Source organism: Scleropages formosus, chromosome 21 (assembly GCF_900964775.1).
Source record: "Scleropages formosus chromosome 21, fSclFor1.1, whole genome shotgun sequence".
NCBI classification, from domain to species: domain Eukaryota; kingdom Metazoa; phylum Chordata; class Actinopteri; order Osteoglossiformes; family Osteoglossidae; genus Scleropages; species Scleropages formosus.
In genome coordinates, this window is record NC_041826.1 from 7,361,763 (window position 1) to 7,640,027 (window position 278,265).

At 46.6% G+C, this 278,265-nt stretch overlaps 4 protein-coding genes across 10 annotated transcripts; 2 read left to right on the top strand and 2 right to left on the bottom strand.

Moving 5' to 3' along the window:
* Positions 1-5,209: 5,209 nt before the first annotated feature.
* Positions 5,210-90,901, bottom strand: znf385b (zinc finger protein 385B). Of its 5 annotated transcripts, none has more exons than XM_029247099.1 (9): positions 90,765-90,901; positions 69,064-69,342; positions 30,367-30,509; positions 23,217-23,327; positions 13,718-13,877; positions 9,401-9,709; positions 8,521-8,702; positions 8,276-8,377; positions 5,210-7,580 (listed from the first exon to the last, which is right to left on the bottom strand). In XM_029247099.1, exons 2-9 carry the CDS (start codon positions 69,338-69,340, stop codon positions 7,368-7,370), a joined length of 1,497 nt encoding a protein of 498 aa, XP_029102932.1. In that variant the 5' UTR covers positions 69,341-69,342; positions 90,765-90,901; the 3' UTR covers positions 5,210-7,367. The 5 variants fall into 5 exon arrangements, with proteins under 5 accessions (XP_029102932.1, XP_029102931.1, XP_029102930.1 ...); XM_029247098.1 differs by lacking the exon at positions 90,765-90,901 and adding an exon at positions 74,366-74,543 and having other exon boundaries at positions 13,745-13,877; XM_029247097.1 differs by lacking the exon at positions 90,765-90,901 and adding an exon at positions 74,366-74,542.
* A 4,917-nt stretch (positions 90,902-95,818) lies between these two features.
* Positions 95,819-125,795, bottom strand: cwc22 (CWC22 spliceosome associated protein homolog). The gene is made up of 21 exons (XM_029247331.1): positions 125,717-125,795; positions 124,215-124,311; positions 119,818-120,005; positions 119,426-119,481; positions 119,135-119,269; positions 118,603-118,917; positions 117,493-117,621; positions 117,234-117,402; positions 117,086-117,139; positions 116,688-116,823; positions 116,388-116,594; positions 115,243-115,305; positions 114,821-114,922; positions 113,911-113,995; positions 111,436-111,496; positions 100,467-100,544; positions 100,145-100,297; positions 99,819-99,946; positions 99,628-99,729; positions 99,343-99,539; positions 95,819-97,616 (listed from the first exon to the last, which is right to left on the bottom strand). Exons 1-21 carry the CDS (start codon positions 125,777-125,779, stop codon positions 96,988-96,990), a joined length of 3,147 nt encoding a protein of 1,048 aa, XP_029103164.1. The 5' UTR covers positions 125,780-125,795; the 3' UTR covers positions 95,819-96,987.
* Positions 125,796-141,161: 15,366 nt separating this feature from the next.
* LOC108927438 (pre-mRNA-splicing factor CWC22 homolog) lies at positions 141,162-156,342 on the top strand. The gene is made up of 16 exons (XM_029247591.1): positions 141,162-141,419; positions 141,755-141,810; positions 141,967-142,101; positions 142,319-142,633; positions 143,610-143,738; positions 143,829-143,997; positions 144,092-144,145; positions 144,408-144,543; positions 144,637-144,843; positions 145,930-145,992; positions 146,313-146,414; positions 147,241-147,325; positions 149,741-149,801; positions 155,612-155,689; positions 155,859-156,011; positions 156,211-156,342. Exons 1-16 carry the CDS (start codon positions 141,195-141,197, stop codon positions 156,340-156,342), a joined length of 2,100 nt encoding a protein of 699 aa, XP_029103424.1. The 5' UTR covers positions 141,162-141,194.
* A 41,102-nt stretch (positions 156,343-197,444) lies between these two features.
* On the top strand, positions 197,445-226,462 carry ube2e3 (ubiquitin-conjugating enzyme E2E 3 (UBC4/5 homolog, yeast)). 3 transcript variants are annotated; one of them, XM_029247460.1, is made up of 6 exons: positions 197,445-197,611; positions 199,015-199,220; positions 200,443-200,493; positions 221,904-222,036; positions 224,837-224,984; positions 225,781-226,462. In XM_029247460.1, exons 2-6 carry the CDS (start codon positions 199,021-199,023, stop codon positions 225,876-225,878), a joined length of 630 nt encoding a protein of 209 aa, XP_029103293.1. In that variant the 5' UTR covers positions 197,445-197,611; positions 199,015-199,020; the 3' UTR covers positions 225,879-226,462. The 3 variants fall into 3 exon arrangements, with proteins under 3 accessions (XP_029103293.1, XP_029103294.1, XP_029103292.1); XM_029247461.1 differs by lacking the exon at positions 197,445-197,611 and adding an exon at positions 197,948-198,004; XM_029247459.1 differs by lacking the exon at positions 197,445-197,611 and adding an exon at positions 198,281-198,399.
* Positions 226,463-278,265: the final 51,803 nt, after the last annotated feature.

A 278,265-nucleotide genomic window follows, 5' to 3' on the forward strand; every position in this document is an offset into this window, starting at 1 on the left:
GGCAGAGCTGCGGTTTTGGAAATGTTCCCGACAAACAAGCATTTATTCTGTTAAATCGAGATTCATTATATCTTGCCGTCAAAGTCCAATCCTCAGACGCGAGGACAGGCTGATCAAAAACAAACGCCAAAGAATTAAACATCGATTACTCCTTTTCTGTTCTGCCTTTATTGTCGTTTCTGCAATTTCCATGACATTTCATTCAGGTGCAGCGTTTTTTTGCGCTGACGAAAAAGGCTCAGCAAGTCTGGTCCTTAGCGACAAAAGAAGATGTAGCGATGAGAGTAAACACACACACAGTCTGAAACAGCTTGTCCCGCACGGGGTCTCAGCGAGCCGGAGCCTAACCTGGCAACACAGGGCGCGAGGGGGCACACCCAGGAGGGGACACCAGTCCGTCGCAAGGCACTCCACGCGGGACTCGAACCCCAGACCCACCCGAGAGCAGGACCCGGTCAAACCCACCGCACCACTGCGTCCCCTTCCAATGTAAGTAACAACCCTTAATAACCCAGCTGTTTCCCAAATTCCCACCCAATATATTTAATCACTCCTAGATTGCGACAGCATATTACCGAAGACGACATGGTGGCGCTCAGGCAAGCCGGATTAAGGTGCAGAGCCCACTTGAAGGAGTGCGAGATGTCGCCGGGCCCATTTCTCCGATGTGTCTGCGGAGGCTTGTTGCAGTAATGAGCAGATGTGGAGATAACTTTCACTCTGATCGAGCTCATTGTTCCGCTGGAGCGCAGTCATTCTGCAGATATGCAATTACTGCCTGTCACCCCCAAGACAACTTTACAACAGAAAGCCGACTGCCTTTAACAGGCTTCATATTAAAGTGACACGAGGTTTTAGCTCGAGCCTGAAGGGCTGGCAGGGCTGGTGCTGGAAGCGCCTCTTCGGCGGCCCGTCTCCGACCGCGTTCGTTTCCCGCTCTCGTGCCACGTCTACCTGGCGGCTCCCAATTATTACCACATTCGCCGCGGCACCAGGAGGAATCTCCGCAGGCAGTCTGAGGGTTCGCTGAATTCATGTCACCTCTAGATTTAGACTGCCTTAGGTGATTCGCGTCAAAGTCTCCGAAATAATGAGCACGAAATTACAGCGATGTGCACGCCGAGATAATGTCTACACGCTGTAGTACTGATGTTTGTGGAAAGGAATTATTTGACAATCTGCAGCCCTCAAAAGAAGCTTAATTGCTGTTGTCGCGGAACAATACAAATGACTCGATGGGCCCGCACTTACTACATTATAAATTTACGCTTAAGACCCTCTTGAGTGGAATAGATACCCCTCCGGCAAAGATCTGAGACCTTCCTCCAAAGAGAAGAGCCGAAGCGGAGTCTGAGAAAGAACAGGAGGTTCTGTCCGAGCAGTAGGAGCCCGCAAGGAGCCAACTTTGCAGCCAGCGACTCCCAAACGGATCCTATTAATAACTCCGCTGCAGCCCCATTTGCCTACGCTGGGCTTGCGTGTGGGGTGACAAATCAATTCATTAAAGTCATCCCAAGCAGATTTTCTTCTTCTATACTGGGAACAAAGCACAGAGAAAACTGCAGTGTTATGACCCTTCACTGATTCTCCTTCGAGAAGAGAACTTATTACATCTACCTGACGCTTTTCTCCAACGTGACTTACAGTTATTAACCCATTTTCACAGCTGGGTAATTTTACTGGAGCAATTGAAGGCAAGTACCTTGTTCAAGGGTACTACAGCTGGAGGTGGCAATTAAACCTGTGACCTTTGGGTCCAATGGCAGCAGCTCTAACCACTACGCCGCCAGCTGTTGCCGCAAAAGGAAGGTGAAAACCGAGAATGTCAAGTAATGATTAGAAATGCGCAAAATAATCAGCACCTTTCATGTGAACGTATGGCTCGAACCTCCTAAACAGATCAACAGAGGAAAAAAATGGCGATGCCTCACGACATTCGTGCCAGAATAAATCTCATTTAAAAAAATCTAATTTGCCGAACTTGAGAAAAGGAGTCATATGACAGCCGCTTGTCCCTCCTCTCCATATCCTCTTGCTCTCTCTTGCTCCCATGTAGACGGAACCCCACCGTTCCTGTTAAACCCAAAACCAAAAAAATCCTTTGGGAGGCCAAGATAAACCACACCGCACCTTGCTCCCCAAAGGTAAGAGGACTAATGAGGTAAAACGCAGTGAGGAGGTGAGTATGCTCACCGTGGCAGCCTTGAAAGGGCACGGGAGGAAGAGAGACGAAAAGGGCGATGAGTAATACCTGCTCCGTTCCAGACGCTGACTTCTGTTCACCGTGTGCCGAGCAACCAGCTAAAATTAACTTAGTTGGAACATTTAGCTGTGATGGCAGTGACTAATCTCAACAAACTCAAACTGTTCACATTTCCAGCTCTACATGACGTATTTTTCCCACTGATTGTGTTCTACGCTCCCTCGATGTCTGTTTTTTTTGTTTTTTTCCCACATGTAATCAAATCATTAAACACGTTCCATGTGTTTTCTTCGAATCGTCTTCTAAACGCTCATTGGCCGTGCCCGGAGTGCCTTCGAGAACATCCACGGTACGCGTTCACCCTGGTAATATTCCGGTAGATCACTTCTAATCCGGCCATCATTTGGACTTTGCGCTCCGTCATGCTCGTATTTCTGGCGCTGGTGTAATATTTCGGGAGCATAATGCTGCAGGCGCTAGATGTATTTTGGGAGCCAGCGTTGTCTCCGTGAGGAGCTGAGCACAAAAGCACACGCTGTCACACACATTCTGAATCTAAGGGCTGAACCTGAGTCACTGGCTGCATCCCTGAGAACACAAGTAGGCCTTTTGGCAGCTGAGCAAATGAAAGATGTGAAGAAACAGAACAACTGGCGTTATTTGGGCACCCCGACCCAGCTGCAGTCGCTGGGGTTTCCTGATGAAGGGAAGGTGTGCGGTATGCAGCACAACCCATGTGATCCTGACATGTAACATAACCTCAGACACACAGTTCCTGTAAACTCAGCTGTAAGAACGGTGTGCGTTGTGTGTGTCGGCAGACCGCCGGAGGGGAGCGCCGGGTCTACGGGACTAGAGCGAAACAGCAACAAAGGAGCGGTGTGCTCTTGGGGGAATCTCCAGAACTCCAAAACTGTTCTTCTGCGTTCACGTTCACCAAATCTGGGGGCTTCGGTCACCGTTCAGGGACCAGGGAGGTGCGCATTCATGCCAGGACGTCACACAATCGAAGGACGACGATTTCCTTTCGTAGCTTTCGCAGCTTCTGCCGAATTTCTCGACACCGTGCAAATGAGCAAAGGGTACGCTCAACCTCTTCGGCGGAGCTCTGCATTCCAGGGCTGCAAGCAAAAGTTGAAGCCACAACCCTTGAGATGATGCTCTGTGTCCTTTCCTGCACATCAGCTCTCGTTGTGTTTCTTTGCAAGTGAGAAACCCGACTAAATTAGGCTTCTTTATGATGTTATGGCTCTCATTTCCACCCCCTGCCACCCCCCCAAATAAGCCAGTGCAGCAGAAATTATATATATACAATATATATATATATATATGTATGTATGTATATATGTGATAAACTGTATATAACCTGCTTCAGTCTGCTTAACCTTTAGAAAATCTACCCCAGAGGAATTTTGTCTTTTTTTCTTTCCCTCTTTTACTTTTTTTCTTTCCAGTTAAAATTAACATTTGGAATGTTGATATAATTATAGGTTGCAGATTTTTTATATGCTGAAATATAATAAATGTAAGTCGGGCCTGTTCGCAATTTCACTGAAATCTTTTGAAGTGTTCGCTCAGTTTTATGTATTTGTTCTTAATAACTTGGTAGTATTTTGTAGTTGTGGTCTATACTCATTTTTGTTTTTGCACATGGAGGATGTTAGCGAAGAATCTCGTTCTGTCCGATCAATATTGGTGCGAAGGACAGCTCATGGGTTCGTACTTCTTCGGGCAACCGACTCGGATGATGGCTGTTCGTCACTTCTTTCCAGCATTGTTCTCTTCCATTTATGCTTGCAGTTACACTTGTAATCTTACTCTGCGTCGTCACCATATTCCGTGTCACTGTGACCCAGTGCTGCTGTTTTTCGCAGTAAAAAGAAAAAGTAAAAAAGAGAAGAACGAGCCTAGATCACTCCCGAAAAGTGCAAATTTTTTATGCGTGGGATTTGAACAGCCGCTATTCAAACAGTTTTTTTTATTTCTCTTAAAAGTACTAATTTATTTAGGGGACTCTTTTCTCCAAAGCAACTTCCAATGAACTCTATGTAGTGTTATCAGGCCACACACCTTTTTTCACCAAGGTGACTTTGCTAGATACACTACTTGCACTGCGTCACTCATCCATACATCAGTGAAACACTCTCTCTGTGTCACTCACACACTATGGAGGAACCTGAACAGCATGTCTTTGGACTGTGGGACCGGAGGAAACCTACGCAAATGCAAGGAGAAAATGCAAACTCCACACAGCCTGAGCGGGAATCAAACCCGTGTCCTCTCGTACCACCCAGGTGCTGTGAGACAGCAGCACTACTCACTGCGCCATCCAAGTTAAACATACTATTACTATTAATTTTGTTTCATTCCGCTAAATATCTACTTACACATATACCCATAGCATTCATAGAGAGGATGAAGTAAGGCTACACATTTGACAGGCCTTTTGCTACAGCTACGAGAAGTGCGCGTTACTGCTATATTCCGTTTCGCTGCCCGCCTGGCTGCACCGATACACCGCAACAGACGAGCTGAATAATGAGTCCTTCCTTCCCTTTGAACTGAGGCGGGTTGCTCAGAGCGGACGAGCTGTTAGAGGCCTTCGGACGGGACCCGGGGGCCTTATCGAACCCAGCTTTCACACGAGCGCTGGGCGTATCCGTCGGCGTGCCACTGAAAAAGCCCTGCTTGACCGCACTCTGCCCCGAAGACCCCGTTGTGAAAGCTGTCCCTGCTCCGCAAGCGCAGGTCACCCCAGCGCAAGAGCCACTGCTAATCCGTCCTCATCCCCAGGGCCACCCCGAATACTGTGAAACCCCGCCAGCGTTCGCCATAAAAATAATACAACTTCCCTACCTTAGGTATACAGTATACAATGCAGCAGTATTTTAATTACAGTACTGGTGTGAAGGTAGAACCAGTTTCTAATTAGGATAAATGTACCGAGACAATCGCATCAGAAGCCCAGTCTGTTAACACTTCAAGGACACACAGTCATCGCATTCATGTTGAAAATATTTAATGGGAAAATGCATAGGCTATAGATGTGTGCAGGTCACATGATAAAATCATAACCAGGAAAGACTGCTTGCATTTAATAAAAGGAGTGAAACCAAATGAGACACATTCACAGGTGGACTAAACAGCACTGAGAGACAACTTATTGATACAGGGATTAAGTGGTCTGTTCAGAACCTTTTCGCTCTCAAAGTATTAGCTGTCGGCCCAATTAAAGTTGCTCATATGAGAAATAGGAAGAGGTTCATTATTACCCTATAATTAATTCAGTAGCTTTGAGTATTAAGGAAAGGATATTGGGGAAAACATCATTTTGAATCCTAGATCATAACAGAAAGTGTATTTTTGGTCACAGTCGCCCGTGAACAGTGGTAACGTGCCTGTTAAGACCATTTTTGACACAAGCACATCCTGTGAGATCTTTGCAGTTTGGAAGCATTGATTCCAGGTCTCTTGCTGCTATTTCAACTGTTGTAAACTTGTCACCTGGTTTATGCATAAAACACCCACTTTTGTAAACGTTTCAAACAAGATTTTCTGCCAACTTTGAGTATGACCCTTTTGGTGAAACATGCTGTAACTGTTGAACTTGTTGTTCCAAGCTAAGACGGCAGATCATGAACATGAAAGTTGGTTGACGTGGAGCACACCTTCAATACAAATTACGTTACATTTACAGTTGGGTTTTTAAGACACAAATATAACTATTCAATGAAAAACAACAATGTCGCACCAAACTATTTATGTCTAGGCTAATAGAAGTCATTATCGGTAGTCGTTGCAAAATAGAAAATTTTCAAGAAAATAAATACTGTACAAATCATACAGAAAAAATAACAATTTACTCTTCTTACATTGATCCATGCTCTGTTGTTATTAAATACAGATCAGCAGTCTATAAATTCTGTTTAAATTTATATAAGCTCTGTTTATTACTGAAACATCAGTTTTATAGAAATTCTTTAAAATGGTAATTTCATTTATATATTTGGAATTGTAATATACAAAATCAATGTGTAGTATGAACAAATAATTTAAATCTATTTTATTGAAAATGTGTACTTTACATGTATAGTTTCCTATCATACATACATACATACTAGACGTTAAAGAGCTACAAATACTACAGACTAATGGTGACTCTTGGTTTGGATTGCTCTTGTAAGATTTCAGGAATACAAATCACTGCATCTAAACTCGTAGCCTCTACTGCAGCCTCCAAAACGATACAATTCTTGTAAGTTGCATGATAAACAAACACACTACAGTGACTATAAGTAAGTAATGCTCTCTGTACATTATTGCATTAACGGGCCTCATGGTAATGCACCATCATCACGTCATTACAAAGATATAAAGGGCCCATGATTCCCTGCCAGAGAACAGGCAGGCCAGACAAACGGTGTGCACGTCCAGCTGTATTTCTTCCCCGAACGAAAACTTGCTTAACTGCAGTCAGCTGTCCAAGCGGTTGAGAAAATGATTTGAAACCTTCTCCAAAAGCATACGCCGAAAATGCTGTTAGTGAGAGATGATTTACTATGGCTATCTAGGGTGGTTCTCTTCAGAGACGTCTATGAAGGAAAAGAAAATGATGTGAAGTGAAAAACAAAGCAGAATCCAGACTGCTAAACAGAATATTACTCCACATTATATCAAGTGAGATGCAGCTCATTGAGTACACAATAGAAAACAGCACTGGGGCCAAACAGCATGACATAGTCCCTGACGACATGTCCACGTGACTGAACTTGTGCGCTGTCCTGCGCCTGGAAACGGCAGCAGAACGGCAGCGGGTGGACGCCCGGAGTTGACCTTGCCCTTGATTCGGAAGACGGTGGAATTTCAAGTCATTCAGGAAGCAGTGTGATGTTCTTCATTCCTTCTATCTGCCACGTACAAGCCCTCCAGAGAGCCCTCTAGTCCGGCTGGGATGACGCAGTAGAGGGGGAATAAGTTAAATGGATGCACCGTTGGCTGAAACACCGCGGTCCTGGCAAGCGAACGCCTGCGGAGGGCGCGATGTCGAAGGCTCGGCCAAGGCAAGCGTCCGCCACTCGGCGCGGTGCGCCAACACGGCGGATCCATAGACTGGTCCCTCGGTTAGGAGACGCAAAGCCTCCGTGCTCCCTCGTAGGGACAGAGTTTAATACGGGGCGAAGAGGATGGACCCCGCGGCGGGCCGGATCGGCCCAGGAGCTGCCCGGAGGAAGGAGGGCGGCAGCGCGGCAGTCTGGAAGAGGGAGGCGCTAGGTCGCGGGTGTAGGGGGATCGAGGAAACAGTCGCGGGGGAGAACGGGCTCGAAATGAACGCCGGTGACAGCGGCTTCACCAGGTCCTTCTGGAATGCAAGTTTAGCCTGGGGAAGGAGAGGTTCATGAGTAAACAAAGAAGAAAACAGCATTCTACTGAACAGGAAGCCTTCTTTTTGCCATTTCCGTCATCACGCAAATATTTTTCCATCCTCAACGACCTTGAAGAGGTAATACAGTTTGAACTTTCGACAAAATGCTACTTCTTCAGTGACACACTCTACGCTGGAGATACTGCCAGGTTGCTATCACACAAGGAAATGGGCTCATCTAAGCATAATGAAGCTCTTATAGAAAGATTTATCATAATAACGCTTAGGCCAGGTGCCGCGACTATTTATAGGAGTACTTCATTTAAGCTCTCAAAAGCGCACCTATTTCCAAACATTTATATATAGAAAGCTCATGCGACAAACATTTGTTACTAAATTAAGCTGTTGAGCTAACGCTTTTCTCCAAAGCACCTGACAGTGTTAAACTACCTACAATTTTTCACCTATTTACACAGCTGGGTAATTTTTACCGCAGCATCTTTAGCATAAGTATCTTGCTCAAGGGTACTACAGCAAGAGGTGCAACTGAAGCCTGTAAGCTCTATGGCAGCAGACTCAACGACTACACTACCTGCCGCCCCGACCCGAGTGTTATTCCTAAATTCTTATACATTGAAACATGAGGTGCTCTGAGGATCTACGGCACACTGGTGTGGAGAGAGATGACGGCGATGGGATGGGAGCCTTACTGCCAGAACACTGGAGCTGCGCTGCTGCTTGTTATATGGGCTGTACTTGGGCTTCAGGGGCTTCCCAGCCACTCTGTCCTTGTGCCTCCTGCTAGAGATGTGCTGCAAACACAGCGGAGGCGTCAGCCACTGACCGCATTCACATCGTTGCAGTGACGCTCCAAGGACAGCGGCCACGCCAAACAAACGCGGCCATGTTAAAAAGAGGAACGGTCGTGCCGCGGTTTCGGCTTACCGCTTATTACCTGCTTAAGTTGAATCTCCGAGTTGACGTGAACGTCGCAGATTTCGCAGTGAAACGTCTTGTTCTGCAGCCCTGAACCCTTAACCACGGCGGCCTGGATCTTGAGTTTGGAGCCTGGTCTGGGGTACGCTTTAATGGGGCCTGCTCCATTCCTGGCCTCAAGCATTGTTTTGTGCTTCGAACCTTGGCGGACAAAACGAGACAAGTTACCGTAACGTGGCAGCTGTGCCCCGCCATTGGGCAAAACTGAGCGAAACCATGTAAATTCACTACAGAACGCCAAAGCATGCCTCGGCTGTGATGACGACGACATTCAAAACACTTACATGTACGCTGGCCAGACTGTCAAAGTGCGGAGAAATATTTACTTTTTCAGCTGCGCTTTTCCCCGGAGACACTGGCTACTCTCATCACAGTTATTTACCCATTTATACAGATGGGTCCTTTTTACGAGATAGCAGGAGGCGGGATTCAAACCCGGGTGGGGTCTGAAAGGCGGTAGCTGTAAACCCTATGCTATGTGCAGCTCGTGAATGACATCAGTAGTGAAATAACTGTATTGATGTATTTAAGTTAAAGTAGGTATTAGAATAATTTAGTGCAAAAAAGTATAAAAGCACATTTCTGAACGATGATACTTGGCTTTATTCATTCATTCCTGCGATACTCCTTCCGCGTTCTGTCACTACACGTATGCTTTGCCACTACCCGTAGTACGCGTGCTGCCGTAGCCTCGTTCACTTTCCTCCGGGATCCGCAGAGTACCCATCTATCAAAAATGTGGATAATCCGTAACCGGTCTGCCGTCATAGCTACTAGGAGAGCCAGTGGGAGGGGCATGACTATAGTGGGCGGGACCTGAAAGCACGCCATCATCAAACCTGAGTTGTGAGCTTCCAGCTGAGACAGCGAGTTGACGGCCACTTTGCACAGCGAACAGTAGAGAAGCTTCTTGGCCCTCTCCTCCTCGGACTCCTCCTCCTGCGTAGGGGCGGGAGCCGGGGCCGTCCCGACGGGGGGCACGGCCTTCACGCCGCTCTTTGCGGCAGGGGCGCCGCAGGGGGTGGCGGGGGCAGGCTCGCATGCAGGCTCGCAGAGGCTTTGACCCAGAGCCGCTCCAGCGGTGGGGGTGAAAGCTTTGGGAGGATGCGCGCTGGCTTGGGCCGTGGTAGGGGGCACCTCGTTATTTTCTGGGGGGGGGGGGGGGGGGGTGAGAGAAATACGACCTGACAGTCAGTCCAGGAGTTTTAGCTTTACAGATCCAAACTATTGCACTAACAAACTAGGCCTGGTAATGCGTCTCTGCGTGCGTGCGTACGCACGTGTGTGGTGTGGATTCGGAGTTGTGTAACCCTTCCTCAGCTGACTGACCAGGGGCCTTGCTGCACAGAGGTTTCAGAATGGTGGAAAAAATGTCCCGTTTTATCTTTTGCATCACGTCTTTGTCATCCACACCATCCTCGAATTTGCAATGACAAAACACAGTAATCCCAAAGACAAGTTTATTCAAGTCACAAGAATCCGACTTTACGTTTAAAAGCCCAGCTTTGGCGAGGCATTTCTTTGTATTTTATATTTACGCATTCCACTTTGGATTTTGCGTGGCCCGACAGCCCGGAGGCATGAGACCAGCACCGCTGGCCTTCTTCTCGGTTTTTATAATTGGGCTCGTGCAGGGTTCTCAACCTCCCTTAGGCCCCCGTTTTGCCAGTTTCACCTCTTATAACCTCGGTAATTACGGCCTCTGATTGAGCTGTCCAAACCACGTCAACGTGTTAGCAAAGTAAAGAATTAATTTTCATTATTTTCATCGATTTCTTTCGCCTTCGCCGTTCTTTTCGAAACCGCTCCCTCTCGCCGTTTCCCCGTCAAAGGTTGAATTAATATACACGCATTGAGAATCATATGTCCGTGTATATTTTCTCTGTGGGCGTACGCTGCGTAATAGGGTACGAAAGAGCCGAATGAGCACAGGCAGACAGCGCGGCCCTACGGTATCGCAGAGTAATTAATGAAGGGGAGCTGCTTTTTTATAATGACAACTATTATTAACTATTAATCATGTCCATTGTCATGGAATTTCGTGATGTTTCACCGTACAGGGGTGTAAATTTTGGAGCTCAGGAACGGATACCTTTGAAGCTAATGGTTATTACATCTTTGATTTGTGAGAATTCACCTTACCAAGGGTTCGTCAGGAACAAATTACCTTGGCAAGGTGGGGGACAGACTGCGTTTTTAACAAACCTGTCCATTATCCCAGTTCCCAGCCAGTGTCGCACTGTACATAAGACTTGCCTTATGGAGACACAAGCATCTCATGACAGAGCTTCACTGCAGCCTGGCTGCACCAAGAGGCTCCTAAATGCCGATGACACCGAGTCGACGAAGAGCCCCAGTGAGAAGCTTTTACCACGATTGCTCTGACAACGTACCGTGTGCCCTGAACGCTGTGGCTTCCTCTCCATGAAATCTGCTTTAGGTACAGCGGTCAAGTGCGGAATGACACAGGGAAACTGCCGAATTACACAGGAAATAATTGTTTCCGGATTCTCGACCGACGAACCTTCACCGGTCGAGAACGACGTGCTTTCAACGATCGATTTAATAACTTTAACGTCCGTAAGGATCAAGCTACTTACGAGCACGGCAGAAAAACCCGACAGGGCGACATTTCTACTTTATTTTGGCCAGAACTGCAGTCCATTAAGTGAAACATGAAAGTGGTCCGGAGGCCAGCGAAAATTCAACAGAATTTCCCCATTTGCTTGTATAATCTAGAGTGCTTTTTAAGACGTTACGTAAAAGCAGAGTTACATAAACCAGCGAGGCGAACGATTTCGATGATTTAGCCCTTCCGGTTTCTCGGCGTAAACTAAATCCGACTTCATCCTCTCCTGCCAGAGTTTCTGAGAGCAATTACAGATGTTGCAAGAGCGGCGTTGGTTTCGGCCTAAACGGGGCTTACTTACATCGACGCAGCGCCGCAACGAGGGCCCAGCAGTCCTGTGTGAGCCAGCGTGACATTAATCTTGGGTGATCCACCAGGGGATATTGAAATACTGATGGGAAACCTTCAGCTCAAGGTGCGGCGCATCTCACCTCCGGAACTCGTCTGCGCACGAGGACTGCGAGGCCTTTCGACCGATTCGTCGGGTTCCAGGACCCCGTGCCGCTCTTCACCAAAAGCGTTCACGTTCAAGGGCAAATTACGTGCGGTCTACCTTTCCTTTCGTTGCTGTTCAGAGCACAGCCTCTGGCCCTACTAACAGTTTCCATTTACATTTATGGCATGTTTACCGGAGCAGCTTAGATTTTTTTTAAACATACAAACACAGTAAGTGCAACTACCAATGATGTATTTCTGCTAAAGATCAAAATGTTTTGTCATCATTTATGAAAGAAGCCAGCAGTTTATTCCACGGAATTATTCATGCAAATCTTCTAGTGATGTAAAAAAATGGGATGAAGAAAATTGACTTATTTTTATGGGTGGCACAGCAGGTTGTACTCCTGCCTCTCAGCACCTGGGCTGTACGGGCAAAGGTCTAAATCTAGCTCAGTATGCGCAAAGTTCACATTTGTTAATTTCGCCGGCTCTTTTATGCGAAGCAACTTACGACGTTAAGCTCCCTACAATTATTCACCGTTTATACACCTGGGTAGTTTTCATGAAGTACGTTCTGGGTAAGCGCCTCCTTCAGGGGTACTACAGCTGGTGGTGGGTTTCAAACCTGCGACCTTCCGGTTCAGAAGCAGCAGCAGCTCGACCCGCTACGCTTCCGGCCGTCCCGGTTCACGCGTTCCGCATGCGTTTGTGGAGCTCCCTCGCGCGGTCGAAAGACATTTGTTTCAGATTCAAATCTAAACTTCCCGTGGTGTATGACTGTATGTGGCTACTGTGCGAAGGACTGGTGCTCTATCTAGGATGTACTCCAACTGGCCTTGTGCCCTGTGCATCCGGGATAGGCTCCGCAGTGCCGTGACCCAGGACCGAGACAAGAAGGAAACAGAAAAGCGGACTTCTTTCCTTCGAATGACACACGCACACATCCAGGTGTACGCAACACGACAGTAATGTCACCTTCAGAGAGACAATAAAATCCTAAAATCCACTATTTACACAGGTACTGGTACTCCTAGCATGCTCTATCGCACACTACATAACAACAACGACGGTATCGCTGTAAAATCCAACTTGTAAGTGCGTGAATTTTGTTTTGCTGGTTTTTTTGTATTTTTGCTTTAGTTAGGGGGGTGCGGTGGCGCAGTGGGTTGGACCATGGTCCTGCTCTCCGGTGGGTCTGGGGTTCGAGTCCTGCTTGGGGTGCCTTGTGATGGACTGGCGTCCCGTCCTGGGTGTGTCCCCTCCCCCTCCGGCCTTACGCCCTGTGTTGCCGAGTAGGCTCCGGCTCCCTGCGACCCTGTATGGGACAAGCGGTTCTGGAAGTGTGTGTGTGTGCTTTAGTTAGTTTCGTTGTAATTTGTGCTTTCTTACCGACGATGGATCAACAGCACGCTACGGATGTGAAGGACGGGGTCACTGCTCTACTGCTTCCACCACTTCCTCTTTCACTTGACCTGGTCACCTCTCGTCTAACAAAAAAACATTCGTCACCCCGGACCCCACAGAGACCCCCCAAGGGCAATAGCCGCAGGTAGCCGAGTGTCCCGAAACCCTTTGCGCAAACGAGCCGAGCGGCAGGATCCGAAATAACAGCCCGGTCAGGGACACGGTGGGGTTTCCTTCCGAGGCGAGTCAACCCCTTACAGCTCCGGTCAGCCGACGTCTGCGAGAAGAGGCCCCGCGAAAGGAGGCCTCGCACAACTGACACTTACCTCTTCGCACGATGACGACCTTGGAGCGCACGGCGGCACGCTTTCGAACAGCACTAACCGTTAAACCCGAAAGAAGACGACGCCCTGTCTCACACGCTCCTCTGCACTGGTAATCCCCTTACTTTGAGAGAGGTACTTTTTTCTCCCCCCAGGCAGCGTAATAAGGACAGTGCAAAAAGAGAGCACGCGCGCACACATGCACGACGCGCACACGTGTACAGATGCAGACACACAAAAGCTGGCAACAAAGATCAATGGCAAAGTCAGAAGCAACACAGAATCATGCAGAATCAGTGAGAGAGAAGAAAAAAAAAAAAAAAAACACGGCGAGAACACGGAGAACAAGAGGAGCTATTAACCTGGCTGGTCAGGGCTGCTGGCAGTACCTGCCGAGGAGGTGGAGACTGTCTTTGCCTTGTCCCTGGTAGCAGCAGCATTTTTCTGCTTATTTTTCGTGGACTCCTGCGCTTTGAGCTTCTTGGCGTGTTTACTGCCTTTGTAGTGCGCCTCGGCCTGGCTCTACAAAGGAGAACAAATGAACCGTGCGATCAGGCTCATTTCCCAAACAGCATCACACATCATGGGCCACAAGACTCAAGAAGAAGACTCGGCTTTCAACAGCAGGCACCGCTAACATCGGGTTGGGGGGGGGGGCGCGATGCGGAAATATTTACGGATGACCTTTACGGACGAGCGCGATCGAGCTCTGCGTCACGGCCAGCGTGCGCGTGAAACGCCGCAGAACGCAAACGTGATCGACGCTCTGGAGACGGAAAATACCCAAGTGCGGGCGCTCACTTCCAACGCTCAGCTAATTATTTCAATTATTTCGCACCTTAACGACTTACGTTACGCGCGGCGTGGGCGTCGCCACGCTCGAGCGCGATGCCTCGTCCGCGAGAGCGTCTAAAATCGTGACGGCTCAACGTGCGCCGCCCCTTCTTCGAATCGCCGTCGGCTCGTCCGCGCTCCGGCTTTCTCACGGTTAACGCGGTGTCTCCCGTTTCCGTTTTTAGCGACCCTGCACGATTATTCGCTGTGTTAAAGCTGCCGTGGAAAAAGAGCGGCAGAGAAAGCAAACGCTGGACAAAAGGTGTTTGACATGTGTCCTGCCTCTCACGATAGCACGCTAAATTACCGATAGAGAGAAACCAAACAGTTTTGACCGGGCAAATCACATCCGGCGTCCGCAGAATGCTGAGAATTTGCATAAATCCATCTGCTGTATGAACTAACGCTCAAATAAAATGCTAGTGGCATGGCTAAGTAGTAAAGCGTACTTTGTGTCTGCGTGTGCGTGTGTTTGCGTGGGACGAGGGCACCTGATGCCAAACGTCGAGAGACAATTAAATACTTCAGAACCATCTAAATGGGTGCCGCTGTTGAAAGAAACATTACCTTTCACAGTAAAAATATTTCTTCCACTTGTAAGTGGGGGAAAGAAATCCATCCAGCGAGCATGCAGGTAATGTAATGGCACACAGGGAGCAAGAGCACAGCGCTACGTGATTTGCACACGATCCTGAGAGCTTTTCCCATCTGTTTCTATGCGCCAGGAACAGAGGCCCAGTGCCCATGCGCTGGCGTCAGGCAGACCACGAACACACCCAGGGTACAAGTTCTGAGCGAGGGCCGCAACCTGTCTTCCGCGGCCGAGGCGGGCTCGGCCCAGCCGCGCGCCCGGAGCGCCGCCGGCCGCCTTCGTACAGAGGGTATGTGCTCACGGTGCGCTTCGACGTGACGTAGCTTGCAGAATGAACCCTTGATCTTCGTTTCTGTTAGAGAAGCGCGATATACCATATTTACGTGACACGGACTGTAAGACGACCCCTTAGATTTGGATACGCATCTTTGTGGAAAGAGGAAAAATCCCATCGTCGCAGGAAACGTATGACGCGAATCACCGAACGCTGGTGAAAAACTAACGATTTATGGTTGAAGCTTCGTATTACACAAAATCTAAGTTTTCAAAAAAAGCAACAGCACGTGGGGTACTAGCAACGGACATCACGAAAGCGATAACCAGAGTGGTACGCATGCCATTTAAGCCAGGGATTCTAAGACGCCATCAACTCTAAAACACATCCCGATTTTCAAGTTGATAATATGCGGTGTGCCTTAGAATTCAGGAAATAAGGCAAATGCGCAATTACTCACACTCATTCATACTCATGCACCCTGGATGGGATGCCAGTCCATCGCTGGGTAACCACACACACGCACTCGCTCACCCATTCGCACGCTATGGGGAATTTACCACCACCGATTCATCCGAACTGCACGTCTTTGCGCTGTGAGAGGAAACCAGAGCACCCGGAGGAATTCCAGGGAAAACCCATGGGTTTTGCATCACAGGGGTCATATAAGAGGCAGTGGGTAGCATAGCGGTTAGAACACAGGTTCAAATCCCACCTTTTACTGTAGTGCTCTTGATCAAAGTACCTGCCGTGAATTGCTCCGGTAAAAATTGCCTGCTGCGCGAATGAGTAAATCACCGTAAGTGGCCAAACATAACTCACAGTGGTGAAAAGCGTCACCTGAACAAGACATGCAATGTATCACAAAAAGCGGAGTTATTTTACTAATTTCAGGGACTGCAGGAATACCGACCTAGAGAATTCGGTGACATCGACAGTAGCTTTTAGTCGTAACTGCATGATGGAAAAGATTATCAGCCGGAAGCTGACGTGTAAGTAGACGCGAAGCTGTTGTGGATTTTCTTACTTAAGCGAACGACCCCGCTGTTGTTTTCAGGGACATTTACGGAAGCTTTTCCGAGCTTTCAAGCATCTTGAGCGCGGCAGACCGGCGACGAGATGCCCGAACCCATTTTGAATCACCGATTTGCATAGATGACTCAGCAAATTACACAACATGAATATTCTGTGCACTCACGCCAACTGTCAGAACTATTAGCCTTTCTTTCGCTTCGCATTTTTTAGGCTTTGATGCATCTACTTTCACAAGCATCCGAAAGGATTCAGCCTTCTCAACTTATTTCAATCAAAACATTTTGCACACAGTTGGAAGCGGAATGTTTTCTTTTCTGAACCGAAAGAGTGGAAATCTCTGGATAATCTTATGAGGCACAGTGATCAAATTAAGTCACGTGTGCCATCGCTCCCCTGCCTTCGTTTTTCAGGCCACAAAGGAAAATCTTGTACGGGAGCAGCTTTCTTGTGTTTACTCAACGAGAGAGAGGATTCCAGACACAAACGTATAGAAAAAGAGAAAATGCTGATTGCACTGTGGATACTGTAATGGCACTTGGATGTATAATGTTTGCCTGCCTCGCTAGGTACAGCCTCCGGTATATAAGACACGTGTATACACAGATGATATACCGTAAGGGGCTTCGGTAAATCTCGGCAAAGGAATTTTGGTGTTAACTGTAACAACTTCACCAGAAAATAAACCCTCCCTACCGAAAAACAAGAAAAAAATCACAGAAGATACGACGTACTGTTTAACGAGGCCCTTGTCTAAAGACGGACATAATGAAGCAGTAGTAGAAAGGTGGCACTGGCGGCGTTGTTTCAGGTAAATCGTTGAGTGCACTGAACACGTCCAACAGTTTTCCTATCAAGGACCCGGACACCCCTTATTTCGAATCTTCACTCGAGACCCACGACTACCCGGCCGCCTCACACGGCAGCTCAGATCAACGAGCCGGCCAGTAACCCGAAGATGCGGCGCGGGTAGAAAACGCAGCGGGGCACCGCCCAACGGGACCGCCCGCTACAACCTCCGACCGCGACCCCGCCTACAAATACGCCCGCCCTCGTCGAACACTTCGGTTCACACCCAGCCTTCGCAAGATGTGGAACGTCCCCGAAGATGCTTCCGACATGGGAAGCGAAACGTCGGAACCAGTTTCCTGCACGACGCGGTCTCAACCGGAAGACTTAAGATCCCCCAACAGTTTTCCTGTCCATTCTAACTGCTCTTGCTGTTTAAAAGTTCTTGAGCATCGTATCGAAAGACATCAACATGCGGAAAAGACTGGTTCTGTTTCCCAGGACTTTATCTTGTGCATTATATGTGTCTTTCATTTGGGGAAGAGTGGTTCAACTTTTTTTCGCCCTTGTGCAAGGGGTGCATTTTCCTCAAAAAAGCACTACTGGAGACTAACCATTATCCTTCTCTCTGGAAAGAAATGCTCACTTTTAAATTAATCATGCCTCATTATAGCTAATTGGTTGCTGGAAACCTTAACACGGAAATACAACATCACTGCTTCCCACGTCCCGATATCTTGTTACCGCTCTATCTTCTAATACCTGTGCAACCACTGTACCATACTAAAGGAGCAACACTCGGCGGTAAACTGCATCTGGACCAATGTCTTTGCTCTGTAAATAAGAAAAACCTCAATGCATGCATTCATCCTTTTAATGACATGATACAAATGCGTAAGAAGGATCCAGTAGCGCTTCATGTTAACTACATCTCTCATGCAAGAGGATGGTGAAACATTAATGAAGGCAGCACACTGAATGTGCTCCTACATATCTGCCATCTAGTATGAATTTCACACGGCGAATCTGGGGCCTACAGCTCCGCAGGAGACCGGCCATGGCCTTCGCTGCTTCGTATTTCCGACAGAACAGGTACCCAGAGATTGGGTGACATCAAACTGCGAGGCTGCGGGGGGGGGACCCACTTTGTTTTTGACCTATATTTCACTCTGGTGCGACCATTTCCCCCTCACACACAGGACCTTGTCTCTACAGGACGCTAAGTGTGTCAGAGGAAGACGGGGAGCTTTCAAAGTCGTTTCATCAAAGCCCTCTTCACTGGAGAATTTCCTGGACTTGAATGGCTTGACCGGGCGGCTTGGCGTGGCACCGTGGCACCGCTCCCCTCCGGAAGTCCCTGGGGTGGCGAAATGGGGCCACTCTCTAACGTCGAGCAAGTGGAGCCGAAGTGACACTTTGGTTTCGCGGAACTCACAGCAGCCATGCTACATACATAGTATTCCCCAGACCAAAGCGCTGGACCCACGGCTGGCGGCACAAACATTTGCGAACACACAGAAATAAGGCACAAGCTCCACATCAAAACGGTTAAGACCATGCATTACAGGCCAATACGGTACATTTTTTTTTTTCACTTGTTTCATGTGTTTTGTGTTCGGTTCATCATCTGCTTTGGTATTCTCTTACATACAGTGGCAATCTCAGGATTTTTCCACTTTAAAAAAATCATAAAAGAAAACAAGATTACCACATTTTACGCAAAGGAACTCATTTATGCGTGCGATAGAAAAAATGGGGTCCAGACAGTAATTTCTCAGACTGGCTACCATGTGATGCTGCTGCGGTTGCAAGCCCTTACATGGCGCACGTGTAGTGACGGCTCTATCGTGACCACAGCGGCACCACAAGGTGGCCGGTCTGAGAAGTTACTGACTGTACGCGAAATTAACTGTTCCAGGATGAACAAGTTTAGGACAGCCATGCCTCTGGAGTTTTTTTCTCTATTTTAAATCATAAAGGTAATGGTATCAGGCTGAAAAATGGCGATGAAGTGTGTCTGTTGTGTTCCCGTGACTCTTCCGAAAGGATACTCACTAAATTAAGAAGCTACATGCTAATGGACAAAGGGCAGCGCATATTTCACCGAGATTAAATAAAACACCACTGGGGTGTAAGACGCAGATCTGTACAATGAGTCCTGATTAATTCAGAGTTCCCACAAGAGTGTTTTCAGGAAAGCTCAACACTCACTGCTCCTTCTGCCCACAAAGTGGATAGAGGAAGAGCAAAGCCTGCACAGTCTGCAGTGGTCCAAGGCAGGGAAGTAGCTTTCACTCCAGCTCAAGAAGCCATCATTATGTCAGCAACAGGCTTGGGAAGTGCCCCTCGCCACAAGTGTTCCCGCCCCTGACCCCTGACTCCAACGTCTGACGATGACTAAGGATGTGCACGTTTCTTACCCCTCTGTGCAATGTGGAAGTGCTAGACAGGAGACATGCCTTGGAAGGACTCAGCACACGCAGCCGAGTCCTGGGTGCGGTGCTGAGGAGGGGGAAGAACCCCGCCGCGGTTAAATGTCTGGCACGGAGATCGATGGGCTGCCCTCGCTGGCAAAGAGAACGGCTGAGTGTCCGCACCCTAGGAACGAGCGCTGCTTCATTGGAACCTCCTGTTGGGCTTTGAGCAATGAGAGCATATAATGACTTTACCGTGGTGAACAGGGGATAAATGGGGAGGGAGCGGGTGTGGCTGGCCGACAGTGCAAAGAGGAAATAAATATTCGATCTGTACATTAGCACTTAGCAGTGAAGGAAGAATCGTTTTGAAGCAGGGCTTCACCCATAGGTTTCACGGTGTATATGGGGAACGACTACAACTGCGGAGGCCGCGGTAAAACAGAAGCAGAGAGAATCCTTTGTGTACGGGTGGTCCCCAATTTACGATGGTTCGATCTACAATTTTTTCGACGTTATGATGGTGGGCCGGTAAGAGACATTCAGTAGAAACCGTACTTCGAATTTTGAATTTTGATTTTTTTTTCCAGGCAAGCGATACGCGGTGTGATACTCTCTGGCAATGCTGGGGAGCGGCAGTAATCGGTATCGCCCAGTATGTCACGCGGTGGTGCTTTGTGCATCCATAATATCACAGAAACGCCCATCTGTGTCTCCTGCTACTGGTCGTAAGAAGAAGAGGAAGGCAATTACTCTTGAGGAGAAACTTAAGATAATTGCCCAGCATGAAGGCGCCAAGCCCGTAATGACCATCGTTCATATGCTAGGCTATGATGTTCGATAGGTTAGGTGTATTAAATGCGTTTTCAACTTACGATATTTTCGACTTACGATGGGTTTTGCGCAATGTAATCCCATTGTAAATCTGGGACCCCTTGTATACAGAGGATGTACAGAGGAGGAGACATTTCACCATCATTTCCTTCATCTGGCTCCCAGTAAGGGCAGAGACGTGGAATTCCTGTCTTAGGAGACAAGTGGGATTAAATTCGATTCAGTTATTCAAATGGGAGACGGCGGTGCTTTACGGATGCCGACAGCGAAAACGGCTGCTGCTGCAGAGACGACACGCAATGCAACTAGAAAGGCACACCTCAGCAGGGAAAAGGTGTAAAGCGAATATGCGCCTCACTGTGTCGATGCTTAATTTCGTTCAAAATAAGCGGTCGGATCAAACGTCTTTTTATAGCTGTTGAAATATTTTCACGTCTCGACGATCTGAGCGTTACTGAAATAGGTGAGGAAAGTACATCAGGAATTAGATGCGAGTCGTCTGCCCGCCTGATCAAACATTTATTTTTGCAAAATAAAACCTCGTGTCCTAAGGGGAGATGAAGGGTAGCTTAAAAATAAATTATGCTTCTATTAGCAGAACACGCTGAGTAATTCTCAGACACACACAAACACACACAAGAACACTGGTGCCACTTTAACACAGTGTACCCCAACTGTGGGTGTCTCAGAGAGACTGCAGTCCAGTAAGAGACAGAGATGAATAGGTACGTTCTGACTCTAAGAAGGACACACTGATTCGGACCGCTGTGAAAAAAGACTGAACTGGTGCTGCAAAAAATGATACATCGATCCACTTGTAAAGAAAATTTTAAAGAAGAACTTGTAAGGCTTAAAAATTGTAAAAAAAAAAATTAGAACTCTTAAATGGAAAAAGAGACAAACATACTCTGAAATATTGTTATTTCAAATCTCTCGGTTAAACCAACTGGCCAAGAAGAGTTCAATAAATCGATCAAGGCAGAGCTCACTTCCAAAAGTCTGCTGTCACAATGCACTGCGCAATAAACAATTTAAAATAGTAAAAATTCCCTTTCGCAAAGAGAGAAAAACTAACTGTTGTCCGTCGACCCTTAAACAGAAGGTAGCTGAACAGAGCCCGAATTTGGTGTTTGTAGGCTGTGGGCGCTTTCACTCCGAAATGCGCCAAAAGAAGGGTACCCGCCAACTGAATAACGTCGATTTACATGATGCACTTCAAACTGTGTTTAAACTACGTGACCGATGGAGAACTCGAAGAAAGAAACTTTCTCAGGAAATTAAATTCTGGAATCACGTTTTTGAAATGTCATTTCAAAAAATGTCATTGAAATTTTCGTTGCATTAGAATATCCATCCAACAATCTTTTTTCCTTATGTCATCTGTTTTTCAAATGTTTTCCCGCCTTCGTAGACGCTAGGCACTACTCCTCCAGTGCCAAATGCGAAATCCGGCGTTAAGCCAAATAGGACTCCTCGAACATAACGCATCTACAACTGCACAGAGCGTAGCGGATTTGATCCTCCTGAGTCTTTAACCACCAACAACCGGAGACTGAGGAAGGCAACAGCTGCATGCTGCCCCCTCGAAGAGAAAGGGGCGTTTTGTTTCTCAGTGACTTCAGACATGGACCTAATTTTTGCGCTCGCATTAATGGAGAAGATCACACATCATCAGCCGTGATGACTGCATGAAAACCGTATGGTGGAGCCACAGATGAAAGGAAGAACAGATGACAAAGTGATCACCTGCCGACTGCAGCCTTCACCAGCCTGCCCCTCGTGCTGAGAAACCCTTTCTCAATTACTGAGGCCAGCAGGAAGCGCTCCCGCTGGCCGGGGATCGTCCCTGCAGCTGGCTGCCATCGGCCATAAATTCAACAACTTCATTGATGCCACGGCAGGGAGAGACATGAGAACAGTGTCACCGCGGCCCCTCCTGGTGTTGAGTGCTCCCCTGCAAACCTATAGCCCTCAGCTTTGGCTCCTCCCGGCTTCCCAGCTGCCAGCCGGTGGGGTCTACAGCTGCGTTTCAAACATGCACGCACGTGACCTGCTGCCAAACAACGGAACCCATAAAGACTTCCAGACAATGCTGCTGCCACTTAAGGACGCAGATAATCAACAGTCAGTACAGGGCAGTATTTGGATCAGAAACTGCCTTAGTATCACCGAGACCTCTGTGAAAGTCAGTTTCTGGAATGAAGTGAGCCTCTCAACAAATGTTCGTGAAGAGGAAGGTCCTCCTCTTTACATCCACAGGCGTTCTAACTGACCTGTCACAGATGACCAATATCAAACCCCACTCGGACCTAATTCCACCGAAAGGCACGGCCATGCATTTGTTTTATCTTCTGCTCTACTTCCCGCCCATATGCCAACTTCCGAGGGATGAAGAGGCGAGTAAACATCCTTTCTGCTATTGTATAGGGGAATGAGAGAGTGCGTTCCTCAGTTCCGTGTGCATCTGTGAGGCGCGCTACTTTTCAGGGCTCTAGAACCCAGAAAAACCAGAGAGCTCCTCCGAGTTTTCAGGCAGATGTTGCTGGATAGTTAAGATTCTCTTTGTTGTCTCCTTCTGGTCTTTCCGAGCACTTAAAATATTCATCTAAGAGAACCTTACCGACGTGGCGAAGCTGTTACCATCAATTTAGTGGTGCGACTTCACAAGCGCTACTGCTAGGGACATAATTGGAAAACTACCAACAGTTTGAACTCTTTGCATAATAGATGTCCCAAGTTCCACCTTGGTTTCAAAAAGAGCTTAAAAAATGGTAAATGAAGCCTTAAAAAGAGTCACCACCACACAACTGGAGAGAGACCTTATACTTACCATGTGGCTGATCAGCGTGGAATCGAGAGACTACCAAGTTGTTCTCTTCTATTTCAGCCATTGCATTGCACACGGAACAAGTATGTAATGTCCAGCAGCACATTGACACAGCTTACTTGTAGACACGTGCCTCATCAGATTTCACATCAAGCTTTGCTTCACAGGGCAGACACAGAGAAGGTAAACTTTACACCAACATGCAGTCAAACACATAGTCTGCACACACGTGGATATTTTCCAGAGGAAGGTATCTTGTACTCACATCTGAATTAAAGCGGAGCTGACAGATGCTGCAGGAAATAACTTGCTTTTTCTTTGGAGGGATGGAGACTCCAAACGTGTGGTTAATTACGGCTTTTTGCACAGGGTCCATCTGGAAGACAATGAGCAGAGGAGGGCACGTTAGCGACGGGCCACAGAAAGCTGTCTGAACAGCGGCGCGACACTGAGGTGGTTCGGGAGTGCGTCCTGGAGGAGTCCGTGGGCGCGGACCACCACACCAGTAGGGTCGATGAAGCTTGGGTCAACAGAAGATCTCCAGCAAGGCTACTAACCATGATCGAGCTGGGAATGGCAGAAAAACTCTACAGCCGTTCACCAACACACTGTGGTGTGAGAGAAATGAAAAAAGTGGCAGGACTGAACAAAAAATATGGACAATAAGTGCACCGAAACAGCCTGCTGAACAACATAAATTGTAAAAAGAAGGTCTGTCTGATGCGTTCATCTCATCATTGCATAAACATCCCCCTCATGCAAAGAGGGACGCGCGTGTCTCTATACGAAGCCATAGTGAACTCTTCTACATCTCCACATGTCCTGCTGGCGAAAGCAAGTAAAACCTAAACGTTTTCCTTTTAGTTTACAGTAGCTTTCCAAACCCCCTCCGGACAAATACAGCAAATTCCAACGTGCACGGATAGTGAAAAGAATGCATCTTCGCAACCATATGTCACGGTCAACGGCAAGGAGGGTAAACATGACGTCAAGACGTCTCGACAACCCTAACAATTAGGTAGCGAGATGCATCAAAATCTGAAACAGGATGTTCATGCATTTTTCACTCTATCTGGAGTCTGGATTATCTTCCAGTTATATATGACAGCTAACAATTACAATTAGCATCTGGTGGAAATCTTAAAATACACCCCAGCCACTGGCAATTTAAACTCCTCTGGCCTCTACATAATTAATGCATCATATCATCAACTCGACTTGCAGAGGGAGGCAAGAATCACTAAAAAAAAACCTCAAGTAAACCAGAGGCACAAGAGATGGAGAAAAGAAATGTGTAAAATGCAGATAGGGATCACACCAATCACAGGACAGAGAGCTACCTGGAGCATGTGAAGGATGTCCATACAGACTGACGGGATGTGACGGGATGAGCAAAGAGGCAATGCTCTCGGCAATTCGAGGGAGCGCGCTGCGCGGAGACCCGAGCAGCTCGACTGGCTAAGGGATGTGTGTGCTCCCACTGGCTTGCTCTCTCTCTCTCTCCCTCGCCCTCTCGCGCTTCTCCTCTCTCCCTCTCCTTCTCACACACAAACGCGTGAGCGCGCGCGCGCGCACACACACACACACACACACACACGGGCACAAATAGAGAGACAGTGTCTTCCCGTTGGCCCTTTGGCTGCCCTCCTTTGGGGGACTGACTCCTGATTAGCCCCGAACGCCAGATGAGCTTCCGCTACCACTTGGTCACTGCGAAAATCAAGAACCCAATCCATTAAAAATTTATATGGTATTACTCACAGGCAGGATGGATTACAGTGAGTCAGAGGGCAGCGCTTCGCCTTCCTTTAACTAATACAGGAGCTTTTAATCTAAGGATAACTGCTGATGCTCCAGCGGGCAAATGCATTTTTACACTCACTCCAGCCACCCTGAAGACACTCCACCTGGTCACGTGACAGCACCGATGGCTACAGACACCTGGCCGATGGCTTTCTGAGGTCACTAATGCAGTGCTTGGTTTCAGATAGTGGAACGGTAAGTGCCATCGAGTCGAATTCTACTCGCAGCGACCACTTGTGTGGTTTCACCGCAACGGAGGGTACGAATGTAGTTTACCGTAGCCTTTTTCCACCCGTGTCTGTGGATTGCGAACACGGGGAGAATGCGTAAACTCCACACTCACTCTGCGGTGAAGTCGAGCCTACGGCCTAACTCGTAACCCGGGGACTCTGAGATAACGGCATTTCCCGCTGCGCCGCCATGTCCGCATGGCGAGAGGAGGGTGTCCAATAGTCATAGTGCGAAAGAAAAGGGAGCAGGTTCCAGAAATTATATCCAGTTTTTGAAAAAAACAAGAAGGGTCAATACAGATCTGTGTTTGTGATACCATGTTATACGCTGTGCCGTCTCCTGCAATTAAATGTCACGTCCACGCCCGCACCACCATCGACAGCACCTGACACAGATAAAGCGCCGGACACCAATCAGTACACGCACCCTTAAAAGACCCTCCTCTGCTCCCGTTCCCTTGCGGAATCTCGCCGAGACAACCGTTCCTCTGCGCTACGTCCTTCTCAACATCATCCCTTGCTTCTTGTATCTGTTCTCCGGCTTTCGACCCTTCGCATCGTCCCCCGACCACGTTCGTGGATCCTCGCTCTCGCTCTGACCGCCGATCGACCGACTCGTCGCCCGAACTCGCCTGACCCCTTGGTTCCCGACTAAGGATCCTGCACTTGGGTCCAGCTGCCCCGGAGTCCTAGATTCCGCGTGACACTAAAGCCAACCCCTACAGATTTTCAGGGACAGCAACAACCCTTATAAAAACATAAACAGCCACGAAAAACAGTTCTTCGGCTCTTGCCAGCTGAAATTTTAATTGCGCGTTTGCTTCTTCTTCTTGACCTTTGTGAAGATCGCCCTTAAATTATTTATGGACTAACGACGAAAGCACGTCTAAACGTTATTTTCGGATCGTCGACGTTTCGTATCTCTTGCGCGCAGTCTTGTTCCACTTAAAGATCAGCCCTAACCCCCAGACGGACAGTTAAAGATGCTTTGAGGTAGTAAACTCCAGCTGCACGAGACATACCGCTCTGGGCAACGGCTCACCTACCATGCCCTGGGAGCCATAGAAAACCCATTTTTGCGTGCACGGAGCTACCAGGCCACGCAGCTGTGCAATTGGGGCCGCCATTCCCGAAATAAAAATGAGACGAGGGCAACGTACAGTTTTCAGCACAGAAATCCAAACAAGTGACCAATTCTTAGGAAACCATAGCGGCAGCGGAGTTAAACTGACTGCAGGGGTTGATGTTAGTCTTGCAACATGGCATTCAAAAGTTTGACATTCCGCGTGCCAGCAAACGCTGGCGAGCGCAGCTGCGGCCCGCTGAGGCTGTCTGAACTGGGAACAAAGAGAGTAATTGAAGCAGGAGCCATTAAACGTGCAGTAAAACCAGGTTTCCTCTGTGCGGAGAGCCAGTCGACACGGGACAAGATGCTCCAGATCGTAACGCTCTTCCTTTAGGCCACATGCGGGGCATTTAAGGACAGCGAAGGGGGGAGGGGATGCACACAACACACGACACACACTCGTACCTCATATTAGAAACATCCAAGCTGAGAACAGATATGAACATTTCCCACTTTATTAACTTCTGGCTGCATTTTCTCCCTCCACGGTTCGATCTTCTAAAATACCTCTGTCGGAGTGTGAAAAGGACCTGGGTTTTGGCTTTCTGCTACGAGAAAAACACACTCAGAAGGGGGAAAAGGAGGGGAAGGAGGAGGATGGGGACAGGCCAGGGGGCACGGTGGTGCAAGGCACTTCACGGCATCTTGCGCATGTTCCACCGGGATTTCAATCTTCACGTTTTTATTTTTTTTAAAGCTGCATTGGAAACTGTTTGTAAATAACCCGGTGAATAAACTAAGATGTGTGTACTCTTCATTTTTTTTACATTTATTCATTTATTCATTTAGCGGACGCTTTTCTCCAAAGCGACGTGCGCCTCGGAAAACGGTTTTTTGAAACCGAAAGCGACCAAATGCTGACAAACGTGTTCACGCCGATGAATCATTCGCTTCCTCGTGGCCAATAAAACAGAGACGTGCTTTTAAGGGTTTTTCAGCAGACACAACACAGTAAACGGGAGATGGTGGAGATGAGGCATTTGTTTTCTGTCATTGTAAAACAGATTTAAGTTCAACGTTGCTTTAAGATAATGAAAGATAATAAACTGATGCAAATTCACCACACTGTACCCTGCCTCACACCTGATGTTTCCAGTAAAGAGGGGCACTTAGGTTAGGCTCTGGTTTGCCACGACCCCGCTCATTTCAGACAGTGTGTGTGTGTGTGTGTGTGTGTGTGTGTGTAAACTGTGAATAAACCAAAGGATTAAACCATAAATCTCATTGATTGTAACACGGTGTTGGTGGATTTACTAACAATTCCAAGTTACAAACAGACTCCTGGTCCCTATTGTATTCCTAAGTTGAGGTACATGAGGGGGGTGTAGTGGTGCAGTGGGTTGGACCAGGTCCTGATCTCCAGTGGGTCTGGGGTTCGAGTCTCGCTTGGGGTGCCTTGCGACGGACTGGCGTCCCGTCCTGGGTGTGTCCCCTCCCCCTCCAGCCTTACGCCCTGTGTTACCGGGTAGGCTCTGGTTCCCCGTGACCCCGTATGGGACAAGCGGTTCAGAAGTGTGTGTGTGTGTGTGTGAGTTGAGGTACGAGTGTACAACACAGTCGTTTACTATGTTTTCACAAAAAGTCAACTAACTCAAGATTTTGACCTTGTCCTTTTCAAAGTCTCCTCGGGGGAAAAAAAAGGCCAGTTTTTTTTCAAATGCATCACAAATGATAGCTTTGCCGTTCAAAGGTGCGTCTCGCACGTAAGTACAGGTCCGGCCTCTAAACCTTGCTGCCTACCGCGTTTCATACTGTACAGCCCTCGTTTGTGGTGATGTGCCATGGACGCAGCGCACTAACGGCAGCACCACGGAGGGATGACTCCTGACACGCAGCGCACTACTCGTCCACCTGAAATGAATCAGTCTGATAAATGAATCTCTTCCATCTTTTTAATGACGCCTCAGTAGTTGAGAGCCAGAGGACAGCTCTCTTTAATATTTCAAAAACGCTGACGCAGCTTTTCAGGTAGCTCCAATTTATTGCCGTTAAAATGATTAGCAGCGATACTTTCAACAACTGGCTTAAATCTTGCTGAGCAGACAGTGCGCGCGCTTTAATGCATCGCCAATGTCTGAACATCAGGGCGCTGCGATGGATTTGAAAACCTTTTATCCCCCCCCCCCCGTGCTAACAAAAGCCTACACAGATTGGATTACACAGTACAGCACCTGAACCTAATCATTCTATAAAATAAAAAACAAAACATTAAGCAGGGCTATTTATAAACAGGAAGACCTGCTTACGGTATTGCCGTGAATGACACATTAGAGAGGGCGGAAAGCCAGCGCCCAGGGCGGGAGAGAACGCCAAGGTCTGTGTCCCTCCCGGGGTCATGAGAAACACTTTGCTTCACGCGACGCTGGAGAACAGGAACATATGCCGTCACGTGTTACACATGGGGGGTGCGGTGGCGCAGTGGGTTGGACCAGGTCCTGCTCTCCGGTAGGTCTGGGGTTCGAGTCCCGCTTGGGGTGCCTTGCGGCGGACTGGCGTCCCGTCCTGGGTGTGTCCTCTCCCCCTCCGGCCTTACGCCCTGTGTTGCCGGGTAGGCTCCGGTTCCCCGCGACCCTATTTGGGACAAGTGGTTCTGAAAATGTGTGCGTTACATGTGCTGGATACGGTAACAAAACTGTTCACTTATCCAGCAGAGTAACGATGATAAGCATGCAATGTTCACGTTCAATCATTTCCGAGGACAATTTATTTAACGACGGAAAAGCCTTTATGGAGCTACTTGCGTGATGTGCTCCGGTTCATATGGTGGAATGCGACAAATTGAACGTACTCAAAAATCACGCGTCTGCATCTAAATCTCTCCATCTGTCGATGCGATGCACTTTTTGTATCGCTCTCTGAGACGGGCGTCATTTCGGAGAAGAGCACCTGCTAAATGAATAAATGTAAACTTTAATGCAATAATCAAAAAGGAAAAGTTCCTACAGTCATTGGAACGAATTAGTTATGTTAATCTGATAAATGGCGTCTCTGCTTTTCTTTCCGAGCAAATTAATAACGGGTAAGGCAGGGATTAAAGAAAATTTAAATAAAGAAAAAACATTTGTGCGGCACAGGACTTCACGACGTCTGGGACGAATTGGCTCGAGGTGTGCCAGATATTCTTTAGTTTCAGTTCCCAGCTGTTCTCGTTCCCATGAAGAAAAGCCCAGTCAACAGAACGGTTCCGTTACTTCTGCTGGCTCGGTCAAATATTTCTACTTATTTTGACAAAATACTTGTAGCGTTAAATAACGAAGAAGCGTGAGTCTGCAGGAATGTTTCAGAAAGTTTGGAAAAGTAAATCAGCAAATGACACGCATGAAATACAAAGCATGACTCTTCCCGTGAAAAATTAAGGAAACTATATAGCCTGTTTAATTTGTAGTAAATACTTCAGCTGGTGGCATCGTTACGCTAAAACTATACGCAACTGAGTTCATTTCCAGTGCGGTGATTGAAGCTGTGAGCAGCGGTTAAATTCCAGCAAGGACAATGCAACAATTACTGCAGTTCTTTTGTTCGCGGGGACGACAGCAGCGGAGCCGCGGACATTTCTTTGAGAGAGAGCGATCCTGACAGGCTGCCGCATCCCGAGGCCCGGCTTCTCCTAACCGCTCTAAACAGCGCCGCTGTGTCGGGCTCTCCGGGCTACGTCGGTGCCGTGGAGCGGTCGTCGGGAAAGGCTCGAGTTGCAGGAGCTGCCGTAGCCCACCGGCACGGGGGGGATACGGTGCAGCGACGAGGGAGCCAGTCCGCTCAAGCATAAATCAGCCGCAGCTTCCGGATTCCTCTCCCGTTTCAAGTCAAACCTAATCTCTCCACCTTGCACAAGTGCTTTTGGAGATATGAAGGTAAAAAATGTTTTAAAAATTGCCCCTCTGCACATGGTGATGGTTCAGGAGTGTCTCGATGCCTCCAGGTCTAGATTCCAGTGTCTGGTGCGCGAACAACTTTTGTGAAGCCAAAAGAATCAATTACCAATGAACTGGACAAACGAAAGCTTTGCTTGCCGCTACAAACTCAACACTTTATTTGTTTGCATTCTGAACAAAGTGAGGCATTGTTCTTCCCTTCCTGTCCTGCAGACACAGTGCAGAATGCACCAGCACAGCCGCAAGTGACCGCGGCAAGACGGCGGGCTTTCAACAGCGCGAATGACCGATCGGCGTCAGCGAGCAACAGCCTGGTGAGATGCAGGGCAAGCGGAAGTGCGGGCACGCACGGCTCTTGCGCTCGGGTCGCGAAGGCGTACTCACCGTGTTGAAGTTGGGGAAGAGTCCAGCTGGAGACGCCGTATCCACAGAGAAGGACATGAAGGGCTTCACGTCCAGCGCGGACTGCATCATCAGAGGAGGTGTTCTCACCAGCGCAGGAAGCGTGTTGCTATGGCATGAACTTCCTACGAAGGGGGAGAGAAAAGGGAGAAAATGATCCAACTGTCTCCGAGTCAGGAAGCCCGGGCTCCTGCACGGCCGTCTCCTAGCAGTCATGAAAGAAAAGGGCGGTCGAGAAATGGGAAAGCGGCCGAGCACAGGCAGCCATCAGTGTGACTAAGTCATCATCGCTCAAACGAAGCAGAGCCTCCTGGCAGCCAGTGCTGGGCAAGGCTGTGATCACGCACACGTGGCACATGCATCAGGCTTGGCAGGTACCACAACAGACCCTGAGAGCCAGAGGGGGTGCGAGGGGGTGGCTGGGGCGTCCGTGCCACAGCAGGTCAACGGACATCTACCTCTCCGGTCTACTTCTCCGCCTGGAGCGGCTCCTCTGAGCCCAGCAGTCTGCAAACAGTTCTGATGTAGCATCTGCTGTTCTCCACTGATCAAGGACAACTACCGGCCTTGGAGCATTAAGCACAATCTTGTCCCCAGTTCACCCCAGCCATGAGCCCTGCCCTCCCCCTAGACAAGCAAAACAGAACCTGGTGAACCAAACTCAAGGTCATCCGGTCACAAGGACCATTAAAATGAGGCAGTGACGCACCACGGTACAGTCGCAGTCAGCCACAAGGACCAAGTGGAGAAAAACAACAAGCAGATGTTCCCCAGGAAGTGCAGGCGATATGAGATCCCCTTTCATCCCGCATGGTCTTTTTCCCCTACATGCACGTGAAGAGAAGCCCACGTGAATGATTTACAGCGATGAGCCGCCGAAGGCTCCGAGACGCATCCGTAAGGTGAGCAAGGCGAATACACATGTTGTCCTTGCCCAATAAAAAAACTGTTTCCGTCACAGTAATTGCTGGCTTTACTATCACTGTGCAATTAAGTTTGATTTTATTATTTGTACAGTGTAGCATAACCGTTCATTAGGGTCAGTGCTGCCATTCATTAATACCACTTCAGTTTCTTATTACTATTTTGCTGCTGTCAGCTCCAGAATCAAATGTGTCATTGAAAGACCTTAAATTAGCAGTTAATTAATTATATGAGAAATTCTAAGAACGGAAGACTTCAGATCTCCATCCAATGGAACATCGCGACAAGCTGTTTGAAAGGTAATGTGGAGCGCTATTTCTGTCCAGCGGGACACAGCTCAGAAATTGTACATTGGAAGGGCCATCATCAAAGGTTAGCACACCTCTTGATTTAAAGATGTGCCTACACAGGCTACTGAGGCTTCACACTCTGGTCTGTGACAACTGTTGTTAAGTACTACGGAGTCAACGTGGACTCCTGAGGACCAAAGAAGTAGTGTCTCGAAAAACTTTTGTCGGGTCTGTCCATTGTCACGTTTGATAGTGACCTTCCTCTTCTTTCTCCTCTAAACTTTCCAAGTGTTAAAAGTGTTGTCAAGATGTGTCGCAAGTGCTTAAAATGAGAGTTTTGGCCTCATTTGATCCAAGATCCACCTGTTTCTTTTTGCTGGCTGTTCATAGAATCCTTAAAAGTTGTCCATAGAACAGGTGGTACGGTAGTGGTAAGAGCTGCTGCCTTTGGACCCCAAAGTTGCAGGTTTGAGTCTCACCTCCAGCTGCAGTACCCTTGAGCAAGGTGCTTAGCCTGAATTGCTCCAGTAAAATTACCCAGCTCTAGAAATTGGTAAATAATTTATGATTAACTTAACATTGTAAGTCGCTTTGGAGAAAAGCATCAGATAAATGTGAAACCTCACAAGCCCAGTATCTTAAAAGTCTCCTCCAGCACCACATTTCTAAGGAGTCTGTGTTTCTCCCTATCCTGCTTCTTCAGTGTCCAGCTTTCGCTTCCATGTCGTGTTATAGAAAATGACATTAGAGAAAGTAGCATTGCTGGAATGACATAACGTTACGGCGTTACATTACGGCGGCTACACAAGCACATTGGAGGACCTTTTCCGGATCTTTCATTGAAGCCCTGCCAAGTGTCAGTGCTTGGCGTACCTCTTGACTGCTAGATTCCTTCTTGATTATTCACCCAGAGGAAGAAGCTGTCAATGACTTTTCTGTCTTCATCAACACTAAGGTTCAATGTCGTGCCAGTTACTTGGATTTTAGTTTTGTTCAAATTTCATCTTAGCCCCATTTTTCATTCTCCCCCTTAACCGTTTAAAGAGGATTTTAAGGTCTTCTCCTACCTCTGTTATGACTGTGTTGTCATCGGAATATTGCCCCCACCAATTTTGAAGTCACTTTTCTGTTCTTCCAGTCTGGCTTCTCCCACAATGTGTTCAGTGTACGAAGTAAAAACGGTAAAGACTGAGTACACAGCCACGTCTTACTCTTTTGCCAACTGGAAACCATATGGTTTCTCCTTGATTTCTTTTAACTGTTGCCTCTAGCCCAATGCACAAGTTCTTCTTCAGGATAATCAGGTGTTCTTGCAACCCAATTTTCCTCATGATTACATTTTTAAAAACGTATAAGTAATTAATGGATAAAGTTCAGAGTCTCCAGTTTACAATGAAAAGTATTCCACATCATATAATTAAGCAGTGACTGAGCTCATTAACGTGAAATAAATGAAACAGGGCCGCAAATAGAGATGTAGGAAATTTAAAAGTTTTGTTCAGTATTCTTTTATATAGGTTTAATTAAGTCTTGTTGTGGTCAGTGCTGTGGTTGGAAAATTCTTTTTTTCATTACAAAAGATCTGTGCGCCTTTCTGCAAAGCATGTAAGAAAGACATGGGGAAAGCAACTCTATTCTTAGCAGGAGTCCTTTTTCATCATCTACTTCTATTATATTTCAGTGACCTTATTTTTGATGGATTGTCAAATAAATGAGCTTATTTCCTAACCTTACAACAATTATGTAACTATATTCACTAGCAAATGACAAATAATTTGACTCATTACACATTTAATAACGTGCCATTATAGCAGAAGACACACACCCTGATATTAACACCTACCATTGAACAAAAGTCTTTGCAAACAAGCATTTAATTATCGAAAGCAAGCTGAACAGCACAAAACCAACAAAACATCATTAGGCAACAGCTAGTTCCATAAATACATGGGATATATGGGTGTGTGTGTGTAAGGACTGTGCAGACAATGACCAACATAAATAACACCACCAGAAGGCTTTCAACACACAACCTTTAGGGCTGCCTGTACCGCCCAAGCCTACGATATCAAAGGAGGCAGAGCATCTTTCCATAACCTCATGCCATTTATTTCCCCTCTCCAGTCTTCTGTGCTCTACTTGACGTAATTGTGGAGAGTGTGGGGAACAATGCTGGAGGACTATTAGGGTCCATGCGAAGGCCTCTTTCCCTGTGATCAGGCCTGTGTTTCGGTTTTTCTAATGGTAGTCAAGGCCAGTCATTAAATGTGATGGCAGCACGGGGCCCGGCTCTTCTACCCCCCGCAATTGTTCATTAAAATAAGATGAAAGAGCGGAATACTCAGGCTTTGTGTATTCTCTGTGGGGGTGTACATGTCTGAGAGTTTGCGCGTGTGTGTGAGGGGCTTCTTGTTTACGCACTTGTTTCGGCTGGTGCGTGCTTTCAAATGGGTTCTTTTCAGCGAGCACCCGTCTGCGCGCGCGCGCGTGTGTGTGTGTGTGTGTGTGCTCAAAGCGAGAAGGCGCGCGTAGAAATCCACGCAAAAAGAAAATCCTTCGGATCAGAGATAGCGCCGGCTTGCTCCGACCCCCCGTGAAAGGGACGGCGACGCTTCGTGTGAGCTGAGAATTGCGGCTGTAAATGAATCACGCCAGCCACGTCGTGGGCTCACTGACCGTAGCTGTACACTTTCCCTGCCCTCCTTTCCGTTCCTCCTCACAAGTCTACCAAAGCGATACAGATGTAGATATGGATGTTGACCTTTTGCCTCTCAACCCACTTGCATCCTGAAATACCTCATCGTCTACTCGGGGAGAAAAAACTGAAGAAATGCTTGTTACCTGGGTTACAATGCTGTACACATCTTCATGCTATCAAATCATGGCATGTGCTGAATATCTGCAAATATTGCTTTTTTTTTGCATATTTAAAACACATTTAATATTTTCAAAATCAAAGTCTACCAAGTGAAAAATGACACAAAGATGCGAGAAAGTCCTATCCCTTGTAAAAGAACGTCAATGTAATGCTCAAACTGTTGAAGCTTTTATCCGAAGCATCACAGAGTGGATGGAGTTACTGAAGCAGCTGGGCATTTTACTAGAGCGATTCGGGGTTAAGTACCATGCTCACGAACACTACGGCAAGATCAGAGAGGAGCTTGATCCTGCAACGTTCAGGTTACAGGAACTTTCCTTGGGTCGCTGCACTACCTTCGCCCTTTTATTTCCGAGCAAGTAGTAATAAGCTCTGATACAAACACAACGCACAACCCAATGCTACTTTTGCATACGATGCAATGAAGGCCGAAGCAGGAACAGCAGGGAAGGGTTATGACAACGCTGCGCTCGGCTGAACTTTGCTTACACTTCCATACAGGGCGGCTCCATCGACATCCTGAGTGAAGTCGCATCCGTCCTCGGCGCTCATGTTCGTGCACTTTCATAACCATCCTGTGACCCTCATCAGAGAGCACGTTTCCTCCTGAAGAGGCCAAGACTGGTTCAAAGGGCCAAAGGTGGTCCCACGAGGTCCTGTACCGCTTCGTTTAAAGGGCCAGCCTTACATGGCCCCGCATGCCTCGATCACAGTGTCTGCCATGGCCTCGCGATGCCCTTTGGAACCTCTTTTAAAGCCCCTCACTGGCACGGTGCATAGAGGAAGTGCTCAGTCTTACCTGACACCACATGTGGAAGCCCTCTGCCGTCGTCTTTTGTGTACAGAGTGAGCCAGTGATGGTGAGATGAGTTGGACAGCATCCCTTTGGCACATTTCATCTGTTTTCAGGCAAAACTAGAGGTTCGAAAGCAAGGTAACATCCATTTCCACGACTGGAATTTCTACTACAAGGAGCATTTAATAAAAAAATGCATCTTTCAGTTTAAGAAGACGGGCAGCAGTTAAGGACATGGACTTGCAACCTGAAGGTTATTGTTTCAAGTCCAAGCGAAAGAGAGCTGCTGCTTGAGAAAGGGACATAGAGGAAATGGCTCAATCCAACATCCAGCTGTAGAAATGAGGAAAACTGTAAGCACTGAAGCAACACAGTGGCACAGCAATCAACTCTGCCGCCTCACGCCACCTGGGCTGTTCGGCCGTAGGTTCGAAACCGGCTCGGTCTGTGTGGAGTTTTCATGTTCTCTGCATGGATTTCCTCCCGAAGACATGCGGTTCAGATGGACTGGCGGTGCCAAACTGCCTTTAGTGTCTGAATGGGTGTGTGCGCATGGTGACCCTGAGATGGACTGGCGTGCCGTCCAGGGTGTCGCCCCGCTTCGCCTTGCGCCCAGTCATTCTGAGATAGGTGCTGGAGCCCTGCAACCCTGATGAGGATAAACAGTCTTTGAAAATGAACGGCTGTGGACTAAACGACTGAAGTGCTATGGCAACAAATAACGATTACTACAAATCTGCTGTCTGACTATTGAGCTTTTTAATTTGCTCTGTGACCACTCTTATCCAGAGTGATATGAACGAGTAGGAACTCCACACACTTTAATATCTAGTAAAGCTGGCTCTTTACTGCAGTCACCACTTCTGAACCTTGCAAAAAGGCATGGCAGCTGTTTCCATTCTGGGTTTTGTACTGGCCGCCTACTGGCAACCGGTCAAATACCTTAACTGTAATGAGGGTCAATGCCAGCTATATTTTTCCCATCAGCCATTGTGAAAAGCTGTGACATTCTTTGTGTGCAGCCAAGGGCTCAAGGCTCCTGCGGTGAGGATGCCTTTTCACTTGCTTTGCTCCGCAACCGTAACGACCGCTCCACATCATGAATGGACTTGACAGCACTGAATCAAACAGGGCGCAGTGGGACATTTTCCATTCGAAAAAGGTTAGCGTCCGTTCACAGATTGAAATTTTTATTACACTTTCCTCCTTAAAGAATCAGGCAAGCACCGATGTGTTTTTTCGTGATTAAATGTTCCCAAATTCAACGTATTTCATTCAATAAAAATCCTAAAGAAACTGTGAACATTTTATCAATAGTATCAAGCCAAAGCAAGTGAACAAGACTGAGGTTTAGAATTCCAATTATATTAAATTATAGAGACCAATATGAAAAAGGGTTTAAAAAAATCAGATTCAAAAATACAGATAATCTTATTGACGTCAATAAGCTGCTGCCGGATGAAATTCTAATTTTTCTTTCTTATTTGATGAGCCGTGTTGACCGGGTCAATGATGACTTATGGTGCAACAGCCTTGAGTAAACTGAAATTGAAACTAAGCTAAATGTTAAGGACTCGCAGCCTGACGGATGATGATAATTAGTGAAATACAGATCGAGCACATCCAGTGTACAAATTGGCTGTCTGACAAGGGGCAGCTGGAGAAACGTGGAAAGGTCAGGGGTCAACAGTAAAGTAAATGATGCTTCCGGTGAAACAACGCTGCTTGAGATTGAATCACTTTGCGCTGCTTCTGCAACGCAACCTCAGTGGCCTGATCTTTCAGCTATTGCCTGACCTCATCTCGACCGCTTAATGATAATTGTTTTTTGTTATCTTTACCTCCCGCTTACAGACTTAAGCACTACTTCTCCTTTCTGATTCTGTCATAAATACGCATGGGATCTACAGGTTACGGAACAAGACTCATTAAGAGGCCATGGGCTAATGATGTCTGGGAAACCACACTGACTATGATGGAGTGGGTTTTCCAAATGTTAGAGTACGTTTGGCCGATGGTTCACTTAACTGCCTTTATCATGCGTGTAGGGGTACTGATGTATGTGTATGCGCAGGGTAAAGTATACGCGTAATGCTTGAGTGGCGTTGTGTGTGATGAGTGCGTCCGCTCAGTGAAGCGGACAAAGTGGGATAACTATTAGCCCCGAATCCCCCCAGGCTTTATCACACAACACACAGGAGGTTGTTCCAGCACCTTGGCTCAGGTGTACTGCAGATGAGCCGGAGGTAACAAAAAGCTCCAAAATCCTGAGAACTGGGTGGCACCACCTGCTAGGCTGCATGGGAAACCTGACTTTACCACATGTGAAACTTCCAGCAAAGCAAAGCAACTGGGAAGCAGAAGAAACTCTTGAGGGGCAGCAGGTAGTGTGGCCATTAGAGCTGCCGCCTTTGGAATATGAGGTCGCAGGGTTGAACCCCACCTCCTGCTGCAGTACCTTCGAGAAAGCGCTTACCCGAAATCGTTCCCGTAAAAGTCATCCAGCTGTATAACTGGGGAAATCAATGTAAGTTGCTTTGGATAAAAGTCTCAGCTAAATAAATAAATGTAAAATCAAACAGGGACTTGTTGTTTGGAGTTTTATTCCAGAATGATGTCATAGGCATCGGCAAAAATAAAACGTTACCAGCGTCTGTATGCTATTTTTATATTAATATGCTTCTTAAACCTTCTGACTCAGAAAAATAGGAATCATGACTGTAACGTCTATTTTCCCTGGCTCCTGGCACATACGGTTAAGTGAAAGCACACGGTAGAAATTAGAGCAATATAAATCCATGCCTTAAGAGGTATTTGTAAAATTGAACTACAGGAGAGCTCATTCTATTCCAAGAAAGTTCCATGTTGACAGACTTGGGACAATTTCCGATGGCAAGAAGAGCGCAGATGTTTTGGATTAAGCGAGCACACGGCTCCCCTTGGGTAGCGGTTTATCATCCGTGCTGCATTAGCTCCAACATTGCCCTTCCTGCAAGACAGCGGTGCGGCAGAAACCTCGTTTGATGCCTGAGACCCCACAGAGACGTGGCAGGGTAGGAAGAGAGATGACACTGCCGGCTACGAAGCCTCCATCGACATGAACCTGAGGGACACCGGAGGAGCTCAAAACTATAGACTCAGGAAAGAGCGGCAGTAACAGGTTGGAGTCAAACGCAGGTTCTAGAGAAATATCATTAAATGCCTGTGCTGGAACACAAACGCAACGCTGTGTAGGTAAAGTAAATAAACAAACAGAAACAACGTGCTAAGTTAAGAGCGTGTGGTGGTCGGCATATGAACATCAACAACTTCTAGATGAAAATGGTAGAAACACCATTGAGAAGATCCTAAGAACCTGCTGCTATCCGAGTCTCTCTGATAGACAGCTCGGTGGGAGAGCCGGACATTAATCGGTCTTTAACTGAATCCTTCAAGCTTTTAAGAACTTAGCTGATGTATGGAAACACAAAGGCTGAAGTAGGTACTATTATAGGTACTTTTATCCTGTGTGTGAATCAAACCAAAGACATACTGTAAGCTGTGCATAGTGGCCTGGGCCCCCAGATCCTGCTGGACATTCCAGCAGGCAGGTGGGTTTACACCCTTCGCTTGGGTACAATTAAGCTCTTAGCACCTCCTGTGAGCTTTGCAGATGCACCCTCCACCGCTGTTCCGGGAAAATCAAATAACGTTAAAAATTCAATTCAAATGCAGTGGACTAGTTCGGATGAGAACGGACCAATCAGTGGCATTTGACGCAACTTGGCAAAGTGTACCACTTTGTGTCAGTAAAGTCACCTGAGGACGGGGGATATTGAATTAGGGTAAGCACATGTCCTGGTAAACAGGAACACTGATTCAGTTCCAGCAGAGGCAACGTGATGCGTCCATCAGCAGTTAGACTGTCACGAGGCTTTGCATTGCACGCACATAACTAAAGGAACGGGGGGTCCGCAGCTTTGCCCCCGTAAGACCCACATCACGGGCACGTCGAGAAGAGAATAACCCAACTGGGCTGCATCATGAGACGCCGCTAAGGAGCATGAGCTCAAAACACATTATCAGTTGATCCAGGATAATTGCTTTTGTTAAACTGCTGCCAATTCCTCCGGACTTAACCTTGAGCCTTTGAATGCATGATGGCACAGTGTGCTGCTGGTACAAAACTCCTCTTAACCACAAATGAACACAAATGCCAAACACATGGGACCTTTACAAGCATCCATCTAAGAAATAACTGCATAAATTGCTTAGAACTTAAAACAATAAAGAGCATCACCCATTTATGAGCTGGCAGTTGATAAACAGCCATTCATCGACATCAACCGCTTGTCCCAAGCGGGGCTGCAGCGAACCAGAGCCTTACCTGGCAACGCAGGGCACAAGGCCAAGGAGACACACCCAGGACGGGACGCCAGTCTGTCGTAAGGCACCCCAAGCAGGGCTGAAACCCCAGACCCACCACACAGCGGGCACCGGCCGAACCCACCGCACCACCACGCCCCCCAGTGGAGAAACAATGAGTAACAAAACACATAAACCTATTTTGTTCTTCATTTTAAACTGTATACAAGGAATCAATAATTCCATTTCTGTGACAGTAGAACACACTCTTTATTCTGGCAGAATTTACTAAGGGAAAGCATGATTGGTGCTTTCCTGTCTAACATAAAGGGCCAAGAAGGCTTCTTCTTTCTATTTCATTTTGCTGACACTTTTCTCCAAAGCAACTTAAGAGTCGTAAACTACTTACAATTATTTACCCATTTATACAGGTAGGTAATTTTACAGAAGAAATTTAGGCTAGTACTTTACTCAAATGTACTACAGCTGGAGGGGGATTTAAACCCATGACCTTTGGGTCCAAAGGCAGCAGCTTTAACCACGATGCTAGTGGCTGCCTTGCACGTAGCTGTGTCCAGGGCAAGGCTGGACGCACCACGGGAAGACACCAATGTGCAGGTGGACGACGTGCCGCGAAGCGGGGAAGGGTGACTCACAGGGTAAGCGTTCCTCACAGGCCTTCGGTATGACTCAATCCACCTGCAGGAGGAGTGGGCGGCACCACGAGACCAAGGGTGCAAGGCAAACCGGGGGGGGGCCTCACCACTTTTCAGCACCTACAACAAACTTGACCCACCCCCACCTGCACTGCATCTACCCTCTGGAAAATTCTGCCACTGTTCAGACTGCAGCGGATGTTTTAACCGCAGGAATGCGAATTACGACAAAAGGCAGATGCCCTGTCCGGACGGGTACAGTGCAGCTGCGCAGGTAACTACTGGAAGGCAGTCGGTCAGTTACTGGTTGCTCAGACACCAGAGAGCTTGGAGAGAGCCATTAGCTCAGACAACAAAAACCTGGGAGTCAAGTAAACAGGGTGACGTACAAGCCTGGAACGACAGTAAAACGCAGCAGAGAAAGAAAACAAAGATTATCTCCGTCTTAACGCCTGTGGTCTTTCTTTGCCTCAGCAAGGACTGTGGCATACCAAAGTGGTGATCATCCTGGAGTTTTGTGAAAAAATCATCTCTCTGAGAGTATTCAGAAGTGATATGAATCAAAATCCTCAGCCCTTTAAATAGCCTGGACTCTAAACCATTACATTGCTGGTGCACCAGGTACCATAGTGTTACACTGAAGTCTGAAAGTGTCAGGTTCCAATCCCCACACCTACTCTCGTAGCCTTGATCAAAGTACTCATTCTCAATTGATGCAGGAAAGACACACAGAAATGGATTAATCAATGTAATTATTTATTGCACCCACCTTATATCAGCTAAATAAATACTAATAACAGCAGTAAAGCACCACAGTGGCACAGCAGATGTGCTGTAAGTTTGAATCTGGGTTCAAATCTGGCTCAGTCTATGTATTTGCATGCTCTCTGTGTGTTCATGTGGGTTTGCTCTGGTTTCCTCCCACAGTACAAAGATTTGGTGACTCTGCACTGCCGTTAGTGTGTGCATCTCTGACTTCCCTGTGATGAACTGAGATCGAGACCAGGGCGTAACCTGCCTCATGCCCTGTGCTTCTAGAATAGGCTCCAGACCACCACAACCCTGCACTGGGCCTCACTATTAAGTGGTTACTGATAATAAGAAATTTATGATTGATAAGATGGATATGTTGGAAATTGTTCGCATACAACAAGAAAAGGTAATAGGTTCGATCCCTTGATCAAGGTACTTACCGTAAATTCCTCCAGTAAAATTACCCAGCTGTATAAAGGGGTAAATAACTGTAAGCTTGTGAAAATTGTAACCTTAACATTATAAGTCGCTTTGGAAAAAAGTGTCAGCTAAATGACTAAATGCAAATGTAAGAATGCAGATTTTTGCTTACAATATGATGTTAATCAGAGAAGATGCAGTCCGTACAAGGAAAGCCAGTGAAGAAATATGCTGCGAAAACTGGAGGCAATTGAAAGACCGTTAAAACATTTAGAAGGGGGAAAAAAACAACAGAGTCATTATAGACCCACACGCAGTCGCAATGCCTTGGGGTTTGATAGTCATTAGCTGTAAAAAAAAAAAAAAAAAAAAAAAAACAGGAAGAAAGGAAAAAATAAAAAATAATCAGTAAAAACACATCAGACTCGCTCACTTGTTAAATCTGCGACAACATCTGTTCTTCAAAGACCCAAAACAACATGAAAAAGTTCCCATCGCCTGCTCTTTGGTTCACAGCAGGAGGTGAGTGAAGAGCGCATACTTAGCATTACGGGGAGAGCTCGGGTCCACGAAATCGCGTAGCCGCCTGCGGGGCACCCCGCACTCCGAAACATGACACTTGAGCCTCAAGTCCTCAGACACGGAGCTGAAGGCCAGAGTTCTGCTACAAGGCGACATTGCATTTCATTCATTGAGTCAAGATGCACAGGATCGGTACGAGAGGATTTGGTTTCCTCTCATAATAGCCTTGGTACATTTAATTTGTAGCCTAGGTTACCAAATTTCGCATGCAGCTCTGACTGATGCTTAAAACAAAGAAAAAGTAACAGAACTTTGCTGTGAGCAATCTAGCTTGTTTTTCCAGTTGTAAACAGCATCATTTTCAGAATGTTTTTTTTTCCCCCTCGCTCCATGAGTTAGTTTTGTAAACTGATTTTTTTTTTCCAGGAGCTGGTCTTCTTTTGTTTCTGCGCCCCAGTTTCCATGGAAACAAAGCGAAGGAGTTTCCTTCACACACAAAAGTACCCCCGCCGCCCCCTTGATGAGGTCGCGCTGGAACTTTGGCTCCTAATGGAATTAAATCGTCAACAAAACATAATTAAATCACCGGGCCGACAATGTCCCTCCCAACGCTAGGTCTGGCCCGCTGACCTTGCCTCTCAAAGGAATACAAGTATTTGCCAAAACACCGCTGCTGTCTTTTTGTAACATGCCATTTCGAATCGGCAGAGGCTCCAGAGCCTCGTCGTGTCGTTCCGCGCATCTTTGAACTTCCTCCAGATGAGACCTGTTATATCACATGAAGACAATGGCACTTAATCTGGAGTCTGCAGCACACATGTACCCTGTGCAAAACATATGGAGATGATCTAGCCTGGGGAGCTGTCAGCCCGTTTCCAGTTATGAAAGACTTACGTCTGCGTACGAGTGTTTTCAAGAATTCTGCCAAGGCTGATGCAAGATGCGATCATGCCTCGTGTTAAATGGCACAATTACCCACGGGGAGGTCGTCGTTCTTCTACCGCATCGTCGCCATCGCTCTTCCCTTATTCCTTCCAGCCACTGCAACCCTGACAACAACTCTAGGTTCCAGACTACCGCCGAAGCCGACCAAAGCAGGAGCTACGCCTGTCATCATAATTACCACTCGAGCAAACTGCACTCAGCGCTCACTGAAGGTCAAACCATAGCAATCTGCCACCTTATAGTGCCACGAGGCATGACTTTTGGGGCTTCTGGTTAACAAACATGTCAGAGGTCAACTGTACCTTGTGCACTAGAGCAGGGAAAGCTTTACAGATGAGTTCAAGGAGAAGGTACTTTCAGCTATACATCACCGCAGAAAACAGCTTTAATTCTGCCAATCCAGCGCACAGCTTCTGCTCATGACACAAATAGACATTTTTATTATCATGGTAATAAGACGTGGATTCACAGTTTCAGCTGTACCACAAGTATTTTTAATGAAAAAAGAGACTTCTGCTCTCGAGAGCCCATATTCTCCTAACGGGTGGATCTGTTACGTTAGAATGAAAATGAGAATGAATGCAGTTACGGGCTAAAGACGGAAGAAAGAAAACCGACTGCTGATTCCATCGAAGGATGACCGCGAAGCAAAACTTTAAGGTGCTCGACGTGCAGGCTTCAATATTGGCTGAAATAAACACAGACATTATGAAACCTGATTATGCAAATGTTCTCACAATAGAACCCATAACGGGCTTAAATAACCGTATTGCAGAATCCGCTATTAAACTTTAATGATGAAAATGTGTAACGACTGAAGTGGAGCCGTGTAATTAATGTTTAAATTTAGCACCCTGCCGGTGGCGATGCATCACCGGGCATGTTACATGCCTCGAAGCACGAACTGAAAGGTCTGCACTGAGATCAGAGGAGCGCTGCAGACTTGGACCCTTCTGCAGGCCCTTTGACTTCATGCACACCTCCAAATTGACTCTGTTCATCTGCTGGGGCACTGAATGGCTTTTCCCAGCACGCGGCCCGAAGAAAACGAGCCTTAATGACTCAATTACCCTGGCGAGCGGGGCCCAACTGTTGCGTGCGAGCCAGAGGAGCCGGGCCGTCCGAGCAGAAAGCCGGTGACAGGTCACTGATGGACTCCCAGGGAGCCGTACACAGAGAGCACTTGGCATGACAAGACAGCTTTTACAGGCCTCTTAACTGGCTCGGGGACTGGGTTTCTTCTCGGACAGCAGGATGTGACACGTCTACTTATGTACTCCGTCAATGCGTCAAGTCCACCTGTGGTTTCCAAAGCTGCCTCCGATGCCTGCTAATAAAAAAAATTACAGAACAAACAAGGCTTTCCAGGATGACAGCTCACGTTAATGGCCTTAGTTCAACAGGCTTCGCCGTCGCTGAGGACCTGAAATGGGCACATTTCGGCCATCGCCGAGAAGGCTCACTGACACTCACGCTTCCTCGGATGCCTCGAGTAAGGTACCAACGTCCCTATGGATGCTCAGTAACTTTTACAGGTTCACAGTGGAGTTCGTCTTCGCTGGCTACATTACATCCTGGTAGGGCATCTGCTCAGCATGGGAACGTGAAGCCAAGAGTATCATCAGAACTCAACTCCTTTCAGTACGAGACATGCGGCAGAGAGAGCGTGCGAAACGTGGACAAGATCCTCTTTACAGCACTATGTGCCGTTTCAAACAAATACAGAAAAAATGTGAATATATAAGGATGTGCTGTGACATTATGCATTACGCCTGTATGCAAATATGTTCCGCCGCGTGCCTTACGACATCTAAATAATACATCATCAGATATTAGCACAAAGGGAAACACTCCGTTTGTTACGTATGTGCGTGCTGCACAAATCTGCAGAAGCTGTCTGTGGAAACCTGTCCTCCGTGTTGCTCAGAGCCTGGGAAAGCATGTGCCGAACAGCAGGTCTTGAAGAGCTACACAGCTGTCCCAGCTTATCCCACAATGTTCAGTGTGCTCGGCAGTCCTTTTTATTTCTCCATAATGAAGGCCACTGGAACATGCCGAATGCAACTGTCCTCTGTGAAGGATCCCAGTAATGTGTAACCATTTAAGAGTGATCAACTAGCCAGAACAACCCAAAAAAAAGACAATCAACTCAGTAACCCTGCAGCGAGAGGACAAAAATGTTCACCTGACTCAGCTGTTCGCAACCTGCTCGTGTTCCAAGCTGTTTGACAGAACCTGGAAATATATCCACGGCCTTGGCTGCCGTGCTCAAAAGATAAACCGTTTACTGAACCCCGAATGTTCCCTGCAACAGTCTGAAACAGCACACAGGATCTGCGAGGTCCACATTTTCACTCTTTAGTTACGCACAAGCGCACGTGACGCCTGAATCCAGATAACGGTGGAGCCAAACGAAATTACAACACGGCGCGCTCGTACCTCAGCAGCGTCAAAGCACATTTCTCGGAAAGCTACGCACGGACACAAGCGAAGGACGTAATTCACGGCCGACTCGACCTTTGATGAGGAGGATCTCGTAATGACTCAAACGCACGTGCTCAGCTTGTCCCTTGACATTTTAACCGATCGCTGACGGCCGGCCGCGAGATGAGAGCGAAACCAAGGTAAATCCAAACAGATGTACAGTGCGGCTGTACTCGCACGAAAGCATGTTAGGAGCGCGCAAAGACTTTTCACAGTCTGGCTCGAGACGCTGGGAGTGAATGTCCTCAATAAATGTCCACACCCACCCAGTCACCGCTGCTCCTCATAGGGGGTCTTCTGGCTGCAGCGAGCGCGCAGGATTCCCCGGAAACGCTCCCCAGATCGACAGAGGTGCTGCGAGGTGTCGCAGCCCAAAAACAGGCCACCCCGCCACAACCGCGAGGTACGCTGCTGAAATATGAACGGAGCTGACGGGGTCTCCGATCCTCCGGGTTCACGGCCTCATCTAGCTCCCCGTCGGCTCCATACCTGGATGCGGCAACAGTGACCGGACCCCTCTCTCTCGCTCAGGGGCCTCTGTCCCCATGCGACCAATCGGGGCGACGGGGCCGAGAGTCCGAGAGCGAGACGGACAACGCAGCAAAACAGAGCACGGGGAACGGTGGCGAAATGGGAAAATTGCAAGAGTTGGGACAGCTGGTAGCGTATAGGGATTAGAGCTACTGCCTTTAGACCCAAAGGTCACGGGTTTGATTCCTACCTCTGGCTGTAGTTCTCTTGAGCAACATACTTACCCTAAAATTGTTGCGGTAAAAATTATCCAGCTGTAGAAATTATTGTAAGCACCTTAAACATTGTAAGCTGCTTTGGAGAAAAATGTCAGCTAAATAGATCAATGTAAGATAAATTCATCTGACACCTGTCCTTGACATATCGATGTGTATCATGATATCACTCTGCTGGCCGTGTGTATACTTCATCCTTTCAGGGTGCCTCGTCCACTGTTAACACAGCAGTGGCATAGCAGACATATGAACACAAACCCAAAAAGGGGACTGGAGTTTTTGGGCCTCGCCCTGATGTCAAATGTCCTGTAAACTGAATGCGCTGCGATCGTGTTACCCGACAGTTTACTCCAGTCTGCAACCAGCACCGGTTGGGCCTCCGAGCTGCCGTAATTCATACACGGAAGACCAAGAGCAGTTAAATAACCTCAGAGAATGCGCGGCTCACACTCTTGGGCGCTGCTCCGTATGAGTGCAGGCGTGTCCGAAATGGCAGGCCAACGGGACAAACGGGACTCAAGACTGCGTGAAAAAATGAACATTTTTTCTTTGGCGTGGTAATTTGCAAAACCGCTCATTCTAATCCTCTGAACATTACGGTTAACTCTGCGGGGTACGAATACACAAAAGAATACATTGACATTATCGACTGTCACAACTGCTACCATTGAAGCCTCGCTCACCTCGTCTCGATGCGCCCCTCACATGACGGCGGCTGCTATTTCGCAATGACTCGAGTGTTTGACATACGCTCATTTTGCAGCTGCGCCAGCACCTGGTGTCAGGTTTCGCCATATCCTGCCAGGAAGACCACCGCATTGACATTTCTCTCAGCGCGAGCACGCTGGTGTCCCCCACGCCCTAAAAAGACAATTCGGAGAAATCCAATTCACAGTAACCTTCAGCAGGATGGCAAGAACTGCGACCGCAAATAGAATGCGCATCAGTCCACGCATGAAAAATTGAAAAGATCACCTGGGTTCGATGCCCCTCACCTTCTCCCCTGACCCACCGATGTGATTCATGATGTGATTTATGTCCCACGGAGGCCACTGTCTGCAGGCTGCATTTCAGCAGCACAAATCTGTTCCTTCTCTGCTTACCAAGCTGGAACGCGGCGAGGGGACGACGGCGCGCGCTGCCAACCGAACGCACACACCAGTATCGCTGTAACCTTTCTCTGTTTACTGCAAGATGAACAGCTAAGAGCTATCTAAAAATAAATCTCGCGTAACAGGAATTCTTTCCACTGACAATAAAAAGATTATTTTATTGGATTTGTAAACTCTGCCGCGCGTATCGACTTACGCTTCTGGACGAGGGAATACTCCTAGAATAACGGGCACGGTATCCGTGCACATTTACTTTAATCCGCAGCGAGGTGCATTTCTGCTGCTTCGCCGACTTTGCTAAGGTGACCCCAGTGATGTGATTTATCCCTTTTTTAACGACACGCGAGAACCAGACTATGCGAACTCCAAGGTAGTTTATACCATATCCTCAGTGGGCCACACTACGAAAAAGTCCACCCGTCCCAGACGCTTCGAGAGCGGCCGAGGCCGAGACTAACTCGCGGGGGCGTTCCGCTCCAGCTGTCCCGTCTTACACTCGGAGCAAAGGGTCAGCTTGACCCTCAGCAGGTGTGCAGATACCACTGAGACGACGGAGATCCCTTCGATTCACATCGCGCTATCCATTTCTTCTTTCAGATGGAGTTACCCATGAAATGGATCAATAGGCAGCCTTTAACATACAGCCTGTGAAATGTATATCTATGAAGTGTAACGTATATCAAAATGGAATTTATATCAGTATGCAGCTGCACCCATTTAAACATCGATACTTGTCCTTAGAAAGCAGAGAGAGGCTGGGTGTCCAAGCAAGCATGGTGGAAAGGTCCTCTGTTGGTACTCTGAGATATTAAGCATTCACAAATAAATAAGTCACCTGGAGGCATGAATCTCCCAAAATGTTTAGTCTTCGGTAGTAATGAAATAAGTTCCATGATCTTGGTTATTAAGGTACTTGGCAGGGTTCAGCGTGCCAATTCTCCGGCACACTTTATTTACAGTGTGGGAAGTGTTATGGAAACAGAGCGTGGCCTAAAACAATTGGGAATTTTTTCAAGTAAATAAGTAGCTTAAATGATCTCAACCCTGACCTAAAATAGCAGCAAGAAGAAACTACTAGATTGTAACCTCAGCTCAGCTCAGCCTGGGCTGATGGGGGGGAAAAAAAAAGTCAGTTCAGAAATTACACACTTCTTAACACCAAAACACAACAGTTATTTGTCCAAGCAGTGAAAACACAAATTTTCAGCACTTAGTTTGCAAAGAAATAATGAGCTTGCTCATTATCATATCACACAGTTTTTTTCTTTAGTTAATTAAATCTTTTTTGTCTTTAGTTTATTTTATCTATTGCACATACAATTTCGAGTTATCAGCATAACAGAACGTCCAAAAGCAGTGGTGCTAATGGGCCTGTAATTATGAGGATGGATTTGCCACATGCAGAAGGTGCATCGCAACGAGGCAAAATGATTCCCATCATCACCATACTGCACGGAAATGTCAAATTATTAATTTGTTGTCAGATTTAGCTTTGCCAAAATAAAGGTATCTAAGAGCCATTTACACACACAAACACACACACACACACTTTCTGAACCGCTCGTCCCATACAGGGTCGCGGGGAGCCAGAGCCGGAGCCTAACCCGACAACTCAGGGCGTAAGGCCAGAGGGGGAGGGGACACACCCAGGACGGGACGCCAGTCCGTCGCAAGGCACCCCAAGCAGAACTCGAACCCCAGACCCACCGGAAAGCAGGACTGTGGTCCAACCCACTGCGCCACTGTGCCCCCCGTAAGAAGAGACCAAAGTATTTTTATTAAGTGTGGAAGTGTGTAATTGTTTCAGGATTCCTGTTAAGTAAACCAGTCATCCGAAAGGCTCTGTGAATAATGTCAAATCTACAAAGAACATATTTGTGTATACAGGTAAAATACGTGTACACTGTATGTAGACGGATGCCAATTTGACTCACAACAACCAATACCATGGTTTTGCAGGTGAGGGAGGGAATGGAACTGAATAACTATTACTTTTTTCATACATGTCTGCAGGGTGTAAACATAAGAAGAACATGCAAACTCTGCACACCAAGCAGCGAGACACCACATTTACCCCATGTGCTACCATAAAGTATAGCTGCTATGCGCAAAATGTTTATTGCTTTAAATCTGACACAAGGGCAACATTTATATTTGTAAATGTACATATTTTTCTTTCAAGTATAACATTTACATGAATTTAAATGAATACTTCTTCTGTAAAGCACGGTTTGTAATATTAGCCAATGTCCATCAACAGCTGTTCCGAAGTCTTGGGTCACCGCCAACATAGCACTGCGGTGTACTATACCGCGGTATGCCTACAGGAGACATAATTTCTGTACATTTTTGGGGTAACCTGCAAGCACAGCTACGTGGTGTAGAGCACAGATGTATCTATACTGCCCTTTAACAACATCTCTGGGTTTCACATGAACAAGATCAACTCACGTTTATAAACATCTTCTTCATTTCAATACCCAAACCGGCTTTCAGATGGTGCAATGGCCACGTACACCTACAAGACATATGACCAAGGTGGCACAGGAAATACCCGAAACAAGAGGTCCCCCAAAGTTGGCACAAATTGTACTACACACCTCTTAGGCATTCCACTGACTGATTTCTGTTTTCTTTTATTTTCATTTACATTTACATTTATTCATTTAGCAGATGCTTTTCTCCAAATTGACGTACATCTCATCTATTCATTCACTCATTACGCAGTTCTGTTCCGGAAGTTATTTCAGCTCCTGAACTTACTCTGGCAATGCAGAAGACTCTGTACATCACTGCGGAATTACACAGAGACGCAAATCTGAATTCTTAATTCCGCAAAAACCATTCTGACCGCTAACCTGCAATTACAGAAGAGTGCATCGCAGTTTTCTACTGTTTGTTACCAAAACGCATTAAGCGGCAGCCAGGTGATAATGCATCCATCACTTATACAAAGCAGATCCTAATGTGGGGTATTATTTCCAATCACCGTGTCCCGCGTGGAGTTCTCGGCGGGAAACGAAAGGCCGAAATCAGCCGAGCGCGGACCCTGACAGGTTCCTTCCGCACACAGATCAAACGCACCCCGGGGAGAAGCCGCCTGTCCGGTCTCAATCCCCATCAATCTAAATTCCCTGTCCCTCTCCCTCCTCTTCGGGCTTAAGCGCTCTGGTCTTATACCAAGTCCCCACGGGTACCGCAAAACCCGCCGCTGTAAGAAACTCCACGTAAGTAGAAGGCTGGTCAAATTACTGGCGTGGCCCTGGAATCTGTCGTCGGCATTTGAACTTTCACTGCCTGCTGAGTGGGACGGCAGTCCGCGCCGGGGGGGCGCAACCGCTTAATCCTGCCACCTCTCCGACTCAAGTCCTGCAACACTATATGGTTTATAACTGTACCGTGGCATGGCCGAGGTGACAGGGGATACGGGCTGCATGCTGGTGGGGGGGGGGGGGGGGGGAGTAGAGGAGGGCATCCAATTGCCTCACTTGTCACAGCTGGTGATTTGGAACACGGGGTCATGCTTCCACCCTGAATGCAAGTTAACACTCAGGAGCATCCTGTGAAGAGCTGAATGGAGAGGATTGGGGGCCCAGGACAGGGTCTCTCTACAGGCTGATATACAAAATTTGTCTTTTCAAGCGGAATTATATCAAAAAGTGGTCATGGCCCTCAAACACCCTGACTTTGCTTCAAGGCTCATCTCTATTAAAAATACACTGAAAATAAATGAGAAGCTGGCATGGTGGATTAGTGGGTAGCACTGCTGCCTCACTCAAGCAGGACTGCCCAGCCCGGGTTCAAATATAGCTTAATCTGTGTGGAGTTTGCATGTTCTCTCCGTGTTAGCGTTGGTGTTTTCCCATAGTCCAGAGACAGGTGTCCCATATTACATAAACTATCCATCCATGGTGACTATAAATTGCACTATGAGAGTTTTATAACTCTAAATAGTTATACTTTCATTTAACTATAAATTTCTGGTGTTCTGTCCTGAGTGTACGCTGACTAGCTGAGCACCCTGTGCTGCTGGGATAGGCTCTGGACCGCTGTGACCCTGAACTGGACAAGCAGTAACTGATAGCAAAGGCATTGTATGGCAATGAAAAAATTATGTAAACATGGTGAGCAGTAATCCACACTAGTCAGCTAAGACCTTGCAAACACACACCAAAATTATAGGAGTTACACTGCGAGAAAGTCAGGAGAGACTTAGAGAAAATCATAACCAATGCAAGAAAAATCACTGCTTCAATATCAATATTGCCAATGTCTATGAATAAACATAGTGTCGTTCATGATGTTCCTAAAGTAAAGTAAAGCAAAGGCCTCATGTATGAAGTGACAAAATTGAAGACACTCCACCACCAGCGGCTACGAGCTGTGGCTCCAGCCAGCCAGCCCACCCCCATAGAGACCTCCCCCCCGGTGGGCCAAGTCCCCACATGAACCTTGTGTCTCAGAGCAGCGTCCAAAGACATGAAGGAGAGGCAGATAAAACCCAACATTATCATTTGTTTTCCCAGCCTCCCTTTGCTTCTCATCAATGCAGCTGAAATCATGTTCATTTCCCAAATCATTTCCCATCTAATGCTTATTGCATCATTAGATGAATGCCAACATTAGAAGAGTTGAGAGCAATTTAATCGGCAACGAGCCCCCTTCAGGGAGCACTGAATATGAGTATAGATACAAGAAAGGAGTGCATTACTTTGGTTATGGGATCCTGAGGAGTTCCTTGTTTTTTTAATAAGAATAGGCAGTTAGATGTAATACGTTCACTAAATATTTTTGTTCACATTTTAAGCAGCATATTACAATGTAAGCATTCAAATTAACTACAAAGCGTAGTATTAAAAGACCAGCTCAACTATCAAAACGCTCCAGTACTCAGGGTTACTGCCAAGGAAAGCCAAAACAGATCTGTTTTTCATACCAGTCAAGTACAAAAATTCACTGAATTGCCTTTCATGCCAAAGCTAAGAATTAACTCTCTCTGACGATTCATTATTCCTTTAAGCAAACAAACACTCAACTTTTAATAGGCTGACATTATATTTGTCTTGAAATCACAGCTTTTCAGTATGCATCTTTGAATGAGGCAACATGGAAAAACAGAATCGAAAAGTGCTTTATCATATTGTTATGACCATACCCGCACCTCAATCAGAAGCCCTCGGCCGTAATCAGAGCAGCCAGGTATGCAGAAGCTCATTGAAAATGCCATAATGCTGGACAACTTGGCCCGAGAACGCCTGAGATGCCCCTGCCAAGTCCCCCCGGTTGCCGGCACCCTCCTGGAGACCCCACAGCCCATGCAAATTGGCTAAGGGTGGCTGACGCCCACTGAGAGTCACCGGCAGCTGCGTGTGCTGCTTTGCTTCTAAAGTTCAGAGCACTTCCGAGCAGCATGCCCAGCAAGGCAACCAAACAGAGGTCCACAACCATAGCAAGAGGTGAGTGGCCCCCTCCAACCAGCCTCTCAACTCTTGGTGCCGTTTGTTTTGTTGTGGGGGGAACAGGGTTGTTGTACACGCGTTTATAGACTTCATGGACTCCGAGATCGGCAATACACATGGACTTCCCGCCTGTGGGTGTGACGCTTCATTACGGGTCAGCGCGCTCGATGGGAAACTGCTGGGTACAGGAGTCGTAAAGTCCCGCACAGAGTCAATTACCCTCCAGATAGGGGTTTGTCATGAAGAATCGCTCCCCTTTTTCCTGATAAAGTCCCCTGACAACCCCATTCTCTGGGGTTATACCTGGCTGGCTCAGCACAACCCCGTGTTTTCCTAGAATACCAGGGAAGTTGTATCGTGGGGACCATGGTGTGCCTTTCGCTGTTTGTATCTCCCTTGTAGCCCCACGTCCATCGAGAGCCCCAAAGCAGCACAGCCCCTCAAGGTGCCTGCGGTATATCAGGACCTCATGAAGGTCTTTAGCAAGACCAGGGCTTCCACCTTGCCCTTGCACTGGCCCTGGGATTGCACTATCAATATGTTAGCAGGAACCACTCCCCCTTGGGACAGAGTCTATCCCTTATCCCTTCCCAAACGAAAGACCATGGAGGACTCTGTAACCGAGGGACTGGCCATCAGCATTACCAGGCCGTCAACCTCCCCTACTTCTGCTGGATTTTTTCCATTTGGAAATAGTCGAGGGGTTATGGCCATGTATAAATTACAGTAGCCTGAACAAGGTCACGGTCAAGTACCCCAATCACTTGCCTCTCATTTCCGCAGCTCTGGAACAGGACCATGAAGGCTGAATGTTTACCAAATTAGATCTCCGCAGTGCCTACAACCTGATTCTCATTTCAGAGGGTGATGAGTAGAAGACCGCTTTCAGCACCACCCTTGGGCACTATGAATACCTGGTAATGCCTTTCGAGCTTGCAAACACACCTTCTGTATTCCAAGTCTTTGTCAACCACGTGCTGGAGGATTAGGTTAACAAATGTGTCCTCATGTATCTTAACGATATATTCATGCTTTCCAGGTTGCTCCCGTAGCATGTAGGGCAAGTACGTCAGGTGCTAAGCTGGCTCTTGAAAGACGGCCTCTTTGTCAAAAGACAGAAGTGTCTCTTCCATCAAGAGCGGGTTTCTTTTCTGGGGTTTCTCCTTGATCTTGATGAGATAGCTATGGACTCTTCCAAGATCCAGGCAGTGCTGGATTTGCCTCACCTAACCTCGATAAAGGCACTACAACAGTTTTTGGGTTTTGTGAAGTTCTACCGTTGGTTTATTCAGAGTTTCAGTTCTATCGCTTGCATCTCTCACGTCTTTGTTTAAGGGGAAAGCTATGAGACTAATCTGATCCCCACAAGGCAACGGAGGCATTTCAGGGTCTCAAAAGGTTGTTTACAACAACCCTGGTGCTCCAGCATCCTGAACCCTCACTGCTGCTCGTGGTAGAGGTGGCCACCTCAGTCATAAGGATGGGCGTGGTGCTCTCACAGAGATAGGGGACTCCAGCGAAACTCCATCCTGGTGCCTATTTTTCTCAGAAGCTGTCACCCATTGAACAAAACTACAGCATTGTAAATTGTGAGTTGCTGGTCATTAAATTTGCTCTGGTGGAGTGGAAGCATTAGTTATGGGGTGCCACTCACTCATTCCTAGTCCTAACAAACCACAGAAATCTGGAATACCTACAAACGTATCGCTGTCAAGAACGATGGGCCTTGTTTTTCACCTGGTTTCGCTTCACCGTGTCATATAGACAGGATCAAAAAACAGAAAAGCCAATGCCTTGTCCCGCATCTTCAAGAAGGACCCTGTCACTACCCTACCTGAGCCCATTCTCCCCAAGTCCTGTTTTGTTGCTCCAATGTGGTGCCAGTTTTCACAGGATCTGAGGGCTGTGTAGGCAGAAGACGCAGGGCCTGAAGGAGTCCTGGATAGGAGGGAGAATATCCTGGCAGGTATAGGTCTGCAGCTGCTCCATTTGGTCCATAGGTCATCCAGAATGGTGAAGGACTCTCGTCCTACTCCAGCAGAAGTACTGGTGGCCTTCCATCCGAGAAGACGTGCAGTAATTCATTGAGGCTGTGTGGTTTGTGCCCAAGCCAAGACCCCAACTCAGAGGCCAGCGGGATTGCTGAAACCTCTCCCTGTCCCTTCCCAACCTTGGTCCCACAGGGTGGTTGATTTCCTAGCGGATTCTCCAACTTCAGAGGGCAATACCCTTATCCTGGTGGTGATAGATCGCTTCTCAAAAGCTTGGCACTTCATTCTGCTTCCTCAACTCCCCACTGCACTGGTAATAACCAAACAGCTCTTCCACAAGGTGTTTCAGGTGTACAGGGTGCCTGAGGTTATCATCTCCAACCGGGGGCCCCAGTTCATATGCTGAGTACACACACACACACACAGGCTGAAGCCCCTTGTCCCGAGCAGGGTCACAGCAAGCTGGAGTATAGCCCAGCAACACAGGGCGCAAGGCTGGAGGGGGAGGGGACACAGCCAGAATGGGATGTCACTCCACCACAAGGCACCCCAAGTGGGACTTGAACCCCAGATCTGTCAGAGAGCAGGACCCAGCCAAGCCCACTGCACCACCAGGCCCTGTATGCTGAGTATGGAAGGCTTCTTAGCAGAAGCTTTGGGTCTCTGTCAGCCTCACCTCAGGGTACCACCCACAGGCCAATGGTCAAGTGGAATGCCTGAATGAAGACCTTGGCTGGTTTGTTCAGAGCTACTGCGGTCGGGACCAGGATCAGTGGTCACAATTCTTACCACAGGTGGAATACACCCACAACACCCTTTCTCATTCCTCTACAGAATTGTCCCCCTTCCAGTGTCTTTTAGGAAATCAACCTCCCTTATTTCCCCGGCATTCGGGCTCCACAAAGTCCCAGGCATTGATGCCTGGCACCAGAGCAGCGAGGAGGCCTGGCAACCACCTGACCAGAGCACCCAGCAGCAAAAACAAAAAAGCCGACAAACATGGTCACACCCTGCTGTTCCAGCCAGGATGGAGAGTATGGCTGTCTACTCGGCATCCGCCTGAAACTGCTATCCAGGAAGCTCAGCCCTCGCTTCATCAGACCCTACAAGATCCTCCAACAGATTTCACCTGTTACCTACTGGTTACAACCTCGCCCTCATTTGTGCATCTGCTCTACCTTCCACGTCTCCTTGTTAAAACCTTACAAGACCTCTCTGTTCCAGCCGGTGCGGGAGGTACCAGCGCCACCTCCATTGGAGGTGGATGGCGTGCCAGCCTACGTCATCGGTGTCCTTCTGGATTCCAAGCGATAATATGGGGGCATTTACTACCTGGTGGACTGGGAGGGATACGGGCCAGAGGAGCGCAGTTGGGTTCCGGCCCGTGACATCCTCGACCTATCTCGCATCTCTGACTTCCACAGGGACCATCCAGACAGACTGGCACCCCATCCCAGAGGTCCCCACCTTCCAGGGACTGCAGGGATATGAGATCTGCCTGTGGGGGGGTATTGTCAAGACCACACCCGCACCTCAATCAGAAGCGGCCAGGTATAAAGAGCATCTCTCTACCACTTCCCAACTGCAGAATCTCACTTGAGACAACCGTCCCCTCTGTGATCTTGAACCTACCTTGCCCAGTGTCCTGCTGCTCTCTGTTTCCTAGCCTTGTTTTACATCTCCCTGGTCACAACCGCTCGCTTTGTCCCTGGACTCCAACACCGAACCCTCTCTCTGAAGCCCTGCTCACCATTCGACCGTCCATTCGCCTGTCCCCAACCACGAGAACCAGCCTAGTCCTTCGGCTTTGAACAAACGATCCTGCACTTGGGTCCAGCCCCCTCCGTGTCATCCATTGACACATACAGTATAAATATAACGTATAAAGTCTTTTTTATTTACTGGACAGACCCTCTTGTGTCAAGCAACTGGGTTTTGGTGAACCAAATGGCTGCAATGGTAACATCTGCTCGATGTGGTATTTTTCCGTTGAAAAGGCACGTAGTTAAACATGCTCAAACTACGATAAAGGTTTTGACCATCACCTGACTCCATAAAAACAAAGAGATATAAATATATTTCGCCTCACTGCATAAAACTGGATCACTGGCAATTGGTTTAAACCACATATTTACAGTTCAAGGGTCAGTGTTGTGATGCTAAGTGATCTGGATGCCCCGCGCTGTACATATGAGCTCTTCAGTGACCTCTCTGACATTCGCGTCGCTGAACGGGGCACAGTCAGAAGGTTGGTGGGTACAGCTGTGTTTCGAGAAGTTCGTGCAGCAGAAGCACGAGGGCAGGGCTGAACGAGAAATGAGAACCAAAGCCAGAACGGAACAAATCCCCTTCCCCACTGCGTGTGACTTCGGAGGGATCGCTACCGTCAGTCCCAAACAAACGGACACGCAACTGAAGAACATCCTGACCAGGGACCACAATCCTGTAATAATAGGGCCCTGATAACATCAGACTGAATGATTATGACAAATAATGAATGGTGCTCAAGGAGTACAGGAGCACAGTAATTGTGCTTTGTCTATCACCATATGGTCACCGCACCACTTTGATGTTGTTCTATACTGAATGTCTCCAGGAGAGAACCCACCTTTTACAAACAACCTCAGTCACTGATCTCATCCAGCTGCAACATAACTGCTTTACATCTCCCGCCACGTAATACAACCTCCCTTACACCTATCTTAGTTTAGGAACTGCTTTCGTCTTGTAAACTTACTCACAGTTTCAGTGGCTTCTAACAGCTCACCTGTGAGGAAGGGAAGCGATCATCCCCAGCACACTGGAAAGCATGTTTGATTAATGAAATGCATGCAGCAATGTGTGTGGAGAGAACCCATCTCCCTACCGGGGTCATCTCTGCAAAGCGTGAGCGGCATACTCAGCTGCGGCAGATGGAACATCATGCAAAGTGTGGGCTGAAGAAACAGCTTGGCTTCCCCGCACAAACGCACCACAAATTAGCACAAGTGCATCACGTCGGGCGCATCGCATCACAACACAAAGTCAGAATCGTTTCTCGCACGCCGCACGTTCGGCAAAATGGAATGAGTTGAAGCATAATCCTGTCATCAAGTATGTAAATGCAACTGCAAATAAACAAAACAAGTCTTTTATGTGTTTAACTGCTCGCTAGCCCGTCTCCGCTTATTAATGTAATATCATCTGTTCTGATAGGATTTTTTTTCAAGTTAATTAATTAGTTCTGCCACTGCTTTGTTGTCATCTGCAACATTACAACGTGTAATTTAGATCAGCTCTGCTTTTATGGCTTTTACATTTACACAGAACAGCATTCTTTTCGAACAAATAAAATTCATAAGACAGCACACTGTAATAATGCACGGTGTTCTAAAACAAACCTTTACTCAATGTCCAGAACTGAATGTAAAACTTTAAAGTCACAAAACATTAAACACATCACTGAATGTACTGCAGCAAGTGTAGCAATTCAAAAATGCCAGCTGAGTCATCATCCTATATCAACAACCACTTGTTCGATGTGTTGTGGTTGTCTGGAGCCCAGGGTGCGAAGAAGGGTACACCCTGAAAGGGCATCCATCGCGCTGCAGGGCAATCACACACACTCATTCACACACACACACACACACACACACACACACACACACACACACACACAACAGGAGGAGTTCAATGTTGCCAGTCAACCTGAAACACATCTTTGGACTGTGAGAGGAAACCAGAGCACCTCGAGGAAATCCATGCAAACAAAGGGAGGACATAAAATGCTTTCTATGACTAGTCCTAGACAAGACATAGAAATACCGTGTTTCCATAAATAACAAGAAAATACAAATAGGAAGCAGAAAAAAATAAGAAAACAGATTTTAAAAAGCTGAAGCAGGCCATTTTAGTACATCAGCGTAGAAAAATGCAAATTATACAAAGAGGCTTAGTCCTAGTTCTTGCAGAGCCGAGCCCTTCTTTCTGTGGAATGTACCCCAGACTCCGCTGAGCACTGCACACAGAAAAATCACTCGGTGCGGTACCAACCCTCGCATCTCATTCTATCTTTGACGTGCCACTTTGTGTGTACGCTCACAAGAGCAAAGAACAATGTCACTCTTACCAGTAAGTAATGATCACTATGATGGTGCAACTGGACCCCCATCCAAATTCCAGCCCAGCCAGGAGCTGCTAACTCCCACTCACTCTCATTAATTCTCCTATAAATATTGAACCAACGACCAACAAAAGAGGCACAAGTTAGTGATATGTAGATGGCGCGGTAATTAAATTCCGCGGAGCTTTCACGGCGGAACTGCAATGGCGGTACGGCTCCTCGTACATTTGGCACGAAGGAAATGCAATTGTGAATTTGCATAAACTGACATTCAGAATTACTGCTCTCCATGATGAGTAACAGCAGCGCTGGATCTCCTCTATGGTTTCAAACAGAGATGCAAGACTCCAGCATCAAGACTCGGCTCATAAAGACAGTGTGAGTCCATTTCTGGGAAAGGCTAAAAGCGCATAATCAGGGTCGGTATTGTGAAGTATTGCTTTTTAACATGGCTAAATGAATAAATGGATGGGGAAAGGGGGCAAATGAACGGCTCGCAGCAGCGCACACCTACCAGCGCGGGGCTCGCTCTTACTGTGAAGAAAAGAGTTGGGCGGGCGTTTCCTACAACACCTTTTGAAGTAAGAAATAACAAGCGGAACATGCGCCCCAGTAATCCATGTCTATCAAATTTTTATTAATCAAGTTTTTCTGGGAGGCCTTTTGATTTAGCTCTAACCAGATATGGCAGAAGAGATTACTAAGTTTAATCAGTAAGGTATAAAAGAGAGAAAGGGAAAATATTGTATGCAGTAAAACAATGTAAATAATTAAGAAAGAGAGAGAAAAGAGGAAAAAGATGTGCAATAATACTGTGTCCAACAGAGCTACTCTACTTATAAAAAATTGCTGTAAGTTCACCTAAAAGTCTATTTTTCTATCTAGAATGCCCAGGGGGGGGGGTGGGAAGTCACTGGCACTTGGACCTGCAGAGGTTTTTTTCTTCTCTTGTCTTTCAGTTGGGGTTTTTTTTTTGTTCCTTTCCTCTGTGGCCAGTTGGCTTACTTACAGCTTTAATAATTAATACACTTACTGCAGTTACTTAATGTATAGCCAACATTTTATTTGTATTGTTTCTGTTCCTTTGTTCAGCGCTGTGTCAATGTGTGAGAAGAGCGCTCCATAAAAGTTAAATGAACTGAACCGAATCAGTGTCCATCGCGCTAATACTATTATATGCCACTCTTTTTCTAACCATAACGCAATTAATTGAGGTTGACTAAGCAAACGATTGAATTCTAAATCGCTCTGTAGACTACATTTGCAACGACAAAATAATCTTGGCTATGTGCATCCATTGAAATTATAATAAAAAGCTCAAAATACAGTCGGTTGTATTTTTATTAATTGCCAGTCACATTATTGTCCGGTTGATCAATGTTCATTCTGCTGAATACAAATTACTTTGCTACAAAGACCAGTGTGGGGTGTTTAGTAAGCAGTGGACTAAGCCTACAAAAATTACAGGTGAGTTGGAAGAGAAGCTTAAAAACACAGTAAGTGAAGAAACGGGAAACTCTAGCTGATAAGAGGACCGAAACGCCTGATGAGGATCACACCACGCTCTCAATTTCTATTTACTCCACCACATCATCGCAGCACACATTAAATTTGGATCAATTTAACTTGTAATTGAATCCTTTGCAATGACTTTCGTCATCGCCATTCACACACAGTGATATCCCCATTTAGATTCTGTTGAGTAATACAGTCCATTGTTGACTGGGAGATCACAGTCTGAACGAGACTTCCATGAACCTCAGAATGAAGCAAGGTGTCCTGCTCTTGACTGCAAATGGAGACCCTCCCAAGCAGCGTGCATAACAGAGGGGGGCAAACGACGATGTCAAAGTCCATTCTGCATCCATTCCGAATGACACTGGGGGCAGGCGCCCGCAGACCACATGCATCTCCCACATTTCGTAAGGTTACGACAGGTGAAAAATACCCTGTGTGAGGGCAAACCCTTGTTGACGGTACCATTCTGTTGCTACAACCCCTTACTGAGCTCAGATGTGTGGTCTACCCTGAAAGGCATCAATGGAAATACACACAGATACCATAAAAGTGCAAAAAAGTGCTATTATGGAGGTTTAGGTATGAACATTTAAACTGAAAGTGTTTCTCGGCATCACCAGCTATTCAGAAGAATTAATGCAAGAGTATGTTTAAGGTCAGCAGTCACCCTTCGCTCTGGGACTTAATTAGAGTTTTTTTATATATCTCCTAAGGACACCTTGGCTCTCCAATACAGCTTCAATATAAATGTCAGTAACAGGAGGGCTCTGGGCCTGGAAGGGGCCCACGAATGGACCATTAACATAAAAAGCACCAGTAATGCTCTGGGAACAAACCTAATTTCATGCTTTTAAAGCAGGGCAGTCTACGGTGGGGGGCCAGGCGACAGTGGGAGGAGTATGGGGTGATGGTTTCTTTGTGTACTCAGTCCCTTCATGCACTAAGCAGTAGAAAGAAACTGTAAAAGAAGGTGCCCAGGACAAGACGCACCTCTCGAAGACAAACCTGCTCTCCTCCGAAGACGCCTCGTTCAGCCATTGCTGGGCTGTGCCGCTCAGTGGCCTTGACCACCCGTCTCACTGTTCTCCTGCCATTACTTCAGCAAAGTTTCATACAGATTATCTGAAGATTTTATTTTTGTTGCATCAGCGTTAAGCAGAGGATAGCATTGTGTTGCTTTCAGACTCGAAGGACCCAGGTTCAAATCCCACCTCCTGCTGTAGCACCGTTGATCGTTCACATTTAGTCGTTTATCCGAGGCTTTTCTCCAAAGCGACTTGCAGCGTTAAGCTTATTACAATTATTTACCCATTTACACAGCTGGGTAATTTTCCTGGAGCAATTCAGGGTAATTACCTTGTTCAAGGGTACTACAGCTGGAGGGGAGAGTCAACCCAACAACCTTCAGATGCGAAAGCAGCAGCTCGAATCGTTACGCTACCAGCTGCCCTGGTCAAAGTATTTACCCTGAACTGATATGGTAAGTATTATCCAATAAAGCTGTATAAACAGGTACATAACAGTGAGTCACTCTGGAGGGGACACACACACACACACACACACACACACACATTTTCTAAACCGCTTGTCCCAGTCGGGGGTCGCAGGGAGCCAGAGCCCAACCTGGCAACACAGGGCATAAGGCTGGAGGGGGAGGGAACACACCCAGGATGGGACGCCAGTCCATCGCAAAGCACCCCAAGCAGGACTTGAACCCCAGACCCACTGGAAAGCAGGACCTGGTCCAACCCACTGCGCCACCACACCCCACTTTGGAGGACAGTTTCAGCTAAATGAGTAGATATGAGTTTAATCCTGTCATGATTTTGCACATCTCATACTAGTGTACATCTAATATTGTTACCACAAAATGTCCTCACCGTGCTCTCACGCGCACTGATACGCTGCACCCATCGTGTCACTGTAAACTGCCTTTGTGGGAATAATTGCAATGACATAACAGCATTTGGCAAAACGCCAAGCTTCCCATCCACTCAAAGTCAGATGGCACAGAGTCTCAGATCACGTGACTCTCGAGACTCCGGACTGCGCCCAGCCGTGAACGATCATGGGTGATGATTCATGCCGGCCACCACATGTAAACACGGCCCCGTCTCCTGGCCCGAGTTGGAATGATCCCGCGCGGAACAGCGACAGGTCCAAATAGCTGCACTTGAAAAGATCCTCTGAGCCGCGCTCCACAAAGGAGGAAAGAAAGCCACGCGCTCAAAGCGAGGAGAAAGACACACTTTCAATCGAGTACGGATGCGGAGGAAGCTTCACCGCAGCCACCCGCTCGCTGCTACAAAGAGCCCGGAGCGCCGCGCATCACTGGAAGCGCCCGCAGGTTTACCCTGCTTCATCTCCCGGGTACCCCGAGGGCGCCAGAGCCCCGGAGCGTTACGGCGCCATCCGCAGGCGGCGCAGCTGGATCCGCGGCCCGCGGCCGGGAAGAGCCCGGGAAGCTCAAACTTTGCTTCTCGCCCATCCTGCCAACTCAAGCTGACGTTCCGCAGGATGCACACACCTGTACCGTGAATTACTTCGCTTTCCGGCATTCTATATATATATATATATATATTCTCAGAGCAGCAACCGGGAAAAGGCACCGGCGTTACCTCAAGTTGTGAAAACGCCGAAGCAGAGCGAATTCACTCACTGTGTGTAAGAAAAAATTTCCCCGCCGAAATGTGAACACCACGCACGTCCGGGCAGGACAGGCACACCTGTGACCAGGCTGGCGCTCCGACGAGGCGACACGATCCGCGCGCAGAAACAAGGTATCGGAAAGGGCAACGCAAGTTGAACCGACCGTTCCGCATACGAGTACCGGTGCGCTGTCGCCGCCCGCGGACTTGGGGCGCAAACGGGGCGAGAGGAGCATCGTGACAGGAGCTCCACGGGCGCGAGACCTTGCTGTGCGTCGAGCAGCCGCCGCGCTACACCTGCGCCGGCGAGGAGGCAAATCCGGAACGACGGACGGGTCTCTCACCTCTGCTGAGGAAGCTGCTCCACATCGTAGAAACAAGGGTCCTTTCACACGGCCGCAGCCAGATTTCGCGTCCTTTGAGACAAGAATGCTGAAGGGAGAGAGAGAAGGAGAGAGAGAGAGAGAGAGAGAGAGAGAGAGAGAGAGAGAGAGAGAGAGAGAGTCCCCTCGCGTTGGACAGCACTAACGCCTCTCGGCCCCCAGCCCGGTCACATGTGTAACAACCTTCTTCAAGATCGTGCTCTCAAGGCGGCGCGCCGTCCAGCGCTCTGAAAATCCCTCTCGCGTCTCACGCGCTCATCGGCAGCCTCCGCCTCAGCCCGCGCTCCGCCACGCGTACGCCTCACACCACAGCCTGCGCGCTTCGCGCACGCCGGCAGCGCTGTGAGGGCGGGCGGCCAGGCGTGGGAGCCCATTCGGGAGGGGAGGAGAGAAGGGAAAAGGGGGGTTGGAAGAGAAGCGGGCGGGAAATTTCGCTGGCGGAGGGGGGGGGGAAGCGTGCGCTCGACAGGCGGTGGCGGCGGCGCGGGAAACGCGCTCTCCTCGCTGAGACCGGAATACAAACTTAAATTTTTCCACAGGAATCCGTCTTCATACGAGCCTCGGGGCATTTTCCCCGTCGCGCGCAGCCACTAATAGGCACAATCGATAAGCGAAGGTAATCGAAGAGGCGCTCAAACGCTCGACGGCGACAATTCAAAGGGGGTCCGGGAAGGGAGGGGGCGAGCGGCGACCCCGCGGGGTCTGTGCAAAGAGCGCACGGACGGACGCGGGCCGCCGTTAGTGGTGACTGATGAAGTGACAACAAGTGACGGGGCGGAGCGGAGCGACACTTCTCAGCGGACGGGCTTCGGGCCCTGCGGAGCTACGCATCAGCCGAGCGATTTAAGAAATAGTGTTTTTTCAGTCGTGCCCGGCATCTGCATCCAGACAAGACACTCGCACCGAATGTCGAACAGGGACATCGCCGTGACATCAAGTCATCGTTGCAAAGGTGCGCTGACGACATCCGCTCGCTCCGTCTCCTTCCGGCTCGACGGCGCGGCGCTCCGGCTTTTCGGACACGGACCCTAACAAAAAAAGCTGGCGCTCAGCTTCCGTTGGACTCTGTTAACAGCGGTCTAAATGGAGGGCACGAGGAGAGCGCTTCGCCACGACCGCCATCTTCAGAACCTCAACCTCAACAAGTCGTTGTGTCCCTTTTCACTCATTTCATCGTTTCCTGCACAAGTACAGAAAACTCGTTCAGTTTCCCTCTTGGGTCATCCAGGGTCGATATAAGCTTTGGTGACACGATGAAGACCAAACCCTTGGCTGATACACCATCTGAACTCATTATAAGCTCCCCAGTCCAGCTGTCCAGTCTCGTCTGTCTGGGCGTCTCTGCCTCTGGTTCTGGTTCTGGCTCTTACCTGGAGAGGACCACAAATGCTGCAGTTGACACGGTCACCCAGCACGTGTTCCCTTGGGACTGGACACTCAAAGTGGCCTTAATTATGAAAGCATAAAGCCACTTTGTCCATGACCCCCCCCCCCCCCCCAGTGCTGACTGTACCCTCTTCATCAAGGACAACAAAAAAAACAACATCATACTCAGTTCAGGGGTACAAATAACACAACTGCTATCTGAGTGCAGCTTAAAAAGGATTTTTCTTTTCAGAATGATGGCAACTTCACAACGGGGAGCCCAGCAACAAGGGGGCAGAGGTGCTGCACTCTGCAAATAAGTCCCATTAGTCTCTCTGTATTGCTCTGTTCAGGTACAGACACTGTAACTGGGTGGGGGGAGCAGCCAGGCTGGAATGCCTCTGGCTGGGTTCGGGACCCGATGGGTGCAACCAAGGCCAAGCGACAGACAGGTGGGCCAACGCCGCAAGGCCTAGTGCGGGCGTGATGATCCATCTACCACACATGACAGCCTGGATGGCAGACAGACTCTTGGAACAACCTTGAGAGGAAAAGTAAACATTAACACAAAGCATAAGCCCCCAGACTAGCAGAGGAAGCCAGTCTTAAAGTGAAATGATCAAGAAGGAGAGAAAAGAAAGTCCTTTTCGACGACCGACGACGTGTGAGGACGCTCCAGCCGGCAGGTCTCTAAGCGCCGCTTCGAGTATGTGCAAAGAAAACAACGATAAGGGAGTGGGTGTAGGAAAGCAAGCTGTGTGTTGGTGGACCGCACCCGCGCTGATCCGGCGATCCTGCAGCGCTTTCACGCACACACACCTGTGTACACACTGTGCCCGGCCCCGGCAGCCACGCCCTGCCGTTTGCGTGCCCCGTACGCCCTGTCGCTTCCCCCAACTGACCTCGACCTGAGAGCGCAGTCCGGACCCGGTCCGCAAGCGCCCGAGGACAGGTGGAGTGGGGCAGCGGCTCAGCCCCCCCTTCCCATCTCTCACATCCTGAAGGTTGTCCTGAACCACGAGAGGCCCGTCAAGCCGCGCTCGTGCTGCGTCAGCCGCTCCGGCGCTCACGTTGACGCACGGCGCTTGCATACGAAATGGCCGGAGCGCCCTGCACGATTTCACTCACTAAGGGGTGTCGTTACATATAAAATAAATAAATCGTGCAGAGGTGGCGCCTTCGTTTTGCCATCTGTGGGCACCGAGGCAGGTCCCTGTGGTACAGAATGAGAGCAGAATGAGAGCTTTGGGGCACGGTATCGGACGTGTGGCACCAAGCAGAATTAACAAAGGCCTGATCGCAAAAGGAATCCACGTCCCGCAACGATCACACACTGGGGCCAGTAGGTGGTGCAGTGGTTCGAGTGCTGCATTGCACTGGTAGGGCGCAGGTTTAAATCCACCTTCCTGTTGCAATAGGGTAAGACACTTATCCAGAATTGCTCGTGTAAAAAATCATGCCGCTGTGTGAATAGGAAAATCACTGCAAGTTGCCTTGAGGGAAAAGTGACACATTTTTATATATGTATGTATGTATAGTACTGTGCAAAAGATTTAGGCGCTTGGGGAAAAAAGCTGTAAAGTGAGAATGCTTCCAAAAACAACGCTCTTAAATAATAAACTTCCTACAGAGTTTAGTAACCATCCATCATCAACAACCGCTTGTCCCAAGCGTGGTCGTGGCGGGCTTGGCCGAGTCCCGCTCTCTGGTGGGTCCGGGGTTCGAGTCCCGCTTGGGGTGCCATGCGATGGACTGGCTTCCCATTCGGGGTGTGTACCCTCCCCCTCCAGCCTCGCACCTTGTGTTGCTGGTTAGGATTCAGTTCGCTGCGACCCGACTTCGGATAAGCGGTTTCAAACAGCGTGTGTGTATACTTTCTTTCTTTAATGACATACTAAACCCTTGCTGTAATACTGTAACTTTTTGCAAAAGGAATGCTTGGAAATCTAAAATATGCTCTTCCCCATTGACACTAATGCAGAAGACGTTAAATAACCGTCTAAAACAAATATTTTTGTGAAACAGATCTAAGTGCCTCAGACTTCTGCACAGTACCGTATGTATGTATGCGATGCACATGTGGTGGAAATCTGAGAGTGAAAACCTGAATATAAATGCTTCATCGGAAGACAGATTTACACTGTTGGGCATCGCAGCAGCGTGACCACAGTACACCCTGTTCGCCGGGTTCGGAGCCGAAATCACCGTCGTCTCCCGCCGTACCGAACGACAACGGTCGCCGCTCACCGGCCCTCTCGCCGGTGCATTCCACTGAACACATCGCTGAAATACCTGCTAGGCGGCAATACACGCAAGGCCTTTCCACAGCCATTTGTCACATGGTGCTCTGCCAAAGTGTCTTCCATCACAAACACTGGAACGGAGAGAAAGTGAATATGATGGATATTCTCTTTGGTCTTTTACTGCCCACTGCGCTGCCTCCATGCAGCTAACAGTCGCTGCCAATATCATAAATCACATCATCGTGAACTGTTGCCTTTGCTTACAATGAACTTGGCGATCGCTGCGTTTCGCAGTAACGGAACGGAAGGCCGCCGGCCACTTTCACACTGCAAATGTTAACACTGCCACCTAGTGCCCGATGCCCTCTGATCGAAGAGTCTGGGCTCTCCGCCCTGCTGCGCTCTTCTCCGCGCTCATTTACTGTGATTTACCTGTACAGCTTGGGAAAGTTGAGAGCAGTAGATCAGGGGGAGTTCCTTGGTCAAGGGTACTGGGGAGCTGGTAGCACAGTGCTCAGAGCTGCTGTCGCAGCTTTGAATCCCACCTCCGGCTCTAGTACCCATTGAGCGCGGTACTTACCCTAAATTGCTGTAGTAAAATAACCCAGCTGTGTAAATGGGTAAATAATTGTAAGTACCTTAACATTGTAAGCTGCTTTAGATAAAAGTGTGAGCTAAACGAATAAATGTAAATGCACTACAGGATGAGGTTGGATTGAAACCCATTCCTTTGTGTGTCAGAGAGCCCCCCAGCAGCCCTCCACACCAGCGTGTCACAGGTGGACATTCACAGAGCCGAATGTGTGCATGGGAAATGGGGCTGCTAAGTCACCACGGGGCACCAGAGGCCTCTGAGGTGAGACGGTAAAAATACGAGCTCAACGCCCCATCGCAGCAAGGTGCTGTAGTGGAATTTGACTCCACTTCCCGTCAGAGTGATACACGGACAGCTTAGAAGCTCTGAGGTTTCCGACTCAACACCCAACACCGTCGCTGTCAGCTGTACTTCGATATCCTCCGTTCGCGGTAACCTGAATAAAGAGGCAGACGAGCGGAAAGCCGGTTGGCAGACGCACCCGTGCAGGTGAGCGCTGACGAGGGCCGAGTGAACCGGGAGCCACAACGCAGCAGAAAGAGCCCTGGGAATAACCGGTGTGGGGGAATAGAAAAAGTTGCATTTCGGCACTGTAAGCGGAGCAGCTTTTCGCACTCCCCTATCGATGAAGCTTAAAAGGAAAGTTAAAAGTAATGTGGCAGACCCATAGGGAGCGTATTGCATACAGCAGTCCCTTGCACTTGAAGGACCGGGCTTCCAATCCTGCTGTACGTACCCTGAACTAATATAGTGAAAATTCCCCAGCTGTGTAAATGTGGCCAAAATGTGTACATTGCTTTGGATTCATCCATTCAGTGACCATAACCATGGGCTAAGAGCACAGCACTGTCCTCTTCCATTTAATCCTCCCCACCGCCCAGGTGACCGCCGACAGCGGCGGCAGCATGACGCCCCGCCGTATGCGAGCGACCCGCGTTCCTCCGGAACGTCCGCGCCGATGGGCCTGGAGGTGCGGGAGGTCGCCCTTCACACATACGTGTGTTGTCTGCACAGCTCCATAGATCTGTACCTTGGAAAACTCGCCACCACGGCACCACGTGTCACCAAAACACGTGGCTGAGTTGAGTTGGGTCGGCGTCGGTCACAGTAATAACATTTAACTAGCTGTACAATAAAAATATAATATCTACTCAGTCCTCATGGTATTCACGGTATTAATGAAGGAACTAACAGGAAACAGGAGTCGAATGCGTTAAGTCGCACCCGCATCATCACAGGTTCCCACGCCAAGCATGGACATTACTGTCGCCGCACCCCGACTGGAGCGCACCCGTTTCCGTCCGCTCTTCACAACACGCAATCCGCTCAGAGCCACACCGCCAGGGTGAACGCTAAAGCAAAATCAGCACACGTTACTGGGATTTCTCCGCATCCCCCCTTGGACCACGTGTCCTTCACGAGGGCGTACATGGAGGCACGTTGATGCCAAGAGGCTAAGAGACACCCCTTCGCCCCCCCCCCCCGCCAGTCTCCTTGCCGCATACCTGAGCCGCTCGTGGAGAGGGGGGTGCTGGGCAGTTCCCCGTTGTTCAGCTGCTTGAGCCTCTTTAGGTGGGACTTGCCGTTGTAGTGGACCTGGGCCTGGGCAGCCGAGTTGAGCTGGATGTTGCAAACCTCACACAAGGAGAAGAGCAGTTTTTTCTTTTCCTGCTGCACCCCGGCGTGGCTCTCGGAGGCCTCCTGCAGCTCCACGCACGCGCCAAAGGGCAGACACAGTCGCCCGTTCTCCAGGAGCCTGCTTGGGCTCAGGGGCCTCTTCATGCCTTTGGGAAAGACACACAACCTTAGGAAGGCTGGGAATGGCAGAGATCACAAAGCGCAACACATCATCACGGGCAAACCTCGCACAAGAGCTCGCTCTCAGTCTCTCCGCTCACCGGGTGGAAACGGTGGCGTCGCCAGGCGTTCTCTTACAACCCCAACTTCGATCGAAGCGTAGGCGCCCCCTTTTTCAAACGAAAAGAGCGGAGAGGTTTGAAGGGCTGACAGCCGAAGCACGGGCAGCGGGCCCTTGGGAGAGCAGGTGTCCGAGTGCAGCGTCTCAGCAGAGCTCCAGGAAGCCTACAATCTGTCAGTCTCTACCTGCGGAGTGAGTACTTCCACGGGAGCCCGCTGCCCGTGGACCTCCTGCGCCCATCTGTTGCTCTCATGATGGGCAGCGTTCACGTGCCGCGTACCCATGGGTGTTATGCAACACGCTCGGGCGGCGCGGTCTGTTTAGTTTGCTCCCGCACTCACATTGGTCCAGTCCATTGCGTGCGCCCTGCGCGTTGTCGGTCGCTCCCTTAAGACCCACAAACACACCGCGTAGCTCACCGTTGCCGAACATTTTAACGCACGTGTACATTCCATCGTCGACAAGGCTTTGCGTCCGCGCCTTGGAAAACTGGAAGCGGCGGTCCGCAGGAACAGTGGTGCGTTCCACAGCCCCCGCGGCGCACAACGACGCAGAGCAGAGTGATAAATACCCTGCTGTATGTAGGGCCAAAGCTAGCGTGATATGTGGCCTTATGTTCCTATCTCGCTGTAATCCGTCTGAAGCAGACTCGCTAATCTCTGTGGGCAGCTGCACGCCATAATCCTGGCAGATAAACTTCCTCAAACTTCCCAAAGCTCTCCCAACACATTATTAAAAAAAAGGCTACAAAACTCATTTAATCACTTTTGGTAATATTGACCGTGATGAAACATTCATACCCTTTACAGCTTCGGTTATTGCTTTGGCTCAATCTTACAAGAGTTTTACAAGAGCACCTGGAAAAAGGGTGCGTCTACGGTGCGTCCCTCTTCCCAGGTAGACGGGTCGCATCTCAGCTGCAGAACCACCATCGGACTGAGACAGACCCTGAGCTGCAGTAACCCTAGTCCTCACCCTAACCCAACCCAAACCCTAACCTTAACCCTAACCCTAACGCCAGCCCTAACCCTAACCCAAACCCTAACATTAACCCTAACCCTAACGCTAGCCCTAACCCAAACACAAACCCTAACCTTAACCCTAAACTTAACATTAACCCAAACCTTAACCCAAACCCTAACATTAACCCTAATCCTAATGCTAGCCCTAACCCTAACTCAAACCCTAATCTTAAGCCTAACCCAAACCCTCTGTGACAGCGCTTCATTTCAGAAACCCATCAGCAGACAGCAGTGTTGTGGCACTGTCCTGGCCCCCCCTTGATGCTCCACTAGGGATAGAGAAGATAATGTCTGCATCCCAGCTGGGGCACAGGGACACCTGACTCAAAATAAGCAACCAGCAAATCACAGTCCCAGAGTCGTTTCACTTCTCTAGGTGCTGGTCTTCCCGGGGAGGATGGTGCACGGAATTGCAGGAGTCAGCAAAACGAAGCAGACCGGATCGAACCTGACACATCGTACTAATAGTGAACACGTCGGGCAGCGAGACAATAACGTGAACGGGGAGCCGTCTCGAGATTATGATGCTCGTAAGCACGCGTGGGTCATAAAACCCGTTTCTGACAAAACTGTGAACGCCATTCTTGTTGAGTACTTTTACCTTTTATTCAACAAGATTACACAAAGCCCAACTAAAATTTGTTCTTTAAGTTGCGATTGCAGGGAAGCCGTCCGCTGAAATGTTTTGGCAATAAAAAACGGAGGGACCGCTCAAATGACGGTGGACTCTGGATGCTCCCGGACACATCCCGCGCGGAAGGGTCACCGAAGAGCTCTGCGGCAACTAGCCAGAAATTTTAGGTGTGTTAGATTTAATCTGTAATCTGTCGCACTGCCTGGGCTGACATTTACTGTGCATTTGCCCGAACTCCCCAAGACGACCATCCGAAGACATCTGCGCGGTTCAGGACAGGACAGGATAGGATTGGATAATACTTTATTATTAATCCCCACAAGGAAATTCACTCACAGAAGCTCAACATAACACATGACAACAAACTGCAGTTATAGTGACAACGACAGTAAATACATGACGGAATAAGAAAACAAATAAATTTCAAAAAATGACACAATCAGCGTTTAGAAGTCACAGATATACCAGAAGTAAAGCGAGAGTGATTAGACCGGCATGCTGTGCCTGCGCTCATCCATTTCCCTTGGCATTAATAAAAAACGTTACCTCTCCTCGCAGCACGTCTCTGCCCGCAGATGAGGCCGGAACTCAACGGGAGGGGATGATAGCCGCCGGCCTCTGATCGTATCAAACGGCAGCTGGAGGTGAGGAGTGAAATTTCTCATCTGTGGCCTCATTTCCACTTTCGGGAGGATCTGCAGTCGCCCGGGGCTCTCAGACCCCCCTCAACACAGTGTGCTCGGTCCTGCGGCGGCCCTTCCACGGGTGATCAGGGACCACTGGGACGGCATGAAGACATTTGCTCTTTTACAAAGGAGATCGGTTCACAACCTCCTACTGCGCTACAGGCTTTGAGAAGAAGCTCGGTGTGCCCTGGAAGGGGTACAAAAAGCACTGCGGCAGCTGGAAGAGCAGCGGTTAGCGCTGCCTTTAGACCTAAGGGTTGCAGATTCGAATATCGCACACACACACGCACATATCAACTGAAACCGCTTGTCCTGAGCAGGGTCACGGCGAGCCAGAGCCTAACCCGGCAATACAGGGCACAAGGCTGAAGGGGGAGGGGACACACCCAGGATGGGACGCCAGTCCATCACAAGGCACCCCAAGCAGGACTCGAACCCCATACCCACCAGAAAGCAGGCACAGGCCAAACCCGCTGCACCACCAGGCCCCCCTTTGGTTCAAATATCACGTCCAGTGACATTACCCAGCTTTATAAAAGGGTAAAGAATTCTAACGTTAACATTACAAGTCGCTTTGGAGAAGAGGGTCAGACAAATGTAATGTAGATGTTCACAGCCTTGGAAACACCACACTCAGACAGATACGCTGTTGGCCCCAGTATCTGTGGCTTAATGCACATCCTCGTCCTACAGACCAAACTGGGAGCATCTCGATATCCACGGACGTCCATCTGGAGAGATAAAGCTCCGCCAGGGCCGAGTTAGCGGTACCCAAAGAGGCCGTGGTTCAATTCGCTGGGCGGCGTTAATGAGGTGACAGGCGACGTTTCTGAAGACGCTGGAGTGTGTGACCGACCGGGAGGGCCGCGATGCAGTCGGAGCTGCCCGTTGCTGCAAACGGGAGGTCAGCGCAGACGAGAGCGACAGGGAGAGATGACGGCCGGCTGACAGGTTCCCCCGCTTTGCGTCTCCGCGACTGTCATCCAACGGATTCCAATGCGCATCGCTCACCGAAAGCACAGCTGCCATTGAAGAATGGCTACCGGAGGGTAGAGCAGCTATGAATATTTGAAACATAGACGCATTACTTACCGCCCAGCTACAACTGTGCAGATGGAAAATTTGCAGGGGGTTGGGAAAGGAATTTACACAAAAAGCGCTTCACGCCGCGTCCGCCCTCAAACCTCACGGTGGCAAAAGAGTGGAGCTCCGAGGCCCTTGACCTCACTTGGAGCAGGGCCCAAAATTAAGTCCAGGTTTAGACCCCTGTTCAGGAGCAAATCTGCAGTTCGGGCTTTACTGACATCAAAGGATTCTATCTTTCACACAGCAGCAAGGACGGGAGCGTGTGTATTAATATCCGAGCTGAGAAAAAGCGCCTTCTGCTCTCACCTTCAACACGCATCTACGTCAAGAGAGACCGGCGAATGCCACCTCGCGCGCCTGCCACATCTGTTAGGTGGAACACGGACTCACCGGAGGTATGGTGGGGATTTGTGCCTATTAATAACCGCCGATGTTTGGGTTGTGAACTGAACCGATTTACGTTCACGAATCACTGACCTTGTAGTTAACTGAACACTGAAACCAGTGGCGAACCTGCCTTCTCTTTCATGTTCTCAATTTTTTAGGGCATTCGCTATTTTTACTTGCTTATGCGCTTCTCATCTTTTGCCGCACTGTCAACGACAGGAAAACACACACACACAGTCTGAAACAGCTTGTCCCAAGTGGGGTCGCAGCAAACCAGAGCCTAACCCAGCAACAGAGGACACAGGGCTGAAGGGGAGGGGACACACCCAGGGCGGGACGCCAGTCCATCGCAAGGCACCCCAAGCGGGACTCGAACCCCAGACCCACCGGAGAACAGGACCCAGTCCAAGCCTGCTGCGCCACTGTGCCCCCCGGTGACAGGAAAACATTTTCTAAATTCTAGGTTGTAAACTGGTCTTGAAAAGCTAAGAAATTAAAGAACTGCCATTATAAAAAAAGGGAAATGGACTTTCTATGTTAGCAACACGTTGAAAAATGACAAAACAAGACAATTCTGAGAGTTACAGCTTTCTTCAATAAGCACAGATGAGAAGTCTATTTGATTCCGTAAACATCCAATCTGACACCATCATCACCACCGTCTATTTGCCAACTATGATCAATAGCTGTATTGACAAAGTTCGCAGCGGAGAAGAAAACAACTAATTATAACACTTCCCTGTGGTTCCTAATTGCTTTCCTTGCGGCTGTTGGTGTTCTTCTGGCTTTCACTTTTTTCTCACAAGAATTACTATTCAGTGACAAAAATGCATATAGATGCCAGCTTTCATATAGTATATGTATGTATTTATATATATTTATGGAAGCTGGCATCTATCTGCATTTTTGTCACTGAAAAGTAATACAGGCACGCAAACACACACACACACACACACACACACACACACACACACACACACACACACACACACACTCAAACACACGTACATTACGTGAGTCTGGATTTCATATCTGTTTAAACTTTCCCTCCAGATTTGCTATCGGTATTCTTACCGTTGTGAAATGATACTCGATGCCCCACCTTTGCCCACACACACTCATTCCCGCTAAGGTGCCAAAGAAGAAATAATGAACCTCTACATCTCGGACGGTCAAAGTGTGAATCGGCAGTGGGACGAAAACGCATTTCTAAAGGCAGACTGGAAAGGTGGGCACAGGATAGATGCCACACTCAAATGAGCTCGCATACCGAGTGCTCGCGTAGCACGTCGGGCAGCGAAGTGTGAATAATGACGTCTGAGTCATAACTGGGTTTTCCAACAAGTCACCGGAGAGATGCTGGCTGGAGCGCATGACAGAGTGTCTCACCGCAGAGCAGCACCACGCTGCCCTCGCTCGCAGCTGGTGCCAGATGGACACTTGGGCGAGGAATCGCACACAAACACCCGTGGAGGGTCTTAGTGAACCTTGCTGCTGGCTTACGACCAAAGCAGCAACTAAGCCTGCAAAACAAAGAGAGGGCTAGGAAAAGGCAAATGTTTCCATGCAACCTGAGATCCCAGCACAAAGCGGGCACCCGCAATCTGGCACTTCCACAAACACAAATGACACATCTAAACATCATTTCAGCTTTCTATTGTTTTTCACATATCGCCATCACCGTGCCTTCATTATTTCCCTTTCTCTCACGGCATCTTAGGGGTGGCCTTCACAAGGGTTTAAAACCCCAGAATACTCCCCTCTTTGTACAACGAGACCCTGAAAAAAGCAACACTGCAACATGTTTCATTCCTTTCCGATTATTGATCACGAGTGGTGAAACACCGAAAAGACACAGAAGCCAGATGTTCCTCCGTGGACCTCGGCTTACATGCGGAATAAAAACCCGTCGCTTGGATGATGCTAGAGGACCCGAGTGGGAAGTTCACAGTCCTGGCGCATCAGCAGTGTCGGAAGGACAAACAGCAGCCTCACCCTGTCACCCACAAAGGTCCATGTGTGCACGTGTACCTCAACATCATCAGCTGGACTGTGCAATAGGAAGAAGAGAGGTGTACCCAACAAAACGTGAAGGACCGAACTGCTCCTCATTACAAGAAGAATTGTTTTTACAACATTGGAAAACAAACACAGTAGACCGCAGCTCTCCCTATAATCTAAAAAATGTGTTTTTTTTGGGTGGGATGAACTCTGTTCTACTGACCTACAGCATAATGATTCACGGATATCAAGGGCTGAATAAAGCGGACGAGCAGTAACAGAGCTGCCCGGAAGATCCGAGTTGGACCGTCTTCAATTTATACACCCGTAAACCTGCGAAAAAAATAATATGTAACCTGAAAGGCTTTAGAACTCAGAAATGTGAGGGAAAACAGAGCGGCAAACTCTGTGGAAGCACAAGGACCGAAGTGGAGCCCACTGGAAGCGTAGCAGCCGGCACACGGAAACAGCCCGAGCGACACGAGAGCTTTAGTAAGGGTCACGTACCCTAAGTGAAGTGCAAAGGAAGAAGCAGCCAACGCACTGGTCGTGAGCTCACCCGCCATCCCATCGTGCTCTTTCCAACCACATCACTTACGCAAGCCCTCGAGCAGCTTCTCTACAAAATAAATCGTCAGAGAATTAAACGGGGCGCCGGACTGCACCCAACTTCCCAAAGCATCGAGCCTTCCGAAGTCAGAGTAAGAGTCACCATTTTAATGACCGATGTGCGAAGCGGCTATAGCTCCCTGCACCCACTTGTTAAACGGCTGAAAACATGGGATGCTTTACCCCCCTGAACACTCAGAAAAAACATAATAAGCCTTGATAGGCAATAGAGTTTCCGATCCTTAGCGTAAATCTTTCTTGCCGAAGCTTCCAACAACTTGTCCACCCGCAGACTAATCCAGCCTTGACCAACTGTTAGCATCATGCCTGCGATGACCTCATCCACGGAAGGAAGCCCGCCAAATTTCCACTGTCACAAGAAACCAATGAGCGTCCCTTATAAAGTCAATTTAACAGTCGACTACGACCCTAACAGGGCATCCGCCTTTAGGGTTCAACTGTGACTGCAATAAAAATGTCTAATTTGCAACGACCATTGTGATGAACACTCTGCGAAACTAAGGTGAAAAAATCGTCTACCGCTCCTTCAATATCGCCACATCTTCAATACCTCTCATTACAAGATGGACGAAGCTCAGTCACGAAGCCAGGAGAGCAAGGATTATTTCTCAGTATAGTGCTGCAGGTCGGACAGCTGCTTCAGGATCAGAGCTTCTCCAAACATTTAACATCCTCCCCGTAGGACAAAGGAGGCGGCTCCGAAACGCGGCCATCTGCTTCGCAGCCGTTCTCCGAGGTAGAGGTCAGCGCACCCACCACTCACGCACCTGCCACCGACAGACGCCACCAAAGCAGGGTATCATTACACACAGAAGGAACAATAATGGATGAGATCAGTATCGAGCACCAAGATGGTGGAACGGGAATAGCTCTGGTAGCAGACTAATCTCATAAAGGCTACGGATCACATTTTTCTATCCAGATGTCTACATTCAGAGCTTAAGGGGCGCAGCACATCAAGTTCTTCACATGGTTACAAAATTGTCATGACTCTCTAAGTGCCGAAGTCCTGAGCTCCTCAAGTATTTACACGACCATCCCCGTTGCTATGATAGGAACATAAGGTACGCTAATGAGAAATGTAGCAGGTGTGAGGGAAGCACTTCCTGTGGCATGCGCACATAACTTATGTATTTACTCCGAGCAGCCAACGGTGAATCCATATGGAATGCTAAAACAGTCAATCCATCTAATACAAAGTCTGCAATGGAAACAAACATTTCTTGCTAGATATACGAATATTGGATTTGCCCTGTTGGGAGATTTTAATCTAGTACTAGCTATTCCGGGGACCATAATGCAACCCAACACAATTTTTCAAAGTTCTTAGTTATGTGGATTTCTGTGGTGATTATGGTTATTTAAAGTTTAGCGATTACAAAAATAGCACCCGTTCTTCTAGAGTGTCAGTTTTCGTTTGGTACTTTACAACCACTGGAAGATTCTAGAAGGCACCAGAACATTCTAGAACGCATCAGATCCTAAAAGGTACTGCAGTACTTGGTGCTTGGTGCTTGGATCCCAGTGCCAAAATTTGCCAAAATTTGGAAATTTCCAGAATGTGGAATGTTTTTTCTAAAAACTGACATGTAGTACGAACCAATGCCAAAAGAATGTTTAATCTAACAAAAGTGAATGGAAAATGCAAAAAATCAGCATCATAAAATTTCTGTTACATTGTGTAATTGTGTAGTTCAATGAAGAAGCACCAGTTGACATTCGATGTTAACTATGACATTCAGTATAAGTATGTCCTCAGGGTTACCCAGCTGTATAAATGAGTAAATAATTGTAAGAAGGTTAACACTGGAAGTCGCTTTGGAGAAAAGCATCAGCTAAATGAATAAACGTAAATGTAAACGTAGGGTTAGGAGTTTACCCAAAACCGCTTGACAAACAGTTAAGATCTAAGCATCGAGAGAACCTGTGATAGAGAAGCGAAGAAAGAAAAGAAGAAAAAAGATTGCACGATACGTGTAACTCGTGTGGATGCTACCTGGGTTAGGATCAGGCAATAGAAAGTAAAGCATAACAGGCCCATATGGCCAAATCCTGTGTGCACACAGGTCGCATAAAATATGGATAATCCTTCCAGGATTGCAGGATCCTTTTTTGAGAATTCAGGAAATAATCATGTCCAAACACCACTTTGTTTACGCAGCAGGTCACCGGGAGGATAACCAATCGTTCACATGTGACGTAACAGGTATTTGTGCACAAAAGGACCAAACGGATTACATGACTGTGGCAATTTATCATCGGGCCACAACCAAGGATGAGAATAAAACTGTCTTAGTGGGAATAATTTTCAGTATCATGACAGCACATCAAAAAAAAATCTCCCGCTTGGCCATACAGCTGTTATACATTCAGGATAGGGATTTACCCTCATAATTATCGCCCTGCTAATAATCCACCACGGACCAATCATTTCAGAGATGGCCACTTCAAAGCCTGGATGTTAACCCCCTTTTACAGCCTTTTGTGCTGTAACATGTACATCCATACAGTCTGATTACAGTTAATCTACATGACTTGCATCCTCAGTGAACAAATCATCTTTAAGCAACAAGCTGGAAAAGTACAGCAAGCCTGCGGTGTATTGCCACATTGCACATAGAGTCCTTCCTAGGGTAACTAGAACCTTAGCCATCTGAAAGGGAAAAAACAGAAAGGGAGCACCTTCTCAGCCCAACGAACGACACCGGGTAGAGTCCCACGAGAAAGAGCACTGGTTTTAGAATGAAATTAGCCAAAGCCCACCCGTGAGATGAGCGCTGAACCAGTTTCAACGGCAGCCACCCCCTTTCATCCAAAGTTGATTCATAAATAATCAAGAGCAATGCTCTTTAAATAATGGAATTCCGATCCCCTGAAATGTTACCCCAAATAGACGCACCAAATCAAAAGTAAGAAACGATCAAGAAGAAAAGGGGACAGCTGGTCGGGCAGTGGTTAGAGCTCAGTCTTTGGACCTGAAGGTTGCAGGTTTAATTCCCACCACTGGCTGTGGTACCCTTGAACAAGGTACTTACTCTAAATTGCTCCAATAAAATTACTCAGCTGTAGAAAAGAGTAATAAATAACTAAGTACCTTAATATTGTCAGTCGCTTTGGAGGAAAGCATCAGCTAACCAACTACGTATATAAATATAAAAAGGGCAGCTGGCTCTAACGCCAAAAGAAACAATGGCACTAGAAAAAGTCTCCATATTACCCAATCCAGCATATTTTCGCAAACAGGCGGCTGGCTGGTGTCCTCTCTTTTCACCGCCATACGAATTAATTTTTTTGACAGAGATGCACGAGCGGTTCGCCCTCCCAGAAAGGCACGGAGACCAGGCAGAGGGTCACACTCCCTCGAACGGTGTTTCCACACAGCAATCCAACACGGTAACGTTCCAACAGCACGTTGAGCAGCACGGTGCCATCGACAACCCGCGTGTCCGCCTGGGACAAACCGACTGTCGGAATGCGCTTTGAAGAAATTACTCGACACGTAACTCAGCTTCGCTTCGGCTGACACTTGGGCGACGGCCCCTTTCCGCCGAGGCAGAAGGGCTTGTCGGCAACATTTTACGACCAAACCGTAACGCTTTAATCGCAGCCTTCAGATCTGGCTTTAAGAAACTTTTCAATATGAAAACAGACTCGGGCATGTTCGAGGTCTCCATAAACATAACTAAAACCGCTAAACGTCACATGATAACGCTTCTGAATTATGGCAAAGGGAACTCTGGATTATTAATAGCTAAAATATATAAACAAAGACGCATGGCGCGCTCCCTTGAACGGGACATCTAAACAGTTTGCGGAGACAAATTCCCTCTGCCTAAATTCATCCCATCGACAGTAATCCTGTATATATATTTATCTCGCAAATAATAGCACTGCCTGCCACACTTGAATTATGCACCTCCAAACAGGAGGAGACGAGGGCAGAAAGATGTTTTCTTTACAAACCTTCCCCCCTTTCAATTGTAAATTATTCCTCTGCTTTTTGGCCGCTCGCTGTAATAATTTTTCAAAGTGATTGAGCAGCCTGTTTTCGTTCATCTTCGGCCAAACGCTGCGGGGAAACGGCACAAGTTAGAGCGATTTTACTGGAAATCCCGGAGACGTGGGGCAAACAGCTTTTAAATGTGCCAGTGTGTATCCAGATGCGTGATTCATTCCTCTCTGTGGTAAGACACTCTTCAGTACACACTCATTCCAGGATTGAAACAAACACTCGCACTTGTATTTAGCGCTGGCGGGGCGAGCTCCTCATTTGCACGCCATTGTCCGAAACCCATAATTGCAGCCACAGGAAGACGCTGGCACGGAGACGCATGCGGCCTCGCGTCTGCGCCGCCCCATCCCCGTCGGCCAGCGGCTCCACAGCGCCGGGAGCGCGAGGAAATACACGGGCGGGGCGGAACCCAGCACGGACGCTCTTCGGCGACCGCGACCGGCACGGGCCCAACACCACAGAAAGAACGCTTTCACTCTTCCGAGGGCGGAAGGCTTTCCCTTAGCACTCGTGACGTAAAGGTGACAAAGAGACGAAGGCACGCGCCAAAAATGTGGCTTTTTTTTTCCCCCCAAAAATTATCCCTTTTTCCCTCAACAGCAGAACCTTCCTTCTTACTTTAAACTTCTCCATCAACGTGGTAAGGCCCCCCGTGTCGGAATTTGCTCTCAATTTCATCTTCAACGACGAGGGAAAAGGTCATGCAAAACAGTGCACAATTACTTTCACAGTGGGGAGGTGAGATAATAAAAAGCTGCGATTCAGATGCACTTTGCTTAGGACGCCGTATACGCCCCATTTACTCAAATCCCTCCAGAAGCACCGTGAATGCGTTCATTCAGCAAGGCGTGCTCACATATTTACCATTAGCTGGCCGTAGCGGGTCTCTAGCTCGTATGGGGAATGCTCGTGCAACAAGTCCGAAGGACAAAATTACAGTTGCGCTCATTCATTCGGCCGACTCTCTTCTCCAAAGCGAATTACAACGATGTACAGGTGGCCGATTGTACGGGAGCATTTCGGGGTAAGAGCCTTGCTCAAGGTTACTACAGCGGGAGGTGGGATCCGAAGACAGGACCTTCAGTTCCGAAAAGAAGCGGCTCCGACCACTCCGACCACTCCGCCACCTGCTGCCCCTGCCGCAAAACTACCGAACTGTAAATATTAGCCTTTCCCAGCTCTGCTTCTCCAGTCTAATTTTTTTATTTCTCCACTAAGGGACAGTCTTTCTGCTCTTGCACGTACCCCCCCCCCCCTCCCCTTCCTACCCAGCTGCTATTCCACCTGGGAGCAGCAGACTCATGTGCCTGCGCCCCAAAGAGCCTGCAGAGAGCCCACTTTATAGGCCATGAGCAGCAGATGTGTGGCCCTCAAAGTGGGGCGGCAGGACAGGCAAACACAGAGGGGGAAAATGTCATCAATTCATGTCTCTCGTTCCCATTCCTGGAGACAGCTCACTCACAGTGACCTGAATTTCCTTCATGTATCTCCCAACACATCAGCAGCGGTCATAGCGTTCAACCGCAGTCAAGCAAAATGGACAAAGAAGCCAAGGGAACTGGGTTCTACACGCCCAGCAATTCTGTTTCGAAATAACTCGCGGCATTAATTCACGTCACACGACGGCTCCTTCTTGCAGGAGGACGACTGATGTAACTCGTAACATCGGAGCGCCACTGAAAGCGTATCCCTGTCCGCCGCACTCAGGTGCACATCTTTCCTTTCAGGGTGACCCTGGTGTGCTGACAGAGCAGTATCGGGTGTTTCCGTCCCAACGCCCCATCGCACATGAACGGGTCGGGGATGCAGGTCCAGGGCTGGGGCGTGCGGAGACGGCCAGGGTAGATGAATCGGGGAGCGCGCTGCCGGGGACGACCTAGGATGAACTGGCGTGTAGGAAAGCTGAGAAAACTCGCAAGGTGCCTCCACTCGGGAATTGCGGCCCGCGAGCTCAGGTCCGCGCCACGCTGCGAAAATCACGAAGCGGGGGGGGTCGCAGGCAAATGGAGACAAGATGAAATATTCAGAGGGCGCATGGATTTCAGACGGACCATCTCACGGCATGGAGGCGGCCCTCCTTTTCTGCTCCGGCTCCCATGGGGGAAGGCCCAGTCCTGTCAGGAACAGTGGCCCGAGGATGATGCATTACCCATTAGAGCTGCGGTCTTCCTCACAGCTCCCCCCGCACCTTCCAGTCTAGTCCTACTAATTACCGGCACCACCTGACCTTCCCAATTTCCTACTTTCCAAGCCCTGGCTCTCGTCTGTTAGGTCAGCGGAGGTGTGCTACACACAGGGAAAATGTATTTCTGTCCAGTTCTCACCTTGTCTTAGGCAATGGACCCCGAAAAACCCCCAAGTATAAAAAAAACACAAATTCGATGGAAAGTGCTCTCACAATTTGCTGGTTCGCATGCTACCACACAGTGATTTATACTAAATACAGCAGCATTCTTCATAAGTTACCAAACTCCTTGGCTATGTACAAACTGACAGGCATTGGTCAGCACCATCTTTGGGTTCAACGTTGCAGAATATGAAGAAAGCACTTGTGAAAAACAGGGTCGCTTATAATATGTACTCACATGCACACAGACCTGTCCAAGTTCTGCTGACACGGTACATTACCTCCGTCATCTTTATTTCCTTACTCCGTCGAAAGGAAATAACTGATCTCGGGGAAAAAAGCAAAATTACAGGTGCAGTGAACACAGTCTTCTGGCTCCATCGACTCATAGATCATGTTCACGCAACAACAAGGGGCCCATAAATCATAGATGACAGAATGAGTCTAATTAGCTCACCTAAGCGGACAACTCAGGCACAGGGAACAACTGCGTGTTTGTCCAGGTATTGTGTAACACTCCCGAAAAAGCTGCATCTAAAGCGAGAATGAGCGATGAACCCAAACAATCATTTATAACGAAACACATATGAAGACATTTACTTTAACATTAGACTCTTTCTGTGCCGCACCATTTCTCTTCGCTGCATAAAGGGCGGTGAAAGTACACGGTGCTTCTAGAAAATTCTCCACGCTATACTCTCCATAGCGCCATGAGGAAGGGTTAACTGTGTAGGCGTAACTTTTCCCAGCTGAGATCTGCTCAACCTTCCTCATGTATACACACTGCAATTACTGTGCTTCACTGAGCATCTAAAGACTCAAAGGGTTGGTTGGCTTGAGTTTTTCAGAAAGAGAGATCTGGTACCAGAAACCGTCAACTTTCAATGGATCTCTTTTCGTCATTGCGTGGGAAAACGGAGCCGCACCAGAACCACTTGTTAAAGGAGGCTGAGCAGAGAGTACGCACATGAGCCACGTTTACGCTTCACTTGATCAAAATGATTTGCTCACTGACTTTCAAAAATCAACAGTCTTCACAAATAAAGGGCTCTCGCACAGAAAATTAAAGACCACCTAGACAGCCCTAGAAAAGCATCGAAGGGCTGGGAATAATATAAAATATACTGCAGATATAGAATTTCAGGAAGTACTACTGAGAGAAAGCTGAGAAGATTAAGCACCATTAGAAACTCAAATGTAAATATGAAATAAACGGAAATAATAACATTTTCTAAGATCATTAGTGTTCTTAAGTCTTACAAAGTATTTTTTTTATTATAGACTTTTGACTTTTTGATTATTGCCCTGAATGCTTAGCGGTATTTCCAACTGTTCATGTACTTTTCTATGTATTACACACAATTGGTGTTTTGCAAGGACCACCTCAGTCTCCAGACTGGAGTCCGACTGAACACCTGTGGTCTGGTTGAGGAGGACAGTCCACAGGCACAAACTTAAGACTTTTGACGATTGTGAAATGTTCTAAATGGAGGAGTAGTTTGAGATGCCACCAAAGTGTGTTCCAACCTTGCTACGATTTACTGGAAGAGCTCCGGTGCTGTTATTCTCTCCAGGGAAAGCATCACAAAAGCACTCGCTATAGTGGTGCCAATAATTTCTGTAGTAGTAAGTAAAATTTTTGTGTTTGAAAAATTAGCATGGTGCAGTTAATAGGGCTATCTCATATGTTGGAGCCTAAAATACTAATGTGTTGTTTTTTCCCACATTAATCTTTGCACAATTTCATTCAAGGTTCCAGTACTACTTGAGTTGACTGTATGTTCAAGATTTTTACAGAAGAGACCCCTAGATGATTTGAAGAACATCTGCAGTATTAAGCTTTTACTAATTGTGATGAAAGTTAAAGGTGACCAGAAACTGACAAAAATTGGACAGTTTGTAATGAATGAGTCATCATTAGGAGGTCATGGAGACAGAGTATTTTTAATTTCAGTTATTTTAAATTAGTCTGAATTTCAATGTGATTGGAAGTTAGTCATGTGTTAGACCTGTGTTTCTGGGGTAGGCTCTGGACCAGTGAAACCCTACACTGGACAAGCAGTTGCTGATGATGGATAAAAGGACAATGGGAAGTGTTAGAGTATTTTTATTTACTGTACTTTACCGGTGGTTTTCACAGAACATAATCCATGAAGATACGGAGGGACATCTATACTATGTAGCATTTATTCATTGTGACTTACTGGTAAAAGTAAGTAAATCTTTGGATACAAGAGCAAATCAAGTTACAAACAGATTTACAGTCCCAATTAAGTTTGCGAGTTTAGGAGCCGGTGTTCCTGCCATCTAAAAACTGTGTGGACAGAAAAACCAAAACAAAACATTTACCCAGGCATTTGAAAAAAATTAATTTTGTGGACAAGGTCACAGTTTACCTGACATCATTGAGTAATATACCGCTGTGGGGAAAAGTTTATGAACCCGTTGTAATTATCCGGATTTCTCCATGAATAACTCCTAAAATGTGATCTGAGCTTCATAAAGTCAGTCTTATCTAACGAATACATTCTGCTGTAGAATTTCCTGATGCACCTTGAAATCCATCGGTCTCTCAATGACTGCAAGTCATCCAGGACCTTTTGGTAGCAAAGCACCCCCACAGCATTATACTCCCTCCACTGATCTTCGGAGCTGGGATGAGGTTTCGGTGTTGTTGTGCAGTGTTTTGTTTTCTCCAAACACAACACTGTGTACATTTACCAAGAAGTTCAACATCTGTTTCATTTGTCCACAGAAAATTACTTCAGTAGTGTTTTGGAACATCACGCACTCTTTAGCAAATTTGAAATGAGCTGGGCTGGAGAGCAGTGGTTTCTTCCACGGTAACCTCGCATGAACGCCACTCTTTTTCAGTGTTTTTCTTATGGTAGACTCATCAGCACAGACGTTACCAAGTATAAGAGATGCCTGCAGATACTTAGCTGTCACCCTTGGGTTTTCTGTTGTTTCTTTGAGGATTGTATAGTGTGACTTTCAAATGGTATATAAGACATCCACCCCTAAGGACAGCACCAGCGATGCTGAATTTCCTAGATTTTGTAAACTATCTGACTGTGGACTGACAGAGGTTGAAGTCTTCAGAAATCCTTCTGTAACCCTTTCCGGTCTGAGGAGTTTCGACAACTCATCTCTTAGGTCTTCTAAAATCTCTTCTGATCAGGCCATATTCCACTTCAAAAGACTTTTGTTCTGAAGAGCAGGTGACCCTAAACTCAAACCCACATCTAAATTGATTGGAATAGCAATTGCTCTCTTTCCAAAATGTCATTATCCTATAGGTTCACATACTTTTTCCATCAATGACCATATAATATGGAAATGTAAGATGTTAAATAAGAATGCCTTTATTAGTAGGACTTACATGGATATCAGATTATATTTTAGGAGCCATCCAACAAGTAATCAGATAATTTCCAATGAATCACAAACTTTTTTTCACAACTGTATATTAATTCCTATTCCTCATGTGTAATCTTCAGTAATTCACTGCTAAGGATATAAGATCACTTACCGTTATTGCAAATTTTATTTAACGGTTCCAAATTCATCTTTTCAGATTTTATCAATTTAATGAGTGACTTTTGTTTCATGCTTAGAATGGTGAGTTACAGCATTTATCCACTGAAGAAGAGCACTTATTAGCACCATTTACATTTAGTCATTAAGATGAAGCAACTTACTGTATAGTGTAAGGCTGCTGGCAAATACTTACCCTTTCAAACAGCTGGGTAAGTTGAATGAAGCTACTTTGCTTAAGGGTATTACAGCAGTAGGTGGGATTCGAACCTCTGATCTTTAAAGCGAACAAAGCAACTCTATCCACTACACTGTCAGCTGCCCTGGAGCATAACACTCACTCACATTTCATAACCACCTTCCCTACTCAGGGTCACAGCAACCCAGAGCCTATCCCCGAAGCACCGTATATATGCACGCTACAAACACTTACGTGCTGCCAATTCAACCGAAATGCATGTCTTTGGAATGCGGGAGGGAACCAGAGCGCCCGGATGAAACCCACACAAACCCAGAGAAAACAACATCCACACAGACTGAGCCAGATTCACCTCTACACCCAAACAGATCCGGCACTGTGAGGCAACAGCACTACTCACTGCACCACCTGAGTGTTAATAGTACGTGTTCAAAACATAGTGGCGCGTCTAACAATACGGACCACATATCTACAAGGAAAAACGGTTTTATACTTTTCATCATGTATGAGGAAAAGTCAGCAGCTGACCCTGTGGAGCGGGGTCATCAGACACAGAGAGATGATGCAAGTCGGTAATGGTATGCTTCTCTGGGTTCAACGAGTGCGTTAAGCCATACAGTCCAGGGCGGGAGGTTCGACTAGTGAATTAAACACAGTACAAAAAACTATTTTGATGATTCTCCTCAAATGCACAATGCACATTCATCATGAGAGATAATGCTAAAGCAGAACCAGACTAATTCTTACCATAAAATTGTCAGAGGAAATATTCAATCTTATGCCAGTCAGCGCTATTTTTTTTTCCCTCTCCCGATGCTGCCCCATATTCCCCTTCTGTCACATTTCACAAATGTGAAAACTGTGATTATATGTTATCATCCAGCGGCAAGAGAGACAAGGCGGCGTCTTTCTCCAGGGATCGAAGCTGCATTTGCAGGGTAAAACAAACATTGTTTCTCACATTTTGGAAGCGGTGAGAATGTTGACGCTTTGGAGGACAGACGGGGGGGGGGGCTGCTGCACTCGGCAGTATTTTCCAGCCCTCCTGCACCCTGTGTTCGACCAAAGCTGCGCGTTCCACATCCTGCAGAACTCCCCACACAATGGCAGCCCTCTGGGCCGTTCTAAGGGCAAAGAGAAAAGCAGCAAAGAAAAATCTCTCCCGCAGTAACATCTTCTGTACAAACTGATGACCTTGCAGTTTGTGCACATTCCTGTCCATATGATCTTATATACAGTGTGTATACATTATGTGCACACGTGTCTCGATCCCTTCTCCATCTTCACACAAACTGTTTAAAAGAACAGTCCCCTAAAGATACAGCATCTCAGTGCCAGTATACGTAGGCGAGAGGTGGTAGTGGTCAGATCCAACTGTGGCAGGTTCAAATCCCACCTGACTACAGTACTGTTGAACAAGGTATGTACCTAAAATTACCCAGCTGTGTAAATCAGTAAACAACTGTAAAAAGTGTAACATTTTAAGTTGCTTCGGAGAAAAGTGTTGTGCATGAATGTAATGAGACAAGGTCAACTGAAAACAGTGCAAATTTAACCAAAAAAAGACTGCAGATACATTTTTAACTAATACCTCAACATTAAACCATGTCGTCGTAAGCAGCGGGACCCTCCATCTCCACGACAAAGGATGGGCCATGTGACAAATTATTCTTTCGCGTTTATGTAAATGATGTGTTAGAACACCTTCACATCCTTCACACACAGGTCTCGAAGGCTCATGAGCGAGACGGTGCACCTGGGAAACACTGAACGAAGACAGCCCAACACTTTCCTCTCTCATTTTGTAAAATCTACTGCAAATAAAACATATTTCACTACATTTAAAGCAATAGAGAGGAACTGTAAAACCAGACAAAACTTCACAGTACAGCTCATGCAGAACACATGCGAATGTAATAAAACTGCTCTACGTCATCAATACAGACAAGTGTAAATACAAGTCAGTCTCAATTAAGATATTAATAGCCATTTTTCGCAAGTTTCACACTGACAACCGACTGCAATCCCACTGCAAAAAATTGCTCGTGAATGGTAGTATTCCTCATGCTCATCGCTGAGCTTTCACAAAGTTAACATTACTCAGACAAAGTATGTCTAACAAATCAGCCACCATGCAATAAAAAAATTTTTAATTTCAGCCTCTGTAGAGCCTTGGCTTGGCAAGCAAGTGCACATTGTGTCGCAGATCACTCAAACCTCAGTCGGCCTGCCACCGTACACCAACGCTGAACTGACTCTGAAAGCCTTCAGCAGGTTTGTTTGTAGACATTCTTGGGAGTCTCGCTGCGGAAACTGCCTCTGACTATACGGTGCTATTCTGTAACCTATAATTATGTCAGTTCTCCATATGTGGTCCCATTATATGGCAGAGAATGACATAAACAAAAATGGATTTGTTTTGCCTTATTGCTTTGTATTTGGCTCCTCCACTCTCCATACTGTAATTTTACGCTGAAGGCTGGAGCATTTGAAAAGTCTCGGAAAAAAATCTTAAAAGCATACAACTTATATTTTTTCCTATTAGCCTCCATCTTTACACTCCCTCTTTAAATTCTTTTGGGGAAACAAAAACACTAGAAACTATTCAGGAAAATTATTCATTTTTTAAACAAACATTACAGTGTAGTATGAGGTCATTTTAAATATTCATTTTTTTTCCACGGGATGTCAGAACACCCAAAACTTTCCTCAAATCCTGATGATTAACAGGGACATTCACTAGAACAGGAAAAAGCACATCACACCGTCACCAGTTATGATTCTCAGGAGCACCACAAATGGGGGGATGGGTTGGGGTGGTGCAACTAACACAATCAGCAGTCAATTTCAAATTTCCAGTGAAGTTTTTAAGATCACAACATGCAGGCACAATTCTGCATAGCAAGGCAAAGAAGTTGCTGTAAAGGTAGACTGTGCTGGTGCTGCTGGCTGGACACAAGGCTTGGGTTGGGGTTGGGGTTGGTTGAGCTGAGTTGAGTTGAGTTGAGTCGAGTCGAGTCGAGTTGGGGTGGGGCAGGGTAGGCCACCTCTACACATTGGCTCTGATGGACAACAGCTGACCTGTGACACTGCGAAACTTACCAAAACAGTACTCTTCTCTTACACCTTCTCACCCAGACATCGAAAGACCGAGCTTTACGCAATTGGTAGAGTAGTGGTTCCAGTTGCTGCCTTTAGACCCAAAGCTCACAGAGTTGAATCCCAACTACAGTACCCTTGAGCAAGGTACTTACCTTAAATCGCTTCAGTAAAATTACCCAACTGTATAAATGGGTAAACAGTTCAAAGTTGCTTTGAGAAAAGTGTCAGCTGAACGAATGAATGTTTTTTAAAAAAAAAAAATCAAAAGAAGGCTAGAACTCATCTTACAGAAGCATGTGGGACTGATGCTAAACCAGTGCAGACTTACGAAGACTTTTGAACAAGGAGAGAAGAGCACGTCTAGCACCACATAAAAGCAGCAGAACACGGCAAAGTAAAGATGAAACGGCCGCCACTGTGGAACCGCGCCACACGCGCTCTCTTACACAAGGTCATCCACGCGTCTTCGTCGTCATCGTCATCGTACGACAGACATGTTTCAAAACAGATCAGCGCAAGGCCAAGTGACGGCCGCCATCTGCACAACAACATGTGTGACAGGTCATGTTGAGCTTGTGCGCGCGTGTGTGCGTGTGTGCGTGTTTATGTCTTCTCCACACACTCGACTCCAGCAATCTCTAGCGTTCCTCGTACTGTTAAATGGGTCCTCACAGCCAACAGGCCGTCCCGGTCCGAGTGCGAAGGAAAGACAGAGAGCAGCGCAGGACGGTGCTCTCACTGACTGAACGAACACTGGAAATCAGGGTAAAACCACAGATTGTGTGTGTGTGTACGCGTGTGTGCCAGAGAGACAGATGAACAGCTTTTGAAACGCCAGGTCACTTTATCTTTATTCATCTATATATAGACTGGCAGAGAGGACGGAAGAGGATTAGAAAGGAGCGCGTGGCTCTCTGTCCCCCTTGGGACACTTTTCATACACAATGACATCGACGGCAGCTCACTGCTCGCAAATCAATTACCGTTTCTCACGACACAGGCGAATAACACTTTACTGCATAAAAACTGCTTCCACGAGCGACACTACACACACAGTTAGTAGTTACGACGCGCCATTAAATTAACAATATAATAATAGAGCATGATTTCTGGCAAATCAGCCAGTCCGAGGAACAACTTGTTCTGAAGAGTTCGTTGATATGGCACGCGACAGCACGTGCACGATTACTCTCTACTATTGTACAGTACGTCGTCGTGTGTATTCCGTACCACACCTCCGCAAAACGACGTTTCACAGCGCTACACTCTTGGACTACTCGTAAACTGAATCTCTCTTGTCGGTCGAATTATATTAAGTTAACTTGTCCGGTAGCTCACGCAAAGGAAATATATATATAATGAATAAAGACGAACGCCTCGCCAGAGTGCGCCCAGCTGTGCACTTCACTTTTGTGCGGACCACGAAACGCGCAGATGTTGGAACGGATAGTTACGAACGGTAGTTACGAGCCACAGTTTAAGCGCTATTTTATTATACACCGTTACACACCGTGAGTGAGTGTGTGCGCGCGATGACCGCTCCCCCGTCGCCCGCCAGTAGAAGTGCAGAGGCGCGCGACGACAGCGGACTTGCACGCGCGACGGATGCGGCTCTGAGTCTTGGTGGCGCGCGCGGCTGTCCTACCTGCTCCGCTCGTGCCGTCCGCCGGGGCTGCAGTCCCGCGCGCTTTGCTCCCGATAAAAGCCGCAGGTTGCGCCGCGTCTCCGCTCGAACCCCGTATGGCTCTTTGACGGCGACGTACGAGCCGCGCTCCCGTTATCCGCGCGCCCCTCCACGCGCATCACCCCCCCCCCCCACCCGAGCCTTAAAGGGCGACGCTACCTGCGCGCTCACGTGTCGCGTCCCACTTTCCGCGACGCGGTGCCCCGTGACACCAGTTCTCGCCCCCGACAGTAATTTCTAGCGTTAAACTGAGCAAGTTTATGCAAATGTATGATTTCTGCGCTACATTTTCACCGACTTCATCACCACCAAACACAGTGATTCTCTGCTGCTTTACATTTTCCATCATAGATAGAGAACTGTGCGCTGCTTCTCAGCAAACCAAAACATTCCCTTTCAAATAAGAAAACTAAGTAGCAGAAAGTAATAGAAATGATTTAAAAATGCTGAAATGATGGAGTACTGATGTGACTTACCAAATCAGAGGGGAAACTACTGTAATATCAAACAGACAAGGACCTGCGGGGGGGTTAAAATGATTCTGAGTGCTGATGTGACTTCAAATCGCATGGGTATCTTACTATAATATCAGACAGATGAGAGCGGAAATGAGAAAAATCAGTGCAGTGGAGCACAGCAAATGTTAATATAATGGAGTGCATGGGAGAGGGTGACAGCTGGTCATCGATGGGACGTGAGGCCTAGTCCGCCACTCGGTAGCTATTTTTTCCAGACCTCCTGTTAAAAGTACAAATGATGCAACCGCTGTGCTATATTTTCACGACCCAGAGTCCTCCTTACTGGATTCATGCTCTTTTATCTATCGCTTATTTATTTGCCTTATGAAGAAGAGCTGTTTTTGAGGGTTACGGTTCATTATGAATATTATTTGATCTGCGGCCCATGTCGGACAGCGGCGATGTATTTTTAAACCGGTTTCTCGTTCCTATATTTTACAGCAGGTCTGGACCCTAATTGTATGTTACAGTGATGGTCACCCAGTAAAAGCTCATTTTAGAGTCTAAATACAGGGCTGCATAACACCACCTACACTCCACCCTTCTCTAAATTTTCTGCGGTAACACTGCGCTCTGATTATACTCATTCATTCCTGTCTGTTTTACATCTACTTAAAGAACATGGAAATACTGGAATTATGTGCTCTCGTTTTGTTACTGCCATGTAGGTACATTGTTTGTAAACTCGGCAGATTTCTTTCACGTGCGCTTTTTTACACACTTTGACACCTTTTCGCAGGAGACAAAGCTGTGATGTTAAACAGTTCTGCTGGTGGCCTGGGGTGTAATTAAATAGTCACTAATGGTGCTGGAGATGGATAATATTATTATGAGAGACTGAGCATCAGATCCAGGGCTTGAGAATTCCCTGGAAGAGCCTCCCATGATTTGGGTTATCATCTGCAACCCAGATTAGATTGGTTTGACTGGTAGTTGAAGTACCACAACCCCCTCTTCCATCATCTCCCAGTGCTCCCACCACCCCATCACACTGCAGGCTCTGTGCACTGCAGTCCAACTGACAGCCCAACTGAGTATTTCATACATCGTCAGTGTAGCCTCGCACTGCACTGCGATGTGCTGCAAAATGCAAAGAGAACGCGTGAGCGTGCAGGTCAATGACAAGCAATGCTATGCTGATCAGTACCGTTACTGGCAAAGCTTCTGGCTCACCAGAATTAAAAAAAATATATAAAATCAGTGCCTGAAAGAAAAAACTGAACCATAAAGCCTAAAACATGTTTAAATCATACAGAGTACAGTACAGTTGTGCAATAATAAAGGCAGGGATGTTAATTAGACAATGGCTGTGAATGGTGACGGCACCCATTTAGCCTCAGAAACGGCCTTTTTGTGCCAAAGTGCCACATTCCTCCACCGAAAGATTCCCTCTCCTGCCTCGTGTGAAAAATTACGACACTGTGCTATATTTTGAAATGCTCTGCAATTCAGGAGCTGAAATCAGTGCGTTTCCCTTCATTACCTGCAGGGAAAGATTGTCTTTGAACAATCCACAGTAAATTAATTCTTGGTAAATAATGTAAATTAAACTTCTGGTCACATATTTCAGATGAAGCAGTGGGGTGTATCGCGCATTCACTGTCTTCAGGCACAACGCAAGCTTCTTAGAATTATGAGATATGAACAGTTACACCAGATGCACCAGCTTTCTTTATATGTTCCTAAAGCAAACATCTGTTGTTTCAAATTTTCCAATAAGAATGAGTGTCGAACGTGCTATTTTAAGACGCGAGCTGGGAAATTAAATAAAAATATGTTCAGCACATTTCCTTACGAGATAGACCCTGTTCATTTTTGGTTTGACAGGACATGCCCTTGGAGGACGAGGAGAGGAGCCCACAAGACACACAGCTCTGTCACTCTGAAATAGTTCAAGGCACAATACTTGCGCGGTTTGTTTTCTTGCTGCTTTATCGAAACCCACAGAGACTTGTGACTGGAAGTAAGCAGGCCTGGACCTCGCTCCTGTGCTGTCAGCGAGCGTTAAGAGAAGCACCCTGAATCAGCAGTGATTTTCCTGCGCTTCCCTGGAGGGAGAGAACACTGCAGTGGCCCCATTTTCACCCCATTTCCTCCCGGTAATGACACGCCATATACGTGTAACATGCCGATACACCGTGCATACACATACAGTTCAACTAGATACAGCAGTCTCTGCAAAAATCAAAGTCATTTTGAAGGCACCGAGGTCATCGTAAAGGTTTTTGCTGTAGATTTGGGGAACTGCAGAAGTGAGATCAATGTTCGTATTTAGATATGGTGAAATATGTGAAACCCTTGTGTCCCTTAGTTTTACCACAAAATGGTTATTTAATGAGAATCAGTGTTTCTCATGTGACATAATAGGTGGGTAAGGACCAATTCCATGTGTTGCTTTAGAGGAAATCATGTCTGTAGTAGGAACACGCAAGTAGTGCAGGTGTAGAAATAAATGAACCCCGAGTCGTACTGGTTAAATCAAGTAGGTAAGTGGAATTAGGTGTGTAAATCATAATTTATTTTTACACTTGTTTCAAGATTTGACATTTAGATTTTGCAAGTTTACTGCAATATTTTGAAAAGAATGATGACCATCCCTAAAGGTTCACATACTTTCAAGCAGAACGGTATAAGCCCGAATGTGCTCTTCTGTCAGAGAACACACACATTCCTCCAATTCCTCAGATAAACTGGTCTGTCTGACCGTAGTTGGTAAAGCCTTCAACTGTTGAAGTCCTCAGCTATGAAACAGCCTAATGGCCGATGTTAGAGATACTCTGTCAGTCAGCAGGTTCCAGTCTAAAGCTAAGACCCGCTATTTCAGTAACCTCAGAATATAGCTTTGGTGTTGCTTCAGTATGGTTTCTCTCCTGTTCTGCTCTGGTAAACATAACTGGGATGAAACCTGCAAGCCATTAGGCTTTGCACTACCTGACCTTCTGAAGATATCCTATGTCTGGTCAGGAAGGTTATCAAGGGAACCACCTTACCTCTCCTGAAACTGCTCGGTAACACTTACACAAAGTGAGCACGACCAGGAGGGGTGGGCAGCCATCTGACCTTAAACCCCTCGTGGTTCTCATTCCAACCTTAAGACTTTAGATTTTGCTCCTCTGTGGCCTTCAGAGGTTCCACAGTGGTTTTAAACTGTGTTTGGGGTAGCTGGGAGCACAGTGATTAGAGCTGTTGCCTTTCCATCTAAAGGTTTCCCGTTCAAATCTCACTACTGTCATACCTTTGAGCAAGGTACTTAACTCTACGTTTCTTCAGTAAAATTATCCAGTTGTATAAATGGGGGAGTAACTAAGTTGCTTTGGAGAAAAGCATTAGGTAAATGGCATTATTACAATATTCTCTTAAAGGACTGGCTGGAAGGGCTGTTGCACTAACAAGCAATTACCACACTGGTAAGAGCTCTTGTCTCTGGAGTAAGGGGTCTAGTCTGAATCCCATCTCCTCCTACAGTAGTCTTGAGAAAAGTATTTACCTACAGTGGTCCACTAAAAAAACAAACAAAAAAAAAAGTCATTGCAAGTTGCATTGGAGCAAAGCATCAGCCAAATGAATAAACTTGTTAAACTGGTGAATGAATTCCAAGGAATACTGAAGTAGAGCTTTGCCTTAATTTGAAAGCATAAAGAAAACTTGACCACACATACCCATTCTGCTATTTAATCAATTACTGGGTAGTGGCCTCCAGTTAACCCTGGTAAAAACCTCAACTCCTTTAAGCAGGAATCACCCTGAGCCATCAAGTATAACATTCTTCCACACATTTAAACTTTCAAGGAAATGTGAAAAGTATGCTCCACAATTACTTCCAAATTAGCAAAACTTTGCCTTTTTTAAGGTAACCAATAAAGACATGAAACCTCCAGATTTATATTTACCATCTTGAACAAACAAGAGGAAAAACCTTGTGGTGTTGGAAGACTGTAGGTCTGTATAATCTGTAGATTATAACTGTATGCTGAGCTTGGGCAACAACAGCTCAGCTCTTCTCACCATCATGTCTGAATGAGAATGGCTTGGCACAGGAAATAAAAACCAGGGTCTATAATTCATGTGGCCTGAAATACCGAAGGAGCCATCGCTGGGCAAGACGTCGGTTCAGGACCGTATCTCTGAGGGAGAGGGGTTTTAGGTAATGCGGCTGCTGTATTTTTAAATCCATTTATGAGGCTGGTATCTCTCTCAGTGTGGCTCAAAGTAGAAATGTCACATTGCATTCATGTTGCATCGCAGCCGGTTCTCGCTCAGTTCTACTTTACTGGAACAAAAGAAATCTAGGAAAGCAAAGGTGCCTCATACATCATATATACAGAATCGACTTCAAATTGGACGTAGAAAAGGCTGGCCAAAGCGGACAAAACCATAATCCAAACAAATGAAGCACAGAGAACAGAAGTCCACACGGTGAAACCAAGAAATTTCTCAAACACAATCTGGATTAAAACAGAAAACTTTATTTTGTGACTGAAATAACAAAATGCTCGAAAATACTACACATTCATTAAAACTGTTCACTGAATGCAGCAAATTTATATATATGTATATAAAATTGTTTGAAGACAGTACACCAAATAAATGAGAAATATAGTAAGATACACAAGAAAACTTTCCAATTTCATGGGATGGAAAGAAAAAACTGCCACAAGCAACGTACAAAGTCAAAGTAGTCGGTATTGTGAGTGTGTCCGCTGGTCCATTCATTTCAGCACTGAGACACAGAGAACAAATATCGTTATAAACTACTCAGTCAGATGAGCATCTTTCACAAGCCTTTACATACAAACCCCCCAAAGAGTGACATGATCAATTCACTTTACAAATCAGTCAAGTACCTTCCATACTTGTATTAGAAACATTCCCAATTGGCAGGAATCACAAATCAATCCCTATTCTTTTTTTTTTTTTTTTCCAGAAATGTACACAACTGCTATTCAATGCCCAATTCAGCCTAGTTTCTAATACCTTAAAACCTGCACTGAGCTTTTCTGTACTTTTTCTACTTACTATCAGATTGCAGGGTGATATGATTAATAATCATGTGATTCTGTATTACAAATAAATGTTTGAACAGGTAAAATGTCCTCTTGGGCACCAGCGAAGGACTTTGTTATCCAAGGAGAAACTCTGAAAGCTGTACAGCAGGCACAAATTAAGGAACCGTGTTTCCTTCTTCACAGAATGGTAAACTACTGTGAGCAAACTTTTGCATGACTAGTGTGCCCTTTACAAAACATATTCCCTTTACAAAAAATAATATTGCTTCCAAATTTGTAACAAAGGTTCCAGTAATTCCCCCAATATTCTGAACAACGCAGTCCCCAAATCAACAGCGCTTAAGGGTGCTTTTACTCCGTTTTGCGCAATACAAAGAAATGTTGACAAACTCCAGGCCCTCTAGAGCAGCACTCTAGACCCTAAAAACCCCCAAATAAATTTCTCTTAAAGCAAAACTTACTTTTCATTAGTTTTAAGCAACATTTTTCTTGACATTTTACAAAAACTTAATTCAAGGCAATGCTTTTTTTTTTTTTTTTTTTTTTTTTTAGAAGGGAGGAAAAGTTTTACGTTAAACTACATGGGGATAAACCACCAGCTGGTCAAATTTACTAGTACTCTAGTTTGCAATGACTTGCTTGCTCCGCCCCCACCTCAGGCTATCTCCGCCTTCTGGGAGAGCTGTCTCTGCTGCGCTCCTCATTCCTCCTCGACTCTCTGTACCTGTCGGAGTGCTGGTTTTCCTTGTCCGACCTCTCCACACCGTTCCTGTGCGAGTCCCTGGAGTCGGCTTCCTTACGGCTCCTCTCTCTTGACTTTGACCTCTGTCTGCTGCGACTCTCGGGCTCCTTCTCCCGAATCCTGTGTTCCTCTCTGTCCCTCTGCGAGCGGGAGCCATTTCTCACACTGTTGCTGGGCTTCTGCGAGTCCAGGTGCCTGTTGTCACGATCCCGGTTGTGCTTACGGGGCTGATCCACGTTGTCGTGCTTACGGGGCTGATCCACGTTGTCGTGCCCACGGTCAGCTCGGTCTCGGTCATCCCGATCGATACGGTCACGGTTGTCCCGGTTGTGGTCTGCGTGGTCACGATCACGGCTACGGTCGATGTGGGTGTGCTGTTCCAGGTCGCGCTCCCGTTCCCTGTGGCGGGAGGCCTGATAATGGTCCTCGCTAATGGCATCTTGGGCCCGGTTCTTGTGCCTTCTGCTGGACTGTTCCTCAAACGGGGGTTTCCCAGCACGCATGTCCTTCTTACTGTGGACCTTCTTCTTCCGTCTTGCGTCTGAGTCTGCCAGGGAAAGAGTCAGGCTCTACTCCAACACTTCTCTTTGTTACAATTCAGCATTCAACATAAGACATTAATACATTTAAGATCTAAAACATTTCATTTTAGTGCTCAAATATAATAGTTTGTTTTTTAAACAGGAATAATAGAGTTGAAATTGCCATCGGCACAGACTGTTGAACAGGGTTACACCCCGTGGTGGAAGCATGGTGATGACACTGCCATTGGACAGAGCCTAAAACACTCAACTGTCTGCTTCTCTCATGCATCATGGTGAGACAAGGGCATCCGGCGAAGCACATCACCAAGCAACCAGAGCGCCATGCTGGGGTCCACAGGAGGTGTGTGGACACGTCGCAACACGGGCGTAAGGAAGACCAAATGTGCCCAAACAACTCTCACCTAGCTGGAATTTTGTCTCTGACTTTGAACTGACTCAAAAGCTTTCCAACAGCCAGGAAGGCACCTGTGCTCACTGAAATAATGAACAAAAGGCAACTGCATTCTTGCAGTTCAGACAATTTTAATCAGTTACTACGCACGTAGCCTGTTGACCATATGAGATGGCTGAGAGACACGTGGAAAGACGGGCTTTCAGAAACCCTATTGCATGCAGCAACATGCGGTGCTGTGCTCATTTAAGCTGCTGTCAAAGAGCCTGGCAGTGAGGTAGATGACAGAGGATGTCCAGGTAGTTCCCGACTTGTGGCCAAAAAACATTCCAGAAGTTTCACATCGGAGTGCAGAGGGGCACAGATGTACTGGAACTGAGAAGTGCTCCAGTCCTCAGCTCTGGGTCACATTTTTAATCTGCAGTGTACTTCCATTTATAAATGTGTTCATTACAATCACTCATCGGAAAGTGAGGCCTAAATGTATCCGTTATGCAATTTCATCTTTTGCAGTCAAATAGTCCCTTTCAAAATAATCCAACATTTGGCCACTACGTAATCTGTAATTAAAACAACATCCAGGATATGTCATTAAAAGGAAATAAAGGATCAGGGCATGGGTGCAGCATTTAGTTATTGAAAGGGTCATAGAAGGAAAAAACAGACCTGGCCAGCTTTTATTTTAAGCTGCGTAATGACCAAACTCTTATAAGAATAAGGCTAACAGAATATGAGTGGAGCAGATAGATGAGGATGGCTCAGACACTCCTGGCTCTCACAGTTGGCTTTTAAGTGTGAAAATCAAGAAGCTAGAAGCCACATGAACTGGAAATGACATGCACTCCATCAAAAAAAAAAAGTCAATATAATTAGGACAGTTGAGGCTGAAGGTAAAAAGACTCAAAAATTAAATAATAGCAAGGTCAGCCTTCAGATGTTCAAGTTAGTGACCGCCCACTGAAAAGACAGAGAATCTGAGAACAGCTAGCATGAAATCTGGGAGAGTAATTAAAAATGGCATAGGAAGGGAATTTGCGTTGTCTTGGGTTTCAAGGGAAAAAACTCAATACAAGTGATTAATCTTAAAAAAACCAAGAACTTAATTAAATGCTAAAACTTACAGTGGATGAGGGGTTTACAGGAAGAAGACGTTTTGCCCCGTGGAAGAAACTCAAAAATCATTGTGTCAGAACAACAAAGCCTTAGCGGATTAGGCAGGGGTTTTTTGCTTGGCTCTGCAGAGCTCCTTGTGTCAAATAGGAACAACTGGCAGAAACAGTGACATGAGGCCAGTTCAAGCGTAATAGGCTGTGTGATTGTGTGTGGTCTGGGGATACCTGAGCTGCTGCTACTGCTGTCAGATGAGGACTCAGATGGGGACTCGCTGGAAGAGTCATTGCTGCTGTCGCTGTCACTGCTACTGTCTGAGGATGTGCTATCTGAGGAGGAGGAGTCGGAATCCGAGGAATCTACCTCCTGTGTCTGTGTCATGATCATTTTGGGCGCATTCTTCAGGTGCTCACGGAGCTCATCCCTATATAAAGAAGAAGAGGTGTTCTCAAGGAGCCACTGAAAACACACTTCAACATCATCAATAAAACAAGCAGCTTCACAACACTTACGTAAGGCCACCCAGACCGATGGAGGTAAAGAAGTTGATCGCAAATCTTGTGTTCCTAGGATTGTCTCGTGGAAAGAGGCCCTCAAAGAATGGCTGCAATGTGCTGAAAGTAAGAATTAAGAAGCAATGATTCAACGCAAACCATTGTTAAGACAAAAAATGCTGTATAATCTGTCATGTCAGTGGACTCACAGATCCTTCAGACGTTCGTTCAATTTCGGAAGGCCCATGTAGGCACAGAGTTCCTGGAACAGGATCTTCACAAAGATTCTACTGGAGGAGGTGGTGGTGTCTTCACTCATTTTTATGCACTCGAGCACCTTCACACAGAAAGCAGATTTCACACTGTAAGCTTAGACAATGCAGTTCCAGAACCTCGGAAGACTAAGTATCTCATGGCAAATATCTCATGACAGTTGCATCATTTCCTTACCCAATAAAAGCAAAATTCATTCTCAAAACAGCTGTTGAGAAAATTACATCTTGAATATAAGAACTTGATTATTAGCACCACTTACACTCCATGGAATCGAATCTGTATACAAAAGGTGCGCAAACATTCTGGCAACGTTTCGCAGCTTGTTGGTCTCGAGGCGATGAATGGTTTCATACTGCTCCTGGAATATGGCTTCAAAACTTTCCATGTACTCTTTCTTCAGCAGACAGAAACGCTGCAAAATGTAGAAATCCAAATCAGAGGTAAGAAACCAGAACAAACAAGACCATCTGTCACACTGAATTTACCACCGTAATTACCCAATGTACCCTACAGGTCAGGAACATTCAGCATAAAACCACACTCTGGAATGCATCTATATAACATTGCAAATGGAGCCTTACCCCAGCCAGAAGTCCAAAGAACTTCTCATAGGTCCTCTGCTGGGCACAGCAGTCCAGAATCATGTTGCATAACTCTTTCTGTGTATTGTAAAGACAGATTTGCATGCATGAATCTTAAAGAGACACTGTGACAAGCTGACATATTGGGCTAACCATTTCCCATATCCTGAAGGTTTGGTAGGACCACCTGGTTCATTCATTACTCAGCATCAATGAGATAATATTTTTCTCATCATACCCAAGGCAACAGACTAGTTCCAGCTGATTATTTTCACGTGCGTGGCTATTGTATGACTGTGAAAATGACTGTATGATTGTTAAAACAGGGCCGCATGTAGAATAGTACTTGGATCCATCTCCTTGAAATCAATGGCCTGGGTTTCTGATCCTGCTCCCACTATACCAACCTTGAGCATGGTTAATTGCTCCTAAGTGATACAATAACAATTTCACTCACCACACACACACAGTCTGAAACCGCTTGTCCCAAGCGGGGTCGCGGGGAGCCAGAGCCTAACCCGGCAACAGAGGGCACGAGGCTGGAGGGGGAGGGGACACACTCGGAACGGGACGCCGGGCCGTCGCACGGCACCCCCGGCAGGACTCAAACCCCAGACCCACCGGAGAGCAGGCTCCGGCCAAACCCGCTGCACCGCCGTACCCCCACAGAAACAATTTCCCAGCTATATAATCGATCGCTGCGGTCGAAAAGTAAAGCAGTATTTTTTGTACTGAGGCGTTTGTGGTCATTCAGACAACGACCAAAAACTTGACACTGGGGTTCAATGGGTTTACTGTACTCCAGATGTTAACCACCCACTCTGAATCATACAAGTCACAAATATAGCAGCCAGAGCACACCATTTACCGCATATTATACTGTCTCACAGGCTCAGGGCAGCCTTGGTGAGGTTACCTCTTGCAGACATAGAGGAGCCCATAATCAGTTTGAAAAAGGATGTAAAAGAATGAAAATTAGGAAAGCACACAGGAGGACTGGCTTAGGGAAAGAGTTAAAGCTTAGAAGACATTAAGAGGAGGACGGTAGTGGTATATAAGCATAACTATAATCGACCCTTCATTCTCCGATTCGCAGCAGAAACGGAACAAAAACAGGCTACCTGGTAGGTAAGTATACAGTTGCAAGAATGAACTTGTGAAACCTCTGGAATTACCTGGATTTCTGTATTATTATTATTCATAAAATGTCTGTTCTTCAATTCAGTCACAATAATGCACAAACACAAAAACAACTGTATACAACTGAATACATCATTTAAACGTTCACAAACAACGCTGGAAAAATGGCAACCCCTTGAACCTCCTTTAGAAACAATAACCGCCATCAAATGTTTCCTGCAGCTTGCTGATGACACTTGCACAGCGGTCAGTAGGAATTTTATACCACTCCTTTCTTACAAAACCGTTTCAGTCTGGAATTCCCTGTGTGATCAGCTCTTTCCAGGTCTTGTCAAACCATCTCAAATGGGTTCGGGTCGAGGCTGCAGAACATGAATTTGCTTCCATCCTCTGTTTAAGCCACACTCCTATATTCTGGGTCATTGTCTTGCTGTGTGATCAAACTTCTATTAAGCTTCAGGTCACTACCCTGACATTCTCCTGTTAAATTTCTCGATTCGGTTTCATGTCCATTATTGCCTTAGTGATAGCAAGCTGTCCAGGCCCAAAACCATGATGCTCCATCCACTAGGCTTCATGCCTGGGATCAGGTTTTGGTGTGTAGCGTTCTTCCTCCAAACATAGCATGCTGCATTTCTGGCAAGGAGTTCAAATCTTCTCCTTCCACAGAATATTTTCCTAGAAACATCACAGAACATCAAGTTTGTTTTTTCTTTTTGCAAATCTGAAAATCTGCAGTAATGTTTTTTTGGAGGGCAGTGGTTTCCTTTCTGATGTCCTTCTACAAGCATCATTCTCACTCAGTCGTTTCCTTAAAATGGACCAATGAATAGAGACTTTGGCAAATTCAAGAGATTTCTGCAGGTCCATTTCACCTTCTTCCCTCCGCGAACTGCCACCTTACCGAGGTGGAGGGGTTTGAGTGCCTGAATGATCTCAGGAGCTATGTTGCCTGGGGCTATATGCCCCTGGTAGGTTTTCCCAAGGCAAACAGGTCCTGGGTGACAGACGAGACAAAGCGCGGTTCAAAATCCCCTTATGACTATTAAATCAAGGATCTCGTTCACCCCGCCCGGTATGGGGTCACCGGGGCCTAACCCTGGAGCCAGGCCTGGAGGGGGCGCTCGCATGCGAGCGCCTGGTGGCCAGGTCTATGCCCACGGGGCCTGGCCGGGCTCAGCCCGAAGCCAAGACGTGGAGCCGCTCTTCGGTGGGCTCACCACCTGCCAGAGAGGACATAAGGGGCCGGTGCGTTGTGATTTGGGCAGTGGTCGGGGCCGAGTGCCCGGCCGACCCAAACCTCGGGCGCCAACTCTGGCTTTTGGGACTTGGAATGTCACCTCACTGGCGGGGAAGGAGCCTGAGCTAGTGCACGAGGTTGAGAAATACCCTCTAGATATAGTCGGGCTCACTTCCACTCACAGCTTGGGTTCTGGAACCACTCTTCTCGACCAAGGGTGGACTCTCCACTATTCTGGCGTTGCCCAGGGTGAGAGGCGGCGGGCGGGTGTGGGCTTATTAATAGCCCCCAGTTCAGCCGCCATGTGTTGGAGTCTACCCCGGTGAATGAGAGGGTCGTCTCCCTACGCCTTCGGGTCAGGGGACGGCCTCTCACTGTCGTTTGTGCTTATGCGCCTAGCGGCAGTGTAGAGTACCCGGCCTTTTTAGAGTCCCTGGGGGGCATGCTGGAAAGTGCTCCCACTGGGGACTCTGTCGTTTTACTGGGGGACTTCAACGCCCACGTGGGCAGCGACAGTGACACCTGGAGGGGCGTGATTGGGAGGAACGGCCTCCCTGATCTGAACCCGAGCGGTGAGTTATTGGATTTCTGTGCTAGTCACGGTTTGTCCATAACAAACACCATGTTCATGCATAAGGGTGTCCATCAGTGCACTTGACACCAGGACACCCTAGGTCGGAGGTCGACGATCAACTTTGTAGTCGTTTCTTCTGATCTTCGGCCATATGTCTTGGACACTTGGGTGAAGAGAGGGGCTGAGCTGTCAACTGATCACCACCTGGTGGTGAGTTGGATTCGATGACGGGGGAAAAAGCTGGACAGACCTGGCAGGCCCAAACGCATAGTGAGGGTCTGTTGGGAACGTTTGGCGGAGGCCCCTGTCAGAGAGGTCTTCAACTCCCACCTCCGACAGAGCTTCAATCAGGTCCCGAGGGAGACTGGGGACATTGAGTCCGAATGGACTATGTTCCACACCTCCATTGTCGGGGCGGCGGTTCGGAGCAGCGGCCATAAAGTCTCCGGCGCCTGTCGCAGCGGCAATCCCCGAACACGGTGGTGGACACCGGAGGTAAGGGATGCTGTCAAGCTGAAGAAGGAGTTCTATCAGGCCTGGCTGGCTCATGGGACTCCTGAAGCAGCTGACGGGTACCGGCAGGGCAGACGGAGCGCGGCTCTGGCAGTCGCCGCAGCAAAAACTCGGGCCTGGGAGGAGTTCGGTGAGGCCATGGAGGAAGACTTTCGGTCGACCTCAAAGAGATTCTGGCAAACTGTCCAGCGACTCAGAAGGGGGAAGCAGTGTTCCGCCAACACTGTTTACAGTGGAAATGGTGCGCTGCTGACCTCAACTGAGGATGTCCTCGGGCGGTGGAAGTAGTACTTTGAGGATCTCCTCAATCGCTCCAACACGCCTTCCGTAGAGGAAGCTGAAGCTGGGGACTCGGAGGGGGACTCGTCCATTACCCTGGCTGAAGTTGCTGAGGTAGTCAAAAAACTCCTCGGTGGCAAGGCTCCGGGGGTGGATGAGATCCACCCCGAGTTTCTCAAGTCTCTGGATGTTGTGGGGCTGTCTTGGCTGACACGCCTCTGCAGCATCGCGTGGAGGTCGGGGACGGTGCCTCTGGACTGGCAGACCGGGGTGGTGGTCCCTCTTTTTAAGAAAGGGACCGGAGATTGTATTCCAACTATAGGGGGATCACACTCCTTAGCCTCCCTGGGAAAGTCTATGCCGGGGTACTGGAGAAGAGAAACCGACCGATAGTTGAACCTCGGATCCAGGAGGAGCAATGGGGTTTTCGCCCTGGCCGTTGAACACTGGACCAGCTCTATACCTTCTCTAGGGTGCTGGAGGGTTCATGGGAGTTTGCCCAACCAGTCCATATGTGTTTTGTGGACCTGGAGAAGGCATTCGACCGTGTCCCTCGTGGCATCCTGTGGGGGGTACTTCGGGACTATGGGGTTCAGGGCTCGTTCCTACGGGCTGTTCGTTCCCTGTATGACCGGAGCAGGAGCTTGGTTCGCATTGCCAGCAGTAAGTCAGACCTGTTCCCGGTGCATGTTGGACTCCGCCAGGGCTGCCCTTTGTCACCGATTCTGTTCATTATCTTTATGGACAGAATTTCTAGGCGCAGCCAGGGAACGGAGGGTGTCTGTTTTGGTGGCCGCAGGATCTCATCTCTGCTTTTTGCGGACGATGTGGTCCTGTTGGCTTCATCGAATCAAGACTTACAGTGTGCACTGGAGAAGTTTGCAGCTGAGTGCGAAGCGGCGGGGATGAGAATCAGCACCTCCAAATCCGAGACCACTGTCCTCAGTTGGAAAAAGGTGGATTGCCCCCTCCGGGTTAGGGGGGAGCTCCTCCCTCAAGTAGAGGAGTTTAAGTATCTCGGGGTCTTGTTCACGAGTGAGGGAAAAATGGAGCGGCAGGTTGACAGACGGATCGGTGCGGCGTCCGCAGTAACGCGGTCATTGTACCGGTCTGTTGTGGTGAAGAAGGAGCTGAGTCGTAAGGCGAAGCTCTCAATTTACCGGTCGATCTACGTTCCTACCCTCACCTATGGTCATGAACGCTGGATCATGACCGAAAGAATGAGATCACGGATACAAGGGGCAGAAATGAGTTTCCTCCGCAGGGTGCCTGGGCGCACCCTTAGGGATAGGGTGAGGAGCTCAGTCACCCGGGAGGAGCTTGGAGTAGAGCCGCTACTCCTCCGCATCAAAAGGAGCCAGTTGAGGTGGCTCGGGCATCTGTTCCGGATGCCTCCTGGACGCCTCCCTGGGGAGGTGTTCCGGGCATGTCCCACTGGGAGGAGGCCTCAGGGCAGACCCAGGACACGCTGGAGAGACTACGTCTCCCAGCTGGCCTGGGAACGCCTTGGGGTTCCCCCAGAGGAGCTGGAGGAGGTTTGCGGGGAGAAGGAAGTCTGGGGGGCTCTGCTTAGACTACTGCCCCCGCGACCCGGTCCCGGATAAGCGGAGGAAGATGGATGGATGGATGCATTTCACCTTCTCCGGCACTGCAAGCAGAACTTTCACAGTGATCTTTGCAGGGATCCAACTCCTCAGGAGAGCAGTAACAGTACTGGTTTTACCTCCAGTCTCATCTCATTGACTAGATCACATGACTCCAGTTAGCTTTAGGAAAAGTCATTACCCTAGAGGTTCACACACTTTTTCCAGCATGCACTGTGAATGTTTCAATGATGTATTCAGTACTGACAAGACAAAGTATAAGTGTTTGTGTGTTATTGGTTTCAACAGATTGTGCATGTTTATTATTATCTACTACTATGGCTTGGCTGAAGATCAGACCACATTTTATGAGCAATTACTGCAGAAACTCAAGTAATTACAAAGGGTTCATAAACTTTTCCTTCCAACTTCACAATGACACTGGCTTGTTAAGTCAACCGGATACAACTGCAGACACCCCGTGTTCCACCTTCCCTTCTCCACGACAGATCTGTTGACAATAGCTGTGTAGGAATCATCAGCGCAAGCATGAACTGTCCAGCTCCCTGAAGACTGCTGCAATTCACCCCCTTGAGAGAAAACAAACTGGAGGAGGAGCAACATTTACATTGTCAACCGAGTGCCACTGGATACCCCTTGGCATCGCTGACGGAACAAAAAAACCGAAAACCCCGAGCTCTTCAGGATACCCAAGTAGAAAAAAGGAGACGGGTCCGCAAGCTTGAGGCGTAATTACCGCCTCTGCCAAACAAAGAGAAAAGAAACATTTAATTGAATCTCACTAAACACATTAACACTCACACTGAAGAGCCCCAAGATCTTTCCTTCTGCCTCTAATGAGACTGGTCCAGTTTTGCTGAGATTCAATGGCACTAGCTTGAGGATGGAGACAGAAAGGACTGGAAATGAGATGTCAAACTGGGTACTGATTTAATCTGGCAGGACAGAAACCCCCCAGGAAGAATCTCTCTGCTGGCAACCCTGGTGCCCACAACTGCTCAGCTGCTTTCCCAAAAGCCCTCGCTCCTGGTAAACAAGCAAAGAAACCTCAGTAAGGCAGAGGCAGGGAATGCACAAGGGTACGTGCTGCTTTAACGCTATACACCATCTCTCTCAAGAGCACCTTAACGTTTAAAAAAGCCTCTGACCACAGCGGCTCCTCATCAGCAGCCTAGAAATAATTGGACCGGCTCCGAGCCTTCACGGAGGACACGTGATCTGCCTGTATCGCACACCACGATGCGGTGGTCTGAATGCACGTCTGCAGCACCGCATGTGGGTTAAGGACAGCGAGGACAAAGTCGTGTGCCCGAGGCAGCTCCGACAGAAGCACCGTACCTTAAAACCATCAATGACAGCCTTTCAAGAAAGAAGTTCAGCGGACATACAGCAACTCCCCTTCAGCGCACGCCTGTTCCCATTTTGAGAGCGCTTGACCGTCGGCTCAGCCTCTACGCTCAAATAAACATTTAGCGGCAGATGCTATACGCAAGAGAGCACGTTCATGGACGACACCAACGGCAGCTCTGCTCCGGAAGAAACATTAACACCCAACGCAGTGTGCCAACGTGAAATCCATAACGGTGAGGAAACATCCCGAATGATTTTTACAGACAGCACAACATATACTGTATAAAAGCAGATGGCGCGCATAATACAATCCCGTTTGCCTTCGCGACAGCAGGAGCAAACAGAGTGGAGCATTTATCTGGCTTCTTTATAAAGTCACTTTACTTCTAGTTGAGCAATCAATTTCACTGGCTTCCCAAAAGCTCCAGAGGCACAGTGTGTGTGGACAGAACTTGAACACAACGTGAACAGACGTTCAGGCTGAAAGGAAGACACGGGTCATATAAACCAGCCTTAAAAATATGATTTGGCTGAACGAACCCATATAGTGCAAGTAGATGAAACGGTTACACGGTGGCGAAAAAGGAGGATCGTTAACTTTAATGTGTCATTTCAGCAAAATACAACAACATTTCAAGTTCGAAAGCGCTCAGTTACAGATCGAAAACTAACACGATTTGAGGCCGTTGCAGATCAATAGCTCAAGTCCAACATTACGTCCTGTGTAAACACAATCCTTGCGTATAAACACACGGCATCATAGCAAATTTATTTCCTACCAGAATAACAGACCTAACCATTAACATTTGTGATTTTTCTCAAAGTCAATCCACTGCTGGTTACCCACAATCGCTGAGAAGGGCACTTCAACAAATGGAACGCAAACCACACATTCTGCATGTTTTTATCACTTTAATGGGAGCTGGCATGAAGTGCAGAACAACAGATAGGTGGTGAATAATGAGAGATGCAGCTGTGGAGAGGAACCGGTCCGTAAACCCGGCAGCACCGTGTTTATCTCTGACAAGAACAATAATCTTTGACATCTCTACTACAACCGCGGGCAGGTGCTCATCCGTAGTTCCCGCCCGCACCACCCAGTAGCATTCACACCTGTTCCGCTTTCTGGATTTCTGCGGCACACCGGTGAACATGCTCAACATATGGACAATCAAACACTAAAGCTCAAACTCAAATCGGCACTTCTGGCTTCTACAAGCAGGAGCATCATTAAACATGAATGCAATGGGCTACCTCAAGTCCTAGGACAGCCTACTTATGGCTGTGGAAGGTATTTTTTATCACCCCACCATTCAAAGAAGGTTTGTACTTTAGCATATTGCGATCACCAGAAATACTGACACCATGGCATACCAAAGGAAACCCAGGTCAACAGGGTTTTTTTTTTTTTTTTTTAGCAAAGCTAAAAACTGGGACAGAAACGATTCAGAGCAAAAGTATGCATAAATCAGTGCAGTTCTCCCTTGAGTGTTTTTTTACCGATCTGTGATTTTTATAAATTGCATGCCTTCTGACGCTATGAAAAAAATGAGACCCCTTCTTATGCTACACACAATTTAGATTTCAACGTAAACTTTGTGTCTATTCATGTTGAAGTGTAACTAAGAACAGCAGTGGCACCAGGCCCAGACGGTGTCTCACCGGCCTGCCTAAAAACCTGTGCTGACCAGCTGGCCCCTATCTTCACAAAGATCTTCAACAGATCACTGGAGATGTGCGAAGTTCCTTCCTGCTTCAAACGCTCCACCATCATCCCCATTCCAAAGAAACCCAAAATCACAGGACTTAATGACTACAGACCTGTCGCCTTAACATCTGTGGTCATGAAGTCACTTGAAAAACTGGTGTTGGACTACCTGAAAGACATCACTGGACCCTTGCTGGACCCCCTGCAGTTTGCTTACCGAGCAAACAGGTCTGTGGATGATGCAGTCAACATGGGACTGCACTACATTCTGCAACATCTGGACAAACCAGGGACTTATGCGAGAATCCTGTTCATGGACTTCAGCTCAGCCTTCAACACCATCATCCCACACCTCCTCCTGTCCAAATTAACCCAACTCTCCGTGCCCACCTCCATCTGTCAGTGGATCACCAACTTTCTGACAGACAGGCAGCAGATAGTGAGGCTGGGAAAATTCTCATCCGAAACTCGCACAATCAGTACTGGAGCCCCCCAGGGATGTGTGCTCTCCCCACTGCTCTTCTCCCTGTACACCAACGACTGCACCGCGAAGGACCCCTCTGTCAAACTCCTGAAGTTTGCAGACGACACCACACTCATCGGCCTCATCCGGAATGGCGACGAGTCTGCCTATAGACAGGAGGTGCAAGAGCTGGCTGTCTGGTGCAGTCATAACAACCTGGAGCTGCTCAAAACAGTGGAGATGATTGTAGACTTTAAGAGAAACACCTCAGCATTATCCTCACTCACCATCATGAACAGCACTGTGGCAACAGTGGAGTCATTCAGGTTCCTGGGCACTACCATCTCACAGGACCTGAAGTGGGAGCCCCACATAGACTCCATTGTGAAGAAGGCCCAGCAGAGGTTGTACTTCCTTCGTCAGCTGAGGAAGTTCAACCTGCCACAGGAGCTACTGATGCAATTCTACTCTGCAGTCGTCGAGTCCGTCCTCTGCACCTCTATAACTGTCTGGTTCGGCTCAGCTACGAAGTCAGACATCAGAAGACTGCAGCGGATAGTTCGGACTGCTGGAAGAATCATCGGCACATCCCGCCCAGCTCTCCAAAAACTGTACTCGTCCAGAGTCAGTAAAAGGGCGAGCAAAATCATTCTAGACCCCTCACATCCAGGCCACTTCCTCTTCGAACCCTTGCCATCTGGCCGGCGCTACAGAGCACTGTGCACCAGGACAGCCAGGCATAAGAAAAGTTTCTTTCCTCAGGCCATCTACCTCATGAACACCTAAATCTCTCCTCTACAGAGTAAACCGTGCAATACATAATGCTATTTATATTTATAACTATTTATCACATTTCTCTTACACTCCCTTGCATTTGTATCTAGCGACTATTTTTGTACTATTTTTGTATATTGGGTACTTTATATTTTTTAAATATTTTTTATCCCTTGCTCACATACTCTATCTTCTCATCTGTGTCTTGTCACTGTCATTCTGTCTGTGCTGTGGTAGTTCCTGTCACCAAGACAAATTCCTTGTATGTGCGAACATACTTGGCAATAAAGCTCGTTCTGATTCTGATTCTGATTCTGACATTAATACCAAGAACCAGCTGAACCCTAACTTCCAGATTAAATGCCGTTTCTTGCTTTAACTGTGTCGACGACCACAGTAACACAGAGACAGAAACAGTACACAAAGTGCAAAGACTCCTGGAATTCTGTAGTCTTATTTCACTACGAGAGAGTGTCTTAGTGGACAGGTAGCAATCAAAGAAGAAACATGATGTTCCCTTCACGCGATCAACACAACGCCTCCATTGAAGTTCAGCCGCATTCAATCGGGTACAAGCTCGCCCCTGGCCCTCGGAGTCAACCACTGGTCTGAAGGGGATCCCTGGCTCTGTTCCTGAGGAGGAACACTGAATCTGTGCCCCACACATGCAGGTGAACCAGGAGAGAAGGCCAGAGCTTAAGCTGAGAGCTTCAAATACGTAGCTGCCTAAAGAGACCATCCCTAATTGCCTCCAAACCAAACTCCTCCTCTTGTTGTAAGGGAATTGCAGTGATTTTCCCACTGCTTACACTGGCTAAACTGGAGGGATTACTCCAGGCTGCGCTCATTCATTTAATGGCTTCAAGAAAACAGTAATCAGTTTGTGTGACTCTGCGATTCCTGGGAACAGGTACAATCGTTTCTCTCCAGTTTCCGAGAAAGAACAAACCACCTCGAAACACGGCCGTAACAAGGCACGGACCTAGACAAAAGACAAGCGCCACAGTAACAAAGACTCATTTGTGAACAAATAAAAAGATCACGGTTGCAATACATTCTAAAGGACACCGAAAATCATCTCACAACATTTTGTCACTGAAATTGGTCCCACAACCACACTGCCTTTGCACTTCAAACAGCTGATCCACATTTTCGCATAAAATTCAAAGGGCTACAAAGACAGATCCTTGACAGGCAGAAAAATCACTAATATGACAGTATTAAGACAAATTACAGCTTGAACGGGCTGCTTTAGGCCATGACTCCACAGTGTACTCATGTGACACATGGCTCAAGCCAAGAGAACAGCCAAAGTTACACTCACCGTTTGGCTCTCAGGGAAGTCCATCTTTATTAGTTTGTGAGCACATTCTTCAAAGTCCAAGCTGTTGATACAGACAACACACCATGTTATTACAGGACCCTCCACCTCCTCGAATATATTAATATAAACCAACAATTACGCTACATCAGGCTATCCATTCATCCATTCACCCATCTAAGTGTTTTTTATTTTGATCCATCACATTGTTCGCAGCAGGGTCGTGGTAGTCCGGCACCTATCCAAGAAGTATACGGAGGGCGCACCCCGGATGGTACGGCAGTCCATCACAGGGCAATGTATTTCGTACAGGAGTAGACATTCGCTTCTAAGATTACAAAAAAGGTGGAAATGATACATCTGCTATGAACAGAAATATTCACACAAGTCTTTTGCTGCAAGTCTCATATAGCAAAAATCATTAAAAAGGAAAAATGGAAGCTCATCATAAGGCATTTTAGATGGCATGTTATTTTCGAACGCGCTGACAAATCTGTTTGCGTCGTTCAGCTCCCCGTCGGGTTATACACTCTGCAACGGTGTGCAATGTGATCTAACGCAGGGCCACAGGCTTTCTGGTGGACAACGGTCACCCGTCTGCGTTGAGACGAGAAATCATACAGCTGGCCGTTGCACTTTGGGTATTTACACTACCTGAAGAGTCCAGAAGTTACGGAAGAGTCGATTAAAGAGCTTAGAGTCTATTTATTTGTTATAAACCAGTGGAAAGGTGTAGGGGATACTGTAAGTTACGTGGCTGCAGCGGTTGGGGCTACATTTAGTGACTCGCCAAAAATCAGTCTTGTTGGTTTCAACAGCACAATGACTTCTGCTTTGGCGACCGACCCAAAAAAGGTCACCGGAAATTGTCGGGATAGGTACCTCCCAGCACCGCGGTAGGCATGACACCCAGTGCCATTACAGAACGTGGACGTTTGGCCCACGAGCCACTGGGGGCTGTCCTCTGCGCCGAAGACGTGCCGGCAAATGCGTTACCGTGTGAAAATGGGGCAGAGCTAAGAGTCTTTAAAACTGCCTGGTGGGTCAGTTATCAAGGTTTGTCCACCCCCCGCTGCGGATGCCTCTGCTTCTCCAGCAGCTGTTCCTGAACATGTTCCAGCCAGTGGCCCTCGGGGAGAGTAGCCTGCCTCTTTTCGTGTGTGCGTGTGAGTGTGTGTGTCTACACACAAAGGCGTTTTCAATCATTTCTACTACGCTCCCTGGAGCTCTCCTATGCGTTCAGTTAGCAACAGCTATGCTGAGTACTAACATTTTGGACTCTCTCCAGCTGGTATAAAAAAGGTGAGCACTCAGCAACTAATAGAAGACAATTAAGAAAATTAATGTCCAGCTGTCAGGTACCATAATGGCAAACACAAATTTAGGAAACCTGCATTTCCTTACTTTTCTGCGTACTTGTGGACTCTTGTGGCCACTTTAGACACCTTTTACTAATTCAAAACAACCATCAGCCCTGATTTTAGCCCTTCGAAGCCCATACCCAGTCAGGTGAAAAACTGGCAAAGCCAGTGAAACGTGCATCAAGCTGAGGTCATTGCTAGTACCAAACACACTCACTCACAAGGCAAACAAACACAAGCCAGACTGCGCACACAACTCATAGCGCTAAGTGCTTCAGTAAGTGAGAGCAGCTCTCAAAAGCTACTGGATGACTGAACACAGCCCCTGGCACCACCCATTATACAGGAGGGCGATGAACAGTGCACCTCGCACATGGTGAAAGTCCAGAGCCTCCTGTCTAACTCACACCACGATGAAAAGACTGTGCATTACAGGCGAGCACCAAACATGTCGTCGTCTGCTCTTGATCTTCCTAAAGAGGAATTGCAGAAGCAATGCAGCACGCGGGCTGCTGGTCCACGAGGGCTTTGAAACACTCCTCCCTTCCAATAGAACAATGTCACGAACATCTCCAGAATCTCCACACATCCACTTTTTGAAAAAAGCACAGAACTGCTGTGCTAAGAGTCAACTCCAAAACTTGGTGGGAAATCTGGAGGGAAAGTAGTGAGCACGTTCGGCGTGTTCCCCTAGACACACCAGAGCATGATGCCCCCATCTCATCATTCATGTAATACAGTGTGATACAATTTCTCCCGCATGGCACAGTCACCTTTTCAGAGAAAAAACGACTCTCCTAGCCTGCCTGCACTGAAACTCAGTTGAGACGTGAACAAATGTTAAGCACATATACAAACATGGAAGCCTCTGGAATCTGAATGACATCTCTTCACTCCAATATGGCTTCGAGCTCTAGCTAAACTGGCAAATCCTGAAAGACTCCCCTCTCTGCTCAGCACTCGTCATTTTAGCCATCTGGCTTGATTGTTTGATTCAGTCTCAAAAGGGACATTTGTAGACCCCATACACAGTAACATTTAAAGCGCTCCAGTTTTCATGGAAGCTGCCTAAACCTTCGTCTCCCACCTCAAAAAGGAGTACTCGTTCAATACCCACCTGGACTGGATGGCAAGGTAGATGGTTCTGCGAAACGCAACCAGATTTACTTCTGTCTTGTCAAAGATGGTGACTTTGTCTTGTTCTAGAAAAGGGGAAAAGTCAATAGAGAAGGCGAGGGGAAAATAGCTGCAGCAATACTGAAACCCTTGAACAATTTTCTCCTCGACAGCTCAGGCATTCTTTTCTTTCTTGACTTTTCATTTCTAAAACACAAACCTATTTCTGAAAGGAAGAAAAAGGAATTCCCTACAAGAACAGCACAACACAACACTGAGTGAAGGCAACAGATGGATCTCATATGGTCACAAGATCAAACTACAGCCCATGATAATGTCTAAGTGCTGAGAACTGGTGGTGAAGTACATAAATGTGGTGGCCTCTCTCCTTCTGAATAACAGCCTGCAAAGAATGAAGAGGGAATCTGAACAAAATCCCACTTGACAGCCATGCCTGAAGAATGCAGGACTATTAAAGTGTATGATGCACCCCATCGCTCCTCAAGTGCTTCGAGACATTACGTATCAGCTGCAATTTGGCTGTCAAATATCACTTTCCATAAGTTCTTTCATTCATTGCATCTGCTTATAGCAACATAAACCATTAGAAAAAACTATTTAAAGCAAGCAAGTGAACTGGGCACCTTTGAAGACATCGAGGGATGAGGAGATTTTTCTGCATACGTGTGAGTGTGCTCGAAGCCGACTGTGGCACATTATCAGGTGAGCAGAAAGCGAAGGCAACGTATCAGAGCTGCGTGGGGTGATGGGGCGTTAAGGAAAGGACGAACTGCAAACGCACCCCGGGTATTATTTCACACTACAGTGACGACCTAACGAAGTGTGCGTACATTCGGAATCCCGTCGGGTCCTGGAGAACGAAGCAAGCTTCTACACAGGACAACCCATACCATCTCCGCCCTCCTCCTCCGCTTCCTCGTCATTTTCGTCTTCGTCGCTGCCTTCCCCGTCATCGCCGGAGCCAGAGCCGCTGCTCCCCTCGTCCAGGATCTCTGCGTACGAGACCCAGAGGACCTCGTGTTATACGCAGCCCACGGTTTGAGAGGAACATCAGCATGAGTGTTTACCATCCCTTTACTCCCAGTGACCACATACAGCTCCTTTCCTCAAGTCTGTTTTTGTGCTAAAGATAACACGTAATCCTACTTTTTTAATAATCATCACACGCTTCAAATGCATTGCTGCCCACTGCAGTACAAAGCATAATTAGATGAAAGAAGAAACAACAACTTCCACACAAAGAAGAAACGTTTAATAACACACGTAAAAGAAATTCTGGCACGCAACAAAATGTCATTAGAACATAACTTACCCTTTTTAATTTCTTTATACTTCTCCTCGTTTCCGAGGAAGTCGGTATCCATCTTGAAAACATCTGTTAAGTGACGCATGGTTATTCCACACTCCTTAGCAATTACACAGCAATTTCGAGATGCAAAGAGACACTATTGGAGGCAACCGTCCATAAAAAGTGCTCACTGTGTCTAAGGCCAGCATTATGCATAAAGAGCTTAAAGCAGTAACGGCTTTGTTCGCACTCTGGAATGTGCCCTGCGCTGATTTTCATTTGCAAGCATTTGTCTCTGGAATAACAGCAATTGCATCCCGCTAACAAACACAACAGACTGAAAGTCATTATTGACACACACACACACCCCTCACATGCGCAAGGCTAGTTTTTCTACTTTCGGATACAATAAATTTCCTACGACCGGTGCGAATGTGCCCCGTTTTTTTCCGAATATCAAGCTGCCCTTTCTCAATCATTGCCGTCCCTTACAGCGGTGTCTCATTTTAGTAACCCCTACAGTACTTCGGCAGGGGATGGGGGAGGTTCTCGATGTTCAGAAAACCTAAGACTGTCTGTGGCTTTCACTGCGCAAAAAAAAAAAAAAAAAAAAAAAAAAAAAAGACTTTACACTGCAATTGTCTTTTTCCAAATGGTCTAGAAAAGTATACAACAAAAGCGGTGCTTCTAAAACAGCCAGGACTGACTAAAGTCACGCAGTAGGGTTGTGAGAAACGATTTAAAAAACATAATAAAGCAGGTGTAGGGGCCTGAGATATTTTCTAAGATTATACATCATTTCTCTCTGAAAATAATACTACTATTACATTTCATAATCACATTAACATATTCCTATAAATCACCTTAGACAAAAGCATCAGCTACACAAAGAATAATTATAATAACACCGTTATGTCAGGTTTAGAATGCATTACAATTTTTTATTTATTTATTTATTTTAACTACTTTAGGGTTACGAAACCATTTTTTGCTTATACTGTTATCTAAGTCTTGTCTTTTTTGGTGAAATTTGCATCATTTCTTGGTTGTGGGGGAATACAAGACAACATTCCCTATAAAATAACTGAAATTCATTGTTGAACAAAGAGGGCCTGCTGGTCAGGGAAAGGGTGCAGACAAAAACTGCTATTAAAGGTGTGCAGTCTTACTTAGGACGTCCTCTGGGTTATAGTCGTCCTCCAACGGGAGCATATGAGTGAACTGGTCATCCTCCTCCACCAGGTCCAGCCCTTCTGAGATAACAGGGTGGTCCTTGAAGCCATCCTTGCGGATCGCAAACATCACCTCAATCATGTACTGAACACGCTTGTCGATCTCTGACTCGTGGAGGACGTTGCGCAGCCTCTCGAAGATGGCTGTGACAGAGAAGCCAGCGTCAGGTGAGCAGAAAACAACGGAGCACGGAAAGTAAACAGACATTCACAGAAACTGAGAAGAAGCCCATGTACCATTGATGCCTCTTGGGGAGACCTCAGTCAGCTTGAGACCACACTCCTTCAGGAAGCTGATGGCCACCTCCACGCTGTCGTCCGTGGGTCGCTCCAACAGTAGGGTCAGCATCTCGAGGCACAGGACCTCGTGAGCCTGAACACAGGGTCAGCAGTGTCAACAGAGCGAGCTTCTCCATCGGCACAACGCATCACCGATGAGACTCGCTCTCAATACCCTTGTACGGAGACCCCAAGGCACAAACATCTTCTGATAACCACCACTTTTAAACCTGCTGTGCAAACTCAGCTTTCTGGCAGAGGAATCCCCTTTACATGCATCATGCCGCTTGCACATATGCTTTATTCCTAGCGGTTGCAAACAGAGTGTTGATTTATACAGGAGACGGAACACTTACCACATTCTGATTGATGAGGTGTGCGACAAACTTGGATGCTGTCAAACACTGTTGCTGTAAAATGAAAGCGAGCCAGAGCATTAGGACCAGGTTCAGCAGCCAGCGTGAGTCTGAGGCCCAGCGATACAGAGACGAAAAGCAGGCGTACCTTGTCATTCCTACGGTAACCCTTGCGGAAATTAAGGATCAGCCTCTTCAGGATGAGCTCTCCGATCTGGGGGAACTTGGAGTTGATGATGGCCACCACAGCTGCGTAGACATGGGTGAAAATGGGAGATGCGCCCTGGGCCTGTAGAATGGAGCGGGCCAGGAGCCCCCTGCAGCACAACATGGGGCGCTGTAACTGCACAGACCTTCATCCAAAATTATCCACGACAGCGATCTTGAGGCCAAGACGACATACTTACCTCCCCCTCACAATGTTCTCCTGTAGGAGCTCGTGGATAATGTTGGCGATGTTGGAGACGTTCACCTTGTTAATGAGACCGTTGATTGACTTCTTCAAAGCCTCCCAACTCATCCTTTGGTAAGCCAGACTAAAAATTGAACAACAGACAACAGTAATATACCAGGACTAAGGGGGTTTTATTGTCAGACGTGACTTAGTTAAGAATAAGAACAATTAGTTAACTATAGTTCTACAATGCCAACATATATGTTTCCACACACGGGGATGTATTTGCACTGATTTAAAAATCAATCCTCCCAACCCCCTCAAAGGTAAAGTCAACATCACCTACAAAATCTATCTGTTGTTATAAAAACTTAAAAGCATTTGGTTAGTAAAACGATAACCTTAAATTCCCACAATCCCTCGAGCAGCTTCTTAATAGACACTAGGTGCAGAAGCATTTTAAAGGGCAGAATTTACAGGCTTCCCATCGAAAGGACAAAAGCACTCAGGACCGCGAGTGAGCCGAACCCCCCCAGTATTAAATTCTGCTGATGGCAAGGCGAGACGAGGTGAGGCAAGCGCTTTTCAGCCTCCCTACTGCCCTTCAGAGTGCCGGGAAAGGCCTTTCCCCCCCGTCCCCTTCTCTGCCCTTGTGCCAGATCTCTGCGGAGCACTCGCCTCCTAATTACCGCCATCAATTACACTACACAACACTTGCCCCCAGGGTGCCACAATGCCACAACAGAAGATGAGAAAAGGTGACTGTGAGCACCTTAAAGTGGCTGATGCACAGTTCTGAAAGGCGCTGGTAGACAGTAGAGAAGCTAAGGCATGTTCCCTCCCACTGCAACATGGAGGATCTGAGAACCCTACATATGCTCTCTGCTCAAAATCAGTGGATCCAAAAAAAAAAAAAAAAATTTTTCTTATACTTTCCTCAGTTGCTAGGGTGTCACAAGGTGTGCTTCATTTGAGGCTCGTCACTTGTTGCAAGAGTTCAGAGGATTTCAGACACAAAGTCCTATTTAAAAGTTGCGTATACTTCTCAAAACCAGAAAAAAATGCGATTTTACTGTTTGGTTTCGCCAGCTAACAATTCACTCTCAGTGCGTCACAGACCTACCTGGCCTTGTCTGTGATCTGGGCCTGCATCATGCGCAGTCTCGCGGGGGGAATGTAAGCCCCGCCTGTCCGAGTTAAAATGGGGTCCAGCTCCTCTTTCTTCTTCTTCACCGCAGGCTCCTCTGTCGGGGGACCATCCAGCTGGGCCGGGGAGGGTGACCTGCCCCTCCTCCTAGACTCCACCTCCCTCTCTCGGCTAGAGCGCTCTCTGCGGCTCCTTTCCCTGTCTCTGCTAGAACGGCGCTCGTAGCGTTCCCGGTCCCGCTCGCGGTCACGGTAGCGCTCCCGATCCCAGTCCCTGCTAGGATACCGTTCTCTAGATATTTTGGAGCGAGACAAAGTAGTTGGAAATCAATACGACAGACCAAGAAAACAGCACTTTATATACACTTATGACAGATAAAGTGCTTGGTACAACGTGCAGTCATCATGAAAATGATTCTCAAGTGAATCAAGTTACTTCCGATATCGTTACCAGTCCTACATTTTTGTCAATTACTCCTTCAGCGGATACTGAGCAGCTCATTTCTAACCTGTCGCTGTTTCTGTCAGTCCCACGGCGTCCCCTCTGGTACCACCGGTCCCGATCTTCAGACCTCTCCCTCTCCCGGCTGTGAAAGGACCGGGGCCTGGAACGCGATCTAGACCGCGATCGCGGGTCACCATCCCTGAAACGAATACCCCACCATTGTCCACACCACTTGCAAGATCACCACAAAAGACGAATGGATGTAGAGCCTCAAACTCCCTACATTTAAACTCACTTCAATATGACAACATCAATGTTCATTTTTATTTCCAACTTGAGTCCCGGAGAGGCTCACCTTTTCTCTGGGGAGGAGCTCCCACGTTGGTCCCTGCTGTCATCACCTAAGCCATGCTGAAACGCACAAAATATATCATCTCCGGGGCCTGCCCCTCATTATTTTTTCCTCTACATCCTGTAAGGAGTGTTTGTACCGGTCAATTTCTGCACCTTGTCTACAGCACTGTCTCTGAGTGAGTGAGCGGATATGGTCAGTGAAACATCATACATTAGACCCCTTATGTCAATGACAGTTATCTTGTAATGCACATGGGAAATCCTTACTGGCTCACAAAAGCAGGCAGAGATAAGTCACAACACTCGTAACTGGAAGGGTCTTCATTAAACTTACTGGACTGTCTGAAATTGCCAGGCTCGTCCGCCTTGGCCTGGTCCCTCGTCAGTTCTTACCCGGATGTGAGCCACCCTGCTCTTCATCCTGTGGCGGCCACCTGCGTCACTGTCCTCGCTGCCGTCACTGTCTTCGTCACTCGAGTCCCCGTCACTGCTGCCTTTGGAAGAAGGCCCGCTGCTCCTTGCCCGGGGTCTGCGGCCTGGCTCCGCTTTTTCGGGGCTGCCATCGCCCTCCGACTCCTCTCCTGGAGCGACACAACCATCACTAACAGCTACGGACATTACTCAACTCACAGACTTTCCCTTCCTTTGCAAGACTAGGCATCAGCAAGTACAGTTTACCCAAGCATTATACTGTATTCTCGTCACCATTTCAGCTTATGGGATATGACTTCAAAGGCACTCCAACATTGTCCATCAGTCCAGAAGAACAATCACATTGCTTAAAGCACAGAGGAGCACAAACGCAACGCAAACCAAACAAACAGCTCTCCCTCTCAAAAGACCGGCTGACATTCAGAACAACCAACGGCTTAGTTACTGCCTAACAATGTCCTCCTGGCTCCGCTCTCAAGAGCACTGTGAGCCCTCTGAAATAATAATGAGGCCTACTTCTAGTCCTTGGAGGTCACCATCTGGACCAAGCAGTGACTCACCACCCTTCAGAAGGCTCAAGGCTCCCTTCAGATCAGCAGCGAGTGCTCAAAACCACTGCAGAAAAACGCGCTCAGGTTGAACCTGAAAGGCTCCCGAGCCTAGAGAGGCACAACATATTTGCTCTTATTGGGAAAAAGGGACGGTCAATACCTTTCCTCACCTCTCCATTTCCAATTGGAGTCTGCAAGCTTTTGCCACAAATATGCTAAGCAAAGTCAGGCACAAAGTATCTGAGAAAAGAAAATAAACATTTTCCATTAAAAAATAACCAACGTGGTACTGTCAAGGCCTCTTTGAGAAAACAAGAGGTAATGAAAAGAAAAATCAATTTTCCCCATGTGTGAAAGACAGAGAAAAGGCTGTTATGGATCCATAATCCCATAGCAGCGGTAGATGTAACGAAGACGTCTGACTGACAGCTGAAATGAGTTTTAAACGTCGGTCCTGCAGCACAACTGAGCTACAGCATTTCGATTTCACAACAGCCACGGGATGAACTGAGTTTAAACAACACGCTGTGAGAACTGTATTAAGAGCTTCTGCTGGCAATCAGCTGGAAAAAGACTTGGGGAATAACAGAAGATACCGGGAAGACTACTATCATCACGGTGCCAATAAAAGGGCAATTGAAAAACTCTCGTTTTAAGGGTACATTAAACACGAAATGTTAAGAGCGGTCACACCCCTGATTTCACACAAAATTACATACAGCCAGAGAGGCACTGCTTCAAGACAGAGGGCAGGTTTGACAGCACTGCACGTTCACTTAGCAATTAACTGCAAAGGAAACAGTTTCCTGGAGCAGAACTGATTAAACACACATTTTTATAGAAAGAAGTGCTCTGATAAAACACATTCAGCAGTTCTGCCAATACAGTACAGGCTGCAGTGTTGTCGGGAGGGAGAATGTCAACGGCAGCTTGCGATCTGTTACGTGGCTACGATAATGGGTTCGCTGCTAAAACAGGCGGAACATTCGAGAACAGTTAACCTTTCCTCGGACCCAAAAGTGCGCCAGCTGTCGTGGGGTGATGCAGCTCAACGCGGCAAAGACTGATAGACCGTAACAACACAAAGGCGGTGCTGTGCGTTCATCGCGTGCTGCTCCTTTTCGATCTCATTTCGGAAATAAACGCAGATTCAGCCGAAACCAGCCAGAATGATCAAATCCAGCCCAAGGAAGCCCTAAATCACGAAACGAAAACATCGTTGGCAGAGGTGACGAAAGAGAAAGTCTTGAGCAAAGCTGAGGGTTTTTAAATTTCATTGCGTCTAAACTGTATTGCAGCAATTAGCTCAAAGCACCGTTTAATTTGTTACACTAGAATAAGTGAAAGAGTATCTCCAATGCTGATGATACCTTTTGATTTATCCTCCAGTTAATAAGTCTGTTAATATACCAGTGAAAATTGCATCACTTCTTCAATAATGACATTAATTCGATTGCTATTAATTCATACTGAAACAGAGAAAACAGTGGCTGGACATAATTCTACCTACTTCCAAGGTGACACACCTGTAGAAATGCTGAAGCTTATTCACTTTTGAGAAATCATTTAGAAATGATGAACTGCACACACACTGCAAAGGATCTGGCTGACAGGCTGCAGAAGGTCAGTCAAAGACGCTTCATTACCCCCCAGCGGAGGAAGGCGAAAGATCCTGCTGTGGTGGAGACATGTTGGACATGTAGGATGGCGCCTGTCGCGGTGGACATCCCCCCTTCGAGTGGAGAGCGAACCTGCTGAGAGGCCTTGAAAGCAACAGCTGCTGCTCAGCTAATAACAGCCAGTTTACAGGCGAGAGAAAGTGCCACCTCATATCTTCTCATCATGGAATAACCCATACTCTTAAAATATAATGAACATAATTAATTATTTAAAGCCTTTTGGAGCTCATTCATTTCGCTCTGTTGAGCACAATTAAAACTCTTACAGGTATACAAACTGTGGTTTATTCACAAAAAAAAAAAAAAAAAAAAATCAGAGAACTGGTAGCAGCCCACTGAACGGTCCAGCCCATGTCGGGCACCTTTAGATGGACATCGGGAAGAACAAGAGAAGCTCGTGCTTCATTAGGTTGAACTGTGCAAGCGCTGAGCAGAAAGAATAAGTGAAGACACTGCAACAGCACAGACTGGGACTGAGATGCAGGACTCAGGGTGTCACTGACAAGACTCACCTGTTGACCAGCTGTCCTGGAACGGTAGGACAGAGCAGTCAGACACCGGTAACATATTCTATCGCAAACCATCATCACTCTTACATCAATGTCATCCTGCTTCTACACATCACACCTCCAAATAATGCTCTATATTTAGGTACCTTACATTTATTCACATATGGCACATGCTCTTCTCCAAAGCGACGCACATCTCAGAGAAAAATACAATGAGGGCGTTACATCAAGAGAAGGGTCTACACATTAGGATCTTCGTATAAAATATAGGAGGTCACCTTCACTGCCAGAGGGCGACCTCCTAATGACTGACTTAATGACTAGTATTGAGCTGCTGTGATACCACATTATTACACTTCATACCACTTCACTCCACCCTTTCATCTGTAGATATACTTATTTATTAACCAAACATTAATTAATCTATTTGCCATCTTATCTCTGCTCCTTCACTCTATGTATGTCTGTACGTGTGCACGGTGTATTTTGTATGCTGCTGCAATTATGTTAAGAATTTTACTCTGAGGTTAATAAAGTTTTGCTCATTCATTCTCAGAATGGACTTACAATACAGTACAACATTACACGGTACTTCTGTCTCCATGGCAGGTATTTCACTCTGTACAACAGCTTGTATCACAACTTCTGGAACTGAGCGACATGCTTATTATCTGTAACTGACAAACTTTTATGTCCCACAGTCCCTCATCTTGCTAATTTCAATGTAAACCTAGTATATGGACCTCTATGTTACCCTGGAAACAATGACAGCTTGCACACCTGCAGTGTACACAAAGATTGATCTTTATCATTCTTCAGTTATAAAATACTACCACCTTGATTCATTCTAGACTATGTTTATGAACACCCTTTACTGACCCACTGAAGCAACTGGCAGACAAAGGCCAAGAGTTCTTCGTCTGAGGGAATGTCGTAAGGTTCTTCAAGTTACTTTACCCCAAAGTCTATCTGCCCAAAAAGCAGATATAATACAGTAACTTTAAAAAATCTTGTATCCATTTTTGCAGACCTGTATGAACACTATACCAAAACCAAAGACTAAAGAGCAAAATATTTGGAATTTATTTCATAAAAAACACAAAAAACTTTTACACAAGGCTGTTTTTCTCTCTCTGACTGCCAAGCAGCCATTTTCAAAGCACTGCACAGCACACAAACTTGCCTGGAAGCATTTGCATTGTTAGTGTGGGAAGCAGTTAACACTGCATATGAGAGAATTAAATACAATGTGAATTTGGACTGTGAGTGTATAGAATATTACACTATGTCTCATTTGATTACATTTCTGTGCGTACATGTGAACAAAACCAGTGTTCCAAAGATGCTCTTTGAAAGTAACATGACGGGCTTGTACGGAGGGAAACAACATAATAAATCATAAATTCTATGTACCTAAAAAAGGAAACTGTGGTATGCAATTCTCTCATGTGTTCTCTGACCTCATTACCATTCAAGTGACATGCTGGGGAAAAATCATAGCACAGTGAACACCAATGTCAAAGTCAAAAGCCCCCTCCATCTGCTGCAGCAGAAACATCCATCATCAGGGAATGAATGCCGAGGCAAGGGAGCAAGTTTGGCAGGGAACGTCAACTTACCACTCTTCCCATCTTCAACATCCTCTTTGCCAAACTCCTCCGAGGGGGTCCTGCTGCATCTCCCCTGGGGTGCATCCATGGTGCCTGAACTGGAGGTCTAAGGGGGAGAGGTACATTGACAGGGAACAGAAGAAAGTTTAATCTGGGTCTAATCACAGCACAGATGGATTACTAAAACTGTCATTTGGAACAAATGAGACAGACAGAGACCAATAAGGAAAAGGAGCACAGAGCCCAAGGAATCTCAAAACAGAGCAGCTCAGTAGCTGGTCATAAAATCTGCTGCCATATGTATAATTCAGCCAGAAATGATCTGTCATGGTAAGTAACAAACCTGCATCTAAACAAGTATGAAAAGGCGTATCAATGCAAAGTCAGGCTAAAATATGGCATCAAAATGCAGAGTGATTTGTTGGGACATTACAACAAGCGGTATCAGAACAAAATGTCCTGATTTTTTTGTTTTACACGTTGTACGCAGTACACATAATAGCGACCTCTATTATAAACAACATGAGCACAAGTGAGACACTGGAATGGACTCAGTTTTACTTATTTCACCTACAACACTAACTGAAGAATGAAAAAAGTTGCAATTAAAAATAACACCAATTATACCAATAATAGCAATGCAGTAATTTTCACACGTCTGTATGTATTTAAATTTGTGTGGAACTGATGAGAAATAAATATCCGAGCCGTCTTCACACGCAGCCTCTGTTTTCGGTGTGAAGTCGACCAGTCACCTTGATTTGTGGTAAAAAATTACTGTAGATCCTTTTCTGTGGTGCAACTGCAAGGTTGGCTGGACATGATTCAGTTGTTATTTGTGGTGTAAAGATGTTCAGTCATCACTGCGGGGTAAAGTTGATCACCACCATGTGTGCTGTAAATGTCATCTTAGTGTGTGTTTCAAACTCCACCATTGTGGTGTAAAGCTGATCGTCACTGTAACACCTGTTGCCGAGTAAAAAACACAGTGAAAGACGTAACAGATGAGCTGCTGTCCACATTCTCTCCTGTGTCTGAAACACAGCCTGACTAAACCCACCCAAGACACTGTTCAGTCACCTCATATACATGATGATATAAAAGGTGTAATTCTAAGAGGACAATCCCGGGTGTGTAGTAGAATTCAAAACAAAAACACGGAGTGAGGGGAATTCAGTTCTGATGATAAATTTATCTGTATATTTAAATAAAACGAACCGGAAACAGGAACGAATATCATTTAGATTTTGTTAAATAAAAGATGTAAGCGGGCTATACATTCGAGTTTAGAAGGGGACAATTTTGAATTTAAGTTTTTAAAAAACAGACGGAAGCCGCCACGTGAGAGACGCGAACGGTTAGCAGTGATTAGCAGAGACTTGTACCGCGAAGGCCGCCAGCCTCCGCCGCGCTCAAATACACTTTAAACGTCAAGCTGGCCCTGTAAACAGTTGTTTATGAACCATTTTCAGTGGACAATACCGTTTACCCAACGAGCTACAACTATTTACCTCCTCTTTTGAAGCGAGACACAAGCCCGTTTCGATTTCTGCCTCGTTCGATTCCGCCGCCATCTTTCCAAGTTCTCAGTATCGTCTACGGAAGCTCAGAGGAACCAAAGGGAGCGAAAAAGGAAAAACGCGAAATTCGCTGTCGTTTCGGAAATGTCATAAAACGTCGCACATAAAATATCGTAAAAGTCACACTTTTTCCGCTGTATGGAATCAATTTAGTTCCCGTTTAAAGTAACTGTTAAAATGTACTTTATATTCGTGTTATTGATTTTAAGGTCTGTCTTGCTGTTTTTTTTTAATTTTTCTGAATAATTACAATAATTTTAACAAAGATGCTTATACTATGGGGGCGCAGTGGGTTGGACCAGGTCCTGCTCTCCGGTGGGTCTGGGGTTCGAGTCCTGCTTTGGGTGCCCTGTAACAGACTGGCGTCCCGTCCTGGGTGTGTCCCCTCCCCCTCCGGCCTTATGCCCTGTGTTGCCGGGTAGGCTCCGGTTCCCCTGTGACCCCGTATGGGACAAGCGGTTCTGAAAATGTGTGTGTGTGTGTGTGCTTATACTGTGCACTACCACCATGGTACCATTTTCATTAAAGTTTATAGGCCGTTACTGGCTTTACACATAGTGTAACCCCCCCAGTGTTGATTCAGGCTTTGAAAGTTCTATGATAGGGAGAGTGGTGCAGCAGAAGGGTGTTGGGTCTATAACCCAGATGTCAATGGACCAAATCCGTCCTCTACTCTGTGATCCATTTACAGTTATTCATTTAGCAGAGGTTTTTCTCCAAAGTGACGTAGATCTCATACAAGATACATTGTGTCTATATATTAGTAGTTATATATATTAATTCACAATGGATAAACCTTCACACAACTACTCTTGTAATGCACCTACTCTCTCTATGTATACCCACACACATTTATGTTACATTACAAAAGTAGTTGTGTGAAGGTTTATCCATTGTTCAACAGGCATGATCTCAAAGTTATAGTGCTTAATTATAGGATTTATTCCTTCAGGGCTAATAAAGTGTCTACCCTCATGTAACTTATATGTCTATGTATAGGGTACTACCATAGTAGGTGTGATAGGAACCCTGGTCCTATGAGTCCTCATGGAAATAAACTGTAATTAAGGTACTTAAATCATGAGGGCTATTGCTCTGTCTATTGCTTGGCTGTGCTTTAGGGTTTAAAATGAGTTTAAACTGGAGAAAGTCACGTGGTTTCTTAAACTTGTTTACTAGGCCATTTGAAGCCGTGCTTTGAAGCGCACCTGTGTGCATGAAAATACTGTGATGGTGTTGAAGGCATGAATATAAACTGTTCCTGTTCAGGATCTCTGTATATAGTTGTGTGCTCGTAGATATTGTGTTCGTTGTCTGATTCTAATGTTTATACCTGTGTTGCCAACTGGAGGGATCCTGGAATTCTCCTGTGGGTTTAGCAGCCCTGGAGGGCTGAGGACTGCCTACCAGGGGTTACTGGGGTTCTGTGAACGGTTCCTCGACCGCAAGTTCTGTATGTCACAACTGTCAATGTTGGGACTCTGTGAATCAGAAAGGGTCAGAGGACTTGTGGCAGGGTGCGGTACAGATATACCCTTGCTTTAAACGTGGCTTTTCCACTGCGGCTGTTCTATTCCTTGCAAGTTACCCTAATCATCTCTTTATCCCGAAAACTGCTATCAGACCTCTTACCTCAGTGGCTTCTCCAGAACGGGTGTAATCAGAATATTCCCTCTGCTAAACTGGAGCCTATCAGTAGGTTTTTCCCATGGTCTGCACTTTTCTGGCTTACAGCTCATGCAGCCTGTGTGATAAGCCCCTCCAATCCCTGCAAAATCCACCTTCATCCTGGGATGGACGATGTGGTCACTTTCAAGTCCTCCGCGAAGGCTCTGATGGGGGGTTTCCTGACACCAGACATGGTACACGGACATCTACGCTGAACCTGCGCCGACTTCACAAGGCTGTTGGTGTCCAGAGCGAACAGGACCACGGAGGGAGTGCGGCCAGTCGTGATCCCTTTCTCCGGCCTGTGCCGCTCAGATGTTGCTCCTCCCAGCTTGACCCTCAAATCGAAATCGCTGTTTTTATTCCGTTAGGTGGTTTATGTTAAGTCTCGAATATAGATAAAAAAAAGATATAGGCTCCCGCGCAGCTTCACAAAGCTACTACCCCGTCTCACTTCACCTCTGTCTCCCTCTCTCAGCATCCACTCTGAATGTGTTTTGCTGTCATCTAATGGCACAAAGCAGAAACACAGGCCACGTTTCCTGAAAACAGAGAGGTTTTAAAAAGTAGAATGGTGAAGAAAATAAAGAAACTTGAAAATATGTGCAGTTTTGTAAATTTGGAATTTGTAACGTACGGTTCAAGTGTGTATGTATTGAAATACACATCATGGGGATGTGCACCGGTTCCTCAACACAGGAACAAGGTCACTTTTAATAAAGTTACCATCAGTAAAGGCAATAACTTTGTTATATACACTCAGCGTGCACTTTATTATGTACATGTACTCATTCACACAGTTCAGGACGTGTAAGACGTTAGAGCTGCTGCCTTCAGACCCAAAGGTTGCAGGTTCGAATCCCAGTACCCTTGAGCAAGGTACTTACCCTGAATTTCTCCATTTAAAATTACCCAGCTTTTCAGATTGATGAATCATTGTAAGTTGCTTTGAAGAAAAGCACCAGCTGAATGAAAAAATGTGTGATTGCAAAGAAAATACCTCTGAATTTTAATGACCTCCGTAAAAAAACATTCCCTTATTATTATTGACTTATTAATTACTTATCCAATGTCTTTCAAACTAGGATTGTATACATTTTCCGAGCACGTCTTGCTTTCCAATAAAATCTGCCAGTTCAGATTTAATATCCCAATAGCAGCTCTTTAAACATTATTTTGTAACACTGGTACAATCGTTTTCAGAAACATACACTGTATTTCACTGTTTAATTGATTCCAGTTAAGGCAATAAATGCAAACAGTTGCAGGGGAATATTCATGAGAAATTGTGGCCTGCGATTATTGTCCGAGGTATATAAATGCAGCCAAGAGACAGATGTGTTGTGCCTATTTATTAGTAAATGTTGTGTTTTAGCGAGATGTGAACCAGTCCAACAAAAAAATGAACAGCTTCTCAAGAAACAAATGTGTGTGAGCAATGTATGTGCTGTAAGTAGCACATTATAATCCCAGGAACTGCAATTTGGCAGTGAATGAAATGTTAGGTATTTATATTCGCATGTGTTTATATTGAGGTAGTGCAGGAATTTTTTTTTTTACCTTTATCTTTATAATCTCAACAAGATTTTACTGGTTAGAATAAATATTATGATGAGGAGTGCAGTAAATGACATGAATGTACCGACTCTTTCACTTTAGTGTATGTGCACTTGGGACTCTTTCAATTTTATTTCTTATTGTTTGATGCTTATAAACAGTTTGTTCCTGATGGAACCTCATCTTTTTCAAACAGCATCTTCAATGGGTCTGTGGCCCAAAAGGAGGAAGGTGTGACACTGAGCCCATGGAGACAGGGACTTTAATTGAATAGCCCCCCATCAGCTCCTCCACAGAGGCCCCCCCCCCACCATAAGAATGTCACAGGGCTGTGAGGCATTATCCTTCTGTATAAATGGGTAAATAACTGTAAGTGGCTTAACACCATTAGTCCCTTCGGAGAAAAGTGTCAGCTAAATGAAGTAATGTACACACACACATTTTCAGAACCGCTTGCCCCACACGGGGTTATAGGGAACCGGAGCCTACCCAGTAACACAGGGCATAAGGCCGGAGGGGGAGAGAACACACCCAGGACGGGACGCCAGTCCATCGCAAGGCACCCCAAGCGGGACGCAAACCCCAGACCCACTGGAGAGTAGGACTGTGGTCCAACCCACTGCACCACCGCACCCCTATGACATAATGTAATGTAAATGTATTGATTGTACCGCTTGAGGCTCCTTTCTCCAAACAGGTAACAAAGTGGAGGTAGTAGAGAAACACAGTATGAAAAAACTGAAGCCAAAGTCAACTTTACTGTCATTCCCACAATATGTTTAGGACATATATAGGAGTGAAGTAGCGTTTCTCTTGGACCGCGGTATGAACCAAGAAGACAACATATACTATGACGATTACAATAATTTACAATATCAAGCTACAAAACTAAAAACACCCCAGGATAAAGTGCAGTGAGATGTTCAGTTCAGTAAATAGAAATGTAAACAGACTTTACAGGGTATAGTGTAAAAAAGTAGTTTTTTTGTGCAATAATTGTTTCTGGAGGTGAGCGGTAGCGTGACCCAATGTAGGTCGATATAGAGTGTATTTAAGAAATACAGCAGCTATACTTGGTATGGACACCCTTTTAAATGAGGTTTCAGCAGAAACTTAAGCTACAGAAGAGAAACACTATTTCCACATGACATGAGCACGTGGCTTTATTCACTTTCCAGCTGTGTTAAAGTGGAAATATTGCTGTTGTCATGATGTGTTCAGACTGTACGTCGGAACTTTTCATAATCTTCTGCATCTGTATCATTTCCCACTGCGGCAGAGCAGGCCAGCTGTAAAATGTGCCCAAGAAGCTCAGATTTACCCTTTGTTTACCTGTCTTTTAATTGCGTGTCTCCATAAGCAATGAATGGAGAACATCAGGGTCGGGTATTCATTGAGAACTATTCTCCCCTCTGTGGAGATGAGAGGTCCATCGATGAACCTCTGTTTCAGGAGCTCCAGCAAACTCATTTACATTTATTTACTTCGCTGACACTTTCCTGCAAAATGACTTACAATGTTAAGTTGACAATTAAGCTTAAAATTATTAACCCATTGATACAGCTGGGTAAATTTACAAGAGCTATTTAGGGTAAGTACCTTGCTCAAGGGTACTACAGGCAGAAGTGGGGATCAAACCTGCAACCTTTGGATCCAAAAGCAGCAGCTCTAACCAGTATGCAGGCTGTCCTACTACCTGCAATTACCACTCAGTGGAGGGAGAACGGAGCCTCCTGCATCCTACCGCCTCTTGAGCATCTTTGCAGAGTCCTCTGGTATGCCGACTCCCTGAAGCTTGGCCCTCGCTCACGATCAGGCAGGTCCTCATGGCTCATTAGTTCTCTTTAATGGAGCCCTGGCTGCACAGCACATCCAGAGTCAATAGAACTGTAACAGCGCTTTACTCCGACGGATCCGGTCATTAGGTGCAGAGCCGCTCTCCTCTCTACTTGTCACGTTTTTGCTGTTATTTATCAAGGAGGAGAGCATGTCTCCCTTCCCCAACCATCCCTGAAGCTTTGTGGGGTTTCCTCTGGTTTCCTCCCACAGTTCGAAACCATGCTGTTCAGGTTCACCCACAGTGTGAGAGTGCCAGAGAGTGTGTTCCTCTGATGTATGGATAAGTGACTCTTTGTAAGTAGTGTATCTAGCAGTGTAAGTCACCTTGGTGAATAAGGTGTGTGGGCTGATAACACTACAGAGTTCATTGGAAGTCGCTTTGGAGAAAAGCGTCTGCTAAATGAACTAATGTGAAAATGGACAGATGGAATATGTGCAATGATTTATTTTCTTTTATTTTACCCATTCCTTTTCAGGATCATAAACGTATTTTTTTATTTGCCTGTGTAAGCGCAGTATCTTCTCTGGTTGTGCGAACGCGCCTTCAGGACCTTCTTGCCTCCTGTAAAATTGCTGTGAAAGTGTCGTTAATCCTCCACTTAATGTTGTAAAGGACAAGTCGTATAAAATATATGTCAGTGTCGAGGACGGGAGACAAGAGGTAGGGTTTGGACCCAAGTGCGGGTGCTTTTATTTCGGTGCCAAAACACAGGAGCAATCAGAGACAGAGGTCGGGGACAGGCGAGGGTCTTCCGAGGTGCGGACGTCGTTTCAGGGGTGAAGCAATGCTCAGTAAACTGGTGAACAAGCCGAGGTCAGGAGAATTAGGAACTTTAAACAGGGAACAGGGTACTGGGAAACAGATCGCTGAATTCACAAGCCAGATGGGTGTTGTAGATTCCGCACCGGTTGCCGTGACGGCACTGCCTTTATACCTGGCTGTGCTAATCCTGTTGCTGAGCTTGCAGGTGTGGGCGTGACAATATACATGCTTGGCTTTAGGTGACATACCGCATCTCTCTGAACTGGTATGTTCATGTCTTTCTCTTTCTATATTTTATTTATATGGGCTTTTATATGCGTGTGAAACCTTCCCTTTTCCTCTGACAAAACAATAAAACAGACCTTGTTTTTTCTGTTGTCTTCCACACTGACAGCAGACAGATTTACCCCAAGTTACCTTTGGGTGAAAGGGTCCTGGTCCTGTGTTCCTGCAGCATTCTTGAGGAAGGTGCACCCATTTACCACAGATAGCGAGGTAAACATGTAAACATACAGGTTGGTTACTGAGACACAATTAAACAAGCAGTGAAATGCAATCTGTGCAACTCCTGGTTTTTAGCCCCCTTTTCACTTGTCTGAATCGGTTGAGTGTCCAGTCGCAAGGGAACACGTGTTGGGTGACCGTGTCAACTGCAGCCTTTGTGGTCCTCTCCAGGTAAGAGCCAGAACCAGAACCAGAGGCAGAGACGCCCAGACAGACGAGACTGGACAGCTGGACTGGGGAGCTTATAATGAGTTCAGATGGTGTATCAGCCAAGGGTTTGGTCTTCATCGTGTCACCAAAGCTTATATTGACCCTGGATGACCCAAGAGGGAAACTTAAGCACCGGGAAGCTGAACGAGTTTTCTGTACTCGTGCAGGAAACGATAAAATGAGTGAAAAGGGACACAACGACTTGTTGAGGTTGAGGTTCTGAAGATGGCGGTCGTGGCGAAGCGCTCTCCTCATGCCCTCCATTTAGACCGCTGTTAACCGAGTCCAACGGAAGCTGAGCGCCAGCTTTTTTTGTTAGGGTCCGTGTCCGAAAAGCCGGAGCGCCGCGCCGTCGAGCCGGAAGGAGACGGAGCGAGCGGATGTCGTCAGCGCACCTTTGCAACGATGACTTGATGTCACGGCGATGTCTCTGTTCGACATTCGGTGCGAGTGTCTTGTCTGGATGCAGATGCCGGGCACGACTGAAAAAACACTATTTCTTAAATCGCTCGGCTGATGCGTAGCTCCGCAGGGCCCGAAGCCCGTCCGCTGAGAAGTGTCGCTCCGCTCCGCCCCGTCACTTGTTGTCACTTCATCAGTCACCACTAACGGCGGCCCGCGTCCGTCCGTGCGCTCTTTGCACAGACCCCGCGGGGTCGCCGCTCGCCCCCTCCCTTCCCGGACCCCCTTTGAATTGTCGCCGTCGAGCGTTTGAGCGCCTCTTCGATTACCTTCGCTTATCGATTGTGCCTATTAGTGGCTGCGCGCGACGGGGAAAATGCCCCGAGGCTCGTATGAAGACGGATTCCTGTGGAAAAATTTAAGTTTGTATTCCGGTCTCAGCGAGGAGAGCGCGTTTCCCGCGCCGCCGCCACCGCCTGTCGAGCGCACGCTTCCCCCTCCTCCGCCAGCGAAATTTCCCGCCCGCTTCTCTTCCAACCCCCCTTTTCCCTTCTCTCCTCCCCTCCCGAATGGGCTCCCACGCCTGGCCGCCCGCCCTCACAGCGCTGCCGGCGTGCGCGAAGCGCGCAGGCTGTGAGGTGAGGCGTACGCGTGGCGGAGCGCGGGCTGAGGCGGAGGCTGCCGATGAGCGCGTGAGACGCGAGAGGGATTTTCAGAGCGCTGGACGGCGCGCCGCCTTGAGAGCACGATCTTGAAGAAGGTTGTTACACGTGTGACCGGGCTGGGGGCCGAGAGGCGTTAGTGCTGTCCAACGCGAGGGGACTCTCTCTCTCTCTCTCTCTCTCTCTCTCTCTCTCTCTCTGTCTCTCTCTCTCTCTCTCTCCTTCTCTCTCTCCCTCTCTCTCCCTTCAGCATTCTTGTCTCAAAGGACGCGAAATCTGGCTGCGGCCGTGTGAAAGGACCCTTGTTTCTACGATGTGGAGCAGCTTCCTCAGCAGAGGTGAGAGACCCGTCCGTCGTTCCGGATTTGCCTCCTCGCCGGCGCAGGTGTAGCGCGGCGGCTGCTCGACGCACAGCAAGGTCTCGCGCCCGTGGAGCTCCTGTCACGATGCTCCTCTCGCCCCGTTTGCGCCCCAAGTCCGCGGGCGGCGACAGCGCACCGGTACTCGTATGCGGAACGGTCGGTTCAACTTGCGTTGCCCTTTCCGATACCTTGTTTCTGCACGCGGATCGTGTCGCCTCGTCGGAGCGCCAGCCTGGTCACAGGTGTGCCTGTCCTGCCCGGACGTGCGTGGTGTTCACATTTCGGCGGGGAAATTTTTTCTTACACACAGTGAGTGAATTCGCTCTGCTTCGGCGTTTTCACAACTTGAGGTAACGCCGGTGCCTTTTCCCGGTTGCTGCTCTGAGAATATATATATATATATATAGAATGCCGGAAAGCGAAGTAATTCACGGTACAGGTGTGTGCATCCTGCGGAACGTCAGCTTGAGTTGGCAGGATGGGCGAGAAGCAAAGTTTGAGCTTCCCGGGCTCTTCCCGGCCGCGGGCCGCGGATCCAGCTGCGCCGCCTGCGGATGGCGCCGTAACGCTCCGGGGCTCTGGCGCCCTCGGGGTACCCGGGAGATGAAGCAGGGTAAACCTGCGGGCGCTTCCAGTGATGCGCGGCGCTCCGGGCTCTTTGTAGCAGCGAGCGGGTGGCTGCGGTGAAGCTTCCTCCGCATCCGTACTCGATTGAAAGTGTGTCTTTCTCCTCGCTTTGAGCGCGTGGCTTTCTTTCCTCCTTTGTGGAGCGCGGCTCAGAGGATCTTTTCAAGTGCAGCTATTTGGACCTGTCATCGTTCCGCCGTTTCCCCCCTTTCCCCATCCACTTCGTCATTTAGCCATGTTGTAAAGCGATAGTTCACAATACAGACCCTGATTATGGGCTTTTAGCGTTTCCCAGAAATGGGCTCGAACTGTCTGTATGAGCCAAGTCTTGATGCTGAAGTCTGTTTGAAACCATAGAGGAGATCAGTAATGCTGAATGTCACTTCATGCAAATTCACAATTGTATTTTAGGCAGCGTACTGGGTCTGAGGTTCAGGTCCTGCTTGGGGTGCCTTGCAATGGACTGGCATCCCGTCCTGGGTGTGTCCCCTACCCCTTTGACCTTGTGTCCTGTGTTGCTGGGTAGGCTCCGGCTTGCCGTTACCCCGCTTAGGACAGGCGATTGCAGACAATGGAATGGACTGGAATCTTGCTCAAGGGAACTACATCCAGAGGTAGGAATCAACCAGCAGAGTGATATCATGATACACATCGATATGTCAAGGACAGGTGTCAGATGAATTTATCTTACATTGATCTATTTAGCTGACATTTTTCTCCAAAGCAGCTTACAATGTTTAAGGTGCTTACAATAATTTCTACAGCTGGATAATTTTTACCGCAACAATTTTAGGGTAAGTATGTTGCTCAAGAGAAGTATAGCCAGAAGTAGGAATCAAACCCGTGACCTTTGGGTCTAAAGGCAGTAGCTCTAATCCCTATACGCTACCAGCTGTCCCAACTCTCGCAATTTTCCCATTTCGCCACCGTTCCCCGTGCTCTGTTTTGCTGCGTTGTCCGTCTCGCTCTCGGACTCTCGGCCCCGTCGCCCCGATTGGTCGCATGGGGACAGAGGCCCCTGAGCGAGAGAGAGGGGTCCGGTCACTGTTACCGCATCCAGGTATGGAGCCGACGGGGAGCTAGATGAGACCGTGAACCCGGAGGATCGGAGACCCCGTCAGCTCCGTTCACATTTCAGCAGCGTACCTCGCGGTCGTGGCGGGGTGGCCTGTTTTTGGGCTGCGACACCTCGCAGCACCTCTGTTGTTCCGGGGAGCGTTTCCGGGGAGCCCTGTGCGCTCGCTGCAGCCAGAAGACCCCATAGCGCCAACATACCGCCTATCCTGACCATCCTGCTCGTTGTCGTACACCCTCTCGACAACAAGCTGGGTGAAATTAGGCTACAAAAAACCGCTCAGCATACCATGTGGGAGTGCTGTTTTTGTTTCTATGGAAACATAGCTAAATGAAACCATACCAGACTCTGCCATTTATGTGGACCGGCTAACCTCTTACAGAGCACACAGGGACACAGTGCTCACAGACTGTATATACATCCAAGCATCAACGCCAGGGAGGCACTTTGTAATGCCACAAACAGCCCACCCTGACAGATTTTTTATTTTCACTGGGGACCTCAGACACACACTGTCTGAACCACTTGTCCCATACAGGGTTGCAGAGAGCCAGAGCCTACCCCGACAACACAGGGAACAAGGCTGGAGGGGGAGGGGACACACCCAGGATGGGATGCCAGTCTGTCACAAGGCACCCCAAGCAGGACTCAAACCCCAGACCCACTGGAGAGCAGGACCTGGTCCAACCCACTGCACCACTACATCCACATGTACACACATTTTCTGAACCACTTGTCCCATACGGGTCACGGGGAGCTGGAGCCTACCCGGCAACACAGGGCGTAAGGCCGGAGGGGGAAGGGACACACCCAGGACGGGACGCCAGGCCATCGCAAGGCACCCGAAGCAGGACTTGAACCCCAGACCCACTGGAGAGCAGGACCTGGTCCAACCCACTGCGCCACCGCACCCCACAATATCTACATTTATATTTATTTATTTAGTGGACTCTTTTCTCCAAAGTGACTTCCAGTAGATACTGTGTAGTGTTATGAGCCCACACACCTTTTTTCACCATGGTGACTTACACTGCTAGATACACTACTTACAATGGGTCACTCATCCATACATCTCTGTTCTGCTCTTGCCTGCATACTGACCTCAGGTGAAATCTGCCAGACCAGTTTTAAAGCAGATCAGAGTGTGGCCTGAGGGAGCCAAAGCTGCACTACAAAACTGCTTCGACACCACTTGCTGGACTATGTTCAGAGAAGCAGCAATTTATGATCATCGCACAGACCTACAAGAGTACGCAGAAACAGTGATTGCCTACATCCGGAAACGCACTGATGACGGTACTGTCCCCAAGACCGTCACCGTGCGGGCTAACCAGAAACCATGGCTGACGGGAGGTCTGCACACTGCTGAGAACCTGAGATGCTGGAACCCGAGGACCAACCTGTCCCGTGGCATCAGGGAAGCCAGGCACCAGTACACGCAAAGGATTAACAGGCACTTTAGCAAAAACAGAGACGCATGGAGCCTGTGTCAGGGGATCCAGACCGTTACGGGTTACAAGCCTCCACCAAAGGCCTGCGACAGCAACAGCTCTGTGCCAGATCAACTCAACAAATTTTATGCACACGTTGAAAAGCTAAACAATACACCGGCACTAAAGACACCACCAACAGCCGACGACTAGGTCCCGTGTCTGTCCACAGGCAGCGTGACGATATCCCTAACTAGGATCAACCCCGCAAGGCTGCTGGCCCGGACAACATTCCTGGCTGTGTTCTGAAGGATTGTGCAGAAGAGCTTTAAGATGTCATCACAAGCATCCTCAACATTTCACTGGGTCAGGCAGTGGTTCCCACATGTTTTAAAGCAACCACAATAACACCAGTGTCAAAGAAGTCATCTGTATTTCGCCTGAATGACCGATCCACATTATCATGAAGTGCTTTGGAAGGTTAGACATGCAACACATAAAATCCATCCTGCCCCCGACTCTTGACTCACTCTATTTTGTATATCGAGCCAAACGGTCCAAGGATGATGCTGTATCTTCCATCCTCCACATAAAACAAGGTCTGCAGAGATTGTCCTCTCATGTCACTGACGGTCTCTGCTGAAACCTCAGTTAAATTGGTGTTCATCCCAAGTATAGCTGTTGTATTTCATACATTCCATATTGACCAACATTAGATCACACTACCCGTCATTTCCACAAACAATTATTGCGCAAAAATCCTTGCTTTTTTGCACTACCATCTTAAAACCTGTTTACATTTTTATTTAATAAACTGACCACACTGCTGCACATTATTCCTTAGTGTTTTTAGTTTGGTAGTTGGTTATTATAAATTGTTGTAATAGTATAATAATAGTATATGTATATGTCAAACTGTGGTCCATGAGCTATTTCACTCCTATGTATGTTCTAAACATTGTGGGAATGACAATAAAGTTGACTTTGACTTTCGACTTTGATTTTGAACATAGAGGTCAATATTCTAGGTTTACGTTGAAATTAGCAAGATGAGGGACTGTGGGACATAAAAGTTTGTGAGTTACAGATAATAAGCATGTCTCTCAGCTCCAGAAGTTGTGATACAAGCTGTTGTACAGAGTGAAATACCTGCCATGGAGACAGAAGTACCGTGTAATGTTGTACTGTATTGTAAGTCCATTCTGAGAATGAATGAGCAAAACTTTATTAACCTCAGAGTAAAATTCTTAACATAATTGCAGCAGCATACAAAATACACCGTGCACACGTACAGACATACATAGAGTGAAGGAGCAGAGATAAGATGGCAAATAGATTAATTAATGTTTGGTTAATAAATAAGTATATCTACAGATGAAAGGGTGGAGTGAAGTGGTATGAAGTGTAATAATGTGGTATCACAGCAGCTCAATACTAGTCATTAAGTCAGTCATTAGGAGGTTGCCCTCTGGCAGTGAAGGTGACCTCCTATATTTTATACGAAGATCCTAATGTGTAGACCCTTCTCTTGATGTAACGCCCTCATTGTATTTTTCTCTGAGATGTGCGTCGCTTTGGAGAAGAGCATGTGCCATATGTGAATAAATGTAAGGTACCTAAATATAGAGCATTATTTGGAGGTGTGATGTGTAGAAGCAGGATGACATTGATGTAAGAGTGATGATGGTTTGCGATAGAATATGTTACCGGTGTCTGACTGCTCTGTCCTACCGTTCCAGGACAGCTGGTCAACAGGTGAGTCTTGTCAGTGACACCCTGAGTCCTGCATCTCAGTCCCAGTCTGTGCTGTTGCAGTGTCTTCACTTATTCTTTCTGCTCAGCGCTTGCACAGTTCAACCTAATGAAGCACGAGCTTCTCTTGTTCTTCCCGATGTCCATCTAAAGGTGCCCGACATGGGCTGGACCGTTCAGTGGGCTGCTACCAGTTCTCTGATTTTTTTTTTTTTTTTTTTTGTGAATAAACCACAGTTTGTATACCTGTAAGAGTTTTAATTGTGCTCAACAGAGCGAAATGAATGAGCTCCAAAAGGCTTTAAATAATTAATTATGTTCATTATATTTTAAGAGTATGGGTTATTCCATGATGAGAAGATATGAGGTGGCACTTTCTCTCGCCTGTAAACTGGCTGTTATTAGCTGAGCAGCAGCTGTTGCTTTCAAGGCCTCTCAGCAGGTTCGCTCTCCACTCGAAGGGGGGATGTCCACCGCGACAGGCGCCATCCTACATGTCCAACATGTCTCCACCACAGCAGGATCTTTCGCCTTCCTCCGCTGGGGGGTAATGAAGCGTCTTTGACTGACCTTCTGCAGCCTGTCAGCCAGATCCTTTGCAGTGTGTGTGCAGTTCATCATTTCTAAATGATTTCTCAAAAGTGAATAAGCTTCAGCATTTCTACAGGTGTGTCACCTTGGAAGTAGGTAGAATTATGTCCAGCCACTGTTTTCTCTGTTTCAGTATGAATTAATAGCAATCGAATTAATGTCATTATTGAAGAAGTGATGCAATTTTCACTGGTATATTAACAGACTTATTAACTGGAGGATAAATCAAAAGGTATCATCAGCATTGGAGATACTCTTTCACTTATTCTAGTGTAACAAATTAAACGGTGCTTTGAGCTAATTGCTGCAATACAGTTTAGACGCAATGAAATTTAAAAACCCTCAGCTTTGCTCAAGACTTTCTCTTTCGTCACCTCTGCCAACGATGTTTTCGTTTCGTGATTTAGGGCTTCCTTGGGCTGGATTTGATCATTCTGGCTGGTTTCGGCTGAATCTGCGTTTATTTCTGAAATGAGATCGAAAAGGAGCAGCACGCGATGAACGCACAGCACCGCCTTTGTGTTGTTACGGTCTATCAGTCTTTGCCGCGTTGAGCTGCATCACCCCACGACAGCTGGCGCACTTTTGGGTCCGAGGAAAGGTTAACTGTTCTCGAATGTTCCGCCTGTTTTAGCAGCGAACCCATTATCGTAGCCACGTAACAGATCGCAAGCTGCCGTTGACATTCTCCCTCCCGACAACACTGCAGCCTGTACTGTATTGGCAGAACTGCTGAATGTGTTTTATCAGAGCACTTCTTTCTATAAAAATGTGTGTTTAATCAGTTCTGCTCCAGGAAACTGTTTCCTTTGCAGTTAATTGCTAAGTGAACGTGCAGTGCTGTCAAACCTGCCCTCTGTCTTGAAGCAGTGCCTCTCTGGCTGTATGTAATTTTGTGTGAAATCAGGGGTGTGACCGCTCTTAACATTTCGTGTTTAATGTACCCTTAAAACGAGAGTTTTTCAATTGCCCTTTTATTGGCACCGTGATGATAGTAGTCTTCCCGGTATCTTCTGTTATTCCCCAAGTCTTTTTCCAGCTGATTGCCAGCAGAAGCTCTTAATACAGTTCTCACAGCGTGTTGTTTAAACTCAGTTCATCCCGTGGCTGTTGTGAAATCGAAATGCTGTAGCTCAGTTGTGCTGCAGGACCGAGGTTTAAAACTCATTTCAGCTGTCAGTCAGACATCTTCGTTACATCTACCGCTGCTATGGGATTATGGATCCATAACAGCCTTTTCTCTGTCTTTCACACATGGGGAAAATTGATTTTTCTTTTCATTACCTCTTGTTTTCTCAAAGAGGCCTTGACAGTACCACGTTGGTTATTTCTTAATGGAAAATGTTTATTTTCTTTTCTCAGATACTTTGTGCCTGACTTTGCTTAGCATATTTGTGGCAAAAGCTTGCAGACTCCAATTGGAAATGGAGAGGTGAGGAAAGGTATTGACCGTCCCTTTTTCCCAATAAGAGCAAATATGTTGTGCCTCTCTAGGCTCGGGAGCCTTTCAGGTTCAACCTGAGCGCGTTTTTCTGCAGTGGTTTTGAGCACTCGCTGCTGATCTGAAGGGAGCCTTGAGCCTTCTGAAGGGTGGTGAGTCACTGCTTGGTCCAGATGGTGACCTCCAAGGACTAGAAGTAGGCCTCATTATTATTTCAGAGGGCTCACAGTGCTCTTGAGAGCGGAGCCAGGAGGACATTGTTAGGCAGTAACTAAGCCGTTGGTTGTTCTGAATGTCAGCCGGTCTTTTGAGAGGGAGAGCTGTTTGTTTGGTTTGCGTTGCGTTTGTGCTCCTCTGTGCTTTAAGCAATGTGATTGTTCTTCTGGACTGATGGACAATGTTGGAGTGCCTTTGAAGTCATATCCCATAAGCTGAAATGGTGACGGGAATACAGTATAATGCTTGGGTAAACTGTACTTGCTGATGCCTAGTCTTGCAAAGGAAGGGAAAGTCTGTGAGTTGAGTAATGTCCGTAGCTGTTAGTGATGGTTGTGTCGCTCCAGGAGAGGAGTCGGAGGGCGATGGCAGCCCCGAAAAAGCGGAGCCAGGCCGCAGACCCCGGGCAAGGAGCAGCGGGCCTTCTTCCAAAGGCAGCAGTGACGGGGACTCGAGTGACGAAGACAGTGACGGCAGCGAGGACAGTGACGCAGGTGGCCGCCACAGGATGAAGAGCAGGGTGGCTCACATCCGGGTAAGAACTGACGAGGGACCAGGCCAAGGCGGACGAGCCTGGCAATTTCAGACAGTCCAGTAAGTTTGATGAAGACCCTTCCAGTTACGAGTGTTGTGACTTATCTCTGCCTGCTTTTGTGAGCCAGTAAGGATTTCCCATGTGCATTACAAGATAACTGTCATTGACATAAGGGGTCTAATGTATGATGTTTCACTGACCATATCCGCTCACTCACTCGGAGACAGTGCTGTAGACAAGGTGCAGAAATTGACCGATACAAACACTCCTTACAGGATGTAGAGAAAAAATAATGAGGGGCAGGCCCCGGAGATGATATATTTTGTGCGTTTCAGCATGGCTTAGGTGATGACAGCAGGGACCAACGTGGGAGCTCCTCCCCAGAGAAAAGGTGAGCCTCTCCGGGACTCAAGTTGGAAATAAAAATGAACGTTGATGTTGTCATATTGAAGTGAGTTTAAATGTAGGGAGTTTGAGGCTCTACATCCATTCGTCTTTTGTGGTGATCTTGCAAGTGGTGTGGACAATGGTGGGGTATTCGTTTCAGGGATGGTGACCCGCGATCGCGGTCTAGATCGCGTTCCAGGCCCCGGTCCTTTCACAGCTGGGAGAGGGAGAGGTCTGAAGATCGGGACCGGTGGTACCAGAGGGGACGCCGTGGGACTGACAGAAACAGCGACAGGTTAGAAATGAGCTGCTCAGTATCCGCTGAAGGAGTAATTGACAAAAATGTAGGACTGGTAACGATATCGGAAGTAACTTGATTCACTTGAGAATCATTTTCATGATGACTGCACGTTGTACCAAGCACTTTATCTGTCATAAGTGTATATAAAGTGCTGTTTTCTTGGTCTGTCGTATTGATTTCCAACTACTTTGTCTCGCTCCAAAATATCTAGAGAACGGTATCCTAGCAGGGACCGGGACCGGGAGCGCTACCGTGACCGCGAGCGGGACCGGGAACGCTACGAGCGCCGTTCTAGCAGAGACAGGGAAAGGAGCCGCAGAGAGCGCTCTAGCCGAGAGAGGGAGGTGGAGTCTAGGAGGAGGGGCAGGTCACCCTCCCCGGCCCAGCTGGATGGTCCCCCGACAGAGGAGCCTGCGGTGAAGAAGAAGAAAGAGGAGCTGGACCCCATTTTAACTCGGACAGGCGGGGCTTACATTCCCCCCGCGAGACTGCGCATGATGCAGGCCCAGATCACAGACAAGGCCAGGTAGGTCTGTGACGCACTGAGAGTGAATTGTTAGCTGGCGAAACCAAACAGTAAAATCGCATTTTTTCTGGTTTTGAGAAGTATACGCGACTTTTAAATAGGACTTTGTGTCTGAAATCCTCTGAACTCTTGCAACAAGTGACGAGCCTCAAATGAAGCACACCTTGTGACACCCTAGCAACTGAGGAAAGTATAAGAAAAATTTTTTTTTTTTTTGGATCCACTGATTTTGAGCAGAGAGCATATGTAGGGTTCTCAGATCCTCCATGTTGCAGTGGGAGGGAACATGCCTTAGCTTCTCTACTGTCTACCAGCGCCTTTCAGAACTGTGCATCAGCCACTTTAAGGTGCTCACAGTCACCTTTTCTCATCTTCTGTTGTGGCATTGTGGCACCCTGGGGGCAAGTGTTGTGTAGTGTAATTGATGGCGGTAATTAGGAGGCGAGTACTCCGCAGAGATCTGGCACAAGGGCAGAGAAGGGGACGGGGGGGAAAGGCCTTTCCCGGCACTCTGAAGGGCAGTAGGGAGGCTGAAAAGCGCTTGCCTCACCTCGTCTCGCCTTGCCATCAGCAGAATTTAATACTGGGGGGGTTCGGCTCACTCGCGGTCCTGAGTGCTTTTGTCCTTTCGATGGGAAGCCTGTAAATTCTGCCCTTTAAAATGCTTCTGCACCTAGTGTCTATTAAGAAGCTGCTCGAGGGATTGTGGGAATTTAAGGTTATCGTTTTACTAACCAAATGCTTTTAAGTTTTTATAACAACAGATAGATTTGTAGGTGATGTTGACTTTACCTTTGAGGGGGTTGGGAGGATTGATTTTTAAATCAGTGCAAATACATCCCCGTGTGTGGAAACATATATGTTGGCATTGTAGAACTATAGTTAACTAATTGTTCTTATTCTTAACTAAGTCACGTCTGACAATAAAACCCCCTTAGTCCTGGTATATTACTGTTGTCTGTTGTTCAATTTTTAGTCTGGCTTACCAAAGGATGAGTTGGGAGGCTTTGAAGAAGTCAATCAACGGTCTCATTAACAAGGTGAACGTCTCCAATATCGCCAACATTATCCACGAGCTCCTACAGGAGAACATTGTGAGGGGGAGGTAAGTATGTCGTCTTGGCCTCAAGATCGCTGTCGTGGATAATTTTGGATGAAGGTCTGTGCAGTTACAGCGCCCCATGTTGTGCTGCAGGGGGCTCCTGGCCCGCTCCATTCTACAGGCCCAGGGCGCATCTCCCATTTTCACCCATGTCTATGCAGCTGTGGTGGCCATCATCAACTCCAAGTTCCCCCAGATCGGAGAGCTCATCCTGAAGAGGCTGATCCTTAATTTCCGCAAGGGTTACCGTAGGAATGACAAGGTACGCCTGCTTTTCGTCTCTGTATCGCTGGGCCTCAGACTCACGCTGGCTGCCGAACCTGGTCCTAATGCTCTGGCTCGCTCTCATTTTACAGCAACAGTGTTTGACAGCATCCAAGTTTGTCGCACACCTCATCAATCAGAATGTGGTAAGTGTTCCGTCTCCTGTATAAATCAACACTCTGTTTGCAACCGCTAGGAATAAAGCATATGTGCAAGCGGCATGATGCATGTAAAGGGGATTCCTCTGCCAGAAAGCTGAGTTTGCACAGCAGGTTTAAAAGTGGTGGTTATCAGAAGATGTTTGTGCCTTGGGGTCTCCGTACAAGGGTATTGAGAGCGAGTCTCATCGGTGATGCGTTGTGCCGATGGAGAAGCTCGCTCTGTTGACACTGCTGACCCTGTGTTCAGGCTCACGAGGTCCTGTGCCTCGAGATGCTGACCCTACTGTTGGAGCGACCCACGGACGACAGCGTGGAGGTGGCCATCAGCTTCCTGAAGGAGTGTGGTCTCAAGCTGACTGAGGTCTCCCCAAGAGGCATCAATGGTACATGGGCTTCTTCTCAGTTTCTGTGAATGTCTGTTTACTTTCTGTGCTCCGTTGTTTTCCGCTCACCTGACGCTGGCTTCTCTGTCACAGCCATCTTCGAGAGGCTGCGCAACGTCCTCCACGAGTCAGAGATCGACAAGCGTGTTCAGTACATGATTGAGGTGATGTTTGCGATCCGCAAGGATGGCTTCAAGGACCACCCTGTTATCTCAGAAGGGCTGGACCTGGTGGAGGAGGATGACCAGTTCACTCATATGCTCCCGTTGGAGGACGACTATAACCCAGAGGACGTCCTAAGTAAGACTGCACACCTTTAATAGCAGTTTTTGTCTGCACCCTTTCCCTGACCAGCAGGCCCTCTTTGTTCAACAATGAATTTCAGTTATTTTATAGGGAATGTTGTCTTGTATTCCCCCACAACCAAGAAATGATGCAAATTTCACCAAAAAAGACAAGACTTAGATAACAGTATAAGCAAAAAATGGTTTCGTAACCCTAAAGTAGTTTAAAAAAAATAAATAAATAAATAAAAAATTGTAATGCATTCTAAACCTGACATAACGGTGTTATTATAATTATTCTTTGTGTAGCTGATGCTTTTGTCTAAGGTGATTTATAGGAATATGTTAATGTGATTATGAAATGTAATAGTAGTATTATTTTCAGAGAGAAATGATGTATAATCTTAGAAAATATCTCAGGCCCCTACACCTGCTTTATTATGTTTTTTAAATCGTTTCTCACAACCCTACTGCGTGACTTTAGTCAGTCCTGGCTGTTTTAGAAGCACCGCTTTTGTTGTATACTTTTCTAGACCATTTGGAAAAAGACAATTGCAGTGTAAAGTCTTTTTTTTTTTTTTTTTTTTTTTTTTTTTGCGCAGTGAAAGCCACAGACAGTCTTAGGTTTTCTGAACATCGAGAACCTCCCCCATCCCCTGCCGAAGTACTGTAGGGGTTACTAAAATGAGACACCGCTGTAAGGGACGGCAATGATTGAGAAAGGGCAGCTTGATATTCGGAAAAAAACGGGGCACATTCGCACCGGTCGTAGGAAATTTATTGTATCCGAAAGTAGGAAAACTAGCCTTGCGCATGTGAGGGGTGTGTGTGTGTGTCAATAATGACTTTCAGTCTGTTGTGTTTGTTAGCGGGATGCAATTTCTGTTATTCCAGAGACAAATGCTTGCAAATGAAAATCAGCGCAGGGCACATTCCAGAGTGCGAACAAAGCCGTTACTGCTTTAAGCTCTTTATGCATAATGCTGGCCTTAGACACAGTGAGCACTTTTTATGGACGGTTGCCTCCAATAGTGTCTCTTTGCATCTCGAAATTGCTGTGTAATTGCTAAGGAGTGTGGAATAACCATGCGTCACTTAACAGATGTTTTCAAGATGGATACCGACTTCCTCGGAAACGAGGAGAAGTATAAAGAAATTAAAAAGGGTAAGTTATGTTCTAATGACATTTTGTTGCGTGCCAGAATTTCTTTTACGTGTGTTATTAAACGTTTCTTCTTTGTGTGGAAGTTGTTGTTTCTTCTTTCATCTAATTATGCTTTGTACTGCAGTGGGCAGCAATGCATTTGAAGCGTGTGATGATTATTAAAAAAGTAGGATTACGTGTTATCTTTAGCACAAAAACAGACTTGAGGAAAGGAGCTGTATGTGGTCACTGGGAGTAAAGGGATGGTAAACACTCATGCTGATGTTCCTCTCAAACCGTGGGCTGCGTATAACACGAGGTCCTCTGGGTCTCGTACGCAGAGATCCTGGACGAGGGGAGCAGCGGCTCTGGCTCCGGCGATGACGGGGAAGGCAGCGACGAAGACGAAAATGACGAGGAAGCGGAGGAGGAGGGCGGAGATGGTATGGGTTGTCCTGTGTAGAAGCTTGCTTCGTTCTCCAGGACCCGACGGGATTCCGAATGTACGCACACTTCGTTAGGTCGTCACTGTAGTGTGAAATAATACCCGGGGTGCGTTTTGCAGTTCGTCCTTTCCTTAACGCCCCATCACCCCACGCAGCTCTGATACGTTGCCTTCGCTTTCTGCTCACCTGATAATGTGCCACAGTCGGCTTCGAGCACACTCACACGTATGCAGAAAAATCTCCTCATCCCTCGATGTCTTCAAAGGTGCCCAGTTCACTTGCTTGCTTTAAATAGTTTTTTCTAATGGTTTATGTTGCTATAAGCAGATGCAATGAATGAAAGAACTTATGGAAAGTGATATTTGACAGCCAAATTGCAGCTGATACGTAATGTCTCGAAGCACTTGAGGAGCGATGGGGTGCATCATACACTTTAATAGTCCTGCATTCTTCAGGCATGGCTGTCAAGTGGGATTTTGTTCAGATTCCCTCTTCATTCTTTGCAGGCTGTTATTCAGAAGGAGAGAGGCCACCACATTTATGTACTTCACCACCAGTTCTCAGCACTTAGACATTATCATGGGCTGTAGTTTGATCTTGTGACCATATGAGATCCATCTGTTGCCTTCACTCAGTGTTGTGTTGTGCTGTTCTTGTAGGGAATTCCTTTTTCTTCCTTTCAGAAATAGGTTTGTGTTTTAGAAATGAAAAGTCAAGAAAGAAAAGAATGCCTGAGCTGTCGAGGAGAAAATTGTTCAAGGGTTTCAGTATTGCTGCAGCTATTTTCCCCTCGCCTTCTCTATTGACTTTTCCCCTTTTCTAGAACAAGACAAAGTCACCATCTTTGACAAGACAGAAGTAAATCTGGTTGCGTTTCGCAGAACCATCTACCTTGCCATCCAGTCCAGGTGGGTATTGAACGAGTACTCCTTTTTGAGGTGGGAGACGAAGGTTTAGGCAGCTTCCATGAAAACTGGAGCGCTTTAAATGTTACTGTGTATGGGGTCTACAAATGTCCCTTTTGAGACTGAATCAAACAATCAAGCCAGATGGCTAAAATGACGAGTGCTGAGCAGAGAGGGGAGTCTTTCAGGATTTGCCGGTTTAGCTAGAGCTCGAAGCCATATTGGAGTGAAGAGATGTCATTCAGATTCCAGAGGCTTCCATGTTTGTATATGTGCTTAACATTTGTTCACGTCTCAACTGAGTTTCAGTGCAGGCAGGCTAGGAGAGTCGTTTTTTCTCTGAAAAGGTGACTGTGCCATGCGGGAGAAATTGTATCACACTGTATTACATGAATGATGAGGATGGGGGCATCATGCTCTGGTGTGTCTAGGGGAACACGCCGAACGTGCTCACTACTTTCCCTCCAGATTTCCCACCAAGTTTTGGAGTTGACTCTTAGCACAGCAGTTCTGTGCTTTTTTCAAAAAGTGGATGTGTGGAGATTCTGGAGATGTTCGTGACATTGTTCTATTGGAAGGGAGGAGTGTTTCAAAGCCCTCGTGGACCAGCAGCCCGCGTGCTGCATTGCTTCTGCAATTCCTCTTTAGGAAGATCAAGAGCAGACGACGACATGTTTGGTGCTCGCCTGTAATGCACAGTCTTTTCATCGTGGTGTGAGTTAGACAGGAGGCTCTGGACTTTCACCATGTGCGAGGTGCACTGTTCATCGCCCTCCTGTATAATGGGTGGTGCCAGGGGCTGTGTTCAGTCATCCAGTAGCTTTTGAGAGCTGCTCTCACTTACTGAAGCACTTAGCGCTATGAGTTGTGTGCGCAGTCTGGCTTGTGTTTGTTTGCCTTGTGAGTGAGTGTGTTTGGTACTAGCAATGACCTCAGCTTGATGCACGTTTCACTGGCTTTGCCAGTTTTTCACCTGACTGGGTATGGGCTTCGAAGGGCTAAAATCAGGGCTGATGGTTGTTTTGAATTAGTAAAAGGTGTCTAAAGTGGCCACAAGAGTCCACAAGTACGCAGAAAAGTAAGGAAATGCAGGTTTCCTAAATTTGTGTTTGCCATTATGGTACCTGACAGCTGGACATTAATTTTCTTAATTGTCTTCTATTAGTTGCTGAGTGCTCACCTTTTTTATACCAGCTGGAGAGAGTCCAAAATGTTAGTACTCAGCATAGCTGTTGCTAACTGAACGCATAGGAGAGCTCCAGGGAGCGTAGTAGAAATGATTGAAAACGCCTTTGTGTGTAGACACACACACTCACACGCACACACGAAAAGAGGCAGGCTACTCTCCCCGAGGGCCACTGGCTGGAACATGTTCAGGAACAGCTGCTGGAGAAGCAGAGGCATCCGCAGCGGGGGGTGGACAAACCTTGATAACTGACCCACCAGGCAGTTTTAAAGACTCTTAGCTCTGTCTCATTTTCACACGGTAACGCATTCGCCGGCACGTCTTCGGCGCAGAGGACAGCCCCCAGTGGCTCGTGGGCCAAACGTCCACGTTCTGTAATGGCACTGGGTGTCATGCCTACCGCGGTGCTGGGAGGTACCTATCCCGACAATTTCCGGTGACCTTTTTTGGGTCGGTCGCCAAAGCAGAAGTCATTGTGCTGTTGAAACCAACAAGACTGATTTTTGGCGAGTCACTAAATGTAGCCCCAACCGCTGCAGCCACGTAACTTACAGTATCCCCTACACCTTTCCACTGGTTTATAACAAATAAATAGACTCTAAGCTCTTTAATCGACTCTTCCGTAACTTCTGGACTCTTCAGGTAGTGTAAATACCCAAAGTGCAACGGCCAGCTGTATGATTTCTCGTCTCAACGCAGACGGGTGACCGTTGTCCACCAGAAAGCCTGTGGCCCTGCGTTAGATCACATTGCACACCGTTGCAGAGTGTATAACCCGACGGGGAGCTGAATGACGCAAACAGATTTGTCAGCGCGTTCGAAAATAACATGCCATCTAAAATGCCTTGTGATGAGCTTCCATTTTTCCTTTTTAATGATTTTTGCTATATGAGACTTGCAGCAAAAGACTTGTGTGAATATTTCTGTTCATAGCAGATGTATCATTTCCACCTTTTTTGTAATCTTAGAAGCGAATGTCTACTCCTGTACGAAATACATTGCCCTGTGATGAACTGCCGTACCATCCGGGGTGCGCCCTCCGTATACTTCTTGGATAGGTGCCGGACTACCACGACCCTGCTGCGAACAATGTGATGGATCAAAATAAAAAACACTTAGATGGGTGAATGGATGAATGGATAGCCTGATGTAGCGTAATTGTTGGTTTATATTAATATATTCGAGGAGGTGGAGGGTCCTGTAATAACATGGTGTGTTGTCTGTATCAACAGCTTGGACTTTGAAGAATGTGCTCACAAACTAATAAAGATGGACTTCCCTGAGAGCCAAACGGTGAGTGTAACTTTGGCTGTTCTCTTGGCTTGAGCCATGTGTCACATGAGTACACTGTGGAGTCATGGCCTAAAGCAGCCCGTTCAAGCTGTAATTTGTCTTAATACTGTCATATTAGTGATTTTTCTGCCTGTCAAGGATCTGTCTTTGTAGCCCTTTGAATTTTATGCGAAAATGTGGATCAGCTGTTTGAAGTGCAAAGGCAGTGTGGTTGTGGGACCAATTTCAGTGACAAAATGTTGTGAGATGATTTTCGGTGTCCTTTAGAATGTATTGCAATCGTGATCTTTTTATTTGTTCACAAATGAGTCTTTGTTACTGTGGCGCTTGCCTTTTGTCTAGGTCCGTGCCTTGTTACGGCCGTGTTTCGAGGTGGTTTTTTCTTTCTCGGAAACTGGAGAGAAACGATTGTACCTGTTCCCAGGAATCGCAGAGTCACACAAACTGATTACTGTTTTCTTGAAGCCATTAAATGAATGAGCGCAGCCTGGAGTAATCCCTCCAGTTTAGCCAGTGTAAGCAGTGGGAAAATCACTGCAATTCCCTTACAACAAGAGGAGGAGTTTGGTTTGGAGGCAATTAGGGATGGTCTCTTTAGGCAGCTACGTATTTGAAGCTCTCAGCTTAAGCTCTGGCCTTCTCTCCTGGTTCACCTGCATGTGTGGGGCACAGATTCAGTGTTCCTCCTCAGGAACAGAGCCAGGGATCCCCTTCAGACCAGTGGTTGACTCCGAGGGCCAGGGGCGAGCTTGTACCCGATTGAATGCGGCTGAACTTCAATGGAGGCGTTGTGTTGATCGCGTGAAGGGAACATCATGTTTCTTCTTTGATTGCTACCTGTCCACTAAGACACTCTCTCGTAGGAAGTTAGGGTTCAGCTGGTTCTTGGTATTAATGTCACTGCTGTTCTTAGTTACACTTCAACATGAATAGACACAAAGTTTATGTTGAAATCTAAATTGTGTGTAGCATAAGAAGGGGTCTCATTTTTTCATAGCGTCAGAAGGCATGCAATTTATAAAAATCACAGATCGGTAAAAAAACACTCAAGGGAGAACTGCACTGATTTATGCATACTTTTGCTCTGAATCGTTTCTGTCCCAGTTTTTAGCTTTGCTAAAAAAAAAAAAAAAAGAAAAAAAAAAAAAAAACCCTGTTGACCTGGGTTTCCTTTGGTATGCCATGGTGTCAGTATTTCTGGTGATCGCAATATGCTAAAGTACAAACCTTCTTTGAATGGTGGGGTGATAAAAATACCTTCCACAGCCATAAGTAGGCTGTCCTAGGACTTGAGGTAGCCCATTGCATTCATGTTTAATGATGCTCCTGCTTGTAGAAGCCAGAAGTGCCGATTTGAGTTTGAGCTTTAGTGTTTGATTGTCCATATGTTGAGCATGTTCACCGGTGTGCCGCAGAAATCCAGAAAGCGGAACAGGTGTGAATGCTACTGGGTGGTGCGGGCGGGAACTACGGATGAGCACCTGCCCGCGGTTGTAGTAGAGATGTCAAAGATTATTGTTCTTGTCAGAGATAAACACGGTGCTGCCGGGTTTACAGACCGGTTCCTCTCCACAGCTGCATCTCTCATTATTCACCACCTATCTGTTGTTCTGCACTTCATGCCAGCTCCCATTAAAGTGATAAAAACATGCAGAATGTGTGGTTTGCGTTCCATTTGTTGAAGTGCCCTTCTCAGCGATTGTGGGTAACCAGCAGTGGATTGACTTTGAGAAAAATCACAAATGTTAATGGTTAGGTCTGTTATTCTGGTGGGAAATAAATTTGCTATGATGCCGTGTGTTTATACGCAAGGATTGTGTTTACACAGGACGTAATGTTGGACTTGAGCTATTGATCTGCAACGGCCTCAAATCGTGTTAGTTTTCGATCTGTAACTGAGCGCTTTCAAACTTGAAATGTTGTTGTATTTTGCTGAAATGACACATTAAAGTTAACGATCCTCCTTTTTCGCCACCGTGTAACCGTTTCATCTACTTGCACTATATGGGTTCGTTCAGCCAAATCATATTTTTAAGGCTGGTTTATATGACCCGTGTCTTCCTTTCAGCCTGAACGTCTGTTCACGTTGTGTTCAAGTTCTGTCCACACACACTGTGCCTCTGGAGCTTTTGGGAAGCCAGTGAAATTGATTGCTCAACTAGAAGTAAAGTGACTTTATAAAGAAGCCAGATAAATGCTCCACTCTGTTTGCTCCTGCTGTCGCGAAGGCAAACGGGATTGTATTATGCGCGCCATCCGCTTTTATACAGTATATGTTGTGCTGTCTGTAAAAATCATTCGGGATGTTTCCTCACCGTTATGGATTTCACGTTGGCACACTGCGTTGGGTGTTAATGTTTCTTCCGGAGCAGAGCTGCCGTTGGTGTCGTCCATGAACGTGCTCTCTTGCGTATAGCATCTGCCGCTAAATGTTTATTTGAGCGTAGAGGCTGAGCCGACGGTCAAGCGCTCTCAAAATGGGAACAGGCGTGCGCTGAAGGGGAGTTGCTGTATGTCCGCTGAACTTCTTTCTTGAAAGGCTGTCATTGATGGTTTTAAGGTACGGTGCTTCTGTCGGAGCTGCCTCGGGCACACGACTTTGTCCTCGCTGTCCTTAACCCACATGCGGTGCTGCAGACGTGCATTCAGACCACCGCATCGTGGTGTGCGATACAGGCAGATCACGTGTCCTCCGTGAAGGCTCGGAGCCGGTCCAATTATTTCTAGGCTGCTGATGAGGAGCCGCTGTGGTCAGAGGCTTTTTTAAACGTTAAGGTGCTCTTGAGAGAGATGGTGTATAGCGTTAAAGCAGCACGTACCCTTGTGCATTCCCTGCCTCTGCCTTACTGAGGTTTCTTTGCTTGTTTACCAGGAGCGAGGGCTTTTGGGAAAGCAGCTGAGCAGTTGTGGGCACCAGGGTTGCCAGCAGAGAGATTCTTCCTGGGGGTTTCTGTCCTGCCAGATTAAATCAGTACCCAGTTTGACATCTCATTTCCAGTCCTTTCTGTCTCCATCCTCAAGCTAGTGCCATTGAATCTCAGCAAAACTGGACCAGTCTCATTAGAGGCAGAAGGAAAGATCTTGGGGCTCTTCAGTGTGAGTGTTAATGTGTTTAGTGAGATTCAATTAAATGTTTCTTTTCTCTTTGTTTGGCAGAGGCGGTAATTACGCCTCAAGCTTGCGGACCCGTCTCCTTTTTTCTACTTGGGTATCCTGAAGAGCTCGGGGTTTTCGGTTTTTTTGTTCCGTCAGCGATGCCAAGGGGTATCCAGTGGCACTCGGTTGACAATGTAAATGTTGCTCCTCCTCCAGTTTGTTTTCTCTCAAGGGGGTGAATTGCAGCAGTCTTCAGGGAGCTGGACAGTTCATGCTTGCGCTGATGATTCCTACACAGCTATTGTCAACAGATCTGTCGTGGAGAAGGGAAGGTGGAACACGGGGTGTCTGCAGTTGTATCCGGTTGACTTAACAAGCCAGTGTCATTGTGAAGTTGGAAGGAAAAGTTTATGAACCCTTTGTAATTACTTGAGTTTCTGCAGTAATTGCTCATAAAATGTGGTCTGATCTTCAGCCAAGCCATAGTAGTAGATAATAATAAACATGCACAATCTGTTGAAACCAATAACACACAAACACTTATACTTTGTCTTGTCAGTACTGAATACATCATTGAAACATTCACAGTGCATGCTGGAAAAAGTGTGTGAACCTCTAGGGTAATGACTTTTCCTAAAGCTAACTGGAGTCATGTGATCTAGTCAATGAGATGAGACTGGAGGTGAAACCAGTACTGTTACTGCTCTCCTGAGGAGTTGGATCCCTGCAAAGATCACTGTGAAAGTTCTGCTTGCAGTGCCGGAGAAGGTGAAATGGACCTGCAGAAATCTCTTGAACTTGCCAAAGTCTCTGTTCATTGGTCCATTTTAAGGAAACGACTGAGTGAGAATGGTGCTTGTAGAAGGACATCAGAGAGGAAACCACTGCCCTCCACAAAAACATTACTGCAGATTTGCAGATTGTTTCAGATTTGCAAAAAGAAAAAACAAACTTGATGTTCTGTGATGTTTCTCGGAAAATATTCTGTGCAAGGAGAAGATTTGAACTCCTTGCCAGAAATGCAGCATGCTATGTTTGGAGGAAGAACGCTACACACCAAAACCTGATCCCAGGCATGAAGCCTAGTGGATGGAGCATCATGGTTTTGGGCCTGGACAGCTTGCTATCACTAAGGCAATAATGGACATGAAACCGAATCGAGAAATTTAACAGGAGAATGTCAGGGTAGTGACCTGAAGCTTAATAGAAGTTTGATCACACAGCAAGACAGTGACCCAGAATATAGGAGTGTGGCTTAAACAGAGGATGGAAGCAAATTCATGTTCTGCAGCCTCGACCCGAACCCATTTGAGATGGTTTGACAAGACCTGGAAAGAGCTGATCACACAGGGAATTCCAGACTGAAACGGTTTTGTAAGAAAGGAGTGGTATAAAATTCCTACTGACCGCTGTGCAAGTGTCATCAGCAAGCTGCAGGAAACATTTGATGGCGGTTATTGTTTCTAAAGGAGGTTCAAGGGGTTGCCATTTTTCCAGCGTTGTTTGTGAACGTTTAAATGATGTATTCAGTTGTATACAGTTGTTTTTGTGTTTGTGCATTATTGTGACTGAATTGAAGAACAGACATTTTATGAATAATAATAATACAGAAATCCAGGTAATTCCAGAGGTTTCACAAGTTCATTCTTGCAACTGTATACTTACCTACCAGGTAGCCTGTTTTTGTTCCGTTTCTGCTGCGAATCGGAGAATGAAGGGTCGATTATAGTTATGCTTATATACCACTACCGTCCTCCTCTTAATGTCTTCTAAGCTTTAACTCTTTCCCTAAGCCAGTCCTCCTGTGTGCTTTCCTAATTTTCATTCTTTTACATCCTTTTTCAAACTGATTATGGGCTCCTCTATGTCTGCAAGAGGTAACCTCACCAAGGCTGCCCTGAGCCTGTGAGACAGTATAATATGCGGTAAATGGTGTGCTCTGGCTGCTATATTTGTGACTTGTATGATTCAGAGTGGGTGGTTAACATCTGGAGTACAGTAAACCCATTGAACCCCAGTGTCAAGTTTTTGGTCGTTGTCTGAATGACCACAAACGCCTCAGTACAAAAATACTGCCTTACTTTTCGACCGCAGCGATCGATTATATAGCTGGGAAATTGTTTCTGTGGGGGTACGGCGGTGCAGCGGGTTTGGCCGGAGCCTGCTCTCCGGTGGGTCTGGGGTTTGAGTCCTGCCGGGGGTGCCGTGCGACGGCCCGGCGTCCCGTTCCGAGTGTGTCCCCTCCCCCTCCAGCCTCGTGCCCTCTGTTGCCGGGTTAGGCTCTGGCTCCCCGCGACCCCGCTTGGGACAAGCGGTTTCAGACTGTGTGTGTGTGGTGAGTGAAATTGTTATTGTATCACTTAGGAGCAATTAACCATGCTCAAGGTTGGTATAGTGGGAGCAGGATCAGAAACCCAGGCCATTGATTTCAAGGAGATGGATCCAAGTACTATTCTACATGCGGCCCTGTTTTAACAATCATACAGTCATTTTCACAGTCATACAATAGCCACGCACGTGAAAATAATCAGCTGGAACTAGTCTGTTGCCTTGGGTATGATGAGAAAAATATTATCTCATTGATGCTGAGTAATGAATGAACCAGGTGGTCCTACCAAACCTTCAGGATATGGGAAATGGTTAGCCCAATATGTCAGCTTGTCACAGTGTCTCTTTAAGATTCATGCATGCAAATCTGTCTTTACAATACACAGAAAGAGTTATGCAACATGATTCTGGACTGCTGTGCCCAGCAGAGGACCTATGAGAAGTTCTTTGGACTTCTGGCTGGGGTAAGGCTCCATTTGCAATGTTATATAGATGCATTCCAGAGTGTGGTTTTATGCTGAATGTTCCTGACCTGTAGGGTACATTGGGTAATTACGGTGGTAAGTTCAGTGTGACAGATGGTCTTGTTTGTTCTGGTTTCTTACCTCTGATTTGGATTTCTACATTTTGCAGCGTTTCTGTCTGCTGAAGAAAGAGTACATGGAAAGTTTTGAAGCCATATTCCAGGAGCAGTATGAAACCATTCATCGCCTCGAGACCAACAAGCTGCGAAACGTTGCCAGAATGTTTGCGCACCTTTTGTATACAGATTCGATTCCATGGAGTGTAAGTGGTGCTAATAATCAAGTTCTTATATTCAAGATGTAATTTTCTCAACAGCTGTTTTGAGAATGAATTTTGCTTTTATTGGGTAAGGAAATGATGCAACTGTCATGAGATATTTGCCATGAGATACTTAGTCTTCCGAGGTTCTGGAACTGCATTGTCTAAGCTTACAAGTGTGAAATCTGCTTTCTGTGTGAAGGTGCTTGAGTGCATAAAAATGAGTGAAGACACCACCACCTCCTCCAGTAGAATCTTTGTGAAGATCCTGTTCCAGGAACTCTGTGCCTACATGGGCCTTCCGAAATTGAATGAACGTCTGAAGGATCTGTGAGTCCACTGACATGACAGATTATACAGCATTTTTGCTAAATCCAGAGCATGGGAGGAGTTTGGAGAGGCTACGGAAAATGACTATCGGTCGGCTTCAAAGAGGTTCCGGAGAACCATCTGGCGGCTCAGGAGGGGTCGGAGGAGCTTTGCTCAAGCTGAGTTCAGCAAGGGTGAAGAATCTCTGACCTCTAATGAGGACATTGTCGGAAGGTGGAAGGAGCACTTGAAGAACTCTTAAACCTGAGAGGTATGCCTCCCTTACAGGAGTCAGGGCTTAGGGTTTGTGCCAACTCTCTGGGTATGACTCTTCTCAGCCTCCCTGGTAAAGTCTATGCCAGGTTGCTGGAAAGGAGGCTCCGGCCCTTGGTTGAACCTCGGATGGAAGAGGAACAATGAGGATTCCGTCCTGGATGTGGACCAGCTTTTTACTCTCTCACAGATAACTGAAGGGGCATGGGAGTTTGCTAATCCAGTCTACATGTGTTTTGTGGATTTGGAGAAGGCCTATGACCGTGTTCCCTGGGAAATTCTGTGGGAGGTGCTTAGGGGGTATGGGGTGCCGGGTGCACTACTGCGGGCCATTCGGTCTCTGTACACATGGAGCGAGAGCTGTGTCCGCATACTTGGAATTAAGTCAAGTCTGTTCAATGTGGGTGTTGGACTCCACCAAGGTTGTGCCTTGTCTCCACTCCCGTTTGTGGTCTAAATGGACAGTTTATAAAGGTACAGTTGAGGTCAGGAGGGCATTCTGTGTGGGAGTCGGAAGGTGACGTCTCTGCTTTTTGCTGATGATGTTGTCCTTTAGGCACTGTCACATGGTTGCCTCCAACACGCACTGGAATGTTTGCAGCCGAGTGTGAAGCGGTTGGGATGAGGATCAGAACCTCAAAGTCTGAGTCCATGGTTCTCTCATGGAAAAGGATGGTATGCCCCCTACAGGTAAGGGGAGCGTTTTTGCCCCAGGTGGAGGAGTTCAAGTATCTTGGGGTCTTGTTCACGAGCGAGGGGAGAAAGGAGCATGAGATCGGCCGCAGACCGGGAGCGGCGGCAGCAGTAATGCGGTCGCTGTACCGGACTGTAGCGGTGAAGGGGGAGCTGAGCCATAATGCAAAGCTCTCCATTTACCGGTTGGTCTACATCTCTATCCTCACCTATGGTCATGAACTCTGGATAATGACCGAAAGAATAAGATCGCGGATGAGTTGAAATGAGTTTTCTCTGCAGGGTGTTGGGGCTCATTCTCCGTGACAGGGTGAGGAGTTTGGACATTGGGGAGGAACTCAGAGTAGAGCCACTACTCCTCCACATTGAGAGAAGCCAGTTGAGGTGGTTCGGGCATCTTATAAGGATGCCCCCTGGGCGCCTCCCTTTGGAGGTATACCGGGCACGGCCAACTGGGACGAAGCCCCGAGGTTGGCACAGGGCCTCTCTGCTCTCCCTGTTGCTACCACGACCCTAGTAGAACAAGCGAGAAAGAAAATGGATGGATAGATGGATGGATGGATGAATTTGGACAGAGCCTGCAGTCGATTCCACAGAATCCCGCTAAGATTGGTTGAAAGGGGCCTTTTTTAATGCCTTTCTTTTTTTCTTTTTTTTAACCACACTGCTAATTGTACACAACGGCTTCCTGTGACATTTTCTTTTCTTTACATGTAAAATATGGTTCAACGGTGAAATTACAGCTCAATTAAATGAACCCTTGTGAAAATTTGCCCGACGGGCCGCACGTTAGAGTTCGGCCATTAGGACCATTTCGCTCAAGTAGGACCGGCGCCACGGTCGCCCTGATCTATTGTTACTTTCTTCCCTTTTCACTTTAAGTGGATTAAGTAGAGCACTCAGTTACGAGTCATTAACACTATCATGGAGAACTAATAAAACAATGTCCACATTACCCTAATGCCTCCTAAATTGAATTTACAGTCTCAAAATTAGGCCTGACACATTTGCCCAGTGATGAAGCAAACATAAGGAAGTAGCAAAGTCTGTCATAATAATTCCACTTGTACTCAAGGGTTTCCTCTGAAGCTGTGATTTATGCAAATATCTACAACAACCAAGTTCGTCTTGTTATTTTAACACGCGGTTAGCTTGCCTGTCAAAAAGACACAACATGACCGTCATCGGTTTAAGCCCCGGCAGTTTCTTTTTGTTGGATGCCTGAATAAAATAAACAATTTGAAATTGCTCGGTGAAATATGTTCCACTGTATAAAGAGCATAGACACAGCAGAGGTGGGACAGAGGGATGTGTCCCCCGGTGTTGACACGGTTTTGCTGGATTTTCCCCCAACTCTTTGTGTACAAGTCCAGTGAGGACTATTGCGAACGCTCTGTGGTACCGAACTCTTTCCTCCAAAGTTGTATGGAAAAAATATGAAATACAGGAAAAAATAAAGGTGATAAAGATCATGAATGCAGTGTTTTAATAAGTTGCTTAAAAGTGAAGGATGCATAACTGAATAAAGCGATGTTCGTTCATCATCAAAAACCACTTATCCTAATGCGGGGTTCTGGTGAGTCGCAGCTCATGCCAGAGATACAGGTGCAGCGAGGCACGTATGAGATGTAAAGTCATATCTTTGCATAGAGAACTGTATTTCCTGTTCAGACAGCAGCTTCATGTAAAACATTGAATGTGATTGAATTAAAAATGCAATTAATACTTAGAACTTCAGATATCCAACAAAACAGACTTTGTGTGTTTACGTTTATTCATTTAGTAGACGCTTTTCTCCAAAGCGACGTACATCTCTTTTAAAATACAATGTGTTCATTACATTAGCAGAAAGAGAGACTTAGATGCAGATGCGTGATTCTAAAGTACAGTTCGTTTCTTACTTTGCACCATATGAATCAATGTACATCACACAAGTAACTGCATAAAACTTTATCAGAATATCGACAATTTAAAAAAGTTTTTTATTTTTGATATCAACATTTACATTACAGCAGTAGCTATGTGAAGGTTTATCCAACAGGAATGATCTCAAAATTATAGTGAATTAACATTTACACATTATATGAACTTAAGAGGGGGGTGTGGTGGCACAGTGGGTTGGACTGGGTCCTGCTCTCCGGTGGGTCTGGGGTTCGAGTCCCGCTTGGGATGCCTTGCGACGGACTGGCGTCTCGTCCTGGGTGTGTCCCCTCCCCCTCTGGCCTTACGCCCTGTGTTGCTGGGTAGACTCCGGCTCCCCGTGACCCCGTATGGGACAAGCGGTTCAGAAACTGTGTGTGTGTGTGAACTTAAGAGATCATGGGTGAAGTGAGTTTTAAGATCCTTTTTAAATGTGGACAGAGATTCAGCAGTTCTTGATCATTCCAGCAAATGATCAAGTCTTGTAGATATGTGGGAGCAATTTCATTGATGCTTTTGTAGGCCATAGCCAGAGTCTTGAATTTGATCCGGGTGAGACGAAGGCGGGAGATGAGATATGCGGGAACACCTCGGCAAGTCAAACACAACTCGTGCAGCAGTGTTCTATATCAACTGTAGAGGTTTGATGGCAGTAGCAGGAAGCCCAGACAGGAGAGAGTTGCAATAGTCCAGACAGGATGTTATCATGGCCTGGACAAGTAGTTGGGCAGAGTCGGTTATGAGGTAGAGACGGATCCTGCGGATGTTATGCAAGATGTATCTGCAGGCCCGGGTTGTAGCTTCGATGTGCTGAGAGGAAGACAGACTTGAGTCAATCATCACTCCCAGTTGAGAGGCTGAGGAGAAAAATGGGAGCCCCACCAGACCACTTAGGATCTATCTGATGGGAAGGACTCATACCATTTTAGTGCTGTTCCTTTGATGCCAAGCTGACCAAGAGAGGAGAGTAGAATCTCCTGGTTGACAGTGTCGAATGCTGCAGAGAGGTCGAGGAGGACAAAGACCGAGGAGAGGGAAGCCACTCTAGCTTCCTGGAGAGCATCACATACTGCCAGGAGCGCTGCGTTGATGGAATGTGCAGCTTTGGATCCAGTCTGATAGGATCAGTGGCTAGTCGCAAAATCTGCTGACCTATGCGTACCTCAGCCAGAAGGGATCATTGATAGAAACTAACAAACCTCCATTTCAGCAAAGAAAATCTCAACAGGTAAAGTATGAAAAGGTGTATTAATGCAAACTCGGGCTATTTAATAGGAACCTGAAATCCCCCTTTGCCAACAAAAAAATACAACTGTATTTCTAATATATTATGTTTTCACCACTGACCCAGTTTTCTTCATAAAATAAAAAATTTGGCATCAAAATGCAGAGCGATTTGTTGGGACATTACAACAAGCGGTATCAGAACAAAATGTCCTGATTTTTTTGTTTTACACGTTGTACACAGTACACATAATAGCGACCTCTATTATAAACAACATGAGCACAAGTGAGACACTGGAATGAACTCAGTTTTACTTATTTCACCTACAACACTAACTGAAGAATGAAAAAAGTTGCAATTAAAAATAACACCAATTATACCAATAATAGCAATGCAGTAATTTTCACACGTCTATATGTATTTAAATTTGTGTGGAACTGATGAGAAATAAATATCCGAGCCGTCTTCACACGCAGCCTCTGTTTTCGGTGTGAAGTCGACCAGTCACCTTGATTTGTGGTAAAAATTACTGTAGATCCTTTTCTGTGGTGCAACTGTAAGGTTGGCTGGACATGATTCAGTTGTTATTTGTGGTGTAAAGATGTTCAGTCATCACTGCGGGGTAAAGTTGATCACCACCATGTGTGCTGTAAATGTCATCTTAGTGTGTGTTTCAAACTCCACCATTGTGGTGTAAAGCTGATCGTCACTGTAACACCTGTTGCCGAGTAAAAACACAGTGAAAGACGAGTAACAGATGAGCTGCTGTCCACATTCTCTCCTGTGTCTGAAACAGCCTGACTAAACCCAAGATACAGTGTTCAGTCGCCGCATATACATAAAAAACTGGTGTAATTCTAAGAGGACAATCCTGTGTAGTAGAATTAAAAACAAAAACACGAGTGAACTTGGCGGGAAAATGAACAGTTCCGTTTAGTTTACCTGAAAACTCATCTTTTCCCGACTCACTTCGCCCAAGATCTCTCCAGCTCATGTAAGGTGTAAATGTTCACGCGCTGTAACTTCATGATCATCCCCAGATAAACCTTTACACAGCCACTACTCCTGTATTTTATATAAATGTTTGTGTATCTTAAAATAAGTTTTTTAAAAAATTGTAGGAAGGTGATCAACATTCATCTATCCTGCGTTTTATGCACCTACTCGAGCGATGAACATCTGTGCATCAAGTGGAAAGCAACAAACTAGGTTTACTGAAGAATCACGTCTGCAACTATGTCTCTTTCTCCTAATGTAATACGCAAATTTTATTTTCGCTGAGATGTACGTTGCTTTGTGTTTCAGGTAAGAGGTGTGGGAGCGCACATGGGGGGCAGGGAAGGAGAGAGACTGTGAGGAGCTCCGGATTGGAAGTGCACGCTTGGTCTGTTCAAGATCAGCAATGTCCATCTGTAGGAGAAGACACGGCAATTACCAGCAGGAACTAAATCGGAAGGAAAAGATGGAGATGGATTGGGCATACGCTAAGAAAACCAGCATCCGGCATCACCAGACAGGCCCTAATGTGGAACCCCCAAGGGGAGAGAAAAAGAAGTCGTTTGAGAAACACGTGGCGACGGGACCTCCAGCCAGACATGAAGAAGATGGGCCTTATCTGGAGCAAGCTAGAAGCTAAGGCACAGGATAGAGGATTCTGAAAGTCTCTTGTTGATGACCTATACCCCAGGGTGATGGGATCTAACTAACAAGGAGACCAGCTCACTCCCACCACATCATATCTGCAGCACGGAAGACACACGCTGGCTGAAGCTACTGTCCCAAGCAGGGTCACGGCAAACCGGATCCTAATCTGGCAACACAGGGCACAAGGCCGGAGGGGGAGGGGACACACCCAGGAGGGGACGCCAGTTTGTTGCAAGGCACCCCAAGCGGGACTCGAACCCCAGACCCACCAGAGACCAGGACTCGGCCAAGCCTGCTGCACCACTGCACTGCACGGAAGCTAATGTAGATAAATGTGGTGGTGCCCTGTGCTCCTGACCCGTAAACATGTTGACGCCGATGTTTTCGGGCAATGGAAGTTGGGAGTCGTTCCCTGTTCAGTTCGAACTTTTAGCTGCTGCAGCTTGTTGGACAGATAAAGAAAAATCTCTGCATTTGGCTTTATCGTTGCCCGATGAGGCATCAGCTTGTTCGCTGCTGCTGAGCCCAGGAGAGAGGTGTGTTTATGAGACTCTGGTTGAAGAACTACAGAGGTGCTTTGGGGAATTTGCCCTGCAAGACTCCATAGGGTAGGAGTTCAAACAACGCATCAGGCAACCTGGCGAGTCCCTCCGAACACAAGAATATGATATAGAGAGCCTATGTAGACGTGCTTATGTGTCCATGCCGCCTGCCATTCAAAGTGAGCTGTCCAGGGATCAGTCTGTCCAAGCACTCACACCTCGTAAGCTCCACCTACATGTACAACTCCCTCACCCCTTGTCACGGGAGGAAGCGCTGGAACTGGCAGTAGAAAGAGAAACTGCGGTATGTGCCACATAGCAGGGCACGCCACCGACTGTGACGACAGCGGCCGCATCAAACGTGTCGGCGCACGGACCGTCGTGGGTGGAGGACGATATGCGTGCGGTGACATCACAGCCAGCCCAAGTCGGATGGGGTGTCGACCAGGGGTGCGGTAGCCAGGTCACTACTTAGGCGCTGCCCCAGAGCCAACGGGCAGCAGGGAAACGGCGGGGGGGTCCGTGCAGCCCCGACAACACAGACCCCTTCATCCACTTTCGAGTCCTCCGCGAAGACTCTGATGAGTGGTTTCCTGACACCAGACATGGTACACGGACGTCCATGCTGAACTCTTAGTGCCCAAAGTGAACAGGACCACGGAGGGAGTGCGGTCAGTCGTGATCCCTTTTTCCGGCCTGTGCCGCTCAGATGTTGCTCCTCCCAGCTTGACCCTCAAATTGAAATCGCTGTTTTTATTCCGCTAGGTGGTTTCTGTTAAGTCTCGAATATAGATAAAAAAATAAATATATGCTCCTGCGCAGCTGTTACCCCGTCTCACTTCACCTCTGTCTCTCAGCCTCCGCTTTGAGTGTGTTTTGCTGTCATCTATTGGCACAAAGCAGAAACACAGGCCACATTTTCTGGAAACGCACACACACTGGCCGAAACCACTTGTCCCGAGTGGGGTCGCGGTGGGCCGGAGCCTAACCTGGCAACACAGGGCACGAGGCTTGAGGGGGAGAGGGACACAACACTGGACAGGACGCCAGGCCATCGCAAGGCCCCCCAAGCAGGACTCGAACCCCAGACCTGCCAGAGAGCAGTAACCAGTCAAACCTACTCCACCACTGCACCCCCTTGCCTGGAAATGGAAACAGAGACATTTTAAAAAATAGAATGGTTAAGAAAATAAACTGGGAAATATGTGCAGTTTTGTAAATTTGGAATTTGTAACGTACGGTTCAAGTGTGTATGTATTGAAATACACATCATAGGGATGTGCACCGGTTCCTCAACACAGGAACAAGGTCACTTTTAATAAAGTTACCATCAGTAAAGACAATAAGTTATGTACACTCAGCGTGCACTTTATTATGTACATGTGCTCATTCACACAGTTCAGGACATGTAAGATGTTAGAGCTGCTGCCTTTGGACCCAAAGGTTGCAGGTTCGAATCCCAGTACCCTTGAGCAAGGTGCTTACCCTGAATTCCTCCATTTAAAATTACCCAGCTTTTCAGATTGATGAATCATTGTAAGTAGCTTAACCTTGAAGGTTGCTTTGAAGAAGAGCACCAGCTAAATGAAAAAATGTGTTATTGCAAAGAAAATACCTCTGAACTTTAATGACCTCCCGTAAAGAAACATTCCCTTATTATTATTGACTTATTAATTACTTATCCAATGTCTTTCAAACTAGGATTGTATACATTTTCCGAGCACGTCTTGCTTTCCAATAAAATCTGCCAGTTCAGATTTAATATCCCAATAGCAGCTCTTTAAACATTATTTTGTAACACTGGTACAATCGTTTTCAGAAACATACACTGTATTTCACTGTTTAATTGATTCCAGTTAAGGCAATAAATGCAAACAGTTGCAGGGGAATATTCATGAGAAATTGTGGCCTGCGATTATTGTCCGAGGTATGTAAATGCAGGTAACCTACATTTTTTCTTTCTGTGTGTTTTCTGTGAGCCCATCTGAAAGTAAATGGAGTGGAAATTTCTCCAGGAAAAGTAGCTGTAGTGCAGTGTTCTGATTGTCTTCTGTCTTCCTTCAATACTGGCTGAAAAGAGTTTATTTCTGAAACAGACTATTTCTAATGCTTTACTGCCACCTCGTGGTCATTATAAAAACCTGCACCTGCTTGTCTTGCCCATCAAAGGTGAGCCTGCCTGGCACATTCATTCGTTTAGCTAATACTTTTCTCCAAAGCTACTTATAATATTTACAGTTATTCAGCCTTTACACAGCTGGACAATTTTTACAGGAGCGATTTAAGGTAAGTACCTTGTTCAAAGGTCCTAGAGCTGGGATTCGAACCTGTGACTTTTGGCTCGCAGCAGTGCTGGTCACTACCCTAGTCGCGGTCCATATAGTACATTGTGTCCCAAGGCAACTTATAATTTCTAATAGTGATTTTGCAAGGGGGTGCTCTTTCTGTATCAGCGGGAAGTGCTGTAGTTACAACTGCTCCCTTTGTCCCCAAGTGTCAGGTTCTAATCCCACCTCCGGCTGTAGTACCCTCGAACATGTTACTTACCCTGAATTGCTCTAGTAAAATTACCCAGTTGTATGAATGAGTAAATAATTGTAGGTACATTAGCACTGGAAGTGGATTTGGAGAGAAGGTCAACTAAATACACGAATGTGCCAATTCAGGGTGAGCACAGTGCTCAATGTACTAGAGCAGGAATGGGATTCGAACCGAAGACCTTCAGATTACCGCAGTCCTAACTGTTAAAGCAGCTCCTCCACATGCTGTGGTTGATACTGACTTGTTGTATTTACCCTCCAGTTCGAGAGACTGAGCTGCACTCTGGGGCACCGCTGCTGAAGTGAGCAATGAAGGTGCTATCGTGGACACGCAAAACTCAGGTTTCTGTGGTCCGCGAACCCACACAGGCTTCCCCTCCCTGCTCCGCCGCGGAGGTCGGCTGCGTTTCGAGTGGGAATTCCGAGGAATCGGTCGAGGGAAGAGACGGGCGATTACGGGGCCGAGCCGAAAGCCCCGCCTCACTTGGGTGCGAAAGTGACTTCCCTGTGTCACCTTGCACGCAAAGATCCCGTCTCCCTCCTCCGCAGTTATTCCTGAGCGGGGCTTCTCCGGTCTCGCTCCCGCAGCTGTCACGGCGTGCATCGCAGGCCGCGTGCGGTTCGCCTGCAGGCTTGTGCGCGTGAAAGCCCGTTTTCACGGTTCTGCTCCGGAAAGGAGAGGCTTCCGTGGCTTTTAAAGCGAATTGCCCAAATAAATGACATTTCTCTGGAATAATGTTTGCTCTGCGGGGAACAAGTTGAGGGCACGGAGGGGTGGCGTAAACGAGCGAGAGCGACAGAGGAGGTCGAAGAAGGCTCTCGGCGGCTCGAGGAGAAGCCCGACCTCAGGGGCGCGCATCCCCCTTCATACACTCTTCCTGCTTTTCCAGGGGACCCTCGGCACCCAATAGACGCGTCGTCGGGACAGAAGCCCCTCCGAAAAGCCGAGCTGTCAGACAGCGCCGCGAACGTCTGCGGGAGGGTCTCGCTGCTCTATCTTTTCTGGGAAATTAGAGCTGGTTGAGGGGAGCGCAGAGGGAAGCGCCGCGCCTCATTTGTATGCACTGTGGATGAGGGCCGCAGATTTATCGCAACAACAGATAGCAGCTGTAATTACACAGGGAGCTCTGGGGGTGCTGGATTCCGATGCCATCCACGCGGGTCTCCATCACGCTGATGATTCAAAGGATTATCTGCACGCATACAGTTGACCCAAGCCTTTCGCCAGCCACGGGAATGAAAAAAAAAAAGCATTCTGGATCCGTTTCCATGGATTTTTTAACGGTGGTTGTTTATTAGATTGAGCTCAAAAGTGCTTTTCATTCTATTTGCGACAAAAAACAAACAGACACGGATCTGTTTATAGCACTGCGTCCTTCATGCTTTGTTCCCTAGGCACATCCATCTGGTGGTGGTATGGTTGTGGGTGTGGACCTATAATCTGGAGGTTGCTGGTTCACGCTGCTGGGACCCTTCTCGAGCGTCCTTGCTCACACTGTTGCACCGTTTAACGTTAGCTGGTTCAAAAATATTTCCGGCCTTCTGCTACAGGAGCCGGTTGTTTGAAGGGGATCCTGGGTGAGCGCTGAAGACCAATGGGTCACCGGAGCCCGTCCCAAGATGCTGCTGTTCCGCTGAAGCACAGCAGGAAGCTGCACCGCCTTCCTCCAGCGGACAGCGAGCGGTGTCGGCAGAGCCCCGGTTGACTGGAGAACCGCGGTGTGAGGGACGCCCAGCAATGAAATCCAGCTCGAAACAGCAACTTTGTTAAAGGATGACCGGGAGCACGCTGTGCCACACCCAAAGGATGTCGCCACTGCTCAGCTATTTGCATGTGCGCAAACTTTGCTGGAGGAGCCTGTTCCACCCTCGTGAGCCTTTGTGCACAATGTAAATGTGGGCGAGGTATGCCGCGGGCAACGCCGGAACACGGTATGAAGCCTGCAGTACCTTTGCACGACGGGCTCTTTCCGGGGCGCTGGCAGCCCTTCCATGGGCGTGAGGAGAACGTCACACAGGTGGAGAACGTGAGCAAAGGTCAATGTTTGTTAGTTATTACCCTTGAATATGAATTATATTTTGTCTAAACACAAGAGGGTGCGGTGGTGCAGTGGTTTTGGACGGGTCCTGCTCTCCAGTGAGCCTGGGGTTCGAGTCCCGCTTGGGGTGCCTTGCGATGGACTGGCGTCCTATTCTGAGTGTGTCCACTCCCCCTCCAGCCTTACGCCCTGTGTTGCCGGGTTAGGCTCTGGTTCACCGCGACCCCACTTGGGACAAGCAGTTTCAGAAAGTGTGTGTGTGTGTAGTCTGAACACATGCAGGCACAAGTGCACTGGGTGACATCCACACAGGAAATGCACGTACAGTATTGTGCTCATATTCATCTATCAAAATGCATCAGGACACAAAGACGTGTGCAGCGATTCCTTGTGTAACAGGAATAAGTTCTATGAAATCACCGTGTTTGCTGGGGGGGGGGGATTATTGGTTTTCTTATGGAATAAAAATTGGTTACCCAAAATTAATTAAAATAACAGAAAAAGGTACTTCTTGGATGATGGTGATGATGATGATGGCAGCATTATAAATCGGAAGCAAAAACGATGATTTCTGTGTCGTCTCTTAATGTTACATTTTCATTCATTCATCCATTTCCAATAACCGTATGTCCAATGCAGGGTTGAGGGGGTCCGGTTGACCCCACAAGGACAGGATGTGAACTGGATAGAGACACTTCGATCATCTGGCTCGTGGATGTTTAAGATTTTGAAATAAAGTTCCCAAGATCACTGCCCATGTCTTTCACTCTGCAAAGCGTGGTGACAAGATGCTCATAGAGGCTCTGCAGCAGCTACAAGTAGCACAAGGGCTGAAGCTGATGCACCAGGTTTAAATCCCACGTACTGGTGCGGTACACCCTGAACAGGGGTACTGACCCCATATTGCTCCAGTAAAAATTACCTGGCTGTACAACGGGGTAAACAGCTGTAAGAAGCTCCGCACTCTAAGCTGCTTTGGAGAAAAGCGTTAGCTAGATGAAGTAATAAGAACATTAATTAATGTGCTATTTTAGTCGCGATATTTGAGTGACGTTGATTGATGGTTGCGATCGGGTAGACTGCGAACGCCATAGGGAGCAGTACTCCCGTGTTGCCTTGTGCTTGGCATAATCAAGCTTCCGTACGTTGTTCAACGCGCTTACTGCGTTTCGTAATTTTCTTAATTGCTCCCATGAGTATTTATTCCATGTGTAGTTTGTTATTCTCTCAGCTAAATGCGTGCCGAACCGGTACCTGGGATGCGACTATGCCGTCAGGAATCAGAGGTGAGAGGCTGAGTGCACGTGTTTAGTTGTACTCTCTTTCACCTTTATGTTTCATCGTATTCAGAAAGTGTACGGCGGGAGACCGATCACAGAGCAGCTGTGAATGGCCTTTTAGCGAATATTAATTTCATCATTTGGTCTCATAAGCTGAGAGGCCAAGAGAGGAACGCATAAGGACAAATCTCTGTACGGTTGCAGTAATTCACAGTGTTTTTCAGGCCGAAACACGCCGACACACCGTCGACAGGTGTACGGCACCGCAGCGGTGAGCAGGAACATTCCAAAGCTGTTGATGCACGTGGACCGTGTGTGATCTATGTGCGAGGGAGCGGCGAAAACCGAAATATCCTCTGGATTAATGTCGAAATAAAGGCACGCATTGGACAGCGTGCCTCGAAATTCATTACACGACTCCGGGAGGACATGTAGGCTGAACAAATTATAAGGCGCGGCAACGTTCTCCGAGTAATGCGGCCGTCTGGGTGTCCAACCTGCTTTGGAGGTGAAGTATAAATAGATGAAAGTGATGTATGGGCTCACGAGGAGCAGTGCGCAGGAATGGATCCGTCCCCGTGTCCCCGGCCGTTCTCCTCCTGACGCACGCGTCCGTCTCGTCCGCTCCTTCCCGCCTGTCCTACTTTCCCATGACCGTGTAATTGGACGAGAGCGCCGGGCAGAGGTACGTTTTCGTTAAACGTGATTCCGCGTCATTCGCATCGTCGTCCCGCAAACTTCTATTGTGAAGGAGCACCGCCGCTGCCCCCGATGGCAGGCCCGAGAGAGCCGTCCTAGCAGCTGGCACGGCTAAATGGCAATTAGCTCCATCACCGCTCTTTGCTTTGGAGACGTCCTGCTCCGCTGGCTGCTTATAAATCTGGAGGAGGGACGATGAAATACTGCACTAATGGCAATTACAAGCGATAACGGCCTCGGCTTTTATTGTAGCCCGAGAGCGAACCGCAGCCCGCCGTCGGCAGGGCTCACCTGCAGGGGCGTAGCCAGAACTTTTTTTCAGGGGTGGCCAAGTAAGACCCAGTGATTTCATCGGGGTGCCCAAAAAAAAAACACAAAAAAAAATCACAGCTGTGACATGCTGTACCAAAAGCAAATTCTACAGAAAGAAATTGTATAAATTCGACAGAATTTATTACAAATGTACACAAGAAATTACACTACAGGGGCAGTACTTAGAAATGTCTGTAAAGACATTATAATATCATTTAATACGATCCTCATTCGACATTATTTGTACATTTAGATGCTAATGATGCAAAGTGGGAATTGGAAATTACTTTTTATGTTTGCAGATACAACAACAGCTGACTACACGAGTGTTTTTGCTCTTCTCTGACGTGTGTTGTGTCTCTAGAGCTCCTCCACAAGCTCCCTCTCGGACTGTATCTCTGCGTCCTCCTCGTCTCTCTTAGCAGCACACATTTCCCCCGCTTCTTCCCTCCCTGTAGCATTCGTTTCCCTGCCCCTTCGTCATTTTCAGTTTTACTGCTGCTAGCCCTCGGTTTGTAAAAAAGGGAAGTTCATCTTTCTAATCTTCCCTTCCTTTTTCGCTCTCTGCAGTTTAGACAAACACACCTATCGAGAAACACTTTTATTATTGTTAAATTGAATAGCTGCTTACAAAAAGCAGTGACGCGCTCAATGTAAGCGCATTATGTGGTAGCGTTATGTGCGGTAACGTTATTTTTAAAAATCGGCTAGCTAGCATTAGCCTATTAGCTAAGTTATGCGCTATTTGACGGTAAGCTAACATTTGTTCGTCATGATGAAACGTCGCAGTACCTCAACTTTAACGAACTTTCACGAAATGGTAGTGAAATGTAGGTAAATGACACTGATTTTACTCTCCCGATCACCGTAAGTTCTTGCGCTGCACTTGGCGGGAGCGACGCTCCCGAAATGGCCTTTTCCCGCCGCTCCTACTCCTCCCTCCTACACACAGAGGTTTGCGCCGTTCGGGCGGTTCGCGGCTCTCCGGCCTAATAGCGCCACACACTACGTGCGTCCTAAAAGTCGCCTGTCGGTGCGGTCGGAGTGCTTTGCACGACGGGGGTGGCCGAGCTTCGCTCAGGGGTGGCGCTGGCCGCTAACCCGCGGCCGCCGCGTAGCTACGCCCCTGTTCACCTGGAGCTGGGGAAGCGTCTCTGCCGGCGGGCCGGCAGGCTGCGCGCTCCACCTGTCGCTGCGGTCAACGTGGGCCGCTCTCAAGCCGGGCTCGGCTAAACAAATTATCTTAATCCCATCAAGCGCAACAATTACTGTCTGCTTGCATCGGGCTCCGCTTGAGCAGGAGCAGAAGCGCCTCGTCCGGCTCCGGCTCACGAAGGCTCCGCTCTCGCAGAGGCGACGCTGCAGCCCCTTCCCCGTCGAACCGCAGTCGCGGACAGAGGGCTCCGTTCGTGGCCCCCGGCTCGGGGCCCGGACAAAAGGCCAGAGCAGATCCTTGTGGAGCACGGGCCTCTTGGTGCTTCAAACGTGCTGAAGCCACAATCGCATGTTTGCGGCGGTCAGGAAATCACGCCTTAGAGTTCATGGAAGCTCCATTCCTGAGTTACTGCAAAGCGTAAGGGGTTACATATGTGTCACGTCTTTGTGACTTTAGCCTGAATTGCTTTTGCCGTCGTATCCCAATTTTTCAACAGGCAGGACATCCGTTATGCTTGGATTATTATACAGGAGGCAGATGGTTCTCCATTCGTCCGTCCTTGCTTGGTGCATTGACTGCAGAAAACAAAAACAAACCGCAAGAGGTCCAAAATCAAAAGCACAAAGGTTTTCCGTTCTTGTTCCGATGTGGTTGAATGGTCTCCCCCCTGTCACTCGGAACTGCTGAATCTCTCCCTACATTTAAGAATGGTGTTAAAACTCACCTCTTCCGGACTCACTTCTCCCATGATCTCTGCATGTTAATGTGTAAATGATCGTGCTCTATAACTTTGAGATCATAACTGTGGGTAAACTTTCATGCAGCGACTCAGTGATTTACATTCGTTCTTATGGTGTGTGAGTGACAGAGAGAGAGAGTGTCTTCCACTGATTTATAGATGAGTGACCCAGTGTAAGTAGTGTATCTAGCAGTGTAAGTCACCCTGGTGAATAAGGTGTATGGGCTCATAACACTACATGGAGTTCATTGGAGGTCACTTTGGAGAAAGGCATCTACTAAATACATAAATTTAAATGTAAATGTAATGCAATTTTTTTTAAATTGTCGATATTCTGATAAAGTTTTATGCAGTTACTTGTGTGATGTACATTGATTCATATGGTGCAAAGTAAGAAACAAACTGTACTTTAGAATCACGCATCTGCATCTAAGTCTCTCTTTCTGCTAATGTAATGAACACATTGTATTTCCTAAGAGATGTACGTCGCTTTGGAGAAAAGCGTCTACTAAATGAATAAACGTAAACACACAAAGTCTGTTTTGTTGGATATCCGAAGTTCTAAGTATTAATTGCATTTTTAATTCAATCACATTCAGTGTTTTACATGAAGCTGCTGTCTGAACAGTAAATACAGTTCTCTATGCAAAGATATGACTTTACATCTCATATGTGCCTCGCTGCACCTGTACCTCTGGCATGAGCTGCGACTCACCAGAACCCCGTATTAGGATAAGTGGTTTTTGATGATGTTCGAACGGACGAACGAACATCGCTTTGTTCAGTTATGCATCCTTCACTTTTAAGTAGTTTATTAAAACACTGCATTCATGATCTTTATCACCTTTATTTTTTCCTGTATTTCATATTTTTTCCATACAACTTTGGAGGAAAGAGTTCGGTACCACAGAGCGTTCGCAATAGTCCTCACTGGACTTGTACACAAAGAGTTGGGGGAAAATCCAGCAAAACCGTGTCAACACCGGGGGACACATCCCTCTGTCCCACCTCTGCTGTGTCTATGCTCTTTATACAGTGGAACATATTTCACCGAGCAATTTCAAATTGTTTATTTTATTCAGGCATCCAACAAAAAGAAACTGCCGGGGCTTAAACCGATGACGGTCATGTTGTGTCTTTTTGACAGGCAAGCTAACCGCGTGTTAAAATAACAAGACGAACTTGGTTGTTGTAGATATTTGCATAAATCACAGCTTCAGAGGAAACCCTTGAGTACAAGTGGAATTATTATGACAGACTTTGCTACTTCCTTATGTTTGCTTCATCACTGGGCAAATGTGTCAGGCCTAATTTTGAGACTGTAAATTCAATTTAGGAGGCATTAGGGTAATGTGGACATTGTTTTATTAGTTCTCCATGATAGTGTTAATGACTCGTAACTGAGTGCTCTACTTAATCCACTTAAAGTGAAAAGGGAAGAAAGTAACAATAGATCAGGGCGACCGTGGCGCCGGTCCTACTTGAGCGAAATGGTCCTAATGGCCGAACTCTAACGTGTGGCCCGTCGGGCAAATTTTCACAAGGGTTCATTTAATTGAGCTGTAATTTCACCGTTGAACCATGTTTTACATGTAAAGAAAAGAAAATGTCACAGGAAGCCGTTGTGTACAATTAGCAGTGTGGTTAAAAAAAAGAAAAAAAGAAAGACATTAAAAAAGGCCCCTTTCAACCAATCTTAGCGGGATTCTGTGGAATCGACTGCAGGCTCTGTCCAAATTCCTCAGTTTATTTTCATGGGCACGTAAAGCAATCTGATTTTCCATAAATACACATCATCTCCTGTAGCTGCCAGGGAATCTATCGACTTTTTTTCTTTGACGGCCGCACGAGAGCATCGATCGGGCTGTTGCAGAATGATTGCTGTGCCTGCTTCGGCGCATGTTACTTCAAGGGACATGCCTGATCTCTAACAGAGGCCCACGTCCCATTCAGATGATATTCCGCGGGCCAGCTGTTTAAAACTATGTGTCATTCACAGTAAATGTGATCTCTTAGGGGATGAGGAATAATCACATCACGGAAATGCAGACAGCGGACTCCTGTCCAAACCTGAGGCTCTCATTGTTACATGCGAATTCCCTCGTACAGGTTCATGTCAAGGTGAAAAACGTGGAATGGAGATGCGTTGGAAAATGGTTTGTTGTTTCTGGCTAAAGGTGCTGACCCTCCAAATGAGAAGATCATGGGCAGCATTTATTGATGTTTCATACTGATGGGCGACACGGTGGCACAGTGAGCAGCGCTCTTGTTTCATAGCACTTGGGTGGTGCGGGAGGACGTGGGTTTGATTTCCCCGCTCAGTGTGTGCGGAGCTTGTATGTTCTCCCCGTGTCTGCATGGGTTTCCTCCAGGTGCTCCGGTTTCCTCCCACACTCCAAAGACATGCTGTTCAGGTTCCCCCATAGTGTGTGAGTGACAGAGAGTGTGTGTTCCACTGATGTATGGAGAAGTGACCCAGCGTAAGTAGTGTATCTAGCAGTGTAAGTCTTTGGGTGCTCTGGTTTCCTCCCACACTCCAAAGACATGCTGTTCAAGTTCACCCATAGTGCGTGAGTGACAGAGAGACTGTGTTCCACTGATGTATGGATGAGTGACCCAGTGTAAGTAGTGTATCTAGCAGTGTAAGCCACCTTGGTGAATCAGGTGTGTGGGTTGGTAACACTACATAGAGCTCGTTGGAAGTTGCTTTGGATAAAAGCATCTGACAGATGTTTTTTGTATTTAGGCTGCCCATGACTAACGCTCCTGTATTAAAAAATGGAAGGAATTCAAACAACACATTTCTATTTGTTAAACAGTTATGTTTATTCTGAATAAAGGGATCGAAATTTTCACATATCTCACTTGACCCACAGTAAGAAAGCTAAATGCCTCTAAGTGAAGCGCCAACAAATTCCAAGACTACAGTGACAATAAAACGAATTAGTGCCCTCCCTGGCGTACCTCTAAAACAAGGTGTAGACGGCTCCTAATATCAGAAACTGCCGTCACCCCCTCGCCTACTGCATAGGCACGGTCCACCTGCCATAACGGGGATCAAATGTTCTAAATACGATCCAGCTCCCAGTAGCCGATGTGGGCAAAGGCATTAGAAGAGAGATGTATTAGAGGACATGTGTTGGCAGTCGGTAAGACGTGCGGTTCTGCTGTGCCAGCACAGTTTCAGATGCTGAGTGGGATTAGGGGGAGAAGAAAGTCCAGATCTCAGGCTCAACACGTACAATGAAATCCAACACCCGGGAGGGACCTGTGACAAGGACATTGTGCAGCAGAAGTGCCAGCTCAGTGAGCGAAGGACATGTGACATGCAGATGAGCCAAGCGAAGCGCAGGGAGTTTTAACGGCTCCGGACATTAGAGGCCGTAAGAGGATGATTAAAGTCAGTTCATCATTCCTGGCCTAGTCACGCTGGAGATGAGGCTGTGATGAGCCATCTGAAATGAGGAGACTCTTCTGAGGTTAATGAGCTCCTCGTGAAGGTAAATGTAACGTAAACGCGAAGGCCTTCGGCCTTTCCTCTAATGGTGTTTGCCCACATGCTGGCGCCCGGGCAATCAGTGCGCCGCTCATCTGTGTCAAACCGTAAGCAAGCGTCATTAAGTCAATGCTGGTCAATGGAAAAGAAAAGAAATAAGCGGAAGAGATCCTGTCTCATTCTCTCGTCCCTCACCTTGGTCTCAGACACGAAAAATATCTCACATATGCAAATGACCTCAGATGAGGGGCAGGCAGTTCCAGCTCTCGTGGACAGCAGCCTTGTCGGTTTAGGACCTTTTAATTACTGATTGATTTATACCTGAAGCACCATCTGAGATGACTTATCATCCAAAGAATGGCAACCAGGAGATAAAATTAAACTGAATTACCCTGATCTGCCTTTATATGTATGTAAATTTGAATTATTCGGCTGGAATGAAGATAATCTAAATTTATACCTCGGAATATGTTAGAGCCTGCAAAAAGAAAACACAATAATAATAAAAAAAAAAAAATTGTGGAATTTTTCCGAGTATTTCGGGATGTTTAATTATCAAGCTGTTACTGCCATTGCTGTTAAAATGAATGGAAAAACAGACCAATAGTGCTTGTTATATAAATTCTGTAAGACCACCTGACCTCGCGTGAATTAATAGGAGGTGTATTTAAAGACATGGATTGTTATCTGAACTCAGCGTTGCTTATTAATATTAGTCGGCAGCACAAAGAAGCGACAGCGCCGATACTCGTCACTTCCGTGCCTTTCCAGGATTTCTTGGCCTCTTGCCAAAGAGGCGAAGGAAAGTGAAAAGATCGCATCTGCACGTGGATTACCAATGTGGAAACGGCAGGACACAATTCACTTTGAAGATCCCCATGACTGCTGGGTGAAGGCTGGCCTTTATTTTGCTCTCATGTGGAGGAGCCAAACTCTGGACCAGCATCATCTAGTACCCTGTAGCCCCTGGGTTACAGTGGCTCTGTACAGCCGAGAAAGGGCGACCCTTTTACAGTTTTTCATTTATACTGCTTTTAGTCCTTCACTCATGATCGCCTACGGAGCCATAAATATTTTATAGGGTGTATTCCAGCAGCAAGCTCATGCTTTCATTTCTGCTCTTTGATGAAGACCCTGTACCTCGAGTTGTGTGAATTACACTGACAGATGACCGGCGAGCCCGTGGAGTTCCCTGCCACATGCTCTTTACGTGTCCGCTCGACCAGCGAAAGCCCGTCTCGCCGAGCGCGTCCTGATTTGGCGCCGCGTCAGCTGAAAGCTGCGTGTTTTGAAGCAGGCCGTCGCAGCACGAAACAGAAGGGCGACCTGTGCCTCTAGTTACACAATCGAACGCTCCCTTGCCGGGCTCCGGGTCGCCCATTAAAGCACTTTCCCCTCATTTGCCCCTCTGTAATTATGCAGGGGGAATATTGCTTCTTCTTCTCCGGCTGCAAAAGAACAAAACCCAACCAGTGAAAATGGATCTCAGATCCCAACATGGTTGTGGGGGATTCATAATTGAACAGCTGGCAAACCACACAGCAGAGCAGCTCGCACAGCGCTTTTAACTCTCTCCTGCCACGCGACAGCTCCGTGCTTCCAGGCGGTGCCGAGTCCAGGGATCCTTCCCGAGCGACGAGAAAAGGAAACTTTCCGGGGCAGCAGGTAGCGGTTAGAACCGTGAGAGCCTCTCGGTTGAGAGACCAGGTCTGAATCCCATCTCCTGCTCTAGTACCCTTGAGTTGGGGGGGAGGGCACTTGGGGAGGATACCCTATGACACAAGTGGGTACAATTTCCATCTGTAGCTCTGTACACAAACCTCTTGTTGTAAGTTGCACGCGCGCACACACGCACACACTGAAACCGCTTGTCCCAAGTGGGGTCACGGCGAACCGGAGCCTAACCCGGCAACACAGGGCGCAAGGCAGGAGAGGGAGGGAACACACCCAGGACGGGACGCCAGTCCGTCACAAGGCGCCCCAAGGAGGACTCGAACCCCAGGCCCACCGGAGAGCAGGCAAAAGTCAAACCCTCTGCACCACCGCACCCCCCCCTACCTATATGAATAAACAATAACGATGAGCATCCACTCGTTTCCACGCGGACTTCTCTCGAAGAATTTGGCATCCCCATTTCGGCTGCATTTGCACCATGCCGAGGTAGTTAGTGTCTGTCTTGCTGTGATGTGCTCTAAGGAAATATTGCTCTCTGGGGAAAAAAGCACACAGGCTGTTTTATTAACTGAGATCCGTGAATGCTGTGTTGCACCTCTCACTGAGAGGAGATTTGAAAGCATCGCTTCTTAGCCAATAAAAGGACCAAGACTCCTTTTGCAGAGTATAAGGACACAAAGGGAAACTATTCAGCGGTGGGGGAAAAAAAAAAAAAAAACATATCTTGTGAGGTTTTTGGGTTCTTGCACAAGAGAGTTTCCTTTAAGGGACAAAATAAAGGTGCACGATCGAATATGACGCTGATGATTTAAGCAAATCCCTTTGCTTTCGATGCCTGATTTTGGACATTTTATTCATGGTAACAGCGTAGCCAACCTGAAAAAATGACATAGTTTAGATTCAATTTGACCACAAAGTTTCTCAGAGTCTCACTTTGCGTTTTACCGTCCTCCAACTTGAAGGGAACGGAATTGCTTAGAGAAACTCCCAGTGCTCCAGGCCATTGTTAGCTCTTCTCCAAGGAAAGCGCAGCTCTAATACCTCAATCCGTTGTAACGGTTTCGCAGAAAAGGGCTCCAGTGGGTGAATTTGTTAAATAGGAGCAATCCTCCCTTCAGTGCCCACGTTCTCCCAGGTTTTTTTTAAATTTCCTGTTATAGATCTTTCTAGGCACGCTATATCTGGAGGGAAAATATAGCCTGCGGTGCTAATTTAGCCTCCTGAAGAAATGCACGCACTTTGCAATTGTGAATTTTAAGAATCTGATCTCCCAGTGAGTCTAGTGAAGAGCGTTGAGAGCAATAACATCTGATGGCTAATTGTCGTCGTTCTCTCACGCTTCAGTTGCTTTGTACAGAATGTGGGGGAAGAAAAAACAGTTCTGCTCTTGTTTTCGCCGCCATTTTGCTTTTCGAAGCCTAGAAGTGGAGGTTTCCTTCTTTCACCTCGCAGTCACGGGGTTGAGGAGGGGGACCAAAGCCCTTTCCTTGTCCACCATCCCCTAATACATCCCTGCAGTCCCTGGGTGACTGAGCATCCAGTCCATAACATCAGCCCATGGTCTGATTTTCATTTCATAAGCAACCAGTGACATATGTCTGTATGTATTGATGGTGTGGCTGGTATGTATGTTTGTTCATATGTCTGTATGTTCATATTCATGTATGTTCATATTTATGCATGTTCGTATTTATGTATGTTCATATTCACGTATGTCCGTATGTATGTATGTTCATATTTATGTATGTTCATATGTCTGTATGTTCATATGTGTGTATGTAGGTATGTATGTATGTTCATATTTATGTATGTTCATATGTATGTGTGTTCATATTTATGTATGTTCATATGTCTGTATGTTCATATGTGTGTGTGTAGGTATGTATGTATGTACGATATGAATCACACATTCATGACAAGGTCTATGTAAACACAGGGGGCTACATGGATATCAACAGGGAGACGTGTAGCATTTGCTGAACACCACATAAGGCTCTCTGAATTCCAAATATGGGTGAATAACGTGCAGTGTTTTTGCGTACAGCAAATGTCTTTACTTAGCGTGAAGGAGAACTCGGCAAAACGCAGGCGCGTTTGCACTGAACCGGCTAGCTCGGCGTGATGTAAGTCAGGCTTGTTAATGCCCAAACACGAGTCACTCCAAGTGAGCCACGTTACAGCCTCTTTTGTAATCAGGTCCACTGCAATGGGAGCGAGAATTTGCCATTTTATGTAACCGTTGCTGTTAAATGACTGTTCAAAACCCATTTCATCAAGGGTGCTGCTGCTGACTGATTTCACTTTGGTCCTAATTGAAGTGATTCCGACGGAGCGAAGGTCGCGTCCGATTTGAGCGACTGCTCCGTGGCCCAATCGATGAGCCCTGGTTACATGTAATATCATTACATGAATTTCAATCACAGAGGCTTTGCAGAGGCCCCATGTTCGTCATGAACTGGGGGGGGGAGCTGTTTAAGACAGTTTTAATTCAGCGATTACCCTGGAGGAAAGGTTACGGTTGTCCTAACGGGAGCCGACGTGGCACCGAACGTATTGCGGCACGCAGCGCCGTGGGATTGGATGGGGCGAAGACGGACACGGAGACAGCGTTCAGGATGAACGGTTTATTTGAACAGCAGCACCAGAGAAATAATGCTCTCGGTCCGAGGACCCTCTTTCCTCTAGGAGCTGCGCCTACAACCAGCATCCCCAGGTTCTCTGATCCAGCCTCTCATCACCCTACACCCTCCCACTTCTGATACCATCATAGAACACAGCACCACAGGACTGGATGGGGCAAAGACAGATGCAGTGACAGCACTCATAATAAACAGGCTATTTGAAAACCAGCAGTAGGGAAGCAATACCTTCAGTCTATGGACCCCATTTCCCCCAGAACCTGCACCTATAGCCAGCCTCCCCAGCCTGCTTAACATCCCCAAGCTCTCTCCCAATGCACTCGTAGACACGGTCACCCCATCATTTTCCCCCTAAGTGCCCCTAGTGGTTGCATACCCACATTTCACATTATTTCCCAGAATGCAACTATTTACACAAAACATCTTCCCACCTAAATACCAGTAATGCAGGTCGTTACAGTATACTGTATTTAAACTTAAATGCTAGAGCAGGTAGAGCCTTCGAACACATCTGTAATCACACACTTTTGCCAGGAGTCTCGTGCAGTCTACTCCTCGAAGTGGCCGGGAATATTTTTCCCACTTTTCCCCGTATTGTTTATTTCCATGTGCATTGATTCCCTCTTGAAAAGTACCGTATGACAGTTTGGTTATAAAACATGTACTGTATGGAATGCAATTTGGCAGGTTTTTTTTTTGATATATGTGTCTTTGCTCCCACTGCTGTGGTTTAGTGCTCCAGCACACAGATCAATCACACATCATCACACTAATCCTTTTCGTGATGATTAAAACGCCCTCTCACACTGAGCAAGGCCGACGTTACGAATTCCTTTAAAATGCACAGCTGAGTTCCCAGTCCATGTGACACACGTGCTTTCAGTTACGGCTGTGTTTAAACTCGAGCTTTGTTTCGCCGCTCCAGCTATAATTTTCCCACTTCTCGAGAGTCTTTTTTTTTTTTTAACCACAGGAATCTCCAGGCTGACACACTCTGATGTCTAAGCCACGCTGCTTCTCGAGCTCATCTCTCCAAGCCACCGGCTGCTGGAACCTGGCGGCGTCTGGCTCGATACAATCAGAGCGCGGGGAAAGAATGGAAGGAGGGAGCGTCGCAGGGGAGGCTGCGGCTGCGGTGCGGCTATCGAAACGCGCGGCCTCTTTTCTCACGCTTGTTGCTATCGGTTCAGCTCGAAGTGAATGCAAACCATGGCGGGGGGGTTGTTGGAATGTAAATGCGTGGGGCAGGTATTCGGGCAAAGATGCAGGACTAAAAGAAGAGAAAGAAAATGAATGTGGACCATGTACCGCGCCTGACCATGCAGCTTCTCTCTCTTCCGGCACCGCCACCCATCTCATAGCACGTGCCCTCATAGCAGTTTTGCAGAAAACCATACAAACATAACACCTTTTTTCATATGGAAAGATGTGCGGCAGACTGTCGTTTCCATACGGTTCCTTTGGGTCTTCGTGTCTACCGCAGTCACATCATCCGTCGATTTAAGCAGTGAGCCAACCTGGACTGCTCTGACATCTACAGTGGTTGACAAAATAAAGAATTTATGGCTTTCTGCTTTGTTTATGGAGACCAAGCTTAAATATGATCCATATATTCCAACCGAATGCTGCCTTATAACGAATATGCTCCGGGACATGATGCATGAGTCGAGTGGAACGGTTCCCTGAGATGGGTCCAGGGAACATCATCATGTGATGCATTACACATGCAAACATAGGCACTGAAGAGGGACTGGATGCCACATTCTTCATAAGACCTGGAAAGCTCTGCTTGGAGTCCAAGACACAATTTAGCACAAGCAAAACAGCAAAAGGGAGGGTTTGAGTACAATGGAGGACATTGACTCTAGAGAATTTACTGGATAATAAGGTTAAGCAGACATGAATTCTTATGCAGATGCAGTCCTGCACGGTTTGTTTGCAGACATTTCCCCATCAGTCGACATGACATCATCATCAGTGTAGAGAATGTGGGAAAACGAGATGGGGGTACTGTAAACTATCTGCTTACATATGCGAACAGGTGACCCCCTGAAGGCAGGTTGTGATTGGCTGATCGCTGTGCCGCTGACCTTGACCTTTTACTGTTGATCTTTCTCCGTTCCTGGATGCTTTGGCCTTGTCTGACCTGCCCAGCAACCTGTTCCTCACCTCTCCTTGGCTCACAAAGAGCATCTACTGTAAGTAAAGATAAGCACCCAGAGTCTCACCTGGTTCAGCTGATCCTGAAAGTGGCTGCCCTGACCCCTGAAGCACATCACTCCGGGTTGGAGATTGTCATATTTGTGACTGTGATTGTGTGTGTTTCAGCTACATTAGATCTCAGTTGTCAGCTCCAGGGATAGGCGTAGCCTTAGGTGACCTTGTCCCAGGCTCTGTCCTCCCCACTTCCTCATCTCTGTGATTCCCAGACAGCTATAAAACTGTTTACAGGAGCTCTGAGCCCCTTCAGCTGTGAGGTCCTCAGGGAGGAGTCCCAGGTTAAAGGATAGGGACGCCACAGGGCCTGGCAGCTGGGTCCGCACTCCCTCTTTCCTGCCCCCCCCCACCCCCCTTCCCATTAGTATCTTCTGCTGGCGGCCGTAGGTGCAGCTGGCGCATGTGGCCTAGTGTTCAATCACACCACGCAGGGAGAGGCATTATTTTCCCCTGACGCACGGCAGGGACACGACTCTGCCCTTGACCTCTTAGCCCACCCCCATCTGACAACCAATTTCATTGTATTTCTATACCCCTCCCACCCACCTCCCGCCTCCTACCACTCTGTCACCGCTGGTTCCCGTTCAGCTGCCGACCGACACAGACCTTCCATTCCGTCATACAGTGTAATGAGGCCCACAGCTGGCTTCCTTGCTGCGCTTCTATTTTGGAGAGCGGTGTTTTTGTGTCTAGTGCGGCCGAGCCCCGGGGGTGTCCGTTTACTGCAGACGAGCGTAGGGCTGCTCGACATGCCAGCAACAGGGAAACCCTCTTTGCGAGGAAGTGGGCCCAGCGATGCAAGGCCCGGGCAGCAATCATCCTGGCTGATGAGCCGCTCCGTCCTCCGACTCCAGGCCGCCCAGCGGAAGCCCGACTGCACTAATCCACCTCTTCGGAGACCCCGTTCCATTTTCATCATCCACACAGCCGACACGGCCCCCGGCGATGTCCGCGGAGACGGGGGGGGGGGGGGGTCGGAACAGGCACGGCAACAATCCGGTCCTTATTCTCCTCGTCTCCCGATTCAAACTGCACGAACGTGAAGCTCCCATCTTGGAGGTTCGCGCTAACACTCAAATTAGTGGTAGACTTGCCCTTGGACTGCCAGCAGAGGAAACGTGCTATTCAAACAAGGACTTTAATTTCGAGATTAAGTGACACGGCAGAACAAATGCGGCAGAGCGCTGAGCTGAAGGAGGGCGCGGCGAGGGGGTTGAAAATGCACACTTTCCCCGCAACACGTACAGCAAATTGTCACGGGAAGGAGCTCTGAGACGGAGCGATCGTAGGAGACGAGCGCGTCAGGCGCGATCACAATGTGCCAAGTGTGCAGATCATAAAGGTTAATTGTAGGCTGTAAAGGTTAACAGCATTTGTGCAGTCTGTTAAGGCTGGACCGCACCGCAAAGCGTGAAATTGGACAGTAAGCCTTCCGGTCGACGACCGATCTCGACTAAACCGAAGGAAGGATCTACCGCAGACGCAAGCAACGCAAGGGGATCTTTAACCAGAACCTCGACGAAACCGATTAAAAAACCCAAATCTCAAAATTCCCCGTCGCTGCCACGCGGAAGGATCTGTACATCATGATCTAATGATGTAAATAAAAATAAGGCAAACAATGCCGTGCCTGTCAAAGACGCTTTTTTTTTGCAAACGATCGTAGACGTGGGCGCGATGCTGGAGACACAGTCATCTGTAACCGGGGGTTGAAATTCAGCAAGGCAGTCTTACATCATTATTACAGCACACCAGAGCCCAGGCACAAGCGGGGAGATCAAATATCTAGTAAATAGAGCCCTCTCAGAGTCTTACTGGTGAGCAAAACAAAGCCTGTGGGCTGTTTTCCCTCATGTTTGCGGGTAATTAGGATACTAACTGCAAGCAAGATAAGTTGTTCCTCTCCTGGTTCCTCGTTGACTTGGAAAATAATTATCAAAAGTGCAGAAGCGAGTCCGTGATTCCCCTGATGGAGAAGACAATGTAAAGAACATGTCAATGTACAGTTTTCATGGAAACCTGCCTTGTTCCAGTAAAAGCCTACCTGGCGACACAGGGCATAGGGCCGGAGGGGGAGGGGACACACCCAGGACGGGACGCCAGACCGTCGCAAGGCACCCCAAGCGGGACTCGAACCTCAGACCCACCGGAGAGCAGGACCCGATCCAACCCACTACACCACCGCGCCACCGCTCCCCTGCTATTACTCCCTTCATTTAGCATAAATAAGGTGCCAGATATGAAACGTAAAGTATGGACCAAATGAGAAGCAAATGCTGTCCATAAAACACTGGAGGCTGGACATTTTACAAAAATTCATTGTGATCTCATTCAAAGTTGAGATGATGGCCAAGCGGTTTGCCGGAATGCGTCTTCATGACACTTTTGCTGCTCACAGCCCCCACCCAGAGTCATGAAGATTGAGGTCCTTCATACCAGTCTGTCACAGCAGGAGGCAGGAAGACTGAATGGTGGGGTGGGGGGGGACTTATCTTGGGCTGCAATCTGAGAACAGCAACTGCCAGCGCTGTCATTTTCAACACAATGTATTTTTAGAGCACATGTGGCTCCACCAACTCCATCTTGTGCGTGGAAAGTGCAGACAGAGCAAGTCATTATTGCACTTCTCTCTGCTGTCTTTTTTTTTTTTTTTTACACAGCTCTGCAGTGTTTTGCTTTTGTTCTTTCAGCCGAATCTAATACGAACAAGGCCGGAACGAGGCACACGAGTCTAGGAACGCTTCAGGTAACCAACCAGGACCGTGATAGTGACTTGTAGTTGCGAGGCAGGGCTAATTTTCTTCATTTTTAATTTGAACGTACACTGAAATCCCTGTAACGCAGTCTTGCACTAGGGTGGCACGGTGGTGCAGCAGGTACCACTTTTGCCTCACAGTGCCTGCACTGTTTGGGTATGGGTTTGAATCCAGCTTAGTCTGTGTGGAAGTTGCACTTCTCTGTGGGGGGTTCCCTCCCACTTCCTCTGTGCTCTGGTTTCCTCTCGCGGTACAAAGACATGCCATTCAGGTGAACTGATGACACCAAATTGCCCATAGAGTGTGAATGTGTACGTGTGTGCGTACCCTGACATGGACAGGGTGTACCCCGTAGCAAGGATTCTGGGATAGAGCGTGGACCCCGCATATCGCTCCGCGTGGAACGAGATCCCCGACCAGCACAAAGCATCGGAAAGTTATTGGCACAGCATAGGGTAAGGGCTGTGACACGTGTCATGCCCACCACAAACACCACAGCAAGGTCAGCCCAGCACACCTGAACACAACTAGATAAGTACAAGGAGGAGGGAACACCACAGGGAAGCGGCAGAATCTCACACGAATATACACACCTTTCGAAGTGCTTCTGAGCTTACAAATATCCCGCGACCAAGGTTCCGACCCAGTTTCTCCCGCGATTTTGTCCGATCCTGAGAATACGTTCACGGCCTCGACCCGGTCTCCTCCTCCAACCACGATCTTCCCAGTTTACAAGCAACGGCGATCCCCGAACACCTTCCGGAACCTGTTTAACGTTTCCTCTCGGAAAAACTCGGCGCCCGGACCCTACCTCAGCCCGGCCGCCGAGTGTTCCTGACAACACGTCAAGGGAGGCTTTACCGTTATAGCTCGTCAGACGGGGAATCGATTAACGCAGGTCCTGTTAAGTCAAACAAATTTGACCGAGACTGAGTGTTAGGGGTTTCCAAGGGATGACAAACCGCTCAGACAAAAGACGTACATTTTCCATTAAGGAGGCAACATAACATACGCTCAAAATTGAGTGGTTCACCGGATAACTGGATAACTGACACTCATCAGACTTGCAATGACCCGGAACAGATCTCTCACTCGGTCAGATCATTTGTTGAACAGCTGCCGCACGTTTGTATTAATTCCTTCAGCTGACATTTCTCTCCAAAGCGACTTACAGCTATTTACCCGTTTATGCAGCTGGATCATTTTTACTGCGGCAGTTCAGGGTAAGTACCTCGAACAAGGATACCACAACAGAAGGCAGTGTTCACCATTCCGTCTGGGGAAAGAAAACACTCCGGCGGACTTGTTTTCATCTCAGCTTGAGCGTCCCATAGACCCATGCATGACGAAGGGTAACAAATGTATACGCGGTAAAATGGATCGCACCTGTCTGATGTAATTTGATTTTTTTTGCAAGAGCATGTGTGCGAGCTGAACATCTTATCCGGAACATCGATTTGTACTTATGCTCCTTAGATTTTGATCACTCCGAACTATCGATCCTGTCATTGGGGAATTTTGCATGCACGGTGCACATTAATTGCAATCAGCACCCCTTGCGATTCTTGCAGGACGCCAGCGGTTGCTCTGCACCCTCGAATTGTGCGGAGCAGAGGCTGCCCGGGGGACCACGTCTGATCGCCGCTGCTTTACCATACACAACACGTCTAGACCGTGGGGAGGACTTCCATCAGCAATAGTAAGTTGACTGCCTTCTTATTGCAACCAATGAGTTTGTAGAATAACCTGAGACAGCACATGAAATTCAAACATCTGTCAACATGATCCACCACACACCCAAGGCACACGATAACACCGATATGTATGAAATGCCAAATATTTCATTTTCTTTCTGATTATGTTGGTCTTATGCATAAAAATCTGAATTAATTCCAGTCTCCATTCATTACCTTACTAAAGTGACGGCTGTGACGCGTTCAGTGTATTAAAGAGTATTCGGCACGTTTGCGTTACACGTTTGGCGCACATACGGATACGAACACATGACTGGTAGGAAGTTCAGCCAGTTTAAGCAGACGGCAGGGATATGCCAAAGTCCTACCGAATGGTCACGTGTCCCCTTCAGAATAAAGCGCTGAACAATGAACGTTTGCGTTTGGATTTTCCCGCAGAAACATCTCAGAAGTGAAAATGAAAACTTGGGCAAACGTCTGGAAATTTTTCGAAGCCCCTTCTCAAAGACTGCCGTTCTCTTTTGCATCTGGCATGGTGGCAAGCGGCTGCAGACCAATCCGCAAATCATTAATATCAGATTCAACAGTCATTGGTGTTCAAATCCTATTTTCGAGTGGTGCGCTCTGATTTGTTTGTGTTCACAGCAGCCCCTGCAAAGTTAGAGGAGAACATGTTTGTGAACGCTTAGGAATTACCTGGATTTCTGCGTTAATTCGTCATCAACCGTGGTCTGTTGAACTACGTCACAGCATTAAGAGAAACACGATCGACTTGATCTAACGGCACGCAAACGGTTGAATGTGTGGTTTCGCAAACTTCTTCCGGCCTCGACTGCGAATGTTTAAATGATGTTCTCAAAATGAACGGGAAGCACAGCCGTTTGTAAGAACTGTTGACTCTTGTGCTAATGAAGGACACAACAGTCTTCGTGGAAATATTGAGAGAAGCCCAGCGCTCCGCTCTTGCCCCAGAGCCTCTGAGGTTGACCGGTACTGGCCAGGTAAACACGTCAGAGTGTGACATCCCTCCTGATGGGAACGGAAACAAGGATCACAGATACACTACGCATCGCCGGGCGTCTCGGGCTCTGCACACATTCAAGGAGATTCAACCCCAATCAGCTTTTTCTCAAGGCTCTTAAATTCCCCCTTTAAGCAGCTTCCCGGATAACAGCATGCCACTGACAGGGTGCTCGGCTCGCCAGATGAACTGTATAACGGTAACAAGAGGAAGGCAGCATCGCTTTTGAAAAAAGGAAAGCGTGAAGATCAAAACCCGTTGCAGATCAAAAGGTGGTAGACGGTGTGCTGAGCGCATGAACCGAGAGCCTCTCGATCTTTGACAGGCCCGCAGACCAGCTGCGGTGAAGTACGGTGAGCAGAATGTACCGCAGATGATTCGCGAGATGCAACGGCTAATTTATGAAGACTCTTGCATGAATAAGACTGGCTGAGCTAAATGAAAAATATTATGCCATCGTAACTTCTCGTTGAGTCCAGGAGCGATGAGCTGTATAATTTAGGTCCGCGTGCAGTTTACGCTCGGAGGCCGAGGGGAGCAGAAATCGCTCGTGCTGTAACTGCCTTTTAACAGCTGCAAGGTGTGCAAAGTGGAAGAGTGCAACAGAGACATAAGACGTCCTCATGATGACACGTATTGTTGACCTCATTTAACCTCCCTTCCCAAAAACTGCCTTCCCTGAACAGCGCAGGCGGCTGTTACTCACTTTGCTTTAACCACACAGCACATACAGTGGGCTGTACTGTTTCTTTCTTGAATTCATACACATCGGAGTATACCGGGAACACAAAGGAGGGAAAATAAAGATCAACACGGGAAGCAGCAATGAAATATGAAATCAGCTCCTATTGTATATTCCATAATCCTCCTCGGTGCTGCAGGCATCAGCATCAGAGACTGGAAGTAATATCCCTTGACAGTGCAAAGACAACAAAGAGACCCCCTTCCCTCTTGCTCTCACACTCCTTTTCTCGGCCCGTCTATCTCACAAACGCAGACGTCACAACAGAACAATAGTGAATTTCCCCGTTGATTGTGACGATAATCACGCGGGAAATAATCATTTTAGGACACAAAAAGCAGCATGCTGTCAACACGTCTCGCAAATTGGGAATTACCGTCGGATTCCTGTCGGGTTTTTCAAAACAGCCCTGCAAAATAAAGCGGTGCTGAAAACACGTCCCGTGTGGCCGTGGCTCTGGCTCACCGGCGGCAGTCAGTCGCGATGTACGACTGCGAGACCCCAGCGTCGGAGAGACGGCAGAAGCGCACGTGCGGTACCCGTGACGTCGGTGAAAAACAAATCCCTACTCATACGAACACGACACGGAATGCATGCTTTCACAATCTCAGGAAACTGAAACCACCCTCCCCAGGCCCTCGGTGCAGCTTACTTTCAATTTCAGCTGGTTTGGGTCCTGCAAAACCGACAAAATGCTGCATTAGCAATAATTCAGTCCTGCGGCCTGCGGATGACACCCTGGAGATCTGTGTGCTGACCTTCCGTTCCTCTCAAGACAATTCCTCGCTCCCGGGATCAGCGGTCGGTCCCCCAGCTCCCTGAGCGGGCTTCCGCACGACTTGATACAGAGTCCACCTCTAGCCCACCTTTGCTGTCCTCGTTCACAAAGGGCCTGTGGTACAGGGTTGATTTATTAAGCTTTTATTAACAGAACAGTGCAAGAAAACACGTAATATGAACACGAAACGAGGAGCTTTCCTCACCGATGGCGTTCGTGGGTCCTCCGGGCACATCTCCCCAGCACAACGAACTCCTGCCCTCAGATCACCCGTTTAAATATTTCGGCTACACTTGACCCGCTCGATTTAATCGGCTGATAATCCTGGCCGGGGGCACGGCCACGCTCCTGTGCGGGACGCTCAGCCGCTCGACTCGCTCTACAAGGTGAGCAGACAAGTCTTTCTGCGATGGGCCTCCGACAGCGGTGTGAGGTCCCCACGGCGAACCGCTGACAACGAGGGTCAGCAGCTCTCCTGTCCTCGTGAAACAGCCCGCATCCATTCTTGACCACAAAGACATGAGATCCCGTTATTCCCTCGACCACTGCGAAATGAGCTCTGGCTGTTCCCGAGTACCAGCAAGAAATGAGCTCCCACCGCTCCCGAAACCAGTGAGAAATAAGATCCTGCCGTCTACCTGCCCCGCAACTTTGTCTCGCAGAGCGTTTCATTACGGAGCACGGCAGTCAAATGGACACGAGCGTGTATGCATGCAGGACGAAGGCTGTAAAACCCTTGTCTGTTGTACAGCGGGCGGCCAGATGGCAAAAATGTAGGGAAAGGGGGTCATTTCAGCCGCGACGGAGCCTAACTCGGCTGCTAGGTTGACAGTGAGAGAAGACGAAAAGTGGGGTTCCTTCCTAGGACACGTCACAGTCTCCTCAAACACTAGGGTCCACGCACCGCAGTGTCATAGATGGAGACGGACCAAAAAGGCAACGGGTCCAATGCATTTCCGTGTTCCGCTGGCTGTTCTGGGTTGCTCTCCGTTGTCAGATTGGAGTGCTGCGATGCCGTGCGTCGGAGGCTACGTAAAAAGTGCCCTTCCCACAAACCCTGCGGTGCTGACCTGCAGCACAGACAATGTGCCTGTCTGCGGTCCTGGTTCTCTGTCTATAACTCCTGGGATCAGAACCCAAGTGCTGTCGGTCTTCCTATACAAAAGGACTCTGGACTCCTTCACGGCACGACGATGCAATGACGTGTCACGATAACCACTGGAGATGTTCGAACGAATTCGCCCGAAAGACACCAAAGCGTGCAAGCTGCGCCCAGATCTTTTCGAAACGCACACTGTCACTTTTAATAGGCATATTGCCAATAAAAGAACAGTTATCCGTGCTTCAATTTCCCTGGCAATTCTCCAGGAATGCTAATTGATATAACTAATCAGTAATCACATCCACAAGGAAGAGCCATTCAGAGGGCTGTCTGCGAGAACAATAGAGGAACAAGGCGTTAATTACGGGTTTCACCGCACTCCACCTTCGTGGAGTTCAAAAGAAAATATTTGCGGTGCCCTCTGAATTTCTCCAAACAAAGCATTTCATCGCAGCCGCGCTGAAATCATATACGGCATACTAAGGCACGGTGAGGCCACGCGAAAGCAAGAGCGTAGGCTTAAATCTGTACGACTCGGGAAGTGACATTTTTAATTGCCACAATAAATTCAAAATTATGCCAGGATATTTTGCCCAGTCAATTATAAGCCGTCCCTTTAGAACCGTTCTGTGTTTGTAATACCCATTAGACACGCACAATGTCACATGAACAATTAAGATCAATCACTTCCCACTGACTGTGAATAAACTGTCACACTGGACTACTACCAGGAGGCTAAATACCCCCTGCAAAGCCAGAGACAACACTTTGCGTGTGCACTGCCGCCCTGGAAGTGTAACCGGCTCCGCGGCAGGGGACCGGCGCGAACAGCATTATGGCTCAGCGCGTGCAGCCCCCAGGAGGAGAGCCACGCACGCATAAGGCAGGCGATACGCATTAGTGAGGTGTGCTGGGTTACATCATAATACAGGATGTTTAGTTTGGCCTGCTCTTCGAACCCACGCTCACTGGGACTGGAGCAGCCAAGAAAGCGCGGTGAAGCACAGGCCTGCTTTAACACAGGACTCGTGTTATTCGGGCATGAAACGGGCCACAAACCCGCCCTTAGTTATTTAAAGCAAGAAGAACCTTTGGCACAAATATATGTCTGTGGAAAGAAAACAATGCAGGCGATTCATCACACGTCCTAGGCAGATGCCAGATCTCCAATGTAAACATCATCAAGCCCTAATGACGTGCGAAAACACATCAGCCGGGTGAAGCACGAGCACGTCACGTGGTTAACGCAACCGAGATGCACGCAACACCAGCCGGTCGCTCAGACAGCGGAAACACCAGTACGCTGCTTACCTCTGGACAAATACATCCCCAAAACATGCAGAGCGCAAGAAGGAAGCGGGCTTTGAAAGCAGCGTGGTAGACACCGCACTGGTAAAGTGCCGTGGCGAATCTCAGCGTTGCCCGTGCGTCTGTGGGCAGGAGAGACACCAGCTGTGTTATGAAATATTAATGAGCATTTCGGCCTCTCTATGCCAATGGACTAATTAATGAGCTCATTAATATTCAGCGGTGCGGTCGTTCTGGGGGGATTCGCACCTATTCAACATTTAAGGCGCTGTACCCTCATACTCTGTGTACTCCAGAGCCGTGGTCTGGTGGGTCGTCTGTTCACAGCACATCCTTGTCTTGTTTTGTTGCCATGAGTTGCCTTCGTCCAGCTCGCCGCTGAGGATCAAAGATTATTCCGTTTTACAGAGAGCTGATCGCTTACTTGAAAAATGTCCATTATCAATCAGCTATAATATACAATCAGCAATGGTATTTTACAGGCTCAGGCTGTTGCTCAAGCCTGGGCACCATCTTTTCGAACGACTGTTCAATTTTGGTAAACATTGCCAACGCTTACTTTATCGTGACTCTAAATCTTAATAATAATAGATGAGCCGAGGAAAGTGTGAAAGAGCGAATGTTGCTCCACCCATCACTGCTTTATTTAGCAATAGTCAACAACATCCAGCGTGTGAGTGACAGAGAGAGTGTGTCCCACTGATTTATGGACAAGTGACCCAGTGTAAGTAGTGTATCTAGCAGTGTAAGTCTTTGGGTGCTCTGGTTTCCTCCCACACTCCAAAGACATGCTGTTCAGGTTCCCCATAGTGTGTGACTGACAGAGAGAGTGTGTGCCACTGATTTATGGACGAGTGGCTCAGTGTAAGTAGTGTATCTAGCAGTGTGAGCCACCACGGTGAATAAGGTGTGTGGGTTCATAACACTACGTAGAGTTCATTGGAAGTTGCTTTGGAGAAAAAATAAATAAATAAGCGTAAATGGAAATGTCCGTTCGACTGAAAAAACAGATGGCAGAATCATCTCAGCTCTCATGTTGACTATTGTATGCCTTAATAGAAAAACATTTATTTCAGGCCGGATGTCATGAGCAGGTATCAGAAAACTGCCCCTCCACAACCCCTTACCCCCTGCCCTCTGTAAAAATTCTTTTTAATTTTGGAAAATAAGTATAAATGTTTCTTCTGTGTGTTTGTTCATAGTTTTAAAAAGCCCTTTTTGGAAAAAGCAACAGTTTCATATGTCTCACAGTTGAGACCTATGGCTCTGGCTGTAGGCGAACCCTGTGAGTTGCTTTGATATTATTTCCCCGACAGCGATGGCTTGGTGAACAGCGAAAAGGATATTTGAAAATGGCTCAGGTTACGAACATCAGAGGTGGCAGGGGAGCACCTTGAAGAACTGCAGCAGGAGACACTGTACCAACTGTACCGGCTGCGAACGCAGATAACAAGGTATTGTACCTTGGTTAGCTGTCCGTTAGTACTGTACATAAATGAGACGACGCAGAAGTGCCTTAAAGGCAAAAAATTATTTTTGCTAAGCTTCCCCACTTCTGCATGGGGTAGTCATACATCCGAAAATTTGATATCCAAGATATCAAATCAGATACCAGCAGAAATATCACGAGTAGAAGGGCAGTGTGTGATATATTGCTGTGATTTCAGTTCTATTAGCTCAGTTAGGTGGACAATGAATATAATTGATAATTAATTGATGCTGAGTGAATGGATGGATGGACAGACGGACGGATGGATGGACGGATGGGTATATAGCAGTGCAAAATTTCTTTACTCATTATAATTTATACGATAAAAAATTTCTAGTAATGTATATACACCATGCCCTAGGACATTTCTGACACTCAGCAAAATATCTGTAAAAATAAATGGTGAAAGAAAATCAATGCCCTCATTTGGTCAGGAGAAAATACCGTAATGCTAAATAAACTCAATATGTCAGCCACATCACATGATAATTGCCTACTGCGCAGAATAGACGTGACCGCCTGAAAGGGAATTGATGTGATATATGCTAAGTGGCATTTCAATATATAGTTTGGGTACTTTAAATACAGGTGACTGGTTTTTTATTCTAAGAAGCTGTGTTGGCCAGTGCAGAAATGTCTCTCTGCGCTGCCTCTGCCAAGCGGCCGACCGACAAGGCACCCGTCGAAGGAACCAAGCCTCGCACAGACCACTTGTTGATTCGCTCGTGCTCTCCGAGCCCCGCGCTTTCCCTGGCTAACGGCGCTCCTCTCATCGATGCGTGCCTTCCAAAGCGCTTTATCTGTGTCTCCCCACGTCGCGGGTGAACGGAGCCCTTATACATCACTTCGGTGACACCCTTTGGAAAATACACCTCCATGCATCACTGTTCTCTTTGGCTTCCATCTCTGTCAACCTGCTGTCATTGCTGGTAAGTCTCAAAAGTGAGATGCCCCCCCCCCCGTCCCCCCGTCCCCGTGCAGAAATGTTCAGGCCTCCGGAACCACCAGCCTGCTGCTTGGCAGGTAGACAAATCCAGGTCTGCCCACCCCTAGTGCAGCAGCATTCATGACCGGGCCCACAACGTAGCGCCGGTTTGAAAGGATATGGATCTCGATGTTCATTTCATCTTATGAATATTCACACAGCAATTACCACGATACCGTGCTTTTCTTAAAATACACTATTATAAGACAGGATAGGGTGGGCAGAACAGCAGCCTGAGAACTGGTCCAGCAGCTTCGGATTTCAAGGCGGCTTTGATGCACTCAACTGCCGTTGTGATAATTCATCAGTCTAAATGTGTGCGTAAACGGGTACGCCTCCGATAACTGGCACTCCGTGCTGCTGCTGTGTGTGTGTGTGTGTGTGTGTGTGTGGATGCTGAAATAAGGTGTTCGGTCCGTTTTATGGTACTGCTTATGAGGTTGAATGTAAGAAGAAGAGGGGGCTGCGGTGGCCCAGTGGGTTTCGCCTGGTCCTGCTCTCTGGTGGGTCAGGGGTTCGAGTCCTGCTTGGGGCGCCTTGTGATGGACTGGCGTGCCATCCTGGGTGTGTCCACTCCCCCTCCAGCCCTCTGCCCTGTGTTGTCGGGTTAGGCTCCGGCTTGCCATGACCCCACTCGGGACAAGCGGTTTCAGACAGTGTGTGTGTGTGTGTGTGTGTGTGTGTGTGTGTGTGTGTGTGTGTGTGTAAGAACAAGTGTAGAAATTACACAGCGTAGGCAGTACTTGAAATGCTTCCTGGAGAATCAGCAGGAAGGTACTGTTTACAAGTACTGAAATATCCATTACAACATTCAAATAAGGGAAGCTGCGTATTGGCGGTTTGCCGGGTCTTATCAGCAGTTATCTGTACCGAGCCGGCCGACGACGGACCCGACTGGATTTCTCGTGGTGTCTTTCTCAGCTGGGTGGCGTGTTTGCTGAGAAAAGGAAGAAAAACTAGGTTGTTCCATAGCAGGTGGAAGAACGCAACTTTAACGAAAGTAGCATCTCATGAACGGAGCTCTTCTCAGATGCTAGGCTCCATCCAGCCGAATGAGAATTTGTTTGTTTTCACACGAGTTGCTCGCTCCTACGAAGATACGGCGTGACGCGGACCAGGACGTGACCCCCGTATGACGCGCGGTTGCTGCTCTCTCGACTATTAAACAGTACAAGTTGAAACATGGTGGCAACTGAGGCCCTGGGGGAAGTACTGCTTCCTCAAAGAGCCTCGGCAGTTCCGGCATAGGTTCAAATCCATCTTATTCTGCGTGGAGTTTGCGCGTCCTCCCTGTGTTTACGTGCGTGTCCTGCATGTGCTCTGGTTTCCTCCCACAGTTCAAAGACATATTTCAGGTTAACTGGTGGCACTGATTTGACTGGAGTGTATCAATGTCTGCATGTGTGGCTACCCATCCAGGGTGTACCCTAGTGAGCTTTGCGCTCAGGATAAGCTCCGGACCACTGCGACCCTGACTTGGACAGGCGGCTGAAGAAAGCGAGTGCGTCAGGCTAAAATGTACGCGACAAAGCTGCTGTGCCGTTGCAGAGGGACCGACGCTAAACGCTATTTGCGGTATTTAGCAGATTTGCTCCAAGCTTCATGCCGTTGTGTATCTGATGCAGAACCCGAACCTCACCTCAGAGCGCCGGCGGCTGACTCTGACACCTCATCGTTTAACCCAAAGGTTTAGTGTTCTCCAGCTGCACGCTGGGAAGTGACTGCCAGATGTGCGCCCCTTTCCTCTGTCACCTTCTGACCTCCGTCTCGTGAAGCGAAAAACACGGGGCGTCATTTGTCCCGTGACGCTGCACCGCATGGTTTGGGCCTCCCCATTTCCTACTGAACAGTGCCGCTCATTCGTTCCGCTGGGGGTTTCAATGCTGCTACCAAACGACACCTTTGAGTTGGGGCAGCAGTATTCAAACCTCTCCCATTGTCCAAGGACTTTCAAGCCTAGGCCTTTGGCAGTGTGATATCTCTAATCTGACCTCTGTGGCGAAGCTTACTGAATACCACAGCAATACCTCGATGACATAAAAAGAACCGCAAATGCTTTGTTTGCGTCTGATCTCAAAAAACCGAAGGTCAGCTTTGCTTGTCACGGTTAACAATGCTCTCTCTGCAGATATGTCAGAGCAAACGCTAGTGAGCTCATGCTCCAAGTGCATGACACATCCAGCTCTCCTAATTGCATTACAAAACACGGCCCTCCTCCGTGGATTATAATTGAGCCTCGTAGCTTCACGGACGAATGGGCACAGGCTCAGACAGGAGCGGCGGAGGAGGTCTGTAGACATGGCGGAGAAAATGCCGCGCTGCACACATTTGTTCACCGAAAGCCATACTGTGCTTCAGCGGCCATGCAGAGGACATGGCGCTTTCAGAGCACGAGGTGAAGGTTTCAAGCCGCCGCGCAGTGGAACGCTGCTTCGGGTAACAAGATGCTTGAAATCCAATGCAGGACAGAGCCTTAAGGCTGCCAAATGAGCTAAATTCGTGCCAATCCGGAACGCAAACCTACCTCATCCCCTGAAATAGTCGAAACAGGTGAAGGCTGAGGTTTTGTGTCCTAACACAAGAAAAAAAAAAATGTGCCAGAATGACACTTGTCTGTGTAACAAAGGGGCAAAAAAGAGAGAATAATGGATGACATAAAGCTGTCATGAAAGTTTCTGCATTTTTTAATCCAAAACAAATTTTCACATATGCACACATGGATAATTTACTGGAGCGATGGAGGTCAAGTACCTTGCTCACCTTGGTATAACAACGGCCGGGCATGATCAGATAGGGGTAGTGTGCGCCCACCGCCCCCTCCACACCTTCAAAGCTTTCAGGCAAACCTTTTACATTACTTTTAAAACATGAGAATATGGTTTGGTCATTTATATGCCTTAAGGTCTCAGGTAGTGGGGGAGTGGGGCAGTGGAGTCCTTGTGGTTTACTAGTGAGCAATGTGGAAGGAAAATGTAATGAAATGAAAGGCAGCCTCTGTCTGATAGCGTGAGACCTATAAGAAAATTTAATGCCTGACATTTAAAGGGACACTTGACATTTGTATGAGGACCATAAAACTAATTTACACACACATTTAATAGAATAAAACTTGCCTGTCACTTCAAGGATTCGGAGGGGAAAAGTCTGGCTTTAAAAATAATGCTCGGGTTATCATCATCAACGAAAACCTGTAACAACGTCTTCTAAATAAAAATCACCGCTCTTCTGAAAATGCGACACATTTCTCATTTTCACAAGCAACCATAAAAAGCGAACTGCCGGACAAGACTGACAGAAGTACTGTAATTCTATAAGGGTGCATTTAACAGTCAATGATTATTGCAGCTACGGACACACTTATTAATTTAACAACACCTTCAGAGAGACTTCAGATGATGTTCTTCCAGAACTCAAACCCTGAGGCTGAGAGTCGGACACTTCATATTTTCATTAGTCTCCCATTTTCCCCTCCATAAATTGTTCAGTGCTGCATTTAAAATATTAGAACGAACAAACAAATAAATAAAAACTGGTGTCTTGATGTATTTAGTAATCCAACGTAAACGTCAGGCGGGGGGGAAGGGAAACATCTTCAGGGATTCCCCCCCCCCTTCTTCTTGTAAGATCTCCTTTATGAAACGTGGACCCGATTCTCCAGCCATTCTTCAGGACGCTTTTGTGGCGGATGCCCAGCTCCTGAAAGGAAGACACACAAGAAAGTGACACGCGAAACAAATGTGGTTTTTGATGCGGTTCTCGGAGCCTCTCGCTCATTCACGTGGCTCAGGTCGGCGTTGCCCATGATCATGTGCAGCCCGGCGGCAGCGGTTCCCCCGGAGCGCTCAGCCCTCGCGGTCACAGTGAGTGACAGGCACAGGGTCCTCGCGCTTCATTGCACGGGAGCGTCAGCGCGAAGAGGTTGCGCCGTTCACTCACTCACTCACTCACTCACTCACTCACTCACTCACTCACACACACACACACACACACACACACACACACACACACACACACACACACACACACACACACACACACACACACACACACTTCTTGCCCTTTCATGCCCGTCGCGCTGCCCCCTTCAAGGGAGGAGCCTGATAGGCCCCGCCCCTCGATGCTCCGCGCCCCCGACGCTTGTCCTCCGCGCTGCGCGGCGCAGCGTTGCGCCACCTGCCGGCGCCGAGCCGCCACTGCAGCGCTTTTTTCTCTCTCCTTCCGACTCTCCAATGCTCACAGCTCGGCCGGAGCCTGTCTTCTTCCAGGCTCCATTTCCCGAGGATTTCCAAGAGCCCTAGCCGCCCCCGGATCGGGACAGGACCGCGCGAAAGGTAAAGAGAAGTCCGCGGGGGGTGGCGGGAGCCCGGGGTGCGGGGAGGAAGGCCGTCCGTTCGCCGTGTTTTTCGCTCGGATCGGACTTCACGCATCAGTTGGTACACCATGCCATAACAGAGCTGTTCCTCCACAAAGGGCTCGCGGCTCGGCTTCGCTGCCCTCCACTTGCTCCCCGGACCGTGTAAACGTACTTCTGCCCCCTCGCCCGTCGCCAGAACTACGTCCTCCCCTGAAAGTGGACAAAATCTAGACGTTTTATTTCGCCAGCGGACCCCCCCCAACCGCCTCCTCCTCCTCCTCCTCCCCCCGTCCCTCACGGTGAGAAGGTGTAATTATGCTTCCCTCGCAGCCCTCGGGTTTCCCCCGATATTCCGTGCGCGGCTACTCCTGTAAATAGTCCTCTTTTTTTGTGTTTCTTTCTGTGCTACATTTCGGTGGGAATGGGGCTCCTCGTGGGTGCCGGGGAAACGGCGGAACGCGCGAGATGAGGCGCGCGGGGCGGCGCGAGCGGTGCGAGCGGCGCGGTCCGTCTGAGGAGAATTAGCCGTAGCTAAAGCTAACGACACTTCGTGTCAGCGGTGCGGTCGCTGGCAGATGTGCCCGCTGCTGTTTTTTTTTTTTTTTTTTTTTTCCTTTTAATTTTTAATTCGGTCAAACAGTATTTCCCCGCGTCGAAAACGATTCAGTCAAGTCGCGTCGTCAACGTTTTCGTGGCTTGTCGAGTGTTGAGTTAAAACGGCTCCCCCGCCGTCGTCGTCGTCGCTCGTCCTTCAGGATGACAGCAGTTAGTAAAAAATATCCACCACACCGTCTGTGCCCGCGGTTGTTTTACTTCACACTTACCGTGTTTAGTCAGTGTCCATTTTCGGTTTCCTGTCGTCGTCTTGTCTAGCGCCGTTTGCACACAACAACAAGTCTTGCACGCGCGTGCACTGTGACTGATATTACTGAATCGTGGTCCTGAGGAACGTTGTTTCGTTTCCACTGTAGCAGCTGTAGTGTAAAAAAGCCGAAACGACAGAGCCTCTCTCGTCTTGCTGCATCTCCGCGAAGTTTCGCAGACTGCAGAGCAGTGAAAGGCAGAAACTCAAGCAGCGATGATGTGATGATGAATAGTCAAATGTCCCAGGCGCTGCGGAGTCTTAGGTCCAGTTTGTGGAGACTGTTAGAAACACATTTAAAAGTGTTTCAGTGCTCGGGCCGTATGGGAGGGAGCAAACAGTTGTCCCCAAATTGCATGAACTTGTGACAGCACGTCTAAAGGTGTGAGAGAGCGGCAGGCGGTGTGCCTGTCACCAGCGCAGTGGTGGCTTCTGATGGCTCTTTTCAGGGCAGGTGACAGGGAGGGGATGGGGCCACACGTCCTCTGATGGCCTTTTGTGTCCTCTGCGTCCCAAAGGACAGGATGTCCAGCGACAGGCAGCGGTCGGATGACGAGAGTCCGAGCACCAGCAGCGGCAGCTCCGACGCGGACCAGAGGGACCCGCCGGTGGCCGAGGCCGAAGAGCACCCGGAGCGGAAGCAGCCGTCGAGCGGCCAGCAGCAGAAGAAGAGCAGCAAAGTGTCGAGCAAAACCACGGCCAAGCTGTCCACCAGCGCAAAACGGTAGGAACTCCATACACGCTGTGTTCGAGGGGTCGGGAACCCCCCCACACTGTCGTGCCCAGGTGGTAGGGAGCCTCACACCTGCTGCGTCCAAGAGGAAGAGGAACAGAAGGATGTGTGCTGAAAATGAGTCAAACGTTTATGTATGGTATTAATTTTTCTACCTTATGCCACCAAAATCATAGTTAATATATGTGTGTGCGTGTAGTGTCATTTTAATTGTAGGCTATCTTCGTTCAGGGCTGCTGTTGTGACTACTTGTTTTTATTCTGGACTGAAAAGAAACTGAACGACTAATAATTTTAAAAGTTTTAGATGGCTCAATGTGAACGTGTGCAGTCAGACATTCTCGTAATGTGTTCTGGCCTAGTGTTTTTATGTTAGAAACAGCAGTTATTTGTAAGACTACCAATTGTGAATTTGGTTTTTGTCAGCACACTTGCATACACTCATTTGAAATTATCTTCCAAAAAAACTATATCACTGAAATTGAGCTCAGAGATAAAAATTAAAATTTTAAAATATCTGATGGCTTGCCGTAGTTGGTGGAGTATTGTAGCTGTGTGTCTATCTTAAACACACGCACACGTTTGCCAGGACATTTGTGTAGTTTCTCGGATTTTCAAAGCTGGACATTAATATAAATGCAAGCCTAACACCCAGACAGCAAGTAAACACATACATTTCTAAAAAGATTATAGGACACGCCATGGTTTCCAAAGCAATCCGTACATGTAAAATGATCTAAAGTATTGCAGGTTAAAATTATGGGGATAAGTTTTCATCTGATTTTGTAAAAAGGAGATGTAACATGTCACTGTTAATGATGCTCCAGGAAGAGTGCAGGAGCTCTGTTTAAAGCCCTTGTCAAATATGCTTGGGCATCCCCCCTCCCCTCTCTTTTGTGCCTCATTTGCATATAAGCTTTAAAAGAAAATCTTTCATGCTAAAAGTGAGTGCAACCCAGGGAGGGGGGTCAGGACGGGTGCCTGGGGTGGGTGACTTTGCACTCGTGTGGACAGGGGCACAGCCAGGCAATGAAGCGAGGAGAAACTGGGGCTTGAAAAGTTTGCCTGCTCTGGGATTCGGGTTATGCCTCTGAGAACAAAGAGGAAGCAGCCATGTTAGCTGTGAGCAAGGGGAGAACCAGTGTGCTGCATTTATCGCTGCGCTGGTAGAGGGCACTGTGATCCCTTACAGCCCTGCCTCCTCTCTCCTGCAGAATTCAGAAAGAGCTGGCTGAGATCACCTTGGATCCTCCACCAAACTGCAGGTATGAGACAGCTCCTCTTCCCTTTTACCTTTTGTTAATTAATTCTTTTTTCTCTTACTTTTTGCATTTCTGATCTTGTGTTAGCTGATTGTTCAGTTTGGCTGCCTGATAATTATCTGGGTTATAGACTTTTTTCCATTGCAAATGGATACTTTACGTTTAGCTGATAGGCTGACATGTTAAGGCAAGTTTAGGTTGTGTTGAGGCAGTTGCCTAAATGCTTGTCAGTACTGACTTAAAAGCTGGAAGGGAGATAGATGAGTTAATTGTATTTGGGTAATGTCTTATTTGTTGCGATTTAAGTAGTTGAGTGTTTCCTAAAAAGGAAGACATGCTTTTTGACTGTGTCTGCCTTTGAGCTGGTTTCTCTGTGTACTTGTATGTTACATGCATTTTAATTTTATGTGCACATGGTCTGTAGCAGATTGGAGTATTGCAGAATTCTTGCAGGTTAAAAAAGTGTTGCATGAATATATTAGATTTAAAAGAATCTTTGCTGTTGCTCTCAGTCCTGGTCTATCTCAGGTTATATCACTGTAATTAGCAAACTGCCAGATTAAATGCTTCTATGTAATGTATTTGTTTTTTGGTGGTGAGAGTTTTGATTTTACAGTTCCATATTTATTCCTAAACTCATTGTTATCTTGAATGACATACATTGCCACTGTGGAAAGATAGAAAAAGTGGAAGTCAGAATATTCTGAAGGAATTGTATTTTCCACTGTTATATTTAGTAAACTTAAACCATACTGTTAGTTCATAGTTTCCTAGAGTGTGTGTTAAAGAAAAATGTTTCAAATCTTTCAGCATTTTTTTCTGTAGTTGGAAAGGATGTGGAAAAAGTAAAACAATATTTTTCATAGATTTTTGTAAAATCTGTGTAAACTTATGTACATTTACATTTATTTAGCAGATGCTTTTCTCCACAGCAACTTCCAATGAACTCTATGTAATGTTATCTGCCCACACACCTTATTGACCAAGGTGGCTTACACTGCTAGATGCACTATTTGGAATAGGTCACTCATCCATACATCAGTGGAACACACTCTCTGTCACTCACACACTATGGGTGAGCTTGAACAGCATGTCTTTAGACTGTGGGAGGAAACCGGAGCACCTGGAGGAAACCCCTGTAGACATAAGGAGAACATGCAAACTCCACACAGACTGAGTGGGGATTGAACCCACCTCCTCTCACACCACCCAGGCGCTGTGAGACAGCAGCGCTACTTGCTGTGCCACTGTGCTGCCCCGGATCTCACTAATTGTTAGATTGTCTGCCTGTTCCTTTTAAGGGTCAGTTTAGAGCTTTCTCTATCATGTGGTGCATGCAATGCAGTATTTCTACTAAATTCCTTGAGATTCATATAGTGTGGTATTCCTGCCAAAGTTCACATGGATTGGGTGTGCAGTTGTTGAAGGCCATGAGTTTTGTTTCCTGTTCAGAGCTTATAACCAGGAATGTTTTTGTAGCTTTGTGTATAATTTTGGTGAAATATCTGTAAAATAATCTTTCGTGAAAAAATGGTTATACAGAAATATTGCCGAGTAGGTTGGCTTTCGGTGTGTGCAAATGGTAATTTCAACATGGGTCCTGAATTCTGAAGAACATTTTTATTGACCTTTATTAATTAATCTTGACCCATATAGTTTTTGTTTTATTTTCCCTGAGCCAGGGGTTTGAAGGTAGAAAGCTTTGCATTTTTACTTCTCCATTCTGCAGTTCTCATTAATTATTTTCTGTTAAACAAATTTCCCATACCTGCTGGGCTTGAGTCAGGCCAGCTTTCTGAATGAAGGGGCTCCCTTTCAGCATACAGGAAGATGGAAATGCTTTTTTTGGCCTTGGCTGACTCAGGCTTCTGCCCCACCAAATGTCTCATTGTTGGTGTGTGTGAGCTTTTAAACCAGGTGAACACAGGGGACACACTTGTTCCTGCTAGTGTAGTGTTGGGTCGAGGACGTAGTGGCAACAAAGTTATAGAGGCCTCTGCTTCATGCCCGCTGTTTTCTGTGTTGCTCTGAAAATTTGTTTAACCCCATTGAAATATGGACTTGTGGAACTTGGTAGTCAGGGTTGTTGAAGTTTGAATGGAATTGGCAAAAGAGTGCTCTGGAAAATCCATTGTATGTCTTTTTTTTTTAGAATTTATTTCTATTTATTTCTAACTCAAGTTTAAAAGTCAAGAGTTTTAGGATGTCATGATGCTTGTTAAAATCTGACAGTGAAAGCATGGGGGGTGTGTGTGTGTGTGTTTTTCAATGTCATTGAGCAAGAAGGAAGTAAAATGAGAATCTGAACACGGATAGATAGGCCTTTGGGTGCTCTCCACCATCCCTGCTGGCAGTGAATGACCTGAGGCTTCTTCTCAGCACAGTTTGTGTGAGAACTGGCCTTCTCTGATGTTACTTCTCAAATCGTTTTTTGCGCTGGTTCCCCATTTCAGGTGTCTCTTCAGGGAAAGTGCTGACTAACGATTGCTGCGAAGCAACTGCTCTGTCTTATTTTTTGCAGAAGTGTCCTCTTTGTTGACCCTTTCTGATTCCCCCCCACCCCAGAACTTAGAAAATCTGATTTTTCTTTTTTTTCCCCCATCTTGCTTATAGATGGTATTGTACTTCACACAACATAGTCACACTTTGAAACCTATAAATAACAGCTTATAAATCATAGACAAATGTTGAGAACAGAGTTTTGCTGTCACATCTTCAAGTGAATTTCTTCTAATTTCTTGTTGCTAAGTAAATCTTTTATGGCATTGCTCAAAGTTTACATTCCAGATTTATTTCTGGGCTTTGCAATTTCAGATGTTAGTTATAAGGATTCCATGAGGCCCTGTATTATAATCTGTCTGCGCCTTTATTAAATCTGTTTGTTCCTTGAAATATGAGATGAATAAATGACCAAGAAAAGTGAATTTTGAAATTTATCATCATTACTCAACAATGTGCTGTAGATATTTTATAGTGCGTTATGGTATGATTTTCACTGCTATGGGCTGTACTGGTATGTTTTATAACTCCTTAATATAGATCAGTTCCATCTCTGGCTTGTACAGTTCCTCTCAGATTGCACAGAAGGAGCAAGTCCCTAGTGAATTGTATACCTGGAGGGTGTGAGACATCTGAGGGGTTATTAAACTGATTTAATTAGTGTCACATAACCCACACCATGTAATGCAGGCCAGATTGTGGGATTAATACAACCCTTCAGTTGCTCACAATTAATCCAGCTTTTCTCAGTGTTTTGTTGCGTTTCTGTTTGAAGTTGTGTATGAAGTGTGTGCCTTTCTTTTTTCCCGAGCTGTACTGTTTACAGTTCTCATGCACCGTTTGATTAGCCCAATGTTTTGTCACCTGAGGGCTTCAGATTAAACCCCAGTGCCTGACAGCGTGTCTGATCATCTCTGAAGGTTTTTTTTTTGCTGAATGAATTTTTGTTTTTTTTTTTCGTTTTACTCTACCCACTACACTGCCTCACATGAAAACAGCATGAGACATTTTTACAGTGTATGAATGTTATGCTAAAAAAGGTGAAATAAATTGACTTTTGTGTTTCAAATTTACAAATCAGAGACCCATTTGCATCTTTGCATATGGATATTTAAGATACATTTCCCTTAGTGTCATCTTAAACCTTGAGGCAGTGGGTCAGACAGATGTTCATAGCAAAAATTAAGCTTTCTGTAGTAGAATGTGTGGACTCTACTTATGGCTTTCCTTGTGCTCTCTCATCTGTTCCATTCTGTTAAAGCTGTCTTCATGCCTCCGAATTCATGTCATGTTGATTCTGCCAGCTTTTGACATATTATGGGTTGTTAGGATAAAACATAATATGCTGTAATTAGTAATATATCCAGTCCTTTCTAGTCTAGGGAAGTCTTTTTTTTTTTTTTTTTAAACTTCCATGCAAAAGATCAGTGGATTTAAATGTTTCCTGTGGCAGAAAACACTGTTATTGATTACATCAGCCTCCTCTAGTCAGAGCATCCAATCAGGAAGTGCGGTTCATTCAGGTCTGCTGTTCTGCAAATTATGCTGGAAGTGCTTTATATAGTGTCTGAATTAGATTACATGCTGAATACAGGCTTTCCTCTTCGAAACAGTTGCTTTACAGCTCTGAAATTTATAATGAGAAAATGTGTAGTAAAAATGCAGGGGACAGTGCAGTAAATAGATGGATGGGAAGGTAATTCATGAACCATACTATCTATCCATTGTCAACAACCGCTTGTCCTGAGTGGGGTCGTGACAAGCCGGAGCCTTACCCAGCAACACAGGGTGCAAGGCTGAAGGAGGAGGGGACACACCCAGGATAGGATGCCAGGCTGTTGCAAGGCACCCCAAGGAGGGCTCGAACCCCAGACTCGCCACGCATTTATGTGTTTAAATAAAACACAGCTCTTGGCTCTCAGGTTCCTTCTAAGGAGCTGAAAGATTTTTTTTTTATTTGCCTGTAAGCGGAACTGCTCCCTTATTGTTTGTTGTTAAAATCGGTATCCTGAATGAAGGTGTGTACTTTGTAAATGGGGCTCCAGAGTTGTTCTTGAATAAAGGTACTGGCACTGCATTTAGTGAAGGGCTTCACAGCCAAGCTGTCAGACAAATAAACAAGTAACTGGCTGTGGATGTAAGCACACTCAAATATCCTGGAGGTCATCGTGTAGCGCTTTATTGCAGAGGATTTCTGCCAGAAACCCTTCGCAACCATTCATTTTAGGTTTCTTAAATTCTTGCTGACCGCTGACCTTTAGTACATTCTTTTCACAGAGTTTCATGAGAGAAGTGCTTTGCAGCAGTGGTCAATATATACCAGTCTATTGGGTGTTTAGGGATTGAGGCAAGGTCAGTGTCAGGAGAGTCTATGGCAGCACTGTGTGAAAGGTGAAGGACTCAGTGCTTGAAATGGGATATCCCAGCTGTAATGCTTACTGGGACATGCAAGCCTATGAGAGCATATGAACCTCAGGGGGTGAACATGGTGCCAGTGATTGCTTGGGTTGGTGGAGGTTCCCCCGAGGCTCTCTGTGCTGCTTTGAGGGATTATGCAATAACCCAGCAAGCAGGCGTACCCCTGCGGCTGTCTTGGTAGCGCAGAATATGGGGATTGCGTTTTCTAATCTTATTCGCATGCATCTCCCTTCAGCAGGCAGCACTACACTTAATGCTTTTAGCCTTTGTGGTTTGACTGTTTGGGATGTAAGGTTTTTGTCCAGGTCTTTATCTGGGACTGGCTGTGATACAGGGTTCCCGAGTACTGTCACTAGCATCTAGCTGTCACCATTTCCAACAAAGTTCTTGGCTCTAAGGTTTCTCCTTAGGAGGTCACAGGCTGTCTGGATGGTGGTGTTCAGACAAAGATGGTGAAGGTTGCTTTTGCCATGGGCCTGATTTGCTTGGTTAACATATCAAAATCTTTGCCCCACCCCACCCCCCCGACAGCATTGGGTGTGATTAATGTGGTCTGCTTTGCGTAGCCGGCACAAGGGAGGCCATGCTATTCCTCTACTTCATTAATTTGCCTGTTAATTACGGCCAGCCTGTCCCAGGTGCGTGGGACCGTGTTGCCGATTAGAGTTTGACCTTCCAGGAAGTCCCCAGCAATCTGCCTCCAGCTGATGGTAGTAGCTACCATGCTGTGGAGAAGGTTGGCTGCCTGTCCACAGGGTCTGGGAAAAGAACTGGAGCCGTTCTCCATTTTTATTAGTTTATTTTGTACACACAAAAGGCAGCACCTTTTCAGTTACTCAAAAGGATCAGTAACAAGGTTTGAAATGTCTTCAAACACTACCTCCCTTTTTTGATTTGCACAATTTATTCTTCCATCTCCCTATGTAATGGAACAAATCTGCTATGGCTTTGATGCTTACAGAATGCCAATATTAGGCCATTCCCTTTTTGTCACCTTGGCGAGTTCAGCCCCTCTGCAACTCGGCTCCATTGCCTCATCCGGATACTTTGAGCTACATATCAAGTCTGATGTGGCCCACCCTCAGTGAGCAGCGGCAATCACGTAGGGGTTTCTTTATTTAAAATTTGTAGCTGAAGGCTCGCTCACCTGCAAAAGTGGTGCAGCAGACATTAGATGGAAGGCCCACGCTCCTACCTCTGCCTTAGGGCTCCAAGGCTGGCGGCAGACAGTGAACCTAAATGGATTTGGTTTGCCATGCTCTCGCTTGCCAAGAAAATCCTCGCCTAGCGATTATCCATTAGGGAGGCAGCAGTTGTCAGTATGTCAGCTAAATAGACAAGAGAATGTAAAGTTCAAGTGCTAGTAATATTATCAATTATTTATTAGATGGAAAATTGAAATGCTATATTTTGCAGTACAGTGTCATGTTTTTAGGCTGTAGCACCACAGTGAGTATATTGTAATTACTCTGGAAATGGCTGTAAATGGACAGTGTTTATGAGAATTTTCTGTTAACCATTTATAGTAGCACACAGACTCTGAATCTGCTGCTTGGTGGATATTGCTGGATTTTGACTTTAAATGGTTGACTGATTTGTAATAATTACTTCAGAAACTGTAATGTGAAGTCTTGTTAAACACATACTTGTTTTGTTCTGCCCTGTTTAACACACATTTTTATTGCTGAAACCCTTCAACCCATTTGCAATGATAATGGCTTGGCTTAATCGACCAATGTGCCTGCTAAATGTTTATTTTTTATTTTGGGTGGATTTGTCTCAGATGCTTACATGGAATTATTTTCTGTGAAATGAAAAGCCTTTCTTCCTCTTGGGTATTTTCAACTAGACCCGACTCTATTAGTGTAGGCCTTTGTCCTCAGATCTTTGCTTCACATGTATATTGTAGTGCAAGTTTTGATGCCCTTTTTTATTCAGATTTGAGTTTCTTCTGATGACTTAGATTAACATTTATTCATTTAGCTGATACTGTTCTCCAAAGCAGATGACAGTGCTACCTACAATTATTTACCCATTTATACAGCTTAGTAATTTTACTCGAGCAATTTAGGGTAAGTAGTTGCTAAAGGATAAAATAGCTGGAGGTGGGATTTGAACCAGCAACTTTCTGGTCTAAAGGCAGCAGCTCTAGCCACTGTGCTACCCGTGCATGCAATGCTTTAGACTGCATAACTGCTACAGCTAAATAAAAATGGAACATGTATGCTGTTATATTTAGATCATATGCTCTAGATCATTCATCTTACACTTGCTTATCTGCCAAAGTTATTCATTTAGTCCACTTATTTATCTCTTAATTTGTAGTGCTTGTCTGTATGTATGTGTATATGCATGTTGTATGTATAACTGCTGCAACCAAACAAAATGTCCCTCTGGAATTGATAGTGTAATTGAAATTACACACATACATACACGCGAACACACACACACACAGTCTGAAACCGCTTGTCCCAAGTGGGGTTGCGGTGAACCGGAGTCTAACCTGGCAACACGGCGCAGGGCTGGAGTGGGACATACCCAGGACAGGACGCCATTCCGTCGCAAGGCACCCCAAGCAGTACTCGAACCCCTGATCCACCCAAGAGCAGCAGGACCCGGTCAAACCCGCTGCGCAACCGCGCTCCCCTATTAATTGAAATCAGTTAATTTCAGTTATGCATGTTTCACTTTTTAGAGTTCTGTAAAAGTAACCTGGTAAGTAATACAGCATGATTATCACAACAGCGATCGTGGATCCTATTAAATGTTGAATATGTTTAGATTATGTAGACATTATAAGAGAACTTATGTGAAATGAGATGTAACAGGCAGGAAAATCATATGGCTGCATGAATGAATACAACCTCCACAAGCCATTAAACTCCAGTGACCCTGTAAAGTGCGCTGGTAAACTGAAATGTTGTGAATGAATGTTATTTTTTGCTTCACAAGTCTGTTTGCTGCAATTTCCTCATAAGGCCCAATTGAAAACCTGGATATGAATTTTTGAACCAAGGGAAAGAGTACTGCACAATAGCATACAACTGTTACTCTGTGGGTTAGCTGGTAGCATAGTAGTTAGAACTGCTGCCTTTGAACCCAAGGGTCATAGGTTTGAATTCCACCTTCAGTTATAGTATCCCTGAGTAAGGTATTTACCCTCAATTGCTCCACTAAAGCTATCCAGCTGTATACATTTAGAGCTATTCATTTAGCTGCTTTTCTCCAAAGCGACTTACAATGTTAAGGTTACAGTTATTTACCCATTTATACAGTTGAATAATTCTACTGAAATAATTTAGGGTAAGTACCTTTCTCAAGGGTACTATAAAGGGGTAAATAATTGTAAGCAGCTTAACAGTATAAGTTGCTTTGGAGAAAAGCATCAGCTAAATGAATAAATGTGACCTTAGATGCATTGTAGTGCTTTTGTCCATTTGGTTCCTCTGGAACTGCTGCTTACAATGATACTACTGCTTTTTCTTTAAAATTTTGTTTCTTTGGTTTTTGTGTCAATATGTGAAAATGGATTTATTAAGTGTAGTGAGTCATTTACTGCTTGTGGGAACTGTAAAATGCCAGTTCCATCGCAGGTGGTTTCCCTGTGCTTCTCAGCAGTGCTGTGTGGCTGTTGGACCTTGATTGAGCCCTGTCTGTATGCTAGATATGGGATTGCTGAGGGATTTCACGTAGTTCCTGAGCACAATGCTCTGTACTGCAGTGTTGGTGAGGATCCCACTGGTCCACACCCATGTGTGGACGTGAGAACCAGGGAGGGACTTGGAAGACCCCTGCTCCACCAGGGAGCGAAGCTTGAAAAGTTGTCAGCTCCAGTTGGTTTCTCCTCTTAACTCTTCTAGGTGAAAGTACCTCTTTCCTAGTGGTACACAACATGCTGACAAATGTGAGTCATCAGTCTGCTTTTTATCCTTCACAGTTCAGTGTCTTTTGTTCTTTTCATTTGACAAAATATCTTCTGTCCTCTCAACAGTCATATGCAGTCTTAACATGCTGCTGCAAACTGCAATCATTTGCATGCTGATAAAGCTTGCTGTGTCCAGCTATGACTTTTTACTACAGATTTTTTTTTAATTTATTTTATTTTTTTTTTATTTTAAAAAACCTACCGTGCAGGGAATGCTAATTACACTGAGTTTACTACTTGTCTTTGTGGACTGTCTTATGTAATTTTACGTAGGATCTCTTGTACCCAGTGTCTGGGCAACAGCGTTTCCACCCTGCATAGCCGGCAAGCGGTAGAGTGTACAGTTAACGTCATTCCAGAAAGCTTGCTCATCTAGCAGCGAGCAGCAGGTGGTATTTGAACTTTGGGACAGTATTATGCAAGAAAATAAATTTGCATAAAGCAAGGAAGCCGGTGTTACCGAGCTGCTGGTGTTTGCGCATTTCTTAATTCTTTACTCCCATCTATTTATCTGTTGTGTCTAGTGGGACTGGGATGTGGTTGTGGTCTCACCATGGACTGCTTGGAACTGGCAGGTTAGCATAAGGAATTTGCACTAGCAGGCTTACTGTGGTTACAAATGCTGTTGTGCAGTACTTATAAATTGCAGCTTAGTTTTTTGTTGAGAAAAAAAATATTACAGTTGCAGAGGTGTGTCATTGAGGAATTTGAAATTTGGCATATTGAACTAAATACAGAGAAGTCTCATCTTTAAACTGAATTAAACCTAATAAATAGGCTAAACAGTTTGATAGTCTAAGCCAAAGTACCTCTTGTGTTTTTCTTTTATAGCATCTAAAGTGGTTTCATTTGAGTGCCCATTCTTTTATTTCAATCAGTGAAGCACCAGATATGCTTAAACATTCTTTTTGTTTCTCTTCACTGGTATGAAGGATTTTTTTATCAGATTGGAAAATCAGTAAAAGGCATTTTGTACGCGTGTCTTCTGCATCCCAGTGTAGAGTTAAATGTCTTGACAGATCCCATAGCAACAAGTCCCGGCAAAGTCACGTTCCAACACAGCCTGTCGGACGCAGCGGCAATAATTAGACAATAACTCACTCCTTACTTACAGGTGTTATCTTCAGTTTTCACAACCACTCTCCTGAGACTGATACTACTACTACAGAAAAACTATAGACCTAAGCTACAGAGAAAACTTCTTTCCAGGGCATAGCTTTCATTGTCTTATATTATTATTCTTAATGAGCATTTTTTATGTTAAAATTAGTTTTTGAAGCCTTTTTCACTTCCACTTCGGCAATATACAGTAGCTATACTCTTACCACAGTGTGTGAGGTTTCATGGTTGTGGCTGAGGGACACGTGCAGGGCACTCACCGTGGAGGTGCACCTGCTAAATTCTGTGAGAAAGGTTTATTGACAATGCTGCATGTAGTCTCTTCACTGGCCACTTCCTGAACCTTGCCCCTCAAAATAGAATGTATGCACTGCACGTTGTTGCTGTCTTGGGAAGGAATACCGTGTACAATGAGGAGATTAACATGACTACCTTAAATCGACTATTTCCAAGGGCAAGCCCTTCCAATATGTATTGAGGATAAACGTGTGATTTCAGCAATTATTTAGCACAGATCCACTGCTTAATCAGTTACAGTACCCCTTTTTGGTTTAGAACCTCACAGCTAAGACCTGTAAAACATTCCTAATGACATTGCACCCTGCAATTAAAACAGTAAGTAATTACAGCATGTGGAGTGGCTTGACCAGTAATCACTGTGCCTTTAATAATAGAAATAACATATCCATCTTTCTTCGGTGGGCTCACCACCTGCCGGAGAAACCGTAAGGGGCCGGTGCATTGTGATTTGGGCGGTGGTCGGGGCCGAGTGCCCGGCCGACCCAAACCTCGGGCGCCAACTCTGGTTTTTGGGACTTGGAATGTCACCTCACTGGCGGGGAAGGAGCCTGAGCTGGTGCGGGAAGTTGAGAGATACCGTCTAGATATAGTTGGGCTCACTTCCACTCACAGCTTGGGTTCTGGAACCACTCTACTCGATCGAGGGTGGACTCTCCACTATTCTGGCGTTGCCCAAGGTGAGAGGCGGCGGGCTGGTGTGGGCTTATTAATAGCCCCCCAGTTCAGCCGCCATGTGTTGGAGTCTACCCCGGTGAATGAGAGGGTCATCTCCCTACGCCTTCGGGTCAGGGAACGGTCTCTCACTGTCGTTTGTGCTTATGCGCCTAGCGGCAGTGTAGAGTACCCGGCCTTTTTAGAGTCCCTGGGGGGCGTGCTGGAAAGCGCTCCCACTGGGGACTCTGTCGTTCTACTGGGGGACTTTAACGCCCACGTGGGCAGCGACAGTGATACCTGGAGGGGCGTGATTGGGAGGAACGGCCTCCCTGATCTGAACCCGAGCGGTGAGTTGTTATTGGATTTCTGTGCTAGTCGCGGTTTATCCATAACGAACACCATGTTCATGCATAAGGGTGTCCACCAGTGCACTTGGCACCAGGACACCCTAGGTCGGAGGTCGATGATCGACTTTGTAGTCGTTTCTTCTGACCTTCGGCCATATGTTTTGGACACTCGGGTGAAGAGAGGGGCTGAGCTGTCAACTGATCACCACCTGGTGGTGAGTTGGATTCGATGGCGGGGGAAAAAGCTGGACAGACCTGGCAGGCCCAAACGCATAGTGAGGGTCTGTTGGGAACGTTTGGCGGAGGCCCCTGTCAGAGAGGTCTTCAACTCCCACCTCCGACAGAGTTTCAACCAGGTCCCGAGGGAGGTGGGGGACATTGAGTCTGAATGGACTATGTTCCGCTCCTCCATTGTCGGTGCGGCTGTTCGGAGCTGCGGCCATAAGGTCTCCGGTGCCTGTCGCGGCGGCAATCCCCGAACACGGTGGTGGACACCGGAAGTAAGGGATGCCGTCAAGCTGAAGAAGGAGTTCTATCGGGCCTGGCTGGCTCATGGGACTCCTGAAGCAGCTGAGAGGTACCGACGGGCCAAACGGAGCGCGGCTCTGGCAGTCGCCGCGGCAAAAACTCGGGCTTGGGAGGAGTTCGGTGAGGCCATGGAGGAAGACTTTCGGTCGGCCTCAAAGAGATTCTGGCAAACCGTCCGGCGACTCAGAGGGGGGAAGCGGTGTTCCACGAACACTGTTTACAGTGGAAGTGGTGCGCTGCTGACCTCAGCTGAGGATGTTCTCGGGCGGTGGAAGGAGTACTTTGAGGATCTCCTCAATCCCTCCGACACGCCTTCCGTAGAGGAAGCTGAGGCTGGGGACTTGGAGGGGGACTCGTCCATTACCCTGGCTGAAGTTGCTGAGGTAGTCAAAAAACTCCTCGGTGGCAAGGCTCCGGGGGTGGATGAGATCCGCCCCGAGTTTCTCAAGTCTCTGGATGTTGTGGGGCTGTCTTGGCTGACACGCCTCTGCAGCATCGCGTGGAGTTCGGGAACGGTGCCTCTGGACTGGCAGACCGGGGTGGTGGTCCCTCTTTTTAAGAAGGGGGACCGGAGATTGTGTTCCAACTACAGGGGGATCACACTCCTTAGCCTCCCTGGGAAAGTCTATGCCAGGGTACTGGAAAGGAGAATCCGACCGATAGTCGAACCTCGGATTCAGGAGGAGCAATGCGGTTTTCGCCCTGGCCGTGGAACACTGGACCAGCTCTATACCCTCACTAGGGTGTTGGAGGGTTCGTGGGAGTTTGCCCAACCAGTCCATATGTGTTTTGTGGACCTGGAGAAGGCATTCGACCATGTCCCTTGTGGCATCCTGTGGGGGGTGCTTCGGGATTATGGGGTTCGGGGCTCGTTGCTACGGGCTGTTCGTTCCCTGTATGACCGGAGCAGGAGCTTGGTTCGCATTGCCGGCAGTAAGTCAGACCTGTTCCCGGTGCATGTTGGACTCCGCCAGGGCTGCCCTTTGTCACCGATTCTGTTCATTATTTTTATGGACAGAATTTCTAGGCGCAGTCAGGGAACGGAGGGTGTCTGTTTTGGTGGCCGCGAGATCTCGTCTCTGCTTTTTGCGGACGATGTGGTCCTGTTGGCTTCATCAAGTCAAGACTTGCAGCGTGCACTGGGGAGGTTTGCAGCCGTGTGCGAAGCGGCGGGGATGAGAATCAGCACCTCCAAATCCGAGGCCATGGTTCTCAGTCGGAAAAAGGTGGATTGCTCCCTCCGGGTTAGGGGGGAGTTGCTCCCTCAAGTGGAGGAGTTTAAGTATCTTGGGGTCTTGTTCACGAGTGAGGGAAAAATGGAGCGGCAGGTCGACAGACGGATCGGTGCGGCGTCTGCAGTAATGCGGTCATTGTACCGGTCTGTTGTGGTGAAGAGGGAGCTGAGTCGTAAGGCGAAGCTCTCAATTTACCGGTCGATCTACGTTCCTACCCTCACCTATGGTCATGAACTCTGGATCATGACCGAAAGAATGAGATCGCGGATACAAGCGGCAGAAATGAGTTTCCTCCGCAGAGTGGCTGGGCGCACCCTTAGGGATAGGGTGAGGAGCTCAGTCACCCGGGAGGAGCTCGGAGTAGAGCCGCTGCTCCTCCGCATCGAGAGGAGCCAGTTGAGGTGGCTCGGGCATCTGTTCCGGATGCCTCCTGGACGCCTCCCTGGGGAGGTGCTCCGGGCTTGTCCCACTGGGAGGAGGCCTCGGGGCAGACCCAGGACACGTTGGAGAGACTATGTCTCCCGGCTGGCCTGGGAACGCCTTGGGGTTCCCCCAGAGGAACTGGAGGAGGTGTGCGGGGAGAGGGAGGTCTGGAGTACTCTGCTCGGACTGCTGCCCCCGCGACCCGGCCCCGGATAAAAGCGGAGGAAGATGGATGGATGGACATATCCATCTTTACCCTTTTCACATTATGGTAATGTTGAAAGTCTTGGCATATATTTTCTATTTTGTTCCTTATAAGCTCTATTTAAATTAAATTTGTCGTTTCACACGGATAGATGCATAGAGCCGTGTTTGTGTGAAAAAGGTCTGATCTGCTTACTCTGCATTCCTCTGAGGCTGGATGAGGGGGGTTTTTCTCAGTGCTTCACCAACTTTGATCTTGCCAATACCATGGACTGCTGCCCCTTGCGCTCTATTCTTCGCTGTGATGTTCTTTAGAACTGTCTTTGGTCTTCAGAACTAAAAGTGAGAGCACTGGCCTGTTGAAGGATCAACTCTCCAAAGTGTTCATTGTGCCTGTAGGATGACTTGTGATGCAGTGTCTGGGACCAGTCAGACTAGTGTACCTGTCCAAACCAAATACACTGCCATACAAAAAAGTAGAGAATAACATGTCCAGCTGCAGTTGCATATGTAGCTGTAAGAAAAACTGATCTGATGTCCTGTAGGATGTTTCCTAAAGCATGTTGGGGCCTCAAAGACACAGTCATTACAATATTTTAAAGGTTGATTGACCAGAGGAATTACAGTCAATACAGTGTCACGAACAGTATCTTGTAGTAAGTGTTGGCCAACGGGATGAGACAAACAGTGACAAAGCATTTGGTAGTTTGACCTGCAGCACAACTGGAAATTGTGGTTTGAACCTTGTTAAGTGGCTCCGCTCTGCATACAGCAGGCACAGAAATGTGTGCATGCGACTGACTTAAATGAAGCATATCACACAATAACTGTTGTTTGAAGAAAAGCTCTGGAGTGGAACTTTTGGTGCTGAATATGGCATGTTATGGTTTTAAAAATGGGTATGCTTTGGACTTCAAACCATAGCTCTCACGGGGCCTTTAGACAGATGGAACTGTGGTTTAGCGGGGTTCCCTGATGAGGTGGAGTACTGGTGCTTTTGCACAGCAGTCACATGCCCTGAAAGGAGTGACTCTTCCTGAAACCCTTTCCTTTGCATGAATTCACATACACCAGACCACAGTGAGGGGATGCCAGGGCCTTGTGAGGCCTCCATGTATCCCATTGAGCAGCCAGTGAAAGGCTTTTTGCTTGCAGTGCTTGCTGTGCTCTGCTGTGTTGTGTGGCTTTCTTAGAATAAATGAGCCTGCAGGCAGTGGTGTGTGGTAGCCCACTGGAGACCAGGGTATTTTGAGATCTGATTGAGACCCACCATGGTGTGGCCTGCTAATAACCATAAGATCTGTTTCTTGAGCTGGTTTTGTGCCAGCCTGCTGAAGTAGCTCAACTGCGGGGTTGGTAAATACAGTGTATGGGGGATGGTTTCTTTTTTCCATCTCTTATTTTTATCAAATGGCTTCCTCCATTTTTTTTCTCTCCATTTTTTTCTCTCCATTTTCAGGGGCTCAGCACAACAAGTTGCAGTGGAGCCTCTACCACAGGCATCGGTGCCTCTTCATGGTGGTCCCTTCTGCCCACCCACTCAATGGGTTAAAGTGTCACTCTTAGGGCTAGTGTTAAATTTACAGGCTGCTTACACCTTGTCCTTAGAGTCCCTGTGCTCCTTTAACTTTTATATTTATTACATTAAGTAATGTGAGTTCTTTCACAGGCTTGCATAAACCACATTGATATACATATGCATCTGTAAAATTTGAGTGATAGTTGTTTTTTGATAATCTCTCTACAATAGAGATATATGACATGTCTCTAAAGAATGAAAGTAATGAGTTGAATTGGAATATACCAGTAGAAATTCCTTGTGTTCCACAGTACACTTCTTACAGCTGGAAAATATTCTAGCAGATTCAAGAGCCTTTAAGGAAATGCCTGAGTCTGTACTCTTCCATTTGTTTGGTAACAGAGAACATTACCTATGATTTTAGGTATCTACCTTAACTGGCTATAGAAATGTTACTGTTATGATTTTACCTATATTAAAAGAAGAAAAAGATGAGTTTAATTCTGTGTAATTTATGTCACTGGTGTGTCTTATCAAAGACACTCATCTTTTTTCTTCGGAACTGTTCTGTCTACGTCCTGTTATTTTGTTATCCCTAACCACTGGGCTTATTTGTTCTAGATGGAGGCATCTGAGCATCTGATCTTGTTTATTTATCTCTGCAGTCTTGCATAATCAGTTAATTTGTGCAATACGCATCTGAAAGTAAATAATGGGTGTGCCTTACATGTACATGAGAGAAATTGCAAAGCATTTTGGACTAGAAGGCCAGGAATGTTATTTAGTATTTTGAATGTGCAGGCTTGTGTGCGCCCAGTGTTTTTTCTAACAGGACATTACTTTCTCATTGAACAGGGTCATAAATTCCCTCTGTAGGTCAGTGGTGACCATGAGTAATTCTTCCTAAGCAGGTGTACATGTGTACAACTGCATATCAGTTGGCCTGGCAGCCAGTACACTCAGATTTACAGGTCAAGTTCTGAAACTTGATAGGAGCAGCAGGGTTATATTAAATCAGCACTGCTGCGTCTGTTCCAAATTACATACTTCAAGGTGCTTATTAAGTTTTCGTTCAGATACTCTAAGGCCGTATTTAAATGTATTGTAGAGTGAAATGTAGAAACCAATTGGAACACACAAAAGTGATGTACTGTTTTGTAATATACCAATGAATAGTGGGTTAATTTACATGTAGTTTCTGTGATCACAAGAAGGCTGGAGTCTTTATAAATTTGTGTTGGCGTCAACCAAACATTAACTAGAAAGGAAGGTATCTTATTAACGCATCAGTAACAGAAATCCATTGGTAAAAGCAAGATTTACGATGCCTTCAGATAGTATTCAGACCCCTCCACTTTTTCCAGTTAATTCTGTTGTAGGCTTGGTTCAAGCTGGATTGAAATGGTTTTTGTTTGCCCTCAAATGATGTACAATACTTTATAATAATAAAGTGAAAACACATTTGTAGGAATTTTTACAATTTTTAAAAGGAAAAAACTGAAATCTCTGAAGTATTTCCTTATGCTCTTGGTAATGTCCTGCTTTTTACTTAGGAGTGGCTTCCATCTAACTACCATAGAAACCTGATGGACAGAGTGCTGCAGAGTTGGTTGCCCTTCTGGCAGGGACTCGCACATCTGTACACAGGAACTCTTACTGTGGCTGTTGGGTTCTTGATTACCTCATTGACCAGGCCCGTCTCTTCTGAATACTCAATTTTTCCAGACAGCTAGCTCTAGGAAGAGTCTTGGGGGTTTCAAACTTAGTCCATCAAACTGTTGTGGAGGCCACTCTGCACTGTGCTCATGGGAGCCTTCAGTTCATTGCCAGTTTTTCCATACACTTTTCTAGATCTGTCTATAGATGTATATACTTTTCTAGACACTTTAATATTGTATCTAGCATTGTAAATCACCTGGGGTGAATAAGGTGTGTGCTGATAATACTACATATTGTTGAATATGGAGTCGCTTTGGAAAAAAGTGTCTACTACATGAGTAAATATAAGATGATCGAAAGAAATAGGATACATCTTGAGTTCAGTTTCAAGTGACATAGTAAGAAGTCGAAATACTTTTCAGTTTTTTTATTTTTCATAATTTTGCAGAACAATTCAAAACAATTCTATTGCTGGTAAAAATGAATAAATTCAACCAATCTTGAAATAAGTGCAACACAGTAAAAATGTGGGGAAAAAAGTGGAAGTGTCTGAATACTTTCTGAAGGCACTCTATTAGTTTGTTGCTGATTATGACATTTTGTTTATTGCACTTACTTCAGGGCTGGCAATGAACGCACAATTAGATGCTAATTCAAGTGTGATGTGTCATCGCGGCCCATTAGCTCCGAGGTGGAATGTAATAATGTTTATTGGTGAATATTAAAGTGTTCATAAAAGCAACCATCTCCTCTGTAGCAACATGGCACAGTGTCAGCCTAGCTCTCAGCTAGATGTGACTGTAGAGAATTGAGGCTGGTATGAGTGCTAACTGTAAGGTACATGTATGGTAAGCTATGTGTGAGTCACCTCGGCACTCCAGTCAAAAACAAATGCTGGCAAGTGACAAGAAATGGCATAGTGAAGCAAGCTCCTTATTAACCTCATAATCAGAGTTTGATATACTGATCCATCCTTTGTACTGACAGGGAATAACTTAACCCTGAATGGCAGCAGATTGAATCTGCTTTATAAAAAGAATAGAAAATCAATATGAAGCCATATTAACACGTACCACTCTAAGTATTTTAACCAGCTCTTTCCAGGAATCCAGTCTTCATTCAGCAAATTCTAGCAAGATACTAGTACATTATTTATTTGTAGAAAATAGGTTCTTTTGAGGCATTACGCTGGTGCAGAGAGTAGTGCTACTGCCTCACAGCACCTAGGTTGATCAAGCATAGGTTTGTGTCCAGCTCAGTGTGTGTGGAGTTTGCATGTTTTCTCCATGTTTGTGTGGCTGTCTTCTGGTTCTTCCCCTTTCCTCCCACAGTCCACAAATATACAGTTCAGGTGAACTGGTCAGTTTAAGTCGCCCTTAGTATGTGAATAGTTGAGTGAGTGTGTGCATGTGTGGCTGTCCTGTGATGAACTGGCATCCTGCCCAGGATATGCCCTCTCAGCTTTTGATTTCAGGATAGGCTCCAGACCACTGCAGCCCTGACCAGGACAAGCAGTTACGGAAACTGAGCGAGATTCTTATGGACACAGTGAACCTGAGTTGAATTTAGGAATACAGCTGTGCTTTTACTAAATTAACATGATGTGCAGTGATTATCATTTCCGCCTCTTTTATTTGCAAACTCTTGCCAGCTGCAGTATGAGGTATTGAGGACATAAGATTTCCCAGCCTGCACGGTTTCTCCCATGTTTCAGTGATGTTTGTCCTGTCAAAGTTGGTCAGTTTGGATGGCTGCTAATATAGTTATTCAAGATAAGACTTTTAAGCTGGAGATTGTTACAAGCTGCTGTTTCCCCACAGCTTTAGCATTGTAATATAATAACAGAAAACTTTTGCAGGTTGCTAAGCATTCTTCGGAAAGAAGACAAGTGTCCTTGGTGCTGAATATTCTAAGATGATGATTCATACCAGTGATGCGCACCCTTAGAATGTTTTTTTTGAACACTTTTGTTTCAGCATTGTTTTAGAGTATTCAGCAGTGTTAGCTATGCTATCATGTCATTTCTTTTCTTTGGGGATGTAATGTTTCATTGAACTGTAGCTGAGGCAATGGCAACATTTTCCTATTGGGAATCCTTCCTTTTGTGTACAGTAGCGAGTTCGGGAGGTTCTGACATTTAAAAAAAGCTGACTATGTAATTATTCATAAGATGCCAGCATAAGTATGCAGTGATCTGTGTCTCCTTCAACTGTCAGATAACTGGCAGGGTGGAAACTAGGCTTTGTTCCTTGGACATAGCCATGTTTCGGCCAGCTGCTGCAGTTTAGGATGGTTTTGTGTCACTTTTCAGCATGTTGTCTTTCTCTTCCTCCTAACAGCACATTAAATATAAAGACATGATGTTCCCCACCTCCTAGCTCCCCAGAGTGGCTACTTGTTTGTCTTACTTAACTGATTTTAGCATCATATTTGTTTTTAAACAATGGTTACATTAAAAAAAAAAAAACAAAATGAAAGTAATAAATGGTTTGTTGTTGATGGCAAGTCTTCATTTTTTCCACTGTAAAAATGGCCATTAGCTTCATTCTGCACACTGCTCTATGACCACTCCCTAATTTTTATCTAGTTTGTTTAGGTTGCTATTCTGTAAGCAAGCTGTACAGAAGGGAGGCAGAAAAAACTACCTTTACCAAGTAATCATGGAATGATTTTGTTGTTCCAAAGAATACTATATTTTATGACAAATAAAAGGAGAGCATTATGTGGAGTTTCAGTTGGAAGATTATTATTCTTAACTTTTAAACAGAATAACTTCGATTGACTGTGCTCTTTGCAAACGTGGGCAGATGTGCTGCATAAGTTTCTTTGTTTGCTTTTTTTAATATTGAGCCTGTGTTTTTAAGCTAGTGAAGAACTACTCACTTGCTTCAGCCATTACATACAATGTTGTTATTAATGTGAATGCTTTTGAATCAAGTGGGAACCACACACGATGACTGTTCCTCTTCTATACCCAGGAAGGAGTGTCTGTCACTGAGATGCATCCACAGGGTCACAGCTTAATCATTAACACGTTTTGCACGTGCTGCTTTGGGAAGCAGTGAAACACTGATACTGAGACAGAGCCAACTCATACCACACACAGCTGTCCCATAAACTTACCAAACAATTCTGGGACCTCAGTTTGGTGCTGTAACAGTGCTGACTGTTAACAGTCGGTCTCTGGAATAAATAACATAAAAGTGACAGTACCATGATTACGTTGTGGATTTTTTTGTTACTGATTTGACATACTAGGCTTGCAAGAGCTGCATTATTTGGAGCTTTGTACATTAAAGTGACTGCTTCCTCTGATTAATTCAAACTTTTGTTTTTCAGTGTTCATTAACTAAGTGGTATGTTGTTAACTTTTCATTTTTGTGCCATGCCAGTAAATTGCAGCTGTGACAGAATTTGGCTTGTGCTTCAGGCCATGAGTGGGATGTTCACATCTTACCTTGTAATGATTCTCTCAGGTATAAACACATTCGTTTTGCTTTGTATGTTTAGCCTTGCACTGCATTCCATGTTTGGTTTTTCGGTTTTACAGAATGGTACAGGGCTTTGTGCATGCTTTCTTTGCCTTATCAGTACATCGCTGTGGGCCTATTGGGAGAATCTGTGTAGGAGGGAGTGCTGTTGAATGTCCTCTTCTAAGGAAAGGATATGCTTCTCTCTCTCTCTCTCTCACACATACAGACATACACACAAGCTATGTGAAGAATACCTACTGTGAGATAATGTGTATTAAAGCCAGTCTTTGTCATTGGTGCACAGATGCTGATTTACAGGTGGATGACACATTAGTGTGGAAAATTCAAAGCGCAGGAATTTCTCCTAAGTTGTACTGAAGGCGGTGTTGTATTGAATAGGGCTGGTGATATAGGAGCATTGTACTTGAGAACTGACTGCATTTCATGCTACATAAAAGTTTAGTATACGCAACACCTCGTGCTTCATTGAAGCTTCTGCCAACAGCAGAAAACAGCAGTTAAACCAGCCGTAACTGCACACTGCTGGGAATGTTATCAGCAATTTTCACTCTTCTTTTTCACTGCTTTTTTTTCCCCCCAAAACATTTCCTTCTAATGATGATATGGGCCTTTCTCTTTTAAGTGTTTGTGGATACATCAAGAGGACATAGAACTGTTTTAAAATTCCTCCTTTGCTTCGACGGACATCTTCAAGAGCAATATGAGCTTCCACCCTGACTGGGCCCCATTCCCACAGTGTCTAGACCCTCTTTGCAGATGTGCCTTTAATCTCCTGATTACTGGGTTCTGAACATAACAGACAAGTGCCTAGGGGACAGGGGTGAACTTCTGCATCCAAGGTTGTTATGACTGCTGTCTGAACCCCACCCTAGGTTCGTGTGGTCAGGGCATCAAGCCTGAACCTTGATCTCCACTCCTTCAGGGTCATGTTGGCAGTTCAACGGATGTTTTGGCTATTTCTGTGTGCATGTTTCCACCATCTTCATATTTCAGCTTTGGTGTGAAAACTGGCATGATTTCTATGTCTTGTGCTGCCTGGGTCTCTGACTGCTGCTTAGAGTTGACACACACTTGTTTTTGTGTCTTTAGTGCAGGCCCTAAGGGAGACAACATATACGAATGGCGATCTACTATACTGGGGCCCCCTGGCTCAGTGTATGAGGGGGGTGTCTTCTTTCTGGACATCACCTTCTCTTCAGACTACCCCTTCAAACCACCAAAGGTAGGTCTGCTGTTCCTCTTCTGAAGCTAGATCCCTGCTGCAGTTAACCTTTGCACATGTTTGTCAGATGCTGGAGGAAGATTGACTGCTCTCTCTTACTTGCCCCAAAGTAAAATGTATAACATGCCGTTCTTGATGTTTTGTGTAAATGTCCATTGTCTTTTTAGTCGATGTGCATGTGTGTTTCATAGTATAATATGGGTCTATGAGACCTGCCATTTCTCTTATTCAAGCTAAAATCTGAGCCAACAAGCCGATTGATTAAATCAGTGCTTGGTGAAACAGGCACTGAGGAATTTAGACAGAATGTAATTAAGCCCTCACAGACGAGGCTCCACGACCCCAATAACAAATGAGGTGAAAATGGATATTGACCCCCTCCCCCCATGGTAGTCCCGGCCAGGCACTACAGAGTTGTCTGCATGTGGCACCCCTCTGAGACCCTGCGTGTGCCGATGGTTTATCTAATGGTGCGGTGGGAGAGGCAAAAGCCAATTAAGAAGAATGCACAGCCAGCAATTGTAATGACGGCCGCATGTGTTTATCGCGTTGACATAAAGTGAAAACGCCGAGCACATCATTCCTGCTTAATTAGAAACCGAAGGGCCTCCACTGTCTGGAGGAACACTTTTCCCTCTGAGCAGCTCTCCTCTTGTTTAAACAGTTAAGTCATCCTTCAATGATATATTTATTCAAACCAGACAAGTAGAATCTAGTAGTTTTTATTAAATGTCAGAGTCAGGCTAATAAAATAATTATTATCCAGGGAGTTGTACTTCATTGTTAATGCTGGGTTCTGCAAGGAAAAGGACACTCAACACTGAAATGTTAAGAGATAGAAATATGAGGTATTAAGAGGTGGTACTGTCACAGTTACATTCATCCTCTATGACATCTTGCTTCAGGATGATGGGTCTGTTGTCCTTCCATTACTTCTATGTATTGCTAAGAAACCTTCAGCTTGATTTAGTAAAATGTGTTTGTGTGTTGGGTAAGTTACTGAAATTTATTTCTGGCTAAATAATTTGAAAGCAGTCGAATATATTCAGTTAATAGTACTGAAAACAAGAAACATGTTTACTTGTTAATGCTTTTCAGTCAGACACATTTTAGAAATTTAACGCCCGACATTAAAATGAGACAGAAAACACAAGATAAGTTTTGAAAAACTTGTATGTATAAACTGGATGGAACCTCTAATTAATGTGGATTTTATTAATTTCCCTGTTACATGCTATATATTTAATATTAAGAATGAAATAAAATGTCAGTAAAGATAATCCAAATAAATTTACACTTGGATGTGGTGTATGGGGCCAGTTATGTGTTTGTGTATATGTGGGAATGTGTAGTGTCTAAATTCAGTTGTTATTGTACTCATCCAAGATTATTATTGGAATAATGTTTTCAGATAAAATGTACAAAGTGCAGGTGTTTTTTGTTTAGACTGGCTTTTTTTTTTTTTTTATTATTTAAATTTAGTATTTTGTTTAACATAAAGAGTACACTGCCAGCATATTTTACCACTTCCTTTTTTAACCCCTAAGTGGTGATTATATTACCATAGCTGATTGCATCATTAACTGATTTTGCAATCGCTTGAGTCACATCTCGTTTGCAGTACGTCACATCACAATACATCACAATATCTGATGCAGTGGGGATGAACAGTGTAATAATAACTGAAAAAAAGAAACGTGTCTAGTGAGCCTGGCAGCTGTGTCGTGAACATTTTCAACAGTTTTAATGGAAAAACTTGGCGGTATTCTTCAAAACATTCTGCTCATGTTTCAAAGGGTAAGTGTAATCGGATTAGTAATTTTTTAAGCATAACATGAGCTGATTACGGTTACTTATTTTTTCTATTCTGATTATTCAACTTTAATACTTGTATTCTGTTACTGCCCAACCCAGCATGTCTATGGATTTGTGTGTGTGTGCACACTTCTGTGTGAGCTCTGGTAACAGGGCTACAGATACAACAGTGGTTAAGCTCATGTGCTCAGATGCTGATTGGTTCAAGTCCCATGGGAAACACTGTTCTAGTAACCTTTAGCTGGTGTTTTAGTTGCGTTGGTGAAGTGTCCAGCTGGGTAAATTAATAAAATTGTAAGTTGTCTAGGATAAAGGCACTTGCAAAATAGTAAGGCGGGGTGCTCTCTGCCACATCTCAGCACAGTCACACAGTCATGCCGTCATTATAATTAAACCATTGCACAGATCAGTTTTTGCTTCGTTACCGAGTTTCCGATTTATGCGGTCACGTGACTGCCGAAACTGACATCTGTTGACCCCTGCTATTAAGATAAAGGTGAGAGACAGGTCCCTGTCCAACTGTGTCTCTGACATGTGACCTGAGTGATCTGTGACCTTTTTTCTTCTGCATGCAGTGCAACTGTGAGTGGTCACTCTCTTCTGCTCACTGAGGTAGAAGATACTTAATTCAGATATGTTAGACTGCATTAGATAACTCATCACTCATCATTTAGTAAAAAATGGAGGATGTATAGATTTGTTTGTGAAAAGTAAAATTCCCATAATTACTGAGAAAAGAAATCAACATAAAAAGCTGTAGATAATTTCATTTTGAAATGCTTTTTTCTATATCTGAATGTAATGAACAGTGTATCAGTGATGAAAACCTAGTTTCTTTGTGCTATCTCACCAGGGGCTTATTTGCAGTACAGTGGAGGCGTGTGGTTAACAGCACTGCTGCCTGTGGGTTTAGAGTGCTGTAAGAAGTCTGCTCCTTTGGCTCAGCAGGCTGCATAACGCATTTCTAACACACTACTGCCTGCAGGTCACGTTTCGCACCAGGATCTACCACTGCAATATCAACAGCCAGGGGGTCATCTGCCTGGACATCCTGAAGGATAACTGGAGCCCTGCCCTCACCATCTCCAAGGTCCTGCTGTCCATCTGCTCCCTCCTGACAGACTGCAATCCTGGTAAGGATATGGGCTCTTCAGTCTGCCAGCCAATCACCTTAGAAAGAAGTAATGAATGGGAACCAATTACTCATTACAGAGTGATTTGGAGAAATGTGATTGAGGCAGAGGATGATCTAAATTACTTAATCCTACTTAATGTACTTCTATGTATTACAGAACATTAAAGGTTTACTTATCTTGTACTGCTGTGCTGATACCAGGTGGGCTTTATTTGCCTTTGTTTTTAACTACCCACTGTTTCTTTAGCATCAATATGGACTCTCAAGGTAATGCAAGATTTAGTTTGTAGTGAGAGAAATGAATAAATGTAAATGTTCATTGAATATCAGTTGAAGACATGAGCTGTCTTGAGGCTTTCAGAGAAGAGCAGTTGAATTCATGATCTTGGAGTCTTTTTATAAGATACAGTGCATAACATTACAATGACAACACAATGGTTTTAGAGTCTGGTCGCATTGTTTTAAAAAAATATTTTGTTCTTCAGACCGATAAAATCGGCATCAAGTGTGGAGACCTACACTGCTTAAACATTGTGAAACAACAGTTTCTACCTTCCTGTATATTTATATGACAAGAAATTTCAGTAAAAAAACAGGGATTTTTATTCTTGTAATTTGTAATAGTTCCTCACTTTGCTTTAAATGGGTTTTTACAAATCTGTGCATGAATCCTCCACGGAACCCAGTGTGAAGTTAGCTGCATGAAGTGTAAAGCCCTGTGTTTCTGAGGGATCTGTTGCGATCAAGTAGGACCCCTCCCATGCCTTTGTTTTCTGTGTTTCCTGTCCCCCCAGCGGACCCCCTAGTGGGCAGCATAGCCACGCAGTACCTGACCAACAGAGCTGAGCACGACAGGATAGCCCGACAGTGGACGAAGAGATATGCCACATAGACTCCAAGAGCCCCCCCAGCACCCCAACCCCCACCTGGCACCTTGTAAAGCACCAGGAGGCAGCTTTACAGCGTGCAAGAAATCTTTATAGCCTTTACAATACGGACTGTGTATATGTTATACTGATTCTACTCTGTGCTTTTACCCCACCAAGATCTGCAGGAGTGAAGAGCCCACAGGTAAATGCTACCAGAGTAGGACTTTGTAGCTGTAGATTTAGTTATGTTTAAATGCCTACTTGCAAGTCTTGCTTCTTTTTGGGATATAAGAAATGTATTTTGTGATGTAATAAGGAAACTGTTCCTAAAGTCAACCAAATATTATGGTTAATTTTAGCCTAATCCATTATCTGTATGAAGTTAAGAAAGGACAAAAAAGACTAGCTGTAGATCATTAGGAATTATGTCATTTATATGAAACGCAAATCCATTTACAGTTATGTGGTACATGCTGTTGTGAACTCTGTTTTACCTTTGTCAGTTTGTAATGAAGAGATTTCATTGAACCTTTTGTAGTTCAGCGAAGGTGAGCCGCCACTGTAACATCCCCAAACACAATAAACTTGTTCCCCAAGGTGCAAGGTGCACTGTGTACCTGTATCACTCATTGGCTCCATCAGCTGGCCTTTAAAGTCCTGGTCATACGGAAGATACAGAATGGATAATGGCACACTGTTCAGTTCATGTTATTTGCATTGGCCTTTTTTTGTATTGTCTCAAAAAGAATGGCATATTTTTTTCCCAACTTCAAAAACATTGCAAGCACTTTTAAGCATGACTCATTTTTTTCTCCACAGCAAAGCTGTCAACATATAATACACTCTTGTCAGAAATTAGATTTATTGCAGAGTAATGTTATTTTTTTCTATAAATTGTATTTTAATGCCTAAATTCCTAAATGAAAAAAACAGTGCATTCTATGAAAAATTCGTACTGCCACCTGGTGGTGAAGCACATTGGCCCAGAGAGATTAGTTCTATTTTTAGATGCATTGTGTTGTATTGAGAGCAACTTTTTTTTAATTAACTCTTTGACCTCTTGCAACAAGTTAATGTACATTAGAGAGCCGTGTGTCAGTTCACAATGTTGCAACCTCTTGTGTGTCTTCATAGGGGTTTGTATGCCCTTAACCGTGGCACTTTCTGTATGGCCTATGTGAGTGTATGGCTTATGGAAGGAACTGATATATTTGAGACCATTTACAAAGGGTTTAGAATATGTGCAAATACAAGTCTGTTGTGAAGGAGGGAGGTATTTGTCAGACCATTCATCTATCATTAATGTATTCATCCATCAGCATTTCTGCCTACTACAGTACCCTGAAATGTTTATACACCACTGGCATCCACCACTCAGTAAAATCTCACTAGAGCTGTGTGGCTTGCTCTCTTTAGCTTGCTTGAGATGGGGGGGGGGGGGGTTGTTTTTGAGCACTGAGCCTGCAAGGGTCGTCCGGGGGGTTTCACATAGTCAGAGCCTTTTGTCTCTAGAGTGACATGGCCTTGGTATATTAAAATTTGTTGTACACCAATGGATTCCCTTTACGCAACGGAACTAGATTTATGCGCATTTATGAGGATACAACTGGAGACTACCCTTAGTGTGCATCAAGAAAGAGAGTGGTCTGTGAATAGATTCTGAAGTGCTCAATGTAACGAAGTTTTGAGTAATACATTTTTTTAATGTTTGAACCTGTGTATGTCATTCTCCCTAAAGGATCACTGAAAGTTCATGCACACATTGCCTCTTAGAGAGAGGAGCAAAAACCTTGTTCGCTTGGCAGGAGTAACTGTAAATAACACTGATAGTAAGACATCAAGAATGTTTTTTGATGCTTGTGGTAAGATATGTACATGCAAACAAATTGTTTACATGTACAGTACTAGACGAAAGTGTGACGACCTGTGCTCGAACCTAATTGTCTGTTCAAAAGGCATTTGTTTAACAAGTCTGAGCAGTAAATGAGCCGAAACATCTTATCAGCTATTCTACAGCAATTCCCAGAGATGTAGGACACTTGTGGACTAAGTTGCTTTCACTTTTCTGACCAGTTCATCCCTTACTGTTGTTGCCCAACTTGTACAGATGCCCATGAATTTCACTGGTGCTATAATTATATATAATACTTTAGCATTTTCACCACCTTTTCTCCAGATGTAGAGTTACTACTTATCCAATTCTTCTGTCTCCTAAACTAGTGACACCAACACCAAGTGGAGAGCGGTCAATACAAACACACATCTCCTTTGGTGTTCATTCTTTTTGCTCTACTCTAGGTCATGTAACATGCTTGGAGGAGTGGTGTTCGCCTCATTCTACCTTCAACGCTCCTGGCACCCAGCTCAGTGTAGGTGTCACTGTGAGCAACGGGGGGACAGAACTCAAGCCATCTGACCCACCCAAAAGAAGATCTGAATTTCCCAGGCCGCCTCTTAGATGGTCAATGGCACAATGTGATCTTGAGCCACCACAGCTTAATATTGGTTTGTGGTTGGCATGGCTGCACAGCAGGTAATGCTGGTGTCTCAGCTCCTGCGCTGTCAGTCTAGATGAAGGTTTGAATTCAGTTCAGTCTGTTTGGAGTTGACATGGTCTCCCCAAGTTTGTAGGGCTTCCTCCCACAGTCCATTTTCCAGGTGAATGGTTGACTTTGAATTACTCTTAGTATTACTTAGTATATTTGATTTTCCTGTGATATACTGGTGTCTTGTCCAGGGTGTACCCTGCTTCATGCCTTGATCTTCTGTGATAGGCTTTGTACTTCCACGACCCTGCACAGGAAAAGGGGTTTTTCATGAATAATGAATATTGTTACTTTTGAAATGTAACTGTCGTTTGGGACTTGAACCAGCAACTTTCAGGTTATAACTCTGTTTCTACCTGCTATGCTTCCTGTTAACTTGAGTTTTCTAGTTGGTTGTGGTTTTTTTTGTAGCTCAGAGCATCTGTGCTTGGATGCAGGACATCCTGTGTGACAGCAGTTTGAGAACTTGTCTGCAGCAGCTGTGTGTTGTTCAGCCTGGAGTTGCCACAGGAGGGAGACAAGTGACCAAAATATCCTGCACAAGGAATTAGGGATCGTGCCTTGAGCCTGCAGAGTATTCTTACCCTTTCATCTGCATGACGGATTTGCTTAGCAAACAGCCCTATCCCAGTGGCCTACAGAGCTTATGTTTCCCTACATTTATTTCCTGCACTACAGCTGCCAATATGACATTATTTAAGTATGATGATTCAGAGGGTCTCACCCTGAGATTTAAACCATCTTTACACAGGAGGCACTGTCTTGGCTCTTAAAAGTTCTTGACTTAGTTACTTTGAGACTACCATATTAAAAATAAATCTATTGTAATGCAATTAATTTACATGTGGCAGCAACAATCTTCAACCCTGTCAAGTTGCATGTCCTCTGTCAAGGTGATTGTACGTTTTGTTAGTTTAACTTGACAGCTGGTTAATATTTCATATTCAGCTAAGATAGGGAACAACTGTATTGCATGCTAATAATGATGCAGTCAATGGGGTTTTTATATGATGTCTGAATTTATAAGAATGTCCCAGGTTTTGAGGAGTTTACCTTTTGTTGGGCGGCTCTCCTACAGGGTAGTCTCACCTATCCACCTGAATGGTCTCTAGAACGCAACCATTTACAGTAAGTTTTATGTTGTATAATCTAACCTCTGCAGAAATGCAGAACCCTTATATATTTTTTTTTGTGCCCATGTGTGTCAGTACTTGCACAGAGAGAGCACCATTATCCTCCTTTGGTTCCATGTGGAGTTATTGTTAGGATTGGATAGTAAGTCGGTGACTGGAACCCACGGAAGGCTGCATTTCAAAGCTCATAGTAGGAACGTTTGTCTTGAAACCTTGGAGATCACTCAGAACGGAGGTGGAAACAACCTTTATTTTGTGTTCAAGGTCTTGTGAAGGACTCACTGGGAGATGCAATGCAGCAGAAGGTCAGACGTAATGCAATAATGTGTGATGATCTGAGCACGGACACAGTAGCAGGGGCAGCGTCTTGTGGTGAGAGTCCTGCCCACAGAGCAGAACAGGAGATTGCTGGTGCTGGATGAATACCAGGGCAGCGGAATGGCACTTGCTGGAAGTCCCACCAAGCTGCAGTGAGTAATGGCCCTGGTGTGGCTGTGTGACGGGGCCAAAGGCAGCTGCGAACGAGGCGGCTTCCCTACCAGGAGCCCGTAATGCAGCCTTTGATTAATGTTGACAGGGGAACTACTGAGCGATCTGTTATGGTGAAAAATTAGTCTGTGACACGAATTCCCATTCCTTTGGAATGCTGCTGACTCTATGTGCCGTAATGGAGGGGCTCCAAGTTTCCAACTGCTCTCAATCCTCTGGCTTTTGCATGGGTGTTTTTTTTATTGCCTATTTTGTTGCATCTGACATTGCTGACATTGTCAGTAACCCCCCTTCCCCCCCTTCAAATTCCACTCTTTCTTTTGGCAGCTTTTTTACTATTGCAATAAAAGTGCACGCCGGCCAGTATTTGAATAGGAAGATGACGGAATAATGACCACCGCGCTCTGCTACCTGTGCCCTGAAAAGCATGGGTGGAAGCCAAGAGTCTTGGCACACAAATGGGAGGTGAGCGAAGTTAATTCCACACACTGTGCTTTTCTTTGTGAATGAGCAGTCATTATGAAGCCGTTGTCTTTCAGCGAAGGCCTAGCGGGCACGCTGAAGTGTGCTCTGCGGCGCTCACCTCGCCCCTGCCGCACGGCTCTCCGCGGATCAGCCGCCTTCCTAAGTGGCGACCACAATGGGCTCATTGAGGTGAAGTGAGCCGTGGATTGTCCCCCGCGCTGCGATGGCCCTCCAGTGCAGCCCGTGCCTCTGCGCCTAGCTGATGCCCCGCTGATGCAGGCCGGAGCCTCTGATTGTGAAGGTTAGGCTTGTCGTTTCCAAAGACTCCCTCCTCTGCGACACATAGGGCCCTTCTTGCTGTTTCACTTAATTTATGCGCTCGCTGCTTTCGTTCTGTCTCTGTTTCACGTCCAAGATATTTATTAACTCCGGAACGCTTGTTTCCTTTCGTTTCAGTACGATCAGAGTTGTTGCTTCTGGGCAGTAGAGGGCGCTGCGGTTGTTTGGTTGCTCATGAAATGACACGAAAAAGAAGCTTTGTCTTGGTGTTGATGCCTGTGACCCAATAATGTTTACCTCTGGGAGGTTATTGTGATGGCAGTGTGGCAGTCCGACACCAACACGGGGCCCATGCGCAGCGCACAGCAGCTGTTCTGATTATTGTTCATAAACCTGCCATTTCAAAGCTTGTGGGGGGCAGGAAGGCTGGAAACGTGCCGCTCTTGGAGGGCTGTCACTCTGTTGCCGGTTTTGGTGCATAGCCGTGTGAATCAAGCTTTTGGCTTCAACCCTAATAAAATGCCTGCTTATTGTGGACCCGCTGTGGAACTGAAGAGTGGCGGTATTTCGCGGGCCGTGTTTCCTGACCCGTTCCGAGCGTCACCCCTTCGGCTCAATGCGATCGTCTCTGTGTGTCTTTGTGCACATGGAACGGTTTTCGCTAGCTGCCCCTCCAAATGGTTCGTGGTTTAGATGGCCACCAGCCTGAGATCTCCGTAACAGGCAGGCCTCTTTTTCCCACGGCTACGGCAACGGGCCAGATGTGCGGAGAGCGCGTCTTGATCCAAGACACCCGTGAAAAAAAGTTTGGGAAGTACAAATTGCGTCTGAATCGCTGCCCGTTTCCATGCTGACGAACTGCTCTTAACCTTGACTCGCCTGGCAGCGTCTTGCCAGGCCGAGTGAGCGCGCGCAGGCGCTGGCCACGGCCCCGTGGTGGAAAGTCTGCCTCTGCTCTGACGGGGGTACCCGGCACCGCCAGCTTCGCTCGTGGCCACGTCCCCCCAACCCCCGCCATCTGGAGAGTCCAGCCTGAGGACCGCCAGCCCGGCTCTCCCCGCCCGCTTTCCAGCCTCCCAACAGAAGGGCCTCATGGGTGGGGCGGGGGTTGGGGGGGAATCCAGATTTGCGCTCTTCCGACTGGATTTCCGCCACTCTTGGCAGAGGTGACGACCAGTGGTGATTCTGTTCAATTGCTGCATCGCCTCTAATTATGCTCCTCCGCTCACTGGCTGCACTGGCAGATAATGACATTAGCGCCTCGAGCGCTTCGCTCCTCCCTTCAGACAAACGGCATTTCTGGAGCGCATTTCTCTTCATTGTGAGAGGGCCACGGATTTTGTGGCAGACAGGGTGATAAGCCTGATCATTACTGATAATCTCTGTGATCACTTGAGGAGGGGGGAGGTGGGCAGAGCAAAAGTTAGTGCTAAATGGGGTTTGTGAAACCACTGGCAGATCTGTCAGTTCACATCCTACTTAAGGGCCTGGCACCGCCTTCCCACAGGGCGCTAAAGAAGATAATGTGGTGATTATTGTGAAGAGGCTTCTCTCTCTCTGTGAGGCTTAAAACCAGCAACTCTTTGTAAGGGGAGGGGGTAAGTGTGTTTTGAATTAGTTCCTGGTGGACTTCGGGGGACTCAAACAAAGAATCCTTGCAAGAGAGCCTGAAATGGCTCATCTGCACATGAAACGCAGAGCCAGGCAGCCAGCCGTCTCAAAGCAGCCGACAGACAGACTCCCCTAATTACCTTCCCCTCATTCCGGCATCCCGAACAAGGAAGGGGGCAAGTCGTCTTCGCGTGGCAGCTTAGAGAAGAGGCTGAATGTCTCGCCCTGGGCCAGAGTGTGTGTTTCTCTCTCTCTCTGTGTGTGTGTGTGTTCACAGAGCTGACGCTCTCCTTGGAAAAATACAAGGACCCCCCACACAGGGCTAGGGCTCTCGCTGTACTCTGGTCACGCGACATCATGCCAGCCTCAACCCTCTCCAGCATAAAATTAATTGTACAACTATAAAAAAGCATAATTAAAAGAACATCATATCTTTGAAAAATAAAAAAAAAAAAAAAACAGTATTAAAAACATCATTGGATCCTAAGGGGGATTTTGTCTGGACCCCAGTTTACCCAAGACCACCTTTGGATAAGTTTAATATTTTTGGAAATTACTCTTCATTTTGCCGACTCCTTTCTCCAAAGTGATTTTCAATCCATTTGAGTTTGTACACTAAGCTACTTACCGTCATTTGCCTATTTATACCAATTTTTACTGTACCGGTTCGGGGTAAGTAATGTGATCAAGGGTACTGCAGAGAGAGTGGGATTTGAACATAAATCCTTTTTTGATTTCAAAGTGACGGCTCAGACTGCTGCGCTACCTGTTGCCCCTTTAATTCGAGGTATCCAGCACCTTCAAAGAAAACCAATTTTTACTGAAGTTCATTCGCTCTTCACACCCTGAGCTCGGCAGGGGAACCGTTCCGTACGTCGTGAAGCACGCGCTCAAAGATTTTTCGGTTTGCAGGAAGCAGGAAGGACTGGTCAGTGCTGTGTGAAAAATGCTGACATGCTGTGCATTGGAGGAAAACCCTTCTCGAGACCCTGGAGACCCTTTTCAGGTGACCGCTGTCACACTTCCCTTGTGCAGTTAGACCTGTGGTCCAGCTGTGAGGATCAGTGTTCAGAGCACCACCAACTCAGTCCTCCCACCACCAGTGCTCTCTCCAGTGTCAGTTTTTTTGCTTTCTTTGTCAGTCGACCCACCTGCCAGGAAGTAGGTAACGGCAATAGCAAGTCTTCAGTTTCACTTCCCAGCTGCTCTCTGCTTTTCTCAAGCTGGGTGTTTTTGACACTGCAGGAGACCTGACAGCTGACTGGAAGGAGAGCCCAACCCCAGTCCTGTCCTTCTCCTCTCTGCCACGTAAACCAGAGACTTTGTTTTGTAGGTCAACAAACCCACCCCTCAACCTCTTCTCACTTTCCCTTCGCGACCAGTGTTGTGAGGCTTCCGGCTCACAGCCGTGGAACGACGCCGCGTGCGATCTACACGAACCGTGCCGTCAGATTGAGCACATTCACTACACAAATCATGATGGCTGCACTTTACTTGCACCTCTGTGTAAAAGTTGCTAGTGGTAATACAGCAGCAGTCATAGGGGTTAGATCATGGTAATACCCAGTAAACCACAGTTTTGGAAGATGGTGGGACCATGAGTGGCCTGAGTATCAATTCTGGCTTCAGTTCTTCTCTCTGAGGGTCTTAGTTTTTGGCAGGTCGATTCGTTCTGCGGAAGTTCACTTTAGGGGACAGCAGTATCAACGAATCTCCTGTAATTATTATTCAGTGAAATGTATTGAATCCTCTCGCAAACTCCGTGTAATGTAAACTTAGTGGTCTGTAGCGTAAATCTGAACACTATTCTAGTTAACACTCACTACTTTCGTTGTGCATCTAAGTATCCATCTAATTAACTGCACAAATTGTATTTTCTATGAGATGTACGTCACTTTGGAGAAAAGTGTCTGCTAAATGAATAAATTTAAACTACTGATGTTGAAAATGGTACATTTTACATATGAAATAGAATTAAAAAAACTGAACTCTATGTAAGCCAACACCAGCTGAATACATGTATCTAGTTAATATATTGTTACTGAAAATAAAATCTCAGAACCTCTGTTTTTCACTGTATAAACCGAGAGCGTACTAGTCTGAACTATATTCTGCTCTTACATTTATTCATTTAGCAGATTCTTCTCTCCAAGCGATGTACATCTCATCGAAAATGCTCTTAAATAGGGCAGCAGTTATAAAGGAATGTTCTTTGAAACGACGCTCAGATTGTACTATATTAGTATTTAGAACTAAGACCCCGTTAATGATATTTATTCAGAAGGTCAATCTGAGGTCAATAACTAGATAGTGGTGAAATGCAAGGTTTATCGCTAAGAGATAGCTTGTTTACGCACTGATGTGTTAAGTAAGCGCTTTGGCGCATCGTGAGATGTGTGATACAGATGCAACAATGACCGTGCAGCTAGTGGGAAACGGGAAGTGCTCGGAGGGTGTGTTTGCACACAAGCGTATCACCCACACACACAGGCTGCGGGGCCTCCCTTCTTTGCAGGCAGCAGAAGAAGCGAGGCAACTGTGCGAAGGGAAGCGGTCCTTTGTGGCAGCCCCTCTGTGGTCACCATGGTTAGTGTCGCCTGCCCGAAACTGAGGTGAGACCAAGGTGGAGGTGGGCGTAGTCGGTGAGAGAGACAGGAAGTGTAAGGTGGCTGAGCAGCGTTGCAGCTATTGCTGTGAAACCAGTGTGGCGGTTGCGTATCCTCTCTAAGTGTGTGTGCGTTCCACGCAGGGGCGGAAGCTGTCAGCAGGCCAGGCAGGAAACTGATTGGTAGATGACTGCATGCAGATGCAAAGGAGGGCATGACGGGGTCAGTGTGTCCCAGGCATCCTTTTATGGGAACCCAAAGGGGGCTTCTCCCCTCTACTACCGGAAACAGCCAACAGGAAAACGGATGCACGCGAACCTGGCGTCGTGTAGCGCAGAAAGAGACAGCCCTAGTGAACCGGCTCCAGTGGTTTGGGATAAAATGCACTTCATGGTTACTTTTATTTGTGATAAACTCTTTTCTGAGCAGAGGTTGTGCTTCTTTCTCACGGCTCAGTGGGATATTTTAGTACGGCTTCCCGGCTCCACTGCTGTGTGCCTCTGGGTTGTTTCACACCATGCATCATGGCATGACATTGTGAGAAAATCTCAAAGCTTGCTGTCGGAATATCAACCTGCTTCGCTTTATAAAGTCTGTCATTTGCCTGCACGCAGACGGGGCACACAGAAAGCTGTTCCTGGTGATGTTTAAGAGGTTCACAGCTCTCGCAGCTCACGTTGGCTCCAAAAGCTGAACCTGGAACAAGCCGTCAAAGGAAGGCCAGCTGGGCTATGATGAGCAGCAGAAGCACACGCGATGTCCACAGAGAGTTAATGTTGTAGCAGCGTCCATCGGCTGAGTGAAGCCAGCTCTGGCTTTCTGGCGAAGACGATGGGGTAACCCCGGCGTTACAGGGACGCATTCCTCTGTGCGGCTGCAGAAACTCCAGCAGACGTGGAAGTGCATAAACAATCAGCTGACTTTGATTTATTTCCAGAATCAACAGAGAACATTGAAAGATGTCCTTAGTTTCCCCTAAAAGTCAATGTGCCTTCACTCCACTTTCATTGTTTTGGTCTCAACGACTGCATATGAGAAGGAAGACTGTGAAGTTCGGTGACCAGGCGAAGGCTTAAGGACACTTTGTTCGAGAAACATAGCTGAAACTCGCAAGTCTGCAGCCACTGAATCAACACACGTCATAAATACTGAGTGATTTTGAAGCAAAAATGCGTCTGATAAACTGAAATCACTTCAGCACCCGTGACCTTTCTGAGGCCGATGACTTGGAAAACAATCAAGAGAAGCCCACTTATCTGTTAAGAAACAGCTGGTAACCTTTAGAGAAAGCAGAGTTGGAGCAAAGCGACCGTTAGATTGTGCACTCCACACGTCCTGCCAGCGACTGTCGCCATTGATGGAGAACAGGCTTAGCCACCCCTCCAGGTGTTGGCCAAAGAACTATGTCTTTCCTTCAGGGGTCCTTGTGTAATGGACCTCCTCTTTTCCTATAATCACTGCCCACATAGGAAGCGGGGCTAGATGAGTACGTACTGTATGCGTGCATTGGGCGCTCAAGGCGAGCAGCTTGATTTGAGAACGCAAGTAGGTTTGACTGCCACACAGAAGGCGAACATTCTTTAGCCTGACTTCTTTCCTGTTTCATGCAGCACATCATCATGTTTTGATATAATTCAAATGTTTTTCTTTAGAGCATAGGCTGTCCTTACACTGGCAGCTTCGCCTTGTTAAAAGAACGGAAAACACGCTAATAAATAACAAACAGTAACCCATATAAGCAGGAGTAAAGACTAGCATTAAAGGGCTGTGTTTCAGTGCGGCTGATCCGTCACAGATCTTTCAAAGTCCTTCTTCTAGTACATTTTTTTTGTCCTAAAATTTGTGTTATTTATCAGGAATAATTCAAGCCACTTCTACGTGATTATGATTTTATTAAGACTTGGTTTTTTTTTTTATTTTGCTTGTTGCATCATTAAAGCACCCACACCCTTTGTCTTCTATCCTACTTCCATGCTCTTGCACAACTACACAGCTCGATGTTCTCTGTTTCAGTAGGTGACTTGTCTCCTTCTTCATCTTCATGCATTCATGGGATTTTCGCTTTTAGCTGCACTTTATTGGGTCATAGTTTGATTGACTTTTCTCTTGGAGTGAGGTATGAGAGTTCTCTAGCTACAAAGTTGAGCCTGGGTTTCACAAGATTGAGGCCAAGGGATGTGGTCATGTGGGTGTAGCCAAGAAGAACCCCACAGGCAGCAAGTGTACTGTGGGCCTGCACATGAGTGCATCTTCTTACTCACATACTCTCAGAGTTCTTATGTGAATTTTTCTGTTGATTATACAGCCACCGGAAGATTCTAGAAGGCACCAGATAATTCTGGAAAGTACCAAAACATTCTAGAAGCATCAGATCCTAAAAGGTACTGGAATATTCGGTGCTTGGAACCCAGTGCCAAAATTTGCACATTCTTGAAATTGGCAATATTTTTCTTAAAACTGACGTATGGTTCGAACTAGCACCAAAAGTATGATTAATCTAACAAAACTGAATGGAAAATGCAAAAAACTGCCCTAATAAAAATTCTGTTACATTGTATTATGGACAGGATTTTATAATCTGAAGGTTGCTGATTTATACGCAAATTCCATTGCTGAGATGCTAATGTTCAGCAAGATACTCAGCAAGAATTTTGCTAGTGAAATAGTAGCAGCTGAACTTCTTTTAAAAAAAAAAAAAAAATGTGAAGCAAAAAATAAGGCTAATTGTTTTGCCGTGTTATGAGTGCACACTATTCCGGCGCAGAAGGGTCCATCAGTAAGTACTACATGATTGAATTTTCTACCACGGCACAGATACTGACATCTTTTGGTTTTGAAGTGTACAAAAAGTGGGTTTTTTAGGGAGGTGCCGACCGTAGGAAATGTTAAGTATGTACAACTGACAAGGCAGACACCCAGTGTAAAAAAAATTCTACTTGGATATATGAAAAAGGAGCCAAATTAATAATAAAAGACAAATCTCGATTTTTGCGGCTAGACCTGTCGGTTCGAGCATTAGGTGATCTGTGGACTGCAGCTCGACACTCCATTATTCTACTTGGCGGGAAAATTGCCTAGAGAAACGCGAAATTCCCCAACAATCTGAGAAACATCCGACGACCAAGAGTGAAAATGAACAGAAGCCACGTCTCCCACTCCGATGCTGCCCAACGCGCTTTTTTCCCCTCCCGTAACTGCTCTGGTGGTCAATTTTACACGGAAGCCAGGCACGTAATTCTATTACCTTAGCCCAATAATTAAGAAATACACATATGGATATTGCATTCACCACTGAGTGCTAACCCCTGAAGGGAGAGGAAACAGCAAGGCGCATTAATCACATTCGTAACACGTTCCGTTGAGTAATTAACGATTGAACCAAGTTTTCCATAGGAATCCTTTTATGGAAATGTGTCGTGCTGTTTCTCTCTGTCATAATGGCGAACCGAGTGCAATAAATGACGGATAACACGTCTCGTCACATTACAGTATAAATAACCACACCGGCACATTAATTACCACCTCCGACTGGATCGCGCTCACCGCCGACTCGGAGCTAATGGCAAGCCATGTCAACGTAGCGGTGGGAACCTCGACACCTTCTTGTGAAAATAAAGTGATAAGAAAGCCAAGCATCGCTTCCAAGATTGCTGTGGATGTGCCTGAAAGAAACAGTCAAGGCAAGATGAGGTGCAAAGCATTGCACCATTTTTTTTTTTTCCCCCCTTTCTCCCCCAGAGGTGTGGCCTACCGACGTTAGCGACGAGCTTTAATCTTTCAGCAACATCCAGTCCTTCGTGACCTTAAGAAGCTACTTTGTTCCTGGAAAAACCTGTTGCGAGATGAATTTTCCTAACTCGGAGGTCTAAGTACCATGGTTGTGTTTTTACGGCACAGGGTCAAAACAGCGTACAGGTAGACGGTGCGCCGAGAAAGAGCAAATACTGTATATCCGCGTACGGAGAGCGAGGGATCAGGGTCAAGAGGTTACAATTTATCACAGGTATGATCGTGTAGCGCTTTTTTGCTGACTTCCAGAAGGGTGTCGAGATATTCCACAATTCACTGGAGCTCTCGTGCAAATCAAATGGGAGATTTAAATACTTCTGTCATCCACTTGTACATATTTGGCAAAGAAGTGTATTTTAGTGTTGTGGTCTACACCTGACGCTCCCTCTATAAACGTGTGGGTGACGGAAGTAATTACCACGTTTCAATGGCTAAAAAAAAAAAAAGGTGTGAATTCCTGAGACCCAAAATAAACTCATTTATGCTAAAACATAGTTGAATCCCACACAGTTACTGCAGCAGTTAACATTAGTTCTCATAACACAAGTTAAGGCTCTTCTTTTTACTATATGGCTGTCGCCCCGCGCTCATTCAGCTCTGCCGTAGCTCTTGTGTATCACTTTCAACGTTTGTGTATTCGCTAAACCTCAAATGCAAAAGACAAAGCGGAAGAGTAAAGTCAAAAGAAAGCCGTTAAAACAACTGCAATGAATTTGCACTCGTGGGACAAGTTGACATGGTGTCTCCGCACCTGGGCTGAATTGCCTGTTGTGTGTGTGTGTGTGTGTGTGTGTGTCACTTTGCAGGGACTTTAGTGCAGTGTGTCTAGCGCTATAAGTCACCTTGGATGAAGGTGTCTGCTAAATACCGGTTAATAATCATTGTACGTCATTTTGGAGAAAAGTGTCTGCTAAATGAATGCATGTAAATGTAAATTTGTGGCACTGCTCAACTGTCAGGACGCTGTGAAAAATCCAAATTTGGTCTTCGTAAACAGAACGAGCTGGCCTGTAAGCTGAAGCAGGGGTGTTAAATAAAAGGTGTCAAACCGAATTGTCGTAACTCCGATCGGTGTGTCTCAGGGTGTAACTCTACTCTCTTCCAGCGCTCCAAACCCGCTGTACTCTCACACTACTTACTGTCTCTTAGCGTTGATCTCATACCGGAGCATCTTGGGCACAAGTAGATGTGAAGGAGGAGGTCACAGGTGAAAATGAATCTGTGTGAAGCGCATCGAGCTGAAAACAAGAGCCTGATTTGCCATTATTACATTTATCTGATGCTTTTTTCCCCAAAGTGACTTAGAAACATTTACCCAGCCGGGTAGTTTTATGGGAGAAATTTAGGGTGAGGACCTTGTGCAAGAGTACTGCAGTTGGAGATGAGATTCAAACCCACAACTTTAGGCCCCAAGGGGACAGCACTAACCACTACACTACCAGGTGCCCCTCTAGCGTGCTTTCTATGGTGGTGGGCAGCTTTTCTTTTGTGTTCTCGATTTTTCCCAACAGCTCAGCGCAGGCCTATAAATACGCAACCTGAGAAACACAAACCGCCTTCTTCCTCTGTGTTTTAAGTTTCTCCATTGACAGCCTGTGACAACTTCTCCAAACTATTTGGAAATTAAAAAAAAAAAAAAGAATATATACATACACATACACACACATCAGTGTGGTGCTGTGAGGTCTTTGACCGCAGTTACAAGCAGATGCCAGCAAAAACTTTTCGGTGAGCACTAGGAAAGCCGCCTAAGCGCCGTGAAGCCCGTGGCTTTCCTCCCAATAAATCTACTTCAATCCCAAATTACAGAATGCTGCTTACCGCGGTTCCATGAGCTCTTCCCTGACCGCTTCGTTAGTCCGAGCCGCACTGCTTTTTAAGATGATTTAACAGGGGTTAGATGTGCTCAGTCAGTAAATGATATCCATAAGCTACGAAATATGCTTTTTTGATCATCTGTGAGAGGAGCATCGGGTAAACAATAAAATGGAAAAACGCGTGTCAGTTTTGACATATGCAGTAGGGTAAATTTGAAGAAACGCATACATTGTTATTCGCGTGGTGAAGGCCGATCCGGTGAAAGGCACCGCGGCGCAATGAAACTTCTGGCTCCGGCTTTATCGCTTCTCTGTTGGAGTGATGTTTTGAGTACGATCCCGCCCCGTCTCGTAGCTCGGGAGGCACGGACCCCCCGGCGTGGAAGCGATCCCAAGTCTCATTCTTCTCGCACGGATCCGAGCCAAACAGGAAGTCCTGGAAGCCAGGGGTCACGTGGGACTACTGACCCGCGGTCGCCACATGGCTGCTCGGACACCCCCCTCACGACATCAGCACGGCGGGACAATTTCAAATGTCGAATGCTTTGCTACGGGAGATCAATGCTGAGAACGCTGTCGTGCCCCAAAAATTACTTCCAGAGCTCCTCCTTTCTCCCCCATCCATGCCGTGAAACTTGAGCGTTTTCCTCTGCTCCGTCTTTAGATACGGAGCCCTCAGGGCGCATCCAAACGGATGAGACGTATACCATAGTAAACTGTGGGATGGAAAGCTTAAGACCTGGAACCCGACCATGTGCTGAAGGAAATCTGAGCTAATTTTCTATTCGGTTTTTATTCAGACTTCTCAGCGTTCAGGATGCCGCACTCGAAATTCTCCCATGCTTTTCGGTGAACTATTAATCCATTGGTGCCCCACGAATCGTACCCGTACGGCACCAGCGGATTAATCGTGGTATGGTTAAAAACACGATGTAACAGCAATGTTATGTCAATTTTTTTCTTTGTGTTTTCCATTCCCTTTTGCCAGATTAAACGTGCTTTTGCTGTTAGTTCATACTGCTTGTCGATTTTTAGCCTTTTTTTCCCCACATTTTTGAAATTTGCAAATTTTGGCTGGGTTCAGCCTTGTGCCCTGTGTTCCCAGGATAGGCTCCGGCTCGCCGCGACCCTGCTCGGGACAAGCGGTTCCAAGCATCGAATTTTCCGGTACTTTTTGGGATCCGATGCCTTCTTGAATGTGTCGGTACGTTCTAGGATGTTCTGATGCATTCTAGCAACATCCAATGGCTGCTATGTTTCGGAGCCTTTCTGGAATGTTCTATAATGTTCTAACTCTTGCAGAATATCCATGTATTTTTTTTTGTCAAAAAAATTTCTCAGAATAGTGTTACTTATATGCGTGAGTGAAAATTCTCATAAATTCTTAAAACCTTTAATAAAAATAGTGAAAGCAAGACTGGGGAAAAACTGACACTAGAAGGACTAGTGGTATTTTTGTGATCAGTAAACTGATCATAACCAACATAAGGAAGAACTTCTGGGGGAGGAAGCTTTTGAAAAATGTTGCGTTGTTTGATATTTATAAATGATGGGTTCCATGGTAGGAACAGCAGGATTCCCGTACACGAGGGGCTGCTCATCAGGCGACAGACACCGCTGGGCTAATGGCTCACATCCGTTCCCGACAATGGAAACACGGCATGTGACAGGCATTAGGGGAGTCACATCTCCAGCCCAAGGCCTATCTGTACGTGTAGCAAATACATACTTACATGGTTTACACCAAACGCGCCATGTAAAATCCAAACTGGGAGGCTTTGTTCATTTATATAGCGAGAATGAGATACTTGCTGAAAAGCTAAATGGGTCTCTCTCCCGTGTGCTTGAGCATATATACCCCGTGGCACTGAACTGAGACCAGCTGACCTTCTAATTTAATGAAAAGATCATAAATTGTCTTCTGATAACTCTCTCTGTGGACCGGCGATCCCTCAAAATTGAGTGGAAAATTTATTGTAATAAGTACGTACACAGCCACGCACCACCAAGAAGCAGCGCTACTCGCCTTGTCACCCTAAAAGCAGCATGGCGGCGCAGTGAGTCGCGCTGCTGTCTCACAGCGCCTAGGTGGCGCGACAGGACATTGGTTCGATCCCTGCTTGTTCTGTGCGGAGTTTGCGTGTAGACCTCATGCCCGCATGGGTTTCCTCTGGGTGCTCTGGTTTCCTCCCACACTCCAAAGACATGCTGTTCAGGTTCCCCCGTAGTATGTGGGTGACACAGAGAGAGTGTGTTCCACTGATGTATGGATGAGTGACCCAGTGTAAGTAGTGTATCTAGCAGTGTAAGTCACCACGGTGAATAAGGTGTGTGGCCTGATAACACTACATAGAGTTCTTTGGAGAAAAGTGTCTGCTAAATAACTGTAATATAAGGATGGTGAAGACCAGACGGTGTAAATGAAGCCGCTTGCTCTCTGAAAGAATTCAAATATTCCTACAATGGAGATTTTCTGCTTTTTTCTTCTCCCTAACCCTTTGTGCAAAGTGACATCTCTGTATCATTTACATTTATTAGTTTTGTTGATGTAAAGGCAACTTACCATTACATACCCATTTATACACCTGGGTAATTTTACTGGAGTAATTCAGGGTAACTACGTTGTTCAAGGGTACTACAGCCAGAGGTAGAGGTCAAACCTTCAACCTTTGGGGCCAAAGGCAGTAGCGCTAACCACTACACTAGCAGCTGCCCCCTATGTTTCAGCATTAATGCCCTTCTGCACTGCAGGGACATGTTAAGCTCATAACTATGTATATGAATGTATTTATAATACTCGGAAGTAACAACAGGCCGACTGCAGCGCTGACATTTACTGTAACCCAGCAGTGGGGGCGGCTGGTGCCTGAAGCGACCGTGCGTTGAAGATGCAGCGTAAAATTCTCCCCGTTTCCAGCGCGTACATCGAGATGAAATCTCAGCGAGAATGAGCCAGAACCCATATCTCCCGTGGGTCACAAGCCGAAGCTCACGTTTCCTGTGGCCCGGTGGCAAAGGGGTCGGGGGTTCGCACCCCGCAGACATTCCCACCCCTCGGAGGAATGGGATTCGGCGTGTCGGGACTTCCTTCTTCACTCGGCCCGGGAAAATCCCCCCTTGCATTTGCCTTCCTGTAGACACCATTACTCTTTTTTTAGCACAGGCGTGGTCTTCACAGTACACACCGTGCTTGCATTTAGTTGTACTATTTGTCCACGCTCACATTTTCGCAATTCATTTCCCAAGCATTCACATGTAACGCGTAACGCGGTAAACTTACGTCTGCCTTATTTTGGCCTTTTCTTCACGGTTCTGCTTCCCGCAGTAACTCGGCCGTGTTTGCGACACGGAGAACGCAACGAATCCGAGGGGGATGACAAAGCATCCGCAGCGAAGTAGTGTTTCTGTAGCTTCACACGCAAGCGATAACGGAATATAATTATTTTAATTGCCTTCTTATGATTCCCAATGACTTTAGTCTGGCAGATGTGGCTGTTTTTAACTGGTGTTACTTTGCTATGTTCCGTAAGAATATATTAACAAACACCTCCCTGTGATGAATATTATAACTAATCATGAACGTGAGAATAAGGCTATATCTTCCCAAACTGTACATGTAAATGTAATAGGTGTGAAGCATCTAATGAATCATATAAAGAAATGGTTTTGAATGTCATTTTCGTACCCTTTTCCCCGGTTCATTTGCGCCTAGCATGCAGTTTATATTGCAGAAGGCAGCTTACCGTAGGAACCTGTGACTTGACCAGAAAGCACCGAAAAAATGGTGTTGTTATCATGATGAGGTCTGCAACCCGTTTCTGTAAATGTGACCTCCGTGGTTCCAGCTAGGGTTGAGACATAACCCCTCAAAAGACGAGCATTACAACAACAGAAATGGCAAAAATAAACCCTCTAAGTACAGAAGTTCCTTTTTTTTTTTCGGTTTAATTAACAATAAAGGTAAGATTAAGACAGAAAACAGTATGGCAAGAAATTGCTAACATATCCACAATCATAAAACAATGGCAGAAGGTCAAAAGGTTGCAGTCATTCACAGCAATGATAGAACTATCTAATAAGGTCCAGACAGTCCTTTGAACTGTCATGCAAATCGAATATTATTTTTTTTAAGCAGAACAAAATTAAACACTTTGGTCATCCACATATTACCAAAGGGCACCTCACCTGAAGTTCCTTAAATATAACTTTCAGCTGAGAAGGATCTACAGTAGGAATATGAAGTTCACATCTTGACAAATTTAATATCATGATTTATTAACCCGGCACTATGGGTTTGGCCAGGGCCTGCTCTCGGGTGGGTCTGGGGTTCGAGTCCTGCTTGGGGTGCCTTGTGATGGACTGGCGTCCCCTCCTGGGTGTGTCCCCTCCCCCTCCGGCCTTGCGCTTTGTGTTGCCCGGTTAGGCTCTGGTTTGCCGCAACCGCACTTGGAACAAGTGGTTTCAGACTCCGGGTGCGTGCGCGTGTGTGTGAGATTAACCTGGCAGTGGTAACGTTTTAAAACAATGCAATCGAAGGCCTTTTGTGTAATTGTACAAGGTATGTTTCTATGTTCATGATCAAGACCTCAGTCATGGATGCAGGTGCTCAAAGCTATTAGCGGTCAGTGCCTTCCAAAGCGGCAACACAAGGACCAACTAGAAAGCACCAGCAGTGAGGGAAGCTGTTAAGCTGAAGAAAAAGGCCTTTCAGACAATGCTTTCGGGATCTCTTCATGTTTATGTTGAGTACTGGCAGGCCAAGAAGGCCTCGAGAAAGGAAGTTCAAAGGAAAGGTTCAGCCCTTGGAGGAGTTTTTCTGGCAAACCGTTCGGTACGTTAGTAAGGGAAGGCATGATCATGTCCATGTTCATGGCTTTTGTGCTTCTTGACTGTTGCATGGAAGACACATGAGGCATCTGTGAAGTGGCAGACTCGAGTGGTATTTGATATATTTAAAAAAGGCGGGATGTTCCACTTGGGGCTTATACTTTTCAGTCTCCTTTGCAAGTTCTAGGTGAAAGAATGAAGATTCTACCCAATATAGCTAAGCTTCTTCTCCTTGAGCTCCTCATAGCATGTGCTGTGGGAATATGGGGAACCAGAGCTACAGATCTGTGGTATCTGGTCCAAGTGTGAGTTGTGTCCATTTCCTCAGAAATAAGTGAAACCTGTTCGATTTGTGTGTCAGACTCCCCGAAGGTTGTGTTTTGCCTCTACGAGTGTTTGCGACTTCATGGACAGGATATCGGTGTGCAGTGAAGGGTTGAAGTGTGTCCAGTTAGATAGAGCGGGGAAGGCACCACTGCTCTTAGGATGGTAGCTTTCGTTGTCCATTTGGTCTTGTGAGATTCTCACCTTTACATTTCAATGGAGGAAGTCGCTGCTCAGCGTGAAGTGGCTGGGGTGAAAACCAACAGCTCCAAGTCTGTCGTCACGCCCTTCCCAGAAAAGAGTTGCTTGATTTTTCCAGGCAGGGGGTACAACTGCACCAAGCGAAGGAGACTCACAGTCTCACAGTCTTGTTCACAAGCAATGTAAAAGGAGACTGGGAGACTCTTCCACTACGTCCCCATCCTCACCTGCGATCGTGAGTTTTGGGTAATGACTGAAAGAACGAAACCGTATATGTTAATTGGTGAAGTAAGGTTTCTCTGCAGGGTTGCTGGGTTCACTCGTGAGAGGCAGACAAAGTCAACAATCCAGGAGAGGTGGTTCAGATATGTTGTAAGCGTGTCCACAGAACTATAGCAGGTACCAACATCCCACAGGGAGGTGATGCCAGGGCAGACCAGGACACCAGGGAGGGATTATATCTCTCAGCTGGCCAGGGAATGCCTGGGCATCCACCAGGAGGAACTGAGGACTTGCTGGGAAAAGGAGGTTTGGTCCCGTTCGCTCAGTCTGCTACCATCGTGATCTTTGCCATAAGAAACTGGAGAAAACTGGCTGACCGACTGGATATACTGTAGGTTTGAATTGCACTTTTTTGTCAAAATGACATTTAAACAGAGCAGCACTTTCTTTAGGTCTTCAAAACCAAAGGTGGACATTAGAAGTGAAACCAGATTTCTCAGTGAAAGACCTCAACACTAGTTCATGAATCATGGAACCGCTGGACTGGTTAAAGATTGAGAGACACTGAGAAAGCCAAAGGGGTGAGCATCCACATCCGAGTGGTGCAAGATCCTCATCTCCATGGCTTTGTTAATGCATCCCAGTCCTTTTCCCAGGTAGTATTTCATGAGCAGTTGGCTTCCCTTCTCCTGCCGTGTGAAGGGGCCTGTTCTCAGTGGGGGTAAAGGTTAAGTGGATCAGCCCTGTTGAGGAACCCTGCACTGGTGGATTACACTCATACTGGGCCATAGCTCTTTATCGTGGACCCAACGGATACAGCGGCTAAAAGGATCAGCATGAAGACAAACCTCTTGAATAGAATGAAATGACAAAATAAGGAAATAAATCGCTGAATGTTTTATGTAGTCTTTTCAATAAAAGGAACAAAGTATGTAACTGAACTAAAGCATTCTTGTTAATACAGTGATACGAAATGTCGGTGTCTATCTTCAACTCATTGCTCATCGATCAATTTCCAGTCTACATTCTCATGCTCAGATGATATTTAAATCATTGCCATGATATACTGTAGACAGCATTTCAGAATGGAAGTTCATCTATGCAGATATGCTAGAGTTAGTCATTTTTTCGGTGATTTTTTTTTTGTACTAAGACTATGATGATGGGTGTGGTTGAAAGAACTGTAATACCAGAGTAAAAAAATATCAGTTCACAGTGACTCCATCCTAGGATGTTCCTGACTAATTGATTCCCAACTGCTTCTTGCAAAAAAAGTACAAGTAAAGATTTAAACATTTTTCAAAGTGACATTATTTTCATATGATATGTTTTACCCTTATGGCAGTAAAGCAGGAGGAATGAAAATGAGCAGAAAATTACACAGGTAATGAAGTATTTCCCATGATCTCCAGAGAAAGCTAAACTTGGCTGTTCCGACTATGATTTATTCCCATTTCACTGTTTTTTAACAGTGACGCAGCACAGCCCTGACTGTACAGGAACATTGCTACACCAACATATCACTGACCAATATCCATTCTATGAGAATTTTAGAAAAGCTATGAAAATGTCATAAGAAAAGAAATGTCATTGGAAAGATGTGAAATTTTTTGCCATTTTGAAATTTTGAACAATTTCGTAATGGAAAGTATGTAAACTGAGTGATTATTTAATAACCCATACATTATTTTTGGATCATGACTATAAAAATAAGTAAAAATCCAGAATTAAATGAAACCGATTGTGTGATGAAGAGTTTGTGAGGATTTATATCTGTCTGATCCTAATTGTACAGTTTAAGTATCAGAGTCAAATATTCTATTTCAGTGAACAAATAAGCTGCAATCTTGGGTAATATTTATAACATAAGTGGATGAGACTGCCTAGGGTATTATATTATAAAGAAACTCTGGGTGTAACAAGCAGCAAGATGAAAACAGGAAGCTTTTCTTCCTCCAGCAGCACACAACAGCGCTGAGAAGTTTTCAGCGAGACGCTACACAGGGCCCTTTGGGATGAAGCTCTGAGAAGTGACTGCGAGCAGCGGAAGTGATTTTGATGATGCCGGCACAAAATACATATAACATTACGCTGCAGACACACCATCACAAACAAGACATGGGGGGGGGGGGGGGGCTTTCGCTTCTTCTTTCTTCCTTTTTCTTTTCAAAATGCAGCGGTGATGTGCTTGTTCGGTGTCCGTTTCACGTTGTTCTCCAACGCCGCGGGAGAGGCGAGGGCTCCGAGCCCTTTGCGTTGCTGGAGGCAGAGTGATCCATCGTTGCTCTGTTCCCACCGCCCCACGTCTGAAGAGCAACATCAGGTTCCCTTTAACGGGGTCGCGCTCAGATGGGGACGGTCAGGACCATGGGGGGGCTGGGATGAGGGAGGAGGGGGCCACGCCGGGCCCCCGGCTAATAACCTCCAGCTGTTGGTGCAACGGCGACGGCATGCAGGCCTTCAGAAGGACCCAGCAGCGCTGCGGCAGCCTCCATATGCTCATCCCCAGCGCTCTCCTCCAGCGTTTGCCCCATCGGTACAGCTGGCGCTGGGTGGGCGGGACCCACGGCTCGCCCTGTGGCCCTTGTATTTTTACATCACCTCTGTCAGCTACCCTAAATGGCTTACTTCTCATGAACTGATGAAAACAACTGATCGTGAGCTTCCCAGAAGGATGTTTCTTTTTAAATCTCAGTTTATTCCCTGACATTTTCTACTTGTAACTATTTAGGGTCGAGACGTTCAAACGTAAATGAGATATAAGCTAATTCAGTAAAAATGTGGACAGCTGGTACCGTAGTGCTTAGAGCTACTGCCTTTGGATCCAAAGCTCACAGGTTTGTTTCCCACCTCTGGCTGTAGTACCCATGAGCAAGGTACTTACCCTAAATTGCTCCAGTAAAATTACCCAGCTGTTTAAATGGGTATGTAATTGTAACCATGACATCGTAAAGTCCTTTTAAGCATCGGCTAAATGAATAAATGTAAAAATAACAAGGGTAGATGTTCGTCGTGGTTAGAGCCCCTCACTTCCATTTATATTTACATTTATTGATTTGACAGACGGGGGGGGTGCGGTGGCACAGTGGGTTGGACCGGGTCCTGCTCTCCGGTGGGTCTGGGGTTTGAGTCCCGCTTGGGGTGCCTTGCGGTGGACTGGCGTCCCATCCTGGGTGTGTCCCCTCCCCCTCCAGCCTTGTGCCCTGTGTTGCCGGGTTAGGCTCCGGCTCCCTGCGACACTGTATGGAACAAGTGGTTTCAGATGATGTGTGTGTGTGTGTGTGTATTTAGCGGATGCTCTTCTCCAAAGTGACAGACATGTCAGCAAAAATACAATTTGTACATTACATTAGGAGAGAGACATAGCTGCACACATGCGATTCTTCAGTAAACCTAGTTTGTTGCTTTCCACTTGATGCACAGATGTTCATCGCTCGAGTAGGTGCATAAAACGCAGGATAGATGAATCCTGATCACCTTCCTACAATTTTTTTAAAAACTTATTAGATACACAAACATTTACACAGCCGCTACTCCTATATTGTATGTAAAGGTTTATCAGGGGATGATCATGAAGTTACAGCGCGTGAACATTTACACCTTACATGAGCTGGAGAGATCCTGGGCGAAGTCAGTTGGGAAAAGATGAGTTTTCAGACCCTTCTTGAATGTAGACAGAGTTTCAGCAGTTCTGAGAGAGAGAGGGAGGTCATTCCACCGCAACGGAGCCAGAACTGAGAAACTCCATGCTTTTTGTGCGGGGGACCACCAAGCGAGCAGAAGTAGACGAGTGAAGGGGTCTGGCTGGGGTGTAGCGGTTGATCAAGTCTTGTACATAGCTGGGAGCAGTTTTATTGATGCATTTGTACACAGTAACCAGAGTCTTTAATTTGATCCATTTGAAGAACCCAGGTTTGAATCCCAGCTCCTGCTCACCTGTTCTGTATATTATTGTCTTGTCCTCCACTCTATGCATATTGTTATATTGTGTCTCCTGTTTAGCACTGAACCACAAATATTTCCAGTATGCTATATATAGGCAATGAGGTGTTTCCCTTGAGAAAAGTACGCTTACAGTAATAATTACCCAGCTCTGAACAGGTAAATAATCGCATATATGTCGCCGAACACTGCGAGTCACTCTGGAGCAAAGTGTCAGTGTCAATAAATAAATGCAAATGTAATCGAAATACGAAGGGTATAAAGTGTTAATGATTCAGCTTCATTTCGGTGAGGGAAAAGAGAGTTTTCTTGCGCGTCGCCAGGCTCGCCTCCCGACGAACGGTATAAGTACCCCTCAGGTCTAGAGGTAACCTTTAGGAATCTTGTGAATCTCAAGAATGTACAAAGCTAATGCAAATGAAGCTGGGGGTGAAAATTGAACTGTCAAAGGCCAGAATGTCTGGGTGAGACATTAATGTGTGAATGCTGTGATTGCTGCCAAAATGAACAGTAATTAACGAGGCTTGTAATGACAGGTGCTGGGGAAGGACGTTGAGCTCTGGGCGCAGGAAGCCGTGGCTGCGCCACACCTGCCAGCACACACACACACTGACATGTGGACCTGGGAACGCGAGGGAGGTGCTGGTGATACTGCAGCGGACTGCCGAGCCCCACCTTGTTGCGCACGCTGCATGGTGGTAGCGAGAGCTTACCACACCACACCTCACGCATACATCTGCTTATCGTACAGCATCTCGGGGGCCTGGCGCCGATGTCAAAAAAAGATTCCTTTGGACGGCACAGCAGATACAATCAAACTCGTCAGGGCCGGTTACATTTACATTGCATTACACACACACTTTCTGAACCGCTTGTCCCATACGGGGTCACGGGGAACCGGAGCCTAACCCGGCAACACAGGGCGTAAGGCTGGAGGGGGAGGGGACACACCCAGGACGGGACGCCAGTCCGTCGCAAGGCACCCCAAGCGGGACTCGAACCCCAGACCTACTGGAGAGCAGGACCCGGTCCAACCCACTGCGCTACCACCACACCCCCCTACATTGCATTATGTTTACATTTATTCATTTAGCAGATGCTTTTCTGCAAAGCAATGTACATTTCATCTCAACCCATCACACATTTGCAGGAGAGCCTTCTGGAAAACTGTAAAAGAACCAAATAGTATGAACCCTACTAGGACATTTTGGTGTCCCCAACATCTGATCTAATTAAAGTATTGGCTTCGTTTTCTGGGCAAAGTTGTGTTCCATGACATGGTAGTACTGGCAGAATTACATCTTTTCCCATCAAGGCTCTCTTTGTGCTGCAGGTGCTCGGAAGAGGAGGCTTTAGATATTTAAAAAATACACCCACTGTCTATTCAAGCGGTTTAAGAAAGGCACCGAAATTCTGTGGATTTTTACTATTTGCTTTCATGTTGCAGAAAGAACATAAGATGTCCTTTAGAAAATTCTATGAAGGCTTGAACCTACTGTGAAACACACAGTCTGACAACATATAAAATAGATTTTTGTTCGAAATCCCATCTCTGCACTTGTAACTCACGCGCTCGGATACGCTGTGGGTAACACTGAAATACTGTCCTGTCTCTGACGGTGACGTCCTGTCTTGGAACTCGCGGCGCGGTTTCCGTCAGCGTCGGATGCTCTACGGGTGCGCGAGGAGGCTTTGAGGAGCTGACCGAGCCGACCAAAAGGGCACGGAGCGGTCACGTGCTTACGAAAGCGATACAGCCCAGCGGAAATCCTACTCTCACAATGATGCAACCCGACTGTGCATCCATCCACTGCGCTGTCCAAAAAAAATCGCAAAGTTCATCAAGCAAAAAGACCTTTTCTGTTGCCACATATTAAAGAGAAATTCCCCGTGTAGGACGTCGGGAATATTTCGTGAATACTTTAAAAACAGAAAACTCAATAAAGAGGGATGAAACAAGCAGCAAACCCCCGTGGTGAAAGGAAAAGGATTCTTTTGTCCTTCATCTCTCCATCACTTCCTGCTATATGTGTCAGAGGGGAAATGTTTCAGGATCCAGACCTCTGAGTTCCTCTTATGTGTGGTCAGCACAGCCCTGACCTTCTGAGCTACATGCTACCCTCCCTCAGGCGGAGCGGCCTTGCCGGGAAGTGCGGGACCGGTCCAAGGACGGTAGGGGAAATGAGTGGAAGGCTGCCGGGGGCGGAGGCGCATGGAAGGGGTGGGGGGTGGGGGTGCCATCTGTTAACTCTTACCGAGTCATTTATGGGAATGGCCACCTAAAAACGAAACATGCAGCGCTCTTTAAAGGAACATGCCGTAATGCTGCTTTTCATTTCGCAGAAGCCAGTTCTGTCGGAGAGAAATGGTTCGGCAACATTACAGATTCGTGTACAATATACACAAACATTCCATCCGTCTAGCTTGGTTACCGAGAACTCCAACTTTAAAGATCTTAGGGGAGCGACTAAATAGGAACGCATCATTAGTCTTGGCGTACGTTAAAAAAAACGTTTTTAGGAGACTGAAAGGCTTCGTATGGTCAGCTGGCAAAGATGAAATCGGTTGACATCGTTAAAGTTTCCGCAGGCTCATTTCCAAAACTGAGTTTCTAACGAACATTCAAGAAGTTTGACTTAACCTGTGGGCCGCAAATGAAACCGGGCCCAGTTGGGAATGCGTAGATGTCTAGGAAACCCTTTCAGTCCTAGGTCAGTTGTCCACCCACCGCTGCCCTATCACTACTTGTGTTCCATGTCTACGGTATAGTAGCCTAAGGGTCAATTGTGATGTCTTTAACATGATTGCATATCACAATAGCCTGTGCACAATAGCGAAACTCTCACACACACACATCATCTGAAACCGCTTGTCCCATGTGGGGTTGCGGAGAACTGGAGTCAACCCGGCAACACAGGGCACAAGGCTGGAGGGGGAGGGGACACACCCAGGACGGGACGCCAGTCTGTCACAAGGCACCCTAAGCAGGACTCGAACCCCAGACCCACCAAAGAGCAGAACCCGGCGAAACCGATAGCAGAACTGAAGTACACAAATACGCACAACAATGGTTTGAGTTGCGTGCTCCGTAGCACCCAGAGACCAGCACTTGCAGAGGGTGACCGATGGTCGTGTTCGCGGCTGATGCGGCCGCGCGCTCGGCCTCCGTTGAGTGTGCAGATCCGGCTGGTGGGGGCGGACCGGGAGAACCCCAGACAAAACCCGGAGCTACGGGGCCCCAGTGCCAGGCTGCCCACTCCAGTGGAGTTGTGACTGGCACATGCCTCATCTCATTATCTGCTCGGGTTCCTTACTCCGCAGGGCAGAGCGGTGTGCCAATGTCGGGACCACATCTGTGGTTTGTTCCCATCATGCTCAGCGTCTGCCTCTCAGTCGATGGGTCACCGCTAGGGCTGGGACGTACACTACATCAACATCGCAGCTGTCCAGTAAACGCCTCGCCAGGACTGCTTTCTTCGGGGCCTTATGTTTATGTAGTTGGGAGTCAGTCTGCTGACGATGACCTGCTGTTCTATATAATGTTGAGTGCAGAGCTCATTAAATACAAAAAATAATTTATTGCCCCCATTATTCGTTTGAGCTTTCAAGCCTTTAGCAGGAAAAAAGAAGGTTGAGATGCGATGCAGACAAAGTGCTTCTCTATCTCTACTGCATAACGACGGCGATTTTTAGCCTAAGGATACAAGAAAACAGCACTATCTGAAAATAGAAAAAATTATGAAAAACACTCACTTCATTTTTTACGCATTATTTTTTAACGTATATGACATCACCTTTATGTTCTATATAGTAGAAACTTTCACATTTACATTTATTCACTTAGCAGATGCTTTTCTCCAAAGCGACTTACAACGAACACTATGTAGTGTTATCAGCTCACACACCTTATTCACCGTGGTGACTTACACTGCTGGATACACTACTTACACTGGGTCACTCAGAAAAGCAGCAGAGCCTGCTTGTTGTATTTAGGCATTTATGGCATCAGTTGTATTTGTATTCTGCATGTTTGCGTGATTTGTAGCGTATCAGTGGATGGGATGTGAAAATATCTAACTTTATGATCCGTGAGAAAGCAGTTGTCTTTCATGGTTGCAGTTAAGGAAAATCATTTCGTCCTGCATATCAAAGAGTAATTGAATACATCGGTCGTTCGCATCAAGGCCGCCGCTCTAATAAGCAAGTCCGCTATGTTCATTCATGGTATCCTCTTCACTCCAATGATGAGGATCGTCATTTGCGTGGAGCTGAGATCACGCCACATATAAATGACTTTTGAATCCGGTTTGCGCTCTGGCATCCGGCCCGCTGTCTTTAGAGCTTTAACCGAGACCTTCTGTGTGGCGCAGATGAGAGCGTCTTCACGTAGGACAGGGGGAGCTCTTCTAGCACACTGAGATTCCCACAGTCTGACTCCCTCTCTCCCCTTGCTTGGTACAATTTTAACAGCATGACATCATACACACAGTTCATCAACATACAAACTGTCTTCTGGGAACTACCAGTTATGGGTCACGTTCTTTCCTGTCTCGCTTCATGGGTTTCCTGTTACCCAGTTGGAGGACCACTGTCTGAAGAACGCTAAGGTAAACATAAGTGTGATTTGAATTACGCGTCACTGTCATAATAAACAAAGGTGAGCTGTGGGATTGTGAACTCCTCCTCTCCCCGAACCTGAAATACCCCGAAGAGCGAGAACATCCCAACAGACCAAGCATTCGACGCACAGTCATCGCGTCAACGGAAGAATCACCGAAAACCTCTCAGACTTTACAGTTCATCACCATATCAGCTGCAACTCAAACGTCATTGAAATATTTTGAGGAAAATCACATCGAACAATCATTCTGACAAAAGTCTCACGGCTGAATTCCGGGCTTAAACATACCGCAGCTTTGAAGTACGGGCACAAACAAGTTTTCTTGTGGTTTTGATGAAGTGAAAGAATTTTTTCCAGAGCGAAACTTCGCATTGTTTACCAGTGTGCTAAAGTAAGCAGAAAGTCATTGCGAAGCATTTTTTTGACTCGAGTGACTCAAACTGCTTGCATTCCCCACATGTTTATGATCCCGTTAACTTCATACTCGATGATCAATGTCATTTCTTTGTCTCAAGCCTTTATCCTTGAGTGACTCCTGTGCGAGACATGTTTCCTGTCACAAGGGGAAGCACCACACCCAAATAACACAAGACGCTGCCTCGTCCTTGTCCTGAACCCCTAACTCAAGAAATCTTCCTGCTCCGAGCCGAAGCCCACCCCAAAGACAGCCTGCCCGCGGCGTCCTCCCTCCCTGCCGATGTCCAGGGCGAGAACACGGATGCAGACAGGAGGAAAGGCCCACCCGCTTTAATGACGGGGGGGGGGGTCTCTTCCCTTTCCTGCTGATGAGGTTGGCAGGTTGGCAGTCGTCCCACCCCCACCTCCGATACTGACAGAAGAGCTGTTACTGGGACTCGGGTTGCAGGCTATGCGAGCTATTTGAGGATGGAGATCGGCTCCCAGTCGCGCCCTTTCCACTTGTAACTTCTCCACACAGGTTTACTATCTCGCTCCGTTTCGGTGACCCCTCTCCAACAATGGAGCGAAACAAGGGCTCGGCCGCGGCGCGTTTCCGTCGGGCCTCTTCCGCAGCAAAACAATGCCCTAAGCAGTGCCCCCAGCCCCCATTCCATCGTTCTTCTCTCCTTCAGGAGGGAAGTCAAATTAATACTCCTTAGACACTGTACAGACAAAGAGTCAGCAACCACAAACAAACACTGTCTGCATTGCGCTGGTATTCGGGCTTCCTTCTCATTGTTTCCCCTCACGCCACTGTGGAACAAAAGGTTTCCTTTCCTTGCTTGGCTGAAGTGTAGAATGTGCAAGTAGGTTTGGGAAGTGATTTGTGAAACGTGGAGGAGATTGTGTGGGGGTGTGGTGGTGCAGTGGGTTGGACCTCGTCCTGCTCTCCGCTAGGTCTGGAGTTCGAGTCCCGCTTGGGGTGCCTTGCGATGGACTGGCGTCCCGTCCTGGGTGTGTCCCCTCCCCCTCCGGCCTCGCGCCCCGTGTTGCCGGGTTAGGCTCCGGCTCCCCGCGACCCCCCCGCATGGGACAAGCGGCTCAGACGGTGTGTGTGTGTGTGTGTGTAGGAGATTGTGATCTTTCGTGCTTGTTTGTCCTGGTACACATAGATGCCCTCAGTGCCCTACATGGTTGTGATTACTTCATTTTTTTTCCCACGTTTTTTATGGGCGGATGCGGTGAAGTAACCTAGGCATTGTACTTTGCTCCAGGGCACCACAGAGTCAGTTTTGTAACAAAATAAGGTAATTTACCACTTCACCTACCTCCTGCCAAAATCATTACAACGGGTGGAATAATTGCTTTGGGAAAGTCACAATCATTTTCAGCTTGATGTAGGTCTTCACAGCGGTGGTGTAACGGGGAAAGCTGGTGCCTCATAGCTGCTGAGTTGCTCAGAGGGTGTGGTGTTCAAATCCCTCTTGGGGTGTGTGGAGTTTCTACACAAATCTGCAGACGTGCATTGACGCCCACCACGTCGCTTCCTCCCTGCAAGGGTTTGCCGTTACTTGGACTCAGCCCAATGGCCCTTCCATCCAGCCACGATCTATTGTAGCTTTAGTGACTCATTTCAGCATTTTTATTCTGCAGCATGTTTCTCTCTTGCACACAGCTCCAAACTGCTGTAGAAGCCACCCAGTTGATCAGGAATAAGGAATGAAGACTAAACTAAGTCATAACCTCTTACTTCCCAGAAGAACATGACCTCATTTGTGAAACTCACACACACTCACTGAAGCCAATTGTCTCAAGCAGGAGCCTAACCCAGCAGCATAGAGTATAAGGCTGGAGGGGGAGGGGACACACCCAGGGCAGGACACCCATCCATCACAAGGCACTCCAAGGGGGACTTGAACCCCAGACCCACCAGAGAGCAGGACCTGGCCAAACCTGCTGCACCACCGCATCCCCTTCTCATGAAACTGATAAAGAGATGTATGTTCTCACATGTACATTTTTAGAAATTGGGGGCGTGGTGGCGCAGTGGGTTGGACCGGGTCCTGCTCTCCAGTGGGTCTGGGGTTCGAGTCCCGCTTGGGGTGCCTTGCGACGGACTGGCGTCCCGTCCTGGGTGTGTCCCCCTCCAGCCTTACGCCCTGTGTTGCCGGGTAGGCTCTGCGATGCCGTCTGGGACAAGCGGTTCTGAAAATGTGTGTGTGTGTGCATCTGAAAATTAGGGCAGGGCAAGGTGTCACTTTCATGTCATTTATGAATGTGCAGGAAGTGGTCGTGGGCAGATCAAGAGACAGGGTAGAAGGCAGAAAGTGGTTCACCATTATCTTTCATTTTTTTGATTGAAATCTTCTGAGAACCACAAAGAAATCATCTTTTATTTTCATACACACTCATTCAAGACCCTTGTGCGCACTGTAGATCACCTCTCAAAAACATGCAGATAGTATAAAGGACTTTCATCACTTTAAATAAGGAAATGACTGCATTTTTAATCTGAACCTTTTTTAAACAAAGTATTTATAGTGTGTTTACACATTCATAAAAACTTCAAGACATTTTGAAAACTCCGTCAGATGGTTCGATTTACGACTTTATCGACTTCACGATGGTGAGCTGGCGATAGACATTCAGTAGAAGCCGTACTGGGAATTTTGAATTTTCATTTTTTCCCGGGCAAGCGATACGCGGTGTGATACTCTCACAGTCCGTCATGCAGAGGGCTGTATTACGTGTATTAAATCCATTTTCAAATGACAATATTTTCATCTTATGATGGGCTTCGTGTAACGTAACCCCATCGTAAATCGGGGACCGCTCGTAACTCAATCGACATCCAATGTTACTGTTCCCCTTTGTCGTTCACGGCCCGAAGGAAACGTTATCAACTGCGTTTTTAAATCCTTGTGTATTATTCAGTCTTTCTGACTTCCATGAACATGGAATGACTAAGTTTTGCTGTGTTGGTGGCTCCATACAAACAATAAGCATCATTGCAACGAAACATCTTTTGTTCCGCAGCCCTTTGAAGTCACCAGTCACGACTTAACCAGCGGTTGTTTGTATTTTCCCCACACACAAAAAACATGCTGAGGGTTTAAACGCTCAAAGCTTTTCTCCTAAAATGTCACCATGGGATATTTACAATTGAACTAAATAGTCCTCCTAGTGCAATAGACCAGCATGCGCTGGGTTCGAGGAGCGGGGGCCTGGGGCAGTAGTGCCTGGACTTCCAATAGATTTCATTCACATTCTCCATATTCGCAGACTAACACAAGCCCAAATGTCACAATCCTCCACCCCACCACCCTGGCCTGTAATTCCGCATTTATAATTTCAACTCAATGAAAATTTCTCTCTCGCAGCTCAAATGTGGTTAATAAAAGAAAATAAGATCCAAATGGCTTTTCATACAATTTGGTAGACATTATTATTGCAGTCTGATATGAGTTCTGACCAATGTGACTCATGTAAAGCTTGGCAGAATGAAGTGTTCATGAGTAGTGGCTCCATTGTTAAAGAAATTTTTTAACCACATGTAGCTTGACATTTTAAGACTTGATTTGTTGTTGACCGGGTCTGTTTCTCCGCTCCACGAAGCTGCTTCTGTGAGTAACATTAGCCTGCGCCCAGCGCTTATGAATGCAGCCGCATTCTTAAGAGCCTTTCCCTTACTTCCTCTTGGACTTTTATCTTATCACGTAAACAGTCCATGGAGCTGGATGGTTTCTTTCCACATGGGCTGTGTTTAGGCTGACCCTCCCTTCTTGGGTTTCCACGCTAAGAGGCTTGCACACATGTGCTCTACCCACTTTTATTGACCATTACATGCATTCATTGATAACTTGCAGATCGGGAACTCGGAAGTGGAAGAGTTCCTCTTCGTCCCAGCATCCCTCACCAATGCCCGGTGTTTTATCTGTTATCACCACTGACATCTCCCGAAAGCTTTCATTCTGATCAGTCTCAGGGGCTTGGGAAATAAACGCGGACCATGTGTGATGAAGTCTTTGTAGGAACTTCTGAAATCTCGTCTTCTTTAATGGCTATGCTTCCAGCATGTGATGGCAAAACCAAAGCCGCTCTATCATGTGGAATTTTATCAAAGGAAAGAAAAATGCCTTCGCGCAGCTCTGAAAGTGCAGAAATATAAGACGGAAGACTCTTGAACAAGGAGCTTCTCGAGAGTGAGCTGACTGCCAAGATTGTTCAAAAAGCTATGTCAGGAAGAGTACTGTCCAGACTGTGCATCCTTAGCGGAAGTGTGTAACGCCTTCGGGAAGATAAATTCCAACTGGCCGTTACAGTTAATTTTTTGCATTTCATTTCACTGAAACAATTTTGCCAGAAAGGACGATAATAGAAATTGTGCTTGTAATACATTCACGTAATTTTTGAAAAAGGACCGTTATGTGGACTTCCTCAGTCTGTATCCATCAGCATGAAGGTTTCAAAGCACTGCAGTGTGAGGAGGTGCTGGGGGAGCTTTTGTGTTACGTCCTCGTAGGAGTGGGATCCCTGGATTGACGTGAACATCACCAAGGTGTAAACCACATGAGGACTGCGCAACATATTAAAATCATGGGGAAAATGCCCCACTAAATACAGGCTATGAGGTGGTGCAGTGGGTTAGACTGGGTCCTGCTCTCTGGTGGGTCTGGGGTTCAAGTCCTGCTTGGGGTGCCTTGTGATGGACTGGTGTTCCGTCCTGGGTGCGTCCCCTCCAGCCCTATGCCTGGTGTTGCTGGGTTAGGCTCTGGCTCCCTGTGACCCCATATAGGACAAGTGATTCAGTGCCTGTGAATACAGGCTGTCTGCACATTCAACCTGATTGCTCTGTTTATCTAGCAGGAGGTTTAGAACACCTTGGTACCTGAATAACTTCTCATGTTGCTGGTCCTGTTTCCGATATAAGCATCCCGGGCTGTGCTACTGTATGCCCTGACTCAATACGGTGAGTGGTAGGTATCGCAAAGACAACATCGTTTAGGAAAATGTGTCTCGTGTCATTAATAAATGAACCTTCTCCAAAATACGAAGTCACTTATCGAGTGAGAAGAGCTCACAACATACTGTATGTGCCGCACAGATGTTGCAGGCATCTCTCATTAAACCGCTTTTTCGCTGGCTGAACGTGTCCGCGCTGCGGAATCAGACTCTTTCTGTCATGTGAGGTGTAGCGGATTGCAAAAAGCCCCGTATTTTGACAGAGTTCAAACATCACGTTCAGCAGCGTGTCACTTCGCTGTCTGACACAGCAGTAGGCTGGAGAGCGGCCGGATGACAGGCGGATTGAATGGAACGTGGCATCAGAACCCACAAACATCTGTTGCTGGCGGATGAATTGACCCCAGACTGCCGCACGCCGCAAGAAACCATTTCGGGAAAAGCTGGCTGCTGTCACCATCTGAGCGGTGGAAAGTTGCTGTGGTTAGCAGAACGGCGCTCCGTAGTCTTCGCGGGGGGTGACACTGGGAGCAACTTGGATTTACGGCTGTGTAGCACACGTCTTTGCGATGACAACGTTCAGGTAGAGTGACTCTTCTTCATGATTTACTCTACTGAACACATGAGCAAATGAGTCTGTGGCAGTTCTGAATTTCGCATGTCATCTGTTTAATCAACAGTAGTAATACAGTATCTTCTGTGTTCAATACATGTTGATTGAGGTATTCTTTATAATAGCCACATAATTCATGCACAAACCACTTGTCCCAAGCAGGGCTGCAGCAAGCCAGAGCCTAACCCAGCAACACAGGGCGCAGGGCTGGAGGGGACACACCCAGGATTGGACACCAGTCCATTGCAGGGCACCCCAAGTGGGACTTGAACCCCAGCCCCACTGCAGTGGAGGCACAGGCCAAGTCCACTGCACCACCACATCCCCCAACTGTAATTCATTGACTCATAATATAATAGCCAATACAAGGAAAGACTGACAATACACACACACACACACACATTTTCAGAACCGCTTGTCCCATACGGAGTCACAGGGAACCGGAGCCTACCCGGCAACACAGGGCATAAGGCCAGAGAGGGAGGGGACACACCCAGGACGGGACGCCAGTCCGTCGCAAGGCACCCCAAGCGGGACTCGAACCCCAAAGCCACTAGAGAGCAGGACTGCGGTCCAACCCACTGCGCCACCGCACCCCACAGACTGACAATAATTCATAAATAAAAAAAAATAAACAGACCAAATTTTGGACTGCTGATTTCCACCATCCGGGAGACAATTTTTAAATTAACAGAATAAACTTGACTATCAGAAGGGTCATTTTCCCTTTGTTGGAGAAAGAAAAGTAGTTTTCATATTATTTTTAATATTAATAACGCTCACATTCTTTTTATCTTTTTCATTAACTGCTTGAGCAAGTCAGGGTCATGGGGGTCTGCAGCCTATCCCAGAGGCACAGCGCAGTAAGCTTAGTGAAGGTACACCGTGGATGGGATGTAGTGCAGTGACACATACACACATTCACTCAAATATACACAAAAGGGGCAATTTAGAGTCTCCAATCTGTATCAAACACATGTCTTTGGAAACCCGCACAGGAAGAACGGGGTACGGACAAAACCCCCTCTTTATAAACACAAAGTAGGACAAAACCTTCTTAATTACATAAAAAAAATGAGAAAAGCCCGTTTTTTTTCTGTTTTTGCACTTAAATGCCATTTAATACCATTATAATTGGAAGAAAAAATATAAATGAAGTAATTTAATACTGAAGTAATCTTACAAAATACTACAATCTTTCTTTGTGTTGGTTCATTTCTGAATGGCGTAGGACACAGCATCAGTCGGTAGTAAATGAAATTTACAGAAGCCTTAACCCTCAATGATGTCTTTATATTTATTCACTTAGCAGACTCTTTTCTCCAAAGCGACTTCCAATGAACTCTATGTAGTGTTATGAGCCCACACACCTTATTCACCGCGGTGACTTACACTGCTAGATACACTACTTACAAAGAGTCACTTATCCGTACATCATAGGAACACACTCTCTCTGTCACTCACACACTATGGGGGAACCTGAACAACATGTCTTTGGACTGTGGGAGGAAACCAGAGCACCCAGAGTAAACCCATACAGCCACAGGGAGAACATGCAAACGCTACACACACTGAGCAGGGATCAAACCCACATCCTCTCGCACCACCCAGGTGCTGTGAGACAGCAGCACTACTCACTGTGCCACCATGCCATGCTTTAACATTGCTTTTTTATTTTTCAAAGATATGACATGATGTTTTTTTAATTATACTTTTCTCATAATTGTACAAATAATCCCATCCTGGGTGGGTCCCCTGGTGGGTCCCCTCCCCCTCCAGCCTTGTGCCCCGTGTTGTCAGGTTAGGCTCCGGTTTCCCGTGACCCTGCTTGGGACAAGTGGTTTCAGACTCTGTGTGTGTGTGTGTGTGTGTGTGTGCAAATAATTTTTTGTTGTAAAACAGTGAGCTGTAAATTTATAACACAAGTATTAACGTATGCATAATACAATAACATTTACATTTACATTTATTTATTTATCAGAAGCTCTTCTCCAAAGCACCTTACATCTCGTTGAAAATGCAATGCGTTCATTACAGTATGAGAAAGAGACGTGGCTGCAGATGTGCGGAAAAGGGTGCCAGGTGTTCCTGGAGAAGCCCAGGTCATGTAGATGTTCTCCGGGAGAAACCCAGAGAACTGGAATGTGAGAAGAAGCTGGTGTCCGCCGTCGACACATTTTCATTTTCTCAATATGTCGTCATTCTCTCCACCAATGCTTCCGTTTTAATATAAAACCCTCCCTAAGACCACCGCTGGCCCGACTTACCACTAGTCGCTGGTCAGACTGCAAACATGGTTCCGCACCACACTGGACTCTTGCAGCTTTTATACTTGTTTTCCCTTTTTTTAGAAAAGTGCAGGTTTTTAAAAGGACGCTAAGATGCTCAGTACGCGAAACCACCCAGAAAGTCGGTAACTGCAGAGACCGCTGTGGGGAGCATGATTACAGTTTACATTTCGTGAGAACCTGATGACCATGTGCCATACATCTGCGGTACTTCACGGTCACAGGAAAACACCAGACTATCTCACGTGCTGTTTGGAGCCTCTTATCGACTGTGTCCCTCGCCGGTCGGTCAGATCCGTAGCAGGGCCAGACTCGGCAGCGACCGCGTCCCTGTCGCCCTTTGGAAAACATCCCGAAATGCGCACGGGCGTTTTTAAACGTCTTCATCGTATCGTCAGTTAGAGCGGAGCCTAGAAGAGGATGCGACCCTGCGGGCCGGTGACTCGGCTGAGCACGTGCGTTTTGGGGTTTTCTCCGCTGCTAACGCGCCGTTCCATCTCACGTGTGCGGAGAAGCAAAGGCGAAAGGGTATCGCGGAGGACGGAAAGGAATGTTAATGAAGAATCGCCCATTGGAAGCCAATTTAATTATTTTCGCAGGCGTTTTCGGGGATGAACCGAGGTATCGCACCAGCTGCACACCTCGCTCTAGAGCAGTCAGAACCTCTTACATTGTCAATTATTTCCCATTATAGGGGACCGGCAACTGTGTGCTACCTGCTCGGTTGAAGGGTAATGTGGGGCTGCAAACTGGGAAGCGTTAATTGGAAGGTGCTGAAAACGTAGGGGCCGTGGATTATGTTTATAGCATTTCATTAGCAATTGACTCCGCCGCTGAGACTGGGTGGTGGGCGCTCAGGAGGGGGGCTCCTTCCCAGCTTTCATCCCTCCCCTCTGCCTGGACCCCTTCCTCCTGCTGGAAGGGAGCGCCGAGCTTCAAACCCATTAGGATCGCTTGGCCGTTTCACGTGGACAGGAAACGAGTTGCTTCCACCATGACTGTACGCTGCCTAAAGTACAGCTTCATCAGTTCGGCATGTCTGACCATCCTCGCCTTCCGCGATGAGCGATTCTCTTCGGGAGCTTCGCCATAAGCGCCGCTGAGATCATTTTCGAAGGGGGCCGTTAACTATGCCGTTGTAGTTCGGTCATTTCAATGGTGACGATTACTAGGAATTAGGAGTGATCTGGGGGCGACCGCTCTTACGGAGAGCTGATTGTTGATTCTCGCGTTGGGGCTTTTAATTCTGAATAAAACAGCGATGAATTAATTGCTGCGTCTACAAAACGCAACCTGAAAGGATTGGCGTCGAGGGGGTCGTGCCGAGAACTCGGGGCGACGCCGAAAAACTCCACGCGGCACGCCGGTTTGCTCCAACGTGCCCAAATGATTCATCGTGCACGACGATCCTGTCGATCGAGCGGAGAGGAATTAATCCGACATGCGGGTTTTTAATTCGTTCGAGGCAAACGTATCGCGGCACTTTGTCTGCGGCCCTTGCGCTCGTTCGTATGGTTTCATTAAACTTTAACAGCAGAGCCCTTCTGGCTTAAAATCTGTTTAGTTTAGCCCCAAACCCTTCTCCCCTCCCCCATGGCACGTCTTCTGTCTTCAGCTCCACATGGAATTGATAGATCCCATTTAAACATGGCCAAGTCCCACAAACACATTTGCCCCAAAGAAGTTCTACTTTTTTTTTTTTTTTTATGTCAGACTACCCTTCACCAACCGCTTTTTCATTAAGATTTCCAATTTGGACATCTTCCAAACTGCCCCCCTCCGTCTTTGACTACGAAGCACACTAATTGTGGCAACATCTTGAAAAGGTCTGAAAACACAATTAGGCATCCTCCTCCCGACACCCCGATGAGGACGGTGGCTTTTTTTTTTTTGTAGGTCAGAGGGACGGAGGGGCCGTCTCGTCGCGCCGGGTGTGCGATCCGTGCGCCTGGCATTTTAATTGCCATAATTAAGACGGCTCTGTTTCTGCGCCGCTACGCGCTCGCGCCCTACTGCGACGCGTCACGTCCGTCGTCGGCGTTCCGTGAAGTCCTTCGGGCCCGCCGCTCAGAGTGTCGACGTGAAGTCATTTCCTCCACGTGTGGCCGGGAGAGAGACTGCTCACGCCACACCGGCTCCAGTCTGCCACGGGCTCCTACGCAGCTGTGTCTTCAGCTTCCTCTGGTTCCTGCCGGGAGCATTTTACATCCCGGATGCCTTGGGGGAGGAGGGGGGGGATGGTCGGCTCTTCACAGGAGAGGACACGCTGAGCTGCAGTGTCAACCCACAGGGGGTAGAGGGGTGTTGTTGCCAAGACAGCAGAGGCTCGGGGAGATAATGGGATAAGATTCCACCACCGGCCCCCCTACGCGGTGTTCAAACACTGGCCCTCAATCCCGTAATCTCCTTGTGTCCAGCCCACAAACAAGATAAAACAAGATTACCGGTGGAAGGACGCCTGTCTGATAGTCTCCAGTGAGTCCGAGGTAATCGCTAAGGAGGAAACTTCCCTCCGACAAGAGACGGATACACCCCAGGACCCCAAGATTAAACCCTCTGACCGTCTTTTTTTAAAGATTCTTTACATTCTTTAAGCACTTTTTTATGCCTATCGCAATTTTTTTCCCCAGTTGGTACAAAATTCGATAGGTTCCGCGCAGTCTTTCGGGAGTCAAAAATTCCTACCGCGGTCCGATTGATATTCACAGGCTTTACGAGCAAACGTGTGACGTCTGCGAGGTAAAGGCCGCCGGGTTCACCGACTTTGTAGAATGGGCTCTGTTGTACACGTGTTGTGGTATGCTGGCGTTGGAGATCATGATAATAAAGCAGGAATGGCGGTCTCTCTCGAGAGAGACTCAACGGGGAAGCGTCATTTCGAAATGCTGACGGCCTGCGAGGCGTCCTGTCGGAGGGTTTATTGATCACTCATTAAATCTGCCCTTTCCCAGCAATCAGGAATTCCTCTAATTATTCTCTATATGCAATTTCTCCCTGCGATACAATACTTGGTTTCCACCGACCTCCAAAGGCTGATTTTAAATCCTACAAATCTACAAAATCTGAACATTTCCACTGAATATTAGCAGCACCTCTCCTAGGCGCATCGTGTCTGCAGTGCACAAATCTGCCCTATTAACTAATGTCGCAAACATGCAGTTCATTAACATGCAAATGGAGTCTTATGAACAGATTAGTTAATTGCAACTAATTTGCATAATTAATGAACACTCAAATGAATAATGCTTTAGCAAATTTGAGCAGTGCTGCTCTAAAATAAATTATGGAAGACTTGCCAGGCCGAGAGCACGGCGCCGACTCCCTGTCCAACGAGCTGAAATTAATCAGCAGGAAGGTGCGAGAAGGTGTGGTCCCTTCTGTTGTGTTCATTATCAAATTGCAGCTCACAGTTGTTTCAGGTCATTCTTGGCCTGCGTCTTCGTTTCTCCTTTGCCTGCGCCGCTGTGTCGTCTGGCGCGTTATTTTTCCGCAAAAATCCGCACTAACGCAGAGTGGGTTTAAGCGTAGAGGCGGTGTCGTAATTTCTTGTCTGTCAATGCTGTGCGTGTGCGCTCGGCTGTGCGGGAGAAGTTACTGCTGCTTTTGGGAAAGATTGAAAATTTAAAAAATAAAAAAAAAAAAAAAAAAAAAAAAAAAAATCTAAGTGGGGCATGTGTCGGACTCTGGAAACGAGCCATAACCTTTCCAGTAAGGATGGTCAAAGCCAGCTGGGCTAGCGGCATCCCTAGAGGTGCTCCCATTGTAGCCAAAGCATAGATGTATGGTAGCAGTCGTCGTAAGGCGAACTGGCTGCCTGCAATAGGGAGATACTATAACGACCACAGCGGAGGGAAAAGGTTGCCAGTTAATATGACATATAGTCACACACATGTTTGTCATTTGGATAAGGAAGTCTTAAACAGTTGCTTGTATTTCTTGAAATTTTCATCGCACTTGGATGATTGAGTCACTGATTACACATGTTTTTTTCAGACTAACCACTATGATCGTGGTCCTGCATTTTAATTGAGATGACTGCCAGGTTCTGCGTTCTGTAATATCACCTCCCATATATTTTTCACTCCAGACAGATGAAAGCATATCAATGTCTTATCAATGCCGGTTTTTACGTTCATATTGAAATGACTGTTGACAGCATACGTTTGCGGGTTTGATGGCTGAATGGCTTTATGTTAAGGATTGTTACCAGGGACTGATGTGTAAAACATATTTTAAAAAAAAGGCTTTTAAACATATGGATTTATGTGAAAGACCCTGTAAATGATATTATGCACTAGTCGCGAACGTGCAGTTATTTAGAACAGCGAGAGCCCATGGTGGATTGAATTGGTGATTGTCATGTTTTTGAATGTTGCTGCCCTCAGCCTCCAGGGAAAAAAAGAGCTAGAGCACACTCGAAAAATCAGAATTTCTTTATAAATTCATTGTACGTAACATTTCCTTTTTAGCATTTGTCAACAGAAGAGAGAAGATAGTTTTGGATTAACTTGACTTTCACTTCTGTTCAGACCAATTTGGGTTTCACTTTAGACCATTTCAATAAAATGTTGCATATAAGGATATGCTGATGCATTTTTGTCTTAATCTGTTTACTCTGAATGTTAATATAGAGCCTAACCCATATTTTAGAGGTTGAATCATACAGTATGTCTTTTTCACTTCATTCATCTTCAGACTAAATTGATGGCTTTAAAAGAGTCCAGTGCACTTTGATCATGAATCTGAAATGAAGCTGATCATTCAGATCACAAATTCCTCACAGCCCTCAAGTATATGATCATAAATTTAATGCCTGCGGAAATGAGGGCATGGGACCCGTGAACATAGGAGCCACTTCCAGATGTGATAAACAAGGTTTTGCAAGGAGGAAAAAGGTAGGGTTGCCCGAGGAACCTGCCTACACTGTCATTGGGGACAAAGATGCTTTGCATAGACTATTCCTCTACTCTTCAGTCTATTTACAAACCCTCCAGAAAGTCAAGTCCAGGTCAGATTAAGAGGTTGACAAAAGAATGCAGTACATTCACATTTGTTCATTTGGCAGATGCTTTTTCCCCCAAGAGATTTACAACTTGGAGTAAACAAAAGTGCACTTCCCCAACAGACGGAGAGATACAAATGCGGATTTGATTTTCAAAGTGTAATTAATCTGTCCAATAGCTTGGCTTTCACTGCAATATGTTACATGAGTAGATGCATATAGAATTATAGAACGTATAGATTTTTCTGTAATGTAATAGAAGTTTACGGAGGGGGTAGGTGATCAGAGAAACCGCTGAAATTTGTTCACTGAGATTCCATCGTGAAACCTCAAGATTTGCGCAAGTCAAATTCCTGGGCCGAAAAGACGATCCACTGTCTTCACTTTGACCGCACAGCAATGGGTACAGTGGAAAATACTGCCTCGTCTTGTAGGCAACGATTTCCGCCAGTTGTTGCCTTTCACACTGCGTGGAACTCATAGCCTCGCAGGAGAACAGGTATCAGTGGGAGAGCGCACGCTACTCTACTCAACGGGGTTTGCTTGGTTTTGCGTTAGATTCTCTGACATTTGTTTAAACAAACCCTGACAAATATTAAAGAAACACGAGCAAATGAATGCAGGATTGGTGCAAATTATGACGAACGTTTTGGACCCATCAAAACAGCGCCCTAACATACATAAACAATGTCAAGGAGAGGTCCTACATAGATAATTTATTAATAGTGAAATAACCACACAAGTAGAACTGTGAAATAGCAGCTATGCGTAGCACTGGAGTAATGCAGCCGAACCCATGTAGAGGGAAGCATCGCATCTATAGGTGGCCCTTGTGCACCAGCCAGTGGAGCTTTCCAGATGGTCCCCTACGGAGTGACACCGGTTACGATCTTCCTCTGCTGAACATCTCTGTCTAGGCTGCATAACTCGGACATGCGTGATGCGCAGAACAACACGCTCTCGATATGAGCACTCGCTGTCACGGGAGCCGCTCGAGAGTCACGCACACAGGCTTTCTTTTACACCGAACAAGCAGGCACTTTGTACCGATTGATCTCGCGGAAAAAAAGTTGTGTCATACTTTATATTTACCGCAGTAAACTGCTTATCACTGTTTTCAGCATGTTTCAGTTCCCTCAAAACACTGCAAAAATGAAAAGCATTCATAGATATATAGAGCAAGTCCTTTTGGCAAAATAACCATAACATTGAAGAGATTAGATTAGTGAATATAAACAAAAAAACAATGAGCTCAGTGATTTACAAGGGGCTGAATTTACTGCGATGCATGTGTTATTCTGATTGATTGAGACAATTTCGATAATCCTTTATAACTGCAAGGTAAAAAGTAGCTTCAAGATCATTTGCCTTATCCCTTCTCTAAATCCGGTAACAACAGTATAAATCTATTATCAGTTGTCTGAAGCTTAATTCATGTTATTTCACATGGAGTTGGCATAACTCCCTGTCTGAAATTCGAAATGGCTCATTTTTCAAGTATTACTTTTAATGTGTTAGCAAGTGCTGTGATTTTAAGCACCTTATAACATAGAGAAAACAACATTGATGAGGTGTTTACTCCTCCAGGGAAAGATCGCAGCTATTGCTGTATGAAGTCCAAGGCCGTACAGGATTTTCAGGTTTTTTCGTACAATTTCACAGGGTTCTGAAAATCATAAGGGACTTTGTCAATATTGCATCAGTACTCTGTAGGATCACAATATTTTATGAAAATAGATTCCTCTTAGGGGGGCGTGGTGGCGCAGTGGGTTTAACTGGGTCCTGCTCTCTGGGGGGGCGGTCTGGGGTTCGAGTCCTGCTTGGGGTGCCCTGCGACAGACTGGCGTCCTGTCCTGGGTGTGTACCCTCCCCCTCCAGCCTTGTGTCCTGCGTTGCTGGGTTAGGCTCCGGTTTGCCGTGACCCCACTTAGGACAAGTGGCTTCAGATAGTGTGTGTGGATTCCTATTAAATTTGTTTACTGAAACATGACATCTAGGGGGTGCGGTGGCGCAGTGGGTTGGACCACAGTCCTGCTCTCCAGTGGGTCTGGGGTTCGAATCCTGCTTGGGGTGCCTTGCGGCGGACTGGCATCCTGTCCTGGGTGTGTACCCGCCCCCTCCAGCCTTGTGTCCTGCGTTGCTGGGTTAGGCTCCGGTTTGCCGTGACCGCACTTAGGACAAGTGGCTTCAGATAGTGTGCGTGGATTCCTATTAAATTTGTTTACTGAAACATGACATTAAATCATATTCCATTTTTCAACAATTCTTTAATCAGGGTTAAACAGCTCTCCAAAGATTAGAATCAAAACACCTCAAGACTTGGATGAACGAAAGATTCCTCATCGCGTAAAGCATTAGGAATCTTTCGTTCATCCAAGTCTTGAGGATGAATGAAATTGTAATTGAAATTTTATGCTGAAAGCATCAGCATAAAACGTACAGTTCTGCACATAAGGTCTCAGAGTTCACAGAAATATACAGTTTAATTTTCATAAATACATTGTGAACTACTAAAAGGCAAAATCAAAGCAAGGGGCTCGTTGACCTTGACGAACAGCTCGCCATACCAAACCCTTCTGAGTAATGAAGAGCAGCTCCCTACTCTGAGAGGAAGCAGGAAAGAGGAGGAACAAATTCAAAACAGCAGCAGTGAGAGGAAGACAAGAGTGAAGACAATGAGAGTGGAGAGAAAACTAACTGGGAGCCGAGGCCCACATCCACTCATCTACATTTACATTATTTCATTTGGTGACTTACACTGCTAGATACACTACTTACACTAGGTCACTCATCCATACATCAGTGGAACACACACACTCTGTCACTCACACATTATGGGTGCTGAGCAGCATGTCTTTCAATTGTGGGTGGAAACCAGAGCACCCAAAGACTTACTCTGCTAGATACACTGCTTACGATGGTTCACTCATCTGTACATCATGACTGCGGGCAGCTCCTGACACGGTTTCATTTTCAGTCCTCCAAATTGTTCTTCATTTTCAAGGGCCCGGCCCTCAGTTTTGGTTTCTGTCATAAGAGTGAAGGCCTTGTTTTGTTTTTGGAAGACCTGCCATCCCCAGCGTCTGTCTTGCTCCTATTGCCTCATCTGCTCCAAAAAAAAAAAAATGAGATCAACACGACGTTTGTGGATTAGTGTATAAACCAGCGCTAACAGGAATCACCTGGCTGGTATGTAAACCTTTTTTTGCCGATTATGTGTGTTTAGTACAATGAACTACTTTCAGTTTTTAGTGTGACTGATAATTTAAATGTAATGTTTAGGCAGGAACACCCTGAGTAAAACAGTCTGGGTGCCACAGCTGATTGGTAATTTCGTCCTTCAGTGAAGGTAGAATCTGTCCCTTTACTGAAAGAAATGCTCTCACCATTACCTGATTTAAGAAATGTTATTTGTCTGTTGTCGCCCAGCTGTGTGATCTGGGAAGTGCCCATCCTGGACCTACCCAATGGGCCTCATTTCTCACCAAGCCCTATGAAGTGGTTACAGGGACAAGCTCGTTTCCGTATATCAGCGTCCAGTCCTTCGTTTTCCATCCCTGTGCCCTGCCCCTTCCGTTTATTCTTTGCCACCCTCCTTTCCTTCACCCCTTTCTCTGTATGCACATTGCCCATGGAATGCCATTATATGCCACACTGGAGATGACGGGCGTGTTAATAAGCTGGGACATCTGGTAACCAGCTTCTTTTCTGATTCATTAGCTGACACCGCTGCTGTGGCCAAAGGGGATGGTAGGAGAGATCAGGATGGGGTTCAGGATGTGTGTGTGTGTGTGTGTGTGTGTGAAGGGTAGGGTACTGAGGCATTCTCTGTGGAGTCAGTGAAGTGTTTTGGCCTCATAATACATCCCATGCCTGTTTGTGATTCATACAAGAATTCTCTCCATAAGCCCTTTTAAGTCTTTATTTAAAAAAGAAGCCCTCAAAAGTATGTAACGCTGGTTCTATAATGTAGGTAGAGGATTTATATTCACATTAAATAAGCTTTTATTTGCCATCCTGATTTTCCAGATTATAAGCAAATCACAATATTATAGGCACATTTAAACATGTTTTTGGAAACTCCCCCTGTAAATCCATGTGAAGAACGAATAAGACGGAATTGACGCTTGGGTAAATAACCTCATCAAGCACCCCCCCCCCCAAGCCCCCAAGCACTTGAACAAACACAGGGCTCCAAATGCCCCAGAGAGGGGGACTGAACCAAAGAGATGTGACTTGATGGACTTGAGGGATGAAATGGACAGTGAAGTTTCCATATGTTGTTTTGACGCAGTAATTAGAACCTGTCACACACTGTTTCTCCCTGGCTTTTCCCCCTCTCGCCCTCTCTCTCCCTCTCTTTATTTGCATGCTTGGGCTTTCCAGACGAGAAGAATTTGGGCTCAGATTCTACTTGTGCCACAGCGCGGCCCATGGCAGACCCCCAGCGTGCTCTGACGTCTCCAGTGCCACATGTGTTGAGCCTATCCAGGTCAGCTCCCCCTAGTCTCCCAGATCGGTGGACCACGCATCCTCCCCCAAGGCCAAATATCTGCTATGCACTTTGACCCCAGAGATGTTACAGAGTCACAAATTAAGAGTAACAGAGTACATATAGTTAGAAAGACCATTGAGTACACAGAACAGCACGACAGGAAGAATGCCCACCCATCAGTGGTTCCATCTGTAGGCAGTTTACAGAGTTTGAGCTGTTCCCAATGAGCTGGGATGTAAACACACACACGCACACAAACGTGATACACAACGTATCAAAATACCCAATGTACCATACATGGGAAACTGTCATCACCATGGTGACCCCGGAGATGTGCCGCTGAAAGCGCCAAGATGACTCACGCTCGCAGATGCGACCGGCTTGCACTCACTGAATACCCAAATTTTCTTGATCCACGTTGTTATTCACCGTCACACTGCTCCCTGTGACCTTGTCCCTGGGCCTGATTTTTATTCAGCTTGTTTGTCTTAGTACAACATGTGATAAACATTAATGCATCAATTAATTCGAAGCAAGGCCCATCTGAACGCAGTACAATGAACTGAAAAATTATCCACTTTGCTGATTTTGTTCATGAAATGTTTATGCACTTTTATTAAAACGCAACATGTGTCCTATGGCACTGTGAAAGCATTTTAGTGTTGTTTTTGTGTTAACGGTGGTGCGCGCACATTAGTTTAACTTGCAATGAGCTGAGTTTATGTGGGGACAAACCTGGTGGGTCTCCGCTCCTTCCCTCACTGCGGTTTAACCCCACGGTGGGGAGCATCACAGTAAATCTGGCAGTGAGCTGATTGGCTGTGGTTACATGGGGGGAGGGGAGTTAAGTCATCCCTAGTGGGGGCACAGCTGCTGGAGAGGCCTGCGTTGGTATCTCCAGCTTGTCAATGTGTGAAGTACAAAAGATGAATCCTATTCCTCAGGAGAGCCCTGCATATGTCAAGTATATTGTCCCATTAAGCCAATCCATTTATCAACCCACTGAATGCCAATTAAATTGCACAGGATGGTGCAGGTGTATGGTGGGCCGTTGGTGCCAAACTTCATTGCAGCTGAGCTTCTCTGGCTGCCGGCGTTTTGCACGTGCAGCCCCAAAACACCCTACTCTATCCCCCTCTCATAGCCGATGGACCCGGAGGGGCTGGGCAACCTTCCGGAAAGGGTGACGGGACTCTGGCGGTGGTCGGCCACGTTTAGACAAGGTGAGGCTGCTTATTCTTTCCCTTCGGCTTGGCGCCTCGATGAAGATGTCAGGGCTGAAGTCGTGCCAAATGTCTGTGCAGCGTGGAAACATGATGAGCATAATTCCATCAGCATGATGGAGTGGAGCACGATTCAGCTGGAGGTGCCACTGACGCTAGGCCCCAGTGCCACTTTCACCCAGGAGAACAGCTGAGCCTGGTAAGGGAGAGATGGAGGGAGAGAGAATGGAAAGAGTATAGTGACACGATGGCATAGTGAGTAGGGCTGCTGTCTCGCAGTGCCTGGGTGTTGCAAAAGGACATGGGTTTGATCCCTGCTCAGTCTGTGTGAAGATTGCATCTTTTCCCCATGTCTGTGTGGGTTTCCTCCTGCAGTCCACAAACATGCTGTTCAGGTTCCCCCGTAGTGTGTGAGTGACAGTGTGTGTGTGTGTTCCACTGATGTATGGATGAGTGACCCAGTGTAAGTAGTCTATCTAGCAGTGTAAAGTCTTTGGGTGCTCTGGTTTCCTCCCACAGTCCAAGACATGCAGTTCAGCACCCATAGTGTGTGAGTGACAGAGTGTGTGTGTGTTCCACTGATGTATGGATGAGTGACCAGTTATAAGTAGTGTGTCTAGCAGTGTAAGTCACTGCCGTGAATAAGGTGTGTGGGCTCATAACACTACACAGAGTTCACTGGAAGTTGCTTTGGAGAAAAGTGTCTGCTAAATAAATAAAATGTAAGAGTAAAAGGAGGCAGGGAAAGTAGGTAGAATGGGTGATGGAGGTAAATTTGGAATGAACTGGACATCAAGACGGGTAAAGTGCATAGAAACATGAAAATAAATAGCAGTTTTTGGTTCCAGTAAATATTATATGCAGTGTATTTAATTTCGCCATTTCATCTCTATTTATCGCACCTTTCTTTTTCCCTGCAGCACAGCTCAGTCCAGCAGCTTTGCACTGAGAAGTGGCTAACGCTGCTCTCTCTTCCTGTCCTGTGCTTGCGCTGTCCTACATTTACAGTTCATCTACGTATCTGTGCTATTTACATTTACATTTATTTTGTTGACTGACGCTTTTCTCCAAACTCACAATGTTAAATCACTTTTAAACTACAATTATTTCAAGACTTAATAACTAAATTCAAAAAACCTCAGCACCTTTCCTTAAGTTGTTTTTTTTTTTCCAAAGACCTCAATGCAGATGGTATACCACAAAACCAGAAAAGATTTACATCTCCTGCTCCTCTTAGTATGGGGGTAGGCTACATTCTGAAATGGGAATTCGGTAGAGCATCTCTGCCAACTGGCCTGGAATGACAGCTCCTACCTCAGGAAGATTTAAAATGCACACCCCATGGGGCCGCAGATGACTCGCTTCTCCCAGGCTGCAGCTGGGTCTGGTCCTGAGATGCGGCCCTGGGCACAATTAACATTCAGTGGCGTCCGATGGGACAAGGTGTCCTATTGGACGGGAGCTCACTTCAGAACCTCTCTGTTCCACATGTGCATGCATAAGGAAGGGAGCCCATAAAGAGCACTTTGGACCCTTCGGGATGGCCTGGTTTGTCATCTCAAAGTAGGTGTGTTTCACTTCTGCATTGATGGGAGCAATTAACGGTACTGAGGAGGGTGTTGCTTCAATAAATCCCCTGATTATAGCATGTGGTTTAAATCGCAGAAGCGTGTCCACACGTGGCAGTCAGGAATTTGGGAATCAGTGAAACATACGGTATATCGCAAATATTGTGCTTTTCACGTGAGCAAACAGTCTTTCAAAATAAATTTTCCTTGAACCGTGGTGAAAAATTGTTTCATTGAAATCTTGTTTTTTTTATGTTCCAGTATTTGACTGTAAACAGAGAGAGCATAGTATACTGAGATTAAAAGACTTGGAGGGTGAGTATACATCAATCTTCTTTTGAATGCTGGGCTGCTTACTTGACTTGGGAAGTGATGCTTTCTTCAGAAGAGCCCCTTTAATTTTCCACCTTTAATAAGGGAGTGATGAAGAGCACAAACAGCACAGCTGTAGGAGGGGGAATGGGTTTGCGTCCCACCAGGCAACCACATCCGATGGCACGCCAAGGTAAGAGGTTAATCTAATTGCCTTATATTATCCTCAGGAACATGATTATCTGATTATGCCCCGCCTCCTGCCAGACCCCTGACTTGAAATTTTACGACAATTTCAGGTCATCATCTGTACCCTGCTGCAGAGCATCTCCGTGAACCGTTCCACAGGAGGAAAATATTTTTTTACAATGGCCCTAAAAAGCCCAAGATAACTGTAGGGAAATCATGAAGCATGAGGTGCTCAGAATCCCATTTCACCCCCAACAAACAGTCCTGCATCTAGTCATTTGTGAAAAATTAAAATTCCTATGGACTTAGTTTCAGTGTCACACCAGCCAAGTTATGCTAAGACTTGAAAATATTCCTTCTGCTTTGAATTTACACCTCACATTTTTAACCTTGGCTCTATGTTGTTTGACTCTACGCATGTTTCGGTAGAATCCTTCCCTCTTGCAAGAACAGCAAACAACTTCTTTAAGAAAAAATTTGACAGAAATAATGTTTTATGCTGTAAGTTTATTTATTAAACGCACACTATATTCTTTTTTTCAGAAGAAGCAAGCAAAACCACACAGTACTGTAATGGGCCTTTTTAGAGCTGGCTCTTTATTCCCCAGCGTAAGATATTTCCGGATGACAAATGAGCATAATAAGGTCCATGATGAGTCAATGAGAAGCATGTTACACAAGTGCTGTGCAGTCCAGCCAGGAGACTGGGATGCATGGGACTCTGAGTTCACAGGAAACCTCTAACCTTGGGTTATGTCAAGGCATGGGGAAAATGCTGTGTACGGGATATTACGACAGGGACCGTCTTTGCGAGGGGACCCTCGGGAAAAAGTGTCATCTCACTGAAAAGCCATGAATCAGCAGGCCATTCCAGGGTTTAGAAGGGTTTTTTCATTAACCATTAATTATGTCCACTGTGACTCCAGGGGCTGTATATCGAGGTCACACAAGGAGGAACAGGGAGGGGCTGTTAAATCGGCACAGTTACTCTGCCCTTTCATGTTCATGGAATTAGAGACCCACACCCAGCATGGGATGTCCTTTATATTGCATTGTAGAAATGTCATGTGTTGCAAACAGCAAAGTCAAATAGAAATAGAATAGAATAAAGAAAATCTTCACTCAGCTTTACAAGGAAGACTACGCATTGTTTTTAAAATCAAGGAATAGAGTAAAACTGCTCAGACTGCTGGTGCTGTCCACTTGTCCCTGTTGTGTTTCTTGCCCTTGAGCACTAAATTGCATGGTTTAGTTTTAATCCTAGCAAGCCCCTATAATTTTGCCTTCTTTGCTGCCTTTTTAGACCGCGTCTTTTGTGTACGACAGCGAGACTGCACAAGAGCGTGAAACAGACCTTGGATAGATTGGCCCCTGCAGATGGTTGACTGACATTACCAGAGTGTACTGGTAGGCCTGGCCTCTTCTTCAGGTTACCACACAAACTGCTTCGTCAAAATCAAAGTTAACTCACATTGTGACATGTGCCCCTACACTTAAGGTACTTAAGGGACACCAAACCTTTAAAATTTGCCTCCTGTACAGTGAACACCCATCGCTAACCCTTTACATAAAGAGCAATTATTTGCATAATTTATGCAGCTCAAACGGCCTGGCTGAAGAACTTAAGCGCCGTTGATTTGAAGTCAACTCTTAGCAGCCACATCGACAGTGTCTCTCCAGAAGGTTTTGCACTGTTATTTGGCTGGAAAGCGGTGTATATCCGCTTTCATTGTGACTGAGTCCATCCATCTGGTTGCTGGTCATCTTTTTGTTTTTCCTCCATCTTTTCCAAGCGTTACCATCTTTTCGAGAGAGTCCAATGTTGGCACGACATGTCCAAAATAAGATAACCTCGGTCTCATCATTTGTGCTTCCAGCGAGGGTTCTGGCCTGATTTGTGCAATTTCCCACTGGGATCAATAAAGTACCCATCCATCCATCTATAAATCTGTACATCTTGAGCCGGGGTCCATCTGTTTTTTCCTGGCTGCGGAAACACATAACCCCCAGTTCTCGGGAAAATTCTCACAGCATTCCGTTATAAGGCAAAGAAACCCGCAGCAAACGGCCACAACGTGCGCACTGAGCGATGGCCAAAGTGCGCGCTGACCGAAAGCGGGGCCTTTGTCCGCGCTTCGATTCGGGTGTGCCAGATGTTTGTCCCTGGCCTGCCCCCCACGAGCGCCCTTCCACAGGTGCTCGTCTCTCAGACCTTCAGCGGAGCTGCTGTTCGCTCCACAGAGAGGCCATTTTCCAGGATCAACACCCCTGCGGCACAGTTTATTTACTGTGTGAAAATACCTCAAGATGAAGGAAATTAAAAGCACACCTAAGACTTGCTAAATGCGAAACACCTCCCAAACAGCTTGACAGTTCATTTTGTGCCCTTAGCACACAAATAAATAGAGTATTTACGGGGGAAAAAAACCAGGCAGGAGTTTTATTGCTCCAAATTAAAATTTTTTTGTTCATAAATTGTGTGCCTTC

Excerpts from the sequence above, each read along its gene's own strand:
- cwc22 (XM_029247331.1), bottom strand. The coding sequence starts at position 125,779 with ATGGCGGCGGAATCGAACGAGGCAGAAATCGAAACGGGCTTGTGTCTC. Across the intron at positions 117,403-117,492 it reads GAGAACATTGTGAGGGGGAG|GGGGCTCCTGGCCCGCTCCA; the intron begins GTAAGTATGTCG and ends GTTGTGCTGCAG. Across the intron at positions 99,540-99,627 it reads ATCGGTCTGGGTGGCCTTAC|GGATGAGCTCCGTGAGCACC; the intron begins GTAAGTGTTGTG and ends TTCTTTATATAG.
- ube2e3 (XM_029247459.1), top strand. Across the intron at positions 199,221-200,442 it reads CTGTCCACCAGCGCAAAACG|AATTCAGAAAGAGCTGGCTG; the intron begins GTAGGAACTCCA and ends TCTCTCCTGCAG. Across the intron at positions 200,494-221,903 it reads GATCCTCCACCAAACTGCAG|TGCAGGCCCTAAGGGAGACA; the intron begins GTATGAGACAGC and ends TTGTGTCTTTAG.
- LOC108927438 (XM_029247591.1), top strand. The coding sequence starts at position 141,195 with ATGTCCGTAGCTGTTAGTGATGGTTGTGTCGCTCCAGGAGAGGAGTCG. Across the intron at positions 142,102-142,318 it reads ACTGACAGAAACAGCGACAG|AGAACGGTATCCTAGCAGGG; the intron begins GTTAGAAATGAG and ends CAAAATATCTAG. Across the intron at positions 143,998-144,091 it reads GTTACCGTAGGAATGACAAG|CAACAGTGTTTGACAGCATC; the intron begins GTACGCCTGCTT and ends CTCATTTTACAG.
- znf385b (XM_029247097.1), bottom strand. The coding sequence starts at position 74,498 with ATGCGTTTTCGTCCCACTGCCGATTCACACTTTGACCGTCCGAGATGT. Across the intron at positions 13,878-23,216 it reads AGCTCCGCTTTAATTCAGAT|AGCCAGGCCGAGGCGCACTA; the intron begins GTGAGTACAAGA and ends TCTCCTTTGTAG. Across the intron at positions 8,703-9,400 it reads GCTGGAAGCTCACAACTCAG|GTTCGAAGCACAAAACAATG; the intron begins GTTTGATGATGG and ends TTGTCCGCCAAG.